This window comes from Enhydra lutris, unplaced genomic scaffold (assembly GCF_002288905.1).
Source record: "Enhydra lutris kenyoni isolate GAN:26980312 unplaced genomic scaffold, ASM228890v2 scaffoldscaffold1, whole genome shotgun sequence".
NCBI classification, from domain to species: Eukaryota; Metazoa; Chordata; class Mammalia; order Carnivora; family Mustelidae; genus Enhydra; species Enhydra lutris.
The window spans coordinates 34,763,401-35,051,758 of NW_019154085.1; the positions used below are offsets into that span (position 1 = coordinate 34,763,401).

The following is a 288,358-nucleotide window of genomic DNA, read 5'->3' on the forward strand; positions in this document are numbered from 1 at the left end:
GGGGTCTCTCTGATTTGGGTAGCTGGGAAACATTTGATCCTTTTTGTATGGAACAAGAGGAGCAATTGAAAAGTGCATGGGGTCAGACTCCACTGAGTGACTCAGCTTCTCCCAGGTCTGAAATAACTCCTTAGAACAGAACAGTCAGTGTGCCTTCGCTGGAGTGCCATTTACCGTTTTTTTGGAGAAAATTACTCTATGTTTCTAAGGTCCTACTTTTCATCTAGTGAGTAGTTACTCACCTGGCAGGATCCAGCACATTATTTTTAATCCCTTCGTCAGAAGCTTTCAGAAATTTAGGTGTTATCAAGGAAACAATATTGTCCCTGGAAAAAAACAGGTCATTGAGTTCCCAGACAAACATACCCATTAACCTTTTAAATGAGACTACTGTAACACACCAGAGGAAACCAAACCAAACTAGCTCCGTCTTAACTTTAGCTGGCTCACAGTGTGATGAAAAATAATTTGACAGTAAGAGCTTCATTTGCAGTAAGAAATATATTTTTTTTAAGAATGCCTTCAAAAATCCCCTGCCTTTTTTGGGAGAACACCCACTTTTGGTCCATCTCTGTTTCTACCTCAGTTACATTGAGTGCACAATACATATATTATTTTACTGCATCTTCTCTGCCATGATGGTTCAGTGTGAGTTGTCCTCCAGTATTTATACCACTCTTTTCCCTTTAATAGATTCCTTAAAATTTATGTGGACACATGGCTTCCTCGGTTAAGACATGTTTTTCCTGTCTTTCTTACAGCTAAGTTTGGGGGTGAATATAAATCCTGACTTATAGGATATGAGTACAAGTGATTTGTGCATCTTTCTGGTCATGCCCTTAGAGGGAACAGGTGAGTCCTCTCCTCTACCCCACTCCTGCCCTTCTTTCGTGGAATTTCAAATATGGATCATTACTCTTGGTTTTAAGAACTGGGGACTGAATCTTGGGAGGTGTTGGCAGCCAGATCCTCTACTATGTAGGAAAGTCCAGTTGATAGTTGAAAAACTCAAGCCTAGATGCAGGAGAAAGAAAGAGGGAAAGAAAGAGAAAAGGAGAAATAGAGAGAGAGAGAGAGAGAGAGACTCTTTAGACATTTGACCCTGTGTCTAGCTATCTCTAATGCTCATCCATACTTAGTCCTCTCACCATTGGTCATTCAGATCCTCGGTGGGGATGGAATATACCATACTATTTTCCCAATAGCTGTCTTCTTTTTTTCCAGGTTAATTTAAGTGTGGTTTCTGTTTCAAGAAAAAAACAATGATTCATAAAGCAAGACAGACTCTACTGCATTGTTCTCTAAATTTACCTAAAAAGAAAGACATCAATGCGTTTAAGAGATATACATTTTTCGTACATGCAAAATCTCCTAATCAGTTAAGTACTTGTTTAGGCTGTATAAATTATTTGCTGTATACAATGACCAATTACAGTTTTTAGGTCCTGAGTATAAAGAGAATAACTGTAGCTTATAATCAGTGTAAGACAGCATTCCTTCAGTGCAATATTTCCATTAAAACCATACAACTAATTTTATTTTATTTTCTAAAGATTTTTTAAAAAATTATTCATTCAAGAGAGAGAGTGAGCAGAAGGGAGGGTCAAACGGAGAGGGAGAGAGCAGACTCCTTGCTGAGCAGGGAGCTCTGGGCTCAATCCCAGGACCCTGAGATCATGACCTGAGCCAAAGACTGACACTTAACTGACTAAGCTACCCAGGTACCCCAACATAAAACTAATTTTAAATATACAACTAATTTAAATGCCTGGGAAACAGACAAGCTCAAGATATTCTAAGTAGTTTAAAAAAATTTTTTTTGATGATTTTAGATGACTCTACATGTATTTCTTTAAAAATAAAATAAATGCTAAGGATCATTTAATATTTCACAAAGGACTCAAATTAAAACAGACCATGAGTATTCAGTGCCTCAGATTTTGGTTTTGCTTTACTATAGCACCCCTCCAGTTGTGTATTTTCTCTTACCATAAATAGATAATTTAATTTGATCATTATAGATAATGCTCTGAATATTTTAAATGGGATAAGAGTCTCCATTCAAAATAAACATGCTACTAAAAACCACTGGTAATTACCCTGGACTTTTACTACCTTTTAATGGTATAGCCAGACTCAACAATTTCTCCTAATCTAATTCTATTTAATTAAATGAAATTTAGAGCATCTACTAAAATCTAATTTATGTCAAATCCTTTACCTTGTAATTATTAAAATTTTATGATAACATTCAAACAGGTAGAATTTAAAATTATGGCAGTACATTGACTTTAAGAAATATATATGAGATTTCCTATATATTTCATATTTATAAATCAGATATTTCATATATATGAGATTTTGTAAATATATGATATATACATAAATATTTACACATTGTATTTAAGAGTTTACTAAAATTAGATCTTTTCAAGATACATTTTGATATTCTTCTGACTTTTGTTTTTCTTCTATTGCTTTTAACAAGGTCAAAAAGTTGAAAAAAATCATGATGCTATGTCAATAAGCAGAAATTCAAAGGAACAAAAATGCTACAAAATTTATTTTCCCTCATATCTGTTACATATACTTTGCAGTGAGCTGCTCACTACATGATTTCCCAGGTGCATTCACCTGAGCAATGCACCTGAGCATAAAATATTATTTCCTAGATGAAGAATTACAAGTCTGGTCACATTTACTCCAGACCGTCCATCTAGGTCTTCTCTCTGGGGAAGAGAGCACTGAACTGGGAGACAAAATTTTAGTTTATTTTTATTAGCTATGTTATTACTAATTTTTGCAGCTGTATTGAAGTATGATTGACAAAAATTGCATACATTTAGGTTGTGAATTTTTAATGTACACAATGTAATGGTTTTATATATATATATATATATATATATATATATATATATATATATATACACAATGTGAAATGATTACCACAATGAAGTTAATAAACACATCTGTTACTTCATATATTTTTTGTTGTGGTGAGAATACTTATGATCTACTTTCAGAAAATTTCAAGCACACAATACTCTATTGTTAATTATAGTCATCTGTTGTGCGTTAGATACTCAGAACTTACTCATCTTATAAGAAAGTTTATATCCTTTGACCAAAGTCTCCCATTTCCTCCTCCATTCAGTCTCTGGCAACCACTATTATATGGTTGCTTCTGTGATGTTGACTTTTTAAAATTCTACATGTAAGTGTGTTCATATATATATACACATATATATGTATATATATAACATTGTCTTTATCCATTCATTGACAGACACTTAGGTGGTTTCCATATTTTTCTTGGTGATTCTGAATAATGCTGCAGTGAACATGGAAGGGAAGATTTATCTTTAAGATCCTGATTTCATTTCCTTTAGATGTATACCCAGAAGTGGGATTGTTGAGTCATATGGTAGATCTATTTTTAATTTATGAGGAAACTTGATATTTTCCATAATGATTGTACCAGAACATTAGATTGTACCACAGATTTATCATTGATGGGCCTTGCACAAATCATACATTTTTCTGGCTATATGTTCTTAATGTATTAAATAAAGGTTTTGGAAAAAATGAATTTTATCTAACTATTTTATGCTATATGGTTTAATTTAATATGATTTTCTTATAATAACATCCTATAATTTTGATATGGTTGTATTTTGTTTTATAGACAAATAGATAGTTATACATCTTATTTTATTATCAAAGAATAAAAACAGTTTATTGAAATGACTCATCTAAACAGAAGCATGGTTTACTTTAATTGGTTTACTTTAATTCTTCACTTTTTTTTCTAAACCTAGTGTATTTCATTTCCCAAGGCATGGTTTTCTGTAGATTCTTTTGTTATCTGAAATTCTATCCCATATTAATTTCCCCTTGACCCAAGAAAGGAGAGAAAACTAAAATGTAAAGAAATTCATAAAAATATGAAGATTTAGGGGCACCTGGGGGGCTCAGTGGGTTAAGCCGCTGCCTTCGGCTCAGGTCATGATCCCAGGTCCTGGGTTCGAGCCCCACATCGGGCTTTCTGCCCAGCAGGGAGCCTGCTTCCTCCTCTCTCTCTGCCTGCCTCTCTGCTTACTTGTGATTTCTCTCTGTCAAATAAATAAATAAAATCTTTTAAAAAAAATATGAAGATTTAATAACTACAAATTGATGAAATGAAATGCTCCATGTTTCATTTCTATCATTTTGTCAGTATTGTCACCTCCTTATTTTCAAAAGCATTGGCCAAAATAATTAGAGGATTATGAGCACAAGTGTTCCTTTTGTTGTCGGAGGCCTATTTATGATGAGAAAAAAATATTAAACTAGGTGATAACTCCCAAATTAGAACTCACCTGTGAACACAGGTGAACACAAATTCCTCAGAGTGGGTATTTGGGAATCTTCAGATAAAGGCAAAATTTAAGTGGAAAAACAAAGAATAGAATTGCAGAAATAATTGTGGTTCACTTGGGAAAATAATTTGGAAAAGGGACCTCTCTCAGTGCTCACAGGTGACTCATGGAGACAGAATTGGAGCCACCTGTCCATGGGTCCCCTGTGCCCTTTATGAGGCTTGAAACACTGTCAGTCAGAGCAGAGCTTCATTCAGTGGTTAGAAATAAGCCTGAGACTAGAGGGGCCCAAGGCCATACACTGAGGGGTCCCAAAATGTGAACAACTACCTGCTACTTAACAAAATGTTTATTTATTAAGAACCTTCTGTTTTCCAAGAAACTTTCCAAAAACTTGGGATGTGAGATGAAAAAGAAAATCAAGTTCCCTCTTCTAGAATTTTTTTATAACAGTAGAGACAAATAATAAATAAATGAGTTAATAAGTTAATATATTATTAAGATAATAACATATAATAAAAACACATGCAAGGAAATAAAATAGGGCAATCAGAGTTACTGTTTTGCATTTTGCAAATGGGAACTCATTTCATCATCACAACTCTTTTTGACATGGGTCCTGTTACCATTTTTTTCAATGAGGAAGTTGAACCACCTGGAAGTTAAATATTCTTCGTGATATACAATGAACTAAGATTAAAGCTGAACTGCAAACTCAAGGGAATGTAGCTCCAAAGCCAACCAGGGGGCATCTTAATAACTGAGAGAGGTTATTCAGGAAGGAGGTTAGAGGGGGTACCAACAAAGGCCGTGCAGGTATCTGGGAAAGGGCTTTTTGAGTGAAGCATGCATGCAAACTGGAACTAAGAGCAGGTTCTCTCTTGAGTGAAGTTTTTCAGGAGTCAGGGAGAGTGCAGTAGGCTCTTGGCTGAGGGTGCAGAATGAGATGGGGTGGGGAAAGTTGAAGGGGATTCCTGAGATCACCAGGAAACTGCTTCGCAATTGCACCCAGGGCCTGCGGATATTTCTCAGATCCCAGTGGATATTTCATTGTCTTACTTCACCACTCTACCAACTTTGTTTTACTCCTGGATTTCATTTGAAATGTGTGACTTTATTCTTCCTAACTTCCTAGGTAAAGAGCTTAAAAAAAAAAAAAAAAAAAGAATGAAAATAAAGTGCTATAAACCAGAAAGAGAACTGCTAGTCCTGAACAGCCGAAGAAGCAGCTACCTTTTCTTGGCTAGTCTGTTTAACATTCTGTCTTCAATTTCCTGATCTGTTTAATGAAGGGATTACACTGGTTTGTGAACAAGGTCCTATTTCGGTATTTAAATTTGACCTCGGAATAATGACCAGCCACCCAGAGAGTGAACTACAGCACAATTGAGTTGAAACTTTATCCCCAGGACCTTAAATTTAATTCATAGTCCGTCTAGAGTTAGAAGATCAAATGTTGAGGAATGAGAACATTGAATTTATCATTCTCATGGATTATTATGTTTTGAAGGGATGTTGGTACATCGTGCCTTACTTTAGTGATCAATTTCCCTGTTCTCCTTTATCTGCCTTAAAATTCCCTCAAAGAACTTTTTTTTGGATTAACTAAATGAGGTGAAGAAATAGGCTTGGAGGAGAATATATTGTAGGCTACAGCTTTCATTTGTTTCTTCCACTGTTCTCTCTAATTACTGTGGGTATTTTCAAATACTTATTAACTCTGTGTGAGCTTAAATAAGACTACAATGTCTCCATTCAGGAAATACTGTAGCATGTTAAGTGGCAGAAGCTGAAAAAGAGGGCAAGGCTTGTCTCAGTGTCAACTAAAGCAGTCACAGATAACCAACCGGCCCCCAATCCTGAAGGACACAATCTTCTTAACCCTGTTTTAAATATTTTCATTAGACAGGTTGTTTCCACCTGCAATTCCTTCTTGCTTTATAATATAACCCTTCCCTAAATCCTATCTGGCCAATACACTACTCATACCTACTTTTGAATTTTTATCTCTTGGTTGCAGATATTGCCCACTTGGTAATGCATTGGCCACATTTCCATTTCACAAATCCTCCTGACCCAGGCTTCTCATTTTAAAAATAAATGGAAACTCACAGATTCCAAAGGTTTCTCTTTCAGGGGGAATTTTGTGAAGATAGAATTTTACATTTTCCTCAAAATTACCATATAAAATTATTATAAAAATAGCATATGCTTATTCGAGAAAACTAAGCAACACATATATCTACTTTCTAAAGAGTAAAAAAAAAAAAAAAAATCATTACCTAGATATGAACACAATAATGCTATTTTTTCTGTACCAGAAATTTCCCTCTGAATATAATAATTGTGTAGCCTTAGATAAATTTTTTAAACTCTGCCTCAATATTCTAATTTAAAATGAGGAATATTTGCTTATTCCTAAGATTGGTGTGGTGATTGAATGGTTGAATTAATTTAAGTTGAGCACATAATAAACATCATGTATGTGTTTACTGTTACTGTTGTTATTATATTCTGTTTATGCATGAGTATTATTATACGTGTTCATGTATCATGGTATATTATGTTATTTTCTATGTAGTATAACTATTTAATAAGTTTTAGTTCAGAATGTCCTATACCTGAACCACTTCTCTATTTGCTGCGACGCAGAGATGAGGCACGTTGAAGGTACTTTCTCATAAGGCTTGTATCTTAGTAAGAAAAAACTGGCAAAATAAAAAAGTAGCAAAAATATATCCAATATATGCATGTGTATATACATGTATGCATAAAAAAGATAATATCAAATGGTGACAAGTATTTGCAGAGAAAGTGGTCTGGTTGATGGAATGATGAGTGACTGGTTGGTTTTCTTTTATAGATTGGGGATCAGGAAAAAAAAAAAGTGAAGTCTGGGGCATTCCAATATTCAGAACCAAGCAGAGGAGGACCGGCAAAGGAGACAAGGGAGAATTCCCCCAAATAAGAGGGAAAACAGAAGAATACAGTGTCATGGAAGATAAGAAAATAATTCTACAAGTGTGATGGTGAAGAGAATGGCCACTGGATTTGAAAACATGAGTGAATTGGTTTTAGGCATAGTATTGGTGATCTTTCCAAGACTGCATACTATATTGTGATTACAACTAAGGGTAGCTAGAATTTGTTGGTGCACACTAAGTGCCAGACACAGGTTTTTATTTTACACAGACTTTTACATGTACTACTTGACTCTTCACAACAAATTTATGACTTACACTAATATTATTGTCATTTCAGAACAATAAACTGAGATAGAGAAAACTTACATAACTTGCCCATTGCCATGCAATTAGGATATGGGTAAGCGATATACCAACCTGACAATTCCTGTCCAGAAACAGTGCCATTGCCCTCCTTACAGTACTCATTCACATAAATGAATATAGATCTATACCATAATTTTGATACTTGCCAAATAAGTTATTTTTCAATTTCCTATTGTTGAATATGCAGGGAATTTTCAAATTTCTGTTATTGCTAACTGTAAGTGGCCTTAAACATACAGTTTTGTATGTTTATCATGTCTCTAAAGTAGAATTATTACTTCAAAGACTGTGTGCTCATTAAAAAAAATTAAAACACTATCAGATTTCCCTTCATTTGGTTGCATACATTTATATAACTATCGATTTCTCCACATACTTGCCAGCATGAGAAACTTTTTTAAAAATGAACTATTTGTGAATTAACTTACATTTTATTACTACTGGAGTTGAACTTTAAAAAAATTATTTATCTTTTCAAATTCTTATTTTATGAATATCTCACTCCTATCTTTTGTCCTTGTTTAGTACTATTGTGTTTCGTTCTTGCTCATTTATAAGAATTTTTCTTTTTATTAATAATACAGGAGGACTATATAAATGCTTAGCTCTCATATATGTTGCAAATAATTTCCCACTTTTATGTTTAAGTAACTTTATCATCTTTTTCCATTTAAATATTTTGCGCTTTATGTGTTCAATTTTCTTGTGTGTTACTTAATTGGTTTCAGCTTTGTTGCTGTTATGTTTAGATGGCCATCTCCATCCCAAATCATATTAAAGTTTCTTTCAGTAGATTTCTTTTTATGCACGAGTATTTCAAAGAAAGGTTTGGAGCTGCGTTGTCCAATAAGACAGTACTATCTATATGTAAATAATTAAAATAAATTAAAATGTAAAATTTACTTCCCTATTTTCACTGACCACAATTCAAGTGCTCAACAGCCATGTGTGTCAAGTGACTATCATTTTCTTTTTTTTTTTTAAAGATTTTTATTTATTTATTTGACAGGCAGAGATCACAAGTAGGCAGAGAGGCAGGCAGAGAGAGAGAGGAAGGGAAGAAGGCTCCCCGCTGAGCAGAGAGCCCGACACGGGGCTCGATCCCAGGACCCTGAGATCATGACCTGAGCCGAAGGCAGAGGCTTAACCCACTGAGCCACCCAGGCGCCCCAAGCGATTATCATTTTCAACAGTGAAGATATTCACCATTACCATCACCACATGAATTGTCATTGGATAATGCTTCTTGAATGTTACTACAAACACCACTCGCTGAGGCATGTGCTAAAATGCAGTTTCTTACTCAGATGGTCTGAGGGGACACTGAGCTTCCTATACTAAACAAGACCCCAGATGTTGCTGATGCTGAAGCTTCTTGGACCACACTTTGAGTAGCAAGCCTCTAGATTTATTTTTATGCAAGGAATTATAAAAATCCTGCATGTGTATATGTGTGCATTTTGGTTCACTGGTATTACTTATTGATATGCAATAGCATATCTGTCATGTGCTAAATACCCATATAGGTTTTTCCTGGACTGAATTCTTCTATTGATTCACAGTCAACTATCCTATGCTACTGGAAAATCACTATAGCTTTGCAACATGCTTTAGTATTTAGTCAAGACAATATCTATCAATAGCTTTTCAAGTTCCACCAAACGTCAGATTTTATTTAAATCCAAAATATGTTCACTTTGAAGCCAACTTAGTAAGAAGGAATCATTTCCAAAATTGATTCTTTCTATTCCAGAAAAAAGCTTTTTTTTTTTAATTTTCTCCTATCTTATTTTATGTCTCTGCTATGGACTGAATGTTTGTCTCCCCCAAATTTGTATATTGAAATTCTACCCACAATGTGATGATAATTGGAGGTGGGGTCTTTGGGAAGTACTTAGATTTTGATGCAGTCAGGAATGTCTTAATCACCATGATGAGAGTTGGGTCTTTTAAGAAGAGGTAAAGAGACCAGAGCTTCCTCTCTCCATCCTATAAGGACTCAGCAAGAAGGCTGAAAACCAAGAGAGGAACTTCACTAGAAACTGAATCTGCCAGCACCTTGATTTTGGACTTTCCAGGCTCTGAAACTGTGAGAAATAACTGTCTGTTTTTTAAGCCACCTAGTTCATGGTATTTTGTTATGGTAGTGTGAGCTCCAAGACAGTGTCTCTGGGAAAAAAAAAAAAAAAAAAAGTATTATTTTCTCTAAACATGATCTCTATATTTGTGTATTCAGTTGCTCTTCCTGTGGCATTCTGATTATTTCTAGTCAGTATAAAACTGATTGTTTTGGATTTTTCAGGTAGAAAATATGAGGTCCTTTTGGAAAGTTTCCACCCCCCCTTCAAATGTTTGAGTTTGCAGGAGCATTTTTAAACTTGATTTAGAATTACATTTTTAAAAATATATGAGCCTTTTTGGGAGCCTGGATGGCTCAGTGGGTTAAGCCTCTGCCTTGGCTCAGGTCATGATCTCAGGGTCCTGGGATCGAGCCCCACATCGGGTTCTCTGCTCAGCAGGGAGCCTGCTTTTCCCCCATCTCTGCCTGTCTCTCTGCCTACTTGTGATCTCTCTCTCTCTCTCTATCAAATAAATAAATAAGTAAATAAAATCTTTAAAAAATATATATATGAGGATTTTTGAATTTTCTACTTGGCCAGGCCATGTCATTAACTGAGATCTGGAGTCATGCATTCTTTCAACAAATCCCTGCCACTGGCAAGGTGCAAACTATATGCTGGGGCCCTGGGAATAGACAGGAAAGATCCCACTTTTTCAGGAGTCTTCACACTTGGAGGATGAAATAGGTGCGCTAGGAAGAGAATGAGAAAGCTCTCAAGAATTTATCCTTTACTGGTGGCAGATTTACTGATGGGTAGTTCATAATACAGAGAATACATATCCAGGCTTGACAGTGGTAACTCAGGACAGACAACCAGGGTAAAGTATCCCTGATTTTTGAAACTCGAGTAGACATCATCCATTCAAAGAAGGGAGATTTGTTGAAGTGCTAATATCTTGTTTGCTAGAACACATGATTGTTTTTTAACAATATTTTTATTACTTTTGAGTATAGAGACAAATATAATTTTATTATAAATGTAAACTTTTCTGAAACATTCATGAGGAAATATCTGCTAGACAAAAGAAAAGAGGGATCAATTCTTATGTTTGGGTCAATTCATATGTTTCCTGTCATGAAATATTCCATTTATTGCCAGTTTGCTCTCTTGACAGTATAAATTTAGCTTTTGTGTATATTATCAGACTATAAACCTCCCCCTCCCCCCAATTTCTCCGTCTTCTGGATCCTGGAGCACTGTATCATTATCCATTGCTTGACAGTCCCTAAGTCATGCACAACTCTGTCAACATCTACATTGTTGTATAGGCAAAAATCATGAGGAACATATGGTTCCCATTCTACCAAGACTTTGATTTCATGCTGTTAGCAGAATGCTTAGAAATCCTGATTGGATGGGAAGATTAGCTTTTTCCCTAGTGGAATAATTTCATTATAACAGAGGTGTCATCTCCCTAAGCTAAAAGTGGAAAGAATAATAGAAAGATTACAGATCATGAAAAAAAAAACTAGAAAGGCTTTATTATAAATTATGACATGACTTCAGAGAGTACATCTTGATATATTTGAATAAACCCCTTAAGTTTAGGTAACTAGATTACTTTGTTTCAATTCTCATTTTCTCCTTTGCATCACTTTTATACAGAAAACACTCCTCGCCATCTGGCTGATTTATAGACTAAGAAGAACTTTCAAGGCTTCAGCGCCCCTTATCTATCTGAGTTCATGGAAGGGACCTGCTTAACCCCAAGAACATCAACTCTGTTAGTATAGCACAACAGAAAGCCCAACTTTATCTTGACTTCAGAACTTTGAAAGAGATAAGTCATGAGGCATTTCAATGACTGGTTTCTATGACATCAGAAACACCTGTGTATTTTATAAAGATGTTCAAGAAATAAACCAAACACATAATTATAATCTGAGCTTTGCTGGTATCTATATACCTTTATTCTTAATATAAAAAAATTTCAACTTTAATTTTGTACTGTGAACTTTTTCCCTGAATACTAATGAAATTATTAGAGATGAATTCTACATTTGGTTCTAAGTTTATTTGAAAGTACAGGATTTTTTCTGTTTCATTCAGTGAGACCTAAAGAACTAGTTCTGGGTACCTTCTAGACACTAATCCCCAAAGGTGCCATAAGCTTCTAGACACTAATATATCTGCAGCGAAGACATTGTCTGATCAATGTATACTGTGGCCTGGAATGAGAAGGGCATGGGGTTGAAAAGATAAGTTGATACAATGTGATGGCTCCCAAACTCTATTCTGTGAAAAGAAGAGAAAAAAGTAAGGAATGAAAGCAGAAAGAAACATAATAGTCATAAATTTTCCTGAAGCTGAAAATATTAAATGTAAAGAACTACATGTTATGCTTTCCCTCTTCTCCCCTTTACTCTTGAGATTTTTGTGGGGGGTGGAAATAATGGTGTTTTTGTCTTTGTGTGTGTTTTTTGTTTTGTTTTGTTTTGTTTTGTTTCAATCGTAAACAACCTTACTTTGTTTGAAATTATCCTAGTGCATATGAAGGTGACTGAGAACCACTGTGTTTTCAAGGGTGATGAGAACACAGCAGCCCAGTGACCTCTCATCCTTATCCCAATGAGCCAATGAGTGAGTCCTGAAGCAAGTCAGTATGCTTCTCTGGATATTAATTTTCTCCTATGTAGAAATGGGCTTTATAGTAGTGTTTATTCGAGTTCTCTATAGTTAAAACATGTAGTTCCCCCAAACTTGATAGAGTTATTAGTCATGATTAAATTATTTCCACTTCCTAAAATATCTGTCACAGAATATCTTTATGAGGAATTTTTTCTGGTTTTGGTCACATACTGAAAGATAACTCCTATGAGAACACTTGACCACCAAAAATAACCTCTTGATGACAGTGGGGTGACTGTTACTAGTTTCTAAGTGGTACTTGAAGCACCTTTTCCCCCCACACTCTTTGAGAAAGTGGGGGCAGAATTTAAAGAGAGGGAAAGAGAAAGATGTGGCCTCTTCTCTTTCCTAATTAAATTCCCCTTCCTTCTTTCCTCTATCTAATCTTCCACAATGTATGAAACAGATGTTCTGTTCTATCCAAAAAGTAGAAATAAGTGATATATGTGATTTGTTTTAGGAATGCACATTCGGATATGTGAAAACTGAAACTCTTATAGCAATGCACAATGTTAATTTTATTTTTCCCCAGATATTCCAAATTAAAAAAAAAATTGCAAGACTGTAGTACAGTTTCAGATAACATTAAGAATCAGGAAGATAAACTTAAGTTTATTATTTTTTAGGGTCTGTTGGTACATGAAAAATTACATTCAGATATCATATTATTCTAAGAAATTAGTTATGAATTTAGATTTTTGGGACAATCCTTGGGAAAATCAGTTTGTAAGTGAAAGTTATTAACAAAAATAGTTACTGGAAAAAAATGTAGTGAAAAAAATCTACTGGTCACTATTGGATAGACTAATAAACTCATTCCCCCCCAAAAGCTTATTTCCTCCCTTATTTTAGTCCCATTTAAGCAGAAACTCATTTCTATTGTTACAATTGCCATAATACCAACTTACACAATAAAACATCCATATTATACTTCACTATACTTCTTACTCTGAGGAAAAATAGGTCAGATAAAAACTTAGAGCTTGTGTGTGTATGTATAGAAACACATATTTTTGCATACATATATACATATATTCATATAAGTTATATTATATAACATGGCATATACGCATATATTCAGCAGGCTTTTAAGAATGGAATGAGGTGAGTCCTCAGGAAATGTAGGAAATAGGATGACTTTAAATAATTTCAACAGTGTGTCCATAGGAGTCAGTGAGACACACACCAGAGTTAATCCACATCTTATTTTTATTAAAAAAAAATAGCTTGCTCTCCGCCTGCAATCTTTATTCAACATACGTGTGTGCTGTGCATGTTCTAAGTGCGTTAGTTTTGTTCTCATGCCATGGGAGCAGGTGGCATGAAGCTGTTTTGATGAGGTTAAAAGGCTCCTCCCCTCTTTCCCCAAGCAGCAGCCCGAAGTACGTCAGCAGTAATTGTGTGCCTGGCTCGGCTATGCAGGGAGGGTGGAGGCAAAATTGATATCAAATAAGGGTATCAAACTGAGATCCCGATGTTCCATTTAAGTTGTTGCTCATTTTCATTAGCCATGCCAGGGGTGAAAAGCTTATCACTGAAACACCCTCTGTAGTAGGAACATTTATTTTGGATGGATTTCTATTTTTCTTCTCCATAAAGATTGAATTAGTGCTGTAGTGGGTATCAATGAAGGGGTTTCTTTATCCTCTTTTTGTTTTATTATTTACTAATCAGGCTTCAGTTCAGACAGATAAAAGAGAGAGGTTCTGTTGCCTTAGATGTGAGGACTTTAATGAGGATGGGAGGCCCCAGGGAGACGAAATCCGAAGTAGAACGATGCTGCTTTCGGGTTTCTTGTCATTTCCTCAGTTCCTTCTCCTCCTCCCGTTTCCAATGGGCCTAGTGAGCAGGAACTATCCAAGGTGCTAGAATGCTGGCAGCTTTGCCGTTCAATGCAGACGGATTGCAGAAACAGAGAAGAAAGATCACTGCTTATTTCAGAAGGTAGGTTCTTTGTTTCAGAATCCCTGATTAATCAGCAGCAGCATCAACAGACTAAGGCAGCTGGAGAGGAGAGAGAGAAGCAGGAAGGGAGGGAGTCAGGGGCAGGGAGGGAGGGAGGGAGGGGAAAGAGAGAGAATGGGAGAGAGAGCTGGTTGTCACGGGGGAGGGACGATGCCACAAGCTAGGCTGCTCCAAACCTTCTGTATGTAAGTGGCAATGAGAAAGAGCATCTTTTTGGCTGAAAGGAGACATTTAGAGAGGATGCTTCTGATTTTTTGTTTTCATTTATTTTTGTCTTCACAGAATATAATCAAATGAGGCACCTTAGCCAGCCTGGGTGATTGCTTCGAGTCTTGTAATCATCTGTGTAGCAAAGTGGGTAAAATCATTCAATTTCCTGCTGGACCTGGAAGGAGAGGGGCTGTGTATTCATCCCCACCCATTAGCTATGCCCTCTTTTCTCTGAATGTCGATTTAAGGAAGCAAGCACCTGTCTTCTGCCACCGTATCTTCCTAGCAAACTTTAAAGGCCATTTTATCTGATAGGAAGAACATCAAGAATGCTCTGATCTCTAGTGATGAAGAATCTGGGAATGGACACTTTTCCCATCCACATACAATGCACTTTAATTGAAGAAAAACTGAGCTGAACTACAAGTCTATTTCTTATGGTGCTGGATTACTCCTACAGAACTGCCCTGAGATCAACCGCGAGAGAGGGCTCTGACAGACACAAGTCACCTTCTGATTATTGCACTTAGCTCTCCCTGGAGACTTAAATTTTGGTATGTATCTCATTTTTCAGATTCTCTAAGCATGCTAATTGAATCCAGCACTAAATAGATCAAGCAATCTAGCTATGAAATGGAATGAATTTTATCTGGGGATACTTAATGCCGAAGTTTGCATGTCTTATTAGGTGGAACAGAAATAAAGCCACAGCGAAGGCATCCAAGGCTTTAATAAGCCTCAGGCTATTTTGTACCCTCTTACTCACTTAGTTACATTATCACAGAAATGGTTAAACTAAATTTTCATTGGTAAAATAAGCCATGTTAAATTATTAAATGCATTGAAAATATTTTCCAGGGTGTTAATTGGCATTCATGTTGTGCAAGCTAGCTATTTATCTGCTATTCCATACCATAAATATTTTACAACAGTCTCTCAGCACATTTGTGTCAGTCTAATTTTGCATTTTCAAAAAAAAAAAAAAAAAACAACTATCAGACATATACCAAAGCTGAAACTGCTTCTTCCTAACTGAGTAGACATAAACCTCTTTGAGAAACATGTATTTTAATATCACTCGATATCAGGAAGGTTTCCTTAGTCTCATCACAACAAATATTTTCTATAGAACTTTAAGAAGACTTGTTTCACTTGGGACACACACTTATTTTGTTGGGTGTCTCCATTTTAATTTTTCCAAGAACCAGAAATATTTTAAATACAAGAAATTTGTCTTCTCTAGCTGGAGGAACTATTACATGAAATAATGTTTTCCTTCTTATTAGTAAATCCTAAAGTTGTTTTGGAACCATAGGACTATATCTTTTTTTTTTTTTTAAACATAGCCCCACAAAAGGGAATCCAGTGTAAGAAGTTACACAATGTAGTTTTAGTCATTTTAACATGCAAGAATTTATAACCAAGTAGTATGAAAGAATTACTTTAGAGCAAGAGTGAAAATTAACTCCTGTCTTAATTCTTCACATGTTAAATAATGTTCCAAGTTCTTTTCTATATTGTCAATTGGTAAACAGATTAATATGAGAATACGTGAGCCAGAAATACCAAAATTATTTTATTTCTCTGTGGAAATTGCAACATATGTTTGCCAACTCAGCAAAGAAGGGGACTCTGAAGGACATTGACAGTTTAGGAAATCAGTGAAAACTGACCTGAAAGAAAATACCATAACTTCACAAGGAACTATTGAGAAGCCCAAGGACTTGAGGCATTTGCAAAGTTTAGAAAGAGAAGTGCAAAAATCCTAAAGAAAAGAAGGCTGCCTATTGTTACAAAAAAAAAAAAAAAGTCATACCCTCTCAATTCAATTAGATGGTTTCCATTGCAGCTCCAGTCAGCAATTTATCATACTGACTATATCTACTTTGCAAATACTGCCTTGTAAGCGTCTGGAAACATTTGGCCAAGGGCTCAGAAAAGTACCTCGGCCATTGACATTTTGTGTGAGTCCCTAATATTACTGGAAATGTGCTATCTCTTTAGACCATAGACAAATAGCACCATGACAACCTGGGAGTTGGGGGCCAGTGTCCGATTTATGATGCTACTCCATTAACATAATCTATGCCCATTTTACTCATTTTGAGAAGGGAGAGAGTGGAGAAAAACTCAACAAAGTAATCTGCTTTCTGAGAAAAAAGCAATCAGTGTCTTTGTAGTCACTTGAACAAGCTCTCGTGGTGTTAACTCTAACATTTCCCATTTTGGGCAGAACAGCTGCATTTTGATGAAAGTGAGAATAAGAAAATGAGTGTGACCATTTGTGGGGTTGAGTGTAGGATTTTAAGCATAATCAAAGTGAAATGATTATTTATTTTTGACACATTATCAGAAAAAAAAATTTTGACATGGTTTGCACAGGTTACAAATTATAACCAGGCAATCTTGTGTTGATTTGATCCTATGTGAAGTCAGCAAATTTTAGAAATTAATTTGCATACATATTTTACATATGCATATGAAGCCTGATTATTTAAATACTTATATTTTGTCACAATGTGTTTTCAAATTGGTCTGAGTACATGCAGAAAATGGAAGAGATCTTTTTCCTCCTCTTGAACAACAACAGCAAAATAGTTCAAATTTCCTTGGGAAACTTACCTGAATAAGTTGATCCTGCTGGACAAAATAGAATTCTCTATCTTGGGGAAGATGCAATGAATGGAGTAGGAGGGAAAATCAAATTTTAATAGTTCCAATTCTAATAACTTCCTCATAGCATTGAGACAGGTGTGGTGTGAAAACCTCAGAAATAACTAAAGAAGGGAGCCTGGAACACTTTCCCTTATGCAAATGAAATGAAATACATGAATGTGAAATGAAGGTAAAATGCCTAATCTATCTACCAGGAAATTTATTCCCTTGTATGTATTTTGTTTTACAGTAAAAAACAAAAAACAAAAACCAAAACACAATTATAATAATAACAAAAGATAAACATTACATTATTCTAGCTATAATATTATCTTATAGGGTTAACTGTGACCTAAAATTTAAGCTTCTTAACTTCAAGAACTGGGGAGCAGTTCTATCCCAAACAGCTGCTTTTTCTTCCTCTATCACTCAGTAGATATGGCAAATATCTGGATTGATGGAGTTTTCACAACTTTAAATCTTAGAAAACCAAAGTTTTAGATGGAGAACAGTTCTATTTCAGGAATTCTGAATAAACAGTTTAAGAAGAGAAAAAACAGGCCTCCACAAAGGCCAGTGGGCTAATTCATTCAGATGATACTAACAGAGTAGAACCCCACTTTTGGTAAATGGTGGCCAATGATCCATCAGAAAGCTCTGTCTGGTAAGTAAGTGAACACACCCACTTGAGCCAGTCCTTGTAGAACCAGAGTGACCGATGTCTCAGCACATGAAGCTACACTAAAGGAGGAATTTGTTCTGGATTTTAAGAAAAGAGAAATACTTTAGCATGTATAATAAGATGGCATGCTTTATTTTTATCTGACCCTTTCTGTATGTCTTTTCTTCAACAACAGCCTGTAATTAATTAAATACCTTCAATACCATGGGGAACCCAATCTTGACACCAGTTAGTGTAGTGCCACATTAAATATCTTCTGGTAAATTGAGGCTACAAAAAATTGATTCCTTAATTTACAAGGTAAATCTACATAAATACATGTTCTTAAAGTTTTTGCAAACACTTAATTCTCAAAAATGTGCTCTATTTATTTATTTATTTATTTTTTTTTTTTACTCTAACGTTGAAAGTCCCGTAGTGTCTCAGCTTCTTGGGTTCCTTGGATGCAAGTAGTGGTGACAGAAAGAGAAAAAAAAGAAGTGGGTTTTTATGTTTCTATGGATTCCATTTGGATACCTTTGTATATGTAATAAATAGTTTTATTTCAGTGGAAACATTGTAAAGAAGTGTAATGCTATTTTCAGCTCTAGGCTTAGCATGGATAAGGTACAGTGATGGTTTTACACAAAAGAAAATAAAGACATGGTTAATTCAATACAAAGTGAAATGCTTGTATTTTAAATATGGACCACAATCTCACCAGTTTAGATTGGTGCATCTCAGCTGAATAGAGTGAAATTTTAGGAAGCATCACAATATTATATAAAATAGTCTTTGTGAAGGGTGTGGTCTACAGGGAATAAGTTACAAGAGTGAAAGAATAAAATAAAGATGAACAATTAACTACCCAGTTGTGTTTAAGCCAACATCTGTAGCTTTTATTAGAATGACAATGATTTTAAATACAGTAATCCAAAAATCAAACAAAAAGAGGGTTTTAGGAATGTACAATACAGCAGGAGAAGAAAGACAAAAAGTGAAGATGTGAAGCTGTCTGATTTGTATGGGGATTCTGATTTCAGGTCATTTTAAGTGCTTTCCCAGGACAGTCCTAACACAGATTTTCAATATTAGCCACAACTTCCAAGAAAAAGAACACATATACAAATCTTATACTATTTGAGTCCATCACATACATTCTTATTAAAACCTATCTACCTTGTAGATGAAGACCAAATATGTCAGTTTTCAACTAATGCTCTAGGGGGGGCTAAAATGTCTAAATCGTTAGGAGCAAAAATGGCTGTAGACATATACTAATTCAAATAAAGAGGATAACTGGAAAAATGCAAAACCAAAAGCTCCCTTCAACCTCACTCACTTTGTTGTCACAAATGTACCACGCAGTCATTTGAGGTCTAATAAAAATCTTTTACTTATTACAGTAGGGCTAAATATGCTACCTAAAGGAGAAGGGTTCTTTTGTTTTTTAACTGTGGTCTCCCTAAGATGCCAACATTAGGAATTAGGTGCTCAAGACAAGCCTTTACAAAATACTTGCATAGAGGATTGTCGTTCAGGGACCAGAAATGAACTTGATTTAATATCCAGCAGTCAAAATGAAGCCAAGTTTTTAGTGGTATAGAGAATACCTTATTCAATATCTATCTTAGCCATAACTATAAATTTCTGAAAGACAAACAGATTTATGATCATACCTGACTGTGGGTTCTCACTACACAGAAATTGTAGCAGGTGTAATAAGACAGACACTTCACATCAAGTTCACTTTTCTTTAGTGAGGCCTAACCTTCCTTTAGTGAGGAGTGAAGGAATGAATCCGTTCATTCAGAGTTGAGGTGACTGAGAAACATCCTTTGGCTTGGAAGGGTGGAGACTGAGTGCTTGAGCTTCATGTTTCTTCTGTGCCAATTCCCTTATTTCCTAGGTGTAGAAAATGGGACAGGATGGATAAGCCATCTGTCTGCATGCATTTGGGTAGGGGGCAAGTCTATGAATGCCTTCTATGACTCCATTTGCACATCTGTGACTAAGAACATTGAACTGCACTAAACATTCTATTCACTTATGTTCCAAAGTAAAAAAAAAAAAAAAAAAAAAAAAGTGTTTATCAAGGAATCAAGGAGTGATTACTAAATATCATTTTGGTCATGGTTAAGAATTGTGAAAATTATCTAATAGCAATGTTAGGTACTAATGATTATGCTCACATTTCTTGAATATGAATTTTCTGACTGAAATTCCAACAGTGTAAGTATTATTCCAACCACCATTGCAGAAATAGGGAAACTAAAGCTTAGAGGATTTCATTAAATTACACAAAGTCAGAGACCTAGGGTTTCTTTCACTGGGATTTTCAGGACACACTGCTCAGTTATGTTATGCTCTTCAGGACTACATAACTGTCCTCTGCCCTGCCCCCCCATTACAAACTACCTTTTGGACGAGAGAGCAGAGAAGTGTGATGCTTAAACAGGGGTAGGGTTCAAGCCCATTGTTTATGTTTATTTTTGAAGGCTAGATATAATTGTTAAAAAATGTTCTTTGTTCATCCTCAAAAATGGTGACCATAAATCATGATGAACCAATGAAAGCTGCAACTGCCATCTGAATCAGTGCCCTTGTCACACTGCATTGTGATTTTTTATTTATCATGCTTACGCACTGCAGTGTGATTGTCTAGAAGGACACAGTTTTGCCATATCAATGCCTGGTTTATAATAGCTGCTCAAGAAATATTTGAATAGGGGCGCCTGGATGGCTCAGTCAGTTAAGCGTCTGCCTTTGGCTCATGGCAAGATCCCAGAATCCTGGGATCCAGCACCACACACTGAGCAAGGAGCTCAGTGGAGAGTCTTCATCTCCCTCTGCCTGCCACTCCCCCTGTTTGTGCTCTTTCTCTCTCTCTCAAATAAATAAAATAAAATAAAAAGAAATACTTGAATAAGTGAACAATTGTAGAATCAAATCCTTCCCTAGAACTAGATGACAAACATGATCATCATATTCATCGGATTTCATCATCTGTAAGTTTTACTAGGTTTTATGGTTGATTTTTGTTCCTTAAATTTTTACCTCAACTTTAAAAAAAATCTTATAGTACAACTTTCTGTAGTATAAATATTTTATGATATTATTGTTTAAAACTCTCTTGGAATAAACTCAATTTAAACTCCAGCCAATTGGAAAGACCACTTAGAGAAATAATTAATTTTTAGAAGTACCCAATTAACCTTGTTAATATTTGGAATATATAAGCTGTATAAAGAATGTCTGGTGTCATTTGTATGGGAGGAAAATTTAAGGGAAGAAACACAAATTTGGGGGTAATACCTGTCATAATGAGATATATTCAGTTTTGCTCAAGGGCAAAGTGGGAATGTTCCTCTTCCACCCTGAGGCATTATCTCTGGAATCCTTATAAGACTGACTTGGCTCACTTAACTATGGTAGAATTAATTGCCATAAAGTTATACAGATCTTTTTTTTTTTTAATCCAGGTACACCTAGTGCTGAAGTCTTTGGTAAAATGAATTCTCAATAATGGTAATGCTTCAGCCTTCTGAGAGTCATGCTCCTTTATTATTTTTTTTCCAGAAAATTGTAGTTGTTTGTCACAGTAATTTCTTATTTCTATATATGTCCACCACTTGAGCATCTACACTCATGGACTGATATTATAATACAATTCAATTATGCTAGATAGTTGGAATTATAAGATCATTTCATTTGTCAACCCATTATGGCTTAAAACCAAACCAAACATAATAAAACCTAACATAACAAAAAAGAAATCATGAGTCAACAAACAACTTCTATCCTCTAGTTTCAACAATTTCTTACAGATTGGATAATAAATCTTTAAATTCAGAGTGGGACTCAAATAACATGAATTGACTGACAGCTGAAATGCTAATAAACGCTGATAAGAAGTAAAGTTTCTGGGACGCCTGGGTGGCTCAGTTGGTTAAGCAGCTGCCTTTGGCTCAGGTCATGATCCCAGTGTCCCGGGATGGAGTCCCACATCGGGCTCCTTGCTCATCAGGGAGCCTGCTTCTCCCTCTGCCTCTGCCTGCCATTCTGTCTGCCTGTGCTTGCTCTCTCTCCCTCTCTCTCTCTCTGACAAATAAATAAAATCTTTAAAAAAAAAAAAGAAGTTTCTATAGCTACCATCCAGGTATGGAACATGATTATACTTGTGAAAAAATCAAAATGAAAATGAATCATAATGACAAAAATGAAAGTCTAGGACATCTACTTTAGATAGTTGGGCTGATATTTTAAAAATGCCTTTCTGAGCCTTTTAAAGAAAATAAAAGATATAAATGTAATTTATAATTTTAAATGGCCAACAATTTTTCTTGTTAATGATTTTGCTTTTGATTTTACAATCTGACACAATTACACTAGTTTTCTATACAACAGTGAAGATGCAGTTGAGGACAGTAAGCCTTATCAAGCTAAAAGGGTAAAGTACTTATCTTGTATGTAATTAATTAATTGAACTTCAGTTCTATTTTTGATTGATTAAAACACCGTTTCTTTATCCCCTGGCTTCATTGATTTCTATGATTCACTGGATTCTTCTACTTCAGGACACCCTGATTTTCATTGCCTGATGGTTTTCCATCACCCATCTATCTATGCACATACACACATTTGACATTACCACTGCTGCCAATCTTCTACCTGTACTTTTATTATGATAATGTTAACTAACATTATTATATGCTTATTATTATTAAACTCTACACTAAATTTTTGATAGCATCACCTCTCTAAATGATTACATCAGCAGGAGGTAGAAGTTACTATTTCCATCATTTTGTAGGTGAGCATCATATGTGTTGGTTGGAATTCTTATGTTTTGTTGTGTTTTGATTTGATTTTGGTTTTTCAGTAATCTGTCCTATGGTTTGGGATTTTAAACCTTCATGCAGCAGTGATAATTGTAGTTGTTACTGCTTGAATTACCAGACTGGTGAGGATTAATGTGATCTCGGTGACCTATGATATTTGAGTCATTAAGTAGGAAGCCATGATGGAGGACCATTTTGGGAAATAATGTTGGATCACAAAGGGATTATTTCCAAAACATATTATATTAGAAATGTGTATTTCCTTGATTGCTGCTTATGTTTTGCACAAATGGATTAGGTTTATAGATCTTAATTTAAAATTATAAGGAAAACACACACAATAAGAAAGTTCGTTCCAAATAATTATATCGTTCTATTTGAAACTGAGCAGGGAAGTCTTTATAGCAATTAGAAATAAATGAAGCTTGGATCTGATATATCTTATTGATATAAGAACACATTTCTGAGAAACAAAATCATGACGCTACATACATAAACCAAGCATTGATGTTGGCACACTGTATTTGTATGCTCATATTACCTTTTGGTGTGAGAGATTTGGCCTTTGATGTGTTAATTTTATTGGTTTGAGGGGAGTATTTACTACTCCACCAACATTCATTTACTATTTACTTCAAATACACTTGATGGTTTATAGTTTCTAATGAGACATTTTCTCTAAATGGATTCTACCATAATCATTGGAGCTTTGGACTGACAAGATATTAGGGTGAATATACAGTCCCTTGCTTTTTATCTTCACCTTTGATAAAGGTAAAATGTGTTCTCATCTTACAGGAAGTGTTCCTTTTTACATGATACCCTCCAAGATGATGAGTTCTAATCCTGAGGAAGACCCTTTGGACACATTTCTCCAATATATTGAGGATATGGGGATGAAGGCCTATGATGGCTTGGTTATTCAGAATGCATCAGACATTGCTCGAGAGAATGACCGCTTGAGAAATGAAACCAACCTGGCCTACTTGAAGGAGAAGAATGAAAAACGCCGGAGACAAGAAGAAGCAATAAAACGGTAAATATAAACAAAGTATTCTGAATCTTGTATACACAAGGAAATCGGTCAATTCTGCAAAGCCTATGATGTTATCACCTGGTCAGGAAGTGTGTTTACCACAATTAGGCTGGGTGAGACCGTGAAATTGGCACCTCAACTATAACAGAAACACAATTCATCCGACTCACAGGACTCTTGCCTTAGTTAACAAAAGTTATTTACTGGTGTGTTGTGCATATGGAAGTACATCTGGGACTGGGAAAGAATTCAGTTTTCTCTAATAAAAGCTCATACAAAACAACCTCTTGATAAAAGCCCAAGGGAACACATAAACATTTTCAGAGTCGATGTTTGATGAAAGACTCCACCTTAGTTAATGGTCTTTGTTTATAGTTCTTACTTTATAATAGTGCATCTTCTTAGATTATAAAAAGACTCATCGATAATTAGAATCATATGAGTCTCTGAAGGCAGGGGGAACCCTCAGTGTGCTCTCTATGCAGTTTTATGACTATTACATATCTTGTCTGGTACCAAGTGCCCCAGGTTTGTTGAAATGAAATGACTTTTATACTGCAAAACCTACAGCTACAAGCAAATAAATGCCAGATTACAGCTTCCAAATTGAGGCTAAATTTCCTGGGGCACTGAAACCCAAAGAAGGATATACATCTTTTGATTTTCCAAAGAATGTCATAGTGTTTCCGGCATATGTGTTTATGTGTGTGTGTGTGTGTGTGTGTGTGTGTGTGTGTGTGTGTGTGCACAGACAGTAGGGGTACTGGTAGAGGCATATTGTGTTATACAAAGTCTTATTTCTTCAATAATGTCTATTTACTAAGTGCGATGATTCAAAATTTGGAAAATTAATCCATATCAATTAGCTGGATACTAAATAATATTAGTTAAGCTATTTGGATATTTGGTGGATTTTTCATCTAGTCGGACATTAATAATTTGCTTAGTCCTGTGAACAAACAATATGATATTAGGGAAAAGAAATTATTATTTTAATGAACTATTTATTCTTATAATGAAACTAGATAAGGATGCACTACTTTAATCATTTAATGGCAAATAACTTCATATGAGAGGTTTGAGAGAGAGAGAGAATTGGAAACCAAAAAAGGAATTGTTATAGAGAATTATTCTGAAAGAGTGCTATCTTTTTATTTTGGACTATTAAAATGGAAATCTATGCATCACCAGGTATAAAAATGTTTGCGAAATTACATATTTGATAAACATTGTTGTGACTGCATACATTTAAGCCAATATGTTGTTGGGGACTATGTTATTTTTTTATTTCTACCCAATTTTAGTTGGTATCAATGATTCCCTTCTAGAATATACTAAACACCCTTTCTTCAGGACAATTTTTCCCTTTGGGGAGTAATTCAGATGGACTTCTGTGTGTATGCAAGCATTTTGCTTTTATGAGACTGGGTTTTCTAAAATTCATAACAAAAAGGATAACCCACATTGTTTTCTAAAACAGCTTCATCTCTAAAATGAAAGTTTTCCTGATTTTGGCATTAAAATTCAATCATTCATTTTTTCCTTTAACCTTAAAAATAGAATTATCTGCAGAAGTTTCATTAGATTTTTCAAAGTACTTAAGTGTGCTTATCACTGTGCTATTAACTTCTGTCTTTCATCAACAACCTTTAGAAGGGTTCTATCTAAAGATATTAAGACAGTGGACTGATCTTCAAATTGAATTCTGACTCCTCCCTGAAATAAGGATTAGACAAAGAGATTTAATCCTGGTCATAAGAAATGACACTGATCCAGGTCAGATAGATAGGACTCCTCACATCTGAGGTCAAGATGATTCAAGGCCAGAGGCAAACAATGAATGTAATAGGCACCATGACTGCTGATCTCCAAACTACAGTGTACGTTTCATGAGCAGAAAGATCCTTTTTCTATACAGTTCTTCCAGCAGGATCTAAAGCAAGTCTATTTTTCAATAAACATTTGCTGTTAAGTGTATTAATTGATTGGAGAAATACATCTTAAAATTTTGCTAAGTGCCAGGCAGTGTTCAAGACCTTGAGGTGACAGCAATGAATAGAACAAAGTTCCTGATACAAGGAAGCTACATTCTAAGAGAAGCAACAACACTAAACATAATTATATATAAATAAATATAACAGGTGGTAAAACAAACTTGGTAAAGGAGATAAAAACAGAGCCCAGGGAAGGCTCCTTAAATGATGTTTCAGACATTGGAAAAGTGCTGCCCAAAATGTGAGGTGTGTGGCTATTGGCGGGAAGAGAATATTAGGCAGAGGGAATAGCAAGTTTGATGTGTTCCAAGCAGAGGACAGAGTGTCACACAGTGACCAAGGCAAGGAGTGGGGGGATGTAAGTCTAGACTGGTAGAAGGCCACCAGATAATGGAGAGCTTTATAAGTTTTTGTGTTTTATTCTGAAGGAGAAAACAAAATTTGCTGAAGATTTTTGAGCAGAGGTGTAACCTGTTTTAACTGAACATTTTTATTGGGGTTACTCTTGCTTCTGGGTTGAATAGATGGTTGGGGTATGGCTAAATGTAGGAAGTCCAGAGAGACAGCCTTTGCAGTAATTGGGGTGAGAGATGATGGTGACTTTGACTTGGGTGGTAATAGAAAAGGTGGTATAAAATGATCAAATTATCGGCACTGTCAAAATTTTCTCATGATGAGATAGAGGAGTTGAGTAAGAGAAAAATAAAAACAAACAAAAAGATGGCTTTCAACTTTGTTTTTCTGTTGTTTTATGTGCATGTGTGCATATGCGTTTTGCTTTGCCTTTTGCCTGAAACATGAGAAGAATGATGCTTTCATTTAATGAAATGGCAAAGACAAGATGAGAAGTTTGAGCTAATTGTTGAAGGAATAAAAGCTCAGCTTTGGTATCCCAGTTTTGTGAGCCTTTTTGGATGTTCAAGTGGAGAATCTGGATCAGGATTTATGGTAAGATCGAAGCTAGAGATATAAATATGAGGGTCATTATAGTCTATAGATTTCAAGGCCTGAGTCTAATTGAGTACACTTAGAATCTAAAATTAGGGAGGGTTGGAAGAAGCACCCCTGACCCTTCCCTGGGGCACCTGAGTGCTTACATGATAGGAATAGTAGAAGAATCCAGGAAGAACAGCCATGAGAGAGGGGGAAAACCATGAAGGAAGGTGATAACTCAGAGTGAAGTCAGAAAGGTGATTAAAGAAGATAGATTTTAATGACTGGATCAGCTAAGTTCAAACCTGAGAATTGATGCCTCTTCCCACATTGGTGTTATTGATAAGAACAGTTTTGGTGAAGGTCTAGGGACAAAATCCAATGAGATTATATTCATGAGAGAGTGGGAAGAAAGGAAGTGAAGCAGAATATAGAGAACTATTTTGAGGGCTTTAAAGCCTAAAGAAATTCAAAAATATGGAGAGTGGTTGCAGTGGAAAGTGGGGTCTTTGGTACTTTGTTTTTCTATATATTTCCTTTAAGAAGAGAGAAAACTAGCTTATTTAAACTGCTGATATGAATGATTACAATAGAACGGGAAATGCTAATGGCTTAGGAACAAAAAGGAAAAATTACTGTGATTATGGACTTGAGTAGGCAGGAAGGTTTAGGATGTAAGGCATCTTAGAAAAAAAACATAGACTGTTCAGCCATCATAGGAGAAAAGATGGCCCAAGGTAAGGATGGCTGAGTGAGACTGAATGAATGACTAACCATCAGGCAAGGTCCTGAACCTGGTTCATCTTATTCCAAACACTGCTGTGTTACTGTTTCTGTAGCTGTTCATGTGATAGGATTTGAAGATGTGGTATGTGTCCCTCTATCGGTAACTCTACACACTCTTTCCCAGGCCCACGCCTCCACATGTTTTTCTGGAATCCTAATTTAAAGTGTAAATATCTTTGGAAAGGACAAAATGCTAGCAAAACCTCCTAAATTGTTAAGACTTCTAAATGTCTTTCTTTCCCAAAAGCATGGCCCATGTACAACATGCGGATATATGGATCTCTGGATATTGTTGGGGGTTGGGGTTTGAGAGAGAAATATCAGCAGAGCCAAAAATTCAATGATCAGACAGGAGGAGGGGCCCAAAGATCTCACATGACTCTGTGCTAGGGCTAACTGTGGTTCTCATAAGTTATCCCCTCTCAGTGTCCATTGTAATATCCAAATCAACCTTCTTTTGTTCATATGGTGACCAGTATTTTGGGATTCTGACAATCGAAAGCACAGTGATCTTTTACTTTTTCTTGTAGTACATTTTTGGAATTACTTCAATTTTTTTAATAGAAAATATGCTTTTAATATTTTTTAAAACCTCCTAGCAAGATTCTGGTCATGCAAGCATTTTGGGGTTTCAGGGTTGGCAGCAAAAGCAGAATACTCACATCTAAATTTAACATATATTTTAATATTTTTAACATGTAATTTATGTCCAGTTGTAAACAAAATTCTATATGACATTAATTAACATAGCTTAATCAATTAAAAGTCTTTAACATGTCTGCTGAATGCCTTCTTAAATATATGCTGTGATTTAATATATGGGATATAAATGCTGAAAATCTAAAGATGGGGCATGTTTGACCTTGAAAAGGCATTGATGATAATTCTCTGTGAAATATGCCAGTTGCAATTTCAGAAATGTGCAGACTGCCAAGGATTGCTTAAAAAATGGAAATAGGATTTCATATGATTGACCTTCTGGATCACATATGTGCCGAAATGCCTTTTGTGCTGAAGCTGGGAGGCTTAAAACACTGAGCTCTCAGAAAAAGAATATCCTCATCACTTTCTCAGTGTTGTAAGTCACTTAAGCTTTCTGAGTCCAATTCCTTATTTTTAAACTAACTTGAGCCCCCTGTCACTCTTAACTTTCTGGTATCTTTACTTCCGTTTCTCAAATGGGATTTTATTAAAAGGCTTGTGGGAAAAATTCTAAATAAATAAAAACAGTGATCCTGTTAGTGCTTTTTTTTTTTTTAGCAGCCCCAAATAACATTTGATGAGAAAGAATGGGAAAGAAAGACCGAAAGAAAAGTTAATGGAGAATGAAAAAATTATTTCAGTAGCTCATCGTTTCTGCTATTTTAAATCCTAATGGCTTTGTGCAGGCACTGTTAAATGAGATTTACTTTTTATTAAAAAGTCTGTAAGAAAACAAACACTCAAACCCTACAGCTTCCAACAAGTGAGCTCACTTGAGGGGGGTTACAGAAACCTAGTTTGTCATGTGTGGGGGTGAAAAGAGATGTTTAAGAAACAGGGATGATGGGGATGTTGAACCGCTGATGCAGCACAGGACCAGACATTAAGGGAGGCAACTTACCAAAGAGAACAGAATCTGGCCACAGACAAGTTGGAAAGGCAGTGCCTGTGTGTGCCTGTGAACATAAGGCCAGTTTCGGAAGTTCACTATGTATAGGTAAAGACTTATTTAGGATTCACTGAGGAGGAGAGGCGATCAAAAGAGCATCTGGTATACCAAGACCACATTGAGGTTTGAGGCTTCCTTTCAAGTGAATTTTTCTCTCTGAATTCTGGAGCTTGTCCTGACACTGTCTACTTTTACTATTAGCCACAGAATTTTGAAAACAATATAGACAACATCCCTTTAATAAAAAGCAACAAGAAAATGTGTTCCCAGTACGTGTTTCTCTGAGTGTGTTTTCTGTTATTTGACTGGGTTGGATTTCTTTTTTTTTTCCCTAATGAAACAAATATTACATTAGTGAAATTCTCCCAAACATTTGCAAGTCTGGAAGACAGCTCTCCACTAGAGCAAAGTGATTCTGTCACAAAGGACTACTTAGGCTGATTAGGAACATCTCTGTTCCCTGTGGATGCCCTCAAGGGACCTATGCGAGGTTATATTTCCTCTTTAAAAGTGACAGTAAGAAATGGAATTAGATTACTTACAGCTCCTTTAAAAAAATACATGCAATTGTGTATTAGTATGTATATATGGAAGTTATTTATATTTGAAGGTTACAGTATTTCTGTGAGTCAAAGAGAAACAAAGGACCACTAAATATCCTTTAAACCATGGAGGAAAAACAAAAATAAAAATAAAGAAAGTATTTGTTCTTCTTTTTCTAAAACACTGTTATCTAAAAAGCACATGCTTCTAATACCAGGGTTTTGAATTGGTTAATATTTTAAATGATTAATCAAGATATAATTACACAGAGAACTCTTATTATAAGTGAAATGTTAACAGTTACATAAATCCTTTCTAGGTAGTTATGGCTTCTGAAATCGTACTCATGATTTGTGGCAAGACTATATGGAAATAGAGAGCATTTGCTGAAGTGCATTTTTGTGAGTGATCTATCCATTCAGTGCCATATGAATACCTACTTTGGTCATGAATAGATAATCTCATTGGGTTTATTTAAATTCGAGGCATGTAGAAAAATGAAATATCCTCTTTGTATATCAAAACAGAGGTTGAAACACCATTGCTCAGGTGAGTTGAGAACAGTTAAATGAACCAGGGTTCAGAAACCGAACTGTGTCAACTCTTAAAAATACTAAATGTAAAATATTCTACATCTAGTCTTAAAATATTTAGAAAGACTCTATAGCTAGTGTAGAAATACTCTACAGTTAGCGAAAGCTCCTATGCTTAGAGCCCAGGAAACAAACTCAAAAAGCCCTCAGCCATAATCCTATCCAGAATGAAATTCAAATCTGCAGCATGTCAGGGTCTTGCTGGACTGCATCAGCTGATCTGATCTGATGTGAATTTCTGACCTAATTTTGCTGTAGGACTCAGTGCTCAGGCAGAGAAAACAAGGTTAATGTGTTGATAAGGGGGTGAGATTAAACAGCAGACAGTATCTTAATAACCCTCTCTAATTTCAGCTTCCTCTTGTGCTTGTGATTAATTCCAATCACTTTTGTATTAATCATTTCAAGGGACCTCAAGCTGCTTTGCTTGTTTTTATGTTAAAATCATGCATCCAGATTTTCTCTCTCTCTCTCTCTCTCTCTCTCTCTCTTTTTTTTAATCAAAGATAAACAAGATATCCAGATAATGGAGTAATTTTGGTTAAACACCAAATCTATGGGGAGATTTTTATTCATCAAACCATACAACCAGAAGACAGAATTCAATAATTCACCTTCTCCATCCCTCACTGGTTGCTCTTTATTGAGCCAGAAGTCAAATCTACAAGGCTGATCCTAAATAAATTGATTTATTGAAAGTGTTCCATGTTTTGTTTTGTTTTGTTTTGTTTTTCAGTGCTGGTGGGGAAAGTTAATATTAATGAGCATAGATCTAGGGACAACACTTATGCCCATTAATATTAACTCTCTCCACTTGGCGGAAGGACATCACATTGGTCCATCCTGGCCTTTGTGCCTGTTCACTGTGCAAATCAAAGTGCTCTCTGTTCTTCTAGCCTGCCATCTTCAGGAAGGGTCACCACAGACCTAATATGATTAATACAAATATCAGTAGCATTCATCTATTTACAATTTACACTGCTTCTGTATTTGTAATGAAGACGATTTTAAGTTTTTCATTCAGTCACCTACTGAGACAGATTAGAAGCCACAGAAAGAGGGGCCTTTTATGGCTCATTTAAGATAAGCCTCCTTCTCCTCCTCACCTACCTTCTTGGGAGCTATTTATGCTTGTGGTTTGTTTCCATCTGAATTAGATTCCGGACCTAGCCCTGACTGTAGATTTTAAGAATCTTAGTATGTATTCCATATCTGAAATAAATAGACAGATGTTGGCAAGAGGAAGGCTTTCAGAATATAACCCCACATGGGCCAGTCAGCATGAGGATTAAGCTTTCCTAATGCTGAGGAAATTGCAGCAAAGAGTAGACCTTCCAAACATCCAAACCTACGGCCACCCGAATGATCGAAAAGATACCGTTTGGAAAATTTCAGGTAATCTTTTTTTTAGAAGTAATGTTAAATATTTAGAGATGGTTATAGATTAATTAGGCAATGGCTTTCAGCCCAGGGCTGTTTTTTATACTCTTCTGGCCCTCAGAGGATAGTCTCAATCTTTAACTAAACATGGCCTTTGTGAAATGTTCAAAAACCAGATAAGAGAAAGAAATTATTACAGAGCAAGGCTATGAGTCAGATGATTTTTTAGCTACTAAAAATGCATTATGGCTAAGAGAACATGTCTAATGTAGCAAATGAAACTGCTAGAGACTTGAGTATGCTAATAAAATAGCTCCAAGGCTCTGTCCAACTTTGACTTAGCCTGAAGAAAACATCTTCATTATAAATTTATAGGTCACCTTGAAATTAATTTTAATCATGATTTGATAGAAGGAAAATCAGGCCCCCCCTCCCAAAATGGATTTTCACTTCAAATACATGTCTCTAGTTAAAAGTTGTTCTCAATAACACTCATATTTAGAAATACATGAGAAATATCCATGTCCATCCTAGAATATGAATATAACTAACCAGCCAGGAAGCAGAGGGAAAAAAAAAAAAGGCAGACTACTTTTTTTTTTTTTAAGAAACCACTTTCAATAGGATATACAAGGAAGATGCTTTAAAAATAAAAAGACCAGCATTTAAAATTCATTATTTTAATTAGTAAATTGCATTTTAGTCTTTGATTTGAGGCTAAGTATACCACTCGGCATAACGTGATGGTTGAATAAGAAATGAGGTTGTTCAGCAATGAAGAGCATTACCAAGGAGACGTCTTAATTTCCTATCAGGGTGACGTTTATGTGTGTTGCTTAGCTATTTCGTTTCCACGGGAATTTTTTCTAAAAGCATTTATTGAACATCTATTTCACGGCATGCATGCATTGTTCTAGATGCTTGGGATAAAGCAGCAAAGTCATAAAAACATTTGCCTTCGTGGGATTTACAGTCTTGTGGGGGTAGAATGAGGGAGACAGACAATAAGCTAGTGAGGTATAGAGTAACTTAAAATGTGATGTGTCTATGAAGAAAAGTAAATCAGAGCATTGGAGGTCAGGGGTCTGGGGAGAAGGCAATTTTACACGGATTGGTCAGGGAAAGGCTCACAGAGCATGTCACATTTGAGGGAAAAAGCTGTGTTCTAGGATGAGGAAACACCCAGAGAAGATGTCTTGGGTGGGAGCCTTTCTGGCACATTGGAGGAACCGACAGGAAGTGAGTGTGACTGGAACGGGGCAAGTGAGGTCAGAAGGAACGAGGTTGGATCTCGATAGAATATGGATGTCACTGTCTGGACTCTGGTTTTTACTCAAATGAAGTGAGATAAGAAATCATAGTGTTTCCGGAGGAAAAATGCCCTATCTGACTTCTGTAATTAAAAGGAGGGTCATGCTAGAGGCAGAAGCTGGAGCATCAATTGGGAGGCTATGAAAACAAACATTTATGAGGAGGGAGATGTTGGTGTGGACCAGATGGACCGGAGAGATGTGGTGGAATTGGACATACATTGTGAAGGCAGAGTGGATGGAATTTGGTGACAGGTTCCATGTGGGATTGAGAACAAGGTGGAAGCATGGCATTCCCATGAACGAGGATGGAAGGAGAGCAGACGAAGGGTTTTGGTGAGAAGGATTTTGGATGTACTAAGTTTGATATGTTCATTAGGCTTCCAATGATTTGTTGATTTTTGTAAGAATTAATGTTTCCTTTTTTATAATTTGTAGGTGAGAGATAGCATAATTTTATAGAAGTTTGAAATACTTTTATAAGACTCTACAAGTTATACAGACACACAAGCATTTAAGTTTGAGGACAGATTTTTTTTTTTTAAGTGTTTATTCAGAGGAGAGCAAGTGCCACAGATTAACCACAGTGAATGAACAATTGCCTTGAGGTCTCTCTATTGTGCAGAGTTAGTGGAGTTAGTGATCTTGATTCTGAGAGCGACATGATCCACTCTCAGACACTGTCCAGTTTAGTGCAGAGATAACAAGCCCTAGTCCTATCATCTAAGAATCAAGACAAAAGGCATGTAGGTGTAGGCCTGCCTAATACTTGGTAATTTTGAAGAGAAAAAAAAAGCTCCAAGGATGGGTTGATTCAATTATTAACATTGTAATATCCACTTACTACTTTATTACAATGACAGAGACATAGATAATTAGTTTGTTAACTGATGCACACTAGGCACTTTTTCTGTTCTTGCGTATGACAACAAACCAGCAGATGATTATCTCATTGTAAAAAGACAAATTAGAGTAACACTGTGTTTGGGGGTGGGGTGCAGGGGAGCATAACTGAACAGTGGAAAAATCCTGGGACACAGACAAAAGTGGGATGAGTAACTATCTTTCCCAGCTTCACTGAGACCCGTAAAAAAGTTCCTTCTTTTCTTTTTTTTTTTTTTAAGTTTTTTTATTTGAGAGAAAGAGAGAGTGAGAGAGAGCATGAGAGGGGAGAAGGTCAGAGGGAGAAGCAGACTCCCTGCGGAGCTGAGAGCCCAATGTGGGACTAGATCCCTGGACTCCAGAATCATGACCTGAGCTGAAGGCAGCCCGCTTAAACCAACTGAACCACCCAGGCGCCCAAAAGAGTCCCTTAACTCTTAAGGTTAAGTTTATTCATTTGGTAATTAGAAATAACAATATTCACCTTTTTGTATTGTTCAGAGGAATAAAGATACAATACACGTGAAGCAGCTAGTGGAGTAGCCAACACATTGTTGCTGCTTAGAACTGGTAATTGATATTGTAAGGGCCTATTCAGCCAGAGCAGCCCCACCCCGGTTGAACTGCCATTTTGTTGTAAAACTTAAATTGACTCTGCCCCCCCCCCCCCAGGGGAACTTAGTTAAAAACAAGTACCGGAAACCAGTCCCAGGTAACAAAGTCCAAATACAAGGATGGGTCAGGCCAGGTGGCAGTATTCAATCAGTGGGGGTGCATACTGTCTCCCTAGCTACCAAGGAGTATGGGCCCCCGCCCTTTGGGAGCCTTTTGGCACCAATCCTAACCAAGGTGTGATAGGCTGGTTCAAATGTCTACTAGGGTAAATTGTAATTCAATTGGTCACCTAGTATCACTGTAGAGTTTCCCGTGTGTGTTACAATTTTATTGGCCACCTGTGTGTGGCCAGGCCCAACCACATGGCCTTTGCTCTATAAAATTTAGTCTGGAAAGCAGGGAGGGGTCGTCCTCTATAAGGGGCAGCCCCGACTGGTCTGTTTGACGGTCGGTCTGATTCTTGATGCTTGTCGTAAAATAAAGCTTTGCTTGCCCTTTGCTTTGTATCAGTCTCGCTCCTTTAATCATGGACCCATTATTGGGGTACCCATTTTGGGGGGGACCTAACAATATTGTTGTTAGAATTAGTATTATTATTACTATTATTGCTTTTACCATCATCATTATCACCTTCATCTTTATTACATAATGTGCTTATATTAATAGTGACATGACATCATGTCCAAAAAGGTTCTGCCTCCCTTTAGGGTAGAAAGCAACACAGGGAAAGAAACAAGTTAGCTTTGTTGTTAGCTTTGACAAAGTTGTTAGCTTTGAGCATTTGCAAATGACAAGTATACTCAGGCCCCCAAATGTGAATTTCCTACTTTATCAATCTGTTTCATCTTCTTGATGTGCACACATTTTTGTTTTTTCTCCTCAAGTTGTTAAAGTTATATGAGGGCTCTTAGAATTTTGACATTCAAATAGATTCAAAAGGTTGCAATAACTGGTGATTTTAGTTTTAATTATTAAACCGGCTTCTAAGAGCAGAGAAACTGTCCCTTGAGTATAGCAGGTTTTGAAACATTTGTAAATCAAATTGCTTTGAACTCGTTTGGTGTGCTGACAATGGATTTCCCAAGGGAATAGTAAATAAACTGGTATAGCATGTTAGTTTTTTAAATGTAATTGACTAATGAATTTCCAGATATTTTCAGGGAACTACCCTCAAAGTTTTTCCTCTTGGCAAAGGAGCTACTACATTTTTACTCTTTTCATGGAAATGCATTCTTTCTGCGAAACTACCATAACTTTTAGTTTAAAGGTAAACGGAAAAAGAAATCATGAATCATGAAGATAAAATGACAACTACTTGAAGTCAACAAGAGCTACATTCTAAAATATTTTTTGTTCTTTTTGTTATTGTTGTTGTTTTAAGACGGTTTGATTTCTCTGGAGAACAATCTTACTTTCAACATTGCATTTACATGCTAAAAGGTTTCAGCTTCTTATTGGTTTGAGGATTTTGGGGAAGGTTAGCCCAACAATAGTGCTTAATTGCCCTATGCATGGAGAAAGAGCTCGTCTTTCATGCTAGTTGACGTGGTAATTGTAACTCTGATCTCGCCAGCTCTTTTTGAAGAGAACCAGAATTGCATGGAGAGACTTGAGACTTTAAGAATTTTCCTACTGGGATTCTTGACCCCCTAGGATGCTTGTTGTTACATTGTCACATATAATTTTTTAAAATGCCTGTTATGATACACAACTGAAATAGTATTTGTTTTGGGGAGAAATGACAAACAGAACTGAAAATGACTTGTCAAACAAGTTATTTTATAGATCGTTTTTAAGGAAATGTTGCTTTTCCAGCAGCTGGTATTTTATTTTATTTTGGGAAGAGATGTCATTTTGTGATTAACAAAAAAATGAACAGTAATGGAGGGTTTTTTTGTTGTTGTTTTGTTTGTTTGTTTGTTTTAAATGATGAGATATCTTTATAGTGATCAGAGTACCTATAGAGTCTTCTCTCAGGAGATAGGGGACGGCTTCCTTTTTTATCATTCTTCCATACTTGGTATGAAATTATATAGAAGGCAAAGGTATGAAATTATGTAGAAGGCAAACTCTAAAGTGTTTTAGAAAAAAATCATTGCAATTAGTGTAATTTTTTCTCCTCTGCCTACTAGACTCTGGATAATGAAACAAAGGGTTAAGAGATCAGTAGATTGTGACTTTTCTCTGGATTTTTATTGAGCTCTGTTTGAATTCCAAAACCTCAGCGAGCCCAACCCTCAGCTTACAGAGATCAATACAAATATCATGTCTTATTTAGGAAGAAATTCCATGAGCTTTAAACCCCAGTTAATGCAGACGCATTCATTTCTAGAAATCAGTTCTTTGAAATACCAAGTTTTATTCTCAGCTTCTTTTTTTCCATATAATTTTCCTTATATTTATTCTTAGTAACTTCTTAGGATTTAGATTTATCTCCTTACTTCCTGTGTTTCATAATACTTTTTAATTCTAATCTGGTTTGTATATGTGTGTATGTGTGTACTCTGATCGGTTTGTGCACCATTATTTAAAAAGCCTAGGTGTTTCAAATAAAAGTAGAGAGGAGAAACAGTTTCAAAACATGGTACATGGTTCAACAGATTAAATGGGATAAAGAGAGATGGGGGAGGGACAGAAAATGACTGCCCAGTAAAAGCCTTTTTAGCAAATCATGCTGAATCTCATTAATAAAGAATACGTCCACTAAAGCTGTACAATCAATCTGCCATGTGCATTAGTGATGTCTAGTTCAATTCAGGTAGATAAATTGTTCCCTAAGTGTTGGTCGGCTCCCACTCAAATCACAATACCAATAATACATGCCATGCTGAATTTCTCCTGACGCATGACGAATTTTTTCCACAGGGTTAGACTAAACTAAACAGGTGAAGGAGAAGAATGATGTCTGTCCGAATGAACACCACCACCCACAGGGAAAAAGGACAGACAACTAGAGAGATAAGCAATGGACAACTACACTGCCAACCCATCTACCAAAACCAAACCAGCAGGGAGCAATCCAACTAAACCCCATTGCCAAAAGTGTCAGCTTAAAAGTACTACCAGGAAGGGATAGTCAACACAGAGTTTGCAAAGTCAGATGAGGACATTAGTGTAGCACAGACATATCCATCATGGGAAAACAGGCACAAGACAAAGAGGATAAAAGGGAAGGGAAAACGGATTAACTAAATGCCTCCATGAATATTTTAATTACAGCATCTTAGTCTGGGTTCCACCCATGAACAATTCTATTTAATGATAGCTACCATGACTAATATCCTTCCCCATGGCTCACTATCAGAAGCCTTCATCATTAACAACAGATACTTTTTAAAGGCACAATATAGTATGTCCTCATGAGGTTCTTTGGTTTGAGTCGACATCGCATAATTATTCTGAAGAAGTCCATTGGCTTCTTATACAGCCTGAAAATAAAAGCACCTGCTTTTGAACCCATAGTGTAAGGGAAAACATTCTACCACTTCTTACGAGATTAAAAGTCTCTGAGGGCATACCATGCATGGAAGGGAGCATTTTGAAACGAAGTGGAAATCCTAAGCCTGAGCTGTTGTCTGATTACTTTAAGGTGGAGGAATGAAAGATTATGATGGTATTCGGTTTTGGGGAGGTAGGCCGCTTGTGGATTTATCATTAATTCTGTGACCCTATCTGCCCAGGCCTTTCTGTTTCAATGTGACTTAGAATTCTAAAAGGAAGTCAGCTTCCACAGTCCCCCATGTAAATTGCCTTCAGCAAAGAACCTCTATCCTTAATTTAACACAATGGGCAATCTTGATTTGGAACAGACTATGGTTTAGTTAACATGAAAACAGACTGACCTCTGTCACCCCAGAGTTGAATGAGAAACTCAGTTCAGGTTTGATGGCATGTGTGAGCTCTTGGAAGATAAGCTGGGGGAAAAACTGAAATGGCCTCAGTGAACATGTAGAGGACTGGTAAAATCCCTCATATCCTGGCCAGATTTTCTCCTAGACAAATGTATGCATGTTTATTTTTTAATGATGTTCTTTAATAATGTATGCATGTTATATGACCTCAGTCACACAGATGAAACCCCATTTTAATGAACAGGCTCAAAATGATCAACCTGATACAATAAAAACTATTTCCATGTGCCAACTAGCATGATTTGTTAGTTCCTTTTGAAAGCATGCTTGGAGGGGTGGGGTGTGGAGGGAGAAAGGGAACTTTAAGCAAGCTCCATGTCCAGCTCAGGCCAGAGATAGGGCTTGATCTCACAACCCTGAGATCATGACCTGAGCTGAAACCAAGAGTGAGATGCTTAAACGACTGAGCCACTCAGGCACCCTGTTAGTTCCTGAAAAGGATGCAATGTATTCGGCAAACTATTCGTACAAGAAATAGTATGTAGTAGATACACCTGCTACTTCCAACACCTTGAACAGTCAAATGTATTTAAGATCAGACCTGATAGATCTCAAAATCAACATTTTTTTCCATTTTTGTTTGCATTCATATCTGAACTTTGGAGAAAAAGAGTTTCCTTCACCCTTTTCAAATTCATTAGGAGAGACTGAAGAAATGAACTAAGGAAATGTTACTTTGTATTAAACAATGAAAGGGAGACAATGAATTAATTAAAGTTTTCATTAAATTATTTTTTTCTCAAGTATAAGTACTTCAGATTAATCAAACATCCCATTTGTGTACTTTCCCTAAATGTTCTCAGCCTCAATTTGTATTATTCAAACCCTAATTATAATTCCTGGGCAAAGCAAATAACCACATATATAACACAACTCAAATTCATATAGACTGTAGGAAGAGTCCTCTGTTGTACATGGCTTATATATTAGCATATGAAGATTTTAAATTTTTGAATAATGACCTTTGAGAACAAGAGTTATGCTTACCTGATATTTTATTAGAAACATAGAATAAATATAAAATGAAGCCAAAAAAAAGGGAGGAAATTATAATTTGAGGGAATTCTAAAGCCCTCAGGTTTGACTTTTATAGTTTAGACAGGTAAATATAAATAATTGTATTGGCTACCATTGCACTAATGATATTTATACTGCATATATTTATATGTGGCCAGGTTAGGACTTGGTCTTTCTAAAACCAAAGCATTAGGTAGAAATAAATTAGATATAAAGTAAGGACAAAAATGAAAAGGGAGAGTAGAGGTCAACAAAATTTTAGCCAGGTCACTGAAATGCCAGACTTTTTTTCCTTCTTCTTCAGTCTCTCAATTTATAAGTAAGTTTACAAAATGCTTAAGAGTCATTAAAATAATCCTTGCAGTTTTTCATAAAGTAAACCAAAAACGATTGGAAGCTACTTCCATCATACAAAAAGTTGCATGTCTCAACTGGCACTTAATTGGTACAGTAACATTGCTTTTCTAGAAACCAAACTTTTGACAACTTCAACAATAGTTTTCATGGAGAAAACTTTCATGAAAAGGAGAGAGAAACACACAAGGTGCTTGGCAAGTTCATGTCAATGGAGTGACCATGTCCCTCTCACTATGGAGCCAATGAAGCAGAACCCTACACAGCCTTAGGGAAGGCAGCAGGTGCATTCATACTAATGCACATCTCCCCAACAGTTTATTTCAAACTAGTCAGTTTGGCATATTGGAATTTTTACTTTTATTTTAGTTGTTTCCTTGTCTGTGAATATGGTGCTTGTGAAGGTATGTGCTTCATCTACTGATGTTTTGATGGATTATACACTGAGCATTTCTCATCAGGAATTTATCCAACAAGTAAGGGCACTTTGCTTATTAAATTGAGGTCTCATGTTAGAGGCCATTAAGCAAATTATTTAGTGCCTTCTGCTTTGGAAGGCAAGGGCACAAGTACAGTATTTTATAACTGGTTAATTTCATGCTGCAATTAAATTCTTGACCCATAGTTAGAATGGCAAACTTAATGTGAAGGGGAAATTAAAAAGGGTTTCCATCGTGCAGTTTCTGTTTGAAACGGACATTTAAAAAGAATTCTTTCTAATACATTTAAGAATTTGCATCTTCTGTGCTGTGGTAGGATGGAAACTACCTGTTATGTAGAGAATAATCTGAGCAGAACTGAATTTTGGGTTTTAGTTTTTTTTTTTTTTTTTTTTTTGGATTGTATACAACCAGCAGGAGTTGTATTATAACCTATTTTACCTTAATGAAGGCAATTTTGGATGATAAAACTGGACTAAATCAATATGCATGTTATATAAATGTCCAATTTTCAATTTGATGACTAGATTAAGAGAAAGTGGAATTATTTGTGTGTGTGTGAGAGAGAGAGAGAGGGAGAGAATATTGAAATGCAAACTCAAGTTTATATTCATTACAGTGGGAAACATACAGATAAAGAAAAAAGGAGGTAATTTGTCACAAATTCTTTTTTTTTTTTTTTTTTTTTTTTTTGTCAGAGAGAGAAAGCACAGGCAGGCAGAGTGGCAGGCAGAGGGAGAAATAGGCTCCCTGCAGAGCAAGAAGCCTGATGTAGGACTTGATCCCAGGACACTGGGATCATGACCTGAGGCGAAGGCAGCTGTTTAACCGACTGAGCCACCCAGGAGTCCCAATGTCACAAATAAATTCTTGATAATTGAAGTCAAAAGAAAATTGTAATGTGTTAGTTCCATATTATACCTACCTGTTGGCTTTTTTTTCCTTTCCTTTTTTTTTAAACTTATTTAGTATTTTCATTTGAATCCATTGTAAGGTGTAGCAGTTAACAGTGTAATCTACAGTGTCAGACTTCCTTCCAGGCCATATTTTGTCCCTAACTTCTTCTGGCTGTGTGATCATGGACAAATTATTCAAACTCTCTGGGCTGCAGTTCTCACCAGGAGTGATAATAATAGTACCTATAGCTTAGGATGTTATGAAAGAAATCAATGACATCAGGCATACAGAGGGTTTAAAAGAGAACTCACAGTAAGCATTAACTGAGTGTTAACTTTTTTTTTTAAAGATTTTATTTATTCATTCGACAGAGAGAGATCACAAGTAGGCAGAGAGGCAGGCAGAGAGAGAGAGGAAGAAGCAGGCTCCCCACCAAGGAGAGAGCCCGATGCGGGGCTCGATCCCAGGACCCTGGGATCATGACTTGAGCTGAAGGCAGAGGCTTTAACCCTCTGAGCCACCCAGGCGCCCCTGAGTGTTAACTTTTATTCACTAAAATATACACAACACAAGGCAAGGGCTTTGCTTTGCTTAGTACTGCATTCTTAGCCCCTATAACAATAGATGCTCAATAAGTATATTTGAATGATTGATTGAATGATCGTTTGATAATATGAGACCTTACTTACAAATTAATAGGAAGTTAATAATATACTGTCATTTCAGCAGATGCTAATTTAACCCTTACCCTGTGAAAATACTTCCTTTGGTATAACCATAAATCTCAAAATTATAAAATTATTCTTTTGGCTTCCATGTTGGCTCACTCTTTATAAAGTAAATGAAGAGAGAACACATTAATATAGTCATACTAGTATCAGTCAATTTTGCTTTTCTTTGAATGATTTATTACATCCATTCTCAATAAAAATTTGGTAAGCACTGTCCTTTTAAGGGGATACCTAAGTGAAATAGAGATGTGAATTGAATGTGGGAATAAGCTGGCAGCAAACTCCTATTTTACATTTTTTTCTTAGATTTTGATTAATATGTAACTTCATCTAGCAGGAAAGTGGTATCCTGGAGTCATATAGCAATGTTGCTGAATTTAGAATGAGAAAAAAGACTAGTTTCCTGTATAACTGGCCTAAATTATTTCATTTAGTTTAGATTTTAGATAGAAAACAGTTGGGCCATAAAATGTGGAATCTTGGGATTAAATAGTTAAAAAATCTGTTAAAGATCTTGAAACAGAAAGGTTTCCTCTCATCCCTAAGATTCTCTCCACAAAACTCCAAAAAACGTAGATGAATATTAAAGGATATCCAGACTGTCTGCATTTTTAGTGTTGCCCAGATAATCACCATTCAGTAATTAACACCTAGGAAACTGCTAACAAATGGATCATTTTTTATACAATACTAATGGGCTACAAATAATGGCACTCCATCAAACTGTGTAATTTTTGTCAAATCTATTTATCCTCAAAGCATCTTAGTGTCCTCATCCATGAAAGTCACAATCACAATGCCCACCTTGCCAGATGGTAGTGAGGGTTCAATGGAATGTCAGTATCTCTAGAGGAGCCACTATTCTTCAACTATAGAGGACGTTTAGTTCCCCTCAAGTCCTGCCTCAGCTCAGGCTTATGTATTTCACACCATTTATGACCTTGCGCTTTGGGTGGGTCTCTATGATTATTTCAAGACTAAGTTCAAGAGTCATCTCTCTGAAAATCTCTCTTGTCTTCACAGACATTAGTTGTTTCCTCTAATTTTCTCTAAAGCACTCTATAATTCTATTCTAAGCTTTAATGCATCTTCTATAATAATATCCATATGTAAAATTAAAAGTGAGTAAAAAATAGCCATATGTGGGGCACCTGGGTGGCTAAGTCTGTTAAGTGGCTGCCTTTGGCTGGGGTTTTGATCCCAGGGTCCTGGGATTGAGTCTCATGTTGGGCTTCCTGCTTAGAGGGGAGTCTGCTTCTCCTTCTCCCTCTGCCCTTCGCTCCTCACCACCCCAACTTGTGTGCTCGTTCCCTCTCTCAAATAAGTAAAACTAAAAAACAAAAAAAAAAACCCAAAAAAAACAACTCTGACACAGAATGGCATTCAAACCAAAGAAAGTGTAAAAACCTGGAATATTTGTAAAGTGATCTATACTTTTGCTGGACTGTCTCAAATAGCCAAAGGGTTGTTTCATCCTGGAAACCAGTGACTGTTCTTCTCACCTACAAACTACTAATAGACCCCATACCATGCAATCCAGTTTCTCCTCTCTCTACTCTCTTCTCTGACTTTAAACTCTTAATTGCATAGATCAACTACCTGTCAGGATTTGGGGGATCTGGCAGGGAAGCAAGAGAAGTTGATTTCTCCTCCTTCAGTCATTGGGCAGTATCTGAATCCTGCACAAGAGAGCAGGTCCCTGGGCTGGGATGTAGCATTCTTCTTCCTTGGGAAGTGAAGAAAAGAACAATGTACACAATCATTTATAATTTAAAATCTTCATTTTTCTCCCATCCATAGTTGCCTATTCCTTTCTCTTTAGCGTTAGATAGATTCCTTCTCCATATAGGTATTGAGATGGAGCTTGGAATAATAAATAGGAGTTCTGAAGATAATTTGGGAGCTCTGTTTCTTTTTAAGAACCTCCTCCCTTTGTCTGTACTTTCCCAATCAGGTACCCTTTGGTCTACATTTGTAGGTCGTGGTTAGTGGACTGTAAACACATGGTGGCAACCACTCAACTTTGCTATTGTAGCATGAAAGCAACTTAACAGTATTTAAACTATGAACATTAAAGTGTTCTAATAAAACTTTATTTTTTAAAAAAGCTTATTTATTTATTTGAAAGAGAGAGAACATGAGTGGAGAGGAAGGGCAGAGGGAGAAAATCTCAAGCAGACTCCCAATGAGTGTGGGGCCTGACCTGGGGCTTGATCTCACAACCCATGTGATCATGGGTTGTGATCTAAGCTAAGCTTACCTGAGCTAAAACCAAGAGTTGGATGCTCAACCGACTGAGCCACCCAGACACCCTAATAAAACTTTATTTACAAAAACAGGTAGAAGGACAGATTTAGCCCATGGGCCATAGATTTCCAAGTCTTGTTATTCTGTCCTCTGGTTTTGTTGATCTGATTGTCACCTTCCAGGTCAATTCTTCCAAAGGGAACTTCACTGGTATTCTGTCCTCCCCAAACATGAGATTTGAAAGCATCGAGAAATGGGAATTAGAATTGTACTCTCTGTGGAATTCTCTAGCTGGATTATTGATCCAGATACAAACTAAAACTTCAGTAGAACATTGAGAGAGTTTTTGAAGTTCTAGAATAGCTAGTTTTCAAGAATGTGCTTAACATAAACAATAATTTTAAAGAAATGATAATAGCTGCTGACATGGGTTTTATGCTTATCTCATACCAGGTCCTGTCTTTTTTACATGCTACGTCCACCTAATCCAGATTATATTCCTATGAGTTAGATCCTATAGTTTACTCCATTTTATAGGTGAAGAGGCGGAGTCTCAAACACTAGGGAATTTCCAAGATCTCATGGTGAGTGGCAGAATTGGGGTAGAGCTCAGGTATACTTGATTTCAAAGAACAGTTCTGGAAAAGAAGAGAATAAGGAGGGTCGGAAATTATGCATTATCCTGGGAAGGGGATTAGAGATGAGAAATTGTCCTCCTATCAGTTGATTCTACTTGACCCAATCTGGCAGTTCACCTGGGTGATGTCAGCTGGATTCCAAATCCATCATCTGACTAAGCTTGCCTTTTACACGGTGATACTGTGGAGAGTCAAGAGTACCTCTGAACACTCAAGAGGGACCCTGGAGTCTCCAAAGCCATTATCTAGTTCTCAGGGCAGCTGTTACATAAAATTTGTAACAATGTTTTCAGATTTTCACAAGTTTCAACACACCTGGAATTTCTTGCAGTGTCTGTGACATTTTGAAGGAATCCTTTTCTTTTGAAATGAACGTAATCAAGTAGCTACAGATTCCTCTATAATATAAGCCTCAACATAGGAGAAGAAACAATGATCTATGGTTAATATATGTTTTTGAATTGTATGCTGATAATCCATTGACCATTTCATGATAAACTCTTCATATTTGAGAACAAATAACAAATGAGGTACCGCATTTGCTTACAGAATTTAGTGTAAGTGCTGAATGTTTAACCAAAGCCTCTTAAATCTTCCTCTTCCAGTGATTTTCTTATAGAATTAATTTGAATTCTGGTGTATCTATGTTAGAGCAGCATATCAGAAAGAAAGGGGGGGAAAAAAAAACCTCAGTTGCACGCTATGTACTTACCATGGCAACCCCAGCATCACATGGTGCACATGCTAGTCTGAAGGCAAAGAGCTTCACAGGCTCTTAGGCAGACACACACACCAGCCTCCCAGCCATGTGACTTTGCCTACAGTCAGCAGCCTTTGCCAAGAAAATGTGTCAGCATAAACTGATAAACTCCGGGTTATTCTGACTCCTGCAATTCTCTTGCCTTCTTTAGATCTGCTCACTCATCTTCTCTCTTTTTCTTCTTCCCTCCCTCCCTCCTCTTCTCTTCCTTCCTTTTGCTTATCTTCAGTGCAGAATGCAACAGTTAAGTATTTATTTACCATCTTAGATTTTTTCCAAATAATTCTTTGCATTGAAATCTCTGTGATTGGACAAAAAATATTTGCTGTGTGCAGGACCTTACTAATGTTCCTATCAGTGTCTTAGAAATTGAATAACATACAACCTTTGCAAAGACTGGGCAAAAAACCCCCAGAAATGTCCATAGCAGAAATGATTGAAATTGGCACAAACTAATGAAATTCTCTTCTTCAATTGAATGAAGGGATATTATTTGCTTCACCGTTATTAGCATCAAAGTTATGTATTAAGTAAAAAGTGATTTGCTCATTTGATTAAAACCAAAACCAAGACTAAAACAGGGTTAAGTAGAAAAAAACAAAGTAAACAAAACAAAATTTTAGACCATGTGATGGATTTCACTTCTATGTCTTGAAAACCATGATGGAAATATGGGCTCAATCTTCTTCAAAAATTATTTGAAATCCCAGAGGACCACTTTAACACACTTGGATTAAACACATCATAGTTACATGCTCTCTATATGCTACTGCCAGAGAAGAATCAAACCACCAGCAAACTTTTATACTTTTATACTTTTTTATACTATTTTTTATACTTTTATACATTTATACAGCAAACTGTATATTCTTGACATCCTTTCAGAGTTTCAGTTTATATAGTGACTTAATTAACAAAATTCCATGTTTTAATTCCTTGCTGGGACTCTGCCTCTCTAGTTTAGCTTCAAGAATGTAAAGACAGCAGATTTTACAAACAGACAACTCCCAAGATCCTATGTACGGTAGTTAATGAATCTTGTGATTTGTGGTAAAGCTTTTGAACTGCAAGGGAGTCCATTTTCAGTTTCCAATGCCAGTCAATCAGACTCCAATGCTATTTCCTAAGTAATAACGTTTATGAGCAAATGTTTTTAGTTAACAGCCATTGAATAATTGTCTGCCTCTAAGCTCTCTCTCTCTTTCTCTCTCTCTCTCTTAAAAATGAGCTTGTTTGCTTGTGACCATTTTGGAAATGATCCAGAACAAAATATCATTAGCATGTTCCAGGAACTCATTTGCAAATGCATTTATGCATTAAAAGCAGGGCCATATTGCATCTTCTGTGAAAACAGAAAGGGGTTGAGGAATTGAATATAGGAAGGGTTGACCAAAAGTTTCCACCAATGAGAAAAATCTCACGTTCATTAAAACAAACAAACAAACAAAAAGAATCTAATGTAAGACAGTCATAAATGATGTTTCCAGCTAAAATACATACTGCAAAGATGCATGCAGGGCCATGTAAAATTTATGATGATAATAGTTTTTAAAGGTCTTGTCTGCAGAGGCTGATCATTGATCTTGTACACACATATTTGTACTGTGCTATGCATATATATTCAAGTTTGGTTAATAGGAAAGATAATATAACATCATCTTGATACCTATGTTAAGATATCTTTCTATGTTGGGGCACCTGGGTGGCTCAGTGGGTTAAAGCCTTTGCCTTCGGCTCAGGTCATGATCCCAGGTTCCTGGGATCGAGCCCCACATCAGGCTCTCTGCTTGGTGGGGAGCCTGCTTCCCCCTCTCTCTCTGTCTGCCTCTCTGCCTACTTGTGATCTCTCTCTCTCTCTCTGTGTCAAATAAATAAATAAAATCCTTTAAAAAAAGATATCTCTCTATATCTCTATATCTATATCTCTATCTTTATCTATATCTGTCTCTTCTTTACCAGACCATCTTCTTGAGAGCTGAGCCAGCTCTGATTCAGTCCTGCTTCTTCCAAAACCCTACTTCGCCAGTTCATCTTTTTAAACAAAGAATGAAATAACCTTGATTTAAGTAAGATAGAAGACTATTTCCCTCCCATACTATCTTTTTGAGAATCCAAGCGTAAATAGTCTGGGGCTCATATGACACCTCCACCATGTTTTGTATCTAGACTTCTTCATGTTTCTGTGGTTTGTTCATCTTTCTTCTCCTTGCAAATTCCTTCTTGTGATCTAAGACCCGTATCTGCTCCATCTTGTCCTGCCATTTTGCATTTTAACCACCAGAAAGGGACAAGGATAGTCAGGTTCCTTTACTTAAAGCATGACCCAAAATTGCACACTGCACTCATTACCCATGACCTAGTCCCATAATGACACCTAGCTACAAGGCATGCAAGGAAGTGTAGTTTTTAGCTGAACAAACACACATTGAGGGAGCATATTGGAGTTTCAACCACAGCCATATTCTAAGGTAAGCATTTTGTACAGAGTGCGTAGAACATGTAAGTTACTTAAGGCCTAATGAATATTTGAAATTTTAAAAAGCTTATTGGCCCCAAAATACCAAAAAAAAAAAAAAAAAAACAAACCCACTACAAAATATGATTTCATGAATATCTGGTAACATATTTATGATCTCTAATTAGACCAAATTCATTAAGTTTTTAATTCAGTATTCATAAAAGGCCATTTATTTTAAAATAATATTTACATTAGATTGCCTTCTTCTGCCAAAACTTTAGAATATACACACTTGCTGAAAAATTATAGTCAATCATAAATTAAATAAGAAATGTATGGCCAAATATTTTCAAAGAGGAATTTTTTTAAATATTCAAAAATTTTATAGCAAACATTATATGAAATGTAGTATGTGTATACATTTTAGTTTGTTCCAGAAAAGCTGATTAGGAAGGCTCCAAAGGAAGTGACTTAATGGTCTTCAAATGGTTTTTCAAATGGTCCTCAATAAATGATTTTTTAAAATGTTACAGTCAAACTGTATAAGTCATAAAATGTCAGCTGTTTCATTAAACTGTATTTTATGGGATATAGAACTGACTGCTAATAAAATGAGTGAGAATAATATGTATCTCTATAATTATCAAACCATGGTCTAATATATAATATTTTAATAAAAGAATAACTATCATCCAACCACCTGTGAGTTTCTCCTGTTTAGTGGAAAGGGAGGGTCTTTGTGAATACTGAAGAGAAGCCCTCTTTGTGCTACCTTCAGAAAAGGGGAGGAGAATGTGGTCAGGTCTTCTGTGATATAAAGGATGCTACAAAAAGGCAGATGAGTATCCTGTCAGGATGCTGTAAGGGATGGCATGGGGAACAGCTTGAGTAGCCTTAGGGACTGTTGTCACTTTACCCTTTGCAACAGGAGCTTTGTAGGGGGCTTGAAAGCTGCTTAGGAATTTCTATCCACCGATAGCCACCAGAGCACCAGTCCTTCCACACATAAATTAGGGGAGTAAACCTATTTCTTTCTTGGAATTCTAGCAGAACTTTGAGTATTTGGGGGCAAGAAGGGGCTCTTCATTGAGTTAGCAAGTGTGCTATTGTGTAATTACAAGGAGAGAATTAGGGGAAAAAATAATGCTTTAGATTCCCATGATGGGAGAAGCAATTCCTTTATTTGGAAAATGTTCATGCATTCAACCGATACTGATTGATTGATCACTTTGCACCTGCGTTACTAAGCACTGGAATGTATGACATGAACTTGGAGGTGCTCTATTAAACCAGCTGGTATTTCCTGATGATGAATTTTCTTTGTAAACTTTCTTCTCTGAAAACTGCACATCATGTCATTTCATAATTGAGAAATATATGGATGGTTCCATTGTTATAGATGGGTACAGCTATATATTATAATTTCACATATTTGTTATGTTTTCTAAATCAAAACGCTATTCTGTGTGTGTGTGTGTGTGTGTGTGTGTGTCTACTGATACTGGTATGACTAAGCAACTTAAGACCCTTTCAATATGATCAGACTTCCCTATCTATGCCAGACATCAAGGTTGAATGATCCTTCTTTGGGCGGAACACTATTGTTCTCCAGAGCCTTTGTACTACTGGCTGACAATGCTTTCTGAGGGAAGACTGAAAAGTATTGTAGAATACGAAAAGGGTCTGTTATCTCATGATATTGCGCTAGCTGCATCCTGACCCATGGTTTGTGACCTCTTTAGTAGCCTTTTATATGCATGATATTTTTTGTTTCTCTCTCTCTTTTTAATTTTTTTTTGTGACTTTTTCCTCTGAATATGTAGTCCTGAGAATGGTTATGTGCCCTCAGATCTCCAGTAATCAAGTAAACATTGAAAGTAAATGAAACAGACACATTATAGAGCGAAGGTATTGTTTTATTTCATTCCAAAGGATTAGGGAAGAAAGGGAAAGTGATTTATGTAAGGAGATAAGAAAACAGAAGTCTACTGAAATTCAACTGAACTGGTATTATAAATACAAATAAGGGTGAATTAAGGTAGAGACAAGATGAGAGTTGAATGATGTGCTATGCATCAGTTAAGTCTTCAACCCTAGCAGTCAAACTGGAAGTTAAGCAAGCTTAATTTTTTAATTTGATTTGACTGGTCAAATACTCAAATCTCAAATCTCCTTATGCCCATAGCTACAATCTGCCTATTGATTTAGTTTTATGTCAGCAGAATAAATTGTATATCATTCCCAATTATTAAAATGCTTAGAAGTTTCTACACATTGGTATTCCTTTACTAATTAATTTCCCTGCGAAATATCCACTTCAGTTAGTCAAAGGGATGAATTTATATTATGACAGTTATCCTTCTTGGCTTTATTTCTTAGTCATTGTTATGCACATGCATATAAACACAAGCATATACACACATTCTTTTAGTTATTAACCGTAACGTGATTATGGGGCTATATACCATAGTGGTAAAGAATTTGGATGCTGGAAATAGATTTGGGTTTAATTTTTGGCTCCACCACTTGTTCCCTTTGAGTATCAGTTTACTCATTTGTAAAAGGGAGGTACTGATACCATTTCTCTCATGGGATAGTTGTGACAGTTCAGTGAGGTGATGCAGGTGATATGCCAGGTATTACATACTAATAAGTGTAAGATGTCATCATTTATTGATCACCTACTAGGTGCCAGGCACTGTGATTTGCGATTGTGCTGTGGACGTCTCACTGAACTCCCTGTCTTTACCTCCTATACCCCGCATTTAGTCAATTTAACACGTGGCGACCAAGTTAATTGTTCAGATTGTTTCTTTCCTAATATTTTCTGTGCTTTCCTCTGGCTCTGAAATTAAGACCAAACAATCATTTGTCCAACATTCAAAATATATTAGTTTCCTCGGCTGCTGTAACAAACTGCCATAGACAGAGTGGCTTAAAAAACAGAAATGTAATTCTCCAGTTCTGGAGACCAAAGTTCAAGGTTAAGGTGTTGCTGTGGATGTTTCCTTCTGAGGCTGTGATGGGGCAATCTGTCCCAGGCCTCTCCCCTGCTTCTGCTGGGTTTACTGGCCATCTTTGGACTCATTTGCATAGAAACATCACCCCAATCTATGTCTTTATCTTCACATGGTGTTCTCCCTGTGTGTGTGCCTATGTCCAGTACCCCCCCCCCTTTCTTTTAAACATTTTATTTATTTGAGAGAGAGAGAGAGAACACAAGCAGGGGGAGGAGCAAAGGGAGAGGGAGAAGCAGACTCCCCATGAGCAGGAAGCCTGATGTGGGACTCCATCCAAGGATCCTGAGATCATAACCCGAGCTGAAGGCAGGTACTTAACTGACTGAACCACCCAGGTGCCCCCAGTTTTCCCCTTTGGATAAGGACCCCCACTCATACTGGATTAGGAGGCCATCTGACTCCAATATTCACCCATCTTAACTAATTACATCTGCTAAGACCCTATAACATTTGAATTTGGAGGGGGGACAAAAATGATTTAATGTATAACATAAAATATACCATAATCTAGCCTAAACCTGTCTCTCTAACCTAACTCTAATCTCCCTACAAACTGAGAAAGAAAGAAAAAAAGGAAGGAAGGAAGGAAGGAAGGAAGGAAGGAAGGAAGGGAAAGAAGGAAGGAAAGAAAGAAGGAAAATAAAGGAAGGAAGGAAAGGAAAGGAAAGAAAAAAGAAAGGAAGAGAAGGAAAGAAAAAAAAAAGAATGACAAAAATATGCTTGCTGGCCTCTCCACGTAATATACCTTCTGTATGTCTGCCTTGATAGGCATGGCAGAGTGCCCTTTCCCATATTCTTAGTTCTCAGCTCAAATTCTGCCAACTTTGTGTGCATTCTTTGCCTTTTCTGCATTACCTCTGCCTTTCTTGCCATCTTCCTCCTGCTTAACAGATTCTTCTTCTTTGAGCTTCTGCCTTATTAGACCTTCCATCCCTCAGCTAGGGTCTGGTGCTGGACCTTAGGGAGCAGATACCCACAGGGGCAACAGATGGCTTGAGTAACCACAGAAGCTACCCTAATGAATTATCAAAATGGCTCTACAGAGGAAGAGATGAGCTGAGCTATGAAATGGAAAATAGAATTCGGCTAGCTCTGTTGCACCCAAGGAATATAAATTAGAATAATCTTATTATTTGGTGTCTCGCTTTTAAAGCCAAGCATCTGTGACTTCTGAAAAGGTGCTATGCTGTGCTGGAACACGAGCTTTCATGTGTCCTCCCCCAAAGCTACCTGGAATGATTTAATGGCAATCACAAAGTTTTTTACGTTTATGGAGGTCAGTATGGGGCAAGTGCCAAAATATTTCCTGCCCCTTTGTGTTCTAATCATCTAAAGATAAGAGCGGGTATAAAACACCATTATTGCCATATTTTGGAGTAGGTTTGTGTCAGCGTAAGCTAAAAGGCAGACAGGTTGTGCCTGTCTACTAGTAAGGATCATCACATCTGGCTCTAACACCTGGTGTTACTAGGTTCTCTGCTCTCAGAACACACTACTAGTAGATCACAACTGTTACAGTTTTCCCCTTCATCTTGCTAAATAGATCAAAGATAATGTTATTTGGAAGATTGGGGCTTCTCTCAGGAAAGAAGGGCACTTCTCCACTATGTTAAGTAAACTCAAGTCAACATGTCTGCAAGTCTAAATGAGGTCTTCCTTACTGGATACAGATGCTGGGCTGTGTACTTCATACACATCAGCAGATTTAATCAACCCTTCAGATGAGGTTTAGCAAGGTTAAGTAAGGGGCCCAATGCCACTGAGTGAATAGAAATTCCACCGTATCTAGATCCAAAGCCTGCTTTTAATAATTGCAGTGCCCTAGCTGTCTCTCTGCAACTAATTTAAGGATGAAGATTTCAATTCAAACTGCCACAGATGAAATGGTGGTGATTCTTTTTCTTTCTTTCTCTTAACTACTGTGGAACATACATAGAGTTGAAATAAGCAGCTTAGCACATAACTGTTTCCTTGTTATTCTTTGTGCACCTAGTTAGATCTTGAGTATGTTTCTAATCGCAAGTCTCACACCAACTCTTAGTGTACGCTTCCTACACCCTTTGCCAGGCCAACTCCAGTACTGAGTACCTGGTAGTTGTGTCCACTCTCTATTGGTTGGTTCTGAACATTCAGCTTTATTGAGGGTAAGTGAATTTAATTGGGTATAGATGAGTTTCATCTGAAAACCACCACATTAAATAATGTGTTGGCTAAACATGAGTACATAGGCAGTGCTATTACAATGGTTTTAAGAGCCTGCTACAAAACAAAAGAGTCTGGCTTTATCAAAGACAGACACATGCTCCCATTCTTCGCTGTGCAACCGCCTCTGTTATGGCACTACAGTGACAGTCTTGTCTACCAAGCTCTGCCACGGGAATTCAAGACCCTATTTAACAAATATTGCAAAGTCATTGACAAATGCCTGATGCTTTTATATGGGCCTTTTCATTGATTTAATTTCTAAAGATAAAAATATCAAGATGTTTCAGTAGGTAATAACTCACATATCTTTTTCTATCTCCAAATTAAAAAATGAAGAATTTAAGGTGGTGGGTATCTTTAAAATCATATCATTATAAGGCCAAGGGTAAAACAGGGAGACAATCTAAATGATTTGTTCATCCATTTGCTCATTTACTCAACACCTATTTATGTAACACTGACCATTTTATTTTTTTGGCACTGAGAGTTCTAATAGAGGATGCACATGTGTTGGAAGTACATAGTCTTCACACCCAAGCCAGAATTTAAGCACCAGGTAAGCTTCCTAGGGGAAGGAATAAGTGAGTTAAGACCTATATAATGAATAGAAGTTAACCAGGGTAAGACAAGGAAAAAGACTATTTTAGGACAAAGAGAGAAACAATTTTGAGTTTCTTAACTATTTCGAGTTTCTTAAACCCAAGCATAATGGGTTTAAGAAACTCGAAATAGTTCAGTGTGACTGAAAGTAAATGTACTGGGCGGCATATGCTGGAGAAGCAGAGGCAGGTGATAGGTGGGTGGGCCTGAGTGAATCCATGTGTTGGAGGGAGAGGGAAGAGAGGGTAAAACCCTGAGATCGGGTTGGAGATCACGGACATGTAATGTCAACAAATTTCCCCACGGGTAATGGGTTTTCTAACAGTGCCCAGAATCTGGAACCAGGTTAAGGAGGAGGCAAATCTATATGAGTTGGGTTTTTGAAAGTTGGATTTGAAGGATATACTTGGGACAAGGAAGTTCAAGATGCAGGAAAAGAGTATAATTAAAGATCTAGATTGTGGAATCTGAGCCAAATAAGGAAGAACATTAAATCAGGAATGGTCTCATAATTAGAGAGAAAGTAGAAAGGCTAAAATTTGGACTTTCTCCAAGGTTAAAGCAAAAAGGAGTAGAACGTGAGTAAGAGAAAGAATAAAAGAGAGAACTGAAGTGATGGAAAGTGTGATCACAGAATAGGGTGTCTGGATTTATTATTTTGGTGGTGGAGATTTCTGGTGGTTCATTACAAATTGCCAGCTGCAGCCATGGAGGTGGATCACTGAAGTTAAATAGAAATTAAAAGTTGCTGGAAATGAGGACACCAAGGAAATGAAAAACAAGAAAGAGTCAGTTTTGGTTGGACATTGAAGTATCAGAATGATGGCAAGACACAAAGTGGATGAGGACACAGTGACCCATGGGCCACATCAATTAATGTGGAAGAGTGAGGAGGACACAGTGACCCATGGCCATATCAATTAATGTAGAAGAGTGAGTAAAAAGGAGGAAAACATAAGCAAATAATACAAAACTCAAGGAACCAGTGACTTCTTACAAGAAGATTACAGGCTAAACGTCTGGAAACAGCACTGTGCCCATAGAGGGCTATTGGTTCCATCTGGTTCCATCAGGATCCATACTGGTTCCATAGACTGGTTTCCATACTGGTTCCATCTACTGGTTCCATGGGGCCCCCATCAGGTGGAATGCATGAAGAGGTCCCATTTGACACTAATAGTTGATAAGACATTGAGAAAATGATATTCTTAGCTGATAACTTCAGGCAATGCTACAAAATACAGTTTGGACCACATGATGTAAGTTTAAGTATGTGGACTCATGGACATGAAGGTTTTGGTTTAAATCTCAGAATAAAGAAACAAAACAAAAATACTCATCCAGCTTCCTCCAAGAAGAGCTGTTATTCTTTTCAGCTAAGGAAGAATAAGAAACACTCAGAAAATACTTCTTTTTTTTTTTTTTAAGATTTTTTTTTATAATTTATTTGTCAGAGAGAGAGAGAGAGAGAGAGAGTGTGTGAGCACAGGCAGATAGAGTGGCAGGCAGAGGCAGAGGGAGAAACAGGCTCCCTGCTGAGCAAGGAGCCCGATGTGGGACTCGATCCCAGGACTCTGGGATCATGACCTGAGCCGAAGGCAGCCGCTTAACCAACTGAGCCACCCAGGCGTCCCCAGAAAAGACTTCTTAATGCAAAGAGAATTTATCAATGTGGAACATGGGTTACAGAGTATAGGGTAGAATGACTCCCAATCTGTAAGAACGTTGAGTAGCTAGGACAAGATCAAGTAGAGAGTGGTGAAGTAGGCCAAGATGCATGATGTAAGACACAGGCTTAATAAGAGACAAAAAGCTTGGAAAATAGGAGGGAAAAGATTATGACTGAGGAAAATGTCAAATCTCGGGCAGTGTCTGAGGGTAACAGCTATAAGGCATGTTAGGTAGATTTTATCTGACCTCAATTTTCCAAAAGATTTACTTCTCCTGGTGGATAGCGACAAGCTTGCCTAGAATTTTAAGAACGCTCAACTTGGGTGAATTGTATTTCTGATAGATAAGAGATTCTTTATGTGTAAAATAATGGGAAATTCCCATTTTCCATTGTTTTATACATCAGTCTATGGGAATCTGGTTAACTGGAGTCCATCATTAAGGAACAATTCCTACTCCTCGTGCACAAACAGATCAAGTGCTGAGTCTGGAAGGCTGGGAGTGTGCCACAGGGACACATGGCACCCAAGTATGTAGGGATTAGCAAAGGAAGGGTTTGAATTGCAGCTACATTACCAGTACTTGAGCATCACTTGAAGCCTAAGCTTTGAGCCAAAAAGCTGGATTTGCTTATTGGAGAGAGCTGGATACAGAGGATTCTTGCATCGTGACTGTGGGAAATTTACCAGACACTACCATGCCTCCTTGTGAGCATGTGTCTGAGCAATTGGCAGAATTTCTGGGATGATACCTGTCTAGGTTGCTGTGTATTTACCAGGAATTTTCAGCTTTGAAATACCTACAGATGTAATCTATATGAATGTAGAGATGTACCCGGCTTTTGCAGTAATGTTTAGGTTAAAAATATAAGTGGTTGGTGCTTATGACTTTATATACCGTAAGATGCCTTTGCCCATGACCTGTTTCCTGTCTCTGTTCAAATTGTCATGAGAGTGGGTTATTCCTGACAGGGAGGCAGTTAGAAGAGGAACAATAATTTATTTGAGTAGGCTTAAGTCAGTGTCATTCTGAAAAAGGTAATATTATGTCACACAGATGCTTAGCATCATACAGAGGGACCAGGTTTATATTTAAAAGGCAATCCTTGTAGAAGTTACTTAATTCTTCCTTAAGACCAGGAATCCAGCAGCTGCCACAGGTAAAAATGCCATGTCCTAATAATCACATTGATGTAATTGCTTTTTCTCAGACATGGTAATTTAAAAGTACCTATAGCTTTTATAATACATATTAATTTTAATAGATAAACAATTTAAATATTCCATTTACTGATAAAATACTGAATTCTGATGAAAATATCTCAATTAGAGAAAGTTATAAAAAGCACATACATGATGTTCATGTAAAGATTATGTGACATGTGGATTAAAGGCACAGGACAGGGAGCTAGGATCAGAAAATAAAGCTAAGGTTAAAAATGGAGTAGGGAATGAATAGGGAGCTAGGAGGACTAGCCAGAGCTGATCAGAAATCCAGGCAAAGTATGTCAAAAATCATCTCAGGCCTAGAGATTGAAGAAAGGGAGCCCTTCATACCCTAGGTCAAACAAGATGATTGTTTGATATAGGTAAGAATCCAAAAGACACAAATATTAAGAGGCATCAGAATAAAGAAAAATTTAGAAATTAGATTATAGAAATTAGAAATAGATGATTATTTAGAAAAATAGTCAGGAACCAGGAAGTAATGGGAATCAAAGGGCAAGATTGGAACAAAGGAACTTAAATGACAGTAAGTCACCTTAAACCAGGAGTGCGATTTCAATGGGAAAGCTGGGTAGTTTGGCAAACCTATAGGAAGTCCATGAATCAAGGAACAAATTATGAAGACTGGCTAAGGCAAAAAATTAACTCAGAAGCCAAGAAGGAAAGGAACGAGCTTACACAGTGAGGCAAGTGAGCACCAGGCAGAAGAATATAGGCTAGTGACTGCGTTACAGAGACACATAGTGATAATATGGTTTATACTGACCCAAGGGCAGTGGAAACCTAGGATGTCCAGTGTCATATCTTCTCCATAAAAGAATTTACATCAGTGTAGTCTCTCAAAGAGGTTCTCCTGACTGATGCATCAAGAAAAGATGGCATTTCCCAAAGTGTGTTCTGTAGGGCACTAGCCTTTTGGAGATGTTCCTTGCTTATAAAAGTTTTCTGATTTTATAGGTGGGGATTGTGGTAGATACTCTCCCATTTTTTTGTATACATAATGCACAGTCTCATATTAGGCATTCTGACAAAATGTACAGGAAACCAATCTTCTGTTTTTATTCTGCATTCCTAGTATGCCCCATACTTAACTGATGGAGCCCATGGTGACCAACAAGCATCCCAACATTGCCGCTTTCTAGAAAGTCTTCAGAGACGGAAGAGCTAGGTCTCAAATCACACATCTGTCACTGAACCTAGGCAAATCATTAATTTTGGGGGTTTAGTTTCTACACTTATGAAACGGGTAATTCCCAATCTGACAGAGTTGTAGTAGGCTTAAATGAAAAAAAACAAATTGGAGTCATCTGCCAAGCATACTTAAATATTAGTTCTTCCCATTCCTGCCTTTCCTAATGCATTCTCAGACAGCATTCTAAGACCCCAGACACACAGCTCTGGGAGTAGAGATAAGTGCCAAGTAAAGGTCACTCTGATGTTCATGCAAACAGATTTCTTTAAACATCACTTCCTTCTTGAGCAGAACCAATCCCTGAATGTGGTATAAAATGATGGTTCTGATACATATATGATTCCATGGCAAAAAAAAAAAAAAAAAAGATGGAAATATAGCATATTCACATTAAAAATAGAACCACATCAGTGCACCTGGGTGTCTCAGTCAGTTCAGCAGCTGACTTGATTTCAGCTCAGGTCATGATCAGAGGTTATGGGATTGTACCCTGTTTTCACACTCAGTAGGGTGTCTGCTTGAGATTCTCTCCTTCTCCCTCTCACTCTGCCAGTCCCCTCTCACTCTAGCAAATAAATAAATAAATCTTAAAAAAAAAAAAGAACTACACCTGTAAGCCTGTAAAATAAGGAAAAAGCCCAATAATCACTAAACCAACTATTTTTTTTTCTTAGAATTATATGCAAATATTATGCACAGAGTTTTGAGTTTTCTTTTAAGGAATAGTTACATAGTAATTGTCCCACGCAGCTTTGATCCCTTTCCCTTTGGACTGATTAAGTATCTTTAGGATAAAGTATCTTTAGGAGATACAGTACTGAAAAACAATACTCACAGACCATCAATTCTAGTGAGTTAACAAATTTTTACAAACATTATTGGTCTTGTGTGAGCTATCAGCTCTCAAGAAGTTTTACACATTCCTTTGTATGGTCTTGTGCCAAGCCAAGATGGCAGCTACTGGTTGGGTTCAGATTATCTCAATGGGTAGTTGCATACTGAATGAGTGAAACATTTAGTAGTAATCATGTGCTCATGTCACAATTTTTCCAAATAAACTTGGAGTTATTTTAAAAGGCTGAAACTATATATATTCAAATGACAGCCAGCTACTCAGAAGGAGTTACTGTGCAAGCCACTGATTCCCAGAGAGCTTTGTTTTCTCTCTTTATAATGGTACAGACACTTCCTATAGAAATTCAACATGTGTGGTCTAATATATTCTCTACCAACATAACCAGAACCAATATGAATTAAATTATGTGCACTGGTAACTATGTCTTCCTTGAGTTCAGTATTTCTTTCTCCTAGCACACATGCCATCTGTGTCCCATGCCATCTGTGGTATTTTAAAGTGATGTGAACATACGTGAATATAAAATTATGAAACAGAGGGAAATGGTTCTAAAAAGTGAACTCTTACCAAAAAGATTTAAATAGAAACCTATACACACCTGAGTTATTTGATTTATTGGTTTTATACACACACACACACACACACACACACACACACACACACACACACACTTGGGATATGGCAATGTAAGATGTAGGAATCAAAATTAAGAGGGTAGTAAATGTTTAATTAATTTACTTGGAGTAAACTTCTTGAGGGATGTGATTTGTTGTTTTGATAATAAAGAATCTATAGAATTTATATTGTGATGAGGAAGGGAAAGTGGATTTTTGAGTTGGCTCCAATCATCATTGGGCAGGTGTTACTGGAACAATATCACCTTTCCATCATTTTATTGCCAACTTACAATGCCATACTGAAACAACAGGAGTTTTAGAAACACTGATATTTTTCCAGTCTACTTTGGAAATGTTAATAATATACATAATAACATGTTAGAAGATGATACTGCTTATGTTATTCATCTGCTTCTTTCATAAATTGCAGAAAGAAATACTGAAAATCTGATACCTTTTCCTCCTCTCTCCCCTTACCAGCATGAAACACATGGAATGAAAAAGTTAGTCCATGTTTTTTGTTATTGACCTGTTAAGTATATGGCACTTTAATTATGTTCATATAATCTAATTTATAAAAACTATTGTATTTTGCAAAAGAAATGTTATACAGGTATATCGCTGACATTTTCTATTGCAAACATTATGAACATGTTTGGGTTACTCATAACATCTTCAAATGTTTCAACTACTCTAACTAGAAAATGTTGACTTACTTTCTGTACACAATTTTGCCAAAATACTACCTTCCTCCGATTGCTAAAGGGCATCATAATTTTGTTATTTTAATATTTGAAAAAATAATAAAAACTGTATCAATTGAGCATAAAATCACTCTCAGGATGCCTGGGTGGCTCAGTCATTTAAGTGTCCCACTCTTGATCTCAGCCCAGGTCTTAATCTCAGGGTCGTGGGATCTAGCCCTGAGTCAGGCTCTCTGCTGGGCATGGAACCTGTTTGAGATTCTCTCTCCTTCTCCCTCTGCCCCTCCCTCCATCTCTCCCTCTTTAAAAAAAAAAAAAAAATCACTCTCATTCCCTGATATTTCTGGTGCTTAATTTGAGTTTGAATTTCTGTGAAACGAATAAGCAGATCTTAGAAACATAGAATAACAAAGTTTTCAGGGCACCATCTGGAAAAGACAGTGTTTCCCTTACTTCACCACATTCTGACGTTGGATGTATATATATTTATAAACTTTAATCTACTGAGTCATGTGTATATTGGGATTTGCTCTAATTGAGTTCTCATGTGAATGGCCAAAAGATGATTTATATGACCTGTGATAACTTCTGAGATGGTACTTTAAATATATATATATATATATGTATATATATATATATATATATACACACACACACAAGACTTAAAATCTGAGCAATTTAGTACTACACTACAACAAAAATGAAGTAGACTAAAAATGTTATAATATTACAAAGAAGATATTAAGGATGGGGTGTTTTAATTAAAGAAGTCTATGAAATATGAATGCAAGTCAAAAAAATTTCCCTAGTTTTTTTTTTAATAAAACATTTTATTTACTTATTTATTAGTGATAACATTCAGTCTTATCTTGGACTAATAACATTTCTTGTTCATTCATTCATTCATTCATTCAATTATACTCTGCTGAACTGGGATACAGAAACAAATGATTCTCTCCAATGTGAATAACTAATTACACTGTGTAGACAGAGATGTGAAAAAAAATTACATTACCAATTAAGTTAAGAGAAAATATGAAGTTACACAGCACAGATGAAGGAAGTCACAACTAAAGAGGGGCCAGAAATGAGAAAACCCAATACTGTGGTGCCTACAAGTGTGAACAATATGTAATGGTTAACCAGTCACTGTGAGATCCAATTATGTAATATTGATTTATTAAAAACAGTATATACTGCAAGGTGATTGAAATTTCCATGCTAAGTGGTAAAGCAGTTCGTACACAGCAGCCTGATGATTAACAAGGCCACCAGGATTGCTACTACAGCTGTTACATTTGGCTGGTGAAGAGACAATGATTCTGACAGTTAATCACTTACACACAGAAGGCAAAGTCGAGGTCGGTGTGGTGTTTTCTCTCCAGGTCCCTGGTCCAACAGGATGACTCTGAACTGGAGAGGCCCTATGAGAGTCAGCGTGAGCAGGGTCTCTTCCATTGAGAAGCCAACATTGCACTGTAGCTAACCAGTTTTGCAGACTTACATGGAACTCTGCATTTCCAGCGTGAGGTGAGGGGTGAGGCAGCCACTCACTAGCCTGCTTACCTCCACTGGCTGCAACAGAAATTGCAGGGAGATGTGCCAAGGCTCCAGGAAGACTGTGCTCGAGCCTAGCGCATGTAGCCTAGATCTAGGGAGGCAGGCAACACCTCCTGTTACAACTGTTCCTTTCACCTGAGTTTGGACCCCATTGTTCCTTCATTTCCATAACAGATCATTTAACCTCCCTCAGGTTTGACTAAAAACATGTTTGTCACTGTAATTTCTATTTATAAAACTGTATATTAAAACTATTAATCTTGGGGCATCTGGGTGGCTAAGTCGGTTAAGTGTCCGACTCTTGATTTTGGCTCAGGTCATGATCACAGGGTCAGGCGATCTAGGTCCAGTTGGGCTCTGTGCTCAGTGGGGAGTCTGCTTCCCTCTCTCTTTCCTTCTTCTGTCCCACCCCCTGCTTGTGCTTTGTCTCTCCCTAAAATCAATCAATCAATCTTTAAAAAACAAAATAAAACCCGTTAGTCTTAAAATATCCTAACATATTTGATACCAATATCAAATAAAGGCCAACTCTATTACACAGACCTTGAGAGTGTGATATTAAAACAATATACATTGTCTATGAATAAAATAAATTTGAGTCACAACCCCTATAACTGGGGTAAGATGCTAGCCCTTAAGAGATACTATAAATAAGAACATATAAATTAGAATAATGTTGAGTACATTCTAAACTTGAATCTACAGAAATTCTTTAATATAGAATGGATGAAAGAATCAGACAAAATGATTAGATAAAAGAGGTTGAAAGATCAAATACAATAAATCTATGAAACTCAGAGCACTAAACTGGAAGGAACTTGGAAATGGCCAGGGAATGGTAAAATCGATGTCTTCTACATTCCACTGCATCATTTATGCTTAATTCAATATTAGCCATTTGAACTTGTAGCTCTCTGACCAAGAGATTAGAAAAGAGTCTGAATACACTCAGGGTGTTCCAAACAGCTGTTCAAACAAATGTAATTTCTGTGAATGTTCCTGTTGTTCTTGGGTCTGATCTGTAGTTTAGCAAGAACTCAGGTGGGGATTCCATTTGAAGTGGAATTCAGGAAGACTAAACTTGTGATGGAAAAGCAAATGAACCTGGGAAGCTGTCCCAGTTTGTTGCCACCTGAGATCAGCCTTTTCAGCTTTGCTGGCAAAATACAAACACAGGGCTATGCCTGGTTAGTGACCGATCCAGCTCTGTGGAAGCAGAGTAAAAAAAGCATTTTGGTAGAAAAGCAAAAAAGAGAGAGACAGCAGGCCAAGTGGAGGAGTTGGAATCTTTTCAGGCAATTAACACACCACCTCCTGCTTTTGAGGACACAAGCTGCTATCCAGCAACAGTCATCAATAATCGTTAAAGATCAGGAGACAGTGACATGGCTCTGATGGTGGAGGATGAAGGAAAGCAGAGGAATTGTGGAAACAGAGGAAGATATATTTATAAGCCAATATATATAAGTCAAAATATTCAGGGGACAAGGTGGTGGAGAGGATGCTAGGTTATTTAAGTGAATACCTCTCTTTAAATGAAATACTTGAATTAATGTGCCCATTCTTTACTTACCAGCTTATTTTCTTTAAAAGATTTATTTATTTATTTTAGAGAGTGGGGAGGGGCAGAAGGAGAAGGAGAGAGAGAGAGAGACTCTCAAGTGGACTTTACACTGACATGGGGTTCGATCTCATACTCTGAGATCACGACCTAAGACGAAATCAAGAGTTGGATGTTGAACTGACTGAGCCACCCAGGTGCCCTATTTACTTACCAGTTTAAAAAAGAAGTATAAGAATGAATTAGCCCTTAAAGAAAACCTCTTTGACTAAAGTTATGAGTCATGAATGCTTCTGAATTATTGATTCCTGGAACTCAGTTAATTTATGTGCTTACAATTCTTGTCGATGCACCTCGATGCAGCCAGTTCTAAATCCCAGTTCTAAATCCCAGTGTGCCAGTTCTCCTCCCCTCTAAGAGAGAGCTCACGCTTTAAGTTACATCTTCCAAGCTTTGAAATTATCATCACTATTTAGAAGCACTGAATGGGGCAAGTCCTCCTCTTTGTCGTGCTCCAGAGTCAAAATCAGCCAGCAGGGATTCAATGAGCAATTTCTAAGGTTAGGTTGTTAATTTTAAAGTTAGTTTGCAAACTGTGAGCTTGGTTTCTAGTCATTGTTCTTGTGGTTGGTATACGTTGAGATCTGCACCAACTCTGGTGAGTCAAAAGGACACGTATGTGTTTATAATAGGTCACTTCCGTACAGACTGACTGCTGAATTCGTTGGGGACCGTAGAAATGTCTGTTATAGCATCTGATTGTGTCTTGTAGTATTCAACATAACACACTAAATATTCTTAAAGATTTAAGAATGGGGGCGCCTGGGTGGCTCAGTGGGTTAAGCCTCTGCCTTCATCAGGTCATGGTCTCAGCATCCTGGGATCGAGCCTCATGTCGGGCTCTCTGCTCAGCAGAGAGCCTGCTTCCCCCTCTCTCTCTCTGCCTGCCTCTCTGCCTATTTGTGATCTTTCTCTCTCAAATAAATAAAATCTTTAAAAAAAGAAAAAATAATGAAGGAAGATAAGAGCCAGTGAAACAAATATATGTTTATTGAGCACTGACTATGTGACAGATACTTTGCTGGCCACAAAATAATAAAATAGAAGAGTAGAATGAATTCAGGTATATGTGTAAGGGTTTACATTATAATGGTAGATGTCCACACACTGGCAGTCATGTATCCTTGAATCTAATATTCCTTGAATATATTAGAAAAGTGATAGTACTGACCTCACAATGTTGTTGTGAGGATCAGATGGAACAATATTCTACATAGTGTAAACACTAGCATGTTCTGCAAATATGAAGAACTCTTGCAATGCTGTAGAGATGAGCTGTGGTCCACTAAGAAGAAAGATTTATCCCATTTTTGAGGTCATGGGAATTGATTCTTGATACAGCAAAAATTCTGCAGTAATTACAATATTACTGGATCATTAGATGTATATAACACAAAAGCAAAATAAAAGCTAGAATAGTTCCTTATAAAATGCATTTTCATTTTAACATGCCCAATACATATTCCCTACACCAAGCACATTATTTGTTAGGTACAGGTTTTGTAGGATTTTCCCGGAGGAATCAGAGAAAAATAATACATGGTCTTGGCTTTTACCTTAAGGACATAAATTTTATATGGGAGAAAAATGATAGAGATGTGAGAAGAATCAAAAAAATTCAATAGTGTGAAGGAGATAACCAGCAGCTCTACCTTGGTGGAGTTTTATAAGTGTAAAGTAGGGAACAGTCCTGTAGACTGGAGTGGGCAAGGAAGGACTTCATGCTCAAAATGGGACTGAGTCAAAAACACTCAGCTAGAAAGAATAGACTCAGTGGAGTATTTCCAAAGTTGGTAAATATGAAGAGTGACACTCATGAGACATTTTGTTTCGAGGAGATGGACCTGGATTTTTGCAGTGATGGCAAACCCAAGCCAAAATGTCTCAGTGGGATTTTCTTAGTTCAGTGAAATAAAATCCACATCGATCCAACTGGCTTCAACTCAGATGATGGCGCCTGAAGAGGCCAGAGAAGGTAGTGGTTAAAGTGGGCCACCTTCTCAGGTCCAAACCCTGGCTCTGTGCCTCGATAACTGTGTGTTCCTTGGCACCCCTAGAAAAAGTACCTCAGTTTCCTTGACTGTAAAATGAGAATATGATTATTGCAACAACAAAATTATGTATTTTAAACATGTGTAGTGCTCACAACAATGCCTGCCACATTGTAAATGCTTCGCAAGGGTTAATCTTGTATTAGGACCCTGTCTATAGATTTCTGTTACCTCTCAGGAACCATGGGGTGTCTAAAACCTTCCAGTTAAAGACCAGTAGAAAGAGCATGCCTTCTTCCAGGTCCTTTAAGGATGGTTACCCTTAAACTATCACAGTGGCCAGAAGACTCTCGTGTTCTGGCCAAGCCTGAATGCTTTGTACAAGAATATCCTTGGAATAGGTGAGAAAGTACCATGTAAAGGAGGGGAGGGGAAGTCCAAAAAAGCAAAATAGGGATGTTGCGGCCACATAAAGGGTGACTAGCTATGAGGTAGCAAAAACAATAGGTCGCTTTTCCAAATGCTAAAGGAAATAATGAAATTAATTAGTTAAATTAAAAAGGAAGGTTGGAAACAGGTGATGGAAGGATATGACTTTTTGGTATTGGAGAGAATGGGGGAGCAAAATGAGGAAACATGAGAGACAGAAAATCTAACCACAACTGCCAGTCACCAGAAAGATAGTCATTGGGATCCATTTGGAACTCTTCTCACCATCTGTTTCTTTCCATGGTGACTAAGAAAAGCCTTTATTTTATTTCAAATGCCCTTGATCTTACGATATTAACAGTTTCCTTCTTTTAATAATCATGTATATAAGAACATAAAATGTACCTGTTTTTATAGAGAGACTTCATTGCACTTAAATGAAACGGAGGTTTTTTTTTTTTTTTTTAATACTATGAAGATTTAGATCCAGCAAAACTCCATCAGTGTCTGTAAGAGTAATTTAAAGACTGGAAATTATTGCTTTGCCTTTTTTTAAATTATAATACAGGGTGAATGCATTTACCAGACTGAACAGATGATGTAGACTTTAAGGAAACCATTACCAAGACTGTAATTTAAAGTAACAGGTGGAACACTTTATAGCTGATAGGAACTGCTGGCTAATTCTAGTTCAAATTGATCACAAAACCTCACACAACCCACATTTCTCATTTTACTCAGCTGCAAATTTCTGTGGCATTTAATAAATGTAACATAAAATAATGTATTTTTTTGCTTTGGTTTCAAATTCTGTTTCATGATACATTATATATGGAAAGTTTATTCATTGTATATTCACTCAACAAACATTTTGTGAATTCCTTCTAAACCACATGTTTTTGAGTTGTTTTTCACGAACCTGTTTAATCCTCTCCATCACTGTGCAGTAGGTAGGTCAACCCCCCACTTTCTCATCTCTGTTATCTATTATCTGTATCTATAGATACACATATACACACCTATGTTGACAAATCGTGTTTAGAAATATTGAATGATTTACTCATGTCAAATAACTTGGAAGCAGTAAAATATAAAGTGTCATTCTTAAAAGTTAGAATAAGAATAATCCTATGCTTTTTTTTAGCACAACTTAGCAAGAAGGATCGTTCTGGTTGAGGGAAAAGGAGGGTTCAAGTCTGTGCCACTTCATTCGAAGTATCTATATCTGAAGGACTCGGATTCAAATTCTGTCCCTGCCACTCATGACTTGCACAATTTAGATGAAGTCCTTTCACTTCTCTGGGCTTCCGTTTGAAGTTGGGGAAACAGTGACACGCATCTAAGGGATTTGTGAGTAAGCAAACTGAGGTTGTAAATTGCATCTGCCTTGTGCCAGACTCTTAGAAAGGGTGCAATAAATGTTAGCCATTGATATTAACCACCCAAAGGAAACTGAAATCCCTTCTGCAGTGCTCATTTCAAAGTCTCATTCTGCTTAAAGCTAAACACCTTCACCAGAAGATAATTCATTGGGTCCCAAGGCAGCCTATCTCATCCTTGGACAGCTCTCTTGGATTATTGGAAAATTCTTTCTTTTTTTTTTTTTTTTAAGATTTTTATTTATTTATTTGACAGAAAGACATGGTGGGGGAGAGAAAACACAGCAGGTCGTGTGGGAGGGGGAGAAGCAGCCCCCCCACCCCGCCCCCTGGCAAGCAGGAAGCCTGATGCAGGGCTCAATCCCAGGACCCTGGATCATGACCAAGCCGAAGGCAGCCACTTAACGACTGAGCCACCCCGGCATCCCTGGGAAATTATTTCTTAAGATGAATGAAATCCTTCTTCCTATAACTTCTTCACATCGGTCTCTGTTTTACCCCGAGGGCTTTACCGTACATTTCTCATCCCTCTTTCATTTGACAGCTTCTCAGATATGTAAGGACAACATTAGAGTTTCCTACTGAATTTGATTTGTTCTCAACAGAGCAACCAAAGAGTACCTGGGGTGTTAAGTTGATTAATCTTTTGTTATTGTTTATTTTGATTTGTTTCCTTTCCAAATCAGATTTAAAGGACAAGAAAAGCTATGAATACACACACATGCACACACACACCGCAAACACTCAGTTTTAGCTTCAGCTTCAGTGTTTTGCTAAAATCTACTGTAGCCTTGGTTTTATCCTTGGCCTTTGTAAGGTGAAGTAAGTAGATACCTGTTTCAATGTAATTCCCAGAATTTTAAAATGCATGTGTAATCAACCACTGAGACTTTGTAGGATACTTTCAGTGATAAAACAAGGCCAACCATTAAACTCTCTGGTATACCTAACTCTGAACAGTCACCTTCAGATATAGGTAAGCATTCTAGATGTAACTTAGAGTATTGGTCCTTCTCTGTCTCTAGAGATTGAAAATTATATCAATGATGTGAAGTAGAAATGTTTATTTTTTTATTGTACAAATAAAACTATGATTATAAAAGCTTTTAATTTTATGCACAAAATATTAATGAAGGCCTTTTAAACAGTTAAGTAAACAGGGAAACATACTGGCAACTAGTGTAAATGTTTACATTAAATAAGAGACTCTGCTATAGCAGTGCTATTCATACTTTAATCTGCTTGCAAATCAGCCAGGGATCTTGTAAACATTTAGATTCTGATTCACTTGGGTAGGCCCTAAGATTCTGTTACTTCTAGAAAGGTTCCACATGAAGCCTGTCTTGAAGAATACTAAATCCTGCTTGTGATAATTACTGCTTGTAACAATAAATACAAATGTGTTATAGAAAAACCAAGTGAGATATCATAATTCCAAGAGAAGTATTTTAACATTAGAGCCAATAAAATAACTTTTAATTACTGTTTTAGAATTTCAGGTATGTAATTTCTTTCAGGTCACAGAAGACACTTTCCAGGAAAAGTGCCAATCTGTTAATTTTTTTAAACAAAGAAATGAGTGCTTTTGTGTTATAATGTAAAACTTTAAAATTTTTGCCAGTAGACTTTTAGAAATAAATCTCAATAATTTTTTTTCATAAAATTACAGATTTTTTTCTAATGCCCAGGTGTTAAATTTCAGTGGTGATGTTGACTCAAACTTCTGCATGGCAGGCAGAATAATGGCTCCCCAAAGATGTCCATGTCTTAATCACAGGGATTTGTAAATATGTTATATTATATAGCAAAATGGAATTGAAGTTACAGGTAGAACTAGGGTTGCTAATAGCTGATTGTAAAATAAAGAGATTGTCCTGGATTATCTAGATAAGCACAATGTAATCACAGGGTCCTTTAATGGAGAAGAGGGAGGCAGAAGAGTGAGAGGGATGGGGTCTAGGCAAAACTCCAGCTGTCCATTGCTGGCTTCAGAGATAGAGGAAAGGGCCTTAAATGAAGTAATATGGACAGGTGGAGAAGTTGGAAGAGTGAAAAAGCAGATTCTTCTCTCAAGCTTCTAAAAACTTGCAGATACCTCAATTTTGACGAGCAAAACCTATTTCACAGTTCTGAACCGCAGAAGGAAAGAAAATAAATTTGAGTTGTTTTAGCCATTAAGTTGGTGGTCATTGGTTATAGGAGCCATAGGTAACCGATACACTTGTCTTTGCTGCATAAGTATTTTAATACTTGGCCATGCAGTGCACATCCAAATCATGAACCTCTGATGTATGTCCATATCCGTAATCATATCCTCAGCTATATATTGTCTGTGCAAGACACCATTTAATATGAAAAAACCTGAGAAATGATGAATGACATACCCCTTTCAATATATATGACAAGGAAGATTTCCTCGTAATTGATCATGTGGTTTTATCAGCTGTGGGCCAGGTCAGAATTGGCTTTCTCTGAAACTGAGGTATAAATGTCCTTGATTTTACACACAAGTGCTACTATCATATATAAAGTGAGAATAACATGGTGTCTCCTCCTAAAGCCTTTATTACTTTTATATTTTCAAGTGGATAGGTTCTGAAGAAAATGAACATAGGAGTTAAGGGGAAATTAAGAAAACACTGATAGTTTATATGGTCTCCTCAGAAACCTCTTCCTCCTCTAGGATCAAACTTTCACACTCCTCCAGTCTTAGGATTACGTGGTGGAAATGTTTGAGAAGCTTGTTGCTTTTGAAGGAGTTCAGAGCATATCTTCCCAAATATGCCATCTTGGTATATTGGTTATTTTGAACCAAAGGTGCTTGAGAAAGTACAGTAGGTACAACCAGGGTGCTCTGACTTTTCTTGAAAGCAAGAGTATAATTCTGATGTTCAAGGCACTCTTCTGTATTGGGAGGAATGAAGACACTTCTCTTCAAGCATAAGATGTTGGGGCTGTGAGAATTTTATATGAACAGACCTTGTTCATATATTATATTTTCTTTTACCTTCCCCACAGAGTTAGGCACAGTTCCACAATTGCCTTACTTTGTTCAACCTAATATAAAAGCAAGTGGGTGTTGTCATTTCTTTAGGTCATTATTTCCTCAGGGAGGCTCCCAAGTCATGTAAAACTTAAAATAGATTTGGGTGCTTTTCTCTCACTAATCTGTCAGTTTAATTTTCATGCTCTGTCATGGCTCCTAAGAGGGTTGAGGAAAACTTTTTTCCTGTTCTACACTTGGGTGAGAGGCTCAGCATTTGTTAAACTAATTTAAGTTTATCAAGTTCTTAAAATGTCTGTGTTCATTAAGTGATGCATAAACCTATCATTAGAAAATAATGCTCAAGGGGCACCTGGGTGGCTCAGTGGGTTAAAGCCTCTGCCTTCGGCTCAGGTCATGTTCCTAGTGTCCTGGGATCGAGCCCCATATCGGGCTCTGTGCTCTGCAGGGAGCCTGCTTCCACCTCTCTCTATCTGTCTGCTTCTCTGCCTACTTGTGATCTCTGTCTGTCAAATAAATAAATAAAATCTTAAAAAAAAAAAAAAAAAAGAAAGAAAATAATGCTCAAGGGGCACCTGGGTGGCTCAGTGGGCTAAGCCGCTGCCTTCGGCTCAGGTCATGATCTCAGGGTCCTGGGATCGAGTCCCGCATTGGGCTCTCTGCTCAGCAGGGAGCCTGCTTCCCTCTCTCTCTCTCTCTCTCTCTCTGCCTGCCCCTCCATCTACTTGTGATCTCTCTCTGTCAAATAAATAAATAAAATCTTAAAAAAAAAAAAAGAAAAGAAAAGAATGCTCAAGAGTCTTGTGGTGGGTCTGCTCCCTTCATCAGGAACTGTGTGAATAGCCCTCAGATTTTCAGAAGTACTAGTCAATAAGAGAATGAACATATTTATTTACCAGGAGGGTTGGCCTCATAGAATTCAAGCATACAGAAACAACCGCTTTAATTACTTTGTTGGTGGAGTTTTCAGATGAAAGACATTTACCACACATTACATTTTCATGAGTGTCTACCGCTTAATTAGCAATGGGCTTACCCAGCTCCCTTAAATAAACAAGCCAACAAACAAAAAATAGCTTGAGACCAACCAGATATGGCTCAGTGAATTGAGTCACTCCCACCCAGACTTTCTTTATGAGATCACATCTCCTGATGAACCATTTGTCACTGAGAGTGTCTCGTATTGGCTCCAGTTCATAGCCCACGATCTGATACTTGTTGGAATTTCATCCTGGCATCTTCTACTCAGAGACTGAGAACATAATTTTGGCTTGATTTTCTGTCTCTGCCACTGCCTGCCATTCTCTCCGTCCTCACTGATTCTGTACGTATTTATCAAGACCCTGGTGTGTGCGTGGCACTGGTCCAACACTGTTCCAGAGTGAATGCTTATACATTCTTTGCTTTTCCTGTACCAATCACTGGCATGTGCCTAGTGTTGGTCTCTACTCAGCTCTCAAATTAATGCAGAACAGTATTTTACTATATAGATTTCATGTCAATTGTTAACATTCTTTTAAAGAGGATCTCAGGTCTGTTGCTAAAGATATGTTAATGTTTATTAGTAGAGTAGAGAAGAGTCCACCAGTCTTTCAATAATACACTCTTTTATTGATAAAATAAAAAAAATCACTTTGAATTAATCCCACTTTCATTCTTATTGTGGTTATTTTTGAAAAATCAAATAGAGAAACAAAAACTCTAACACTGTATTACAGAAACTGCTGAAGTATCTACTACTAGGAAAATAAGAAAAACTGAATGTTATTAAACCTAAACCAAGGAACAGAACAACAGCATAACCCCTGAGTCCAAAGAATAACGGACTTTTGTGAACTTCCACCAGGCTGAATATATTTAGCTAATAATAATTATGATTGAACAGATGACTCAATTAAGCCATATGCCATTTTATTGGTCTCAAGAGTGTATTTGTGAATACACAGAGATAAATGGAATTCATTATTATGTTAACCAAGACCAAAGGTCATGCGGCAGACAGGTAGGAAAAAGGATAGTGCCTAATGAAACATTTGCTTTTCTCTATCAAACATCATGAGAGGAAAACAACAGTCTTAATGCCCAAATGAGTCTACGAGGACATCAGTATCCACATATGATGTTTTCTAGAGCAAGTGTTTGATCAGGCAGAAATAATGTGGAATCATTTCTAAGGTGTTCTTCTGGCAAGTAATTCTTTGAGCTTTAGTTCTCCCTCCTTTTTCTTTAGTTACCTGATTAAATGTTACAACTGAGCTAATTTCCGCTGATGCTTAAGGAAAAAAAATAATATGCAGAGCACAAAGGAGATTCACTTAAGGGATCATTAAAGAAAATGTACGTAGGTTAAGGCATTCTTTGTAGCTTTGTTAAAGATTTCAAAATATAACTTGGAATCTATAGATAAGATCTGGTTGCAAGTTTTTTGATCAAATGAATGTCAGTATAGCCTTAGTCTTTTCATTTAGAAAGGAAGAGCATTTTAAATTTTTTTCTTCTAATAGAATATAACAAAGGCTTAGATTTATCTGAATGCCAAACAAAGTAATGCTGCTTTGTACTGAGGAAACATGTTACTGAACTTTGATTCACGCTAAAGAAATTTCTGTGGGAGTCTCTGCTTCTTTTCACTATTTTCACACACCTCTATCAAAGCTCTGGTAAGCAGGTGCTCAGTTAAATGTTTTGACTCAGTATGTCCCACCTTTAGCAACTACAAATTTCAACTTACAAATTCTACCTCTATTGGAAATATAAATATTTCTTTCTTACCAATTAGTCAAGAAGTTACAATCACATTCTAAACTAATTCTTGAGAATGTCTCTGCAGAACCCTATAGAGAACATGAAAAGATATATCTTTCTTAGATACAAATAACACACTTCATTTTAATACCATTATTCCTGTTTTCATTTGCCATCTCTGCTTCCAGTTTTATAACCTCATATTTAGTCTCTTTCTAGTTTCTTTGTAGCCTTTTAGAAACTGAAAGATCCATCTTCACTCATATTTTCAAGGACGAGAACAATAGAAGAGTGACATTTGTTACTAATTGCTGTAGTGTATCATTCCTCTTAAAAGGAAAGATTCATCTAATATAGCTGAATGACTTAACTTGATAGAAATGATTTTAAATTACGTGTATTTTTTAATATTCCTTTTTAATTTAAATTTTACACTGTGTTATTGTTAATTGTATATGTTTCCTTCCTCACCAGAATTTGGGTACAATATAGTGTTGAGATTAAAATGTGGGTTAAGGTAGAGTTAGAATGTCCTGTTCCTCATGTATCCCATGATGACTAATGTAGCACCCACCCCCCCCCATACCAGATGCTCACATAGTACTATTTTTTAGGCACACTGAATATCAGTTGAGCTAAAATAAGTGTCTCTTTCTACAAGTGGATGAACTGTGTCTGCAGACTCACACAAACTGTGATTTAACTATTTTAATACACTGAAATTTAAATTGAATAACTAAGCATATATACATGTGAAAGTGAAAAACACATGCCTTAATTAAGTATGGATCAGAGTAAATTCATGTCGGTACTTTGGTGCCCTGGAAACTCAATCTGAGGGGTGTGATTGTATTTAGAGAGTATTAGCAATTGAGGTGGATGAAAAGATTCAAGAAGGCGTTGTCCTCCTCATTCTTCCTTAGGTGTGAAATGAATGCTGATCATCAATTAATTAACCAATCAATTAACAATATGTTTTGTATAGGCATTATTTAGCACTCATTATATTAGCTTTTAAGAGATTCCAAGAGGATTACCAACCTCCCTTACAGATAATCTATAATAAAAAGGTAGCAATGTCTTATTAATTAAATATTAGCTATGTTTTAGATGACAGTTTCTGCTAACATCGTTAGTGGTGGATAATTTTCATTGATGATTTACTGTGACAACATCATGATAAAAAAAAAAAAAACTCCTCAGGATCTACTGATCTTAAAAAATCTTTCTGACTTCATTCCATTAAAAGATTTAGTAAGTTATATAGTGAACCCACATTTGGTTATATATTTGTGGTTCCATGATGGGAGGTGGGTGATAATTCTCTGATCCTGATAGTTCTCTTCATGAGGAGGGAGATTTCTGAGTCTAACATTTCTAGGTTCTCTCTGAACCTAAGAGAGGTGGGGCTACACTCTGATACATCCATTGGGAAGGAATAGTCTGGGCTCATTTCAGCTCTTCCTCTTTTTTTTTTTTTCTAGTAGAGAAGGTGGGCTTTGCTAGATCTTCACTTTGGAATTTAAAATTGACATTTGAAAGACCAAGGATGAGCATGTTGCTCAATGGATTCATTGTACCTAGCAGTAAGTGACCAAAACCCCTCCCAGTGATTTAAGGAGAAAAGAGCTAGTTTATCCACTAGTGGATCCAGTTTCTCTTCAAAGAGAACATGAGTAATCATTTGCACACTGGCATGGTGGGAGCTGTCCGTATACTCTACCAAAGTCATTTCTCCCCATGTAAATACTTCTTAAAGCCGTTGATGAATTCTTCTAAATAAATGCCAGCTGCGCCTGATCCATTTGTTCTATGTGAGGAAGTGTCTCACTAGGTTATCTTAGATTCTGGCCCAGAGAAGTCTGCCAGACTCTTTCAGGGACTTGAGGACATGTCAAGGTTTCTTCCCATACACAGTAGCACTGAAATTGTCACCCAGGCTGTTGTGCACAATCCTTCACCTATCTTTTCTCATTGTCCTTGTAAAGTGGTGTTTGAACACTTAGTTGAAAATTACATAAGCTTTATAAAAGAAAGAATTAACTACAGAATATGCTAGGAATGGACCAGTAGAGGAAAAAAAAAATCTATTCCTGTAATAAACTTTGGGCACTAGAGGTTGAGTGAACTTGAAGGAGAAATTAGTCTCTTTCTGCGCTTGTGGAGATACAGGGCTTGCAACTTCCACCTTTCATTTTCCTCATGGTGTCCCAAAAGTCTCTGTCCTGCTTTTTGCTTTGTATTTTCTACCAGGTTTTTATTCTGAGAGGCAGAATAGGACAGGAAGGGGATCTACCTAAGACACTTGTAAAATTCCATTACTCTACATGGGTTGGAGATGGGAGAAGGTTCATTGACAAAAACAACCAAGCCATCATGCTTTCTGTTGATAGCTAATAGTGAGTAGATCTGCTAGTGAAAATTGACAAGGTTCTGAATTATTGATGCTAATAGCCATTATTACAGACTTAAAAAAAAATTCAAGCTAGTGTCACTGTTAACTTAGGAAAGACAATAATTTATGTACCTTTGTTGTATGATTTATTTGAGTCAAAACATGTATCTTCTGCCACAGATTGCAGTATAATTAAATGTGGGTGTCTCAACATCAACACTAATTAGTTAGAAATGTAAATTTCCAAAACGCTTGATCCTAATTAGAAAGTGATTTCCCCCCTGAAGTCTACATGTGCGTCCTGTAAAAATATAATATCTAATTAAATATACTCAAACATATAAGTGTATATTGTGTGTATATATGCTACACATTTACATAGGTTTAATTAACGAATATGGAGGTTTAATTAATTAGATTTGTTCTTCTACACATATTTCTCCAGAGATTTCTAAATCAATGTACATGGCAGTGATTATTACCAAACTTGAATTTAGAAAGTCTGAAGTTATAAAAACTACTACAATTTGGATTTAAAGAATGAAACAAAGGATACTTTTCCCTCCCTTCCCTCTGTACCCTCTCCATTGCCCTCATCATCATTTCAGCAAGACCCGACTTCACCTTTTTTTGGTGTGTCTTGATAAGTTTTGCCTCTTTTCCTGACCAAATGCATCCACCCAGACTAGAAGACTCCAGTTTCCAATTCTTCCATCCCGATGAATGGCTTTATAACTTTGATGATATTATATTTGGGTCAGAGGAGAAATATGTCTGCTATTCATCTTCTTGATCTTATTAGATCATATATTTCCAGGCCAGCTCCAAAGAAATGTGATTCTCCCTAAACTACACTGAAATCCCTGGCTTTGTAAATGTGGATAACCTGAAACAGAATGTAAGATATTAGAAGCAATTTTAGTAATTCTGAGTTCTAGTCAGATCAGAAGATTAGAATAGGCTCTAAATACTAAAGTGACCCATTTCATGTTCCAGTGGCATATGTATGTACATGCCAAGAGCTATTTATTTGTTTATTTAAGATTTTTTTTTAAGTAATCTCTACACCCAATGTAGGATTTGAACATACAACCCTGAGATCAAGAGTCACATGTTCCACCAACTGAGCCAGCCAGGCACCCCGAAGAACACTCTAAAATGTTGATTCAGATTGTTTATCCATTCAGTTTTAGTGATTCATATTTTTTTAAGTGGTCCTGATCCACTGGTCCTATAGATTAACGACTTTTATAGTGGGAGATTCAAACTCAAATAACTTCCTGGGACCAGATGTATAATCTACATAATGAAGCAGTCCAGGTAAATGAGTAGATAAGAGACTGGTGATGTAGAAATTTGCCTCTCAGTCTTACTTGTGTATGAGAGAGATCATTCAGCACTCTAAATTCCAGATAAACATTGTTAAGGGCAAGCTTAAGCCTGTACCTCACCAACTCTGGATGTGAATTTGGCTACTGGTGCTGGGCTCTGGGATAAAGACAGGCCCAGTTCCTTTCCATCTCTGGTGTTTGGAATGATTTGCAGCAGATTATTGAATGGCAAACAAATTTGCAGAAATAATCTTGTCAAACCAAATAGGTCATCAGTCAATCAATCATCCTTTTTAAAAATGTATTTTTAACTTCGATAGATCTTTGACTAGCATGTTATTTGCAAATAATTTTGTCCATTATTCAGCATTCTTCTTACACTTAAAAAACGTGTTGTCTGTCTTAATTTGTAATAGTGAACACATCAATGTGGGGAACCTGCCCCAGTGTACTCTAGAGTCACTGACAAGTGATTAAACCAAAGCTTAATTATGGCATTTGGACAAATCGTTTTCAGTCAGATCATTGGTAGTCATTACTTCCTGTATCACCTTGTCCTTTCCTTTGCTCCCACCCAGAAAACCCCTCTTCTGGTCTTTTCCAGGAAACTCAGAAAGCATTCAGGTTAGAGTGGCAGGCAGATGCAGGGTAAGCACAACAGTTTATGTGGCTGTGGATTATAAGCAGTGTGCATTTCAGGAAGCCTGGAGGACCCTGTTAATGGGGAGAGACAGCCGTGACTCTTCAGACGTTTAGAAGCTTCAGTGCTCAGAGAAGTTGTCCTAATACAGCAAAGACCTGTCAATGACCTTCCATGCTAGATCAGATGGGAGGGACTGGGGGTTAAGGAGGGAGGAACCTGGCTTCTCAGGATGCATGGAGCCCTGCATCAAGAGGAAACTTGTCCTACCAGCTGTTGAGAGTGCATCAGCAGCAAGGAAACCCTCATTCAGCAACTGCCAGAGGCAAGGGTGTAAAAGCCAAATTCAGGACAATTCTGACAGCCCTTTGAGCTCCAGAGCAGCCAATGGGAGGCCAGGCTGTTTTAGGACCACCTTCTTTCCCCATTTTAGCTCTTCCCCCTCCACTTCTCTTCCCCTAGTGTTGGCCTGAAGAGCACTGCCTGAGAAAGCCTGTGATTCATCCTGCAACATTTCAAAATCGGCTTCATGACCTAATGTCATGATGATGTAGAAAAGATGTTAAGGTTTGAAGCCAACAGCCAAGAAAGAATTCTTGAGACATCTTTGGTGCCAAAAGGTGGTTTTATTAAAGCACAGGGACAAGAATTGTGGGCAGAAAGAGCTGCACCAGGGCCATGAGGAGTGGCCCATTATATACTTTCAAATTGGGTTGGGGTTAGGGATAGGGTAAGTCTCAAAAGAATTTTGGAAAAGGTTTTCTAGGACCTTGAGGGGGCTAGCTGTTGTTGGGAAAGGTCTCTTATTACTGTCTAATAAAACCGGAGTCATAAGACCCTTCAGGTGTATGTAGGTGGGTCATATGCTTGGGGGATAATTGCCAACATGTATCTTGGTGGGGAGAGATAAAGGAAGTTTCTAAAGGAATTTTTATATGTTGAAGTAGACTTACAGAATCCTGGGGGTTGAGCTAAGATTGCCTTTTGGCCTTAGCAAAGCATCAACATTGAGGCATTTGAATCCCTAGAAGAATGTTACTCTGCCTGTTTCAAGGACTTGTCGCTGGACTGTGGGTGATAAGGCATTTAATAATTTTTCTTCTGCCTTTGTTCCCACATCAATGACACTGGGGAAGAATAGAGAGGCAGACCTGTGGAGGAGATGCAGAGAAGTTGGTAGACAACAGAAGCATCAGAAGACATCAGAAGCAACACAAAACAAAACAAAACAAAAAAAAACCTTGAGAAGCCAGGAAAATGGCATAGATATGGATGCATTCTTCTTCTAACCTATGAAGGAGGGACACTGTTTGCACTCAACTGGGGAGCACTTACACCCTGAAGGGGCAGCACCAAATTCATCTCCAGCCTATTTCTGCATCAGGACTGTTGATCCCATTGTTGCCAGGTCTTTTGGAATCAGAAAAAGCCAAAATCTTATTAATGTAATATTTCCTAGTTCTTATAAATGTACCGGCTATGAGAGAGCTATCAATTTTAGTCTTCCTTTGTAGCGTTTCTCCAACTCATTGGTAATTTGGGGGATGGTAAGAGCATGACAGTGAGGCACAGATGTGCCCTCATCTTGCAAAGGGGGAGAGACCATCACTGATTGAGTGTACAAGGAGCAATAGAGTCTGATTTGCCCGTAATGCATACTTATTTTTCTCTTTGCTGCTAGCTCTCTGAAATGCTCTAGCTCATTTTGGGATAGTATTTGTGCAGCAAACTCGGCATGAGATGAGCTATTTAGAGACTTTTAATCCCATTACTGGCAAAAGTTATGAGTATTTCCATCTCACCCTTGGATGGGGTATGGACTTGGGAATCCAATATGCAGAAGGCAATGACATATACCATTTTAAGTACAGAAAAGAGCTGTTTTAAAGGAAATGGTGAATTCACTTAGTTTTCCCATAAAATTAAGAGCAAAGAGATGAGAACTGGGGATTGGATTTTCTTCAATAGTGGGAGAAAAGGAATCTCCTTTGCCTGAACTATCTAAAGTAGGTTTCTACATATGCATGAACCTGGCTCTGGTGAAGATAGGCCCATTTGCATGTTCTGTCCTCCTCTGGGCACCAAGCTATTACCTCTGGGTCAGACTCCTGAATAAATTTATACTGCTGGGTGTTTCCTATACCAATACACATGCTAAAACTACTTGCCCTGACCTTGAGGGCTTTGCTGAAAAGCACACCTGACATCTCAGATGGACTACTTCTTCAACCACACTCTCTGCTTACTCTTCTTTTTCACACTCAATAACTTCTGCCCGTTGTGGGGGTTCTTATGAAATGCACAGCTCTCCAACCATTCAGCCATCCTTAAGCACAAAAATAACTGCACTCTTAAGAAGCAATCAGCAGGCTTATTAAGGTTCACCTACAATGGAAGGCACCATGTAGTTTGTTAATTTACATTGCAAATATGGGCCTGGTGGCGTTTACCAGCCACTTTGAGGCAAGAGCTTTGATAACATGGGGAGGAGCCTGCCCTCTTTATGTGTTATCACATACCACTGAACTGGACAAAAATAACACATACACAATGTTTTCTGAATATACCATTTCTTCACAACATTTTTCTTTCAAACATTTGCAAAAGCTTCATGCCCTCTTGACAAACCATGTTTTCCATTTCATCATCTGTGACTTAGGGAAATTTGTGCACTCTCTTATATTTTGCTTATTTTCTGTGGGTGTCCTAGTTGCCTGTAAGATTGTGCAGACATCTTTCACGGTTAAGAAAATGAGCATTTGGACCTACTTTGGGGATAAAGGGACTACTTAAGTACAAACATTAATACAAAGAGGGAAAATGATTTTAATTCTCTATTTCAAGTATTCTTTGTCATATTTAAGACCCCAGGTGTGAGCCTTGCTCTGCTCCCTGTTGTGAAACTGATTAGGAGTTATGAAAAGTTAATAGGCAAGGCTGCAGGAGTTGTTCTTATGATTTTCCACCTTAAAATACTGTTTTTCAGTAAACTGGGTAGGTATCTAAACAGACACGTATCATTTTTCTGATAAAACACACAAATGGAGAGAAAGACATAATAGCAAAAAATCAAAACTCAGAGTCTAGAAAGATATGCCCAGAAGACATCTAAAAGATTCTAATCAGCTAGCTATCTGGAGCCTTTTATAATACTGGGAGAGGTTGTATTTGATCTAAATAAAACCTCAATCACCAATCTATTTGTCTTTGTTTTCACCTCAGCAGTTTCTTTTTCTGCCTGAAACAGACTTCAGCTTTTTCCTTAATGCCTCTGAATAGACTACTGATGTCTTACTGCCTTTCAATCAGATTTCTCTAGAACGATCAATTAGCAAAGCCTTTATCAGATTATCAGCCACGTGGGAATCCCAGGCTGAACTCTGTGCCTCTGAGATACAAAACAGATAAAATAATGTCCTTCAGATTCTTTTAGAAAAACAGTTAATTTAAATAAAGCAAGTAACACAGTGCCATTGCATACAAAAAAAAAAAAAAAAAAACAACAAAAACAAAAACTGAATTATATGGTATAAATTTATTCACTTGTTGAATATAGGCATTCATTCAACAAATACTCACTGAGTTCTTACTCTGTACCAGTTTCTATTCCAGGTTACTGGGATAGAGAGATGAGCAAAGCCCTCACAGTTAATGCCTACAGTGAATCATTCAGTCTGTTAAAATTTAGACAAGTATGAGCTAAAGAAATGAGAAAAACCTTCTTGTGGAGTTGGGGCATGTGTCGAGCATTGAGAGATGAGTATTTTGTTACAGGTTGAATTGTGTCCCTCCAAAAGATATGTTGAAGTCCTAGCCCCCCGATACCTATGAATGTGACCTTTGAAAATAAGGTCTTTGCAGATAGAATCAAGTTAAGATGAGGTCATACCAAATTAGGATGAACACTGAATCCAATATGACTTGTGTCCCTGTCAGAAGAGAAGAAATACAGAAATAATATCATTTAAACCACAGGTTCAGCTCAAGTGGACAAAATGTTGGCATTCAGATGAAGGATATAATGGAATGATAAATGAAGAAACTCAGACCGGGACAATAGAAAATCCCTGAGAAAAAGGAAGTATGATAAAAGGACTTAGGAACTTAACAACAATACATAAACCCATCATCTCTTAAATAATCCAGTCATTCTAGCAACATCCACCAGCCTAATGACAAAAAGGAGAAGCCATGAGGACATGACAGAGATGAAAAGGACAAGAAAGGAAGCCTTCTTCTAATTATGATAATGCATGATTTCATATGACTTGTGAATTTAACAGTCTGTATATTTGAATTCTAACTTTGATATTGATAATTCCTCTATCAATTAAGCAAGTGGTACTTCAAAACTCTGATTTTAGTAGCCTTAAGTAAGGGGAAAATAGTGTTAATTAACAGTTAATAGGCTATTTTGAAGATTTCACAATGAAATATAGTGCAGCTTGTTAGGTCTGTAATCAAAGGAGCGAGACTGATTCAAAGGGAAAGTCAAGCAAAGCTTTATTTCGTGCCAAGCATGGAGAACCAAACCCACCGTTCCAGGCTGCCTCTTACAGAGAGGGCGACCACCCCCAGTCTCACAGACTAACTTTTATAGAGCAAAGGCCATGTGGTTGAGTGTGGCCACACACAGGTGGCCAATTGAATTTCAATTCACCCCATAGTAGCTATTTGAACTAGTCTATCTCCTTGGTCAGAATTGGGGCCCAAAAGGTGCCGAAAAGGTGGGGCCCACACTCCTTGGTAGCTAGGGAGACAATATGCACACTCCACTGATTGGATGTCTCCACATGACTGGACTCATCCCTACCTTCCGGCTCTGTTATCTCCACCTGACCTGACCTGCCCTAGTGTTTGGGCTCTGTTATCAGGGACTGGTCGACCCTATTTTACTGGTTTCCTGGACTTGCTTTTAAGTAAGTTCCCCTGGGCGGTGGGGGGTTGGGGAGTGGGGGGTGGGGGCAGGGTCAGTTTAAGTTTTACTGCATAAACAACAAAATGGCTGTTCAACCGAGGTGGAGCGGCTCTGGCTAAATAGTCCCTTACACAGCTCCATTTGTGGCACTATATAAATTATAAGTGATTCCATTGTTTTTCTGACTTAGAACCCACATGCAGTTTTAAAACTTGATGTATTTTCCTTATTTCTGATCCAATTTTTTGTGCCTAAGATAATAGATCTGGTAAGATTCTTCTTTGAAAATATTACTGTACAAAAACTTTGCCCTTTCTTATATTCTCCATATCTGCTTATTACATGCAAACACATCACTTTGACCTATTCATTAGAATTTGAAACTCCAAATTTCAGGACAACAGTGCAGTCTTGCAATCTGGCATACATGGTGCAGGCTCTTGAATTTCTGTGAATTTTGCTATTTGTGCCATGCTTGAGGAAAAGTACGCTCAGCATTTCTGGCGGGTAAAAAGCAATTCTAAGGAAAACATCTCATGGGGGAATGCCTGCTGAGAAATTCTCCTTTCCCACAAAATATAGAGCATTGTGTTTTCTGACTTATGTGTATTCTAAAATATTAATAGCCAACTGTTTACTAGGACTGCAGTAAAAGACAAAAGCAAAAACCTAGCACATATGATAGCGTTGGACTGTAAAGACTATAAAAATTTTATGTAAGACTTTACATATACTTATATATGTATGTAGATACGTTTACATATAATCTCCCATGGATCTTACATAAAACATGCTTTCTATTCAGATGACAAGGCCAAATCTTGTTAACATGCATCAGTACCTTGGCCCACAGTATATGTTAGAACAATATTGAGGATCAACCTTCAATTCAGTGTGGAGGGATTTGAACAAATCTCCATTCACTGATCATGGAAATTAACCAGAACCCAACCACTCTGCAGAAAATGTCTGCCAGAAACCAGGTCTGCATTATTGAACATGCTATAAACTTGGTTGTCCCCCAAGAAAGCAACTGTCAGTTTAAAAATCAGACCTGAAGCTATTTATGCCCTGGTGTGTATGTATCCATGTGTGTAAATGAATGTGTAGGAAGCAGAGCAATTTGGATGAATTTTAATTTTTTGGCTGCTTAGAAAACCTGCCTTTGTGACCTTGATCCTTGGATATTGCTGGATGATAGATTAAGAAGAATATATCTGAGACTTGTTAAAAGCAATATTATCCCTCAAAGAGTTTTTTTTTCATCTGCTGTCAAAAAGAAAATATTGAGGCACTGTTGTATTTAAACATATTTTTTAATAATTTAGCTTACTTTCCTTTGGAGTGGGTCTCTAAACTAGACATGGAATCACACATTCATAGAAATTTCCTGTAAACCTTCCCATTGAACACTTAGATGACTACAGTTGATTTTGGTGAACACTTGTAGCCAGTTTCTACAAGGTTCCAGGTTTTAGGTGAAGGCATATTCTATAGGCATTATCTTATTTAATCTCAAATCAGCCTCTGTGAATCATGCTGCTTTATCTGATACAGGAGAAAAGAAGCTGACCAGGGTATAATTCGCTCACAGAGGAGCACAGCAAATGTCAAGGCTGGAATTGAACCTGGCTCTTCTCACCTTCAAAGCCAGACTCAACTGTCTCTCCATGACAGTGCAAAGACTCCATGGAGCACATTAAAATCCCGCATTGCCATACCAAAGGCACCCTGACATCTCTTACAGATGTTGCTAATTTCAACTGACAGAATATAACCCAGAGTTTGCTAACTTCAATTTACAGAATGTAACCAAGAGGTCAAAAATAAAGACAAGAAATACCATTTCACAATTGCTTTTTAAATTCCCTGCTGAGTATGGATACCACAGTTAATCTTCCTACCATCCTTTGAGGAGAACTATGTCATCTTTGCTTTATGGCTGGAGTAGCTAAGGGTTAAGGAGTTGAAATGATTTGCCTAAAGTCACATGTCCAGTAAGAGGGAGAGCCAGGATTTGGAACTTGAGAACCTGACTGCTAAGAATCTTACTGTCTCCCTAGAAGAGGAAAACTGTTCAAAATCAGCCAACTTTGATGTCACACCTATGAGAATCACTCAGGTCTACTTGGTCATTGAGACCCTCACTAAACTGCTCTTTGCTTTCATTTAAAGATGGGTATCACATCTTTGACAATGGATTTTCAACTGGGAGCAAATAAGAAGTAGATGATTAGAGGAGTGGAGGGCTGGGAGCAGAACGTCTTCAGTGGTGGGCCCTCTGACTCCTGAAGACAGTAACTGGCTGATTGTGAGGGAGACGCTTGAGTGCCTCTGCAGTAGGAGAGTATTTGGAATAGAGGCAAGAGGTCTTCAGAATTACATTGTCCCTAAACACATTAGTCCATTTTCAAACATGGTACAAGATTGAAACTCTTAAATTTGACTAGTAGAAAAGAAGGGGACAAATTATCAACATATGTTCAGTGGGTGCTGTTTAAAAATCCCAGGAGGTTTGTCATTTTTTGAAACATTTATATCTAAATAGTAATTATTTTTTCATTTAAATTTTGTCTTATAAAAATGTTTTAGTATAAGTTCCCCAGAAAGAAATCAGATGGCATATCTCTCTCCTTAAGAACATTAGATAAATATGGTATTACTCCTTTGTTTTTCAAAACATCACCCATTTCAGAGAATTGTTATTTTCTGAATGTATATCCAGGTGTGAGGGTCAATACAAGTGTAAAAAATTTTTCCTCTCAAAGGATTTATAATCTTTGTCAGATATTCCAGTTCTTGGTAAATTAGTATTTGGTGTCTAGAAGAAATCATTTTTTTTTCCTATTTTTTCCTGAATATTAGATTTGTACATACTTATGGTAGAAATTTTTGAATGTATAGAAAACTATAGCAAAAGTATAAGAAAAAGAAGTTATAAGTGAACGACGCATATTCACTATTCGCATTTTGAAATATCTCAGTGCGAAGAATATAAACTTACCCAAACTAACAGTTGTTTTATTAGCCAAGTTCTAGACTGTTGCTGAACTAAACCAAACTGACCATTTGAAGCACAGTGCACTAATGAACTTCATCCTACCCCCTCAAATGATACTCTCGTCTCTGTTTCTCCCCTGGTGACACTTAAGTTGCTCTTGGTCATGTTAATCAATGGTAATGTTGATGTTAAAAACATCTATAAAACTAAAGAAAATAACCGCAACTAACTTTCATTTGATTTATACATTAACAGTATAAATTCCAAATGGAGTAGGGAAAAAATATTCTCCCTGCACCTGAAAGGCAAAAATGATATTTTGGCACTTTTTTGGGTTTGTTTGTTTATGTTACTTAGAAAAATCTAGATTGAGAAATCATTATTTAGGTATTGAGGTGTGAGGGGTACCGTTTGACTGAGTAAATTATGTACCTGAATCATAAAACTTTTCAGACTTCATTCAGCTATTTTGCCATTGAGTACCCAGAGCTAGAGAGTAAATCAATATTTCATTTATAATTAAAATCTCTTGGTCTGGTTTTTTCGGAATTGTTTTTCACAGTGCTGAACAGATTTCCCAAGGAGAAACAGAAAAAGACATTTGTCCCAGTCTCTAATAAGGCTACATGTTTAGAATGTTCTCTGGCATTAACGGTCTTGGAGAACATGACACTTTATGGAATATAAACTCCTCATTTTACAGCAAAGGGAAAAGAAGCCTGGAGAGGTTAGGTGATTTTCCAATAAATATGCAGAACACGTTCTGGAAAAATTCATAATTTTGTGTTAGAGAAGCTCAATATAGGTTCAGAGAAAATTTTGAGTAGAGTCTAAATGAACTGATAAAAACTTATGGGATTGGATATTCTAGTTTCAATAGATGGCTGAAAATGTTTTTATGTAAAAAAAAATATGCTAGGTTTCCATTCATTTAGGAACATTCTATTTCTTTTGTCTTTGCCCAGCGATGCACTGCTAAATGTTTAACAAGCTCCTTAGAAGAAGAAAATACGTTCAAATGTTTATTTTATGACATACTTTCAGTGTATTGACATTATTATCAATTCCTCCATCGCTTTCCTAAATCCAGAAAATCAAAACACTAAATCAGCCCTGATTTGTGGTATTTGAGGATTTCCATGATGTAAATACTATCATCACGACTGATTTCAAGCTACCAGCCAGTGGTCACACACTGCTCAGTTGAAAAGAGATAGACATATCCTTCTGTAGTATTAGACTATATAGATATAATAAACCCAGAGGCTTCAAGATGTAAATAATAGTAAAAGGAGTAAAATAATAGGGAAGTGATAAGTTTTGAGTATGTTACTTTTGTTCTTAATAGGATGTATTTGTGAGTTGTATATTTAATGTTCAAAAATGCCTGTGTTTAACAACTGTTTCAGAAATTTCCTGAAGTTTTTATAATTGGGTTTTGCTAGCCTTTGTGAACCAGACTAGTTTTAGCTGTCACTGCCTATGTTTTTGGAGAGAGGGGGCTGGGGGTGGGGGAGGGACAAAAACAAAATACAAACAAAACAAAACAAAACAAAAACAAAAACCAACCACAAAAAAACCTATACCATTCATTATGTATCACATATTATATATGTCATATTCAGCATTTGTGAGGTGTCAATATTATATGTGTGTTTTTAGAAGTATACCACCAAATCAGTGCTTCTCAAACTTTAATGTGCATGTAAATTACTGGGAGATTTGTTCAAATGCAGATTCTGATTTAGTAGGTCTAAGATCCTGTATTTCTAATTTTACTCTCAGGTGCTGCTGGTCCATAGACCATACTTTGAATAGCAAAGTCCCAGACTAATTTCTTAGAGCCTTACTATAAAAGAGTCAGTATACATCTAAGTATCTACAGAGAGATATAGACATAGATATAAATATAGATATAGATGATATATAATGTGTATGTGTGTAATATAATGCAGGCTCCTCCATCTGCTCAAAACAGGAGAGTATGTAATTCTGTAGAGAAAACAGGAAGAAAATAGGAATTAGAAGAATTGAAGATGGCCCTAGTGGAGGAGGTGAACTGCCTCGGAGGATAAGTAGGATACAAAAACTCAGGAAAGAATTAGAAAATCAAATTTAAAGGCTTGAAGTCAAGTCTTATCAATCCCGGTATTAAAAAAAAAAAAGTGTTTAAAGAATCTGAAATCGGTTCAAACTCTATGAGATTTTAGGACATAGGGAGAATATATATACCTTGAATTTCAACCAGGGACATTTAAAATTAATCCTGTAAGCATTTATAGGAACATAAGTCATTATTTAAAAAAAAAAAAAATAGCATGCTCTAGGAAGTTTAATCTGGTGCTATCCAAACTGGAGACAAATCAACTCAGGTCCAGAGAGGTTGTTTTTCATAAGCCAAGAGTAAAGGATAAATGCTTGTACCAGGGAGTGGGAGAGTCCAGAGAGAACCTGGTCTTGGGTATGAAGAACAAGAATTCTGACATGCTACACCACAGTGATGGAGAGCACAATTGTGCAGTTGATTAACAGTTCTGGGAGAAGAGGCCAGTCTCTTTTCTTTTTCTTTTTTTTTTTTTAAGTTGAGAATAAGGTGGAAGACATTAACTGTGCTTATTATTAATCTATTTTTCTCAAAGGTAAAGTGATTCAAAGGCATACCTCACAATAGGATTAGTAACACAAAAATCAGGAAATTCATAAACTCCTAAGCCCTTGAGAAATCTTCTGTACACTGGCTTTTTGTCTTTGACCACAAGACACAGGGCTTAGAAGCAACACAGAGATGAGCTGCAGCTTCAGCCTGGAGCTGGGGATATTTACTTCTAATCATTTCATTGTTTATATTGTTTTTATTCTTAACAATCAGACCGTAAGTCTTTCCCAAGAGTAATCTGGGAATGAAAACAGATGGTGATAAACTTCCACGAAAAGCAGTCATCCTGAGCGCAAGGTTCAGGAAAGTGGGGCCAGACTAATCCAGGAAAAGGCAATACGAGGACTTACTGGAAGGTGGACAAGAAATGTATGGTTTAAATGCTCATATAAAAAGCATTCTGCAAATAGTGGGAGACTTGGAAGATGACACTTCATGGACAGTTCCCTTGAAAAGTGTTTGAATTGTGAAGGGAAAGAGTAAAGAGCTTCAACCTGAAGAATTTAAGGTATCATCGGGAAATCCGACCATTGTAAAGAAATTAGAGATCTGGCCTTAGGGTGTTAGGATGTTTTAAAATTATGATAGCAGCTCTGATTGAATATTGACGGAGTCTGTGTTCATAGGGGATTCAGCAAACAGTCAAAGAGGGGAACCAAAGGAGAAAACATAAGAAATGGTGGAACAGTTCATGGGAAGTATGTTGAGGGTTCAGTATGGGTTTGGAGGCAGAGCTTCTCTTTACCCTCTGGCCAGAAGAAGGAATTCAGTTAAATAAATCCACTGTCATCAAATCCATTCCTTCGAATTCAGTCTAATTTGCATGGGAATTTCTAATTCTTGCAAAATCAGGTCAGTTATTCTTAATTTAAAATACACGTTGTCCTAAATTAATACGCTATCTCAGTGCATTAGAAACACCAATGTGCTCTACTTATTAAGTGAATCTCAGAGAGAATACTTAATGAAAAAATTCCAGACAATTTGAATGACCTTAAATGACTCATCGGGATAGTTAAAAGGCCCTATTCCACATGCATATCAAAAGTCCTTCAATAAAACAGCATCACATGCCAGAGGTTTAACTTTCCATGGCTTGTGGCAGTCCAGCCAAAACAATAACCTCTAATAGCTTTTTTGGATTTGTGACAATGCATTATTAAAACATTGAGAATTCCAAAGAACCATTACTTTCATTTCCTTTTTTAATCCACCATCAGTGACCAAAGGTTATTTGACTTTATAGTTACTTTGTATATCTTATAGTATGATCAGCATTTCCTTAAGGGCAAACTTCAGAAGATTCAGAGGTTAAATTTAGCCAGGTTGTTAGGATACGAAAAGCATCTCAATTTTCTAGGATATGTAAATTGAATTTCATGAAATTTTCCCCAGGGTCATTTCCTTCCCCCGGTCCTGTTTTCTACAAAGTATCTTTCTTAATGCAGAAACATTATTCTATCTCCATGTTCCTCTCCTCAATTTCCAACCAATCCCCGAAGGTAGACTCTTATTAAGAAATTCTAGTTCTTTACCTGTTTACCGATAGTGTTGAACTTCACTAGCCATACAACCTTGATAAAAGTTAAAGCAATCAAAATTTTGCTTACTTTCTAAGGAAATCTACACGGCTCTAAAGATATAAATTCCTAACTTAGACAACCATTTCTGAGAGTCTGAGACATTTTTAAATTTTAGAAAATGATTTTCTGAAAGACATATCCTTTTTAAAACTATTTTTCTTCAACAGACATTATTGAATATCTACTATGTAATAACAATGACAGTGGTTTTTGGGAAGAGTGGGTGCAAAAAGTTCTAGGAATTAAATAAATGTTACATCTTTTTTCTAAGGCACAATAAACTCACACTAGGAAAGACAGAAAAGTATATGAAGATTCTAATATAAAACAAATTGTACTGTTAAAATTGGAGGCATAGTGAGAACATGGAGTGAGAAAGATGGAGGTCAACCAGGTGAGTCTGAAGAATTTTTTTTTTCTTCTTCTTCTTTTTTCTTTTTCTTTTTTTTTTTTTTCCCCCTAAGGAATGTTTCTTAAGTGAAAGGTCATTTGAGATAGCCCTTGGAGAAATGTATATTTTCATTAGGATGGGTACACTTCATTCAAGATGGACTTGCAGGGGAGAGAGTGTGGAGCAATATTGAGGAAGAAGAACGCAGTGTTTATAAAAGGAGAAGTGGTTTGCATGATTGATAGGATATATTATGAGGATGTGCATGACAAAGTTGCCTGAGGGAGTATCAAGGAGGATCTTGAATGCAAAACTGAAAAAATAGCAGGATAAGTCCATTGAAGATATTTAAGCAGGAGAATTACATTTAGAGGGTTGTGTTTGAGATGACTTAAAACTTGTTCAGTGTGACTAGAATAACAAGAAGACAATTTGTTTTTTGTCTTATATAATTTTTTTTTAAATTTATTTATTTGACAGACAGAGATCACAAGTAGGCAGAGTGGCAGGCAGAGAGAGAGGGGGAAGCAGGCTCCCCGCTGAGCAGAGAGCCCGATGTGGGGCTGGATTCCAGGACCCTGGGATCATGACCTGAGCGGAGGCTTTAACCCACTGAGCCATCCAGGTGCCCCTTGTCTTATATAATTAACTGATTTTTTGAATTAGAAAAAAGTTTTTAAAATGTTACTATAATTTAGCTCAATACCATGATCTAGGTAATAAGTTTCAGCTTTAGCTATCTTAAATTTATAGTAAACAACCCTGACCCTCCCGCTTGTTTATAACTTCTTTGTTTGACATAAGGCCCGCTACAGTTCAACAAGAGACCCTCGTGTCTTCCTTAATTGGACATCTCTTTGAAATTTCAGAATGACTTTTAATTCAGGTACCCTGAAATCCAAGGGAGACATAACGGAAAAATTGGATGACTACTGGTCTCTGGTTTTTCTTTCTTTAACAACACCTTTTCTCCTGAAAAATAGGTCAATTAAAAGTCTTGCCTTATAAAATCAATCTCTCAAGAAGCAATCAGATTAGCTGTGTACTTCTTGTACCTTTGTTTTTATCAACCATCAAAACTCTTCGTTAAATTGGTAAATTATGATTATTAATTTTTTCTCTAATTAGTTATTGTCAGTCCATCCAGTGATCACTATTTTCATTAGCAAATACTTTGGAATGAAATTATTGTCATAAGCCTAGTGAATTAATACATTGTGTTATATTTATGTGTTTTTGTTTTAGATTTTGTTGCCAGTTTTGGAATGCTAAAGCTGGTGATGTCCTAATAAAGAACTGAAAGGATTAAAAACAAGAACAGACAGATTTGTGGGACCAGTTATAACTTTTAAATTTTTCACCCTCACCTGAGTGGTTTAAATTAATAGTGTTGACTTATGAGCCACCTCATTCCCTTAAGCAATGATAGGAAGGAGTATTTCTCAACATTTTAAAAATCACTAAATATTGCATGTATTGGAAACCAAATATATAAAATAGACAAGGTTTGTGATCTTCTGGTTCAGAGTGAGCCTTTGGGAGTCAAGGTATGTTAGACACTTATTTATTATTTCTTCAATAAGTATTTTTCATTCTTACTTTTGTCAAACATCATGCTAAATGCTGGAGACAAGAAAGAGGCAGGGGCACCTGGGTGGCTCAGTGGGTTAAGCCTCTGCCTTCAGCTCAGGTCATGATCTCAGGGTCCTGGGATCGAGCCCCTCATCGGGCTCTCTGCTCAGCAGGGAGCCTGCTTCCTCCTCTCTCTCTGCCTGCCTGTCTGCCTACTTGTGATCTCTATCTGTCAAATAAATAAATAAAATCTTAAAAAAAAAAAGAATGAGGCAAACACAGAGGCGCCACAGTTTGTGATTTAGTTGGGTGGTGAGACATCAAAATGACAACAAGTGTACATGCACGCATGCGTACACATACACACACACACATAGAGATACAGTGGTAACATTAGTAATCGATAAAAAGCCTGACACACAGAATTATGAGAGAGTGTAATGAGTGTAAAATTAAATAGAGCAGTTGTATACAAATATCTCTTACCCTTATAGGGGAAGCATGATGCTAATTCCAATTCCATTGTATTCTATTCCTTTAGAATGAAATTCTGGTAGTAACCTACTAAGTCAATTTCAGAACTCTAGCATCACTACCTGCAATTTGACAGAAAAAGAGTAATTAAGGTTTTCTTTCTCAATGACAAAGCATCTTTCTATCTGCTTCTGCATATAAAAGTTTTGTTGGGCTGCCTATGAGTCACTAATTGTGTGTATACGATGGCTGGTCTGAAAGGGAAGGGGGCTGAAAACAGAGATCCACACCCGTGCTATGCACACTTGCTTTTCTATGCTCCCTTCTACAGTGGTTCCTCCAGTCTTGGCCTTTGTTGCTGTCATTCTGTATCATACCAACTATGAGACCACTTAGTATCTTTTCTCCTGCTTCACTGTGTCAGCCATATTTAAAGGGTCTGAAAAGAAGATGTAGCTTGCAATGATAGATAAAAGAGTTGTTTCAATAGATACATGCAGGGAAGTTTTCCTGATGGATCCAGAAAGCACCCATACACCCTTTCCTCATCCCTTTTTACTCAAATGCCAAAGAAAACAGAACCTTCCAGAATGTTGTTTTGTGTACTCCACAGCCACTGTGCCTGCTCTCCTGGTTGCTACTCCTCCCCACTTTCTGGGATAGGCAGTTCTGTAGCACTGAAGGTCCCTCCTCCAGGTCTCTGAGCTGGAATCCCTAAGGTGGCTCTTGTCCCCAGCCTGCTCCACCTGAGCAAATGGCTTAGGTAAACAAATATGAAGGCTTGCTACAAATAGGGAGGACAATAGGGTTGAAATGGGAAAGGGAGATGGATGTAAAGCTGAGTAGAAGAAGGATGAAAGCTGTGGACTCATTATTTCAGGGATCCTCTGGACTGTTCAGGACGTCTTCAGATAGCTGGTAAATATTTCATCTTTGTCTGGAGGAGAGACTGGCTTATGTTTTCCTAACACTAGATTGCTATAGTGTACCTGTGTGAATCTTCTGCATTGGTAATTTATATGCAGATGAGTATTGTGAAAATGTGTCATTTATTTTTAATTATTTAAAAATGAAGTTAATCCACCATTATTCAAAATTTCTGCCCTGATCTGAGCAGAAACTTAAAAAGAAAAAGTGTGGCTTTCATGTTCCAGAACCACTTGCAGAACTCATAAACACCGGTCAAAATACCTTCCTTTTATAATTATTTATAATTTTGACATGAGCCACTCACAGAAAGGGTATGAAGTATATGCAGACACACACACACATGCCATTTAAAATAATAATATAAGGGTAATAGAATACCTAAGGAGAAAATTGCCTCTAAATAAATATTTATTTAACTTAGTGCTCAAACTATTTGTTAATTTTAAGTTTTATATGGAGAATTAAAATAATTTTATTTATGTTTGAGTCACTAAAATTCTTATGTGGAAATAATTTGATAACATAATTGCTAAATGAGGAAAAGTATTATAGCCATTTGTCTATTTCAGGCATGGGAAAACAACTATCTTGAAAAATGTATTGTAAATTATTTTAAATGCTAACAAGTAGCAAACTCTTTTACTTAAGGAACCAGATGAATTACAAATACATTGGGGGTTGTTTGGTTTTAAATTTTTAAATAAATATATTTTTATTTTCATTTTTATTTGCTTTTTTTCAGCCAATCTTATAAGATTATTATTTTGTTTAACATATAATGTATTATTTATACCAGGGGTACAGGTCTGTGAATCACCAGTCTTGCACAATTCACAGCACTCACCATAGCACATACCCTCCCCAATGTCCATAACCCAGCCACCCCATCCCACCTACCCCTCTCCCCTCCAGCAACCCTCAGTTTGTTTCCTGATATTAAGAGTCTCTTATGGTTTGTCTCCCTCTCTGGTTTCATCTTATTGAATGTTATTTTTATTTTTATTTTATTTATTTATTTTTTTTTTAGATTTTATTTTATTTTATTTGACAGATAGAGATCACAAGTAGGCAGAGAGGCAGGCAGAGAGAGAGAGAGGAGGAAGCAGGCTCCCTGCTGAGCAGAGAGCCCGATGCGGGGCTCGATCCCAGGACCCTGGGATCATGACCTGAGCCGAAGGCAGAGGCTTTAATCCACTGAGCCACCCAGGCGCCCCTGAATGTTATTTTTAAAATCAAAGGGCTCACATCTACCAAGAAGTGTTTTGGGGTTGTGATTTGCAAGGAAAATATGAGAGGCTTGGGATCTCCAACTTAAGAAGCAGTGATGTTTCCTCCACCATCGTAATAAATGATCACTAAGTATTTAGAGAAATCAGCTTTTCAGCAAGGTGCTTTATGGGTGTGCATAGGGGCAGCACTGGGTGCCCACATAGAAACTCAGAGTGTGTAAGAAGCAAACAGCAATTATATGTATTTGTTCACATTGTTCTTTTTTCTTAGCTCTGTAAATGGGGCACATCCCGGAGATCTATGGAAAGGATGGCACTCCGGTGTGTACTTTTCCAGGCTATCAGTCTCCACTGAGCAACAATACAGAACAAGGAGCAGCACCCTTGGCCAAGGGCTCTGCTACTTGCTTCTGGGGCTTCAGGCTAGTTGCTAAATAACAAGAATTCTTATGTCCACTTGCATCTAGTGTCAAGATACCATTTATCATTTTACAAAGTCTTATTTAATAATCCCCATGACACTGTAAAGTGGGTAAGGCAAGTATTTTCTCTCCGTTACAGATGAGGGGCTGGGGATCAGAAACTAAATGATTTACTGTAGACTTCAGCTCAGCTAGCTCCTTGAGGAAGGGGCCCTCAGGCCTAGAATTCAGGTGCAACACTCCTTACTGTTTTCTCCTCAACCTTATGTTCCTGCTTCATGTTGACAAGCTTAATGTTGAATTTCCTCAGAGAGTTGCCACGAAGGTTAATCTCTCCTTTGAAATGCTATTTGTGAATTTTAACCATTTGAATAGGAACTTTGGAATCACACTTGGGTCAGCCTAGTCCAGTGGTTCTCAATGTGGGGCCCCCAACCAGCTGCTTTAGCATCACCTGGGAGCTGGCTAGAAATGAAATTCTTGGGGCTTGTGCTAGATCTATCAAACCAGAAACTCTAAGGGTAGGGCCCATTCATTTGAGTTTTAAAAGTCCTCAAGGTGATTTCGAGGCCTTCTCAAGTTTGGGTTTACCAGTTTGGCCTATTCAGACTCAGGCTGACATACTCCGGACAATGAGGTGCTGACCATAACCGTTTTAGTGACATCTCTAAGTTGGGTTTGTACCCACTTTGATCAGTAACCTTTCCCAAAAAGCTGTTGGGTCAAAGTGGGCAAAGTGTGCAAAGGCACAGTGGACGTTTTGGACTGCGTATCTCTTTGCTGATGTAGCTGTTCTGGGTCTGGTAGAACATTTAGCAGCATCCCTGACCTCTACTTGTTAGATGCCAGGAGCCATCCCTGCTGGAATGATGACTGTCAAAAATGTCTGCAGACATTGATCAATGCCCCTCGGGGAGCAAAACTGTCCCTACTTTGGTTGGCAGCCAGTGTCCCAGGGCATTTGTTCTTCCTCCCCCATCTCATGGTGCCTCCCTTTGAGCAAAGTACCTGGTACCCTGACTGGAAAAAGCCATCGTCTTCTGAGCCTTCCTTCTGGCTATGATTTCAGGACAAGTATATAAAGAGGAGACCCAGGTTATTGAAAAATTTTTTGGCTATGCATGAAAAATCAGTCAGGAGTGAGAGTTAGACAGTAAAGCTAAGAAAACATTGACAGCTCTTAGGCTCCCAGCAACAGTCGACTTTGAAAGGATAGCCAAGGATGGGAGCTTTGGTAGTAGATGAGCTGAAAAGAAAATTGCCAGCTATTAGCATTTCTGTAGGACGTAAATGTTCCAAGTTTTGATGCTACAGAGAATTCTCTGAAGGCCTGTGCAAACAGCACTGTGTGTAAGCCCGAACAGCTAGCACACACAGACACTGAGCCCTGCCTACTGTTGAGCTGGGCTTATAGTATTAGGCAGACATGATCTCTGCTTCCAAATGTCACTGATTTCCTCCTTGAAGACATTTGCTTCTCATAAATAACCTTTGAAATAACCTCTGAATTTATTTCTAGGCACTGCTCATCTAAATTCATTATCCCCAGTCAAAGAGATTGCAGTTACATTAAAATACAGAAGAAAAAAACCCCATCAGAGCCCACTTTGGGTGAGCTGGCTGGTGACAATGCCCTCCTTCAGTCTCTGCTCTGCTATTTAGTTGTCCCCCTTTCCCTCTTTCTCTTCACAGTTCAATCTCTCTGAGTCCTCCCTTTTGAGAAAATTATATCATATCATCATGACCTCCCGCCCCATGCACATGTGAGCTCCAGCTTCTCAGAGATCCCCACTTGTACACATTTTTGGTGGGAAGGGCCTTATTAGTTATGGGAATGTTAGCCAGCAGTATGAGAGAAAAACCACTCTGGGGTCAGGGAAAACATGACCAGCACTTCTGGAATCATGGATAGACAAAATCCTCTAGTGTCATCTGGTAACTAAGGCCAGCCTCTCACTTCTGTCTCTTCTGGTTTCTATGGTCTCAGATAGTCTCTGGGTGCTGAGTGGGTTTTGCCTGGATCAACTTCCCTCTCTTCCTGGGAGGAAGAATCTTAGCATACTCTCTGCTTTGTATCAAAAGTCAGTGAACTGTGGCTTGGCCCTGACTACAAACGTGTATTTGGGGCAGACATGATAGCAGGGGACCATGCACAGAAGTACTGTCCTTGAGGCCACTGAGGGCCCCCACAGATTCCCTCCACCTCTGCTGGATCCAAGAGCCTTTTCTTTGCTTTCTTGTAGGTAACTTTCAAACTGACCAAGTACAAATGTTTAATTAGCTTGGATAGACCAGTTTCATCCCACTTTATAAGGTGACCTATAGTATTTCTGGTGGTAGTGTTGACTTGTAGGCATTTATAGGTTTTTCTAGAAGTCACTTCCTCTTAGTTTCCCTCACCCTTCCATACACTACCCCCCTCTCTACCGTAGCCACACTCACAGGAACAATTCTGTAAGCAGTATTTGAAAAAATCTTTGACCATCTTTGTATATAGTGGCACATCAGGTTATAGCATTGACAGAAACGTAGCTGACCTTCCTAGGGTGGTTGGTATAAGAGCAAAGGAAAGTCCCATTGGGACTGGAAAAGAAATTTGGTCTCCACATCCGCAAAGTTGTCTTTGTTCTTTCAAGAAATTTCTTCTGACCCCTATCGATTGTCCATCAAGGGGTTTAAATCAAAATTTGTGTATTTACTTTCCATAATCCTGCTGTTACTTAAAACAAAGGAATGGCAGAAAAAAAAAATCTGATTGTTCTCCCACAGAGCTGGAAGAACAAACATGTCTAGCCATCTACACTTAATGAAATCATAAGTGCCATGAAAAGAATGATAATCCTTGGCCTTTAAAAATATAATAAATAGATTTTGTTCATTTCATTAGAGAAAAAATAATTGGACTGCTCATTTTGTAAGCCCGTCATGTCAACTTAATGTAATTTTCATTTCATCTTTCTGATATGACTGATTTCCAAAATTTTTTGGGTAGGTGGACTGCTTCTTTGTTCCTCTTATAAGGGATACTTTTTTGGGGTTGACTTTTGCTGGTTTCCCCGACAGTCTATAGAACTCATGAATTGTCATGAATTGAATTCCCCCATGATGGTTGCTATTAGTAGTATTGAAACAAGGACTTCCCTTAAGAGGCAACTCCAAACCACACAGTAAATAGGGAAATATGCTGCCCTGGTAAGGAAATGAATGCTTTGCAGCAGAGCTTTGCTAAGAATCCAGGGGGAAGAGCAGTTCTAACTCCAACTACAAAACTATTGGTGACTAGTGACATCATCTCTCAACTGAAATAAAAAGTTTCACTCACTCAGCTGCACACTTACACCAAAGTCCACATTGTACTTATGTTTTTACAGTTGTTTTCCTCATAGATTAGAGTTTCCTCCTTTTCTTTCAAACATGAGTTTTCTCATTCACCAGTAACTAGTAAGAATCTTAAAATAAGACAATAGATTCCTATTTTCTTTTCTTATTAAAAGTATGACAAATAATGTATTGCACATTTTAAAGATGAAATGGGGACCGGTGTTTACCGTGTTCTCAAATCCCTAGATTTTGTTGAGGTCAAGAAAGCAGGATGGGATCATGCAGCCAGTATCTGGGTATGTAGATAAGCAGTTTCCGCACCTCCAAATCAGGGGGTTTGAACTCACACAGTGCAAAGCTTCTCAACCCTGGCTGCCCATTGTAAGACCCTGGAGCACTTTTTAAACACCAGTGCCCAGTACCAAATAATAGATCTCTCTGAGGATGAATCACACAACCATTTTTTAAAGCTCTCCAGGTGAATCCAATGTGAAGCCAGGTTTGAAAATCGCCAACTACAGGTCCATTCCCCAAAGGATGCCCATAGCTCTGTGAAATCCTCAGCAAAACAGTTTGGGAAACTAAACTGGGAAATCTTCTTGGATGGTCACAGCACACATTTGCATGTTGTTCATCCTGGTGACCTGCAGGTAAGAAACCTGTTGAACTATCTTTAACTTGACTATTGATAATGACATAAGTTTCTTAGAACTCTTTTAATTGACATACTGCTCATTAGAAGGGCTTCTATTTGTCCGTGCACTTTAAGAAAACAGAGAACTAAATTCTCATGGGACATAGGATAGCTTCTAGCTCTGAGTTTCAATTTCCATTCTATTCTGTTCCTTTCTAAACCATTCAACATGCAATGCTGTCCCAAAGGTATCCCTTTGATGACTTACAACACAAAGACTCTTGTTTGACTCCCTTAACAGCAGCACATAAAACCTACAATCAGTATCCTTTGAAGAGAAATGTTCAAAGCATCTCCATGGATAATGCTTTGGAGCACTGATCTCTGATGCTTGTTGCTAAATCAGGGGAGAGACAAGTTTCAAGGAAGACTGGGGATTTACCTTGTAGATGTAAATACATCTCCTTGACTTTCTTTGCAAATTAAATTTTGTTAGTAGTACCTGCTGTTCTACAGTGAAGTCGGCTGGGTGAAAGAAATGTCAAGTAGACAAAGGAAGTCTTGTTGCTTGGATTTGATAATCCCAAACCAGGATTACCCATCCAGAGACTTAAAGGAGAGTTTGTGCAGGGTTCACTCTGTCAGGACAGTATGGGAGCTGATAGGACACACGTAACCAATTATGTAAATTAAAATCCTGTTATACCTTTGTCTTCTCTTAAATTTGGACTTGCCAACCTTTGTCCTAAAGTTCACTGTCAGCCAAGACAACCTCAAATAATCTGAATACTTGCCTAATGAGTCACATGATGTGTTACTGTTAAGAGGTGTTGAGTCTCAAATTTGCCTACCTGGAACAATACTCTTTTGACTGCTTTTATAAGACTATTTGTTTGGTCCATTATTTAACCACTACTTTTTGAAAGTATTCATGTTCCAAGTAATGCACAAGATGCTGGGGTCAGAATGAAGATCAAGATGGACAAGTCTTAGAGTCTTTGAATGTGATCCAGTACATCCAACGTCCTTTCTAATGATGCCCAAAGAGTTCTTAACACAGAACTTTAAAGGCCAGAGAAAGAAGTTTTAAATAAAATTGCTATACTACAGAAGGAATACTGAAAATAATTTATTGCCTATAGCATAATTATATAAGCAACAGTAACATATTCTATAACATACAATGCAAGGATCAGATTTCAATCAACTTGTTCTCCAAAGAGCTAGAGAAGTCCTTAGCTGGGCTATGGTCATAGGAAATATCCCATTGTCAATTATACCCATATCTGCTTCCTTAGGCATCTTGGTCCTACCATCCTTTACTATGAACACATCTTATTTTGTGTTGAACACCATCACTACACCTGTCTGTATTAAATACTTTTTCTTTTTTTGGTTATGGATTTTAACTCAGAGTTCTTTACGTGTCTGAGTTTGTAATTTCTTGAAATTCAGACTTAATTATAGAATCAGCACCAGATGTATTTCTATAGTTTTTATTACAATTATTTGTCTTTGGTAGGAACTTAGTAAATTTCTCTGTTGTCCAGTGCATATACTGCAAAGTTGTCTACTACAGATGGCTTCTCTCCAGTGGTTTGACTGGGGTTCTTTACCACGTAGTTAGTGATGTTTCAAGTCATGAGAGATGCTGATAGCTTCAACTTCTGGCAGGAGACAGTTCCAGTCAAGTATGGTCTCAGAAATTCTCCTCTTTTCTATGAAAGTCGTAGATTCTATGTCACTTCCTCTACAGCAACAAAAGATTTTGCAGGCTATAAAAGTTCATGATTTAACCATTTACTTTATTTTTATTATACATTGTCGGCATATTCTCAAGTAGTAAAAATTGGGAAAGCTTGGGGTGCCTGAGTGGCTCGGTTGGTTAGGCGTTTGTCTTCAACTCAGGTCATGATCCGAGGATTCCGGGATTGAGCCTTGCCTTGGGATCCCCACTCAGATTGGGGGTGTGCTCCTCCCTCTATCAGTTCATGCTTTCTCTCAATCTCTCTCAAATAAATAAATAAAATCTTTTAAAAAATTGGGAAAGTTGTAACTTGTCTGGCTGTGGAAAAGGACATGATGGACAGAAATAGTGGAGAAGGTAGTGGATGGACTAAAAAGATTTGGGTTGATTCTAGGGCCTATGTGGAGCAGGTAAATGGCAGTATATGTCCCTGAGTAGTTAAGCCAGGAGAAGGTGCATGTGCCCATCACGTGTTGGCTGGTTTATGGTGCAAAGGCCTGGTGGGTGATAGGAAGAGCAATGTCCCTATGATGCCCACAGGTTACAGTGACTATTCCTCTGCTTATGATTGTGAGAAATACCTATGTCAAGGTCATCAGAGGCAATGCTGTTTTAACCAGGCCATCTTGTCCAGCATATCTATATTCTAAGAGTCTGTACTTGGACTTGTACTTGTACTTTTTTCTTAAAAAAAAAAAAAAATCCCCATGTTCCATGAGTTTTAAGATTATTCATAAGGTCTGGGGATAGGCAGGCCTAGTTCAAAACCAACTTAGTTTCAGTCTGTGAGACCTTGGACAAGTAACTTAGACTCCCTACAAGTCATCTTTCCATCTTCAAAACAGGGACAATAATATTCCCTTATTCATAGGGCTGTTTGTAAGTAATTCATGTATAGGATAGTGCCTTAAACATAAATAGTTATAATTTTATTATTACTATCATTATTAGTATGAGTAACTTAATCCATGCACTATGCCAACTCATTAAGTGAAGTATCTGGGATCTTTAATCCTCAGTTCAAATATAAGCCATGCAGCATGATACAAAGATGCAGACTGTCATAGAATGGAACATTCTGGAACTGAGTCTACTGGTCAATTTACCAATCAGGTTGTGTTCCTTTATTCATAAAGTGGGTATAAATAATCACACTATACAAGGGCATTGTGATGAAGATATCACTTGAAAAATTCAGGTATTTTGTATAAGATTCTGATAATTTAGATGTTTACTTCCACAATGCATCCTGTCAACTGCCTTGGTGTGGCGTGAAGTAGGGACTTCCTCCATAAGCATATTTTTATAGCAACTTTTCTGTGTTTTTTTTTTTTTTTTTGAAGCGTGTTTAAAATCCATTCATCAAATATATATTGGTAAAGAGTGAGGGCACCATTGCTGGTGTCAGGAAAAATCACAGGCTGGTGCAGGGCCATGAACTAGGAGCTGCAGAGTGATGACTGCTTATGGTTATATTTATCTAACATGTACAATGTGGGCATACTTTCTCAAAACAACAGGTAGGGTTGTTTTCCTGAGAGCAGATTCACTCCAGCGTAAGTACTGGAGATCTCACTTTGGCTTTAGTGCAGGACACTTCCAACGGGTCCCTCCCTCTCTTGTTCCCGTATCCCAACTCCCGTTATTTTGTCGTTGTTGTTGTTAAAGATTTTATTTAGTTATTTGTTAGAGTGAGGGAGAGAGCACAGGCAGGCAGAGTGGCAGGCAGAAGCAAAGGGAGAAGCAGGCTCCCCACGGAGCAAGGAGTCTGATGCGGGACTTGATCTCAGGACTCTGGGATCATGACCTGAGGTGAAGGCAGCTGCTTAACTGACTGAGCCACCCAGGTGTCCCCCCAACTCCTTTTATTAACTCAGAACTTAGTTCACACCATATCGTGTAACTCTTCTGTTCACAATGGTGAAGAAGAGGCAAGTGATCAAGGTGGTACCATGAAGAAAACAGTGATGTGAAAGAGAGAAACAGGGAAGACATCATTCAGATGGGACTGAGTGGGTAATCCATTCTTCTGGCAGAATGTACTCTTCTCATTTCTTCCAGTCCTACCTATCTTTTAAAAGCTATTTTAAAATAAAATTTTAAAATTTTAAAATAATTGCCTTTGTCCGGAAAAAAGAAACACCTTCATTTGTGGCATTTGCTGGTTCCCCCCATGTAGATATTTCCACTGTGGCTGACCTCAAGCTATCCCGGTAAAGTCACTTTGGAGTTGGAAAGATATGCATACAGGAGGCTCTGCCAAGCCAGTGTGATTGGTTCCAGCATGAACTAGAAAGCTCCCAATAACTTCCCAAGCCACTCAAAGCAAGCTCATAGTATGGCCATAAATCAAGCTCACATTTCCAGTTGCCTCTCTAATCTTACTTCCAATGCTTCTCTTTAGTTTAATTCCTTGTTATTGTTATTTAATTTGTAAAATGGAGGTGTATTTGCAGCAACACATCACATGAAATGTATGACAACATTCAGTACTCTTAAGAAGAAAAAACAGTTTATAAATCCAAGTTGGTGGGAACACAGGCAGTTCCCCTAATTTGAGGGAATGTGACCCATAGGTCATCGACTTTCATTGAGCTGGACATATTACTCATTGACTGTGTCTCCCCACAAAATTGGATGTGAACCAAAGTTTCTGTCACCTGATTTACTGTGGAATAGTCTCTAGCTCTGCAAGGAAATGGGAAGTATTAGTTTGCTTGACTTTGAGAGTGACTTCAAAAGGCAAGAATGAATCGTTGCCATAATGCATTCGGTCACATCAAATCCTGCCCATCGTGTGAATTCAGTCACTAATGCTTTACTCGGAGGTGACCAGTTCTGCTGGATTTCCCTTCTCATCCCAATTAGCCATTCCTTTCTGCTTCAGAGCCTGCTTCTGTCTTATGAAGGAAGAGATCAGATATCAAGATATAAAATTCCATTCCTTCCAGAAAACTGGGTCCTACAGAGAGTAAAAGAGGTTTGCAAGAAATGATTTGCAAATAGGCATTCCACATGTACTTGTCAAGGTATGAATTTGTTGTTTTGTTTTGTTCTGAACTTGGTGATATTGTCTAGGGGAATATTATTTTCTATTCCTCTTAATTATTATTTGAGGAGGTTGAGGTGGAGTGGGAAGAAGGGTGGAATAATTTGATTTCTGTATGTAGAGCTTGTGTACACAATGCAATTGCATTTTTACCTCCATCCTTATGGGACAGTCCTATTTGCCTGGATTTTACAAAGATGTTCAGTGTAACACAAAAGAAAACTATGGAACTTGTTTACATCTGTATTTCTTATACTATTATTAGTAAAAACTAATAATAGCAACCAAAAACAATGCAATAACTTTTATCTAAACTCATTAAGGTTGGTCAAAAAAATTCAAAGCACTGTATTTGATTACCATGCAGAATTCAAGTAATAGTGTTCATGTAAGCCCTTCATTGTATAATGTTTACATGTGCTTATTTTGATAATCTTAAATGAAATACTTATAGATCAATTATTCTCTTAAAACAGTCTTTTAAATGTTCAGGACTGCATGAGGGCCTATTAAAACATAAAACACAACACTGATTCCCTCACCACTCTAGGAACTTTTACTTTGTGAACAAAAAATTAAAATTATGAAATGAATTAGAGAAATGAAATCTATTCTATTTGTACTTCTGTGGGTTTAAGAAGTAGAAAAGTTTAGAGAAATCAGCTCTCAGAAACAGTGGGTTTTGAACCTTACTGGAGAATGAATTGGTGCTACCTTTTAAAAGATAGGTAGGACTGGAAGAAATGAGAAGAGTACATTCTGCCAGAAGAATGGATTACCCACTCAGTCCCATCTGAATGATGTCTTCCCTGTTTCTCTCTTTCACATCACTGTTTTCTTCATGGTACCACCTTGATCACTTGGCTCCAAGTTTGGGAAAGAGAAATATCATGTTGTCTGTTGAATGACTAGGACCTAGCACTCTGATTTGACCAAATAGTTCTTCAGTAATTATGAGTTTAACTAATTAACTGGATATTCATTAATTAATCAGGTGTCTGTATTTTTGGTGGAGGTCATCAGCAGAGAATGGATATTGGCAAGTGTAGAAGTAGAAAATAAGATTGAATATGTGGGGTGTTGACACATTATAAAATATTTTTAAATCAAATGCTGTTGTGGCCATTTGAGCAAGGGAATGTCCCCTTAAATGGATCTTAGGGAAACTGACCTGGTGAGGCTAAGGCAAAAAGATGGAGGAGAAGGACATACACCAAACCTTGTTGCTCGGGGTCTCCTGTGCACATGTTGATGACAGCCTCACCTGCTATGACCTTGAACTGACTGACCATGACTCCTCATTTGACATGCCTGCGCTCATCATTTTAACACTGCAGTATAAGGACAAAGGTATTGAGGGTACGTGCCAGGGAGTGGTACTAACGATTTGTCCTGGAATATAAGCTGTGTTCAGAAAGACAATATTTACAGCTATTGAGGAGGAACACAGAAAAGATAAGATTGCAAATCCAGTAGATAGGAGGTTCCCAAAAAGCGACAAAAGGGGACTTGAGCTTAACCAAACAGAGGTAGTGAGTCAGAAAGACAGATGCTGATGGTCAATAATGCAGATGTTTAAGCTGAGGTTGTGGGTGAAGGTATTGGGAATCAAAAGACCCAGGTCAGACCATAGGAGCAGTGGCTGAGATAGGAAGAAATAAAATACCTTAGAGAAGAAGTTTTGAAGAAATTAAGTGGCCAGGGAATGCATGTATGTTTAACACTGTATCACATGTATTCTCAATTTAGTCTAAAACTTATAATATTGCATTCTCCATTTTTGTTTAACTAAATGAGTTATAGTGAAATCTCTTTTGGTGATTTCAATCTGGATTCAAATCTGATTATTTTCCAAGACAAACTCTTTAAGAGAAAACTGAAACAGGTGCCCACAAATGATAGTTTTAAAGGGGGTAAGGTGGTGGTAGGGAACTTTACCAAGAAATCATTAAGTTAATTATACTCCTTAAATTGTACTAGTCTTCAGTAAATAAGAAACTCCCTTTTCAATAAGGCAGCCATGAAGTCACATTTCCTTGGTCCTCTTGGATGTGCATAAGAAAGGTTTATTTTAACAAGGTAGAGCTTGAATTTAAATGTGCTCTCCAATAAACTGTAAGCCCTGAGGGGTGTGTGCCTTTCACCAGGGTAAGGCATCATCTCATTGTGCTCTCACATGCAACAAATAACAGATGATAAATATTATAATGAGGCCAACTAAGATACTGCATCCATTATAATGAGGAAATTGCTTCTTTTTATTTTAAGATGCACTGTGGGCATTAAAACTGTTGCTAATATACTGTGATAATAGCTTCTAATTTGTTATGAATAAAGATGTGTAGGAGAGGATGAGGCTTGATCAAAGGCAAATTTTTAACACCGGACCCTGAAGCCCCTAAGGGCTGCACCATAAAGCAAATAATCCAAGTGCTTGCATTGATACAGAGCATTAGATTCAATTATTTCGTCTGAAGGAAACCAATCAGGGAAAGTGAGTCGTTCCCGGAAAGTCACTCCAAGAAAATAGGGAGCCAAGCTTCTGGCCTCTGCTTAGGCCGTCAGCAGCATCTATATTTCACTCTATCACATTATTCCATTTGGGTGCATTAAGTGGTTGTTCAGCCTGTTGGGTATAAACACAGCCCATCGGCCACTCCATTTAGAGGGACTAATGCATCCATGAATGAGGATTTGGTTCTTAAGTACTATCTTTAGCGATTCACATTTACATGTCACTTGGATTATATGAATGAGGGATGGAAGGTTGGGTTTTAGAACTGCAGGCAATTTTTTTTTTTTAATAGACTTTAAAAATGCCTAGGAGTTCTGTTCTGGGCTTTATCGGTTTGCAAAGGTGGTATGTTTAGTAGAAAGATTTGTGAAATGATTTTTGTTGCTATACAGGGAAAATATAACCTGACCTTGTTTTACATTCTCATTTGAATTCCACAAACCTCCTGAGGGACCTTGGGTTAAGGTATCACTATCCCATTTCAAAGGCGAACAACTGTATTTATAAACGAATTCCCTAGTGGCCATAGGATGCTGTAGGAGCAGGGCTAGAAACAGAATCTCCCGGATAGGGGGGAAAAGCATGTGTACACACTGTGTTGTGTATCTCTGTATGTCTGTGTGTGATCTCCAGTGTCTTTTTCTGTAGATGCATAGATTATAATTTTTTTCCCCACTTTGTAGTTACTTCCTGGAAAAAAGAGGGTTGAGGGTTTGACTCTCCAGTTGTGGATCTTGAGCTCCGTTCTCTTTAGATGTTGGGAGTCTCTGGACGACATAATGTCCTTATTCTCTCTGTTTCACTTTATCTCTTCATTTCCTTCTAAACCAAACTTCTATTTAAAAAGAAACATATTTTTTGGTCTGCCAGATTTATTTTAGTGAAGCAAAATTTCTAGAGAGTTGTAACCCTTTAATATACCTGGGAATAATTTAAAATAGTTCACTAGATATTTCTTTTAACTAACATCTTAGTTAAATTTAAATCCCTAGACATTTACACATTACTTTTATGTTCATAGAGGCATCCCAGATGCTATAAGAGAAAAAGGAATGCACAAAGTTTGACCCCCATCCTCAAAAATTCCAGAATCTCGTATTTGTGTGTAACAGCTGTAATGTAAGACAGAAAGTAACAAATAAGACAAAAGAAATTGAAGCTAAGAAGTGAGAGTGTATTGATGAAAGGTTCAGGGAAGATGGAACATTCAATGTAAAACCAGATGGACTTGATTTTTTTTTTTTTTTTTTCCAAATGGCCATGTAGTTTGAAGAGGAAGGGCTCCCAGGAGAGAGAACTACGTGAGTGGGTAATATGACAAAACTGGAAAGGAGGCCGTGTCAGATCATGCAAAGCCTGAATTACCTTATGGAGGAACTGGATTCTATTTTGGGTACACCTAAAGGCTCTAAAGAAGGGAAGTAAAGTATTCCTATTTCTTTTTTGGAACTTTTTTTTTTTTTAAGGTTAATGATTAGTATAAAGGAAAGTTGAGATAGAGAATCCAATTAAGAATATCACTTAGTAGTCAAGACTGAAAGTTAATATAAGCCTTCTAGATGGGTTGGAAAACAGGAAATCCAGGGAGAAGAGGAAAGATTTGTTGACCATTTGAACTTACGGATATAAAAAGGTACTTGGCGTCAAATTATTTGGAAGGCTTTGTTCTCTATGATTGATAGACTAATGATACTATTGAAGACTAAGTTTCAATAGAGGAACAGAAATGATGCTGAGTTTAACATTGACCTGGAGTATCAAAGGAATAGTCATTTGAAAATATCCAACATTTTAGAGAGAGAGCAAACAGTTCTCACAGTGCAGGAGACAGTGGAATATTAGATTTAGAAATCACAGGGGTGCCTCGGTGGCTCCCTTGGTTAAGCATCTGCCTTCGGTTCAGGTCATGATCCCAGCGTCCTGGTCTTGAACCCCACGTTGAACTCACCGCTCAGTGGGCCACCTGCTTCTCCCTCCCCCACCCTCATGCTCTCTCTGTCCCTCTCACTTTCTATGTCTCAAATAAATAAATAAAATATTTTTTAAAAAAGAAATCATATAAATAGGATAGAACATTCAAGACTTTAAAAATGATATTTTTTATCAGAAAAAGGAGAAATGTGGCAATAGAACCTTGGCCTATACTGAAACATAAGGGGCAAGAAGTCAGTGAGGATACTAAGTAGGAGCAAGGACAAAGATGAAAAATAGGGAAGGATGATTTCAGGGAAGCCAAAGAAAATGGGACATTCCAAAAAGAAGCTGTGGTCAAGAATAGTGAAAACAGTTCTAAGATCAAGGGGAGGGGCTCAGTCAGTTAAGCATCTGCTTTGGGCTCAGGTACATCTGGCTCCCTGCCCAGTAGGGAGTCTGCTTGTCCCTCTCTTTCTGCCTCTCGCCCCACTTGTGCTCCCCCCCTCAAATAAATAATAAAATCTCTTTTTAAAAGATTTTATTATTTATTTATTTGCCAGGCAGAAAGGGGGAGAGAGAGAGAGAGAGAGTGTGGGAACAAGCACACCAGCAGGGGGAGTGGCAGGCAGAGGGAGAAGCAGGCTCCTTCCTGAGCAAGGAGCTTGATGAGGGACTTGATCCCAGGACACTGGGATCATGACGTGAGCTGAAGGTAGACGCTTAATGACTGAGCCACCCAGGTGTCCCTAAATAAAATCTTTTATAAAACAAGATCAAGAAGAATCTGGATAGAGAAAAAATAATCTTCTCAACTATGGAATTAAAATTTTATATTGAAAATTCTAGTGAGATATTGAGTCAAGAAACCAAGAAAAGCTACATACAGCTAAAGATGTGGAGAACTTCAACGATGGAAAAGGGAAAGACAAAGGAGCCTCCTGTTGGAGGGCAAAACTTTTCTCTGTGAAACAGACCTGGCAGTGTTCTGCTGAAGACCTAGGTGGGAATTTACAAAAACCAGGATGTCTTGAATCTTTGAAACAGTCACTATGAGGTGTGTACCATTTGTAAGTAGAGTATCATCTTCATTTTTAACAAGGGTAACTTTTGGTTGCATTCAGATAATTTAAGAATGTTATTTAGAAAGACATTGGATGATTCTTGGCATGATATGAAAGATGCAAGAACACTGTATTTTATTCATTGATAGATCATTTCCATAATTATTCTGTAAATGCATATCTAGAATTTCTTGTTCTTTCAAGAGTTCATTTTCCTCTTTCACTCCATAACTCTACTTAAACTGCAAAATTTTTCTGCAAGTAGCATTTCACTGTGCTCAAATACTCTGCATCTAGAGGTATTTTCTACAAAGTTTTTGAGATCTCTTTTTGTTCAAAAAATTTATAGGATCATTCCATTATAATTTTAAGATGCCATATCAAGAGAAGAGCAAGTTACAAAAGTTTGGGAGGGATGGATACCATACATTTGAGATAGAGCTGACATTAAAGCTTTTTCATTAGTCTTCCTTTGCTTGGCAAATCTTGTCATCTCTTGTCTAGAGTTAAATGAATAGGTGGCTGTGGACCTGGATGTTTTACAGACTCAGGGAAAACTCATCTTTCTGTCTGTGAAATTCATGCCTGAAGTAGCTTTGGGTTCTATCAAATCCTTTCTGCCAGTGTGGTATTTTCCTAGTTTTGTGCACATTATCAGAAGCTTTCAGAAATGATGTCAGTGTCATAGATGATGCTTTTGGTGATAATGCAGTGTCATACATGATGATCTGGGCTGGGAGAGTCACTAGGTATCCAACTACTGACATGTACCTTCTCAGAAGAAAACATATTGAAATGGTACTGAAGAGCATGGCATGTGCTGCTTTCGTGAGTGGTCTGGCTCTTTCCTCTATGGAGAATATTGCTTTACATACGATTACCACTAGGAAAATGTGTTCTCCTTCCAGGCTCCTTTTCCAAAGTGCTTTAAGAATGCAATGGCTTAAATAATTTTCTGTAAGTAAATTAACATTCTGCATTTTTTTTGACCTTATACAAGTGTACTTCAAGGAAAATTTGATTTTTCTATTGGTCAATGACTATCTCTAAAATAACTTCCTCTGAACCAACTATCTTTGAGTCTTGGGTAATTCTGGGGGGAGGTGGGAGGAATGAAACCAACATTTTTTGAGACTTCCCAAGCCTCTTCTATGCACCAGGCTCTACGCTTGCTCATTTGTTTATAGGATGTAAATTTTGAAGAACTAATATAATTGAGACTGATTAAACAGAAAGTTAAAAAAAAAAAGAAAAAAGAAATCTTAAAAAGAGAAATACGTAAGCACCTATAAAACTCTTTTTAAAATTTAAGGTTGCAAATACATATTATTTACCAAATTTTGCAATAGAGTCTTTTACTTGTGTGCATTTTCCTAATTAGACTTCCATAACACTTTCATGCTTAAAATGTACCCATTAGTTTCACTTTTTAATGTAGTTACAATTTCTTCAAAGTGGAGCCAAAATTTAAAAACATTTGGAAAAACAAACACAGTTCAGAGTCCTTTTAGATTTAACAGATTTGCCTTAATCTCAGCATATCCAGCTATCCAGCTAGACCTTTTTTTTTTTTTTTTTTAGGAAATCTCCTTTTATTGAGCATCTTCAAAGCAATCAACATAGTTTTTCAACAGAGTTCTCAGAGAAAGTCTCACTAATTGTTCACACTCACATTTCTTTGGTTTACATAATATTTACTTATATAATTATGACAAAAACACCATTGGCATAAGCAGGTTTGACAGCAAACATAACTGATTCTCATAAGCACACAATTACCATTCAGTGTCCAGAACGTAGGTGTGTGGACATGCTGGAGAGTAAGCCTATTGGCAATGGATATTTAGAATGCTATGTCTGTTAATCAAGATATTTTACAAGGTTAAAGAAGAATTAGATATAACCCAGGGATTTGTTAAATAAAAATTAGTTTAGAGGTTTTTACTGTGTTATCTCAGGCAACCAAATTATCTACAAACAATACGACAGGAGGCAATTAGTAACCTCCATTTTGTTGTAACAGTGAAAATAATTATTGAATAATCATAGCTGAGTCTCATAGTGTCCTTTCAGCTTTTTTTTTCCTTTCCAATGATAGTTTGAGAATGCCTAACTAAAAAAAAAAAAAAAAGAAAAGAAAAAAGAAAAAAAAATTAAAGAAGAGAAAGTTTCTGAAAATACTGAGCAATTTTTCATGGGTCATATCTTCCCCTCCCTTCCATTATCCCTATCTGCTTTCTGCTTGCTGCAAATAATTTAGGTTCTATCCTTCAAGGGGCTCACAGACCAATAGAGGGGATCAACTTACAGAAGACAAGTCTTGAGTGACATAAAGGAGGTGCTGTGATATGGAGAAGCACAGAACCCTGTGACAGCCCACAAGGGAGGGAAAAACAAACAAACAAAACAAAACAAAACACTGGCTGATGATGGGAACCTCCCTCAAAGAAACCACGTCTGAATTAGGTCTTAAAACATGATTTGACCAAAGGAAGAAGTTCAGACAGACAGCAGTGTGACTGCTGATTGAGGTCATTATTTAACTTGTCTGTCTCCTCAAGACTCATTGCCACACTTGGCATGTGGTTGATCTTGAACTTTACTTTAGAATTAACAATCCAGAACAAAGTGAAGATGAGAACACATTTTATTAGAATAATCTTAAAATCAAAGGGGGAAAATGTTACAGATGAGACTTGGCATGAGATCCAAATCTTGAAAGACCTTGAGTGTTACATGAAAGTTTGTACTTAAAATCTGGAGAAATGGAAGAGCTATCAAAGAGTTTTAATTTAGGGAGTGACATGAGCAAATCTGCATTTACAAGGATAATCTGGCAGCACTGCAGAAAAAGATCAGCTAAGAAGCAACTGCATTAATTTAGCCAAGAAATGATGAGCATCTAAACCAAAGCAGGCCAGTGGAGATGGAGAGGAGGGGATTAAGCTGATCCCTGAATTCAAATTATTAACTCTTACAACAAGGACAGGAATTAATAGCATTTGAGGATCCACAGATTTTTCCTTTTTCCTTCATCAGAAATTAAGAAAATGGCCATTCAAGGAAAGGAGGAAATAGTACAGAATATCATTGAAACACAGTATCATCCATCCTGATGTTTAAGAAACCTAGGAGTTACTCTCAAACTTTTCCAGTCACCTGTTTCTCCATTCATTTATTTATTTAGCCTTGGGAAATAGAAAACAAACAGCTTTGATCAAGTTCTGCCCAAACACCTGTTTAATTTTCAGTTTCTCTAGATCCTCAGTCAGCACATACATTACTTCTCCCTTCTTCTCTCCCTTTTCTGATTAAGTTTGACTCATGCTCTGGGTCAGCAGCAAAGCCACTTCCTCTTATGGGACTTCCCAGCCCCTCAGTTGTGGTTAGGGCCTCACGACCTTTCTTCCACTCCCAGCTCTGTACTTCCTCTCAAAGCACATTTGACCACATGGTGCTGAACTCATGCTGCTTCCGTAGCCTGTGCTTCCCTGAGGACCCTGACCGCTCTGCTTTGGTCAGTGCCAAAGAGTAGGGGTCTGAATACTTTTTGAATAAATAGCGAGTAGATGAATTGAATGCCTCAACACAGAGTTGTTGCTTCCTCTGTCAAAATTATCCCAACCCAACTATTATACTTTAAACTGGCACTGAGTTAGCCCCTTCTGCTCAGGAGGTTCAAGGCCATTAAATGTTAACATTCTGTATTTCTAGCTTCCATGCCAAGGTTGAAAAAATGAGCCACATATGGTTAGCTAAACTCATTTGTATAAACTTGGCATGTTCTCAAAGCACATTCAAAGCTTATGTCAGTTTTGAAGACACAAATAAAATATATTTTCTAGAACCTCCCCGTCTTTGGTTGAATTTTTGGAAAAGATCTCCCACGATGTGAAGTTCTGTAAACTATGTTCTAAGTTGAAGCTGAATATCATGATTTGATTTGAATTTTCCATATACCCTCTCTTCTTCAAGCCATGACACTTTAAGGAGTAAAGAAGTCTTATTTATGTACAGGCGTAAGAAATATTTTAATTTTAAATTCCAAAGTGCCATAGATAATAACATATGTTAATCTTAAAAGCAGTTGTCATGTCTTAAGTAAAAATAAGTCTCTGAAAGATGTTCCATAGAATGTTCTATGCCTACTTTTTAATAAGCATTATAACTTTGATAAAGGTTAAAAAAAATCTCTGTACTCTTGCTCTAACTTCATTTTTATTATTTTTATTTTTAAATTTTATTCATTTATTATTATGTCCTATGCCTTATCGTTATGACTAAGCATCAAATTAATAGGCAGGAATATCAACCTCAAACTTTTGGCAATAAGTACTTTGTGATAAAAATGTCATATTTGTTTTTCAAGCATATATCCCTAGCCATGATTACCCTAAACCCTAACTTTCATAAGAATCTTAAATTATCATGAAGTTTTATGATAAGTAACCATAAATCCATTCAATAGATTTGCTGAAATCTCTATCATGCCCAACCAATAATTATGGCAGAAAAAATTAATTATTTTTGTTCCTTTTCCTTCACTTATGAGCAAATTTCTTTTTTTTTTTTTCCTAATCTGCATTTGGAGGTATGTATTCTGACAATTACTGTCAAAGCCCACTTAGAGAAATAAGCAAATTGCATTGATGTAGTAAGAGTATGTTTCCCTTTATGGTGCAGTGGAGTGGAAACTGATCATTAAGATGTCTATTTTATCTCTGTGTACAGAAAGATAAAAAAATGATACAGAGTTGCCTGGCAAATCAGGAAGGTAGGGAAGGCAAATTAATATCTGTCCAGCTTCTGCTTGTATTGACCACATTGCTAGGTGACTTTGAAATTTTTATCTTATTTTAATTTCTTATAATAACCTTGTAGAGTACTTCTATCATTACAAAGATAAAGGTAATTGAGGCTCAGAAAGCATGTGGCTCCTACTTCAAAGGACAGAGTTAGTCACTGGTTGATTATGTATCTTATATTCTTTTTGAAGTATCAAATTTGGGGTAGAGTTGAAAAAGTTTAGCAAGGAGAAATAACATATTTGATGCTTAAGAATATCAACTTTAAGTATAACATCTGAAGCCAATGGAGATTGCACACCATCTCTTTGGGACAGTTCCCCGCCCACCCCCCCCCCCCGTTTTATTGTGTTTTGTTTTCCTTTGTTTTTTTTTTTTTTAATAATAATTCGCCACAACAGTTAACAAAAAAGTGTGTAAAGATTCCATTTTTAACACTTGACCTTGAGATCTAAGAAGAATCAATAAATAGCCAGACACAAGAAATGAATGTCTGAAAAAAAAAATCTGAGAGTTAAGATATTAGGAGCACAAATGTAAAAAATAGGTATCACTGAAGATAAGAAGGGCTGAGAATAAATATTTGAGCCTAAGTCAAGAAAGCCATAGATTATGGATTTGAATGAGCAAGCGAGACTCAAAGAAGACATTAAAGGTGCTGGTGAATGAACAATTTGAAAGAAAATATGAAAACAGTTTAATTTTACTGGAACCAAGTTTCCACATCAAAGTATACTGCATGATTAAAAAAATATATATATATATGCATATGTTATATATATTTGTGTATATATATTCATATATAGTGTAAACATATAAGGTAGTTAATTACCTCCAGTTACAGTGTGAAATAGGAAGAATATTTTTAAGAATATTTTTAAGCAAGAAAGAAGTAGGATACATTCATCTTTTTCTTTGCAATGACGTCGCTGCATTTTCTGACTTAAGTTAGCCAATAGCATTTATGTAGTAACTGCTTCATTCTACTGGTTCACTCTGGACTTTTTCCAAAGCAAAGATCAAAAGATCCAACTATTATTGGCTTCAACACAGTGGAATTTAGTGGTTCATCTAGGATGAAGGATTGACCTAGCTGCAGAGATAACCAGATCCAGGTCTTCCACAATGTCACAGACCTGGTGCAACCAATCTCCCTTCATGGTGCTAAGAGGGATGAGGCAGGTCTGGGATCACACACAGTGCCCAGGGTTTCCTCTGGATGGACAGACTTGAGGCATTTGTTAGTCCCTACAGTAGTCTTGGTGCCATAGGGCTCTATCTACTGTTTGATTGGTTGGGTCTGAGTGAAGAGGACTGTCTCCACACAGGAGTTCCACTCCCAGGAGGAGGAAGAAATCTCTGAGAAGTACAGATGACAAAACTCCACCAAGTTCCCTAATTAAGCCTTATCTCTGGCTATCTTCACAGTGGGCTTATTTATTTTATTAATTTTTCCTTCACAAAATAAATGTGTTTGAGCTCTTACAATGTGCTAGTGACTGTAGCAGGGAGCAAGAAGGCAGCATACCTGCCCTCATGAAGCTTGAGGTGAGTACATGTGAATAGCCCCTTGTAATCCTAAAGGTGCAGTGGCGCCAGGATGAGTTTCATCTGCCAAAAAACATAATTAATGATGCCTCTCAAAATCTGATATTTGGCTGAGGTGTATTACTGTCAAAATAGAAAAAAAGATATAATACGCTAACCTCTTGGCTTATTTTATGCCCAACTTTTCTTGTATGTAGATTGTTTTAGCTGACAAAGATACCTAGAAGAGACCAGTGTTGAAGGAGAAAAGGATGGAGTTTTGGAGCAAGAGGCCCTCTGGTGGGGTAGACGGGATGGTGTCTTCACCATCTGGTCTTGTGTATCTGAAGAGAAGGCAAGAGGGAGGCAGGATCAAATACAAACTTTTTAAGTCATAATTTTAATGAGTAAAGTCTGAATATGAATTTCCTTGTACTCATTCATCATAAAATGTCTGACATGAAAGATTTAAATAATTAGTGGATGGTAGTAGTCAACTTGCCTACCGGCAAATTTTATTTCCTTTAGAGCCATAACCTCCATCCCTCTTTCAGATTCCCACCCCTCTCCATTTACTTCATGGTTGAATGTCCCCTTTTCCTGATACCAGATAAATATAATATTTTTTGAAGAATCAACATCAAAAAATCCAGGTGGTTGAGAAGTTTGTGAAGGTAGAAATATACTAGATTGTGCATCAGTGTTGGAGATGAAGTTTTGAGATCAGGTCCTCAGATTTGTTTCAGAAAAAATAAAATCCAAGCAACAAACTCCTAGGTGACCCTTCAATTTGTATTCCAAATTCCTAGACTATATAAATGGTGCTCTCTCTCTCTCTCATCTATCTATCTATATCTATCTATATCTATCTATCTATCTATCATCTATCTATCATCTATCTATCTATCTATCTATCTATCATCTATCAATCCCTATCTCCATCTATCTATCTTTCTATCTCGTATCCTTATGGAATGGGATTCTGGTTTTTTCCAGTGATTCTCAAGGAAGTGTCTGTTATGAAATATTGGCATGTTGGCTTCAAAATCACACGCAGAAGTAATGCCTCTGTCACTTTGAGAGTTGACATCTCACCTTGCTAGCTCGCCCTTCTCAGGGGTTGTGTTTTTCATCTCTGGAAGGTGACAGTCCTCAGAAGGAGATACAAAACATTAATGTTGATGGATTTTCAAGAAGACAGTGAGACAAGTAACACTTTCTGTTGAATAACAGTGTCATAGCAGTTTTGAAGTTCTCGTTTTATGCCTTTGTTTGTCTTGATCAACAGGTGCTTTAAAAAACTGAAGCAAGTATTTAAGGAAGTCAAGAGAGCATGAGGACTGCATTTGTCTAGTTTATCTTGATACCTTGAGTTGAACGCAGGATTTTGTTTTGACTTTGTGGTCAGTTTCTTGAGGTATTATAACTCCTTATACCATCCTTTAAAAACACAGTATTACCAGGCAAATGAAAATCCCGTAAACAAAATTCAGCAATCCCTGAAGCCAGTACTACTATGTAACAGATAGAGAAATGGTCTCAAGGATCAAAAGCTACTATTGTTTGGTTTCTGAATGATGGAACTGCGGAGGGAGTTCATAATTCAATGATTCCAAAGCACAGATGTCCAGACCTGCGCCTGAGCCGATAATTTGTTTGGGAGAGAAGTTCACAAATATTTTATCAATTACTTCTGGGAAATAACCTTCTTTGATTTAAGCAATGCTTTTCGTTGTTTGTTTTATATTGAAAAAACTAATCTACACCCAGATCTTGCAACACTGTCTTCATCGTGTGAGGAAAAAGTATACTTGTTTAAATTCAGGATTATGAAACTTATTTTTATTTTTATAACATGAGATGTGTCAGGCTTCATCTATCTTGAGTGTTAGAGTCTTATTGCAAAAAGATTCTGCTTTCTTCAGCCCACGTAACTTTCACTTCCAGCCAAGTATTGCTGCAGTGGAGTTGGTCCTACCTCCCCAACCACCATTTAAATGCTCAGTCTGAAGCAAGAGGGTGCCCTATTTTCCCAGACTTTTTTTTATCGCTGGGGTCGCACATTTGTTTTTAGGCTTTCTCTTCCCTCTTCTTTGGTTTCTCAGTTTCATTGATTGTATGATTATTCCCACTGAGTCAGTTCATGCCCTCTAGAAAGCAGAAAGCAAGCTGGGTGGGGTTAGATGTATGAGAGATTTAGGGGCACCTGGGTGGGTATGGTGGTTAAGTGTCCAACTCTTGATTTTGGCTCGGGTCATGATCTCAAGAGTCCTGAGATCCAGCCCATGTTGGGCTCCACACTGGGTATGGCGCCTACTTAATATTCTTTCTCTCCCTAACCCTGACACTTCCCCTCCTTGTGTGTGTGCACACATGCTCTCTCTCTCCAAAAAAACAAACACAAAAAATTAGGATATGTTTATTGAGAAGGATGCCTGGAATGATGGGGAGGGGGACAAGAATAGGTAAGACAGGCCTCAGGTCACAATATGGCATGGCATCTGCTAAAGGAGAAGTAGTGGGATAGGAAGAGCCTCCTATCATGGTGAAGTTGTGGGAAATTCTCTGCCAGCCAAAAAGCACTCAGACCCCAAGACTGCCCAGAAAGGACTCCCACACTGGGCAGAAATCACCAGGTTCCATGCCACATCATGCTCAGCTATTGGGGAGGAAATTTCTAGGGACAGAGTGACCTTGACTAAAATGTTGCCACAGATTTGAAGACTTTGTAGTTGGTGGCTATCAGCTACTGTCCTTATAGAAGTTTCTCTTGAGGAAGATCTGAGCCACAGGGCTTCATGGCTATCACAATTCACCCCTTTTCCTCAGTAGACACTCTTCTCTTACAGGTTTGGGGGACAGCTGTTTCATGCTCCCTCAGGACTCTTCCTGGGTGAACCTTGTAAAGGAGAAGTTAGAATAATAAACTAAAGCCCTCATCACTCTATCATATAGAGGCTGCAAATGATACTCATTACCCACTACCCCTCCCTCCAGCCCCACCATTTGTTCCAAATTCACCTCACTGTCACCACCAGCTAACACCTCTGCTGGTCTCAGCAGCTTACCTGGTGGTGAGACTAATCCCTCCCATGAAAAGTTGGAACCCCTGGTAACCAAACTCTTCTTGGGCCATGGTTGCTGCATGGACTGTATTTCAAAATCACAAATGGACAAGGGAGTTTCAAAAGGGGTTCCACACATTTTTCTTTCTACGCCATCATGTGGCAGCAGCCCTGCCTCCTTCAGCTGATTGGATCAAAGAGCTGTCCACAATGGAGACTTGTGTTCTGGCTTGCTGGCCACTACAAAGGGAGTTCAAATTACCCAGGAGACAGATACAGCTCAATGGAACACTTCTTATGTCTTCTAGAAGGAGTGTGCCCTGCTTTAGAGAATAGGATCTCTAACCTGTAGAGCCCAGATTACAGGCCAGAAAATACAAATTCCCCATAATAACCACTGGATTATTGGTAGTGGGTGAACTTCATTTCTCGTGGCATATTTTTTCTTAATGGGAGATCTCTGTTGCATACATCACAGCTGTTGTACCAGTATTTGTAGAGGATTTGCATTCTCACACACTCTCATGTAACTTGCAATGCTTTCCTGTTGGGAGGAGAATCTATCCCTACCTCACTGACATCAAGTTTGGCCATAAGACTGGTTTTAGCCAATGGAGTGTGAATGATAAATTATCTGTCATGTCTGAGCAGAAGCTTTAAGAGACATTCTGTGGTTTTAGTGAGTCCTTCTCTCTCTGCTATAAGGACGTATCCCAGGAGAGGCTCGATCCTAGAATGAAGAAGATCTATACATGAGAGTCACAGCTAGTACACAGTCAACCCAATTAATGAGTGCAAGAAATAAACCTTTGTTGTTGTAAAGCACTAAGGATGAGGGATTGTTTATTACTGCAGGATAACTAACAAGATCTGGCTAATTGTATCTTTTTCTATCTGTGATATTTTACTGGTAGCCAGCAAGTCTCCTTTGTCCCACTTTCTGATATTTGTGTTTACTTGGCTGTTTCTAAATAACAGATGTCTGCTCATTAATGGCTCTAACTATTGTTCTTAATGTTTCTGCGAGGTCTCTGGATTGGCTACGTCAGAAATGTCTGGACACAGTTTTTAAAAACAGGACTTATTGATTACACCTACAGAGGTTCTGACTCAACAGATGTGATTCAGTAGTTGTCTTTAGTGTGGGTCCTGGAATCTGCATATTTTTTTTTTTAATTTATTTGACAGATCACGAGTAGGCAGAGAGGCAGGCAGAGAGAGAGGAGGAGGCAGGCTCCCTGCTGAGCAGAGAGCCCGATGCGGGACTTGATCCCAGGACCCTGAGATCATGACCCGAGCTGAAGGCAGAGGCTTTAACCACTGAGCCACCCAGGCGCCCCTGGAATCTGCATATTTTTAAAACTCCACATGTTCCTACAATAAATTCAGGAATTAGTTGTCTGCTATGTTCCACAATCTTCGGTTTGCTTTAGACTAATCATCTTCACTGGTGTCTTGAACTTAGATGTACCACAAACCTTTTATTGCTTACCCTTAACCTTGCCTTGAACAATGGTCTTTGCATCTTACTCACTTAGTCCCATTCCTTTACCCTGCATTTACAACAAGGTCAAATTAAACTGCAACTCAGACCTACTATTGTTTGAAGTATACATTAAATTTCCCTTTGGAAGAAATGTGTGTGTATCTGTGTGTGTGTGTGTATGTGTGTGTGTGTGTGTACGCATGCATGGACATATGTGGACAAAAGCATTCAGAGTTAGATGAAATTGTTTAATGCTGAAAAAATGTAATTTTGAAATGAAGCAGCAGAGCTAATTATCTGGCTGAAAAAAGGCACAGGCTCTATTTAGGTCAAAAGTAACAGAAAAATTGCTGATACAATTATTCCTAGTAACTGTCTCATAAACGCCTATGTGCATTAACACATGCATAAATCCTCTCACGTGGCTATGCTACTCGGAATGAGACGACTGTCTAAATAAATCCTTAAAGCACTTTTTGTTCAGTGATATGACAACAGAAATAAAGGAAACAATGAGGATGCAAAATGATTGAAGGTAAAGTTAAATGAAATCAAGTATCTATGAGAAAAATGAAGGTTATGATCATCACAAATCAAAGAGAAAACTTTCCATTCCATCACACCCATCCCCGTCCTCCACCACTCTTATTCTGTCTTAAATTCTTAATGATTTTTCCTAAACCATTCCATTTGAGTAAGCTTCATTTGGGTTTTGATGGATGTTCTTGAAGATAGCACAGAAAATAAAATATGTGGAAACACTGCCCAGGCTTAGGATGCTTACTATAATGATGTGGAAAGCTCCACCCAGGCAACCCTTTGATTTCATTCATGCTTCTGGATATCCATAGCTCAGGTTAGTGTACCCAGCTTCCTGTCATCTTTATTTCATCTTGCAAAGATGGCATATCCGGTGTCTGAATATCCACTCAAATTATTCAGAAAAAAAGAAATAAATATAAACAATGTTTTTGACTGAGTGGCAAGTTGTCATCCAAATTTAATGCCAGGATCAGTTTCAGGTTCTTGTTGAATCCTTTCTAGCTCTGTCTACCCTGGTCATATAATTTGCTAAGTCCTCGAATGAAGAGGGAAAACAAAACAAAACAAAACACACACACACACACACACACACACACACACACACAATAACTCATTTTACATTATTGTTCCTGCTGGAATGTAAAATTTGTGACACACATTATAATGCTATGAAAGAAACAATACAGAGAATTACAAAACCTTAGCTTGAATTTCATCATGTTACAAGGGCAGAGTCAGCCAAAATTAAGTTTAAAAAAAAAAAGTTTAAATAAACTTATGTCTGGAAAAGTAGATTCAACAGGCTTCCAAAATTTATATATTCAGGGCGATCTTTTTTTTTTTTTTTTTTTTAATGAGAATAGATCTTAAATGTTCTTCTTTTTCTTCTTTTTTTTTTAATCAACATACAATGTATTATTAGCCCCAGGAGTACAGGTCTGTGAATTGCCAGGTTTACACACTTCACAGCACTCATCATAGCACATACCCTCCCCAATGTCCATAACCCCACCACCCTCTCCCTGACACCCTCCCCTGACAACCCTCAGTTTGTTTTGTGAGATTAAGAGTCTCTTATGGTTTGTCTCCCTCCCGATCCCATCTTGTTTCATTTATTCTTTTCCTACCCCCCAAACCCCCACGTTGCCTCTCAACTTACTCATATCAGGGAGAGTATATGATAGTTGTCTTTATCTGATTGACTTATTTCGCTAAGCATAATACCCTCTAGTTCCATTCAGGGCGACTTTTTTATCATTTATTTCTGTATAAGAAAATCAGTGGAATGGGGCGCCTGGGTGGCTCAGTGGGTTAAAGCCTCTGCCTTCGGCTCAGGTCATGATCCCAGGGTCCTGGGATCGAGCCCCGCATCCGGCTCTCTGCTCAGCAGGGAGCCTGCTTCCTCCTCTCTCTCTCTGCCTGCCTCTCTGCCTACTTGTGATCTCTGTCAAATTAAAAAAAAAAAAAAGAAAAGAAAAAAAAAGAAAATCAATGGAATAATTTCTAACAATGTTTCTTTTTGTTTACTCTATTGATGAATGAACATAAATGGGGAAATTGGGAAAACTCTAAAAAAAAAACCTCTTTTTAAAAAAAATTCTCCTTGACATTCATATCCTTTTTCTTCCTAAAAAAGTCACCATTACTTAATAACATAGAGAAAAGCCCAAGAGTTATTTCCTTTATGATTGCTGAGCTTCAAACGAGAGAGATTTCTTACATTTCAAAACTTTTGTCCAGACTTTCCCACCTTCCCACTTAAGAAACTTGTATTTAAAAACTTTGCATATTCTATTTATGAGGTATTTAGATCTATCCCAGGATCGCTTGATACTTTAACTACACCTCTTTATTTACTATCATGCTAGTTAATTCCGTGAGGTTAGCTTATTAGTAGAACTAAGTTTCTAGTGTAACTGAAGGTTTCTGGAGAGCTAACAGAGGTTGGCAATTCCTTCCTCCCTTGCCGCATCCTCCCTTCCTGTCTCACTTCCTCCTGTCTCTCTCCTTTCGCTGTTTTTGGTAACGGTAAGCCTTCTGCTGTCTTTATTGTTGTTGTTGTTGTTGTTTTGTTTTTGTTCGTTTTGTTCTGTTTTGTTTGTTGTTTTGTTTTTTGCTTTGTTTTCTCACTATATTAACCAGGTGACATTAGGGTTAATTTTATGAGGTGGAGAATAGTGTCAGGTGCTGTCCACTTGACCTCAGTCATGTGTCAAAAGATAGTCCGTGAGTCATTGTCATGGACCTCTTGTTTGCCTTATAACTCCCCAACAAGATTTCCCTTAAAGAAAAGCAATTGAAGCTCCAATATGCTACTGCAGTATTTTCTTTTCCTTTAGAACACTATTTTGAGAGTATCTGGATGCCAGGATACTAGGACGGCTGGAAATGAGTGTGAGGATTTCTCGTTATAATCAGGTTATATCTGCTTTACCGTCATACTTAGTGCAAAAGCACAGAATGTTCTTGCGCCAAGGCGAATGTTGCTTCACCAGTCTAGAGTGAAAATGTGAGCTCTGCCCTAGGATAGAGAGGCTCGTGTGCATCCCTGTGACCTTGCGGGCGCCGGCTGACTTCACCTTCACGGACTTGGCTCTGCTTTGTTTTACAGCATAGGTGGCGAAGTGGGGCGGGGCCACGAAGGAAGTTACGCGGGCAAACATTTCCGCATGGGATTCATGACGATGCCTGCTCCTCAGGACAGACTTCCCCATCCCTGCTCCAGCGGCTTTTCCGTGAGGTCCCAGTCCCTGCACTCGGTCGGGGGCACAGACGACGACAGCAGCTGTGGCTCCCGCAGGCAGCCGCCGCCCAAGCCCAAGCGGGACCCCAGCACCAAGCTGAGCACGTCGTCGGAGACCGTCAACAGCACGGCGCCCGGCAAGAGCGGGAAGGTCCCCGAGCGACCCGAAGGTAACACGCGTGCCGCTCCCCGGGAGAGCGGCCTCACACGTGTTGGGTAACCATGCTCCTTCCCTCCTCCCGGGTCTCCCAATCCTGCCTCTGTCTCCCTGGAGCCCCAGGCAGGAGCGGTGCAGATGAGGAGGCCTTTTATGAAGATGTCAACAAAGGGCACCCAGAAAGATGTATTTATATTATCAGAAAGGGAAGGCAGTGTGTGTGTTTTCCTACCCCGTTAGAGCTGCAGATCATTAGGAAATTGGCCAAAAAAAAAAAAAAATCTAAATTTGATATTGTCTTGCTTTGATTAGGATCACTTGTATGCTTCTAGAAGCATGATGTGATTCGTAGGGGAACATGGTCAGGCAGAAGAATATACAGAAGGCAAATTGTAATCATTCTTAGAAATCACGATTTTGTACATTGTGGTGGAGTTCCTTCTGGCGAGTATGAATACACACACTGTCTATATATTTCAATGCCTACTTCACTCCCGATCTGTAAATTCTATCCATACCTCTGTTTTTCCTCAGCTATGAAATGTGCAAATCCCTCTCCTTCTCCTTGCTGGCCTGTGAGTATGAATTAGGTCAGGTTAATCAGAGATGTCACCAGCTCTTTAGTCTTCCTGGAATAAGGACGTTTCAGCTTTCCTGAGTTTGTCCCGAGAGTCCCTTGGAGGGAGGGCAGTCTCAAGTGTGCTTGCATACAAGCTCATACAGATTTTGTGGATTAGTTGTGGAAAGCACTTTGGGGTTGCCTGTGCTGCAGGGGACAAACCTTGAGAAAATGGCTCCTCTGCCAGGTCCGTTAGTTGTTCTCTCACACTGTCTGTCCCTGACATTCTCCACAGCAGGCTTCCCCAAGTCAGCATACCTCGTATCACAGTGGTTTGCAGCTGGGAGTGGAAGCCAAGGTGGTCCTTTCCTTAACTGGGAAGGTATCTTTGCCATGTGGGCTCCCGAGTCCTTCATAAAGGTTTCCTCATCTTCTAATCTAATCTTTCAACAGAAGCTCAAGCCTCGTCCATGAGATGGGGTGCCCATGAGGCATGTCACATCTCTTCCATCAACCTCATTTCTTCTATCCCCTGTATTGGTGCCCTGGTGCCTATTTAGCCAAAAACAGAAGCTTCAGTGCACACTGAGGAATACAAACACACGCTTGGAGGTGGCACTCATCCATGCATTCTACAAGGACAGTCTCCACTGAGGCTGTTTTTCCTACTATGCATACACGTAAAAACACGACCCTGTGCGTATACATGTGAGTACATGTGTGAATAATGTGTATGTGTGTGCCTACTTCCCAAACTGAAATCATGATGCATACAGTTTTGTGTTTTATTTTTCGTTTACTCTCTTGTGACTGTTTTCCATGGCATTCAATTTAAGAAACACCATTTTTAAGAAGGTAAGTATACATCATAGAGCTTTATTTAATCATTTTCTCCTTGATGAATACTTAGGTTGGTCCAGTTTTGCTCTCATGAATGAAACTGACATGCACGCATGTGTGCGCGTCTCTGTGTTTGCTGGTGCGACTCTTTTTGTTGTTCCTCCGCTGCCTTAAGAGTACATTGGAAGACCCCTTTCTCTCCTGATTCAAAATCACCAGCATGTCCTTCCACTGGTAACACATCGATGCTTGTAGAAATAAGTTAGGTGTTTCCTTTACTTGTTAATACACTAAAGGGCCCTAGAGATCTGCTTTTGTAAATTTGAAATGTTGTTCTTAGGTTTCCCCTGATGTTGTTACACGGCGTCTTTCATTTCTCCGTATTTTCTCTGATCTTATTTCCAGAAGTACTCCCTCTCCTACCTTTCTTGCCAAAAAACTACACAGCCAGTGATATTAGATTGTTTACAAAAGAAGTTTACTGATTTAGAACACCGGTGTCTATCAGATGTGGGCCTCAATGTAATCTAGAAATATTGAAGAATCAAGGGGAAATACAAGGACCTCCCAAAGTGGGAGGGAAAGATGAAACAGAGAAGGAAAGTAGCCTCGAAGGAATGTGTTATCAAGCACTGTAGTACAGCTGGAAACTTCTGGAAGCAGGATAAAAAATACCTCCAGAATAGCCTCTCTCGCACAAGGGGGACCTGGAGTCTTCCAAGTGAATGCATGCAGAATACAGGATGGTTGTCCCACAAAAGAAACATTTGAGTGGTGATTTAGTTGTCTTTTTTTTTTTTTTAAGATTTATTTATTTATTTATTTGACAGAGAGATCACAAGCAGGCAGAGAGAGAGGAGGAAGCAGGCTCCCCACCGAGCGGAGAGCCCGATGCAGGGCTCGATCCCAGGACCCTAAGATAATGACCCGAGCCGAAGGCAGCAGCTTAACCCACTGAGCCACCCAGGTGCCCCTGATCTGGTTGTCTTAAAAGCAGAGCTGATTACCATTCATTTGAGATGCCTTAGCTACCTAATTCCTGAGGGAGAACAGCTCTTAATTCTTTTAGATCCCCTCACCATCTGAAGATCTAGGGTTTCAAATAGCTACTTATCAAACAAAAGACAGTAGCTCTATTATCTTTATTTCTTTTGAGGACAGGAGAGGAGAGAGTGACTGAATTAGAGCTGCACAAAGACTTAAGTGAGGTGTGGAAAACTAGTTGATTGGCATGAGGCTTATTAAACATGAGGTCCAAGCTCAGCATCTCTTCTCAGAAAGAGTTCTAAGTATGGATTGAGATGTCTTCAGCTGTCTACTGAGTCTGGTCTACTGAGAATGGTCAGTAGACCAGATGGGCTACTAGGATCCAGTGCAGAAAAGGTCAATTTCTACAGTGATTCTTGATGTAAATTTCAGCTCTTCAGAACATTTAATAAAAAGGCAATAACAGGGGTGCCTAGGTGGCTAAGTCGGTTAAGTGGCTGCCTTCGGCTCAGGTCATGATCCCAGGGTCCTGAGATTAAGCCTCATGACAGGCTCCCTGCTCAGTAGGGAGCTTGCTTCTCTCCCTCTTCGTCTGTCTGCTGCTACCCCTGCTTATGTTCTCTGTCCAAAAAAATAAATAAAATCTTTATTTAAAAAAAGACAATTGCAAAATTGGATACATTCACATCTCTTCTACCAAGTTATGACTTCAATAACAAGAGAGAATCAGGACTCAGTTGAGAGATGGGGAAAAAATCTTGAGTCCAAATGCATGCATGTATATGTGTACACTCAAAGCCAAAAGCATATAAATATGTAGATTGTTCTTTTATGAATCCTCAGTTCTTTATAACTGGGAGTTAACTGAAGTTCATTACAGAGCATATGTTTTCTTTACAATTTTTCTAGCTATCAAAATTATAACAAAGATGAAAAGTGACTTCTATGAATCTTAGTCCGTCTTGTCTTTTTACATTAAATGTCAGCAAAATCAAAATATTGATTCAGTGGTATTAGAATGATTTCCATGGTAACTGGCTTCTATTTAAGTAGGGGATTATGACTTCCCTGTGCATAAAAGTAAAAAAGAACCGGACTTGTAGCAAAATAGCTTTTCAGAGTAGGAAAAAAAATAGCTCAACGATGAACACACCAAAAAGTACATACCAAGAATGTACAATTTAGTTTTTAAAAATTGTATTTCTATCACACTAGAGATGCATATTTATGACTCTATTTCAGGGTCTTCTACAATAGTAACACCTTTAAAAATTATACAGTAGAGAAGATATACTGGCAACAAGTATGTGATAAGTATTTTAATTGCTTTTTTTTTTTTTTTTTTTTGCCTCAGTGTGTTACCTACTTAGTTTGAGGAAAGACTAAATTAAATAAAGGGAATTAACTAGAAAGGATGAGAAGTCCTAACAGATAATGTCTCATGTATGACCCAGAGGAAGAAGGAGCTGTGCAAACTCGCATTCTTTACCCCTCACAGTTCAGGTAAATAGCTATCCTGTTCGTGACACGGTGTGGTGCAAGCAGTAGAACTTACAGGAACTTGACTTTGGACAAGTGACCCAATGAGGCTGTTTTGTTACCTTTCAATGAGTATGAAAAACTGAAAATTGATGGTGCCCTGCCTCCCTCACAGCCTTATGACAACACAGTGGGACAATACCCATGGTGATGCATGGTAGAAGGAAATTGCTATGCAATTATAAATCAATACTATTTTAAAGGTGTACTTACTGCCTATTAATAGGCTTGAATAACATAAAATTTGAGTCTGGTGCAACACATATGTTAAAAACAAGTAGGAGAAGGAAAAAAGCCTCTCTTTGACACACACACACTCTACAAGTCAGGCTTAAAATTTTTTACACAACAGAGTGAATACACAGGGAAGTATTCTCCAGGGGTAATAATCTTTTCATGGTATTATGACATTAGTATAATATTTAGTAAAATGAGGAAAATATGATTCTCTAAACATCAAGAACTTCTACACTTTAGAGTCCTTTAAAAAAACAACATGAAATATTATTTTTAAATTGAGGTATGACTGACATATAACATAGTAGTTTCACGTGTACAACATAATGATTCAATATTTGTGTATATTGCAAAATGACCAGCACAAGTAGTTAACATCTGTCACCACATATAGTTACAATTTTTTTCTTGTTTTGAGACCCTTTAAGATCTATTCCCTTAGCAGCTTTCAAGTATACAATACAATATTTTTAACTAAAGTCACAATTGTGTACATTGTATCCTAGGACTTGTTTATTTTATAACTGGAAGTTTGTGTCTTTTGACTCCTTTTAAATAACCCCTATCCCCCAAAACAATGTGTGCTTACCTTCCATTTGTTATGAATCTTTCTTTTGGGTCATTATATACATAATATATTATATATAATATATTATATATATATATATATATATATATATATATAATTTATTTGAGAGAGAGAGAGTGCATGATGGTGAGGGATGGGGAGGTGCAGAGGGAAAGGGAGAAAGCAGACCCCTCACTGAGCAGGGAACGTGGCACAGGGCTCTATCCCAGGACTCTGAGATCAGGACCTGAACCAAAGGCAGACGCTTAACCAACTGAACCCCCAGACATGCCTTTTTTGGGTCATTTTTAGTGCTTCATTTATGACATTATTTCATGATTATCTCTTTACAAAACAATGAGAAAATGTTTTTGAATTGAGATAGTTTTCCTGCTTTCTGATTTTCCTTTCTAGATATGTTTAGTGGAGTCATATTTGTGAATCAGAAATTGGGGCACCTGAAAAAGTATTTGGAATCATGATTGTCCTTTTAAAAACTTGAAATGTGCAGTTAAGCCAGAACCAAAGGCTAAATTCATCATAAGGTCACTGTCTTAAAAACAAAACCAACAAAAACCAAATTCCCTTTCCAGGTTACCACAAGAAGAAAGTATCACCTTCTAACAATGTTGTTTTCAATGCCTTCATTTATTCAGCCAATACTATGAGCACTACATTTTACACTGGGATTCAGTGGCGAACAGAACATGGGGGCCTTTCCTTCATGTTGCTTATAACCAGTTTGTTTCCAACTTGGCAACTCAGCCTTCCTCTATCACATCACAGAGAAAGCACTGACTTAAAGAAATCCTTTCTAGACACCAGAAAATCTGGCATGACAACCATGGGGAATTCCTTCATGTAATTAGTTGTTTATCTCTGGAAGTAGCAGTTTAACACATTTTAATAAAGTGTTTGTTCTTACAAAGAATATTTGCTGTTATTTCATTGTTCAGTGCTGACAACTGAAAGGTGCCCAAATCTGATTTTCTACCGATAAAGCTTCAAAAGTAACCTGAGGGCATTTGAGAGGAGAGGAGGAGAAGGTTGAGTGTGCTTATTATGTTGGGGAACTTTCAGGTTTCAGAATTCTGGTTTAGGAACCTAAATCAGCATCAGCCAGCCAGCCATACACCTTTTTTGCATTCTCAGTTACTAGCCCAGATCTTAGATGTTCAAAATTTAAGACTATTCCTTTTACAACTCAGCCATATTAGAGAAATATGAGTGTGAGAGGCAAACATACATGGGTTTTGTATCAGTGCTTACAGCATTTAGCACCGTTTCAGCCTCCCTCTCCTCACCTATAAAATGGGAATAACAATCCTGATCGCGTGTGGTGGGTAGAATGCCGTCCAAGAGGATATCCGAGTGTCCCTCCTTCCTGGTATACTCAGCCCTCGTATACCATTGTTGGCTTGAAGATGGAGGCAGCCATGTGGCAAGGCATACAAGTGGCCTCCAAGAATTGAAAGTAGTCTCCAGCTAAAAGCCAGCAAGTAAACAGGGACCTTGGTTCTATAACTGCAAGGAACTGAATTCTGTCAGTGACAAAAATGATCTTGGAGGTTGATTTGTCCCCAGAATCTCCAGACAAGGACACTATCTGGCTACCATGGTCAGTTCAGCCTGTGGGACCCTGAGACACAGAAGACTGGACTCTGGCTGTGCCCAGACTTCTGATCTGTGGAACTATGAGCTAAGACAAGGGTATTGATCCTTAAGCTGCTTAAGCTGCTGTGGTTGTGATAACTTGTTATGTGGTGAAGGAATGGTAATCCATCTTACCGAGTTGCTAGGCAGAAAACGTGAGGTGGGGCAAACTGCAAAGAGCTGCCCTTCCTCTCTCGGCACTGGGCTGTTTTCTCTGAAGAGAATGACCAGACTATACCTCAAAAATAAATGAGATGAAAAAAGCTTGGAAAACACTGACATCTTAGGGTGCTTGAGTATCTGCTTAGATTTTTGTGGATTTGTTCAAATCTTTTCCTGAGAGGGTCCTTTCTTCTCACCACCTGCTTTTGTTCTTTCAAAGTGCTCAGCGGTGGCTTTTCGGGTGGCTTTTTGGGTGGCTTTTTGAATGACTCATTTCGATGGCTGCAGCTTGTCTGCTTAAGACCTTTCCCACATAACAAAGGGCACTTGTACCTCACAGACCGTGCCCACCATGTGCTCCAAGCCCCATGTAGCACCACACTAATAAAACACAAAGAAAGGCAGAGAATGAGCTCTGGAAATCTTCATAGTTCCCACACTGGATAGTGTCCTGGTGTATATTCTCCTTTGCTTTCTGGGATGCGATGTGGGAGATGATCATCAGAGTCCCACATTCCTGGATTCCTCTTTCCAGGTTGACAGAATCAGACGCTGCTAGGCTTCCTAGTGGAAAAGCTATCTGTCAAACCAGGCACTGCTCAAACGGAGACAGGGTTGTACATCCACAGTGTGTGTGATCTTTCTCCAAATGTGCCCTGAGGCCCGTGAATGAAACAGTTTGCAAATCAATCATCACACAACACATGTCTCTCTCAGTCCTTGCCCTGCTTGTTGATTTGGTCCAATGAACTACCTTGCCTCTAATGGTCTCACCCAGCATCCTTCTATGAAGAGTCTGGATTTGGCCTCAATTGTCTCACTGTCTTAGATTTGTAAGGGGATTTTTGTCCACGTTGTTGACACAGACTGTGTTTTACCTGAGAGACCAATAGCCCAAAGTTCCTGATTGTGGTGATAGGGCATTCATTTGGAGGGTGTTTGCTTCCTGGGCAACAAATTGACATAAACTTAATGGCTGGAAATAATACACCTTTATTATCTTACAGTTTCTGTGAGTCTAGAGTCTTCTCAGGGTCTTCCAAGGCTGTAATCCAGGACCAGCTGGGGTTGGGGTCTCTTCTGAGCCTCAGGGTCCTTTCCATGGTCATGTGGCTGTTGACAGAATGGATTTTCCTGGGGTTGTGGAATACATGAATACCTTGTTTGTTCAAGGACAGCAAGAGAGAGACTCTCTCACTTTTATTTTTTCCCCTCAATAGAGGCCTGGATCTTCTTTAAAATAGCTCATCCAGGGGTACCTGCACCTTTGGCGCAGGTCATCATCCTTCCATCCTGGGATTGAGCCCCGCATTGGGCTCCCTGACCAGCGGGGAGTCTACTTGCCCCTCGTTTCTGCTCCTGCTCTCTCCCTCTTTCTCTCTCTGTCGTATAAATAAATAACATTCTTTTAAAAATAAGTAAATAATCTTCCTTTTGATGAAATGATGAGTTTGCTGATGAGAAAACTCAATTACAATTGAAAATCCCTTCGCTTTTTTCCACATACTACAACTTAATCACAAGAGTGAAAAACCGTCCTATTCACAATCCTGACTGCACTCGAGGAGAGAGAATTGTACAGGACATAAGTCAAAGAGTGCTGGGCTCTTGGGACCTAGAATTCTCGCTCCCAGAAGGATACAGAGGAGAATATGTAGCTTTTTTAGAAGCCATCCAACCATCTGGTTGAATACTTCAGAAGTCAATTTGTAGACAGTTAATTAGAAACGTGAGAAGCAAACTATAATTCACTAGAATAATATAAATATCATTAAATAATCTAAATAATTGGTAAATAAATGAGCACAATATAACTCCCCTCTTTATTTCTCTCTCTCTTTTCCCATATAACAGAAGCCACCCCTGATCCAAAATGTCTGGATTGTTTTACTGAGTTGAAGGTAGAAAAATTTCACTTGTTTTGGGTTTAGCCTTACCATGTAAGACATGAAAAATGTCCCATAACCCCCATGCTAAAGGACTTCAAGCACATAAAGATCTAAGACACCAAAATAGTACAAACATTAAAAAATGTGGTGTATATAAATGTTAGTCTATTTGATCTTCGCTGTTGATTTTCCTGGTTGGTGAACTCTCTTGTTGACTCCCTGAGATAGCTTGACCCATCACAGTCGCTGTCCCCTACAACACCACATGGATGTGGAGTAGACAGTACACAGTATCCTTGATATGGCTCTGGTGCTCCCCAGAATTTTCACCTGTGGATTTCCCCAGAAACCCAGGACTGTAGGGATTAGTGGGGGTAATTTATGCTGTGTATCTATCTGTCTTCTGCCTGCCTATCAAGTAGAAGTTTGATGACAAATAAATATTAGACTACATGTTCCCAAGTTATGCAACTTCTGAATTAAAACAACTGCATTGATTTCCAATCATGGGTACATGGACATCCGAAAGCATGTGTCCTCGAAGGAAGTGGAGAAAACTAAATATAACTCACTACTACTTTTCTCATGTCTTTGTTTTTGTCTGGTCTCAAGCTTGGATAGGTATCTATCTCTTCTTTGCCATCATGAAGGAGCAATGTAGTAAGTTATTCAATTACTAATGCTTCACCAAAACATGAAGGAGTAATGTAGTAAGTTATTAAATAACTAATTACTAAGATTTTGTTAAAAAAAAATGGGAGAAAGGCGTTGATGGTCTGTCTTCCTTAAATAACCTCTACCTCTTTTATTTCCTCCTTTCTCTGCAAAGCACTCATTTTTCTATTTCTTTAGCCTTCAGTATTGTCTCTAAGTCCTGAAGATAACTGAGAGCACCATCAGTTCAGTCTCCTAGCACTTATGCAAGTGTCTTCCCTGCGCATTAGCTCAGCTCCATCCCAGTCTTTCCAACCCTAGGCAGTATCTTTCTGAGAGTATTTCTGATAAAAACATTTCCCTCCATTTGATTACATAAAACATTTGATACTTTGCCAAATGATATTATATATATATAGAGAGAGAGAAAGTGGTATGATCTCCTTTTATCTATATTCTTTATCTCATAGATAAAACAATATAAGAAGGAATCTTTAGTCCAGTAGTGGGCAGACTTCTTCCAAAACGTGCTGGAAATGGGATTAACTCATTTCAGACTAAGCTAGATTTGACTACTAATCTAACCTGTTTCTGACCTTGACCCAATGGCCTCCTCAAACCACCATCTTACATGTCTCCTTGTTCACCTGGCTTCTAAAAGGATTTCTGCATGTGCTTGCTCTACTGAGCCAAATCTCATTTGTTTGAGATGCATAGCTTACTATCTGGCTCCACAGTCACCATGACACTGAATCCAATCTTGGTTCCCATCTCAGTGGCTTTCTTCTGTGCTTTTCCTTTGTTACTTCTCTTCAGCATTTTAGATTATTGGTAACTCCCCTATCAGTACCCCCCTCTCCCGTTCCTTTGTTGTCCATGTACCACTCTCCACTGGTTTTCTTCCTGACTACTGCTCTCTAATTCTCCTTTAATGATATCTTTTGTTCTGCCTGATTCTTAAATGATGATGCTTTAGATTCTTCCCCTGGCTCTTATCATCTTCTCTGATAGTTGTTGAATAAATAAGTGATGAATCCACATACTCTCCAAATACCTGATTGAATCTCTGGACCCACTTCTATCTGTAGATATCACAGAGTCTTCAAACTCATCATGTCCACACTGAACCAGCCATTTTGCATGTTTCCTGTCTTGATACCGAGTTTAGAGTGTAAGAGGTTTATCAGATTGCTCTCCTTACCTTACCCCTGACATCTAATCCATCATCAAATGTAGCCAGTTCTGTTCCTCAGATCTCCCATGTCTGCCCCTCTCCACCATTTATGCTTTTACTCTCCCATCTCAGATCATCATCATTTCTCACTTTGACAACGGTTCAGGCACCTGACTTCTCTCTTTTCCTGCTGTCTTCTCAAATCCACCCACCTTACTACTTCCAGAGAGGATTTCCTCACCTGCACATCCAGTCATATCATTATCCAGCTCGTGTTTTCATTGGTTCTTCTGTTTTCCTTTTCACCATTTACCTGAAAAAGCATAACACGTGAGCATGACCATCATCATCTTGCTCCTGACAACCTGTAGAGTCACATCTCCCACCATGCATGCCCCTTGTAGTGGCCCTGAAGTAAATAATTTTCTCTGAAAAAGCCAAGCTTGTTCTTGCTTCTGGGCCTTTCTCTGCATATGGAATTCCTTCTATCTAGAATGTCTTCTCCAAATTAGTCTCCCGAGCAAGTTTCTACTCATCCTTCAAGATCTCAGGACAACCGCTACTCATGCCATCCACCACCACTCAGTTCCAGCTTGGTTTACAATGTGGTCACCATTCCAAGTGATTTAAACAATGAGATTGTTTTAGGTCTGTAAAATCTTATATTTTCTCCATTGTTTTATATTTCTGAATCTTGATAAGTACACAAATTATGTGTGGTGACAAATTATACTGTTGACAGGTCGTCATGTGTTATTGGCACTGTGTAACTTTTAAGTTTTTCCTCACCTTATAAGCCAAAGAAGGCTCAGCCTGTGCCATTCAGATAAGGTATAAAAAACAAGTTTCTCATTTGAGATATTCTTAATAGAGACCCGAGATTTCTTCCCCTTCAATGACTTTTAGAAGTTAGTTTTAACCTTTCCTCTTCATATGCATTTTGGGATTTCCCTTCACTATTTCTGTCATAGTCTTAAAGGCCAGGGATATCCTCCAGATTAGTTCTGTTTTTCCATTATAAAGGCATCCAGCTTCTAAGCAGTTTCTCACTCTACCTTCAAGAAGAGTGTGTAAAGCCATTTTTTAAGGCAGAGTGACTGCAAGTGTGCGTAAATCTTGCCTTTAATTGACCTCAACGAAGCATCCACTTACTACAGAAAGAGTGTTTTGATTTTATGGCCCTCTGTACTGAGAGTTCCTATAATATGTATTGCTTTCTGTGATTTCTCTTGATAAGTGGGAGGGCAGTGATTTAAGACAAGCGTTTTAAATTTCTTTTTTGCTATTAATATATATTAAATTAAGCTGATTATATGGAGCAGAACATGGGAACACATCACCCTTTGGAACCTCTGCTTTCTGACAACTTCATCTAATGAGAACAGCTGAAAACTAGGAAGAGTGAAAAAAAAAAAGAGCTTGGGGGAACTAAACTCCTTCTAGCACTGAGGCTTGTGAATTTTACTGAATGTCAATTATAGTTGTAGTACACTAAATTAAAAACAAAAACAATTTGTTTGTTTTGTTTTTAATTTAGTGTACATTTGTTTTCAGGTCTTGTTTCCACACCGCTGTAGCATATTAGAAGCAATGAATTATCATGGGGAAAAGAACAGCAAGGACTATTTTACCTGACACTAGAGAAGAGAAACAAAATTTAGGGAATTTATACAGTTAGTGTCAAGTCAAAGAGCATTACCCGGTCAAAATGCCTTGATTACTCTCAGCCTGTATTACTTTCAGTGTGAATGATGATGCCCCCGAGGATGTCATTAGTCAACAAATATTTATTGAGTATCTGCTATGTGCCAAGCACTATGCTAGTAATGGAGAAAGAGGAAAGTTGTGTTATGTCCCCTAAAAGACATTACAACCCAGGGAAGACCACTGGCAGAATCAGTGTATTGGTTGGTGAAGTACAGGGTCTGCTGTGAGTGTAGATCAAGGGCCCCTACCTCAAACTCGAAGAGGCAGAGATGGCTTTTCAGAGGAAGTATCTTGAAGTGCTGGAAATGAGAATACATTATTTTATTTTACTTTTAAGTAAACACTATGCCCAACCTGGGGCTTGAACTCATGACCCTGAGATCAAGAGTCATATGCTTTACTGACTGACACAGCCAGGTGCCATAAAATGCAATATATTTTAGAAATATTCTGTATAAAAATGCTTACAATGAAAAAGTATATTGCTACCAAATGAGAATGCTCTTATATCTCTGGAAAATGTGTCTAACCAAGCTGAGTTATATTCTTGTAGTTCCAAGTAACCAAAGATTTACTCTCCATATATAATCTTTATTTGGGGAGTTCGGATGTTTATTTTATCTTATGGAGTCTCCCACCTTTATGAGATACGAAAAACTGGTTATCTTTAAAAGAAAGCTAAGAGTACACAGAGATGAAATTCAAACTAGAGATACTCACTTCCATATAGTAAATCGAATCTGTATTCTTATGTTAAATAGCAATGAGAAATTAAAATTAGATGTCCATTTTTACATATCTCAATTTTATTTATTTTTCTTAACTGTGTCTGGGTAATTTAGCTATCATTAATGATATATAAGTTTTGAAGAAAATAAAGGGAAATATATGTGTCTATCTATGTGTGATTAGATCAAGGCCATATAGTTCTATTCTTTAGCTGGTATGCTCTCTTAAACTCTTAATCAGAATTTAGGTTTCAGAGTCTATGAAAATCTTTGCTTTAGCAACATGTACAAACCAGCTTGACAGTGAATACAAGCAGATTAAATATAAAATTAATTGCCACATTAAAAAATTACCGAATAAGGAGTTATTTGGTTAAAACGGTTAAATGAATTTGAGGTATTGAGACTATATTGTTCTATAGTATCTTAAAGACTGCATATATAGCAATAAACTACTTCTATAATTTATAATCTAGAACAAGGGGAAGGATTGGCATCTCTCTTAGTCCTCAGAAGATATGGAAATTCAGACAGTAGCCACTGAAGACATGTTAAATTCCCCCCGTTATGGGACAGTATATTCAGAGAGGCAGCTGCCTGTGATCTGTGTGATCATTCCTACAACAAACATTTCTTGAGCACCTATAATATGCCAGTTGCTATTCTGATTTTGAGATACATGCATGAACAAACATTTGAGAATGGTGCCCAACTTTGAGGTATTTCTTTTCTATCTATTCTAGCAAGAGTAAGCATTGATAAACAGTAGACATAATAAATTCACAAACTGACTAGTATGCTCCGAGATTATAAGTGCTATGAAGAAAGAAAAATCCAGAGCAAGGCAAAGGGATCCCAAAAGTGGGCACATTTAAGTAGAGAGAGCAGAAGAGACTTCATGCTGATGTTTAAAATTGAGTCAGTCTCAGCCCAGTCAAGAGAAACCATGAAGTAATTTGAAGAAGCAAACATTTACTGTAAAGAATCACTAACTGTATCAGGATTCGGTTACAGGAGATCAACTAGTAAGAACAGCAGAGAATACAGAAATAGAAATGTGAGAAATAGCCCCTACTCCCAGGGCTGAGATAGTGCCCTCCGGCTGGTGCTGAGTTCCAGTCTTCATTGGGAGGCACAGTTATGGATTACTGGATGGTGGAAATGTTCCTGTCGAATAGTGCCCTTGCTGGAAGTTCACCTTCTAGAACTTGCCGGAGAACTTCCCTCTGGTGTGAGGGGGAAAACTGTTTATAGAAGTTTCACATTAGAGTTACTCCACCACAAGAGCCCCTGGAGTTGGGGGATTTTTTATAGGCAGCTCTTGGCTTTTGGGTGTTTCCAGAGCCAAGGCTAGAGAAGCTGCATACTCTGCAGGACCTGGACATGAGGAAGCCAGTTGCACTGCAAGAGTTTTGCTAGTGAGCTGTTGGAACCAGGAAGCAAAACCCCTTTTTTGATGCAATGTTTTTCCAGCATCTTCTACTGACAAAGCTTAACATTTTGCCAGCTGGCCCAGGAGAAGATATTTAAAGAGCCTAGATCTCTTGTCAGAAGCAGGAAAAGAGGATGAGTTTAGAAGTGAGAGACAATCAATTGGTAACTTGCAGAGACAGGAAGGAGGTGGGAATGTGCCTTATGTGGATGTCTTGAGGGAGAATGTTCCAAGTAGAGAAAACAGTTGCTGCAAAGGCAGGAAGTCCATAGGTAGGAGGTCGGTGTGAGGGGAACATTGTGGATGAAAAAGACAAAACCAAGGGGCACTCGGCTGGCTCAGTCAGTAGAGCATGCAACTGTTGATCTCAGGGTCATGAGTTCAAGCCCCATATCAGGCCTAGACTTTCCAAAAAAAACCAAAAAAACAAACAAACAAAACCCAAGAATGAGGTCAGAGAAGAAAAAGGAGGTGAGACCCTATAGAACCTTCCGCCTAGGCCATCATAGTGTTTTGCACCCAAGGTGACCTTTCAGGGGGTAGAACAAAAAAGTCACATGATGTTTGAAAAGGATCATTTTAGGGACTGCAGTGAGGATAGACTCATAGGGCTCAGATATAGAATTGGAGAGACCCATCGGACTATTGTGTTAATCCAAGTGAGATGATGGGGGCTCAGAGCAAGGTAGAAGTGGAACTGATGAGAAATAGTCAGGAAAATGTTACCTATTTTATAAGAGCAGTTGCTCGTAGTCCCCCTCCCTTGTTTCCTTACCAGGGAGATAGCTATAGGCATAGACATTGGTGCAGTTATAGAATAGGTATAGCTATTGGTGTTGGTATAGATATAGATGCTCAGATGTAGTTATATAGATATATTGAAGATATATAAGTCCTATCTGTGAAAACTTTTCTCTGAGACAAGGATCCTAGTGCTCTATATAGATTAAAACTCATTAAATGCATGCTGTTGATTACATTTACATTTTTTTTCTTACAATCTGGAAGGTTGTGAGCCAAGAATGAGTTTCTGTAAAAGATCTATAGGTGTTTAAATTATAAACATAGCAGCCACAGCTATTTTATCATTAAATAAATGCAAAAGGCTGTATTTAACTTTCGTGTTTCCAAAACACAACTCTAGTTTAGAATGCTAACTGAGAATAAGGCCACTTTCTACAAAGACCCTAGGCCTTCTCCAGCTGGCCCTGTAGACCTGCCCAGCTTTGCTTCTCCTGCTCTGCCCACATCCTGGAGCTCAGAGTTCCCTTCCGCTCTCCAAATGCATCGTTCCTTGCCCCTCACCTTACCTCATAGCTTTACCTGTGTTGAAATGTTGGCCTACTTCCCTCTGGCCATAGGAAAACTTACCACATATTCACATTCTTCTTCTTCTTCTTCTTCTTCTTTTTTTTTTTTCGTAAATTTTATTTTAATTCCAGTTGGTTAAGTAACATACAATGTAATGTTACTTCCAGGTGAACAATAGAGTAATTCAGTACTTCCATATATTCTTCACATTCTTTCCCCAGATATTTTCTTTGAGTGGACTTGCCCAGCTAATCTGAGGACTGTATTTTTCAGGAACTAAGTGTTCTTTTCTAGGTGCTCCCGTCCGTGCTGTGTTGCCATGCTTGGCATTGCTTCCATTAACGTTGCTTTATTGTGCATAAAACTATCTTCTCCTTTAAGCTGTTATTCTTAAAGGTCTTACTCTTTTTCATATACCTACAAAATTTCCTGAAATTTGATCTATTAAAGTTGACCTTTATTTATTTGGAAATAAAGTTGCAGAGATTAATATTAAATCTCCTAGTTAGAAATACATTATCTAATAATAGTTGAGTGATCCTTATGAATTATTTTTCACCATTATATATTAATTTATGTCTGTTACCATGAATTTCTTACTCCACTGGACTGGGGAGAAAGTTTTCGCAATATTCAATATTATCTGTGGCATTTCCTCCCCCTGAGGTATAATAAAATCCATACCTTATTAATATTTTTAATACTTTTCCTATGAAGCACAATTATTTTCTTTTAACCCTTGCACTTCCACAGACTATCACACTGAAAAGATTAAATTGCTCATTACTCTTATCTTTTAGCACTTCCTGAGTAAAATACAATATACTTTTATTTATTCAAGTTGTTGTCAAATGTATGTGTTTAAATGAAAAATGTCTGTGTATTAAGCAATGTACCTCACTGTTCAATTACATAATGTTCATGTGTCTCTGAGAGTAGGAGGTTTACCAGGGATGTCAAGTTTCCTGCAACTCTAAAATTATGCTGGATCAGAGCAAAACAAGAATGCAGAGAGAAATAAACGAAATGGGATTTATAACCATGTTCTTTTGAAACACTGAGGAGAGAATAACTTGAAGATAATTTTGAGGAAAGGGCTAATCCAAATCCAAATCAACAGTAAGAATCTACAGCTTGACAGAAGTTCTACATTAGGAAAACATTTATTTCAAATCTGAGAGCTCTTTATCCTAAGGGATACAGAACTTGTGATCTAAATTGTATGGTTCCTTTCAAGTAATAAGTCAAACAAGAAACTCAACTGTTCCAGTAATGAGAGCAAAAGTTCTCAAAACTTGGGGCTCAGTTCATTAAGCATCTGCCTTCAGCTTGGATCATGATCCCAGGGTCCTGGGATTGAGCCCTGTATTGGGCTCTCTGCTCAGCTGGGAGCCTACTTCTTCCTCTCCCTTTGTCGCTTCCCCTGCTTGTGCTCACTCACTCTCTCTCAAATAAATAAATAAAATCTTAAAAAAAAATTAAAAAAGTTCTCAGGACTTGGTCACTTGAAATGTTTTTCTCCATTTCCCAGAATGGTACTTGAATCCTATCTCTTTGCTTGTAGATATATTTTATCTGTTCTCCATTATTGCATTTTTTTAGTTGTATTATACTTATCCATTCATGTCTGTTGTCAGCTCTAAGTGGTGAATATCCTGTAGGACAAGAATCATATTAATCTAGTGCATGTTTGGAGCTAGTAAGTGTTCAATTAAATGTTTGTTGAATGAATAATTTGTAGAATTAAACATTACTCCTATGATTCTAGATTGATCAAGTGAATATATGATGGAGTCATTGCTGAGACAGGGAAGATTAGGGAAGAACTTGGTTGCAGATGAATGTGCTTGAAATGCTTGTCAGAAATTTAAGTGGAGGTAAACAGTGAACAGTTGGATATCGTTCTCTGGAGAATTGGGGTAGAGATATAGATTTCATTGTCATTTAGCCACTGAATTAGATAGAATCATGTTGCAAGAGAGCAGAAGAAAATCAGAAGGTCTAGAAACAACCTATGTGCAACTCAGATTCAGTCAGAGAAGAGAAGCTAAGAAAGAAAGCAGACACTGTAGCCAGTAAACTAGAAGGAAACCAAGAGCCAAGAGAAAAGAAAGTACAATGATATAGTAATAAATAGTGACAAGTCTTTGAGAGCTTACATAGGTAGTGGGCAGAAGGGAGTGTGTTAGATCTAACAATACAAAGGTGATCAAGACAAAAAAAAATCAGTTGAGGAACGGCAGAAGCAGAAGCTAAATTTGAGGGGCATTAAAGAGGACCTGTACTATGAGGAAGTAGAGGGAGGGCAGATGTAATTTTTGAAAGGTTGGCTATGATAAGAAGCAGAGGAATGGGGTGGTAGCTGGAAGAAGATGAGAGATCAGAATGAGATATATACATACATATTCGTGTAAACTATGGGAGGAACAAGAACAACTTAGAAAGGTGATGAGAATGATTCAGTAGAGAGGGAGAGAGATGAACAAAGGAAGAGGAAAGTTCCCATCAAATGACAAAGGCCTTTGATGGGAAGAATGTTTCTTCCTCTGTCCTCAAAGAAAAGCAAGTAAGGAAATGGGTAAGACTTCTGTTTTGTGGTTTGAGTTGGTCTTGAAAATAAGAAAAAAAAAATCTCTCTAATGGTACTCCTGTGTTCTATGGCTATGTAACAAAAGATTCATAACTTTGTGGACTAATAATGATTTATTATTTCTCATTATTCTGGGGTTTGACCAACTGCCATAAGTAACTCTGCTCTCTATAACGTGACTGAGGTCATTTAAACTATTGTTTTCAGCTGGAAGCTTGGTGGGAAGGTGGTCTTTCAACCTCCAGGGTCTTTCTGCATGTGGGTTCTCACAGTTTGGTAGTCTCTATTTACAGCATGGCCGCTGACTTCCATGAGCAAGCATTTCCGAAAGAACACATCTGATATTCAAGTATTTATCAACCATTTGCTTGCATCATTCTTGCTAATATCCCTGTTGGCTAAGCAAGTCACATGGTCAAAGCCAGAGTCCATGTGGGAGAGGCTGTTCAAGGTCATACACACCAGGAGTTAAAGTTCATTGGGGGCCACTAAGATAACTATCACAGTTGCTTCTGTTTTCTTTTTTTTTTCTTTTAATTTTTTTTTAATTTTATTTTTTATAAACATATATTTTTATCCCCAGGGGTACAGGTCTGTGAATCGCCAGGTTTACACACTTCACAGCACTCACCATAGCACATACCCTCCCCAATGTCCATAAACCCACTGCCCCTCTCCCAAATCCCCTCCCCCCATCAACCCTCAGTTTGGTGGGAATGCAAGCTGGTGAAACCACTCTGGAAAACAGCATGGAGGTTCCTCAAAATGTTGAAAATAGAACTACCCTATGACCCAGCAATTGCACTGCTGGGTATTTACCCTAAAGATACGAACGTAGTGATCCAAAGGGGCACGTAGTGATCCAAAGAGGCACGGGCACATTTATAGCAGCAATGTTTACAATAGCCAAACTATGGAAAGAACCTAGATGTCCATCAACAGACGAATGGATAAAGAAGATGTGGTATATATACACAATGGAATACTATGCAGCCATCAAAAGAAATGAAATCTTGCCATTTGTGATGACGTGGATGGAACTAGAGGGTATCATGCTTAGCGAAATAAGTCAATCGGAGAAAGACAACTATCATATGATCTCCCTGATATGAAGGAGAGGAGATGCAACATGAGGGGTTAAGGGGGTAGGAGAAGAGTAAATGAAACAAGATGGGATTGGGAGGGAGACAAACCATAAGTGCTTCTGTTTTCTTAAACAATGCTGTGTTATATCTTAAATGTTGGTTGGGAAGAGATGCAAAAAGTAAGACTACCATTATGGGAATTGGCAATACATAATAATATTTTAGGTAATGTTGAGTAGCTGCATGAGCTGTATTTATGAACAAAATAGAAAATAACATCAATCTTCTATTATTGTGGTTTTCTGTGATATTCTTCAGCAGCTCTCCAAAACACAAAGGAAGCAGATAGATTGGCAAGGTCATTACAAATGTTTGACTCTGGGAGAAAGTATGTAGATAGTAGAAGAATGTCACTGCATGTAAAATCTATCCTTTTATCTTTTATAGACTTTCTTGTTATTTTTCTTTAGGAATTATTGATCCATTGTTATCAATTTAGATATTTACTATATTCAAGTCAATATGTTCAGCCCTCAAAAGTTCCAAAAGAAAGCTCTCAGATACTATCCTTGGCATCAACAAATTTATCTTAATGGTTGAAAAGTTTATGAAATAGTTGAAGCCCTTATTTCTATTACATAAACATTTCTTCCTTCTCTACTTTTCATTCATTACCCATACAGTTTTGCTCCTTTTGCCTTTTTTTTTTTTAAAGATTTTATGTATTTATTTGAGAGGCAGAGAGTGAGAGCATGGGTGAGAGGGAGAGAGAATCTGAAGGAGACTCCACACTGAGCACAGAGCCCAGTGTGGGGCTTGATACACAATAGGAGATCACGACCTAAGCTGAAACCAACGTCAGAACGTTAACCAACTGAACCACCCAGGCAACCCTCCATTTGCCCTTTCCAATGAAAGACAGATTGTCCAAAATTCCCTCACATATTTAAACTCTTTTACTTGGCTCTTATATTAGTCAGTGTCCAGTTGCAACTATAGAAATGATACTTGCTATTTAAACACAGAATATTTCATGTAAGAAACATACATATTTCATGTATGAAACTTCCATATCCAACAGGTATGGAAGCACTTAAAGAAAAAGAGGATACGGATATAACCCAGAAGTAGAAATTTCAGGAAACAGCTATTATCTTTTGGAAGCCAAGAAAAGAGTTTATTAAACCCCAGAAGCTGGAGGAAGGGCTGTAAGCACCAGTCATCTAAAGTCCTTAGGAGAAGAAGCTGTTTTGATGAAGATAGTTCTAGAATTGCTGGAAGTACCTGGAAACTAGAGCCAAATGCCAATCCAGTAGTGAAAAATAAGAGGCAAAACAGGAAGGAACAAGCCCTTTCTCCTTCCTTCAGTTGTTCAGGCTTCCTGTGGAGCCTCCTTTTGGAGGACTTTATCAGAGAGCATGTGCTAAAGCATAAACAAGGTTTGCAGGGACCTAACCCCAGCACCAAACTGACCAGGGAAGGGTATGATTGGAGCTGAGTGATGATATTTTAATGACCAGCACAATTCTTACCCCCATCTTTGCCATCATCTCTTCAGTACTATGACTGGGAGGGAAAAAGGTAAGCACAGCCCAGTGTGGGATGGTGACTTGTTATGTCTTGAGCCTTTGCCTTGGAAAAACTTTATTACATTGGCTTCAAAGAATGCTTGGATAAAGGCTCTCTACTCTTCATTTCCGTGAACATAAACCTTGTTTTAAAGGCCCTAATAACAAAAGTTTCTTTCAATATACAAGGTTTATGTATATGCCTTCCATTGTCAGCTTAAAAATGAAGTGAAAATTGATCAGATTTTATCAAGGATAAAAAAAGAAATAGAAAGCATCTCCTAAAAACAAAGATAACAAATTTTGGGCATTAATGAACCTGTAACAATCCAACTCCTTAGCCTGAATCGTTAATCCTTTTTTGTACCAGAATTTTCATTTTTCAGTGGCAATCGAAACAATGAGCTAAACAATACATGTTCTAAAGTTGTACAAGTTTTTCTTCCTTGTGTCCTCTTCTGGCCTTAATATAACCTATGTGTATTATAGAAGAATTCCCAATCCAAAAGCATCTATAAAAGTGTCATTCAGAAAACATGTATCTTGATAACTGTTAATGCACAGATCATGGGAATTTTGAGCAGCATTTGTAAAGTAATCACAGCTTTCTCAATGCAGTATTATAGCAGCTTACAGAAACTGCAAGTATGTTACAGTTTTCCTTCATTTTTTTAATCTTTATTTATTTTCTATACAAACTATGTTAATGCTTTTGGAATGAATTTTAGAGGATAATTTGTAGGCTGAAATAAGTATGTTCAAGCTTCATTCCAGAAGGATTTATGTTTTGACCAGCCATTTGGAAGGAGGTGGGAGCAGTCAAAATAAATATAGGATAGGTGGGAGGGGAAAACATGCATTTTGTTTCTTATGTTCTAAAAATACTTTTCCTGCACCTGAGTTGGGTTTTTATTTTACTTCTGCTTTCTCCTCTTTTCCAAATTATATAGAGAGCATATATTTTATTTCCTTTTCCTTCCTTTATCCAAATGATATGCAGGGTCAGATCTGGATTATTGTCTGCTCTTTCCTGGGCCTGGTCTTTTTAGTGTTGCCATCACAACCAAAGCTTCCATGCTGTTAAAATCTTTTAATCATAGTCTTAGGTTAACAACATCCTTGTCTCTAGGGGTTGTTAGAACCTCCAGACTTAAGGTCTGTCCATCTGGTTATCAACAGTAAATAAGGTAATCTACAAGTCTGGTGTGCCTGCCAATGGATGCCACCGTAGGCTTTCTATGGTATAGAAGTATGTCTGATCCTATCCACAGACGACCATTGCCATACAAATCAGTCCAAGCCCAAGTAGTCCCCTCCTCTTTCTCTGCCCAGTAATCATGTCAAAATCATGTAGTGCTGATAAGAGGATAATGGGAACTCCAGAATTTCTAAAATCATGTGGGAGTTGGTGAGGAACACAGATGGCAGGGATTGGTTGAGGATGCTTCTTCTTCCCTCCATTTCCACTCGTCCTAGACAAGAATCAGCTAAATATAGTTCACGTGTGTCCTCTCATCCCCCCAAATCCTGACACCACACCCTGACAGCCCTTATCCTGCTCTTTGTTTCTATCAGCAATTACTACTTTCCAACATATTATATGACTTATTCATCATGATTGTTGTCTTATTCCTTCTAGTTTATAAACTACCTGAGAACTGGGGGTCTTTTCACTCATCCCTTCCTCATCAGCTTAAAGATTTGTCAAGTTTATTCATAGGAATTAAAAATGTTACCACATTGGAAAGTTAGCTTTTGAAAAAAACACTGAACATTCTTTTTAAAGGAACATTCCCTTAAGCAAAAAAATAAATCTTTTTGATCCTGAAATAATCCTGTTCGTATAATTTAATAATTTCGTAATACATACAATTTTGTTACATGTCAAACTTATTACATAGGCTAATGTGAGGAGCTTCAAACTAAATTTTGTGCTTAAAGAAATAGAAATTTTCTTCTTATTCCTGTGATAGTTTAAGTGTGGGTGTTTATCATTTGGAGTTGCCTCCCTTACTTGATTTATCAGGTACCCATACTTCTTCAATGTTACAACTTTCTTATTTGTGGGTCTTCTCAGTCTTCAGCATGCAGCTGACTGAAGGAGAAAGAGATGGATTCTTAATCATCTTGGCCTTGAAGAGACACACATCACTTCTATTGTTACATTCCATTCATCAGAACTGTCACATGGCTTCACCTGGGTTCCATATCGTATGCAGTCTTTAGTTGGACAGTAGTTTCTAGAGACAGTTCTGTACTATCATAGGGAAAGGATAAATGTTGATGAATTATTAACTGTCTTTGCTACAGTTCATGACCAAGCTCTCCTGTAGCATGCATTCTTATTGACAAATAAGTTTTAGTGAGGTTTTATTGTCATAATAATGAGTAATAATTAGAATATAATGGTTGACATCATTATCACTGGCAGTATTCAGTTGTAGACTATAAATCACATTCAGATCTGCTCCAAACATCTCTCATGCTGGGACCTGAGATAAGCAGTATCAGCAGAACTTGGAACATGCTTTTCCCATAAGCATAATTGAAAGAGGCCAGGTGAAATCACACATGTCTAAATCTTCTTCTTAGACATAGAATATATGAGATCTGCACTAGTTTCATTGACCAACTCAAGTTACATGGTCAAGCTCAAGAAAATGTGGAAGACTGCCCATCCCCATGGTGTGTATGGGGTGATGGAAGAGTAAATATCTGATGTCAAATTAAATTCCTCACCGGCTTATGTTGAACAGATTCAGAGATAGAACTGGAGTTTATTTCTTTTTTTTCTCTCTCTCTTTTTTTCTAGATTTTTATTTATTTATTTGACAGAGAGAGAGAGAGAGAAAAGAAACAGGGGGAGCAGCAGGCAGAGGAAGAAGGAGGCTCCTTCCTAAGCAGGGAGCCCAATGTGGAACTTGATCCCAGTACCATGTGATCATGACCTGAGTGGAAGGCAGATGCTTAATGACAGAGCCACCCAGGAGTCCCAGACCTGGAGTTTAATATGACGCCCGAAATGATTTCACCTGAGAATAGAGGCGCCACTGAAGTGAGGAATGCTCAATATTGAGAGGTCACAGTTAAAAAAGAGAACTTACTTTGAAATGCCAGAGTCAACTCTCTTTACCCTATCCCCACTTCCAAGGTGAAGCTGTTGGATCCCAACACACAACAATCCCAACTTTTCTTCTGTCAAACTCTGCCTTTGTGCTCCAGTCTTTTCAGACTAGTTTCTATGTTCTTCATACACCAAAGTTATGCTCCTCTCTGGGTGTTAGAGTTATTATCTGCATGGAGAACGTCATCTATAATCTTTGCTTCTCTCTGTCTCTCTAATTAATAGCCATCCACTGCAGATTTATGGAAGATCACCGCTTCTTTGAAGATTTCTTTATTTTCTGGGCATTAACTATCTTCCTTCTCTCATCCACCCAACCGTCCCTCCATCCATCCATCCATCATCTATCCACAATTATCTAAGTAATTTCAACAATTACTTAATGGTTGCCCAGTATCAAGCTTTCTTTTACAAAATGGTTATATAGCATGAATAAGATAGACAAAATCTCCAGTTTCATAGAGCTTTTATTTTAGTGGACAACATATATACATGAACCAAAACATAATTCTGACTACAGCTATTGTGAATAAATGGAAACAGGGAAATATGATTGTTGGGGGAAGGACTGATGATCAATATTAAATAGGTAGTCAAGGATGGCCTTCTCAATATTTGAGCTGAAAACAAAACATCCCATGAAACTTTAATTAATTGTATAAATCTAATGAAAGTCATTGTAGCAAAAGAACCTCTAAAGCTTCTCCTTCCCCCCACCGTCATTTACTTATTATTATTTATGTTTTGGGGTGAATCCAAAAAAAAAACCAAAAAACAAATAGAATAGGCTAGGCTGATTGCCAGGTTCTGTAATTTGCTGTTATTTTAAGATGAGGTGGAATTATGTTGTTTCAAGGGCCTTTATTTTTCTAACAAAGCCACAATTGAACAAATATGGTAGGATAATGTTACCTAATGCATTACAGTACTAATTTAAAAAGATTCAGGGGAAAAAAAGAATAAGGGTCCTTGAAAATATTTCTTCTTTACTCTGGTTTTCCTGTTCTGCTTATCCTGCTTTGTGTACTGACCGGTTTGATCTCACAGTGTGACCCTCCAGAAGGGTGTGTGGTCTGACTATAGAGGAAGGACTGACTTTGTCACACTTACATTCAAGGTATTTTGGATTATGATTAAGAACTAACACTGGAGGGGCACCTGGGTGGCTCAGTGGGTTAAAGCCTCTGCCTTTGGCTCGGGTCATGATCTCAGGGTCCTGGGATCGAGCCCCGCATCGGGCTCTCTGCTCTGCGGGGAGCCTGCTTCCTCCTCTCTCTCTGCCTGCCTCTCTGCGTACTTGTGATTTCTCTCTGTCAAATAAATAAAATCTTTAAAAAAAAAAAAAAGAACTAACACTGGAGGTAAAAAAGTGGGAATTGAGATTTCCACCCCTGGCTTGATACTCTTTTCCTATTACTGATGCAAAAAAGTGTCATACGTGATGTGGTTAAAACACAACTTTACTATCTGATAATTCTGCTGATAAGAGTCTTACTGGTTGGGATGCCTAGATGGCTCAATTGGTTAAGCATCTGCCTTTTGGCTTAGGTCATGATCTCAGGGTCCTGGGATCGAGCCCCACATAATGCTCAGTGGGGAGCCTGATTCTCCCTCTCCCTCTGCCACTTCCCCTGTTTGTGCTCTCTGGTTTTCTCTCTCTGTCAAATAAATAGAATCTTAAGGGGGAAAAAAAAGAGTCTTACTGGTCTAAAATCAACGTGTCAGTGGGGTTGATTTTCTGTTGCTTATTTCTTTCTATAGTCTGTAAGAGAAAATCCCTTTCCTTGACTTTTCCAACTTCTGTAGGTCACGTACAGCCCCTGGTTTTTGACCACCTCCAATGCCAGCAATAGCTGGTCAGGTCCTTATGCCACATCTCTTTACCACTGCCTCCATCATCACACCTCTTCCTCTGACCACAGCCTGGGGATGAAAATTCACGGAGTTGGATTAGACTCATCTAGATAATTCACCCTAATCTCATCATCTGCAATATCTCTTTTGTCATGTAAGGTCATGTATTCATAGGTTCCAGGTTTTAGGCATCTTTGGGTCTGCTATGAGTCTTCCTACCAGAGCTTATCTTTAAATTTATTACTGTGACTTCCATGAATTTGGGAAACCTTACCAAATAGAGCCATTTCTTAATGGGACTACCCTGATTCCAGGGAACAGATAAGGAAAACAAAAATGTTATCTCAACACTGTGATACCACCAACTTCTGGCCAAGAATTCAGTATATCTGGGGGCTGAGTACTCTTTGTGACACGTTAATGGAAAGCCCCAGCTTGTGTGGTTTTTGCAACTGAAATTTGAGTCTCTTCTTGAGGATATCCTAGGAGGACCTGGAGAAGTTGTTTTTATTGTATTGGGAAGTAAAGGCCAGCTTTTATCTACCCCCCTCATCGTTTATGTTTTAGCATCATTCCCTTCTGTCCTTTTGATGGATTCCAAATTGTTCCTGGGAGGAAACTGTGGTGATAATTCTAATTGTAGCTGCTCTTGCTCTGGGGACTGATTTGGACCTTGTCTTCGATATTGTGCTTCTCTAATCATAATCCTGACTTTCTGAAATATGAGTGTCAGTAGAGAAATGCTTGCCAACTTTGTCGCTCATTTATCACTGAGAGGATGCTTTTAAGGAAGGTCTTAAATGAAAGCATTGTACAAATGCCAAAGGAAAAAAAAAAAAAGAAAAGAAAAGAAAAAAAAAACCTCACTGTCTAAGGATTGGTGAAAGCTTCACATTGTCTGATCTCAATTACAAAAAGAAGCAGAAATATTTCTAAGGATTGCTTTCAAGACCCCTAAAGTGTCTTACCAGATGTTGGAGTTAACGCTCTCCTATGCTGCGGCTCTTAGCCATTAGTGATCTAGTACCCTCATTCCTTTACTTCTTTTTACGGACTCCCCATGGATTTATGGAGGGTGCTCCCCTCAGTGCCAATGGTTGGATTTAAACCTGCATTTCCTGGAAGTGAGGAGGAGTCATTGTGTGCAAAGTTAATGGAAGGAAGTTAAAAATCTCCAAAAATATACATAAACATAAGATTAAAATGTTTGGATTGGAATGAAGTTGGGTTTCTCAAACATTTTTTTTTTCATTATTACAGTTATGAGGAGCCTCCTAGGATATATTTTTTCTTAATCACCCTCCCAGGAAATATAATACTGGTGATATACTGTGTATCTGTTGATGCATTGGATGTGTATCTTTCATGTAAAAGAGGTCAATATTTTGCCCTTGACCCAAGAATCAATTTCCACCCCATTGTGGAAGAGATCACCCCATTGTGAAAGCATGATATAAATTGAATGAGTAGACTTTATCTTCTCCCCAACTTTATAATATTAAAATTACATATTTTAACAGTGAAACTGGATGATGACAAGAAAATTATAAAATATACATACACACAAAAATGTTAAAGATCAGGGGTGCCTGGGTGTCTCAGTCATTAAGCATCTGCTTTCAGCTCAGGTCATGATCCCAGGGCCCTGGGTTCGAGCCCCTCATCAGATTCCCTGTTCTGTGGGAAGCCTGCTTCTCCCACTCCCCCTGCTTGTGTTCCTTCTCTCTCTGTGTCTTTCTTTGTCAAAATAAAATCTTTTAAAAAATGATAAAGAACAGCTATTCTCTTATAAGTCATGGAAAATAATTATATAACATACCACATACAAATATATCTTTGTAAATCCTAACCGTCTATGTCAATAGGTATAAGATCACAACATGGCTTCTCCATTTACAGGGTACTTCATCGTATAGTTATAATGTCTCATAATTCAGGTACATAACAGTTGTCTCAGATATTTACATTTTTTTGAACTTACTTTGAGAGAAGCAACACTGTGATATAGAGCCTTGTACATACCTTTTCATACATGACTAAGTATTCCCTTCGGATCCACACCTACAAGTGCAATCTTCCAGAAAGGAATGTACTTTTCAAGGTTCTTGATACATGATATTCAATTGTTTACCAAAATAGCATGATTTCTTTCAAAAAGCCATAATCATAGCAAAATTTGGGTAGGATCTGGGTAACTGAGTGATTTCTTTCCTACCAATAAAATATTGCCTTTGTAACCAGATGATCAGGTATATTTACAGAGGCTGTAATTGTTCATTTGGAACAGAAACTCTGAGGAGTAAGCAAGAACTGGGAGATAGGTGATGAGTTCAGAATTTTACATGGGTCTCTTGGCTCAGCAAAGCAGTATGGGTTTCTGTGGACAAAGGGACAGGAATGTTTACCATCCAAGTGGTTTTCGGTTTGACTCATTCTAGTCTATTTTCTTACTTTTTATTATTTAAAACCTATCCACGCATTCCATTCCAGCTTTTGTGAACTGATTTGCTGTAGAGATCTGAGATGGCAAAGACACGGACAACAAAGGAAACACCTCCCAAATACTGCTTCTTGCATCTTCTCATGAACTGTGCAATTTAGCAACTATTTATTGAGCAGCTCCTGGATGCAGGCACTGCTGCCAGTCCCAGGGGATACAGCCGTGCCTAGAAGCAAGGTCCTGCTGTCATGGAGTGTAGGGAAGCAGACAACAAGCAAGGAGATGTAAACATGTATTATGGTGGTGGTTTGTGATGGCTGCTGTGAGGGTGAAGGAGAGAGTGAGTGGTAGGGAGGAGGAGAGCCAGGGGGATGACTATTTTAGATAACATGGTAAGACAAAACCCTTGGAGCAGAATTGAAATGAAGTGATGTAGTAAGCCATCCAGATCCTGGGGGCAGAATATGCATTCCAGGCAGAGGGTAGAGCAAGGATTCAGGCCTTGAGATTGGAATATGCTCAGCAACGAGGCATGGGAAGGAGGCCAGAGTGGCTGGAGAAGACTCAACGAGGAGGAGAAGGATAGGAAAAGAAGTTGGAAAGACAGTTAATGCGTGGCATTATAAGGCACTGTAAGGACTCTGCAGCCTCTTCCTTCAGCTTTGAATCATTGTCATCAACCATTCAGTGTATAGATCTTAAAGCTCCTGCTGTGTCCCAGAGCTCTGGCTAGATACTGAGACAGAAGGAGGCGAAGACAGGCAGGACTGTCATGGAACCACAGTTCCCGGGAGGGCACCAGCAAACACGAATTCCATCAGGGTTTATCTGTGATAGCGCTGTCATGGCTGAAGCCATTAGCTTGAACACAGTGACTATTCATCTGGAGAGCTGCAATATTAAAATCAACTTATTTTTAATAAAAAGATATTTTTCTCTTAGTAGCCCGCATATATCCTTCCATTGCTGCATGTATTAAGTTATTTTGAAATTAAATATTAAATCATCTGCTCGTCCCAATGGATTGGGTCCCAAAATTAGGGGCCACATCTTTCACCTGTTTCCTTCAACTTAGCTCTGTGTCTAGAGCCAGCTTTCACCAAGTTCATGGCAGTGAACATATGATTCAAGACAAATCATTTAGTGAAGGTCCACTTTCCTGTGTTTTGAAAAGTTCTGGATCTGGCGGGACTTTAGGTGAAAGATTAGAATGTTATAAAAAGCTCACTAGAAATCCAGGAGACAGGGCAGGGCAGGAAGGAGTGGGAACAGCAGTTTGGATTACTGGTGCTTTTCCTACGTGTTTTGTCAGTTGTGAGTCTCACCCACTGGTAAATAGTTAGAAATTACATGTGTTTTGTTTCCCCTGAAATGGTAAATGCACTGGGGGAAAGAACAGTTTCTGTTATTGCTTGGTGTGGGTGTATGACAAATGATACATGAGGGAAACAATTCTTCTCATCAGAATCTGTACACAGAAATACATAGGCAAATTCAAGAAATCCAGGGCGTGTGGCTTCCTGCTCGTTCTAAGGGCATTGACCACATGTGTCCAATATCTCTGTATCTCTATGAGTCAGGAATTTCTGTTATTGTTCCAAACAGCTTCCCAGCATAGCCCATTGGAAAGCTCTTATTCTCTGGTCTAAGTGCTGTGGACTGGAGGGTGATTGTCAGAGGTTTTCAGGACATGGGTTTGATTGCAAAGGATCCTTATCTCCAAGGTAACACCAACATTCCTATTGGCTGAGAACAATTTGTCTCCCCTGTTTGGATCTTTGTGCTGTTTGAAAAGCACTGTAGGGACAAATTTGCTTGAGAACGTTCAGAGTCTAAGGAATGAAAGAAGCAGCATGGCTCCCAGTTACCTTCTGTGCTTGTCCTGTACAGTTTATACCTGCTGAGCACTCCAGACAGACCCTGTTCCTGTTAAGATTAACTTCCTGTCACATGCTCTCCCTATTTATCCATTTTGAGCACCACACTCCTTAGTAGTTTTCTTGTCTCTACCCAAACTACCAGCTTGACTTGGATAAATGTGGGCTGCATCTTTTCTCCTCTTTTAATGGTGATGAGTTTTTGCTGCTTCTCATACTATGATGAATTCTTTGTACATGGATCACGGGTAAGATGTCTAATGCTGAGACCATGTCTACCTGCTTATCTACTTCATTGCAAAGTATTTCTGATAAAATCGGTAAAGGCTGTTTGGAATGAACGAACATTATGAAAGTTTACATATTTTTATTTGTATCTTTGCAAAAATTCTAATTTTATTCTAAAACAGGCACTGGTTTTGGAGCTGAGGCTTCAGAGGTGAGAAAGACAAACACAAATTTCCCATCCAAGGAGGAAGAAGGATATTAAGCAATCAGTAATGCAAATAAACATACACTTAGAAATGGGGGCACAAAAAAAGAAGAGCTTTCCAGGGGAGATCATTGGTAGATTGAATTTCCAGAGAAGTGACTCCTGAGGGAAAATTAAAACAAGATCTCAGGGTTAAGTAGGAGGGGACAAAGGGAATGAAGAATTCTAAGAAGGACATTCTGGGTGTAGAGAGCACATGACAGGAGAACCTTTAGTGGCAGAATCACTTTTTTGGTCTGAATCTGGAAGAGGAGTCGCTGGCTGCTGGGAGTTATCACAAGGATGACAAGCACTGTAAGGCGAGACAGAATAAGATATGCAAGCCATGTTAAGACCTGATTTATCCTAATAATTATGAGGAGGCATTGTCAGGTCTTGAGTAGGAATGGGGGAGTGGGTTCATAGCATGGTCAGAGCTAACTGAGTATAATAATTACAACTCATAAAAGATCTGATCAAGCATACTAACCATTTTCATTGATAGAGATGTGAATATATATATAAACATGTTAAACACACACATGCAGGTGCATATGTATACACAGAAACTCCAATTTGAGTGTGAAAATATACTTTGAGATTAGGTTTAGAGTCTTTCCCCAAATTCCTATTATTATTATTCAAAACATCTATGAGTTGAAGTTTATCTTTTCAATGAAGAGTTCAAGCTGATGTTGAGTTAAATGTTTAAGTTATGACTTGGATGTAGAGTAAGAATCACAGGGGATAACCTGAGAATAATACAGGTTGGGTAAACTGTAATGTCCCTTTCTTTCCTTACATTTTAGGTTCAGAATTCATGTAATCCTGATGACTTTAATTATAAAGAAAAGAAAGCTAATTTAAATCTAAAAATGAAACCAGATAATAACCTCTGCAGTTGCTGAAACTATTTGAATAGTGGAAGTCTAGATTCACAAATAGCCCCACGACTTCCTTCAAGGTAAGGAAGACAGCCTGCTGTCTCCTCCAGGCCTATTCCAAGGTCCATCTCTGAAATGCCTGTGGATGGAACAAAATCACCAAATAATATGGGAAAGAGAAGAGCAAAGCTGATCTGAGTCCCTGGGTTCCAAAGTGAAGGCTTCTGTTCTCCCACGGTGTTGCACTGCTGCAATCTGAGATGTTTGGGTAGTCCCTAAGAACTCAGAACCAGAAAAGACCAGGGTCTATTTCTTGTCATCACTGAGGTTCTGGCTTGAGTCAAACCACCCAGGGTGGAAGGGACCATTTTCTTCACCTGTATTTAGAGAAAGTAAATGGAAATTATATAAAAAGCCTACTAAAGAAGACTTACAGGATCATAGGGCTAAGTAAAAATTGTGCACACACACAAAAGGAAATCCTTTCCCTTTCCAACCCTACTCTGTAAGAATGAAGAGTAGACTACACAGGATAATGGGATATCTATAATATCCCAAAACAAATCACATAAATATAACAAAGTCAACATGTTTATTACATGCATCTGGCATAAAACTTCAGGATGTCCTTGAGATGAGCCGCCTCAAATTTTGGAAATATTCTCTCTTTCTCTCTTTCTCTCTTTTTTAGAACCTAATCACACTTTTCCTAAACTGAGAAGCTTGGAGAACACCCCCCAAATGTCATTTTGCAAAACCTGAGGGGTATATCTACAGTTCAGAAAAACAGAGTGTTTGAATAAGAGGTGTTAATCTGTTGAATTCTCTGCACTGCCATATATATGCTGTGATTTACATCCTCCATTTTCCCTTTTATTTTTATTTTAATTGCATTATTAAATTAAAACTTACTCAAGGTAAATTAACTTTTTTTTTTTCAGCTTAGGCTGATATGCAACTAAGAATGCCAACACTGAAATGGTAATAGTCCAAAAAATTCCAAAGCCCACATACTTTTAAAGGAAAGGTTATATCTTTCAAAGTAAATTTGCTTCTATTATGTGGATATACATAGGATATAAACCTAATATAGAAGGAAACTGAAATATCGATCTCATACTTCAGTGAACATACAATCTATATTTATTTAGGCAATGATTCATTTTACAATTTCCCAGAACTGGTTGGCTCTCTGACATTGACACCATTAATTTTTATTGCTCAGCGCTAAGTAAGTGTGAAGTATGTGTGAAATCATATGCTCTCATTACATATCTTCTAAGGTAGTGAGAGAAATTTTTAATGAATACTGATAGTAATTGATAGTAATATTGCTTATACTCTTTAAGCCCTTCCTGTGGCAGTCTGCTAACAACTTCTGGCATAGCATCTTTTTAAACCCTCACAACATCCTGTAAATAAGTGTCATTATATCCATTTAAGAGTTGAACTCAATGAGGTTTAAAGAGGTTATAGTTAACTTGTCCAAGATTATGCAATAACTAAGTTAGCATTAGAATTCAGGCTCATCTGACTCATTGGGAATGTTTTTGTTTGTTTGTTTGTTTTGTTTTAAAAAGGTTAAAAACACACTTACCTATATATTTATAAAGCAAATGTGCACCATCATCTCTAAAGGCAAATTATCTTTTGACAATGTGGCAACTAGAGTCAGATCACCTGGATTCAAAGTCAGTTTCTTTCACTTGGGCAAGTAATTCAATTTGTCTATGAACAAGTTTCAATGTCTGTAAAATGGGATTTATAGTAGTATTACCTCGTAGAGAGGTCATGGGGATTGAATAAATTCATCTTTGTAGAAGCACATTGACTGATACAAATAATACATTTGCTACGGGTAGTTATTATTATTACACTTATTATTATTACTACTACTACTACTACTACAATTTTTCATTAGAGGTGTTAGCACACATCAGTGCACCTTCTGTGAAGTTGAATGAAATGTTTTATGGTTCTATAATTCCATGTTGCTTTCTCTGTGATCTCAGATACTTAAAAAGATCACAAACATTTCTATCTTTGTATCTCAGTCAGAACAGATTTACAAAAGATCATCCCCAGTAGACTGTATACGTGGAACTGCAGGGATTTGTCTTCTATAGACTTGACTTGCCCCAGGGACAGGGGAAATGTCTCATTTGTTAATTAGATTTTTCTCCCAACTTACTTTCCCTGAACATAATATCCTCCTGGGTCGAATCCAAATTAATTGAGCTTCTATTGGGTGCTCAACACCGTGCATTTTCCATGGCTACTTTTTTGTTGTCCCATTTGTTTCCCCATCAAAATCCAGGAAATTAACTTATGTGGTAACTTCCTTTCTCTGCGGGTAGAGATGTTGCAAGAGCTAGCCTATAGCCACGAACTTATAAAGCTGATGACTTCAAAATATTTAGGGAAAGTTTTCAATCATCATGCATTAGTAGCTTATTATCCATTGTACAATTATTTATAGTAATTATTGATCAAATTACTATTGGAAGTAAGTCCCTCTGTTAAGTTTGTTAGGGCTTTTAAAAGATGAGTTGTTTCTACCTTTGGAAAGCTCATAATCTTAAGAAGAGAGAAGCCGAAAACCAGGTACAAGGTAGGAAATGGTGACAAGGAAGAAATAGTTGAAGCACAAATGGAAAAAAGAATAGGAAAGAGAAAGTAGTGGTGCTTGAATTAGGGCTTAAATGATGGGAAGGTTTATGTTTAGGTAAGGTAGTAGAAGAGCAGAGGAAAATGTCGGTGCAACATCTGAATACATACACATCTGAAAACTGTGGGCAACGATGGATGTTTTGGTTGGCCTGAGGATAGAGTATGTGAAGAACGCCAAAGGAAAAAAGATGGGAATTACGTTTGGTTCTTATGGGAGGTCTGATACACTGTTATTTAAGTGAAACCATACTTGTGGTCTTAGTAGGAATAATAGTTCTTTACTACCGCAGAGAGATCCTAGTATGTGCCAGAGGGAGACTTATAAAGGAGTTTTGGGGTACTTTTGCTTCTTATTTCCCACATTTGTGACATTGTTTCAAATGGCATCGCTGTATTAAGTTTTGTATCAACAAAAAAATTTCTTTTTTCAGGAAATAATTGTTAGAACCCCAACCAAAAGTCAGGGTCTAGAATAGTGCTTACAAAGTCATTAGACTTTTCATGTTTATTTTTTTAAAAGATGTTATTTATCTATTTGAGAGAGGGAGAGGGAGAGAGAGAGAGAGAGAGAGAAAGAGCATGAGCGCCATGAGAAGGGTAGGTTTGGGGGGAAAAGTAGGGGCAGAGGCTCTTAAGCAGATTTCACAGTGAGCACAAGGCCCAAAGCAGGGGTCAGTCTCAAGACCCATGAGATCACGACCTGAGCCAAAACCAAGAGTCGGACACTTAACCACTGAGCCACCCAGGAGGCCCACTTTACATGTTTTTACTTTGCAAGATCTAATTTGTGGATTCTGTCTGCCCTTTGTTCTTATACATACCCCTCTGACCTTTCCTTCATATAAGTCAATGGAAAAAGGACCGTTTTCATCCCTCAGCTAATTTTTATGTTCTTATTTTTTGGCAGGTGAAATAAATATTCCTCCTTTGATCCTTCTCTTCTCTAAATTTTTAGTCTTTTGCCCTTGTTAACTATTCTTCCCATGCCTCATCCTCTTCCTCCCTCTTAATTCAAATAATCCCTAAGGAAATGACAAAGCTTAAAGTTGTTCATGGCTCTTTAGAACCACTGGAAAATATCCAAAATTCTGGATGCTGACTCTAAAAATGTCAAAAAAGGTCTATTGTTCACTGAACAGTGATGAGATATCTACCAAGAACCTCTGATGTTCTACTCACTTTACACAGACGATTTAGCAAAGATCAAGACAGATGGGGAACCACTGTTCTCCTGGAGATTATACTCAAGTGGGAAAGAGGAAAATATATACACAATCACTTGGAAACTTACATAAGCCAATTGAGAAATAAACAAGAGAAATATCCAATGTGGCTGTGTTGATTGAGTGGTTATGGAAGACTTTTCTGAAGAAGGGACTTTTTGCTGAGATCTGAATGCCATGAAGAAGCCAGACAAGTATAGTTTAGGGGTGTCCAAAAAAGACCAGAGCTAAACCCTAGTTAAAGTGGCAAAAAAAATTTTATTTAAGATTATTACAGTAAGGGAAAAGAGACCTCAGTCTCAGAAGTTTCACTTCCTTCCAACACACTCTGGGCAAGTGGGAGTTTATAGCCAAAGAGCAGGGTGGGTGTTGATGGGTGGAAAATCACAAGAGGAAACATCAGGGGTAAGGGGGGTTTCTGGCTGAACTGACCTAATAAGATTCTTGCTGAAGACAGGCTGGGGTGATCAGACATCACCTGAGGGATGGCAGAGAATGAAGAACCCAATCAGATCTCTAGAGTAATTAGATATCGAGGGTGGAAGGTTAGCATTAAACCAACTTTAGCAGGGTTATATAAACTTGAATTTTACAAAGAAGTGCACGATAGGCTGAGAGAAAGGTTCAGGAGGGTGACTACTATTTGGTCATGTGAAAATTTTTGTCAGTTATGAAACCTAGTCATTAAGTATGCTGTCCAACTGGGATAATCCCTGCAGGATAGTCCCTCTCCCAGATGGATACATTGCCTCCAGTTCTTTTCTTTATTTTGTCTAGACTTGTATAAAGTATGGAGTGTCAGGTGGAATCTTAGAGGCTGTGGTAGTCTACCAAGTGAGTGCCTATAGCCATGCACCATATCTGTTCTTTACAAGTGGAAGTGTATCCCATGCCTGGAGCAGGGGAACAATGATTGAGGAAAAAAAGATACTGCCCCAGGCATGGAATATCAAACTAGGCAATTGGGTTGAACATTGTGAACAGAGAGTTGTGGCTCCTTGGAAATGCTGGCTACCTGTCGGGACAGATTCCCATGAAATGGTGTTGCTGTGGTGAACTTGCCCTGGTGAAGAACTGGCCTTCAAACTATAAGCTCAGAAACTCCATCATCAGATTCCTAAAATAATCAAGATGTCATAATAACCAAACTCAAGGGATACATGGGTATGTCTCAGTTGTTTGAGTTGCAATATAAAATACCATAGGCTGAGTAGCTTATAAACAATACAAATGTATTTTTCACAGCTTTGGAGGCTGGAAGTCCAAGATCAGGGGACCAGCATGGTCACATTCTGGTTGGGTTCCAGGTGTTCATATAGTGGATATGACTAGGGAGTTCTGTGTGATCTCTTTCATAAGAAAATCAATCCCATTTACAAAGGCTCCACAGTTATGAACTAATTAACCCCTAAGACCCCACTTTCTAACTCTGTAACACTGGGTGTTAAGATTCCAACACTTGGATTTGGAGGAGGTGGGGGGGGAGATGCAAATGTTCAGACCATAGCAATGTATGAAACCAGAGTGCCATCTTGCTTGTTTTTAATGAGAAACATATACATAATATTTTGGAAAACAAAATTATATTAAGAAGTTTCTTGATGAATCTGAAGTTAGAAAAAGAAGAACTCATGAGAATCATATATAGGGGCTTCAGGCTTTACGAGCCTGCCAGGTCCATACCCACAACAGAGATGTAATGGAGGACCGATACCTATGGCACTGTTGTGGGATGCCACCATGTTTTACTCTACGAGTCTCCTGGTCTGATATTTTCTATGGCTGGCAAGATCCCCTCTGGTTGCTCTTTCTTTGATATATTAATGCCTTCACTCTGACTTCAATCCAGTCTTTTTAACCAGAAAATGTGTAATCTCTTTTTATATAGCTTCTTTGAATCCTCCTGTGGTGATTTTATAATACTCAGAATACAATCTTACTTCCTGAATTTTTCTATTCTGAAAAGATGGTTTCTGCTTCCTCAGGGTGCACACTGTACCCTAGTTCTATGAAAATAACAATAGCATTTTCTATGAGATATCTACACAAACAGGAAATTAATTTTGGTATTTCTTTCAGTTATCTATTGCTGTGCAATAAACCAACCCAGAATGTTGTGATTTAGAACAGCAACAGGGTATTACTTCTTCTTATTCTGTGAGTTGACTTGGCTTGTATGAGTGACTCTTCTGCCCTGTATGGCATTGGTTGGGGTCTCTCATTGGGCTGCATTCAGCTGGCAGTTAGGATGGGTTGGAAGGTCCATGAGGTTTCACTCACATGTCTGAACTAAATTCTCTGCATGGCCTCTTTAGATCACAAGGTTGAATTTCTTCATAGCATGCTGGTCTAAGAGTTCTTATATGGCAGTTGGCTTTTAAGATAGAAGAAGTGAAAGCTGTCAGTTCTCTCAAGTCCAAGATTCAGATTATGACTTCTGCCACAGTCTTATTGTCAAAATAAATCACAGGGCTGGCCCTCTGCCCTGATTTGAGGAGAGGTAGAGAGACACTTAACTATTTTTTTTTAAAGATTTTATTTATTTATTTGACAGAGATCACAAGTAGGCAGAGAGGCAGGCAGAGAGAGAGAGGGGAGAAGCAGGCTCCCTGCTGAGCAGATAGCCCGATGTGGGGCTCGATCCCAGGACCCTGGGATCATGACCCGAGCCGAAGGCAGAGGCTTTAACCCACTGAGCCACCCAGGCGCCCCGAGACACTTAACTATTGATATGTAGAAAGCACACAAGGTGGGAAGGGATTGAAGACAGCTGTCTTTGAAGACTGTCTGCCACAATTTGCCTTTCAGCTGTAATATTCCCAGTAGGCAAAATACTCTCACCCTCTTTCCCAAATGTTTTCTTGTGTTATAACATCAGCCTGAAATCTCAGATTTCATCATTTAAATCATGTCCATGTGTCATGAGGCTCTTAGAGTGCATTTCCTCATATGCAAAGGTCTTCAAGCTAAAAGTGCAATTTATCTGAGCTACAAAATCTGACATAGACTGGCCACCATCTGCTGGCAGAGCTCTGGATTGAACTTCACCCCCAGGGCCATTTTTAACCCTGAAAACCTTTTGTTGATCAAAGAAGACTTCATGGAGGTCCTGTGTGGAATGGTTTCCTTTCACCTTTGCTTGAGAATAGAACACTTCCTTCCATAGTGTCTTTCCTTCTCATGCAGCCCTCTACTGTACAAGGTTAAACAAGTCAGCTGACATATCCACATCCTTCCAGAACTCTGCTTAGTCAGGTCCACAAATTCATTAGGTACATTTTATATTGTCTACATTGCCACAGGAAATGGTCTTGTCAACTTGCCACCAATCTATAACATAGCTCTCCTTTTTTATGGCCTCTAATAGCAATTAGCTCACTGACTTTCCAGGCTCCCCATGGTCTCCTCACTGTCCTTCAGGCCTTTGCCACCACCCCAAGGCCAATGCACAAGCTTTAGATTTTTTGGTAAGGCAGCACCATTCCTCTGGTACCAGTTTCAGGTATATACACATGCATTGCAAACTATCCCTGAGTCGTAGTTGCTCATAATCCTGTGGGTCAGGAATTCAGTAGGGTACAGTGGGGATGGCTGATCCAAAGTGTCTGCTGTCTTACCCAAGGTGGTTCAAATAGCTAAAGGGGTCACCAGAACAGCTTGACTGGAGTCACATGGCCGGGGTTTCATTTTCATTACTGATTGATTTTCTTGGTTCTTTTCCCTTTGGATGGCTTGGGTTTCCTCCCTGTACAGTCATCTCAGAGTAGAATTCTTTCATGGTGCCCAGTTTCCTTTGGGAGAAAGTGAAAGCTGCCATATTCAAGAAGAGAAGACATGCTCTACCTTTCAAGGGCTGGAAAAGTCTGCACATACTGTAAGGGAAAGGATTGATGGAGCTCTTTCTGAAGACAATCAACCAGAGATTGTCTGCTTTAGGACTGTTCCAACATCCCTCATCATAACCTATTAAAGATATGTCAGTCTTAGGAAATCTCTGTATACTTACAAGTAAATATTCCTTCAAGAAATAACCTCTATTCTTATCACATGAAATGTACTCATATTTTCTCATCTGTTTTAATTCATTTCTTTCAAAATATTGGTTACAAATTCCAATTTTATTTTATAATTAGTTGTTGAGATGTTTAAAAAAAAACAAAATAAACAAAAACAAAAATTAAAATCCCTTATTATCTATGATGAAAGTGGATATAAACAATAATGTAGTTCAAAGTAATTTGCCCAAAGTTATGCAGCTTACCTGAAGCAAAGAAATAATTGGAATCATGTCTTCTAGCTTAAGCCAAGACTCAAAGTCCCATTCAACTTTAAAAGCATGCTGCTGAGCCAGTTCCATATCTTATATCCTTTGTTTCCATCCAAACTTTGATCTAAGTTGTCTGTCTTCCAGAACAATAACACAGGTCCTACAATTCCAAATCTGATCCTTTTTGCACACAATCATACTTTCTTGGTCCTACTATTAAACAGACCAAAGGCATTTGCAACCTGATCCCTTAACAGACACCTTAATTTAAAAAATAAAATAAAATCAACAGGAAGCAATTTTGTGGATGGAATTGCAAAGCTTGTGACTGTGAAAATAAAAATATCCCTCAAACTCTTGGAATTGTGAGTTGTGAAAGAGAGTTATTGTAAGCACAGTTCTGCCAAAAGTGGGAAATGTGTCTCTCACCTTTTAGAATCAGCTAGTTTTAGGATCACACAGTATGGACATTACTTCTCTTCACTGGACTCTTGTTTCCCAGTTCAATTACCTCTTTAACAGATCTCTATAACTACAGAACTTCAGAGTTATAGTGCCAACATTATAGCATGGGCTGATAAGACCTTATATATATATTTTTTTTCTTTTAGAAAGAGAGATCACAAGTAGGCAGAGAGGCAGGCAGAGAGAGAGAGGGAAGCAGACTCCCCGTTCAGCAGAGAGCCCGATGTGGGGCTCGACCCCAGGACCCCGAGATCATGACCTGAGCTGAAGGCAGAGGCCCAACCCACTGAGCCACCCAGGCGCCCCAAGACCTTATATTTTTATATCTTAAGTTTTCATTTCTGAGGAGACCTTTTATAATGGCACTCTGTGACATATACAAAATAATAAATTGCAGAACTTTTCTCCCCCTGTTGTTTTATTTTGTCTTGAAAGGTATAAAAGATTGAATTGAAATGATGAAATTTCATTTTTTTAAAGTAGTTGATGAGGAATTTATGTTTCTTCCTCAGTAAAGTACAGCGTTTGGGCTGGATAATTTCTCTCGTATTTTAAAAGATTTATTTATTACATATAGAGAGAGGGAGTGTGCACATTGTGGGGGAGGGCAAGGAGAGAGGGAGAGAGAGAAAAATCTTAAGAATCTTATGCAGGCTCCACACTCAGGTCCAAGCCTCACTTGGGGCTCGATTTCAAGACCCTGAGATCAAAACCTGAGCCAAAATCAAGAGGTGGATGCTTAACCAACTGAGCCACCTAGGTACCCCTAGGCTAGATAATTTCTAAGAGCCCTTCAGATTCTGAGATACTGTGGCCACAGAGACAGGGATATATTGACCTGTGCTGTGTCACATCTTTCCACTTCTTGGGTCAAGAATATCCACAAATACTAAAGCATGGTTTTACACTATACTTTTTTTAATAAGGAAAAATTATTTCAGAAGGATAGGTTGACAAAGGACATGGTGAATTTCCAAAATTAACTGTGAAAGACAGATCATCTGGGCATGACCTGAAAGCCATGCATAACCTTTGTGCTCAGATATTTCATTTCAAAAATGTCATTTTCTGCTTATTCAATGCTACTGTCATTATACTATTTTAAGCATTAAAATTTGTGTTCTGGAGCTGAACAGGAATTATTGCTTCTATCTTTGAGCTTATTAGAAATAACTTAAAATTCATTCAGGGGCAATAAAAAATCACCTTTTTTATTATAGTTGAATTTGGTTTAATATTGAAATTTGCAAGCAATTTTCTTTGTCTTTTATTAGCAGTATTTCAGTCTCTCTATATATAGATCAAGACTGTTTTTAAGTATTCTCTAAAGAAATGACTGTTTAAACATGACTTTTTTCTTTAATTTTTAATTCCCTAGAGTGAGGTAAGAGTAGAATAAATTATGTGACAATGTTGTTTAAAATTTCAGGCACTGCCTTATATGAATAAGCTTTAAAAAAAAAGCATACATGACAGTTGAAACAAATTTTTATTGCTCAATGAATTATTTACCCAATTGCAATTGGGGATATGGAGTGGGAAGCAGATATTATCTGGAAAAAAAGTCTCCTGATATGAAAGAATGAATCTGTTTATTCATCCCAATCATCTATAATTTACTTAACTCTTTAGTATCTAAATAATCCTCAGTGCTCTCATTTCAAATTTGGATCAATACAAAGGAAGAGGACCAGGAAACCAAATGTGCTTTTATTATACGAATCTGCCTGAATTGGGTTCTTTTCATCACACGGGGAAAGGGAGAGTGGGTAAGCTTGCACAGAGGATGAAGCAGGCCTTGGGCAAGGCTGGCTGGGGAACTGCTTCAGGTGGGGGGCAGCAGAACAAAGTGGAAGAGGGAGTCAGCATGCCAAAGCAAACAACGTCAACAGCAACAACAAAAAGCATCCAGAAAATGGGTCAGAATAAAAAACACAAATCAGAGATTAGAGAGTTGACCAAGAACAACCAGAATTACAGGCTATTGGGTGGACAGGTGTCTCTGGGTGGGTACTTGGGAGGAGTATTTCTATGTTTAGATGTCATTGCTCTTTGTGACATGGTTCCAGGGGATACGGAGATATAGGGCAGGGGCAGGTGAAACTTAAATTGAAAAGACTGGGAAGGGGCACCTGGGTGGCTCAGTGGGTTAAAGCCTCTGCGTTCGGCTCAGGTCATGATCCCAGGGTCCTCTGCTCAGCGGGGGGCCTGCCTCCCCCTCTCTCTCTGCCTGCCTCTCTGCCTACTTGTGATCTCTGTCAAATAAATAAATACAATCTTAAAAAAAAAAAGAAAGAAAGAAAGAAAAGACTGGGAAAGAGCTGTAGTAATTTTTAAAATAACAAAGCTATCTCAAGTATTTGAATGCCAGAGGATGGAATTAAAGTAGGCGCTTATCATTCAGCTATACAGTGTCTTTATGCAGGGCTCAATATATACACTGTTATCTAAGTCAGTTTGGGCTACCATAATAAAATATCATAGATCAGGTGGCTCAAACAACAGACATTTATTTCTTCTCAGTCCTTGAGGCCGGAAGTCCAAGATCAAAGTGTTAGCATAGTTGGTTTCTGCATAGTTGATTTCTGGTGAGAACTCTCTTCCTGGCTTGTAGATGTCTGCCTTCTCACTGGATCAGCACATGATGGTCCTAATCCCACCCACTATGAGGACCCAACCCTCAAGACCTCATCCAAACCTAATTATCTCCCAAAGGCTCCATCTCCAAATACCATCACATTGTTGGTTAGTGCTTCACATATCAATGTGGGAGAAATGCAGTTCCATCCAGGGCGATGGTGAATTTTGATTATGTAAGAGTCACCATTAAAGTCACATATTATATTTTCTTCCCTTTGTCAGACACTAACTGTGCTTGGTTTGGCATTGAAGTTGTCTTGACAGTACAAATGGATTATCTATATTCCTTCCTTATAAATATTTGCTCTACTTAATTCTGTGTTATGGTCTAGAATAGAAACTTCTTTCTTCAAACATTTCATAGATATGAAGTACCTTTATTATTATTATTATTTGTTCCTTTTGGCAAAGAGAATGAGTGTCATTTGTTCACATTTTGAGTGCAACCCAAGCATTGGTCTTGTCTATTCCAAAGAGCACCTTCTAATCTATGTGGGAAGAGGGACACTGGTATCATGTCACAACCAGCTCTACCACTGACCCCTCACTCTCCTGGAATCCTGGGTAATGGTCTTCATTCAGCGTAGTGCCCCTACCTAGGCATGGGCTCAGATGCATGAATTCTGCCTGTCTTGTTATTTTTTTCCATACAACTACCCAAGTCTAGGTGGGGACATTGGACTTCAGTGAAGGGTCAAAAAAAACAGAAGTGCACCATAATTTAGAAAGGATAAAAATGCTAATCTTATCCTAGCTATGACCACTCCCATATAATGAAGTTATTATCTCATGGACACACTAATTCCTAGCTTTAGATTAACCCTCCATTCACAGAGCACCTCATTATTCAGACTTCTCTCTTCTAAGGATTTCCCCTAAATCCACACCATTCAGTCTCTAGAATTCAATAATCAGTGGCAAACATTTTCCCAGCATGTGAGTTACTTAGCCTAGAATGAGACCCTAAGGTGGAAGATAGCAGGAAACAAGCTTTAGAAGAATAGTCTGGATAGGCTTTTGTTCTTCTGGGTCCCCACTCGATGTACCCCCAGTACTAGGTCAACTTCAGTCAGTGATGTATAATTTTACTTTATACATCAGGCTCAGATTTTTGTATATAATCTGATGAGTTATTTAATTCATGAAAATTAACATACACAGTAGATTTTAAAGCCAGTAAAATTTAAGACCAGTGGGAGATACAGAGAGGAGTTATTGGTCACTTTGCATCTCTCCTAAAGAATTGTCTAGGTAATTTTTGTCCTGTTATGTCTTTAGGCTTTTCATTTTTGGCACTCAAAGACTCCACTGCTATAACCCCCTGGAAAGCAACATCTAGTTTTTTCTTGATATGAATTAAAGGAAAAGTCTAGATACATTAAGAAACTTCCCTTGAAAAAAAATATTTGATTGTAGTGAGTAAAAACATCATCATGGGCACAATAGGACAGAATATTTGAAAGCAGGAATGGCCTAGAAAAGTGACATAGCCCCTTCTCTAGAATATTTGATGGGTCTCCGTTCAGTGAAAGGAGTGATTGATGTGTAGAGCAGCAGACTGACCAATCTCTAAGCACTTGCTTCTCCTTTATTAAATTTTAGAAAAGCTCCTGGGTCATAGTATGCTATTTAAACAAAACAAAAATGATTTCAGGTGTTTCCTGATTTGTGTCTTGAGATCCCACCTTCCCTTCAGGCTGCAAATTATAGAGAAGCCTGTTATTTTCTCGATAATTTTATACCAATAAGCTATACTGTCACCTTATATCATATGCTACCATTTACCACAAGTAACTGTGTTCTGCCACACTGCATAATAATGATAATCGTTGTAATCATATATCAACACAATGAGATAATGAGATAATAACAAGATGTCAGTACCTTCCCTGCATGCTAAATAATTGATTTCAGTTACAGACATGTTGCCAGCCTATTCTACCTTACCGTACAGTATCAGGGTTTATTTTTCATTACTAGGGGTGTTTCCTTCCAGCAAGGTGTTGAGCACACTGGTACATATATCTGTTGTGAGTTTCCAAAAGATATTCTTGAAGCTTATACAACATTCTCTGGATTATTTATTTACTTATTTTTTTTTTTTTTTGGTAAGACGCTTGAGGGGGTTCTGTCATGTCAGTGCCACATACCTAATAAATTCATTCCAAGATAGCATTTGTGATATCATAAGAGATCTCATGAACAAAAACAGACAAATACACCATAATCAACACTACCTGGAGATTTAGAGATTAACTTGTCTAGCCTCATAAGATTTTCACATCAATTTTCCCTGAAGTATCAGACCCATCGGTATAGAAGCTATTTATCTGAACCAAGGCAGAGATTAAGCTTAGCAGGCTGGGACATTTTTATCCTAAATGAAAGCAAGATGTGATCATGTGCAATAGCCACATCATTAAAAGGGTTCAAATCCCATGGTATTTTTGTAACCATTTGTGCTAAGAGAAACTTGATTCCCCTCACCCCCTTGCTCACATAATTCTTGGAGGTTAATCTTTAGGAAATTTATGGTTGTTTTTATGGAACATGTTTCATCTGAAGGCTTCTATTTAGAAATTCTAAGGCAGAGAGACGAATAGCCCCAGTTAATGCATTTTTCAGTGTCAGATTAGTGATATTAGCTTGAAGATAAATACTACCATTGTTCTGTCATCAGGTTTTCCTACATATGGAAAGTGTTTGACTTGTTTGATTTTTAATCTTAGCCTCAAACTAGAAACGAAGCAGATTACCACCGCCCCCAAGCCTCCACCAAAAGTCCATAGCAGTAAACCCAAGTGCAAGTCCTGTTTGAAGGCTTTCCTATTGTACTCATCTATTTTACTTTTCTGTTCTTCTCTTTTCTTTTTGTAGTGTCAGCCAAACCCAGACCCCACAGTGATGAATATTCAAAGAAGATCCCTCCTCCCAAACCCAAACGGAACCCGAATACTCAGCTGAGTACATCTTTCGATGAAACGTACATCAAGAAGCACGCGCCTCGGAGGACGTCGCTCCCTCGGGACCCCTCTCTGTCCCAGGTCAGCAGCCCGGCGGGGGACCCCGAGGAAGAGGAGCCCGTGTACATCGAGATGGTGGGCAACATTCTCAGAGACTTCAGGAAGGAGGATGATGACCAGAGCGAGGCCGTCTACGAAGAGATGAAATACCCCATCTTTGACGACTTGGGCCAAGATTCGAAATGTGACCTTGACCATCACAGTTGCTCTTCGCAGTGTGCTACTCCCACGGTGCCTGACTCGGACTTCGCCAAGCCCTCAGTGCCATGTACTCCAAAGGGTTTGCTTTGTGACATCCCCCCGCCCTTCCCCAACCTGCTTTCTCACCGACCCCCGCTGCTGGTGTTCCCTCCCGCTCCCGTGCAGTGCTCCCCTAATTCCGATGAGTCTCCGCTTACCCCCCTGGAGGTCACCAAACTGCCGGTGTTGGAAAACGTGTCTTACATGAAGCAGCAGGCTGGGGCATCTCCGTCCTCCCTGCCCTCTCACGCCTCCGGCCACCCCAAGCTGGACAAAGATCAGGCCGCAGCTCTGGGCCCGGGCCCCGCCGCCGCTGCCGCCTCCACGCTGTCCTCGTCCCCGCCCCCGCCATCCACCCTGTACCGCACCCAGTCCCCCCACGGCTACCCGAAGAGCCACTCGGCCTCCCCGTCGCCGGTCAGCATGGGGAGGTCCTTGACCCCACTCAGCCTCAAGCGACCCCCGCCCTACGACGCCGTGCATTCGGGCAGCCTCTCCAGGAGCTCTCCATCAGTGCCTCATTCGACCGGCAGGCCGGTGTCGCAGGATGGGGCCAAGATGGTCAATGCCTCGGTGAACACCTACGGCCCAGCTCCGGGCGCCTCCCGGTCCAGGACCCCTACAAGTCCCTTGGAAGAACTAACCAGCCTCTTTACCTCTGGACGAAGCCTGCTGAGGAAGTCGTCCAGCGGCCGCCGTTCTAAGGACCCCGCAGAGAGTAAGTGTACAGAGTCTATGGGAGCCAGGTTTCCGACTTAAAAATAAAGCGAAGCCAGGGGTGTGCAGATGAAGTGCGGAGTGCAGGGCCTTCAGTTCTTTGAGTTGAAATATCAAAGTGGGTTATTTCGCTTTGCCATGCTGAAGGATAGTGCATTCTGAAAGAACTCAAAGTGACAATTGGCCTAGTGTAACACATGCTATTGAGAGGAAGAATGACTCTTTAAACACTAAAGTATAGAATCTGAATTGTTACAGGGGCTCTAGAAAGTCTAACAAAGTAAACACATCACTATGGAATTTTTAGGTAAATAACTTGATTTTTGAAACAATGTGTCTATTTAAACATAATGATAAATGTTAATATTTATCTTTATTTTATATTAAAAATCCACTTAAGCCAATCTCTATTACAAAGCTTTTGCTGGAAAAACAGAAATTTGGATAGAATTTAGTATTTTTTTTTAACATGGTGAATGATTCTCCCTGCATACTTCGTGGGGTTATTATGTTCTTACATTTACCTTAAACTAGAAAAGCCTTCTTGCTTCTCTTTTAACACCTTTGGTAATTAGTATCTTACTCCCATGGTACTCTTCCTAGGTCCACTCATACATAAATTACAGAAAAATCAGTAAGTGATAAACAGGTGGTACAGGTTATATTTACCATTGAACTTCAAAGAGCAGGAAATGTCTCTATCTGAATGACTAAACCATCTTGTGAACCCCAAATCACTCTGTACATATACAAGTCAAAGTCAAGTCAAACAGATCCTTGTTTTCTCAGTGTCCATTGTATTAAAATACACTGCTTTCCCTTACTTAAAAATGCCTTAGGCACCTAAACTAGTAATTAACCATTTTTCATCTCAGATTATCCCAACACAGGATTTTACTTATCCACTTACCCAATCACACTGAGTTCCTTCTTTAAAGGGGGAAAAAAAAATCAATATTTCTGATGATGAAGATGGTGATGGCACTTTTTTTCTTAAGATTTATTTATATATTTGATAGAGAGAGAAAGAGTGGGGGGAGGGGAAGAGGGATAGAATCATTCAAGCAGACTCCCCACAGACCGTGGAGCCCAGGAGGGGTTCAGTTTCTGGACCCTGATCATGACCTGAGCCAAAACCAAGTCAGATGCTCAACCAACGGAGCCACCCAGGCACCCAGTGGTGCTGGTGCGTCTTAGATAATTAGTATTCATTCATGTTAGAAGCCACATATCCTGCCTTTTTGCTTGTTTGTGCACAGAGATTTATGAAAGTATTACTGCTTAAAAATTCCCCACTGAAACATTTCCTTTACCTGACTGAAAGACAAAAAATTCTAATCTATTAGACATGTCTGAAGTGAAGTACATGTGTATGTGCATACATTAAACTATTTTTTGACTTGAAATAAAACTTAGGAACAATATACTTCTAAAATAGTGGTTCTCAGCCAGGGCATTTTGGCCCCTAGGGAGTTCTGGCAATGTCTGGACACATTGTTGGTTACCACAATTGGAGGTACTATTGATATCAACTTGGTACAAGCCAGAAGTACTCCTTAAAAGCTGACAAAAAGGGACGCTTGGGTGTTTCATTCTGTTAAGCATCTACCTTTGGCTCAGGTCATGATCCTGGGTCGTGGGATTGAGCCCCTCGTGGGGGTCCTTGCTCAGCAAGGAGCCTGCTTGGAATCCCTCTGCCTGCTGCTTCCCCTGCCTGTGCTCTCTCTCTCTCCTTGACAAAAAAAAAAAAAAAAAGACAAATAAGATGATCTGGTCCACAATGTCCATACTGGCAAGTTCAGTAAACCTGACCTATTATTAAAGACTCAGGTTTCTTCTAGATGATTGATTTGGTTTAAGCACAGATCATTTAAGGTGTTTGGAGCAAATTGGAGAAACAAAAATGAAAGGATAAGATTTTCTTTCAAAATATGTAATGGTTAGTGTGAAATTAATGGGTGTTCGATGCTAGATTTGGTGAAATTATTGGAGTTTCTCCCTACCTACCAGTTTCTTTGGAGGATTCTTAACAGCTCCAGCTGGCAGCTATACCAATTAGCTAGAAAAAGTATATGTAAAAGAAATGATTAACTAATGAAGTTATTTCAAGAAAAATCCATCTGTTAGAATTTGTCTATGTGCTATATGTCACAGACTTCTCCATTCGAGTCCAAAATGAGCTTTGTGTGCTTCTAAAACAAAGCTTATACATGGAAAAGTGATCCAGGCTCTTTATAGCTTTTAGAGATCTGAGGATTAAATTCCTTCCTATGTGCTCTTAACTATGTATCAACTCTTCAGAGAAAGGGCATGTCTTGAGTTACGTTAACTTCAATATTTTACTTCACATAAAGGGAAAGGAAGAAAAATGCAGATAGCACAAAAAATAATTTAGTGTTATTTACTTTTGACTCCAGAAGAAAATGCTTTAAAAAGAATCATAGTGGTGGGATGCCTGGGTGGCTCATTCAGTTAAGCATCTGTGTTCAGCTCAGGTTATGATCTCAGGATCCTGGGATCAAGCCCTGCATTAGGCTCTCTGTTCAGTGGGGAATCTGCTTATCTCTTTCCTTTTGCCCCACCGCTCCCCCCTGTTCATGCTCTCCCTTGCTCTCTCTGTCAAATAATTAAATAAAATCTTAAAAAAAAAATCATAGTGGCTCTTAGATCCTTTCTGTAATTCAGAAAGTAGATCCAACATTGTTGGTAATTGGAAGTTATCTTATAATCACTGGTACAGTACACTCAGTGATGCAACTCTCCCCTTTATTCTTGCCAGATAAGATTTATAGACACTGCTAATATCATAGGGACAGAATAAGTGATATGAAGTAATATAACATTCATGACTTCTAAATCTCAAATATCTTTTTTCCTGTCCTTTTCTTTTTTCTTTTCTTTTCCTTTCCTTTCCTTTCATTTCCTTTCTTTTCTTTTCTTTTCTCTTCTCTTCTTCTTCTTCTTCTTTTTTTTTACATTTCAGAAATAAAATTAAGGCTGGTATTTCTATTCTCCATACCCCCTGGCTTTACTGGAAGTGCCAATTTTGATAATTTTCTAATATTCAATTCAAAGCCAATGTAATATTTCTGTTTTAATTTTAAAATCAATGTCAAATTAAATATATACCTTAGGGGTGCCTGGGTGGCTCATTGGGTTAAGCCTCTGCCTTCGGCTCAGGTCATGATCTGAGGGTCCTGGGATCAAGCCCTGCATTGGGCTCTCTGCTCGGCAGGGAGCCTGCTTTGCCTCTCTCTCTGCCTACTTGTGATCTCTCTCTCTGTCAAATAAATAAATAAAATCTTTAAAAATAAATAAATAAATAAATAAATATATGCCTTCAACTCTTACTTTTATAATCTAAAAAGATACATTTAATTTTATTTCATATCTTAAAATCTTACAACAGTTGACAGAGATTGAACAATAGGAAAGAAATATAATAAGACAATTGTGGTAGACTATGAACCAGTTTCATTTCACTGCATGATTTTCTAAACATGGTCTTCACATTAAGTGTTCTAAGGAGTATTTTTTTCCTTGATTGATGGGACATTGTCATGTTGCTTAGCTAGAGATAAGGACACTTAATAGTCTCTCTCACTATAGTAAATTTTATTTGAATTGGTTATTATTTATATTTCTTAATTTTGTGCAGAGAGATAGTCTACAAGTCATGTAAGAAGTGATTCACTTGTATTTTATTGCTGTAAATTTTTGTCTACATGAGAAATAGTGAAGTACAAATATGTTTATGGTGAATTTGGAGTATTCACCATAATAGTATTTAAAATATTTTTCTCCTCAAATAAGAAATATTTTTTTAAATTTATTTATTCAACAGAGATGACAAGTAGGCAGAGAGGCAGGCAGAGAGAGGGGGAAACAGGCTCCCCACCAAGCAGAGAGCCTGATGTGGGGCTCGATCCCAGGACCCTGGGATCATGACGTGAGCTGAAGGCAGAGGCTTTAACCCACTGAGCCACCCAGGTGCCCCTAAGAAATATTTTTAAAAGAAAGGTTTTGCCTATATTTAATATAAATGTGTGAATATATGCTCCTATTAAAAAGTACAAGACACAATGAAGAATATAATTAAATACTATGATGTACCCAAGGGAGAGTATAGGATAGAAAAGAAATATGCGGAGAAATGTTAGCAGAAAATTTAAGGAAAAAATAGAAACATGAAACAGTAAAGGGACTAATTCAAAGACTAAGGCAACAAGGGATATACAAATAAAATGCACACACAGGGTGGGATCAGCACATAAGCCCTCATGGACGCCAGCATATGAAGCACCTGCAAAGGTCCACATAGAGCTAGCAGAAGGACATAGAGACACAGGGGTGTAAAGAAGGAACAAAGAAAAACAAAGATGTAGGCTCCCTCATCTGGTATTGTTATTAAAAGAATGGTGAGTCAGAATTGCTAAAGAGCTTCATTATACACATTAATATTCCACATTAATAGAGATGCCATTTCCTACTGTTACATCTCATCTTTCAGCCTCTTAAAAACGCTACCATTTAAGATGTTTAGACGTTGTGCTGTATTTTTACAATTATAAATGTAAATAGGTCCTATTGGTTTCATGAAACAAACTTAGGAAACAGATGTAACCTTTGCTTTTCCATTCATTTTCTTAAAAAACACACACACTCACACAGAAACAACAACCCAAAGGAAACATGCAAACAAACCCAAACAAACAAACAAACAAAAAAACAACAAAAATCAAACAAAAAACAAAAATCAACCAAAAAAAACTATCTCCATGCCCCTTCCATCACATACCCACAATGCCCCCCCACACACATACACCCTTTCCCCTTTTGTAAGTCATTTGAGATACAGTGATGCTAAAATATTGGGTACGGATGGTGAAGCAACTGATCCAACCTATTCTTACTAGTTTGTTTGTTTTTTTTTAATTTTACTTATTTATTTGACAGACAGAGATCATAAGTAGGCAGAGAGGCAGGCAGAGAGAGATAGAGGAGAAAGCAGGCTCCCTGCAGAGCAGAGAGCCCAATGTGGGGCTCGATCCCAGGACCCTGGGATCATGACCTGAGCCGAAGCCAGAGGCTTTAACCTACTGAGCCACCCAGGAGCCCCTATTCTTACTAGTTTAATTTAAAAAGGAATTTTCAATTTTTAAAAAATAATGATTTTGGAAGGAAATCTTATTTTTTTAAAGATTTTTTTTATTTGACAGACAGAGATCACAAGTAGACAGAGAGGCCCGTGGAGAGAGAGGAGGAAGCAGGCTCCCCACTGAGCAGAGAGCCCAATGCGGGGCTCGGTCCCACGACCCTGGGACCATGACCTGAGCCAAAGGCAGAGGCTTTAACCCACTGAGCCACCCATTCACCCCTGGAAGGAAATCTTTTAATGTATATTTCTGTATTTATATATTATCCCACTTTTAGGACAAAAGGAAGGGTATACTAACATAATGTAGCCATCTTTATGATTCAGGATCACTGTGATCATCATTGTGTGCCTACTATGTGTTAGTGCACCTAAAGTGTTTTTGGCACCTTGGTGACAGTCTGTTAAGTATTCGGCTCAAGTGTTCATCTCAGGGTCGTGAGATCGAGCCCCATGTTGGGCTTTGCACTCAGTGTGGAGTCTGCTTAAGATTCTCTCCCCTTCTCCCTCTGCCCCTTCTGTTCATGCACATACTCTTTCTTTCTCTCTCAAATGAATAAATCTTATAAAAAAAAAAGTGTCTAGCACGGTGACTAGAATAGGATACCCCTCAAACAGTGGTGACTGTCATTGTCCCTGGCCATTTGTAATAACAGTGACACAGTGTTGATAGCTTAATTATTATGATACTGGGATGTTGTCAGGGGCTCTTTGAGTTTGTAGCTCTGAGTAGCCCTCTACTGCTATATCATTTAAATTTATTTGAATTCTTGTGTCTGTTTCTTGTGGTTTTCCTGCCTCCTACCTCTTTCAGGTAGTTTGATTGATGCAGATAGGTTCTCTTGCCCTCCCCCACTTTTCCTATTCTCCTTCAACTCTTGCCCCCAGTATCTTATCACACCATTAATCAGTTGTGGGCCAAGAAACAGATACACAACCTTGTCTGAGCAGGCTCTCATTCAGTAAAAAACTGTGACCTTCAGTATAAATATGTGACCTCTGTGACACTTAACTTCTAAAGACCACTTTATTTAACCCACTTACTAAGTCTTGAATGAAGTTCTTGGATTCATATCTGAGATGGTAAGAATATCAACTTCCCAAGAACTAAGTTATCCTAGGAAACCTGAAATGAATGTTAGTTTATTTTTGGATAATCTACACATTTTGTTTGACTTATTTAAAATACTTTTTTCTGTAAAATTTAGCAAGCAGATTAATTCAGGACTTCATGGCTCTTCCTTTTCACTCCTCTGAAAGAAGGGGTTGAAAAGAGTGGCTAGGACTCAGGCAAATGTTGAGAAGCCCAAGGGGAGGGCAGACAGGAAAATCCATGAGTCTGGGTCTTTCACTTGCCATGGGAATGGGTGAGCCTTCACCCTGGGACATCAGCCAGAACTTCTGGATGCACAGTGACTTGGAAACACCTAACCAACATTGGGAACTGGATCTGGAACTTGTAGAATTCTAGGTATTTGGCACTTGAGTTACACTCCCATGACCTGAAGAGTATCTCAGAGGATTCCAAAGGGCCTGAAAAGACTAAAGCCTATAGGTTTTGTTAAGCATCTTAAATAAAGACATGACCCTTGTCAGGTCCTTCTCCTGCTGTTTGTTGGTTGTACCCATCCCTCCACTATGAGTCCCACACCATGGCTTCAGGCTAGTTTCTGCATTAGAAAGGCTCCTTCTAGCTGGTTAGAGGGAAAATTGAACTCGGACCTGGGTTATAATGATGCACTTGAACCAATACCTTGATGACATGCTCAGGCTTCAGAGAATGTCCTTGAGTGGTTCAAAGTATGTAGGCAAAGACACAGAAAGCTTAGACTTCTGGTCCAAGAACCTATATCATATTCACCCGGGTGTTGTCAAAAACAGATTCCTGGGCCTTATCGTAAACCTGTTCAATGAGAAATTCTGGAGGTTGAGGCTGGGATGTTGGCTTTTTAATGCAATCCCCAGGAAAATTTCCTGCTATCTCACAATAACTCAAGGATATATGACTAAATATTGGGAACACCCTTTACTTGTATAAAAAAGAAAGGTTTAACACATTGCTTTTAGTTAACAAAGTCAGAAATGTAATTTATGTAAGAGAAAGAAGAGAGAAGTGAGAGCTTAAAATGAGTGAGTGTTGCTTTCCTTTCCTTGAGTAAGCTATTGGTTAGTTGGCACCTGACAAAGATGACAATCAAGGTCATCTGGATGGATCAATAAGGAAGTCCATTTTGCTCTGTTTGGATTCTCCCAGAGGGAGTTTAACAGTGGTGTATCTGTGAAGAATGTCCATTCTGGTTTCTAGTTAGAACCTCCATCTTAGTCATTCTGGGCCTTTGCCATTCTCGCAGGAGAACCTGCAAAGAACCTGCAACTCGGGCCTGTGGCAGTCCCCACTCCAGAGGTTTGTTTCGATTGTTCTAGGCTATCTAAGCAGGAGTACTAGCCAGTCTGGAGTGGGGCCCCCAGATGGAGTCATGACCCAGGGCAAGGGTGTGCTTCACTTGGTCACATGGTCTAATCGATATGACAGAATGGGTGTCTTCTTTGGGGGACACCAGAAGGGCAAGGACAGCAGACATTATGAGAGCAATGAGGAGGTCTGGCTGTCATGACTGAACCAAGGATCCCAGGCATTAGAGCTGATGGTGCTGATAGGGGAATGAAGTAATGAAGTTCTTGGGACATGCTTCTGCCTCCAACAAGTGTGTCTCAGGAGCAATTTCAAGAGCAGATTTCAAGAACATTGCCCAGAGTGGTATGCATCAAAATTGCTAGGGGTGAGGACCTGGGGAAAGTGTGCAGCAGCCAACATTTTCCTTAAGAATGCTTCCATCAGGGGCACCTGGGTGGCTCAGTGGGTTAAGCCTCTGCCTTCAGCTCAGGTCATGATCTCAGGGTCCTGGGATCGAGCCCCTCATCAGGGCTCAGTGGGGACCCTGCTTCCCCCTCTCTCTCTGCCTGCCTCTCTGCATACTTGTGATCTCTTGCTCTCTGTCAAACAAACAAATAAAATTAAAAAAAGAAGAATGCTACCATTATGATGGAACCATGTGATGTACTTCAATATGTTTACTTTATGCCAGACACTCTGCCTTCAGCTCAGGTCATGATCTCAGGGTCCTGGGATCGAGCCCCTCATCCCTGCTCAGTGGGGACCCTGCTTCCCCCTCTCTCTCTGCCTGCCTCTCTGCATACTTGTGATCTCTTGCTCTCTGTCAAACAAACAAATAAAATTAAAAAAAGAAGAATGCTACCATTATGATGGAACCATGTGATGTACTTCAATATGTTTACTTTATGCCAGACACTTTTCTAGTCATTTTACATACATGTATTCCATCTTCATTGCAATGCTTTGAGGTAGGTGATATTAGCATTGCCATTTTAAAGATGGGAGACACTGAGGCACAACTTGCCCAGGTCACGTACAGAGTAAATCTAGGACTTGAATCCAGTTTATTTGCTTCTAGAGTTTCTGGCTGTTAATGATACTTTATCTATACTTGACCAGTCTCCCCAATTTCTTACCTCTCCCTGTTGCCATTAAAATATACCAGTTGTCATCAAAACTCTAAAGACTTATAGTGTTATCACTCCCAGCAATATCCGCTTGGTAAGAGAAAGCTGACTATGTACCTAATGGAATAGAGTACCTAACAGTGGTCATCAATTTAGGAAGAGGGTGGAAAACTTTTTCAGTAGCCTCCAAAATTCACTTTGGAAGAGCCTAGTCTCTGTGATGGACTGTTCTGTACTGAAGGCTTCTGAGCTGTCCCTGAAGGATATGATCTGTCCAGGGGTCTTTGAATCACCTAAATGACCTGGGTGAGAAGATGTGAGTGCTCACCTCAGTGCCTCCAAGTTTAACTTAGAAAGTGCATGCATATTTCTTTGGTCCATGAGATTTTCAATACTGAGCTACCAACTAACTGATTCTACCTCCAGGGATGTAGGGCTTTTGTCTTCAGCTGCTTGCTTCTTGTCTGTAACTATGCAGTAGCTTGATGGCCTGTAGCTACTGCAAGACAAAACACATATCCCTTGGATCAAAAACCCCAGCCAATGCTCAAAGGCAGTGAGGGACCCAGCATCATTAATCTGGAAACCGATCTAGTAAAACAAACACTCCGAAAGAGCCCTATGCAAAATGTTGCTTAACATCACCTCTTTTCTCTTTAAATTTGTGTTAATGTGTAGTTGACAGAACCAGACACTTATCTTCAAAATTAAAATGAAAAAATGCAGTTCTTCAATAATATGCTGACCTACTTAATTATTACTATTTTTTTAAAGCTAAAGAAATTTCAAGATGATGAGGTTAAAAGAGTATAAGTAAAATCCGTTGATTTTGAAAATGTGTGTGACTCCTTGGTTAATTGGGACCGTGACATTGTCTGTTTCCCTCATTCAGTTTCTTTTTGGATTGCAACACAGAATCACTGAAGAAGACATAATTTCATAAATAATTGCTCACCTTTCTGGGGGTAGACTGCAACTGCCTCTGATTGATTCAGGCAGACGTGTTTATCCCTGTGTTTATATTCTCCAGCTGCTGAATCTTTAAGTGCAATTTCTTGTCGGCAATTTAATCAGCAATATTCTGCATTAAGAAGAACGCTCCCTGCTTTAGATTTATAAAATGCAGAAACATTTCAATTCAGAAATAAAGCTACCCCAGTCAATTTCTTTAAAAAACCAAGATTCCCTCATCTTGTATTTAATGTACTAGGACTGATTTCTTTCTCTCCTATTGAATTACCTCAAACAGAAAATCCAATTTCTGATTTCTATTTAATATCCTATGTTTTCAACACTTTAACATCTAGAAGTAATTAAATAGTAGGTATAAGTAAAGGCATTCCGACCGGCCACATCTCACTCTCTGATGTTTGTCCTGCTTCCTAACTGAATATGATCTAGAGGGTTAGGGCAGGAGCTAGATGTCCCAAGAGATTGTCTCCATCTTAGTTCAACCATTAAAAAGCTTCAAGACTTTGGATAAGTCCGTTCATCTCTTAATGTGTTAGCTTTCTCACATTTCAAATGAAAATATTAGGTGCTAAAACTGGGAGTCTCTTCTGGCTCTGTTGTTTGATGCATCTCTGGATTACTGAATGATGTGTAGAGCCTTCAAAAAATGACCCTCTTCCTGCCTCCGAGACTGTCTGATGTTGTATTCTCTTGCTGGAAGAGCTTCCTCACTAAGTCCATAAAACAAAGTCTAGTCCTTGAATCTCTGCTTAGCGTCCACCTACTTTTCATAGAGTTTTTCTTGTGCTATTGTTTTGAAATTATCTCTCTCAAACTCCAGGAGCACTTTGTACTTCTGTAACAGTGTGTGTTATTCTGACTTATTGTAAGGTCTTATTCTTATTTCAATTAAGACATATGGCTGAGGAGGACAAGGTCCATACTTTCTCATCATTTTTTTTTAAGGTAGCCCTCATCCCAATGCAATCTTTCTCGAAGTTGATATAGCATAAATATTTATTGAACTTGTTGAATTAATAGGCATAATGACTTGAGAGGGCTACTGTTCCCAAGGAAATAAAAGCCAAATGAGAAATGTTTGACCATTAAGTGAAAAAAAAAAAAATCAGATCCTTTGACTTAGAAAATTCCACACTGAAATCAATATAGTCATTCAGCTGAAAATGACCTATGCTGAATGCTGAATTCATTGCTTCTGCTCTTAAGTGTCCTGTTTAAAAGAATGTCTATTCCATTCCAGGCAGATTTATTAGGAGAAAGATATAAAGAATTTAGCCATAAAGCATTTAAATGTGGATCATTCTTGTCAAAGCCTCATCAGTTTCTGGATAGATGAATAGTGTGAAATTGATCACTTCTCAACAGTTGAAGAGAGAAATGCATTTTTTTAAGAAAATAATAGAGATCAACATTTTAAAGAAGGAATTTCAGTCTGCTTAACATTATGCATTATTGAACTTAGGTCGTAGAGAGAATGAAAGCACGCTCAACCAGGTCATTTAACCTCTTTGGCGGAAAGGCAGTGCATAAGTCCAGGGACCTATTATCATGTGACTGGCAGCCTAGTTCATGTATGCTCATAGGTAAAAATGGGTTCGAGTTATAAAATATTTGAAAAGCTTTTATAATTTTTGAAAAACTCAGTTTTTCAGAATTCAGTGAATAGATGGCAATCCCAAATTTAATGAACTGTCTGTAGTGCTGCATGGTGTTTTTCGGTTGAAGCAAACTCATTATTGTTGTTAGTCGATGTTAAATGTTCCACTTCTAGTGGAATAACCAATCAACTGGAGAATCTGGCTATTGCTATTCCCAAATAAAAGAAATAAAAGATACTGAATACTAAATAGAATCTAAGAGGGGGAAGAGAGTATTAGTAGCATGGATTTTGAAGCAGCGTTATCCTGGCTAGCCAGGTCTACCCAGAACAACTGAACCTAAAGGAAAAAATTCAAATCTTGAAGTCTGTAACATTCCTCTGACAATGACGGTGGAGGGAAAAATTTCCCCTACATTTTATTCTGGCCAAGTGACAGCTTTACTTTCAATAAAAGAGCATTTTTAAAAATTTTTACATGTATTTCCTTGTTGTAGATGGAACCAATGTGACTAAGCTGGGAAAGAAAAAAGAGTAGAAAAACAAAAGGTGGAAAGATTCAGCACATAAAGATCAGAGGTATCTATGTATCCTCCATCCCTAGATATGGGTGGGTAATTCTAATGTGGTTTCTAGTCCCATGATTCAAGCAAGAAATCCAGATTCCCAGGAACTAGAAGACTGAGAAAAAGTTTTGGTGTTAGTAGCCCCCAACAGAATGAAGACAGCTGAAATAAGGCATTACTCTCTCAAAGCTCCCACATTCCAAATATCAAAGTTGACTCTAGATCCACAGACTAGCTTCTTTCTCTGATAGATTACTTATTAATCACTTACTAACGGTTAATAGCAAGAGAGATGTGTCAAAACGATGAAAGCTTTTTGTCAATGTTGGCCCAAGAGAAATCTCAAACCTCAGAAATTAGATTGCCTGAGAGTGGTCCGTGTTTGGTTGATTGATAACGTTTACTCAAGGGCTGAAGAATTTACTTTGGCTTCTAAACCAAGCTATGTTTACGAGCTCTGAGTATGAAGTAAAACAAAATTGTCCACTGATGTTTAAGAGAAAAACAGCTTCATTCTCTATCCAGCCATGGTTCTCTATTTCTCTTTCATGGCCAAACCATTCAAGTGAATATTCTGCCCTTGATGCCTCCATTTCTTGTCCCGCAACTGCATTTCCCAAAACCCAGTTCCCGCTTCTGCTCACTCAAGTCATGCAGGGCTAATTCCCAACCGGTCTCTGGCCCTGGCCTCTTTCCTCTTCTGGTTCTCTTACACCTCACAGAACATCTGACTCTGTTGTTTGTTCCATCTGAAGACATTTCTCTTGATTCTCCTGCAATAGGATCTCCTCGTTAGGAATCCTTTTGGGACTCTGTTTCTTCTGCTTTTTTGGCAGGGTTGGGAGAGGTCTGCCCCCATTAACTAAAAAAGCTCTTCTGACACAGTGTTGTGATTAGCTTTTGAGTATTTATCATCCTAACGAAACTGTCAGGGCACGATACTGAGTCTGTTTTATTGCAGCAACAGCACATTTGCTGGTACAGAGTGCATGTTCGGTGTGTGTTCCTTGAATCATCAAATGACTGTTCCAACAAAATGAATGAATGTATATCTGATCTCCACAGTTAAATGGTAAATTTTTGAGAGCGAAGACTGTATATTTTAAGTGCCCGTGGTTTCTATGACTGTGTTTGCACACTCAGTTTATTTTATGGATTATTTTTCCAAAGCTAACATTTTTTAAATAGCAAAGCCCAGTTGAATTACCATAAAGTATTGCCAGTAATCTGAATTTTGCACAGGATGAGAAGATCAAGACTAGTGAAGATATTTCAGAACCAGCTGCTCCAAAAAATATTAATGGAGAACTCAGGTTTAGAGAAATTTTTATATGAAATAATAAGAAGAGAAATCAGTCCTGTTACTGATTGGGGAAACTACACAGTACTCAGCAAGGAAAATGAAAGCAAATACTCATAATGTAAGTATTTTGTATAAGAATTAAAGTAGGATCTATTAAAAATAGCATAGCATAGGTATTTACTGAATGATTCTAGAAACAGTATTAAGACCTTACGTAGTAGATAGAAAACTATCAGCTAGATTGTAGATGGTATTAGTATGGCCCATTTACTATTTAATTTCTAGCATTTAAGGAGAATAAAGCATATATCCTCATTTCTAAACTTTTGTTTATTTTTTTTAAATTCCTTTGTTCGAACAGCATAAAAAACAATCTCATTATAATGGAAAGTATTTTTGGAGAGTTCCTTGAGATACACAGGTAACACGTATGGGCAAAGACACAGGAGTCAAATATCCTGCGGTTGAAAGATGGATTTATCACTTAACATCTGTGCTTTCAGAGCATGTCAAACTCTCCATGTATTGGTTTTTTCATATTTACCTCAGAGGATTGTGAAAAATTAAAGAATATTGGGTTCAAGAAAAGACCTTGTAAAATGTAAATTGCTGTGCAACTATAAGGGGCAATTGACTTTTAGCTCTCTGTGGAAAAAAATAAATATTTTATTAAAAAACAAAGTAAGGTCAAAAATGAATTAAATTTTCAGAGGTTCTATATTGTTCATATAACTCTCTTCAGTTAGGCTTGGGTAAAGGATCTGACATCTTAAGTGGCTCATCCAATGCCTGATGTGAGGAGCATAAAGCATTAGGGAAAATGTAAGCCATTCTCTGCTCCCACAGGGGGCAGGCTGCTTTCAGGTTGCTGAATGATATCTCAGTCTTGAATTTGGAGGGACATCACACCTGATGCAGTACAGTTAACCCTATTCTAGAAAGAACAGCTCTGAGAAAAAGGAAGCTGTCTTCATTGTACAGAGCTTCAGGTAAGGGATGCCTGGGTGGCTCTGTTAGTTAAGTGTCTGTCTTTGGCTCAGGTCATGATCCCAGTGTCCTGGGGTACAGTCCCCAGGCACTGGGCTCTGTGCTCAGTGGAGAATCTGCTTCTCTCTCTTCCTCTGGCCCTCCCCCTGCTCATATGCTTTCTCAAATAAATAAAATCTTTAAAACAAAAGAAAACATAAAACCAAGGGTCAGGCAACATGAAACATGTTGGTGAAAGATGTCTCAACAGCAAAAGAAAAAAGTCACTAGAACTGAGGAGGTTGGCATGTTTTTCAAATGTAATAAATATTTTTTCCTGCTTAAAATTATTTTTTAAATAAAAACTCTGCTTCTCAAAAGGCATAGGTATTAACCAATGAATTAGTTGGAAACCAAGAAGACCCTAAGTGCTTAATATAAAAAATATTTAGTATGTAGAGGGAGGACAGTCAAAGTTGTTGGGTCTAAGCAGATTCAATAGAATTGCCTTTTCTTTTAAAGTGGTCAGTTAATAAGCAAAAAAAAGTTAAAGGTTAGCATTTGAAAATTTCAATGCCATAAGACAACAACAAACACTTAAATTTTGTACAGAATTTTGCATATAGCCACATACACAGAAAGAATGCTAACCTCCTCAGTACAGATTAACTAGCATAAGTAGGCAATGTGTGGAGTGACCAGCCATAGTATTTCTCATAAATGAGAGGCTGTGACACAGAAATAGCTATTGAAATGCGTCATTGTCAATTTTCTTATATTTTATTAACTTCCATGGCTTTCCCAGTTAAAGTCTTTATCGAGATGCTAATTAAGCAGAGGTTTGCTTTGCACATCAATTTTTAATATTCACTCCTCACAGTAAAATGAAACCTGCAGCATGCAGTTTCTCCAGTTAAAAGCAGTCCTGACCTACTTCCATGTGAAATCAATGGAAGACTTACAGAAACTTACAAGTAGCTGACATTTAAGGAGACCAGCACCCAATCCATGTTGGTCTAAAATGTGTATTTCCCTGGGCTTCAGCATCCTCTCTTTATTAATTTTAAAAGTTCTTCTAAGAATAGTGAAGACTATGGAAGCCAGATAATGAAGCCAGACCTGAGTTTTGTGCCCCTGGGGGATTGGGAGCTGCTGTGTCAGCTACATCTGTGGTATCTTCGAATTAACAGCGACCCCTAGGTCTGGGGTCTGGGGAAGGGAACGCGAGCACTAAAAGGCACCCACTTGCCTTCAAATATAATCCACAAACAAGCAGTATCGCCTCTACCAGAGTAAGGTCTTCAGACACGTATGTTTCAAGGTTTTTGAAGTAAGACATACCACACGTAGCAAAATTTTTGGAGACTTGTATGTTACATATCTGAATTGAAGGCAGTGAAATAGGAACACGAATCATACCCAGCCAGACAGGAGAGCAGTAGCCATCAGGGCAAGCACCCTGGGCTTCCTTCTGGTGAGGGCCTCCTACTGAAGACCAGCCAAGCTCTTTTCAAGAGTTAATGTGCAAGCCTCATAAAAGGACAGAAAGGGAGAGTCGGCCTCATGGTAAGTTCCAGAATCCTAAGCAAAAACTGATGGAAGGGGCGCCTGGGTGGCTCAGTGGGTTAAAGCCTCTGCCTTCAGCTCAGATCATGATCCCAGGGTCCTGGGATCCAGCCCCGCATCGAGCTCTCTGGTCAGCAGGGAACCTGCTTCCCTTCCTCTCTCTGCCTGCCTTTCTGCCTACTTGTGATCTCTGTCTTTCAAATAAATTAAGAAAAAAAAAAAAACTGATGGAAGAAGTAGTGTTCGTGTACATGCCTTTTATTCCCCTGGGTAAGTTTATGCTTAAGTATTTGGGGAATTTTTGATGCTAGTAACTCATAAACATTTTAACCACATATATGCATTCATTCAGTCTTTCTTTCATTCGATGCATGTTTATAAAACACCTAGTGTGTGCCAGGCACTATTCCAGGTTCTAGATTCTTTATTCTGAATTGTCAGGCAATAAAACCTGAGAATCCAAATGAAGATGAGAGGTACATTTATTAATGGGGAAGGTGCCTTGTGAGGGAAGATTTGGCAGCCAAAAACATTGTTACAAAGATATATAGCTAAAAGAGAGAGAGGGAAAGAGATTTAAAACTGAGTATTTTATTTATTTATTTATTTTTTTAAAGATTTTGTTTATTTATTTGACAGACAGAGATCACAAGTAGGCAGAGAGGTAGGCAGAGAGAGAAAGGGGGAAGCAGGCTCCCCGCTGAGCAGAGAGCCCAATGCAGGGCTTGATCCCAGGACCCTGAGATCATGACCCAAGCCGAAGGCAGAGGCTTTAACCCACTGAGCCACCCAGGCACCCCTAAAACTCAGTATTTTATTTTATTATTTCTTCATTTTTAGAGAGAAACAGATCACGTACCCATGAGTTGGGGTGGAGAGAGGCAGAGGGAGAGAGAGAGAATCTTAAGCAGGCTCCCTGCTCAGCAGAGACTGACACAGGGCTCAATCTCAAGACCCTGAGATCACGACCTGAGCCAAAATCTAGAGTCAGACAAACAACTGAGCTACCGAGGTGCCCCTAGAATGGAGCATTTTAAAAAAGGCATTGTGTCTCTCTGTCTCCTGCATCTACACTGTGCCATTCTGGTCCTCCTCGCCCATGTTGCCACATTTCCTTAGATTCTGAAGCTCACAAAGGCCTGGACATCCTTGATCCACCCCAGTGGACTGGGTCTGGTGACCCTCAGCAGACAAGTGGTTTTTGTTTGAGGTGTAAACATTAACCGCACACTACTCTCTCCTTATTCTTCTCCTATTTCTTTGGTTTTTCTGTTTCCCTTCCTCTTTTTTAATCCATAAGCCTAACCCCATACCATGGATATTGGAAATCTCTTAGGCCTTATTCATCATTCAGATGGATTTTGCCACAAAGAAGTCTGCTACCAGATAACTTATGAGACAAGGCCTCATGCTAATAAAACGCATTTGTAACATCAGAAATATGTTTCTAATCTAATGCAGGTCCTGTCTTATTTGCTTTGAATTCATGAAAAGGTAGAAAATAAACTGCTCTATTCCTGAGGCACTCTGTAATTAAACAGGTCATTCATGCCTTATGTGTGTGTATGTGTGTGAGACAAAATGTGAAGAAAAGCTGGTGCCGAGGTGAAACAAGGGGGCAGGTGGCATGCGTCTAACCTAAAAGTAACCTGAAAAAGAGAGAAGGAGAGAGAGGGAGGGAAAGAGGAGAGGAGGGAAAGGGGGAGAAACGAAAAGAAAGAGCAAGGAAGGAAGGGAGGGAGGGAGGAAAGGAGGGAGGAAGGAAAGAAAGAAATATAAGTGGAATGATATCGCCATATGACATTTCCAGAGAACTCTAGTATCCTATCTTCCTTTGCTCCAAAGAGAACAAGTGGAGAATAAGATCCTTAACTTGCAGGGCGCCTGGGTGGCTTAGTCGGTTGAGAGTCTGCCTTCAGCTCAGGTCATGATCTCAGGCCCTGGGATGGAGCCCTGCATGGGGCTCCCTCCTCAGTGGGGAACCTGCTTCTCCTTCTCCCTCTGCCCCTACCCCCTCTCATGCTCTTTCTCTCTCTCCTCTCAAATAAATAAATAAAAATTAAAAAAAAAAAAAAAGATCCTTAACTTGCTACTCTCTGTCCCTTGACCATGAGTCACACACTGGGCACTCTATAAATATTTGCTGAGCCTTGGAAATAATCTTATTTAACTTCCTCATGTTAGAGACAAACTAAAAGCCAAAGAGGTTCAAATACTAGAGCAAAAAATAGGCTGTTAGGTAAAAGCATATTCTGAAAAGAGTTCCAGCTCTCCTGAATACTCTCTAGATGCTAAGAAATCAACATTTAAATAGATATCTATGAGTTTTGCCTATAGCTTTACTTGATCTTCTTGATTAAGTTCATTTAAAATACCATTTTGGATTAACCTAGTTAATCAGAGACTTTTCTTTTCTTTTTTTTTTTGCTCAGTGGGGACCCTGCTTCCCCCTCTCTCTCTGCCTGCCTCTCTGCATACTTGTGATCTCTTGCTCTCTGTCAAACAAACAAATAAAATTAAAAAAAGAAGAATGCTACCATTATGATGGAACCATGTGATGTACTTCAATATGTTTACTTTATGCCAGACACTCTGCCTTCAGCTCAGGTCATGATCTCAGGGTCCTGGGATCGAGCCCCTCATCCCTGCTCAGTGGGGACCCTGCTTCCCCCTCTCTCTCTGCCTGCCTCTCTGCATACTTGTGATCTCTTGCTCTCTGTCAAACAAACAAATAAAATTAAAAAAAGAAGAATGCTACCATTATGATGGAACCATGTGATGTACTTCAATATGTTTACTTTATGCCAGACACTTTTCTAGTCATTTTACATACATGTATTCCATCTTCATTGCAATGCTTTGAGGTAGGTGATATTAGCATTGCCATTTTAAAGATGGGAGACACTGAGGCACAACTTGCCCAGGTCACGTACAGAGTAAATCTAGGACTTGAATCCAGTTTATTTGCTTCTAGAGTTTCTGGCTGTTAATGATACTTTATCTATACTTGACCAGTCTCCCCAATTTCTTACCTCTCCCTGTTGCCATTAAAATATACCAGTTGTCATCAAAACTCTAAAGACTTATAGTGTTATCACTCCCAGCAATATCCGCTTGGTAAGAGAAAGCTGACTATGTACCTAATGGAATAGAGTACCTAACAGTGGTCATCAATTTAGGAAGAGGGTGGAAAACTTTTTCAGTAGCCTCCAAAATTCACTTTGGAAGAGCCTAGTCTCTGTGATGGACTGTTCTGTACTGAAGGCTTCTGAGCTGTCCCTGAAGGATATGATCTGTCCAGGGGTCTTTGAATCACCTAAATGACCTGGGTGAGAAGATGTGAGTGCTCACCTCAGTGCCTCCAAGTTTAACTTAGAAAGTGCATGCATATTTCTTTGGTCCATGAGATTTTCAATACTGAGCTACCAACTAACTGATTCTACCTCCAGGGATGTAGGGCTTTTGTCTTCAGCTGCTTGCTTCTTGTCTGTAACTATGCAGTAGCTTGATGGCCTGTAGCTACTGCAAGACAAAACACATATCCCTTGGATCAAAAACCCCAGCCAATGCTCAAAGGCAGTGAGGGACCCAGCATCATTAATCTGGAAACCGATCTAGTAAAACAAACACTCCGAAAGAGCCCTATGCAAAATGTTGCTTAACATCACCTCTTTTCTCTTTAAATTTGTGTTAATGTGTAGTTGACAGAACCAGACACTTATCTTCAAAATTAAAATGAAAAAATGCAGTTCTTCAATAATATGCTGACCTACTTAATTATTACTATTTTTTTAAAGCTAAAGAAATTTCAAGATGATGAGGTTAAAAGAGTATAAGTAAAATCCGTTGATTTTGAAAATGTGTGTGACTCCTTGGTTAATTGGGACCGTGACATTGTCTGTTTCCCTCATTCAGTTTCTTTTTGGATTGCAACACAGAATCACTGAAGAAGACATAATTTCATAAATAATTGCTCACCTTTCTGGGGGTAGACTGCAACTGCCTCTGATTGATTCAGGCAGACGTGTTTATCCCTGTGTTTATATTCTCCAGCTGCTGAATCTTTAAGTGCAATTTCTTGTCGGCAATTTAATCAGCAATATTCTGCATTAAGAAGAACGCTCCCTGCTTTAGATTTATAAAATGCAGAAACATTTCAATTCAGAAATAAAGCTACCCCAGTCAATTTCTTTAAAAAACCAAGATTCCCTCATCTTGTATTTAATGTACTAGGACTGATTTCTTTCTCTCCTATTGAATTACCTCAAACAGAAAATCCAATTTCTGATTTCTATTTAATATCCTATGTTTTCAACACTTTAACATCTAGAAGTAATTAAATAGTAGGTATAAGTAAAGGCATTCCGACCGGCCACATCTCACTCTCTGATGTTTGTCCTGCTTCCTAACTGAATATGATCTAGAGGGTTAGGGCAGGAGCTAGATGTCCCAAGAGATTGTCTCCATCTTAGTTCAACCATTAAAAAGCTTCAAGACTTTGGATAAGTCCGTTCATCTCTTAATGTGTTAGCTTTCTCACATTTCAAATGAAAATATTAGGTGCTAAAACTGGGAGTCTCTTCTGGCTCTGTTGTTTGATGCATCTCTGGATTACTGAATGATGTGTAGAGCCTTCAAAAAATGACCCTCTTCCTGCCTCCGAGACTGTCTGATGTTGTATTCTCTTGCTGGAAGAGCTTCCTCACTAAGTCCATAAAACAAAGTCTAGTCCTTGAATCTCTGCTTAGCGTCCACCTACTTTTCATAGAGTTTTTCTTGTGCTATTGTTTTGAAATTATCTCTCTCAAACTCCAGGAGCACTTTGTACTTCTGTAACAGTGTGTGTTATTCTGACTTATTGTAAGGTCTTATTCTTATTTCAATTAAGACATATGGCTGAGGAGGACAAGGTCCATACTTTCTCATCATTTTTTTTTAAGGTAGCCCTCATCCCAATGCAATCTTTCTCGAAGTTGATATAGCATAAATATTTATTGAACTTGTTGAATTAATAGGCATAATGACTTGAGAGGGCTACTGTTCCCAAGGAAATAAAAGCCAAATGAGAAATGTTTGACCATTAAGTGAAAAAAAAAAAAATCAGATCCTTTGACTTAGAAAATTCCACACTGAAATCAATATAGTCATTCAGCTGAAAATGACCTATGCTGAATGCTGAATTCATTGCTTCTGCTCTTAAGTGTCCTGTTTAAAAGAATGTCTATTCCATTCCAGGCAGATTTATTAGGAGAAAGATATAAAGAATTTAGCCATAAAGCATTTAAATGTGGATCATTCTTGTCAAAGCCTCATCAGTTTCTGGATAGATGAATAGTGTGAAATTGATCACTTCTCAACAGTTGAAGAGAGAAATGCATTTTTTTAAGAAAATAATAGAGATCAACATTTTAAAGAAGGAATTTCAGTCTGCTTAACATTATGCATTATTGAACTTAGGTCGTAGAGAGAATGAAAGCACGCTCAACCAGGTCATTTAACCTCTTTGGCGGAAAGGCAGTGCATAAGTCCAGGGACCTATTATCATGTGACTGGCAGCCTAGTTCATGTATGCTCATAGGTAAAAATGGGTTCGAGTTATAAAATATTTGAAAAGCTTTTATAATTTTTGAAAAACTCAGTTTTTCAGAATTCAGTGAATAGATGGCAATCCCAAATTTAATGAACTGTCTGTAGTGCTGCATGGTGTTTCTCGGTTGAAGCAAACTCATTATTGTTGTTAGTCGATGTTAAATGTTCCACTTCTAGTGGAATAACCAATCAACTGGAGAATCTGGCTATTGCTATTCCCAAATAAAAGAAATAAAAGATACTGAATACTAAATAGAATCTAAGAGGGGGAAGAGAGTATTAGTAGCATGGATTTTGAAGCAGCGTTATCCTGGCTAGCCAGGTCTACCCAGAACAACTGAACCTAAAGGAAAAAATTCAAATCTTGAAGTCTGTAACATTCCTCTGACAATGACGGTGGAGGGAAAAATTTCCCCTACATTTTATTCTGGCCAAGTGACAGCTTTACTTTCAATAAAAGAGCATTTTTAAAAATTTTTACATGTATTTCCTTGTTGTAGATGGAACCAATGTGACTAAGCTGGGAAAGAAAAAAGAGTAGAAAAACAAAAGGTGGAAAGATTCAGCACATAAAGATCAGAGGTATCTATGTATCCTCCATCCCTAGATATGGGTGGGTAATTCTAATGTGGTTTCTAGTCCCATGATTCAAGCAAGAAATCCAGATTCCCAGGAACTAGAAGACTGAGAAAAAGTTTTGGTGTTAGTAGCCCCCAACAGAATGAAGACAGCTGAAATAAGGCATTACTCTCTCAAAGCTCCCACATTCCAAATATCAAAGTTGACTCTAGATCCACAGACTAGCTTCTTTCTCTGATAGATTACTTATTAATCACTTACTAACGGTTAATAGCAAGAGAGATGTGTCAAAACGATGAAAGCTTTTTGTCAATGTTGGCCCAAGAGAAATCTCAAACCTCAGAAATTAGATTGCCTGAGAGTGGTCCGTGTTTGGTTGATTGATAACGTTTACTCAAGGGCTGAAGAATTTACTTTGGCTTCTAAACCAAGCTATGTTTACGAGCTCTGAGTATGAAGTAAAACAAAATTGTCCACTGATGTTTAAGAGAAAAACAGCTTCATTCTCTATCCAGCCATGGTTCTCTATTTCTCTTTCATGGCCAAACCATTCAAGTGAATATTCTGCCCTTGATGCCTCCATTTCTTGTCCCGCAACTGCATTTCCCAAAACCCAGTTCCCGCTTCTGCTCACTCAAGTCATGCAGGGCTAATTCCCAACCGGTCTCTGGCCCTGGCCTCTTTCCTCTTCTGGTTCTCTTACACCTCACAGAACATCTGACTCTGTTGTTTGTTCCATCTGAAGACATTTCTCTTGATTCTCCTGCAATAGGATCTCCTCGTTAGGAATCCTTTTGGGACTCTGTTTCTTCTGCTTTTTTGGCAGGGTTGGGAGAGGTCTGCCCCCATTAACTAAAAAAGCTCTTCTGACACAGTGTTGTGATTAGCTTTTGAGTATTTATCATCCTAACGAAACTGTCAGGGCACGATACTGAGTCTGTTTTATTGCAGCAACAGCACATTTGCTGGTACAGAGTGCATGTTCGGTGTGTGTTCCTTGAATCATCAAATGACTGTTCCAACAAAATGAATGAATGTATATCTGATCTCCACAGTTAAATGGTAAATTTTTGAGAGCGAAGACTGTATATTTTAAGTGCCCGTGGTTTCTATGACTGTGTTTGCACACTCAGTTTATTTTATGGATTATTTTTCCAAAGCTAACATTTTTTAAATAGCAAAGCCCAGTTGAATTACCATAAAGTATTGCCAGTAATCTGAATTTTGCACAGGATGAGAAGATCAAGACTAGTGAAGATATTTCAGAACCAGCTGCTCCAAAAAATATTAATGGAGAACTCAGGTTTAGAGAAATTTTTATATGAAATAATAAGAAGAGAAATCAGTCCTGTTACTGATTGGGGAAACTACACAGTACTCAGCAAGGAAAATGAAAGCAAATACTCATAATGTAAGTATTTTGTATAAGAATTAAAGTAGGATCTATTAAAAATAGCATAGCATAGGTATTTACTGAATGATTCTAGAAACAGTATTAAGACCTTACGTAGTAGATAGAAAACTATCAGCTAGATTGTAGATGGTATTAGTATGGCCCATTTACTATTTAATTTCTAGCATTTAAGGAGAATAAAGCATATATCCTCATTTCTAAACTTTTGTTTATTTTTTTTAAATTCCTTTGTTCGAACAGCATAAAAAACAATCTCATTATAATGGAAAGTATTTTTGGAGAGTTCCTTGAGATACACAGGTAACACGTATGGGCAAAGACACAGGAGTCAAATATCCTGCGGTTGAAAGATGGATTTATCACTTAACATCTGTGCTTTCAGAGCATGTCAAACTCTCCATGTATTGGTTTTTTCATATTTACCTCAGAGGATTGTGAAAAATTAAAGAATATTGGGTTCAAGAAAAGACCTTGTAAAATGTAAATTGCTGTGCAACTATAAGGGGCAATTGACTTTTAGCTCTCTGTGGAAAAAAATAAATATTTTATTAAAAAACAAAGTAAGGTCAAAAATGAATTAAATTTTCAGAGGTTCTATATTGTTCATATAACTCTCTTCAGTTAGGCTTGGGTAAAGGATCTGACATCTTAAGTGGCTCATCCAATGCCTGATGTGAGGAGCATAAAGCATTAGGGAAAATGTAAGCCATTCTCTGCTCCCACAGGGGGCAGGCTGCTTTCAGGTTGCTGAATGATATCTCAGTCTTGAATTTGGAGGGACATCACACCTGATGCAGTACAGTTAACCCTATTCTAGAAAGAACAGCTCTGAGAAAAAGGAAGCTGTCTTCATTGTACAGAGCTTCAGGTAAGGGATGCCTGGGTGGCTCTGTTAGTTAAGTGTCTGTCTTTGGCTCAGGTCATGATCCCAGTGTCCTGGGGTACAGTCCCCAGGCACTGGGCTCTGTGCTCAGTGGAGAATCTGCTTCTCTCTCTTCCTCTGGCCCTCCCCCTGCTCATATGCTTTCTCAAATAAATAAAATCTTTAAAACAAAAGAAAACATAAAACCAAGGGTCAGGCAACATGAAACATGTTGGTGAAAGATGTCTCAACAGCAAAAGAAAAAAGTCACTAGAACTGAGGAGGTTGGCATGTTTTTCAAATGTAATAAATATTTTTTCCTGCTTAAAATTATTTTTTAAATAAAAACTCTGCTTCTCAAAAGGCATAGGTATTAACCAATGAATTAGTTGGAAACCAAGAAGACCCTAAGTGCTTAATATAAAAAATATTTAGTATGTAGAGGGAGGACAGTCAAAGTTGTTGGGTCTAAGCAGATTCAATAGAATTGCCTTTTCTTTTAAAGTGGTCAGTTAATAAGCAAAAAAAAGTTAAAGGTTAGCATTTGAAAATTTCAATGCCATAAGACAACAACAAACACTTAAATTTTGTACAGAATTTTGCATATAGCCACATACACAGAAAGAATGCTAACCTCCTCAGTACAGATTAACTAGCATAAGTAGGCAATGTGTGGAGTGACCAGCCATAGTATTTCTCATAAATGAGAGGCTGTGACACAGAAATAGCTATTGAAATGCGTCATTGTCAATTTTCTTATATTTTATTAACTTCCATGGCTTTCCCAGTTAAAGTCTTTATCGAGATGCTAATTAAGCAGAGGTTTGCTTTGCACATCAATTTTTAATATTCACTCCTCACAGTAAAATGAAACCTGCAGCATGCAGTTTCTCCAGTTAAAAGCAGTCCTGACCTACTTCCATGTGAAATCAATGGAAGACTTACAGAAACTTACAAGTAGCTGACATTTAAGGAGACCAGCACCCAATCCATGTTGGTCTAAAATGTGTATTTCCCTGGGCTTCAGCATCCTCTCTTTATTAATTTTAAAAGTTCTTCTAAGAATAGTGAAGACTATGGAAGCCAGATAATGAAGCCAGACCTGAGTTTTGTGCCCCTGGGGGATTGGGAGCTGCTGTGTCAGCTACATCTGTGGTATCTTCGAATTAACAGCGACCCCTAGGTCTGGGGTCTGGGGAAGGGAACGCGAGCACTAAAAGGCACCCACTTGCCTTCAAATATAATCCACAAACAAGCAGTATCGCCTCTACCAGAGTAAGGTCTTCAGACACGTATGTTTCAAGGTTTTTGAAGTAAGACATACCACACGTAGCAAAATTTTTGGAGACTTGTATGTTACATATCTGAATTGAAGGCAGTGAAATAGGAACACGAATCATACCCAGCCAGACAGGAGAGCAGTAGCCATCAGGGCAAGCACCCTGGGCTTCCTTCTGGTGAGGGCCTCCTACTGAAGACCAGCCAAGCTCTTTTCAAGAGTTAATGTGCAAGCCTCATAAAAGGACAGAAAGGGAGAGTCGGCCTCATGGTAAGTTCCAGAATCCTAAGCAAAAACTGATGGAAGGCGCGCCTGGGTGGCTCAGTGGGTTAAAGCCTCTGCCTTCAGCTCAGATCATGATCCCAGGGTCCTGGGATCCAGCCCCGCATCGAGCTCTCTGGTCAGCAGGGAACCTGCTTCCCTTCCTCTCTCTGCCTGCCTTTCTGCCTACTTGTGATCTCTGTCTTTCAAATAAATTAAGAAAAAAAAAAAAACTGATGGAAGAAGTAGTGTTCGTGTACATGCCTTTTATTCCCCTGGGTAAGTTTATGCTTAAGTATTTGGGGAATTTTTGATGCTAGTAACTCATAAACATTTTAACCACATATATGCATTCATTCAGTCTTTCTTTCATTCGATGCATGTTTATAAAACACCTAGTGTGTGCCAGGCACTATTCCAGGTTCTAGATTCTTTATTCTGAATTGTCAGGCAATAAAACCTGAGAATCCAAATGAAGATGAGAGGTACATTTATTAATGGGGAAGGTGCCTTGTGAGGGAAGATTTGGCAGCCAAAAACATTGTTACAAAGATATATAGCTAAAAGAGAGAGAGGGAAAGAGATTTAAAACTGAGTATTTTATTTATTTATTTATTTTTTTAAAGATTTTGTTTATTTATTTGACAGACAGAGATCACAAGTAGGCAGAGAGGTAGGCAGAGAGAGAAAGGGGGAAGCAGGCTCCCCGCTGAGCAGAGAGCCCAATGCAGGGCTTGATCCCAGGACCCTGAGATCATGACCCAAGCCGAAGGCAGAGGCTTTAACCCACTGAGCCACCCAGGCACCCCTAAAACTCAGTATTTTATTTTATTATTTCTTCATTTTTAGAGAGAAACAGATCACGTACCCATGAGTTGGGGTGGAGAGAGGCAGAGGGAGAGAGAGAGAATCTTAAGCAGGCTCCCTGCTCAGCAGAGACTGACACAGGGCTCAATCTCAAGACCCTGAGATCACGACCTGAGCCAAAATCTAGAGTCAGACAAACAACTGAGCTACTGAGGTGCCCCTAGAATGGAGCATTTTAAAAAAGGCATTGTGTCTCTCTGTCTCCTGCATCTACACTGTGCCATTCTGGTCCTCCTCGCCCATGTTGCCACATTTCCTTAGATTCTGAAGCTCACAAAGGCCTGGACATCCTTGATCCACCCCAGTGGACTGGGTCTGGTGACCCTCAGCAGACAAGTGGTTTTTGTTTGAGGTGTAAACATTAACCGCACACTACTCTCTCCTTATTCTTCTCCTATTTCTTTGGTTTTTCTGTTTCCCTTCCTCTTTTTTAATCCATAAGCCTAACCCCATACCATGGATATTGGAAATCTCTTAGGCCTTATTCATCATTCAGATGGATTTTGCCACAAAGAAGTCTGCTACCAGATAACTTATGAGACAAGGCCTCATGCTAATAAAACGCATTTGTAACATCAGAAATATGTTTCTAATCTAATGCAGGTCCTGTCTTATTTGCTTTGAATTCATGAAAAGGTAGAAAATAAACTGCTCTATTCCTGAGGCACTCTGTAATTAAACAGGTCATTCATGCCTTATGTGTGTGTATGTGTGTGAGACAAAATGTGAAGAAAAGCTGGTGCCGAGGTGAAACAAGGGGGCAGGTGGCATGCGTCTAACCTAAAAGTAACCTGAAAAAGAGAGAAGGAGAGAGAGGGAGGGAAAGAGGAGAGGAGGGAAAGGGGGAGAAACGAAAAGAAAGAGCAAGGAAGGAAGGGAGGGAGGGAGGAAAGGAGGGAGGAAGGAAAGAAAGAAATATAAGTGGAATGATATCGCCATATGACATTTCCAGAGAACTCTAGTATCCTATCTTCCTTTGCTCCAAAGAGAACAAGTGGAGAATAAGATCCTTAACTTGCAGGGCGCCTGGGTGGCTTAGTCGGTTGAGAGTCTGCCTTCAGCTCAGGTCATGATCTCAGGCCCTGGGATGGAGCCCTGCATGGGGCTCCCTCCTCAGTGGGGAACCTGCTTCTCCTTCTCCCTCTGCCCCTACCCCCTCTCATGGTCTTTCTCTCTCTCCTCTCAAATAAATAAATAAAAATTAAAAAAAAAAAAAAAGATCCTTAACTTGCTACTCTCTGTCCCTTGACCATGAGTCACACACTGGGCACTCTATAAATATTTGCTGAGCCTTGGAAATAATCTTATTTAACTTCCTCATGTTAGAGACAAACTAAAAGCCAAAGAGGTTCAAATACTAGAGCAAAAAATAGGCTGTTAGGTAAAAGCATATTCTGAAAAGAGTTCCAGCTCTCCTGAATACTCTCTAGATGCTAAGAAATCAACATTTAAATAGATATCTATGAGTTTTGCCTATAGCTTTACTTGATCTTCTTGATTAAGTTCATTTAAAATACCATTTTGGATTAACCTAGTTAATCAGAGACTTTTCTTTTCTTTTTTTTTTTTAAATTTTGTTTATTTATTTGACAGACAGAGATCACAAGTAGGCAGAGAGGCAGGCAGAGAGAGAGAGGAGGAAGCAGGCTCCCCGCTGAGCAGGGAGCCCGATGCGGGGCTCGATCCCAGGACCCTGGGATCATGACCCGAGCCGAAGGCAGAGGCTTTAACCCACTGAACCACCCAGGGGCCCCAATCAGAGACTTTTCATAAACAAGTGCTGGGTTTCCGCCCCCCTCTTCAAATTTATATACATAGTTTTTCCTAAGAAAACTAAGAAAAATTCCAGATTGGCCAACAATGATTCCCAAGCACCATTTCTTTATTCTAGCCATATTTATCTAGAGAATTGGTGAATTAAAATCAGCGAGAAATGCAATGCTTTATACATTCAATTCTGTAGTCATCAGTTATAGTTCCCTTTAAAGGGTTAACATTTCTGCCTTGCTTTGCTTATGAAACCTTAATAGCTATGACTTTTTTAACCCTCCAAACCTGGCCATTAGTAACTGTGATTCCAACAATCTAAGTTTTGCATTTGCTTTGATAGAATTTAACTATTCTTTCTACCCTTTGTGATGAAGGGATTATTCTTCTTAACTTTTAGTGTTTGCTTCAGCAACAGTTATGAACGTATTTTCAGAATTACATCTTTCAGGAAGAATGGAAATGATATTTTTCTTCCCATGCATTAATATTTTTAGTGCCTGAATGCCTCTGTTTCTTTTAAAGAAGACTGAAGCATTTCTCCATCTGCCTGTTAAAATGATTTGAGTCTTAATTAATGTTGATTGCACCTGTGCTTGTATTCAACTACCCACACACCTCCCATCTACTAGTAGCAAAGCTTGTCTTTCCTTTGAAAATTAAAAGAGAGAACTATGACCTTTAAAAAAAAAAAATGGGCATAGAAAACAGACAACACTGAGAAGTATGATGTTCTGTGGCTGTCTTAGATCAGTGACTTTGTATCTCCTAATGATTGTTTGGCAGATGATATAAAGCAGTTATGTTCCTTAAACTGCTGGTTTCCTTATCAATTATAAGGCAGCCTAGCTGAAGAAGCAAAGCAAAAGAATCGAAATTCAACAACGAATTCTCACCCACCCACTCACTGATTGTGTATGTTCCAGGTTTTGGCAGCTCAATTTCCCCTTATTTATGAAGATGGGGAACAATCATAATGCAAATAAATAAATAAATCATAGTGATTGGTTTAAAATTTGATGTGGTCAAGCATTTTTCTTCTCTACCTGTGAAAAATTTTTCAAGGAATTTTAATAAATATAAAATAGATCAGCTGCAATTTTTTCCCCCTTTCTCTTGGGTAAGGAAAGATAATTAAAAAGCTTTCAGCTAAAATATGGAAAATCAGGGAAATAGAGAGCCCAGCCAATCTACAAAAAGAGTAATGAAAAATATATTAAGTGTTGCTAAAAATGTTCCATTAAGTGTAGAACAGTGGTTCTGACCCTGACTTTGCTATAGAAAGTCTTGGGAAGCTTTTAAAAAATTATCAATGTCATTTTTTTTTTTTAACCCATGTCAAGGCCCCAGCTTCAGCAATGTAATCTAATTATGGCCCAGGCATGGATATTTTTTGAAGGCTCTCCAAAAGTTTCTAATATGCGGTTAGGCCTGGGAATCTTTAATATACAATGTATTCTGGTATTTATCAGTAGAATCCTAAACTTGAAGATCCTTGAGTCCAGATGCCTCATTTAAAGATAAGCAAATGAAGGTTCAGAAGGGGAAAACAATTTGCCCAAGGCCTCCCAGTTAATTCGGGGTTAAGTCTGAATTGACACCCAGGGTCTCATAACCCCGTCACCTCGGTTTACTCTGTACCGTGTTGGGGTTAGGACTTCCCAGGTCGTGGCATTCATAGGTATGAATGCTTGTACTTGGTTTCTGAATTTCTAAATTGAATCTAAATCTAAATTTCTAAAGTGAATCCATGCACTGTGTTGTTAACACCAATTTTATATCTTCCAAGAACATCTAAGCCATTTCTATAAAACTGTGGCAATAACCCATGCAACAGGAACATCAATTTTGATCCCAAATGCCTAATGTAATTTCCTGTGCACATTAACTCAGTCTTGAGGATACATAGAAGTGTCCTACATGACCAAAGTCTTCCCAATCTATAAATGTCTAGTAGCAAAATATTGTTTTGATCTTTCCAGTGATTCTCTTTCTCTGCTGTTGTTCAAAAGGTTATCCTGACTTTGCTGCTTAAGAAAATAGATGAAAACAGAAATGTTGTAGAGGCATCAGTAGAATTCCACAATTTTTTTCTTGTCAAAGAAAAAGTTAATTTGTATTCCTTTCATTTGATAGATAATTGGTCTGCTTTCTCCCAGTGGTCTTAGTTAAGAAGGGATCTGCTCATAAAGCTAAATCCTCTTGAGTGTCTTATAAAAAGGGCAATTCAAGTTATAGCCATGTATTTTTTTATATTCTTTTCATAGTATCGTTACTTCTCCTTGGGTTTGGCATCATTTCTTCCACATTTTGGCTGTGTAATTGCTCATGCTATTGGCAACACTTAAGGATGTCTTATATATAAAACTATCCCTCTTTTGTCCTATGGTAAGGTTTCATTAATTAGTCTGAAAACCTCCTTACACAGACCAAAGTTGTAATCTTAAGAACATTGGACTTCAGGAGGTGGTACTTTCATCAAATACGATTTCTGTACAGTATTTAAGTCCACATAAGCCCTATTTCACTTTAAACTGAGGAAACAAGTATATGTTTTGAAGTTTTGGCACCTTCTTTTTAATTTTTCCCCCATAAAATTTCAGATCCAGAAAAACACCTTAAGGATGCTCTGGTCCAAACCCCTTATTTGATACATGTGTACACAGAAAAACAGAAAGAAAACGTGCCCAATGTCACCTAGATGATGACAGAACCATTACCAGGGTCAAGTTTCCCCGAAAACTATATCCAGAGATCATTGTACTATGACAGTCTCTATTCGGCATGGCTGTGACTGGGGCAATAGGAAGAGGAAAATGTAAAAATCACATATGTTTGAGTCCCCGTGGCCTCCTTTCTTCAAGAAGATTCTTTTTTAGATTGTTAGCTTTATGTTAATTTTCTTCCTTGTGTCCTACTTAAGAATGACTCTACTGTCAGGTCTTCTCTAACTGTTGGCATATGATTTGGAATTTGTCAAAAGACATAGATATCTTAAAACATCCTAAGTCAAAATGTGTGCCTGATTCAGGCTATAAAGATTTTGTAACCCTAAAACTCTCTTTGCCAAGTTTTTAGAATTCTATTTGTCCCTCTAAGAGATTTTTATCAGTAGTTTCTCTATCATACTTGTGATGGTACTAGATGTAGAAGGAGCAAGATAAGCTTTAGAATGTCAGATCTTAAATGGAAAGGAAGAACTAAAAGCTCACCATTGGCATTATCAGGGACTGCTAGGAGCTGTGGGCATAAATATTTCATGTGGTAAATTATAAGGAGACATTTGCATTTTTATGCACTATTTTAAAGTAAAAAAGAATTGTTGAACAATAAGGACACTTTCCATAATTATGTTCCATTTTTAATATGCAGAGAATTGACTCTGAGTTCAGGGTAGTTATTTAATGAGTTTTCCATATAACCTTGTCTGGTATTTTTCTCTGAATTTTGACATCAGATTAAGACCAATGAGGTGTTAAAAATGATTTTCTTGTCATTAAACATATGATGGATTTTTGAAGTTCAAAAAAAGTGGTCTTCATCTAGTAAATAGTCACAAGTTTCTCTACATTAAATGCAAATACTAAACGTTGTTTATAAAAGGAAACACTACAAAACATTTTCTATTACTGCATCTTTGTATCTATATCTGTACACCCCACTGAAAAGGACATTGAAGAAGTTGATGGCATCATAATGTTAAGATGGTGATACCTGAATTTCTGTGGGTTTCATGTGCCCAGAGATAAGATGGTGCTGATAATGAGCCTCTGACCTGAGATAACTCCTCCCACATCTGCCTCTTGGTCCTTCTTACATACTTCCTCTGGGAGAATATTCCTTTAACGCTAAGGACATCACATACTTCGCTCCTCAAAAATACAAACTCTAGCTTGTCACTCAAAATCCTCCTGAATTTGTTTCTTCTTTTCTATGTTAATTTAGGTCCCATTCTTTCCTAATACAAAGGCTTTCTTCCAGACAGACTAAACTTCTTATGGAGCCTGAACCATGGTTTCTCTGTACCATTCTTTGTAAAGTATTGGGTTTGCTTTTGCTTTTTTGTCAAGCTGCAAGTTTGTTGTTAGGCAGGATCAGCTTTTGGGAGGACAGACCTAAGGAAAGACCCATGTGTGTTCAACAATTATGAGCAGCCATTCTGGAGAACTGTATGGCAATTCCTCAAAAATTTAAAAATAGAACTATTCTATGATCCAGTGGTTACACTACTAGGTTTTTATCCAAAGGATACAAAAATACACATTGGAAGGAGTACATGTACCCCAATATTTCTAGCAAGCTATATATGGCTATTGTCAACAATAGCCAAACTACGGAAAGACCCCAAATGCCTACCAACTGATGATTGGATGAAGAAGATACAGCACACACACACACACACACACACACACGATGGAGTACTACTGAACCATCAAAAAGAATGAAATCTTGCCATTTACAACGATGTGACTAGAGCTAGAGTGTGTTATGTTAAATGAAATTAGTCAATCAGAGAAAGGCAAATACCATATAATTTCACTCATGTGGAATTTAAGAAACAAAATGAATGAACATTCAGGAGGCGGTAAAGAGAGAGAGAGGGAAACAAATCATGAGAGACTCTTCACTGTGGAGAACAAACTGTGGGTTGTTGGATGGAGGTGGGTGGGGGGTGGACTAGATGGGTGGTGAGGATTAAGGAGGGCACTTGTGATGAGCACTGGGTGTTATAGTAAATGACGAACCACTGAAACCAGTATTGAACTGTCTGTGAACTCACTAGAATTTAATAGTAATATATCATATATTAATATTATAACTATAATTTAAATTAAAAAAAATAGCACCTGGGTTACTCAGTCAGTTGAGCATCCAACTCATGATGTCAGCTCAGGTCAGGAGATCAAACCCTGTGTCGGGCTCCTGGCTCAGTGGGGAGTCTGCTTGAGACTCTTTCTCTCCCTTTGCCCCTCTCCCTGCTCATGTGCATGTGCTCTCTCAAAATAAATATTTAAATCCCTAAAAAGGTAATTAAAAAATAAAATGCAGAAAAAAACACAAAACCCCAACTAGTTTCCCCTGGCTGCAAAACTCATCTAACCCACCCTCTCTTTCCTCATGCCATTCTTTGAATCACTGTTTAATCAAGGTTTCCTGACCTCTCTACCAGGAAAAAACATCTACTATCCTTTCATTGTCTACCATCTCTTCTTATTGCTGTTATCAGAGCTCTAATACTGTATTAGCTCATGTAAGTTTTTTTTTTTTTTTCCTCCTCTTAGAGAAGGAACCCCATGCAGCTAGAAGTCATGGTGTTTTATTTCACTGCTTAGTCTCTCACTGTCATGGTGCCTGGCAAAAAAAAAAAAAAAAAAAAAAGTCTATACATATGGAGCAAGACATATGCATTTTACTATTGATTGAACATAATAAGAAAATTTTTTTCACTTGCCTTTTTTAATCAAAGCAATCCAAAAAAGTATGTCAGAGTAAACTGCTAAAAGCAGTCTTTAAAAATGCATGTTCTTTATTTTCTGAGTTGTTCCTCTGTTACTGATAAATATCACTTAATAGCTGTGCTTTGGATTACAGTGTGCTGTGGGAATTTAATCCTTTCTGAAAACTGCAATGGACCTCTGTATAACTTGCCTGTTGAAGTGTCTTAGAAGCTGAGTTGTGCATAATCATTGCCGTGTAGACTGACAACTTATTTCTCCCAAATCTCATTGTATTAATTTTCCTGTTTATAGAATCTCCAACTTTTTAAAATTCTTTCTTTTAAGATTTTATATATTTATTTTAGAGAGCGAGCGGGATGAGGGGTAGAGGGAGAGGGAGAGAGAGTGTCTTAAGCAGACTCTGCACTGAACACAAAGTCCAACTCAGGGCTTGATCTCATGATCCAGAGATCATGACCTGAAATCAGAGTGGGAGCTTAACTGACTTAGCCATCCATGCACCTGGAATCTTCAAATTAAAAAAAAAAAAAAAAAAAAAAAATGGTGGGTTTTAAAAATTTTCTGATTACCTTTCAAAATGAGATAAATAATCCTCCCTAAAAGAACCCCAAGGGAAGAGAATGGAGCTAAACAAAGCTTCACTCGTGTAGCGATTTGTTCAGAAAGCCCAGAGTTCAAATTCTGGTTCCTCTAAATACCCACCCTTGACTGGCCCTGATGAACTTATTCACAGCAGGAGCCTAAGTTTCCTGAACAGTGAAGGTTATCACTAGACAAGCCTGGGAAGGCTATGCAAAGATTAGGAATATTATTTATAAAGACTGTAGTGCAACTTCTGATGCAAAGGAGCCACAGAGTCCGTGGAAATTTTCATCACAGTGCTCCTGCTGCTGGGCATTGTTTAGAGCTTACATTCTGCTTTTCCACTAGTAACTAGGAAACAGGGAAAAAGATTGAGGATATTACCTATATTTTTTTTAAAACCAGGACTCCTATTTATTTCAAGTCTCCCCATCAGGTGGCAGGAAAAAATTTGGATGTTACAATTGCCAATGATGCTAAACAATTCATTAATGTTGTTTAAGAGCTCACTTACTTAATTTATTTTCGAGTTCGCTGTGATTTGACTGGCAGGGGAATTGAATTACAAAAAAAGTCACCTTGACAAATGTAAAACATTCTGAAATATAAAGTAGAGGTATATTTTGGAACAGAAATAGTAATACTACTGAATCTTCATGAAGGATTTTGCTTTTCGTACTAGCTTTGGGTTTATAGACATATACAATTTTAGACTCAGGAGGATACTTAGAAATAACTTATTTTAATCTACAGTTTTATTTGAGGAAACTAAGGCTCAAGAAGGATGTTTTATTGGACTTACTGAGTGTGGACGCAAGATCATCTTAACCTCACTCCAGAATAGTTCCGCAAAATATTTTAATTTATTGTAAATATTTCTTCAATACATCTAATTTATATCAAAATTATTTTTATTTTAAAGAAATAGTCACTACTTTATTTGTGAATATTTTTAAAGGTCTTATTTTAAAAATTACTTCTTAGAGATTTTGTTCTTTGCTACTATTTTGAATGAAAAACAATTTAGAAAAAATGAGGATGGTATTATCTTCATTCACATGAATATAAATAAAATATATAAGCTGTTTGAACAATCATTTTAAAGATTCTTCCACTTGTATATTCAGCATACATTTATTGAAGCCATAGTATTTAAAATATTTATTAAATACTCAATAAAAATGTATTTATCAATTTTATAAAGTATTTTTTATTAGAACTAGAGTTAAGAAAGAAGCATTGCCTGCCAAATTCTTACACTGGTATTTGGCAGTTTGACTAATCTCTCTGCCCCTCGTTTTTCTGTCAGTATGCCAATAAAAATATTGTCCTCAGTAGAAAGTCAAGGAATTTATATTTAAACTATATTTTATAGGAAGGAAAATGAGAACTATTATTGGTTAAAATCTGCATTAGTTCATTAGTTATAACAAATAGCTACAAAACCTCAGTGGCTTTATACAATACAACCTATCTCTTGTTCATGTCATAAGACACAACAAATGACCCAGGCCTGGTATAACCCATTAGTGGGTCCAGTAGAAGTTGGGAAGTTCTCCTCACAGTTATTGGGAAGTTTCCCTGTGGTCCACCCTCATTTGGATGGCCAGACCTCAGTTTTGTGGCTCCCTTCACTGCAAGGAATGCTGGAAAGTATAGTTTAAGTGCATGCCCAGAGAAAGCAAACATATTTGGTCAGCATCTGCCTGGACTGTGCCCGCAGATCCTCTTGGCTTCTGCATTATAAGAACAAACAAAACTATACATTGCATTCTCTGAGTAAAGTGCCTCTCATTACCCTGCAGTACTAGAATTTCTTAAAGAAAGTGTTACTAAAATATGTCAACATTTGAGCTATGCTTGATGACTTCAGTGAAGGTGTTTTAGGTAGAGTTAATTTGGCAGTATCTCTGTAATCCTCATCCACCTTGATAAAAAAAAAGGTGAATAATTAAATCATCTAGATGTTTAATTGAGAGTTTTTAAAGACCAAAGATGGTGTTTGAAATTCTGTTTATCATCATACCCTATGATAAGTGTTATTCCCTGCAACCATAATAAAAAGAACTGTTGAATATAAGTCAGTATGTGAGTTCCCGAAGTCTTATTGTGAGAGATACATGCTGGGGGGTGGCCAGGAAACCTGTGGGTTTATCAGGTCTTTGCTAATTGCCATCTGTGTGACCTTGAACAAGATGCGCAAAGCTTCTGAGCTCTTTTTACACCTGTAAAATGATTAGGATTATTTGTGTATTCTATTCTACTTCAGTGTGCCTCATCTATTTTATTATTTTGTTAAGTAACACCTTATCTATCTTACTAGAATGGAGGTTTTACTCTGTAACTTCTTCACACAAACATGGACTTTCTTCCCAATTTTATTTTAAACATGTATTCTCCAGTTGCCTGAGCTATGGTTCTTTTTCTATTTATATTTGAAGAGGTGACATCCCTTAGATGTTGGAATTGACAGAACTAACCCAAATGACAGAGTTCACATGAGAGAGGAGCAATAATAAAAAATAAAAAAATTGGTCCTGCTCCCTCATGCCCTTTTGTTGTGGAAACATGGGAGCCCGTGCCCTCTTTTCCCTGGAGACTTGGGAGATGGAATAATAGAAGTGTAAGGAAAGGACCCTGGTGCTCACTTGGACTCCTAAGAAAACCACATCAGGCTCTCTGGCTCTGACCAGCTCCAGAGACCACAGTTTTAAAAAGACACCATGACGTGCAATTAGCGTCCAGGCCAGTGTCCCCGGAAGGGTGAGAGTTCTAGATTTGTACTGGAAGGAAAATGTGAGCAGCAGCAGACAGACTGCCTCACTCTGGATTCTAAAGGGTGTCTGCTTAAAACAGAAATAGACTAGTTCTGAGTTGCTCCAGAAACAGGACTACCAACAACCAACTATTGGTGGTGCTTGGAGGGAGGCCGACTTGGGCTATGTATGAGCGCTTTCTAGCAATTAAACATGTTCAAAAGGGAGCCAAACTTTCCCTATGAGGTGAGATGTCCCCTTCCCTGGAGCTCTCCTCCCAAAGGCATGGGACCAGCTCAGTAATGACATACACACACCTTGCTTTTCATGAGCTGTTACAACTGTGATTTCTAAGGTCTCTTTCAGTTTTAAATTTGATGATTGAATCTAATACCCATCTGATAATGCAATTTAGTTTAGTGCCTCCTTCAGCACTTCAAATGTGCTGTCTTTTCTGCCTAATTAATCTCCCTTAATCACCTTTCATTATTTCCATTGTTCAGCAGTTGGAATAGAATGGAGGCACTTTGATCCTGCTGATTATGCCTGTATGAGGGGACAATTCTGAAGCATTCCTTTTGTCCACAGGAAGCTCGAATGCTCATCATGTACATGAGCTTTGGTCCCTTGTCACCAGGCACTGAATCCATATTCTTAACCAAGGAATCCCTATGTGAGAGGGTGAAATTTCGGGAATAACTACAGTCAGGAACCACAGAGATAAAAGCCTTTTGTGTAAATCATCTGAACCATATAGAAGTTCATAAAAATAATTAAATGACATGGCAAGTTAATTCTTATATATTGCAAAAAAGGAAGAAAGGAAGGGAGGGAGGGAGGAAGAGGAGAGAGAGGAAGGGAAGGGGCAGGAAGAGGAAGATCTTATGTTCTCCAGGTGTGACTGGTCATATTTCCAAAAAATACTCATTTTCCCAGGCAAATAACTTGTTTTTTTGATCGGTCAGCAAGTCAATTAGAAACATATATGGGTTCACAAAAACAATTTTAGCTCACTCATATTTGTCATTGAGGGTTACTGGTTCATGGCGGGCCCATGTACTGGGTAAGGGTGGAGAGGTGGGAGGAAGAGGCTGTATGTCACAGCTTATGATGGGGTTAGATTCAGTAATGAAGGCTAATTAGCTGACTGACCTGGGTGAAGCATGCATGCATTCATTCATCTTGTCTATTCTCACTGAGAACTTTGTTAGATACTGAGGACCAACACGAAAGATATAGTCTCTAGTCTTAAGAAGCTGTTACAGTCTGGTGGGCGTACTAGACATATAAATCAACAATTACATGAACTTCCTAGCCAGAAAGGAAGCAAGTCTGGAAAGAGGATAATGCTGTCAGTTTTAATGTGTGTGGTCCACCAGATGGCCATATACAGAGGTCCATCAGTGTAATAGTGTTTTTTTCTTTGTCTCTAGAGCTTCACAGGGATTTTCCAGTTTTGGAGACTTATAAGAATCCTCTCTATCATTTCTCTTTTTTTCAAAGATTTTATTTATTTGTTTGAGAGAGAGAGAGAGGGAGGGCAGGAGAGGAGCAGAAGGAGAGAGATAAGCAAACTCAATGCTGAACATGGAACCCAAAGTGGTCTCAACCCTATGACCCTGAGATCATGATCTGAGCAGAAATCAAGAGTCAGACACTTAACCAACTGAGTCACTGGACTAAGCCACTGAGCCAAGTCCCTCCTCCATACATTTCTGTTGAAAGAGTAAATGTTGATGAGGAAGAATGAGTCAGAGAAACTGGGAAAAGTCAGCATCTGGTAGGGGACAGATCTGATGGTAAAAGCCATCAGACCTGGGAAGCCAAGCCCTTCTAGGTGGCCCAGGGCCCCCATGAAGGCATGCAGAGCAAGAGGAGGAATAAGGTAGAAGCCAAAGAGACAAAGTATAAATCCAGATACAGCATAAAGAAGGGGGATTCCTGAGAAGGAACTTCAGAATCAGCTGCATGAAGTGTGATAGAATTGGAAACCTGAAGAAAAATATTTTGGTCATGAAAAAATTGCTCCTAGTCTGTTATCCTTACTTGTTCTTCTTTAACTTGAACACCGTAAGAAATTTAAGACCACAATATGCAAAGCACACAGTTTGAAAGATGAATGGAATGGAATCTACATACATTTCTCCCAGCAACATTTCAGTTCAAGATCAGATTTCAGTGTGAACATCAGACTTAAATTTTTTTAATTTTAAAAAAGATTATTTATTTATTTACTTATTTGTTTGTTTTTTGAGAGAGAGCTCGCAGGAGCATGAGTGGGGGGAAGGACAGAGCATCAGGTTTTAGATCAATAGTTGACATTCAGTCCTTCATTGGAGAACAGAGGACCACCACCTTCCATGTAGTTAGCCTTGTGCTACATAATCAGGCTAAGAACTTAGATCTGAAAGAATTAAGATCCCACTTAGAAATTTACCACAGTGCCTAAGATTGACCTTGTTCAGGAAAATTTATGGTACTAACATCAATTTTGTTTTTCAGGCTTTAAGAAAACTTTGAAATATATGGAATGGGATAAATTCTTCCTGATCCTCTTGAGTAGATTTCTTTGAGGTTTCAATCTGTCTTCTTGTATATATTTCTTAGTCTGATTGTCTGCTCTCCATTTGTTTATTTGCAACAGCTATTTTGAAGATTTTTGTAGTATTTTACTTAGAAAATGCATTTTATAGGGAGCTTCTCATGAATCTATGTAGGAAACTAGATTTATTCCCAAATAAAATTCTCAATAGTACATTTACGATTTTCTTCCAGATTTTTCAGCTTTGTCCTCTGTCTAGGAGGTAGATGTTAAGGTATATCCACACACAAGTCCAAGTAGCACGATTTCTTCCATCCTTTTGTTCAAGTTTCTCTAAATAAATCTGCCAAAATTCACTGAAGTCTAACCTCTGGGGCCTGAAAACAAAGAGGGAAACAAGACTCCTTTTTGTTTCCAAAGCTGAATTGGGCTTTTATTTAGTTGAGGTTGGAGACCTAAGTGACACTTCCCCAGTCTGTATATGCAAGTAATTTGAATAAGAACAAAGAAACTGATGCTAGTGGAGGTGCTCTGACACACATCCTCAGCCTTTCATATTTAAAATGTTACCCAAAGCCACAGGAAGGAGATTGGGTCCAATGTTAGGTATAAGCATTTTTTAGTTTGGTTAGGTTCCGTCCCAGTGGGAGAGGACTGTGAGTGTGCGCGTCTGTGTTTGTCTGTGTGAGAGAGAGATAGTAAATGCTTAATATTGGTAGTGGAAAAAAATACAGAAGTTGATAATAAAAGCAAGCATCTCAATGTTTTGTTTGAAATCTGGAAGAGAAGGTAAAGTGAAACAGATGGGTCATTAGGCTTTGAGGCTGTGACATTTGGAAGCCACAGTTACATTTCCCTTGAAACTGTGAATAAACAGCTTGGAAATAGTCTATGATGTTCTTTTCTGATACTGGTTTTGTTCCATTTGACTCAGGGCACTGAAAAGCAAGTTTTAGTTAAATTGTCTTGTTGTAATTATTATGCAAGAATGTATCACTTTTTAAATATTTTTACTTCCTATATTCGATTTTAGTGTAACTGGGATTCAGGCTTATAGGAGGCCCATTTAAAGGCCAGGAGTCTTTCTGAGGTTGTTATTATAAGACCACCCTCTTGGTTTAAGTTTTATCTCATAAAATAATATTCATGACGTGTTTACACAACTGTATAGCTTTTTGGAGCTGGAAGGAACTATAGCAATGTGCGTAGAAATGAAGAGCAAACAAACGTGAACAGGCAAAGGCTATTTATTCAGAGCTTGCTATAATAAGGCAGTGAGCCTCCATCACTTATAACTGTGGAGATTTGAAGGCAGGGAGAAAAGTAAGAAGGTCTTGGTGGGACATGGGCTAGACTTCAGATAGGACCCAAATGGAGGCTGTTGGCATGGGAAGTTGCAAACAAGGCCAACCAGGGGGGCGTCCTATGTGATTGGATGGGAATGCAGATTTGATTCTCTCCGGTGGTCCCATATTGGAAGCAGGAGCAAAAATTAGGGAAGCTATCAGTTATTAAGTAAATCCTCGCTGTTTGGGGCCAACTGTCACACGGATTATTGTTTGGCTGCCTGGATTGTTTGTTAGAGATAGTAAGTAGTCTGACTTCCTATAAGTCTGACTCAGGGAAAGTAGACTGGATTTCTGGGCTCATTACCCATATAGATAATGCGTTGGAGTTCTGTTTTCATATGTGGCCTGGCAATTTTCCATTTGTGTTTTCAATTTCTCAGCGATTATCTAGTCCAGATGTAGAAAGATTAAATAAATTCATAAAGAGCAAATGGCTAGAGTTTATTTAAATTAATAGTATCTTTTACATGTGTAGCACTACCTAGTTTTAAAAATATATTAAAGTGGGGCACCTGGGTGGTTCAGTCATTAAGCACTGCCTTTGGCTCAGGTCATGATCCCAGGGTCCTGGGATCAAGCTCTGTGTCAGGTTCCCTGCTCAGTGAGGGGTCTGTTTCTCCCTCTCCCTCTCTCTCTGCTTGCGTTCCCTCTCTTGCTGTTTCTCTCTCTCTTTCTGTCAACAAATAAATAAAATCTTAAAAATATTTTTTAAAATGTAAAATATCATTAGATCCTTCCAATTAAATTAGAGAGGTTAGACTGGGCTGGTTTTATCTCTATTTTGCAGTTAAGAAAAATGAAGCTCCGAGAGGAGAACCCAGTGCTCAGTGATGTGGGTTACTGGCCCATGACCATGCCAGAGCTGCAGAGCTAGGCCACTCAGATGACCTCACCTAGGGTTTCTGACTATATTACAAACTATGTCTGCCTCTGCATCATAGATTCAGGCAATGGGGAACCAAAGTGGGACATTTGTGTTCTCACACTGCTACAAGTCATTGAGTGTTTGAACCAAAACAAAAAGAAAGCAAAATACACATTCTCTGAACCATTTCTGTGATATATTTTTTTCCCCCACTGAAGTCTTTCCCAACGAATCCTCATTTGAATGAAACTTTCAACCTGGTGAATTTTACAACTTGTGATTGTTAGATAATCAGATTTTTGAAAATACTATTAGCTTTGTGTCACTTTAATACATTTACAACACTCGCTTCATTCTCTTGTTCCATTAGGAACATTGTACTTCCCACACACACCAGAAAGATGCCTGAGGAGTTGAGAAAACTACTAAATAAATAAATTAATTAAATACCTATTGAGCAGTATGCAAGGTGCTAAAGACACCAATGAAACAAAACAAATCTTAGCCCCTGCTTCCAAGAACCCAGGACCTTTTGGGAAGAGCAGATACATGGAATGCAGAGATGAGGAAATCCTAGCATGGGGTGGGGATATGGGTGCAGGATACTTAAATTGAGTGACCGTGACTGAGAAGCCTTCTAGGAGGAACAAAGACAAGATACAAAGATCTTCAAAACAGATGAGGTAGAAGACAGTAGCACAAAAACAGCCTTGTTTGAGTTAGAAGTGGAGTGGGGAGGAAGAAGGTCCAGCCAATTTGGTAGTGTTCCTTGAGCACAGTGTTTATGTGGAAAATGATGCAGTTGGAGAGGAAAGGAAGAATGACAGTGGGAATCTTGTGGGTCATCATAAGGAGATTAGACGTAATTCTGTGGGTAAAAGGAGGCTTCTGGAAGGATTTTAGTCAAGGCTACATTATAAACAGGTTTGCATTTTTTGTTTGTTTTTGTTTTTAAACACTTCTCTATGTGCCCTAGAGAGTGGCTATCACATCCATTCCCTGAGATAACACTGTTTAGAACAGCAAGCGGTGATCACTCATAAACCATCTTTACTACATGTGTTTTTAAGCACTTCTGTATATGTGTAACAGAATGGCTATTGCAATCATTCACTGAAAAATACACTTGGTTAGATTTGCATTTTAAACAGATCATTTTGACAGTATATGGAGCTCATACTTCAGAGAAACAAAGATAGAGAATAGGAGACAAATTTCAATAATTCAAGGGCAATGATTAGAGTTAGAACCAAACGAATTGAGGTAGATGTGATACAAAGTACAACAGAAGGGAAAGCGAGATATTCACAAATAAAATTTGTAGACTCTGCTGACTGATAGATTTGAGAAGTAACAGTTAAAGAAAAGGAAAGACAAGCATCTAGCTTGGGTGATTGGCTAGACAGGACAGGAGGAACTGCTGGTTTAGGGAGAAGTGGTGTCAGTCCAAGATCTGAAATGTTTTAAATTTGTGTTATCCATGGGACATCCAGATGTACTTACCCAGCAGGCCATTGGATAAATGAGTTAAAGCTAAGGATAATGATTCAGGATTGTGATAAACTATTTAGAAATCACTAACAATCCAGGAAGGTAAAAATCACAGGAAGACTGTATATAGAATGAGAAGAATGATGGCTAAGCTTGCATCTTGGGGATGGCACATAAGGGATGCATGGAGGAAGGAACATAGGAATGGCAAGAAAGTAGTGTTGGATGTAGAACACAACCCTGGAAGATGGGCCATTATTGAAGCCAAGAGAATTGAAGTTATAAATGAGAATAATCAAAGAGTTGTCAAATGTCTTAAAAAATGTTTTTTAAATTTGCCAATTAGAAGGCAGTAGGTGAGCTTAGCAAAAGCAGTTTTAGCAGAGTGGTGGGCTGAATTCATGAATTCAGAGTGGGTGGCAGGATGAATGGAAGATGAGACAGTAAAGACAGTGAGTCTAACATGCTCTTTAAGAAGTTTCCTTGAAGTTGAGCACCAGAGTTACTAGAAGACTGAAGACTCATTGAGGTTCTCTTCTTCCAATGAGAAAACTATTTCCCAATGATATTAACTTGTACACCTGTTATATTTAAATGTTGTAATCTCCAGCACACTCCCAAGTTGACAAAAAAAATACACACACACACACACACACACACACACACACACACATTATTTTTATTTATTTGACAAGGGAAGAGACAGCAAGAGAGGGAACACAGGCAGAGGGAATGGTAGAAGCATGCTTCCTTCCCACTGAGCAGGGAGCCCAATGCAGGGCTTGATCTCAGGACCTTGGGACCGTGATCTGAGCCAAAGGCAGATGCTTAACAACTGAGCACCCATGTCCCCCCTCACCACCAAATATATTGAAAACATTTGAGAAAATCGCTCTTTAATGTTTTAAAGGAATCTGGGAAGGATTCAACTTTGGTTTAACAGAATGTAATTCTGGTTAATACACAGAATCGACAGAGGAACTGAAAGTCCGAAGCCACAGCACGGAGCCATTACCAAAGTTGGACAGCAAAGAGAGAGGTCATCACGGGACATCTTCCAGAGAGCCTGTCAAAGCTCAGGAATGGGATGGAACACCAGGACCGCCCGTGGTTACCAGTAGACTGGGAAGATGTTCTGTGAGCCCCACTTTGTTAGCAGGAAACCACAGCTCAGGTAAGAGAGATAATGGTCTTTCAGTTGCCATTATCACTTAGAGGACCATAACCACAGACATGGCTGTCCCTACTCATAGAGACAGCATATAAGCAGCCCTTCACACCAAGGGATGAGACAATGTGTTATACCACTCCAGGGAGCATTATCCACATGGACGGTAGAGAAGTGAACAGTGCTTCTTGGAGCTGTACGGTGACGCAGCTCTAACAGTTCAGAACATCTTGTACTAAATTTCGTCTAAAGCATCTAGAGGCCTCATTGAAAGCACTTTCAGTTTATAAAGTTTAAGTGATTTAGAATTTATGTTTCCTGTGCTTCAGGGATGATTTTAGGCAACTGGGACAAAACGAACAGAAAACGGAAGTGAGGATGTATAGGTAACAAGAACCGTCTGAGGCAGTAGAGAGATTAGATATCATGAAGCACGTAGACTGATGATCTGATGATCACGGACTGATGACCGTGGGCATGCTGCTAAGGTTCCAGCTCTAAGTCAGAAGACTTAGAACGTTTTAATCAAATACACCTTTGGATTTTACCAGTTGAAATTAAAATCCGCAATGCAGTTTTGCATTGTTAATAGATAAATATCTATATAAGCATCAAATGTTTAAAAGCAGCATATGTTTGCTTTGAAGTGATTAGTCTACATAATGGACTAACAGAGAGCTGTCAATTGAAGGAAAAAAAACAAAAAACAAAAACCAAATAATCAAGTGACCTCCTGTAGTTTTCAGGTTTCTATCCCTTAAGAATGTTAGGGTTCTGAAGGAAAGACCAATCCTTTAATGTTCTTTTCAACTCTGATACTCGTCTTGGAAAGCAATTTACATGCATTTAGCCTGTGGACTCTCTGGCAGTTATGCACAAGTTAAAATTGGAACAGGATGAATGATCTCTGTATTTGGGAAGGGATGTTTCTAGAATAGGACCCGGGCAGAGACAGAGCAGTATCTTTCCCAGACTTAAAATGTAACTTCTTTCGTGATGGAGCCATAAAAATCTTGGAGAAGAGACAAGTGAATTTAGCAGAAAGTAAAAATTTATTTTTGTTAGTGAAGTATAAATAGCTATAGGTATATGAGAAGATATGTGCATTTTGTCAAAAAGGAAAAGAAACATAGGAACAAATTATATTTTGTAGAAAAAAGCATCTCTCCCTGAGAAGGTTGACCTCACGATTCAGTTGGGACTTAGGATTAATCTTGGGCTTATTAGTAGTATTTTTTAATTATTTAAATTTGTACCAGTTTGATCAAAAATATGAATAATATGTATTCCTATTATGACTAGAGATACAAAACCAAAAAGCATTACCTGAATTTCTATGAGATAATAGCCACTGTTCTAGTTTCTGAGATCACAGTGTTGAATAAGACATCCTTGCATTCAGGTGTTCGAACTCAAATGAAACACAAATGTGAAACAAAGGGGAAATCACTTAATGTTTCCTGGGAGTATATGATTTTGGGAAGAACCATCAAGGGGGTTGGGTGGGTAAAGTAATAACTGCTTGAGGATGTAACATTTGAGCTAAAGCTTGAAACCTCGGGAGTGGCTCCCCAGGAGGATGATGCAGACGAGGTCTGCCTTCTGGATGGACACCTAAAATTCTATGAGATGGAGCATAATAGTTTGTTTGGAGTGGAAGGTGGGGAAAAACTGACTGAAGAAATTGCAGAGTAGCTTGGTACCAAAAAGCAAGAATGCTGAAATGCTTTCAGCAACAAAATGCCAATTAGCAGTGGCTTAAGTAATAAGGTTTCTGTTAACTCCCCTTAGCACTTGATCTGGAGGGAGGCAGTTCCAGGTATTTTGCAACTGTTGAATGATGTCCTTGAGAACAAAGGGACTTTCTGGCTTTTTGTTTTTTGTTTTTTGTTTTTGATTGTTTGTTTTAAAGATTTTATTTATTTATTTGACAGAGAGAGATCACAAGTAGGCAGGAGGCAGGCAGAGAGAGAGGTGGAAGCAGGCTCCCCGCTGAGCAGAAAGCCCAATGCAGGGCTTGATCCCAGGACCTTGGGATCATGACCCAACCGAAGGCAGAGTCTTTAACCCACTGAGCCACCCAGGTGCCCCTGTTTGTTTGTTTGGTTTGTTTTTTAATTTTGCCCTTCTTCTACCTTTGATGATTTTTTTTTTTTTTATGATCATGAGCTGACATTTCTGAGCATTATGCCTCAGCAAAGAGTCCCTTTCATCTAGTCAGTCTAAACTAGGAAACATGTCCTCCAGACCCATCACTCAGTGAAGAGGAATGGGATTTCCATGAGTTTTTAGAGGACCCTTCTTTCTCTTATATCAAAGGGCTTCTGCTTCTACTGGGAAATGAAAGCAACAGTCTGTAATCTCAGGGAGAAAGGGAAGATGGCATTACATAAGCAATGGACAGTATCTGCCACATCATGGTTAGGTTTCCAACATTATGAGATGGATGTTTTGTAGTCACTTAAATATTTTTAAGATAGGTATAATACAGTTCAGTTTTTATCATGAACAATTCACGATCACTCCAAGGTTCAAGAAGGGGTCCCTGGGAGGCCATTAACTAAAATAAAAGTTGTCGAGATGAACTGTGTACCATGGGTTAGGTGGGAAAGTCAGGACTCAATTTTTGACTGTGTTAGGTTGGAAGTGCTCTCAGACATCTAATTAAGAATCTAGTAGACACTTGGAATTAGAAGAGTGTAGGTAAAGAGATTTAGCAATATTACTGACTGAGGCTAGAGACCTTTGGGGGTGGTTAGAACCCTAACACTGGCTGACTCTTAAGTAAAAGAGCAGGAAACTGAGATGAGAAGGAAGCAGAGATTAGACCCTGGGAAACCCAAACATTTGAAGGTGTGGGCAAAAGAAGAAGAACATGTGAAATAAACAAAAATTAAACAATTTGATGGTCCACAATTCAACTTTTACTGAACATTTGTAAAGGTGCATAAAAATGGGTAAATTGTAATGTTTTTTGACACTGATGTGACTCTTCCAAGAAATTTAGAGTGTAAACAGAATTAATAACATACTTTCACTTTCTTCCACTGCAAACTCCCACAGCATCTCTTTTGCATTATGACACCTAAAATCTGCTTTCCTGGGTCTTTCAGCTGTGTTTGTAGGGCAGTAAATTGTCTACTGACCAGAAGAAACAACATAAATATTTTCATTCCCTCACACTCCATCTTAGATGATGAAAGATGTAGAAAAAGGTGGAAGAACAAGAGATTTCTGGTACATTTTTGATAAAGACTTTTTTGTGTCTCTATTATATTAAAAGAAACTCGAAATACAGGGGAAAATGTGGAATCCCATATATAACAAAGTCAGTTAGGGTTTCTTATGTGCCAGAGAAACCATCAAGATGAACACTCAAGGGGCATCTGGGTGGCTCAGTCCGTTAAGTGTCTGACTCTTTTTTTTTTTTTTAAAGATTTTATTTATTTATTTGACAGAAGGAGAGAGAAAGAGATCAAAGTAGGCAGAGAGGCAGGCAGAGAGAGAGGAGGAGGCAGGCTCCCCGCCGAGCAGAGAGCCCAATGCGGGGCTCGATCCCAGGATCCTGAGATCACGACCCGAGCTGAAGGCAGAGGCTTAATCCACTGAGCCACCCAGGCGCCCCAAGTGTCTGACTCTTGATTTCGGCTCAGATCATGATCTTGGGGTTGTCGGATTGAACCCCACATTGGACTCTGTGCTGGGCATGGAGCCTGCTTAAGATTCTCTCTCCTTCTCCTGCTGCCCCTTCCTCCCTTCCCAGTTCATGCTCTTTCTCTCTCTCTTACACACACACACACACACACACACACACACACACACACACACTCAAAAGAGCATTATAATTAAACTTTTCGGAGTCAATCATTCCCAAATATGTCACTGCAATTTTATCTACTGAATCTACCATTGTACCTCTTTTGAGGGAAAGAAGAAAAGGAAAAAGAAGTTTGTTATGTTAGTAGCTTTAATGTTTCTAGAAAGAAAGCACCTAAAATATGCCAATTCTATACTAGAAAATGTCATAGCTTCACTAGCAAAAAATATATAAAATGAGAAAGTCTGAAGTTTACTCACCTTTGGTCTTTTTACCAAAAGATGCCCTAGCTAAAGGATACTCATCAGTGAGATGGTCTTTGTCCACAATAAGCAAGTAACTAGCAAAGGGCGCATTTTGGACTTGCTGCTTTGGAATGGAAATCAGTATTTACTCTTTTCCTTTTCTTCACACTTCCTGTTTGTTATTGTCCCCTACCAGAAACACTAGAACTGCAACCAATAATCCTCCTCCCTAAATAACAGAGGTACTCAGGTCCACACCTAACACTACAGAGGAAAGAAGGTTTCACCTGTTACGCCTATCCATACCCCCGTATCTATCAATACCCTGGTCTGCCAACTTTCTGCTTCTGGTTTCTCTCTCTCTCTCAATTACACAAGCACACACACACACACACACACACACACACACACACACACTCATGAACTGCTACCAGTCACAGACTATTGCTTTACCAAAAGTAGTTTAGCCACTTGGAATGGCTGCTCTTAACAGCTCTTCTGAGGAATGGAGGGATTGCTGAAGTAAAGCGAAGGAATGTGTCAGGAAATCTCAGTTCTAATTAACATTGCCACTGGTTGCTGTGGTACTCTATTAATGTCACTGTTGTTTAGTAAATCAGAGACTCCCCAGAGGGTGATTCCTGAAGGCGGTAGAGGTCTGGGACCCAAATGCTCATGAAAATAAGGGGGAAAAGTGGAAGTTATACAAGTAAATAGAGTATTCACAAAAATTCAGATTTCAGTCACTGACTCAATCAACGAATAGTTTCTAAGCGGCTTGTATCCAACGCTGTAATGGTTTCTGGAGGATAAACACACACACAGGGTATACAAAACACGGTCTCTGGCCCTCAAAGATCTTACTATGCTTCTTTTTAACACAAAACTATTGAACATAAATAATATATTGAACATATATTAATTAGTATAATAAATGCATTTTCATTGTTACCTACTGTTTACTGTAGATTACTATTCAGAGAAGAGAAAATCAGTGCAGGCTTGAAAAAAGATGGAAAACTTAGCGGAGACCTATAGTCTTAAACCAAGATTATATCAGATCTTTTTAAAAAATAATTTTTTAGAAGATTTTATTTCCTTATTTTTCCAAGGGAATGCAAGCAGGAGGATGGGGGTGGGGGGAGTCATGCAGGCTCCCAGCTGAACAGGGAGCCCGATGTGGGACTTGATCCCAGGACCCTGGGATCATGACCTGAGCTGAAAGCAGATGCTTAACAAATGAGCCACCCAGGCGCCCCTAAAATAATATTAATTATTATTAATTGAGCCAAAAGGTATAGAGAGCTTTCCACATGGGGTGAAGTTGAGCAAAGATGGAGGCAAACTTCTGGTGGGTTGGCCTTGCCAGTCCAGACTGAAGAAGCATTTTTGGAAGTAAATTCAGAAGGGCCCTGTCTAAACTCTATGTGGAAAGATCTTGAAAAGATAACCATGTGTGTTTCTGCCATCTGGAGGAGGTCCGACGTGGGATGAGAACTGAGGTGTGAGGCAAGCTGCTGTCACATCAGCGAGTGAATTAGGAGAGGGGACTCCTTCAAAATAGATATCCTTTGCTTGCACAATGCATACATGGGAATGCTCCTGACTTCCATAAAGGAAAACATTTTCCCCATTTTTCTGGAAACTTGAAGCCCTTTTGGTGTATAAGTTATATATTTCCACAATTTTTAGGAGCTTAGACATGGAAAAAATATTTCTCCATTGCAGAGAAAATCCACTGCATACCAATGAACATCTGACTGAATGATGGAAATGCAGGTGACCTGGAAAGCACAGGAGCCTCTCCAGGGCCCAGAGGCTACTCAGTGCCAGATAATGTTCACCATGAGAGCTGTTTATCCCAAATCTCAAGATTTAATTGCTCTTATGTGAGATCTCCCAATTTTTAAATACAGTTCAATTTTCAGTTTAAAAAAAAAAAGATTCTAATAGTTTAATTCCTCTGACTGGGTAAGACCTAAAGTCTACCGATTTGTCTTTTCTGGCTTATAAACTCAAGCAGTGACATCCCTTTGGGTGGAGGCATAGAAATGACCCTGAAACAGAGAGGCTGGGTTATAGGAGAAACAGCAGGTGTCAATAGACATCCTGCCCTCCTGGCTTTTATTTTTCAGAAGCTGCAGCTCCTTGAGAAGGATGTGCTGTTGGTATGAATGGGGATTAAAGAGTGGTAGATAGCTTTTTATTTTAAAGATTCTATTTATTTGAGAGGGAGAGAGCATGCACACCAGCAGAGCATGCACACGAGCCGGGGAGACAAAAAGGGGTAGAGGGAGTGGCCGAGGGAGAAGGAGAAGCAGAATTCCCTCTGAGCCGGGAGCCCACAGGGCTCGATCCCAGGACTCTGGGGTCATGACTCAAGCCAAAGGCGGACAGTTAGCCGACTGAGCCACCCAGGCACCCCGAGAGTAGTAAACAGTTTTTGATTATAAAAAAGGGAGGTGTTGTGGGGTTTTTTTTTTGTTTGTTTTTTTGTTTGTTTTTAAACTTTAGAAGAGAAACAGAAGTGTGGCATTCTGTGAATAGTAAGGACTATCATCTTATCTTTTCATAGCATCCTGGTAAAGTGGCCGGGCCTCTGACTGGGAGAACGGATGGATGGACTAGTGTTTACAGGAGGTTTCCAGTGAAGGTGGACTTTATGCTTTGGTTTCAAATTCCCAAATATAGAATTCTGTACTTCACGGGGCTTTTAATACCTGGAGAAGAGACTTCCCCCTGATGACCAGTGTGGTCTGAAGACTAAAAGATCCATCTTATCTAATCTGCTCTGCAGAACAATTCTGGGCCTTTTCATGACCCGCAGAGAAATATTTTCCACCGCCATTCCTGAGTTAGCCCTTCATGTCCAAGAAGAGTCCTGTGCACACAAGTTCAGGGAAGCAAGACCATATATGGATTTGATTCCATTTAAAGAAAACAAAGGAATGTGCCATTTTTCACAAGCCATGTTTGTAGAGTGAATTTTATATGACTAGTAAAAGCATGCATGAAGTATAACTGTGGTTTGGGCATCCAGTAGATCTAGATTTAAATTTGAAATCAGGTTTGTTTTTTTTTTTTAACTGTTGATAATATTAGGTATGTCCCATCATGTCACCGAGCTCCATCATAAAAGATAGATGATAATTGTATCTAACTCATAGATGCTATTGAGAATTAATGGTGCGAATTAAATGAGATAATGTATTAACACACTTAGCATGGTGTCTGGAGCACAACAGATATTAAGTAAATACTAGTTATCATTATGATTTCAGACACCTTTCCAAGTGTTTTTGGGAGAGAGCAGAGAGAATCACTGATACCAGGTGATACAGGGAAGGTTCTCATTAAGTAGTGGCATTTGAGCTAGGACGTGAACTGAGTTGAATTTAGACAGGGAACAGAGCAACAGAAGTGCAGGCAAAGTGGGGATCATGGGTGTTTTTGCTGGGGATGGTGAGAGTTCGGGTTCCAATCTGACCACGTAGCACACCCATCCCCCAGACTAGGATTCCTAAAACCGTCAGTCACAATTCTACTTCATCTTCCGATCACCTCTTTGAAGACTGGGAAGATCACAAAGATGTTTGGGTGTTAACCAAAGGCTTAAGATTGGATGCCTGCCAAGGAGATGTAGCTGAATGGGGGCCATTTAATATAAGCAACAGAAAACTGGGATCCAGCAAAGGGAACGATGATTGAATTAAAACATGTAGTCTTTGAATACTGTATTTTTACCAGTTGATTTTTAAGAAAGATGTTTTCCTCTTGAAAATTCTGAAGCATATTTACTGTACTCTACTTGGTAATGCGGAATCAGTGACTCATTTTGCTGATAAACCTCCCAGCAGCTATATCTCAAAAACATTCAGGATTCAGTGCTTCATATCCAGGAAGGGTCCCAAGCACACAAAATGAGCAGCATCAGATTGGGTGGCAGGACTGGGAAATGTGGAACAGTATTTATGATAATAATTCCTGGCAGAACACTAAATCTATACATTCACCCCCCCTCTTTTTTTTTTTTTAATTAAGTAGGCTTCACAGCTATTGTGGGGTTTAAACTCCCTGATACCAAGAATCCCGTGCTCTATGGACTGAGCCAGCCATGCCCTGCCACCCCGCCCTGTTATTTTTAGTGCAAGCAAACCATGTTTTGCAACAATGTTAGTAAATTAATATTTTGGTGGGAATGATTTGAGGAAATTATGTAACACTGCTGTACCCCAGTTTTTCTATCATTATAAAAAAAGATATAGGAAATCTCACTGTGTAGGTCATTATGAGGATTAAATTTAAAAATGCATAGAAAAGCCTGGTATAAAGCTGGCTTATAATAGCTAGTGAGCCCACAGTTTATTTTGTTACCATTCAATTTTATTGTAACGTTTAAGATTTTTTTTTCTAGGACCAAGACTGAATGTTTCCTTTGGAAAGTACAGCTCATTGCAATTGTGATACAGGGTTTTCTCTAGATACACATAATGTAACTGGCTCCAGGATCACTATTACAGAAACAGCCCATGCTTCTTTTATTTGTGCACTTTCCAACAAAGATTTTAGGCCAGTGCCACGGCTGTTTTGGGGTTCCCCTGAGTCTATATTCATAAAATTTGGAGAAAGGATCTGGTGCAGGCTTTAAGACTGGGTTACTGCATTATACAGAGTTATCAAAAAAATGTTAATATCTCTCACAGCGTTTCTGTTCTGCTTGGTAGCAATGCATGGGATTTAAAATCGTGTTGCCAAGGATGTGGGAAACATAAGAAAATATTGATAGCTCCAAATGTACACATATCCTTCCATAAATATCTGACTTGACATTCATTCATCTTTTCATTCATTCATTCATTCATTCCCTTTGCATTTATTTTCTAACATATTTATTCAGCTCTCCTCTGTGTCATTGCAGGGGCGAGGTGCAGAGGGGCAGAGTGTGCAAGGCAACCATGGTAGACTAGACCCATACTCCCAGTGCATAGTCTAACAAGGAAGACAGAAAATAAAATAAAAGATTCTAATAAATGTTATGAGGAGGAAATATTAGGCACTGTGACATGATTTATCCTCTGGTGATTCAGACAGGCTTCCTGGAGAAAGTGATATTAAATTTGATACTGGCATGACAAGTAAGTGCTAGAAAGTAAGAAGGGTAGTGTGTTCCCTAGAGCTCACTCACTGAAGTGTGGCTGAAAAAGATTTGCTTTTAGAACTTGATTAGTATGAAACATTTTGATATGGCTGTGTAATTCCCGAACTATATCCTCTTCTCTTTTTTCCATTTCTTCATATGGTCTGGCACTTTTGGGATGCATTATGGTCCCAGTACCCTCCTTTCCTTGCATCCACACCCTTTGCAATGTGCTTTCAGAGCTCCTTATCAAGAAGTAAGGTCTACTCCTTGAATCTGGGTTAGCTTTGGGTCTTGTCCTGACCAGTTGAATGAGATGAAAGGAACTGTGTGTCAGTTCTGAGCCTCAGCCTCAAGAATGCTTCTACTTGTTCTCTTCCAATCCTACCACCACCACATAAACAAACCAGAGCTAGCCTGTGGGAGGAAGAGATACACGGAGGAGAGCCAAGAGTCTTCAGCCTTCAGCATGCCAACCCCCAACATGTGAGAAAGCATAACATGACAAAGTGGAAACACCTCCTTGAACCACAGCTGACCACAGATGACAAGTGAGCCAAGCCGAGACCAGAAGACTCCCTCAACCCATTCATGGGCTCATGAACAAAACTAAATGAGTGATGTTTTCGGTCATTGAGTTTGGGTGTAGCCTAAAATAATTAACTGAAATGGATACCACGGTTTGTTTCAGATTTGCTGATTTTACCCTCAGACGGAGATGCTTTATTGTGATGATTATATGAGTAGAGCATGTTCCCTGAAACACAGAAAGTCAGAGTAAAAAGTGATCTTCACTTTTTGCTTCGCCATCCCGTGTTTCAAAGCATCATTTTTGACTGCCGTGGTTGTGCTATCGAGCTTTGTGTTGCTAGGAACCATGAGTTCTCTCTCATTTTTACTATGCAGCAAGAACAAACAACCAATCTGTAGAGTTCAGGCCCCCGCCGTAATCTGGGCTTTGCTGTAGGATGTTGACTAACTTCCTGCTTGGCTCCCAGCAGCCCTGAGCAGCTGTGGGCTTTAGCGTCTACGACCCTCCAGGCTGTCATTCTGTACCGTGGGCTTAGGCACCAGAAGACAGCTCTCCACATCTGCTCTACTTCTCAGTTATAATTGGGTGCATTGGTTATTTCCTCCGGGAACACCGGCCAGATCCCGTTGCTAGGTTCTGCACAGTATTTTCACACTCTAGAGTTTAACGCTCTTTCTTAATTCTCGTAGTAAACACATAACAGAATTCTCATTTGGAGAGCCTTCAGAGAGCAATGTAAGTCATATCCCCAACAGCCCACTTTTATTTCTCTGTGGAAAACTGTGACTTCTGCCTGCTAGAATTTGTGATCACCAGAGAAATTGTTTTGTTTGTATTTCTGCTGATACTGGTGATATGGCTTTAAGAAACCAACCAGAAAAGGGGAACATGGGGAGAGTTAACCATTTTAAATAGCCAGAATGTGTCTTCAGAGGGTTTGAAGGTAAATAAACAGGGTATAACATGCAGAAGAATAATTTTAAAATGATACAAGGTAATTACTCTCATACTGCAAGGCAGAAAGCTAGACCACAGCAGAACTTGCAAAAAAAAAAAAAAAAAAAAATTGATCAAAATGAATTTTGTTGTCCTTGAGTGAACTCTCATCTCTAGCCTAGCAAAGTGGTTGCAGGCTGAGAGGCTAGACACTAGGTATTAGGGAGACTTGGGGATAGACTGTTTGTGTGTGTGTGTGTGTGTGTGTGTGTGTGTGTGTGTGTGTGTGAAAGAGAGAGAGAAAGAGAATGAGAGAGAGATGAGTCTCCACCCTTGATAGAAAACTTCCCAGTGGGTAATCAAGAGAGGGAAACTGATGGGACTACCTGGAAATTTCACTACTAGATTCTAGTCATTGAGGAAACACAATAAAATAAAAGTACAAAAGATTAGCTGAATGGCTGCTGCTCACAGAGTAGAAGGTTGCCTGGCTGGTAACTCTCTGGCCACTGATGGTGTGTTAAAGATGTGCATAAAGTGTGTTTCCTGGGGACCAGATTAGGCCACAGAGCCATCTAGGGGTGGTTTCGGTCATGTGACTGCCCAGAGTGGCAGGGACTCTGAAGGACCTGGCTCAAGGTGCCTGACAGGGTGTCCAGAGGGCAGACAGCAAGGGGACCAGTAGGTGAGAGACAACCAGTCAAGGGGGGCCTTCTGGGTACACTTGAAAACACCCCAAGAAGAAGGATATTTACCACCTTTCCATCCCTATTACCAGAGAGTGAGAAACATTAGCTCATGCTGGTGTCAGTGAAAACCTTTCCTACTCCCTCACCTCAACCCCTTCCTCCTATCTCAGCCCCTGTGACGGCAGACATGGGGAGGACCGAGTTAGGGGCAAGTTAGGGGTAGTCACCTGGAGATGAGGTAGAGAGAAATGTGGTCTCCTCTGTGCCAGGAACAGGGCTAAATTCGCCAAGAGAGAAGTGTTTTCTTGAAACAAAGTTCAAAATTGTAATTAATGTAAAAAACAAGGCATTTGAATTATTACTCTAATAAGACTTTTTTTTTTTTTTTGACTTGAAGAAACTGAAAAAAGTTTAATTATCAAAATAAAAAGGAAATTTCTGGAAGTTGGCCTAGCGTTTAACCAAAAGACAAAAAAGGACTGCCTGCTACCCCACAGCTGGTTAGAACTGGTTTGTGGGGCGAATAGAATAACATTGCTTTCTGATTGCATCTGAGGTCTTCTGTGTTCCAGTTAAGTATACAAGTTTAAAGAAAACAGAATTTGATGTAATTGCAAAGTGTGCTCTGAGATTATTGCAAATTGTATATAAGCTGAATTATAGAATTTAAGTTTATCCCTTTTACGGGTCATTTGTGACCCATTTAAAAGAATGCCTTATATTGGGGCGTCTGGGTGGCTCAGTTGGTTGAGTGTCTGATTCTTGATTTCGGCTCAGGTCATGACCTCAGGGTCATGGGACTAACCCCCAAATTGGGATCCATGCTCACTGCTGGAGATTCTTTCTCTCTCTCTCCCCCTCCCTCTGCCCCTCCTCAACTCATGCACATGTGCACACTCTCTCAAATAAATAAATCTTTAAAAAATAAAATAATACCTTATATTTATATGCTATGTGTTAGCTTTTAAAATATTTTCATAAGTGCTATCTCATTTGATCTTCACAAGAACCTATGTATCTGTGACCTGGTGTTATGACCTGATTATTTAGGTGACCAAACCGCTCAAGAAGCTCAAGAGAAATCAGGTGAATTGCCCAGACCCATTGGTATGTAGCAGATTCAAGCCAAGAAGTAGATTTCAGGCTTCTGACCCTCAGGACTGCTCTCTTCCTGTGATTTAATTAGACTGGGTTTCCCTCTTTCCACCTCCATGCTTGTGAATTCATTAATGTGTTCATCCATTCATTTATTCAGCTAATTGTTTTCGATATGAAGTTATCAAGCATTGAACACGTATGTGGTGTTGGGGGAGATTGCCGTTAACAACAAAAGTTAAAAACGTAATCACAATCTGTAAGCAAAGCCAATGAGAAGTACAGCACACTTCCTCCTGCGTGTGTTACACAGCCTCTGGGTGACACGGGAGCAGTGGTGTCAGGTATATGAGGTATGAGAGCGCAGTGTGGTGCAAGGAAGCTGAGGGCCTGATGAGGGCTTGGCCTGGCTGGACACATCGCTGATTCTGGTCTTACCTAAGAATGACAGGAAGCCATTTATGGATTTTAAACATGGGGGTTTTGTGATCAGATTTACCAAGTCAGCTAATGTATCATCATCCTAAACCAAAGGAAACAGAATTATGAAGGTAAGTACGCTGCCCCAAATAACCTGCCTCATAAATCCGAAGAAGAAATGGTTTCTCTGCTCCCTAGTCCACGAAATTCCTCTGTTCCTATAACTGAGAGGTACTTATAACTGATTGTTTTGATCTACCTAAAAATTCATTCTCAAACACCTGAGCCAGCATGTCACCCTTCCCCCGCCCAGAAAAAAACAAAAAACAAAAAACAAAAAACCCAGCAACATATTATGTGTGTTTGTTTTTCTTTAGTTCCCTCATTTACTCATTCAGCAAACTTCTCCCAGTGAGAACATCTGTTTAACAGCATGGTATGTGGTGATGACAGATGACCTCTGCCTCCGAAGACCTTCTTTCTGCCTTTGATGGGGTCGATTTCAAACAGCATAAGGGCATTCTTGCCCCGACCCAGTACGACAGGATGCTGGACTTGGTTCTGTAGCAGTTTGCTGGGTTCTCTCTAAACCATTTATATTCTTTTTCTAATTTTTTTTTCTATCAGTATGGTTGGTTTAAGTTATGGGAGCAGTATGGAGTCAAGGAATTTGATGATACTAATTGGTGCACGTCTGTGTGTGTGTGTGTGTGTGCACGCGCACACGTGCGTGTAGCCACTTACAGCTTTCAAGCTTGGGTCTTATGTGATCCAATTTGCAGAGTCAGCTAACTTATTATCATATGCTATGTATAACTCTCTGTGTGAGTACACACACACACACACATACGCACAGTCCCTTAAACTGGATTTCTGCTAAATATGTGCATAGACCATGATGTTGTATACTATCCAGATACCCTGAAGACTGGTGAGAAAAAATACAACTTGAGAGTAATTTCGTTCTTATTAGAGAAAATTCTGAATTTTTGTGTACTCCCTGATTCTCTTGGGGAAAACTAGTGAACCAGGCATAAACAATTCAGATAGCACAGAAGGTACCTTCACCTACTTGCCTCTCAATAGATTATTCCTGTTTGAGAACCACAGTGACAATGCTCCAGTGTTGACTCTAGTGACAGCTCCTTGTAGCTGTCCCTGTGGGGAGCATGGATCCACCCTGTGGCCTTTCTCAGAGTTCCCTGCCCCCCACACACATTGCTTCCCAGTTGTCAGTAGTTGGCTTTCTTTGGAAAAGCCCTGTGGGTATGCTGCACCAACAGCATCCACAAAGAATGCCCTGTTTCTGTGAAAAGCCTTAGTAGACATTACAAAGAAGACTTAGGCTGGTCATTTACAGAGATTAGTTCTGGAAGCTTTGTCAGCCTACCAGAATACATACCAAATCAAAGCACTCCCACCTGCTGTCCAAAACAGGCACTACATTTTTCCCCTCCCTAGTTTTGTTAGTATTAAATTCCATTGAAGTCTGGTCAATGTATTTTTGTCTTTTTGCTGGAAACTTGGAAAAAGTGAAAAAATGGGAGACTACGCTTTTTCTTATTAATGAGAAGTGTATAAATAATTCACCTTTACCCTAGCTTTTTTTTTTTTTTTTTTAAGATTTTATTTATTTGAGAGAAAGCACGATGGCAGGGGGAGGGGAGGCAGAGGCAGAGGGAGAAGCCAAATTTCTACAGAGCAGGGAGCATGATGCAAGACTGAGATTACTGGTTATGTTGCTCTCCAAAGGAAATTCAAACTGCTATTCCAGAAAAATAAGAGTGAATGGATTCTGGACAGGTGAAAAAAATGGCAGATGACCATTACCTCTCCTAAACTGAATTTCGAAATATTTTTTGTCCTGTTTTACCATTTACTGCCAAAACTTTTACCAATAATTTTAGAAAATGTTAGCAAATGACAGACTTGTTATGCTTAATCCTAACAACACTGTTACAAAAATAAAGTACAGAAAGTAGATCAGAAAGGAGGAATAAAGGACGTCTGGGTAGCTCAGTGGCTTAAATGACTGACTTGATTTCTCAGGGTCCTGGGATCAACACATAGGGCTCCATGTTCAGCAGGAGATCTGCTTCTCTGTCCCCCCCTTTCCTGCTCTCTACCCACTCTTGCTCCCTGCCGCTCTAAAATAATAAATAAATATTAAAAAAAAAAGAAAGGAGGAATAAAAGCAGTGACCTTAGTAAACTAAGCTCATGATTGATCAAGAGTATTTTTGAGACCATTTCAATTATTTCAACAGATTTCATTTATGAATGTCAAAGAATCAATGGGTGAGCCTTGGAGCTTGCTTCTCATTATAAGTGATTTAAAAGTGTCCTGAGAATTTTGATGACTTCCCTCGGGCCTCAGAGGCAGGTAATAGCGCTCCTTGGACATAGCCAAAGAGACTTTCCTAGGGCAGCATTTCAAAACTGGTTGTTCCCAAATCCCCTGAAGTTTTCAAAGGTTTTCCCATGTTTCTGTGCTTCAGCATGGTATTTTCCTCTGTTTCATTTTTTTTAATACTCCAATGGCATATTAATTGCATAAAAAGTTACCTTTTTAAGGGAACTCTTAGGGCACTGGCAGTCTTATATAAAATAACTGTTCTCAAACTCTTCAGTCTCAGGACCCCTTATGTTCTTAGAATTTATTGAGAATTCCAAAGAGGTCTCCTAAAGTGGAGGTTAAATTTAACATATGGGTTAAGTATAACAATCCTTATCATATTAGAAATTAAAATTAAAAATTTAAAAATGATTCAATAAAAATAATAAATCCATTATATCTTAGCATAAATAACATTTTTTCATGAAAAATAGCCATATTTCTTAAATTACAACAAATGGTGAAGAGATTAAAATAATTTTACATATTTGTAAATCTCTTTAATGTCTGACTTAATAGAGCATAGATTCTTCTATCTGCTTTGGATTCAATCTGTTGTGATATGTTGCCTTTGTTAAAACATATGAAGGAAATCTGGCTTTGTATAGATGTGTAACTGAAAAAAGGAGGAATTTATTAATAGCTCTTTCATATAGTTGTATATATCCTTCTTTAATATCCTACCCAAACTCAAAGGATAACAGTTTCATAAGGGTTAATTACCTATCAATAAACTCATCATGTTCTGTTGCATTAAAATCCATTGGTCTATCTTGCAGTTTAAATGGGTCTTTTATCCATGCATGATTTATAACATCATGCTTTTAGGAAGTATCGGTTCACAAAGTCATGCAAATCTTCCATATGTTGACACATTTCATTATAAAAATCAATACAGCACATTAATCAATATCACCACTGATCTCATAAGAGAAGACTTTAAGTATTAGGATGCTGTCAAGCTCCCAGTGGTGCATACAAGCTTTTCAAAATTTTAGTTCCTGCTTGAAAGCTCAGATTTATCATTGTCCACAAATTCTGTCCATTGTCTTCCTTAAAGCAATCGACTTACTTCATTCATTTTTGAGAAAATATCTGCCAAATATTCAAGTTTGTGTGGCAGTGAAAAATACGTGATTACTAGAAATTGGTGCTGTTGCTTTGATGTGCTAAGGTAACAGCAGATTTATCCAGCATTGTTTTTAGACTTTCAGTGAATTCGTCAACACTGGGAAAAGCAACAAACATCTTACTTAGTACTTCTTTGAAAATAGTTTTGACCTCATGTCACCACCTCCTCCCAGGATCTTGGAGATTTCCAGCTGTTTTGCTATAGAGTGAACAAACATGGCCATTACTGGAGATCACATTGAAGTTTGCCATGTGGACTTGACCAGGCATGCTCTTATATAAATCTTATTCCCAGGCCCATATCACTATTGCTTTGTTTATGTTTATAATGGACAGTGGTTCAAGACAGAAGCTCAGGTCCATGGTCACTGAAGTACAACTTGCTCTAAGGAGCAAATTATATTGGACCAAATTTTGTCTCAAGATGCTTGCTCTTACATAAAGCACAAAAGCCAATGGTATAAACAAAAGACATCATTAGTATTGATTTTCTTTTGTTAGGAATAAAGAATTTTTACATTAATAAGGTGGGTGACGTATAAAATTGAATCTTTATTTTTTTCTCCTTTGTTATTTAAAAGTGAAAGATAACATTTTAGAAACAGGTTAAATTATTGTTATATTTTCATTCCTTATATCAGTGATGAGAGGATTTTATTCTATTTTTGCTTTTTTGTTTATTCTGTTTTTGATATCGTAACACAAAGTGAAATTTCTATCCCCCTGGTAATATATATTTGATCTTGATACAAATCATGATATGTCTTTTTGAATTTATATCTTGGTAGATGGATTTTCTTTATGTAATGATTTTAAGAGGCATATGTTCCTTGTTAAGTAGATAAAATATATTGCTTTATACACATATATTATAATTTTATTTTAATGTGAAAGGAAGTATTTTTGAAGACAAAAGCACCTTTTTGTATTCAGCTAAAGTGATGAAGATCCTAAGGGTGTTTCAGAAATTATATATTAAAATAAAAGAGGCTGTCAAAAAAACCCCTAAAACTGTTAATGCTACACTGTGCTATGCTTCCCTGTAAGAAACATACCATGCATTGAAGGGTCTAGGGCATCCCTGTGCAATAGACAGTATGATTTATATTCTCTCTAGATAAGAAGGTGGAAGGTGGTAAGAAAATCTCAGTTCTTCAGATACTTAGAAGGAATACAACAGGCACATCTTACTCTACCTGCATGCAATCCTTTCTCCTCTATGCAATGGGTTTTGTCATTCTATGTGCACCATTGGATCATGAACTCTACTCATCATGTCTCTACCTCACTTTTCTTTGGATTTTAGATTTTCACCAGAATTCAAATATTTCCAAGAAGAATTACCAATTAGTCCAGCATCAACAGTTTTACTCTTTGGCCCTACAGATAACACCAGGACGTTGGTCCATGATTATTGGATACTGGAACTCATTCAAAGCTACACAAGTCTCATTGAGAGGAAAACTGGAGAGAAAATATCTACTCTTAGAGTAGATTTTTGCGGCCTGCCAATTTTTTTTTCCTCGGTCACAAAACCATCACAACAATGATCGGACATTTTCTCAATGATCAAAATTTTTCAATGATTGGATGCTTTCTCTTTTCAGTGTCATACCGACAATGCTGAAGCTGATGAGTTTCTCAGGGACCTACACAAATACTGGATATTAAAAATAAATAGTAGCACCAAAATTCCTAAAGAAACCACCAGATTTAATAGTAATGAATATTTAATTAAATCACTACAAAATGTGACATTAGACCCACTTAATTAATTGTTAAATTTATTACTAAAACAATTCTGTTATATTGGAAAACAATTTCTAGATTAGGTGATGTAATACTGCAAGGATTCCTGAGTATGCTTGATTACTCTCTGGAAATCATAACCATTCATGAATCAATTGGATTATTCACAGTCCAATAATTTCTGAAGCAAAACTGTAAAAAAGCATTTGAATTATATACAGGACAAATTACATTTAATGTGGGGTTTGAGGGCACCTTACATGTTTGCTATGATGTACAATAGAAACTTTAAAACAAAGTGGGAGCCATGAAGCTTTTAACATAGCCCTGGGACAACTGTCTTTTATTACTTAGACACCAGTTTATCTCAAATAACATGTTATTTCCAAGAAAATGCCTTCCCTAGAAATGAAAGTAGAGTTTGTAATAAGCACACTTTGGTGTATTTTTAAAAAGCCTTGACTCTCATTTAGCCTTAAGTTATTGATTAGAAACTTTCAGCAATATGACTGACTTGGGGAAATCATGATATGTCTCTGCTACTACAGAAAGATACTGTGTATTAGAAAAAAAAAAATAAGACAGAGGAAAGATATGTCTCTGAATTTGACTGATTTTATTTCTTTGATGCTAGATGAAAGTGTTTTCTTTGGTTGAAATGCACTAATCTCCTGTTTCTGTGTAGATGCAGAGGTGGAGAAGAGTCATTTGTCTGCTTTCTGAAAGCAAAGAGAACTCTGATCCTCCAAATAGCGGGGATGCCTGGGAGATTATCCTGTAACAGTACCAAGGACATGATTTTGAAGAGAAATCCAATTCACCTTAAAGGGAAGATGAGAAATGATTAAGAAATGACTATCTCTGAAACAAAACAAAACAGTGATAAGTTGTGCCCACTAAGAATAAAAAGAAAGAAATATTAAGTCACACAGTCCACTGGGTACTTATTTAATAAAAACTTTAAGATGATCATGAGTTATTACTCTGGAAACATCCCATGATAATACTGATGAGGTTTTAGAATATAGGTGAGGGGACGCCTGGGTGGCTCAGTTGGTTAAGCGGCTGCCTTCGGCTTAGGTCATGATCCCAGCATCCTGGGATCGAGTCCCACATCAGGCTCCTTGCTCGGCAGGGAGCCTGCTTCTCCCTCTGCCTCTGCCTACCACTCTGCCTGCCTGAGCTCATGCTCTCTCTCTCTCTCTCTCTAACAAATAAATAAATAAAATCTTTGAAAAAAAAAAAAGAATATAGGTGAGGTTCAGGGAGGTAGAGGCTGGAGCCGATGACCAAGAAAGAACTCTTGAGACATCTTTGGTGCAAAATGGTGGTTTATTAAAGCACGGGGACAGGACCCGTGGGCAGAAAAAGCTTGTGCCCCGGGGTTGTGAGGAGTGGCAGGTTATGCACTATGGAGTTGGGGGAGGTAAGGAAAAAGGGAGGTTTCAATAGAATTTTCGTATGCTAAAAAGGACCTACAAGTACCTGATACCAAAGGCCTTGCCATTATCAAGGTTGTTTTTCCCTTCTTAGCAAGGTATTAACATTAGATTATTGGAAGATTCCTAGAGAATGTCACATATGTCCCACCCAGGAGTGGGGGTGGGGGAAGGTTGCAGGGTATCAGCTTTTGCTTTGTCTTCGGCCAGCCTTCTGTTCCCTCATCAATATCTTATGCCAAAAAGTTCAAATTAGTTTTTTCTTTTCTTTCTTATTCTTTCTTTTTCTTTTTCTCTTTCTTTCTCTCTTTCCACCCTCTTTCCCTTCCTGCCTCCCGTTTCTTTTTTTGTTCTTCCTTTCCCCCTCTGATTCTCTTTCTTAATCCACTGCCTTTTTCTTATTCCTTCTTACTCTCTCTACACTTGATCGTCAGGGAAATTTCATATACAATATCAAGTGTTACTTCTAGGATGATGATAGAGTTTACAAAGCAAGAAGTTTCCCTTGAATGTAGGATAACAGGTGCCTTTTAGTGCATCATTAATCTCTTAATGGAATGGAGTTTTTCTTGGGGGAAGAAAGTTCTACCTTAGATCTCTTTTTAGGCGCATGTCCATTGTTTTTGAAAAAAAAAAAAAAAAAGCCTTGGCAATTTTTTTTTATATTAGCAAAATTCAGGAAGAAAACTTATTGTTTTTAGTGTCATGGCTCCTAAGCTTCCCTGTTTAAGGCTCAAAGCATAGTGTATTTCCAAGGGTAAGTGAGCCGGACGATTTCACGTCTATGTCACAGCCCGAAAGAACCTCTGTGAGGCTTGGCTATAATCAGAATCTTTTCTAGGATTTTTGGGACTTCTTTAGACAATTATTTTAGTCAAAGGAACTTTGGTGGAATCAACATCATAAAGATTTATTTCACCAACTTGATTACATAAATACGATAATAAATGTGAACTGTGTTTAAGAACCATGAAAAACTGATAGAAGATGCAGAATGAGTGAGATAAAGATAAACCCAACCCTCAGAATTTTAAAAATTAAATTTAAAAATTGTTTAAAAAAACATGACACCATTAAGCAGCAGTGTTATGCAGTGTGTGTGTGTGTATGTTTCTGTTTGCCTGTGTAAGCACGTGTACATAATGAACTTACAGTCATAGTGTTAGTCTACTGCTGTAGGTAGAATCACAACCCATAGGAGCCATGTTGGGATGGAACAATTGACTCCAATGTAACCTCAACGTTAGAGTTAGCCCACAGGGTAGTTGGCTAGTAGAGCAATCTTCTGTGTATAATGGGGATTTAATGGCTCATACTGGAATACCCAAGAGGGCTTGATGAGCTGGGACATGCTCTGGATTGCTGTCCAATGGGAGTAAGGAAAGGCCTTTCCAGGTCATAATGAAATGGGGAGTTTGCATGGATTTTGGTACATCTCAGTCTGTTCATTAGAGATATCAGTGTCTATGTTCAAAAGAGGCTGGTTAAGTCAAAATCTGACTGGAAACCTAGCAGGAGAAATTAATCCCTAGGTACACTGGATAATGTAAAAGGCCTTCACTCATCAGATAATCTCCTTAACATAAACTTGAAAAGGACCTTAAGTAAAGAAATATTATTTGCCATCCTTTCTTAGGGAAAGATACTGAATTTTCTGACTCCAAGTGACTAAACGTGCTACCACAGTAAGGGGATATATATAGAAACATTGACCTCATTATAAAAACATGTCAACCAGGATTCTGATGGATGCTTTACCTGTTGCTTTATATAACAAAAGGTGATATGCTAAGGTATACAAGGATTTATGCTTCCTGGGAAATGAGCTTAATTTCTAAATTACAGTGATAGTTTATGTCACTGTATAATACTGTTATATTTAAACACCTTTCAACAGTGGGTGAGTGGGGATACCTGGCTGGCTCAGTCAGTGGAGCTTGTGACTCTTGATGTCAGGGTCACGAGTTCAAGTCCCATACTGGTATGGAGCCTACTAAATAAATAAATAAATAAATAAAGTAGGTGCGTAGATACTAGAATCATCTGCATAAAACCAAGGAAGGGAGAGTTTCCAAACGTCGTGCCTCCTCTGAAATGGATCCTAGAAGGTCACAGGCCTTTGAATGAGAATCACTGCCTTTGCAAGTTGGAGAGCTAGGCTTTGAACCCAGACCTTACAGTATATTCCACATTATCTTCATTGCCTTCACTTATTTTAGGAGTTGCCTTGACCTTTTCTAGGTTAAATTGAGTGTTTTCAGCGAAAGAAAAGTACATATTAATTGAACACATATTATGTGGTCCCCACCAACGTAAGTGCTCAAAGCTGCAGTGAGCACGGCAAACATGGTGTAAGTGGTCAGGTGGTCTTGGAAGAGAACCGGGACGCTTGACAATAGGAAGGACATGCTGAAGTTGGTCATCGGAAACGGGTAAGACTTAGTCTGATGAAAGTCCACACAAGGGCACACCGTGAGGTGACGGACAGAGGCAGGACTGAACGCAGAAACTGAGAGAGGAAACAGTTGCATGTGTTTTGAACAGCAGAATAGTGGAAAGAGAGTGGATGATCAGACGAAGCTACATCACAGGAGGCCTTTGAAAATTAGTTGGGTGTGTTTGAAGTGTTTATCATATGAAATATGGGGTAAAGGGAAAATTTTGAACAAGGTGGAGGGCTTTAAAGTAATCTAGGAAGCTCAGTCCATGTGTTCAAGTTAGTCTTTTTTAAGATTTTGTTTATTTTTTTTATCTGAGAGAGAGTGCGAGAGAGAACATGAGTTGGGGGAGGGGCAGAGGGACAAGCAGACTGCCCCACTGAGCACGTAACCTACACAGGGCTCAGTCCCAGGACCCTGAGATCATATCCTGAGCTGAACTCAGATGCTTAACCAACTGAGCTACCCAGATGCCCCATGTCCAAGTTAGTTTTGAGCAGAGAGATTATGGGGGTTAGCCGGGAAGTTTCACACACACACACACACACACACACACACACACACACACACACACAGGCAGTCTTTATAGCTAATGCTATAACTCTATAGAGTAACCTTAGAATTAGAAACAATTTAAATGTAGTCCAGTTAGAAGATGGAACATACCCAACACTCAAAAAGTAACAGTTAATATTAAACAAAAGCATGGTGTCAATTTTCATTGTATGACTTTTTTCTTCTCTTATCAAATGTCCTCAAATATATATGAAAATTAACATACTCTCTGTACCTTGTTGGATGAAGCGAACTCTTTCCATCCCCAAATTCTAATCTCCAAAGTAACCTGTCCATGACCTGGACAGCCCATTTGGGCTCCTGAAATAGAAGAAGAGGTAGGGGAAATGCCTTTATAATTTGGAAAAAAAATACTATTATTATGAAAAATGGCAAGAGTCTTAGAAAGTGGTTATAAAATTGAAAGTGAATAGTGAATCAGAGAAATGCTCCACTGAAAACATGATAAACATATTCAGGACAAGCACAGTGATATTGATTTCAAAATTAGAAAAAAAAAAAATAGGAGGGAGGAAGGGAGGGAGTACAAAAGGAAAGAAGTTTTGGAGAAGGTGACAAAGACATTTCAGGACCTAGGAGACCTACAGACCAAATCTGAAAAGAAAGTACCTAGAGTGACTCTGTCACCTGCTTTTTCCCTGAATGGGGCTCTGGCTCTCGTAATCACTCTGTAGAAACTAACCTTAAGTGAGGTAAAATGTCCGAAGGAACAAAGAGCTGGACTTCTGTGATTTATTCTTTATTTCTAGGAGCTGACTGCAAATAAAGCTTATTTTAGAGTCCGTGGTGATGACATCATTCCATCCCCCGCCAAAGGCTAGCAAGCGTCAGAAGTATTTGAGGGTTTGAAAGAAGATGCAGCAAAGCAGAATGGGGATCTGAGCGCTGTTTGTCATTGCCGATGTCGCTCAGCTAATGCTCTTCCTTCTCCCCCTGTTCACAGAACCGAAAGTAAGCTGCAAATTAGGCCGTTCTGCCTCCACGTCAGGTGTGCCCCCGCCATCGGTCACTCCTCTCAGGCAAGCCAGTGACCTGCAACAGAGCCAGGTACCATCATCGTTAGCCAATCGTGATTGACTTCCTGTGATGCAACATGCCAAACGCTTCCACCTCTGTCTGTCGTGTGTTGCTGTAGACAACTTTTGCATTTGCTTTTATTTTTCTATGTGTGTATGGGTGGAGGGGCTGAGTCATGGCAGTCTGTGTTCTCATCCAAAAAGGACAGTCTTTCTTCTCTGTGACTGGTGAAACTTTCTTTGCTGTTTGTTACCAAATCGTTTTTTTTGTCTCTGGTTCCCATCATTCTGTAATATTAATGTAGTAAACTTGTACTGTATGTATTGGCTTAGCGGTTATTTTTTTAACAATTCTTTCTCTCTTCCGTGTTTTGTGTACTTTTATATTGTCTCTGAAAATTTATCAATCTTTGATAAATTTACCTACTTTGTTTTATGTAGATTTCTTTTTAAATGTTTTGTCTACAACACTTGCACAGATGTTGTCAATGAATTTGTACATACCTTTTACCTCTTATCCTATTATACTGTAATATTTGTGGCCATTCTGCTTTTATTTCTATTTAGCTTGGAGCATGATTGTAAGACACTGTGAATCTCGATGTCCTTATAAATATTCATATACCAACTCATCTGGATTGAACACGGCAGCTAGTCTTCTTCCTTAGGCCATAAAGACAAATTGACCAACCAGATAATCTAGATATTTACCAAAAACTATAGACTAATAAGGCGATCTTTAAATAAATGACTTTCCTCTCTTATCCCAACAACATCAGAAATGTTCTCAGAAAGAGAATGTAAGTGTTCATGCATGGTAAATAAGTTTTCTATTATCACTTGGAGAAAAGAGTCAAGAAATAAAGTCGTAAACTAAAATATCATTTAATCCTTTACAGGAACAGTATGTTGCTCTGATGTTCATTTGGGTACATGGTGGTCTATGGGGAATTCAGTATGGGGAGAATCATGACACATAAAATGTCTATCTGTAACTCACCCAACAACAATTCAGTGCATCTTCTTAATTTGTGAGGCTTAATTGTTGTTACTGTTAAGTATTATGGGTGTTAAATAGGATAATGTTATCCTGGAGTGATTTCTCTCTACTTCCCGGCTTTAATCTTTGTATTCATAAAATTCTTCTGAAATAGTAAATTATGAAACTAGCGATGGTACCTCCATGGGAACTGTCCATTACTGATTAGCAAATTACATATTCATCAATTATTTAAAATCTCAAGCTATTTTAAAAACATAACTAAGCAGAATAATTGCATTTTTTTTTCTAATGGGGGACATGGTGCTTTTTAGTATTTTGGCCTGGCTTAAATATGCACAGGATTTGATTTATGAATATATGTGACATCTATAAACATGGAGAGATGAGAGGCTTCTCTCAAGGACATCTCAAGTGTCATTTAGAATTCCTTGTGTCTTAATTTAAAATGTTAAATGCTTTCATAACTTGATGTATCCAGCTCGAACACTTTTTGGGCAAAAAATAAGTAGAAACTATAAGATAATGGATTAATAAATAACACAATTAACCTCACTAAGATAAACTGCCACTTCAGTTGATTTAAAGCCATTTCAAAAATGTTACATTTGCCAAATTTAAAGTTTAAAAAGCTGGATACAGAAAGGAAAGAAATTTAGCTGACTGTCAGAAGATTGCATTCACGTAATCGATTTTCTAAGGACATGTATCTTGCTATTACATTACCCTCAGTATCACAGAGTGGTTTTCTATTCTTTGTTTTGTTTTCCATTTTTTTTTTCTAGTTATCTTTATAGTTGTTTCATCTTAAGCCCCTTTAACTCTCAATGAAAGGAGGTTCTTGGGGTAAACTTCTGGAATAAAAACAGGACATAATGTTTGTGTCTTTGCATTATCAACTGTTTGCTCACCTGATGAGATACCCTTTATTCTTCCAAATATAGCAACATGAGAAAGCCCTTTACGTTGCTTGCACACTGTTAGTTTCCCTACAAACTGCAGAAATCATGGCATGCACCCATAAAGTAGATGGACTGTCACAGCTCTGAACTAGAAGGCGAGCCTCTGAGACTCTCCTCTGTGGCTTGTGACTTGTTGTAGTATTCGCCTATTCCTATATTCTGGAACTAAGGAGGTCAGCACGGCTCCGAAGAACCCTGCTTTGCACCCTGTGACCTAGCTTTGAACTAAAGTCTGTGGCTACTTACTGAAGATCCTCCTCTCACCTAATTCCCGGCTCTTGACTGAGATATGTCTTTAAGTAACAGCCACGATGACACTGCCCTTTGTTTGGTAATCCATGTCTACTGGCTGACTGTAAGAGTGAATATTCACAAACCAACTTGGATATGGAATGCTTAGCATTATCAGACAATCACCCGCATCATCTCTTAAGCAGTTTTTCTGATACCAGGATTCCCAACAATTATTTAAACACATTCATGCTCGATAGGCGATAAATCCGCTTCTTCCTGGGAAATCATGGAAAAACCACATGATTTCTTTCAAACAAATGGAAACAATCATTAATCCCTAAAATAATTCCAACAGTGCTTATCAGCTAAGGAACTTGGCTTTAGGATATCTGTGCCATTTTAGCCATGTTAAGGGACATTACCATTCGTAGAGGAGGAATTGTGTTTGCTTTCAGATTGTTTATTCATATCTTATCATTTTCCCATTTCCTCAGTGCAAGTTTTTGACTTACCCTTACGTGCTGTGGTAGGAGCTTTCTAAGAAGTGTTATAAGAGGGGCATATGGAAGTGCTTTACATTGGTCCAGCAAAGAAGTAGAGAGGTGCCCACAAGTGTCCCCCTCCCACAGCCTAGGCCAATAATGATGGCCACCCCCCATCCCCAAAGAGTCTAGAGACAGCTGTGACTCACTGAGCCACAGAGAAACCTAATAATAAGAATAATAATAATTATTATTATTAACACTGACTGTCCACCATGAGCATTTGTGTATTAAAAGAGGTCAAGATAATGTTTGCTTGGTTTTCCAATCTTTGGGCCTCAGATAACCACAGTAGACCCAGGATTTGTAGAAATGTGTAATCTTATCTGACTGGATGTTCAAAATATGTAAGAGAAAATGTAATGCTCAGGAAAGAAGTTGCAAAGCATTTAGAGTATAATATTTGAAACTCAGAGAGATGAAAACAATTTTTTTTTCTTTCTTCATTCACTCCAGAAGAAGTAGACTAGACATGGGACAAGATATTTCCTTGGAATTTTATTGCAATGTGTCCACATATCTGGGCCTTTTTCTTAAAGTAAATCTTTAGAAACTAAACTGAATTTCTGTTCCTGCTAGGAAAATGCTGTTTTCTTTCCTTAGTTATAAAAGTAAAATGGCATAGAAGTCATATTGAACTTGGAGCACATGTAACTTTCTCTTTTTTTCTTCTGTAGTAAAGTAGAAAGCCATGTGTTCAGAATAAAGGGTGTGACCATTTTTATAGATGGTAGAAAATGATGTTCACGTCGTTCCTCTGTATCTGGCCTGGAGCAAGCCTGTCTCTTGGAATGTGACCTCCATTCCATCAGTGATGATGCCATCTGTACTCTTTCTGGAGCAGGTGGTAAGATAGAAGCTGATGCTCATGGTCTTGGGAAAGCCATGTTTTCTCTTAGGAATGGAGCAGCTAGAGTGTGTCTCCACAGAAGTGCCAACTTTCCTTGGAAAAATGTTCCCAAAGAGTGTTTGTATTTGTTTTTCAGAGAAGGAAAGAGATGAGCCCTACACCCCCCACTATAGGCACACACTCACATCACCCCTCCCATTTCTATACACGTAGGCTCCTTCTGACACACAAGCTCTCACATACTTACACATAAACGTATATACTTGCTCACTCTCACTCACTCATGAATGTACACACTTTGCATTTGTTAAATGACAGATCCCCAAGTGGAATCAGGGAATCACAGAGCAGTGATCATATCACATCACATCACATCACAAGTCACATCACAATAACAGTGACCTAAGCCTTGAAATGAAACTTTGCCTTCTCCTTGAGGCTAGTTTATCCTTTGAAACTGGATTATCTCTGATTATTCTTAATCTTGGGGAAGGGTTAGGAAAAGGCCATCTATAATTTCCTTTGGACACACATTGCAAAGGCTGACAGACCCAAATCTCTTTAGAAATCTCATAGTTGCCTCCAAAGCCATTATCTCCTGTTTTGTGGGCCCCTGGCACCATGACAGATACCTCTTCATTACCTAGGACAGGCCTCACCCCGGCTGCTGGTCAGGCGAGCATGCCCAAGTCCTTTCAACTTGCCCCTTCAGGATGATTTCTCAAATGTTTATTCCTTTCAGTGCCAATGCTCTGGCTCTTTCCATACTCCTAACAGTTTGATGACCTTGTTGGAACATAATGAAAGCCAGCCTTGGGCTGGCTGCAGAGTAGAGCATGTTCTCTTTTCCCATGGATGCCATAGCTATGTCTGCACACCAGCATCTGGCCTGGTTCTATAGATAATGGAAGAAATGTTGGGGTGTCCAAAGCTTGACACATGTCCAGTGTGTGTTCTGGCCATGCCTGAATGTCAAAAATTGTATTTTTTTTAGATATCTCGACAAAAGGAAGGTAAATCATCCAAAGACAGGGATTAGGGATCAGTATATGTGATTTTGTGACAAGGGCTGTGCCCAGTTCTGAGGCATACCAATAACGTCCAGCACATTGTGTGAGACTCAGTGATCTTTTGCTGACTGACAAAATTTCTTTCTTGATAAATGTCTCTTTCTATATATCCTTGAAAAACATGTTTTTCTCACACAATCTAATTTTGTCCTTGTCTTTAGTTTCCTACCTCCAGTGCAGTGGGATGTGTTGATTTGCCCCCACAGCCTCAGTAATGCTTTGTCTTAAAGCTTTAAGAAGACCACTGTTCTTTCTCAGGATCTGGGCTTTGTGAGTTTTGTGAGTTCTGGGATTTCACTTAGTTTTCTACATAGTCAGAACATTTGCACATAAAACTTCTAGGAGCCTAGAAAGCATAAGGAAAGTGAAAGACAATGTGAGAGTGAGTATATTGACATAAATGCTCAAACAAGGGCATAGAAAGGAATTCTGTTTTCATCTTCTCCACGCCTACCTACATCTCTGAATAATGTAACCTTAAAGGGTATGTTCTTATTTAACCTCACCTTCCATGCATAGGATCAAGTAGAAAAAGTAAAATAAACTTTAAGAATCTAGAAGTTTCAACAGGGTTTTCTCTTCAGAATTTCCATGCTACCATTAGCATGGATAGAACTTATTATTTTGCCAAGACTGTTCATACTTTATTCTAGCCTTAAGTCTTGTAGACCTAGAACCTATGTACTAAGAGGTTTAATATGATCAGTTGTATATACATTTTCAAGTGCTTTCTGTCTATGAGCTGAAGTTTTGTGGTGGATGGGAGAGAACAGTGTTAGGAAGGGAGGGAACAGGAGAGGTGGTGGGAGGGCAAGTGCCATCCCAACTTCACATGATGAAGGGATCCTTCTCTACCGTCCCTTGCTCAGGTGTTAAACAATCTTTTGTTGTTAAGACCCTGTGATTATTCCAGTTCTTCCTATGAGACCTGACCTGAGAGCGTATTCTGTGTTATATTTGTACTTGACATAGCTGACTGGATTATATGCTCATGATTACAGTGCAGGAAGGAAATGGAGGAAAAGCAGAGACAGAACACACAGCCAAGCATCCAACACTGAACTCACTTCATTAGCACATAGCTGCCCACCACAGAGCTTCCTTTAGGCCATACAATACATTTAAAATGACTCCTATTGTTTGCTTCAAGTTAACTTGACATATATTTCCAAATAGGTAAAACCCAACAGGGGTACTTGGAAACCCCTGCTATGTTTACAATACAACATCATCACGCTGGAGGAGGGTTTATCTGTACTAACTTCAAATTGTAAAATAAGGTGTTATGTTAACAAAGATTATGTTACAAAGAAATTATAATTGTTATAATAATGATGTTTACTGAAGAGCCTGGATCTAGCCTTGTAACATGTGGAATAAATTAATATTATAAGTAAGAATGTCAGTGTTTATATTGATCTATTGCCATGTATTACGGCAGAAGTACGTTAAAATAATGCGAGTGCCAAAAAATGAAAACAAAAATGCATTATCTTATGTGTGCTGTCAATAATCCTGTCTGATTGCTTTATATGAATGTTAGCCTTTACTACCTGTTGACACTCTCTGTAATTAATTTCATATTTAAAGAAAAAGCAAAATTTTGTGATTGCTTTTAAATAACATACAAATCCAGTAATATGTGTAATGACATATTGTCATTACTCTCAGATTGCTTTTTACAATACACTGCAGTATAGCTAAGAAATTTGACATATTATTTAGGCATCCCGTGTTAACTTTTGTATATTTCAAGGAGTAGAATATCTGGGTGTCACCTTTTAAAGACCAGTAGTTTCATGACCCATCTTCAATAATACCATTATTGAGTAGAATTAACCTAAATAAATCTATCCCTGTGCTCTTATGCCAATTCCTACCCCCTCCCCCCCCAGAATAATTTGTCATTTTTTCCCTTAGGGTAGGAGGCAGGGTATAACAAACAAGAGGTTGTTCTCTAAGAAGTCATGAACCACTTGACACAGAGAGGTGGGGATGGGGGCACAGGGGCTCTGAGTGTCCATCCTCTGACTCAGCTGTAGTCCCTGATTCATGCATGCATCCTCCTCAGTGTCAGAGTCTATAACCTAACCCATCAGGCCTGCAGGTAAAAAAGTAGCTTACGGATATACTCCAGCATTCTTTAACCCATGGAGAAGACCAAAAATTGTTTGGATTCCTTAGATGAGGTTTCCATCATAAAAACCATGTGCCATTTATTGTCATCTCTGCTGCGGACCATGCCAAGAGCTTTTCTCTCTACAGTTCTAGCCTGTGGGTACTGTTACCATCCCACATTCCAACCGTGGGTACTCAAGTGCCTTGTCCAAGGTCTGTACCTGGTAAATGTCAGTCTGTGATCTTAGGTACTCAGGTACTTAGAGGATGAAGGACTTCTTTCAGAGTCCTGAATCCACCAGTTAGTAACTGGTGAACTTGAATACATTGTTCAACTCTTCAGTGTCTGTTTTCTTATCTGTAAAATGGGCACAGTGTTATCTGCCCCGGATGGTGATTGTCGTCATTGAGGATTGAAGAGAACATATGTAGGGAAAGTTCTGGATGGACAGACCAAAAGTGCTAGAAAAATATTCATTCTTTCTCTTTTCCCTTATAGCTTTTCCTTCTCCCAAAATTCACTCCCCTGCTTGCTAGGAAATGCTAAGTGGGAGAGTTGTCTTAATCAGTGGTATTCCGAAGGGGGTGGGCATGGAGGGAATGGTCCATCCACCCTGTATCACTGACCTTGTTTAGAACCACCGGTGCACCGTGGTAATAAAAAGTGCAGACTTGTAGTCACTTTCATTACGGGTTTTAAATTGTCTAGACAGTGGATCTCCTCATTACCAGCATCTGAGATGGACTGGTTTCTCCCACCCCCTCCTCGGTACACTTGATACAATTATATTCATTATTCCTTTTCCAAATAGGAAATTAGGTACTTGGTTATTTACCATACGATAGGAGTCTGTATCTGGCATTTCTTCTTAACACCTGAGCCACCCAGGTGCCCTGTATCTTGCATTTCTTCTTAACTTATAGGTCTCATGTGTGGCTTGGAAGCCAAATGAGTAGAAACCAACTAAGGTTACCATTTCAGAAAGGCCACCTGCCCCCTAATACTATTTACTCTCCTGTTTGAGTGAAAGTATGAATGAACAGGAAGAAAATGTTTAGGCTGTAGGGGAAGCCCTTACCAGCTGGGGTCAAGACAAAAGATGAAGAGATGCAGGATAAATTTTCTACCAACATCAACACTTGAAGCTTCCACAGACCATAGTTGTTTTTTGTTTTGTTTTGTTTTTTAAAGATTTTATTTATTAATGAGAGACAGACAGGGAGAGAGGCAGAGGCAGAGGGAGAAGCAAACTCCTCCCTGAGCAGGGAGCCCAATGTGGGGCTGGATCCAAGGACCCTGGAAACATGACCTGAGCTGAAGGCAGACACTTAACCAACTGGACAAGCCAGTCACCCAGACTGCAGTTTTAAATGCCTTGTTCTCCTAGATGCACATGCATTTATCCACAAGTGTGGATATTTTATTATATTATTTTGTTTTATTATAATATTTTATCCCATCATATTGATCTGACAGTTCCGTATTTTAATTCCTTTTTTACCTTTTAATGAAAAAGCATTCAGGATATCACATTATAAATTGTTATGTACATCCAAGGCCTGAATTTTAACCACATTCTGTCTTGCGGAGTGAACGTGCACCCAGCCTCGCCCTGATACATGGGTGTCAGGGGGCACCTCTTTGTAGTTCTTAATCAAAGTTAGAGACAATGGAATCTAGATATAATTTTTAGACCTTTGTAGCCTCATTTGTTCCTCTTCAGATGCCAAAGGCATTCTAGTTTCTAAGACTAGCAATAATATGGACATATTCAGGAAAGTAAAGCTGAAGATTTTAAATCCATGAGTTTTTATTCCTTGTGTTTTCAAGCTGATCTTTCAAGTTTCCAATCCCATGTCAATTTTATTAAATAATTAGATAATAGAGACCCCGGAAGCAGGGGGCAGGCAAAAATATTTAACTGCTAGACTTATTCCAAATGTCCATACACTTGAAAGTGATAACTTTGGCTCAGTCTAGAGAACAATCACCAGTGTATCAACAGTGGAGCTTGTTGGAGTTGTATACAGACAGATAGCCGCTGAAGGACCATTAAAGCTTTCCAGGATGCTAATTCCGTTTGAGATCTAAATGCTACGGTTATGTTCTGCTGCCAGTTGTTAGCAGAGGTCCACAGAAACGTTTCCCATCACAGCCTGTAACTATTGAAATGATTATCAGGCTGCGGAAGAAGCCAGACCAAGCTAGGTGGGGGAAAAGGTAGCATAACATTAGGTAGACCACTAGCGCCACCTAGCATCCAAAGTGTGCATTCTGAGGGTTTTGAAGGGGCGGGACGGGTGGGAGGTTGGGGGATCCAGGCGGTGGGTATTGGAGAGGGCACGGATTGCATGGAGCACTGGGTGTGGTGCAAAAATAATGAATACTGTTACGCTGAAAAAATAAAAAATTTAAAAATAAATAAATAAATAAATAAAAAAGAAAAAACAAAAGAAAAAAAAGTGTGCATTACAGTCAGCCCTTGGATTTTAAAAATAATTGAATCAAATAACACTGATTTATGACAGAGAAAATATGTTGTTTGCCAAAATAACCACAATACTTATAGAAACCCGGAATAAACGTCTTTTATGATACTTGTTTTGGATAATTTTCATGACTTCGTCTTGCAATTTTAGCTTGTCTAACTTTTAAGTATACCTTCCTGTACTTCTAGGGGTGGGAGGGAATAATGAACCACTGCCAGGGATTTCTGAATGTTATGCACTATTTATGATGAGATACAACTATTTTCCTTAGGACTTATGACGTCTTCTGTGCATTATAATTTCCTAAATCCAGTCTGAGCCTAAAGGAAAGGAGGTCATTTTTTCCTGTGTTGTATTCTGAAAAGAAAACTGGCAAAGGGAGCTTGACTGGCTGAATGGCAGGATTCCTCTTGACTTCTCTTGTTTATCATGGACATATTTGAAATATATTGCATAAGATTCTTTACAGAAAAGAGAAGTCTCCTTAACTAGTGGGTAAAATTACCTCCAACTCAACTTACATGTGGATCAGGAAGAAATGTGTAGGCTATATTAATGTTGGCTCAGAGTTACACTACATTTGACTCAAAATAATAAATACACCCACATTAAGAGTGCCTTATTCAAGAAGACCTAGAAATCTTAATTTTCTCCTCTTGGCTCACCTGCCGGACAAACTGTTATTCTTTGTTCCATGCTGCAAATAAACATTATCTTTCTGGTTGAAAGCATCGTCCCCAAATAAAATAGACTTCCAATATGGCATTTGTTGAGGGATTATTATGTGCCTGGCACAGTGTTCAAGATCTTTTATTATCTAATTTTATTCCCACAGCCTACATGTGCAGTAGATAACGTTATCCCCACTTCACTGATGGGAAAACTGAGGCTAGAGAGTGTTTTGCCTATTGGAGATCTCACACTTAGTAGTGGCTATATGGACATGAGGTGAAAGCCCAGGGTTCTATCTACCCAGTGTTTGTTTTCTTTTCTACCAGAAATAGCTGCCCTTCTGAATTTGCTCTCTTCATAGAACTCACTTTCTTTCATTTCTGTTAATGCCATTCATTGATTTATTTAACCATTCTTTGATTTTTTTCAGGTCTTGCCTTTGAATGCCTCTAGATTAAAAGCTAACTTAGCAGAGGGTCAAATACAATTTAGACTTCAACTGAGCAATGTACCACTTAAGAAGAGTAGGATCTCCAAGGGCGAGGCGGGGCAGGGAAGGCAGCTCCCGAAAGGAAGCTAGAAGTCATTCGTTGATTGTGTCCTTCTCCTATGGACGGTGGGTGCGTGTCCTGAGAAGCGAACCATGCAGGCACGGGTGTGCTGTGTGGGCACGAGTGTGTGTGTGTGCATGAAGAGTACATCTTACTCCTTTCACACGCTGAGAAGTAAACGTGCCCCCTCACACACATGCACCCCTAAACGCGGCTTCTAGAGCACCCAAGGAGGTTTAAGCAACAGCACACGAAAGACAAATCATGTATTCACCGAGATTCATCCAGCTTCTCGGCTTCCGTGGGGAAGCTGGGAACAGACGGGGTGGGGCGGGGCGAGACCAACCATACCGTCACTTCAAAGCCCTTGTTTTCTACAGTAAATGCTGCATTAGAGCTCGTTATAATCCCTCGTCGTCAGCTGTTTTGACAGGGATGGAGTCTGGAAGGCCGCAAGTCAGGACTTCGTTCCTGGGAAATGAGGTAGTTACTTGAAGGACCAGAAAGCCTCAGGAGTCATCATACCCACCCCGTCAACTTTGCATCAGAAAGGCTGGAGGCTTTTCAGGAGAGGCCGGTCAGCCAGTCACTGATCATTCAGGAGACAACTAGGCAGGAATGGGATCTGTGTTGTCCCTAGTTGGATAGTCACCTAAATAATGAAACAAGGAAACTTTGGAGAAGTCTTACATGGGAAGCACTTCACATCCCATGCTTGCTCTCCCCAGCCCTCCTGGAATTGCCAGGTATTTTGATTTCTATATCCATATGAAATGATATAATGAATATGAAATCGCATTTTAAGTTAAAACGTTTAAGTGCAAATGCTTATTTTCAGTCATGGATTATTTAATTATTTAACATGTAGGCTTTTTTTTTTTTTTTTTTTTTTTAACATTTAGCCTTGTTTGAGCAAAGATGTGCAAGGCACTTGAGGGTGCATGGTGCATTAGGGGGAAACAAGAGAAGCTGCAGGACAAGATAGCAGGAGATAGCAAGATTGGAGCCACTCCAGGAGCTTCATGTGGTGGCCTCTCTTAGACAAAGGTGGCTTGCAGAAGGATCATGCAGTCTTATGACAGGTTCATGCTTTTCCCACCTTGGGTCCACACTCCCCACCTGTCACCATATCCAACCTCCACACCCACAAGAGAGTGCTCTGTGTTTGTTGACTCCTCAATGCAGAATTCTGTTAAGTATGCCCATTGCTTACAGGATGGAATAGTAACTGCTTGGCATGGATTTCAAGGCCTGTATCATGGGGTCCTGGTCTTTCTGTTCAGCTTCATTATCCAGCAGCCAGTCTGGTACATCTCAGGCTCATCCACTACCTTCCATGGTTTTCTCACAAATGCCCCAGGGATGCCTCCAAGCTTTGCCTAACACTGAACTTCTTCTTGGAATACCCTCCCTGATCCTGGGCTCCTGGAAACCGTGACTTATCAGTAGGTCAAGTCTGGAATCAATTGTGTTCTCGCATTTCATGAGGCTGCCACCACCCTCCCAAGCATATCTTCCTTCTTCCTTATCTCCCCTGTACTTTATACTTAGTGTGCCTTATTTTTGTATAAAGGAGACCGTGGTCTGAAGGATGTAATCTTCTGTTCTGTTACCTGGAAAAGTCATCTGGGGAAAGGTCAGATAAGATAAATTCCTTTACTATCAGAGTGTTTAATTTGCAGACGTTCATTGGAAATTGCAAAGAGGAGACTATGACATGTCATGCTTCTTGAATGTATTAGACCCCCTCTTTTTTTTTTCTTTTTTCCAGAGTATCTCTTTTGATTCCAAAGATGCAGATTATAATTGTTTACATTAGATCATAGGCTCTTTCAGGGCTGGAATGTATATGTTCATCTTAGAAATTGCTAGTTGTCTGAGTACATATTGAATGAATAAATTAATTAATGCTCAAGGCAGAAACAGATAAGCATCTGATTGTAAAGCTGTTGTAATCATTTGCAGAAGCATTTGGGCTCTTGACAGGTGGCTCTGCTTATAGTCATCAGACATGCCCACCTCCATTAATTTACTATTTTTACCTGTTGGTGGAGGATGAGAGACAAATGTTAGAGAAGAGAATTAAAATTTGGGTGTCATTGAGAGAGATAACACAATGCTTGCAATATACAGGAAAAGGGAAATACCTACTCAATTCATTCCTAAAAATTGATTTTTTAATAAAAAGAAAAGCAGCTTTATTGACCCAAAGAGGAAGAGTATATTATGGGGACCACTTTAGAAAGATAAACATTAATGATACAAGTATATATTTTGGACATACCATATAGTGGGACTGGGGGAAATTAAGACCTTTATGGTCTCTAATAGAATTGATTAGGAAGCCCTCTTCCCACAAAGAGTTCAGTATGAAATTTTAGCTCTTAAAATAACACAAAACTTGTTTTACATTTATACTTCTGACACCTGCTACAATGTATGTTCATCAGTTGTGTTCTGATATGTGGAATATTTCCCCCCACACCACCAAGCAATTCTCCAATATCAGCAGGGGGTTCTACAACTTAACTCAACTTGGACATTTTACTGTCTGCAGGTGGCACCGGATCCCACTGGTGCAGGGCTCCATTCTCCAAGATTGCCCCCACCTCAGGAGCCATAATGGAAACTCCATGTTATCACTCAGCTATAAATCAGAGGTTCCTATGAATCCCTCCTTGGATTCAGGGACTTGATTGGAGTGGCCCACAGAACTCAGAGAAACCTTTTACTTACTACATCACTGGTTTCTTATAAAAGAATATGCATCGGGATGGCTAGATGGAGGAGATACCTAGGACAAGGTCTGAGGAAGGAGCACATTTCTTCCAATGCTTTCATAGAACCCCCTTCTCTCTGAATCTTCACGTGGTCACCCAGCTGTGGAAGGAAGCTCTCCTAACTTCCTCCTTTTGGGCTTTCATGGAAGCTTCATTAAGTAGGTCCGATTGATTATATCATTGGCTATTGATGATTGAACTCATTCTCCAGGGCCTCTCCCCTCCCCAAAGGTGAGTGGAACTAAAAGTTCCCACCGTCTAATCACGTGTTTGGCTCCACCAGCAACCAGCCCCCATCCTCCTGGCTTTCCAAAAGTCATCTTATTAACATAACAAAAGATACCTTTCCAATTAATTAATTCCAAGGGTTCTAGGAGCAGTGTGCCAGGAATGGAGATGAAGACCAACTATAAATTCCTTATTATAAATCACACTATCACAGTCTATATATATTCTACTTTATTTAAATTTTCTTTTTACAAAATTTTGCATTTTGTTGAGGTTATTGAGGCTGAACTTTCTGTTGTGCATTCTCTCTTTTTTCTGTTGTTTTGCCTCAGATTTGCTGGACAGGTGCCCTAAACACATGAGAACTCTTCTCCTGGGTGATTGAGCATTTGGTACATGCCCACAGAATTTCTAAAGCTACACCAGGAGCCAAATTTAAATACAAAGGCAAAGAATTTAAAAAGTTTTTTTAAAAAAGCGTTGTGATAACTGTCAGTGACAAAGAGCTATTTGCTACTCTAATATGTTGACTTAAAAGAAAGTCTACCTTCCCGCTATCCTGTCTGTCTTCTCAGAGTGAGTCAAGGGAGGGAGACTATTAACAGAACTGTTAACTGTGTAACGAGTTGTGTGTGAAGATTTGCTAAAGCTGCCAGGAGGGGGCAGCATTTTGTCTTTCCTTATTTCCTTTAAAATCCCGGAGGGATTTTACAGGTCCCCCAAGGGGTGGTACAGTTTAATATTCATCATGGACATGGAGAGAAATGACCCACAAGGGTGAGGCCAAGGGACTGGTCTAGAATAGAGCGGGTCGTGCTTTTTCCTCCCTCCTCTTCCTGTCCGTCATCTTTTCTTCCTTTCCCTCTTAGCTGCTCCCAGGGGCAGATTAGTAACTGGACCCTAGGAGAAAAGATTCACTGGAGAATATTGCTGGCTGCAAATTTCCTGATAGTGACTTGATAACCTTACTTGCCACAGCTCTGCAAACAGTCATTTGGGGTCCAGGCAAAAGATTGTGGATATAATTAATTTGAGGCTATTTTTACCTTCCCTTCCTCCTTCTAAAGCCTCCATACTCTAAAATCACCTATCTGCCACAACATTTTCCAGCCTGTACCTCACAACCACTGTTTAGCTTTTACCATATCTTGTACACCAACTAAATGCTAATAACTGACATATGTAACTGTCATTACTAGTAACTACCAAGTTTAACTGTCATTGACTCTTTGCTGTAATTAGCATTAGCACTTCAGAGTTTGCAAGTTGCTTTCATACATTCACGCAGCAAATGCTCATTGTCCATCTGATAAGCACCAGACGTTCTGATGGATGCTTAGCGGCTGATAAAACTTTTTGTGTTCAAAGGAACTTGAGCCTAGTAAATGATACACACACACACACACACACACACACACACACACTTAATCATGGCACTTCATGTCTAAATATTTAAACATGTATCTCCTAAGATCAAGGACATATAGGCATATTTCTAAACAATCACACTCAGTGAAGCAGTCAAGTAAACTATAATGATTTAATCCTATGGTCTCATAGAAAGCCTATTTTCAAGTCTCTACAAGTGCCCCAATACTACGCCCTTCCCCGATCCAGTATCCAATCTAAGATCATAGATTGCATTTATGCAATCTCATTGTCCTTTTCTCTGATGAGAAAACTGAAAAACAAAAGGTGAAGTTAAGTCTCAAGTTCACATCTAGTAATGGCAAATCTGGAATTTGAGCCCTGTCCACTCACCTCTTTCCTGTGTAAATCAGTGGCAAATACCCACCACAGATGTTCTGTACCGCTCATCACCACTAGAGGGGGGAAGAGGACCTTCAGAGTTAATATAAAGCTCTTACTTGGAGCTTGATAGTACTGAGTTCCATGCTGGGCAATGCTTAAAGATGAATGAATTAAAAAAAAAAAAAAAAAAAAAAAAAAAGACATTGTGTCCACACTGATACTCCACATTTTCTGTTTGCTAATTTTAGACTAAAATAGATGGAATATATCTTAGCTACAAACGTTGTAGAATAAGATTAAAGACAAGTATAAATACCAACACACTATGAAATGAGTATATGGTGTATATTTAATCTACACTCAGGTTTTGGGCAAGAACAGTGGTTGTTCTTCTACAATATGTATAATCTACCTGTAAGCATAATAAATAGTACATGCACTACACTTACGAAATAGGTGTCAATTTCTACTTTCCATGAATCTGTATTTTTTCCTTTTTAGAGAAAAGATAAAAAGCCATTATGGAATGTGAATTTGGCATTTATTATATTGTTTTAAAATTAAAGGACCCCAGTTAAATGTCTGCATCTTACCGTCTTTACCTACCACAAACAAAATATTCTTTAAAATCTTACTGCTGTGGAAAAATACAAGACAAAGCTAGTCTCCACACTGACTGGATTATTAAAACAGACCTTATCTAGAGATACAAATAAGAACCTACATCCTTTATTCCCAAAGTAACAACAATAACAAAATAGTAATCGGTGGGAAAAACTAAAAAGAAAGAAAATAGAAAAAAGGTAGCATAGTCCTCATGTTAACCATATAAAAACAGGTATCAAGAATGTACTGGGCAGGCTTTGAGAAATCATGGGGAAGTGCTGGGTTCAACAACGTTTTAAAAACTCATTAATATTTAAATTAATATTCAAATGAGGGAAATGTAAAGTAACCTTCAGTTCAGTAATGGAAAAGGTATAATTATGCTAGATATTAAAGAGAAAAAAGAAAAAGATTGAAAGAAAGCAACATGAAAAAATGTTTGTCCCATCATCAGATGATGTGCTAAGTATGAAACAGTTAACTTAGTAGGTACTGTTATTCCAAAATCTCTCCTTTAAAACCAGTTTGAGCACCTCCTCTGAAGAGCCAGATTGATGAAGGTATGCAGAGTCTGGGCACAGGGATTCCCCAGGTATAAGGGAAAACTGAAGCCCTTTTGAGATGAAGAGCTTTGCTTAGCATTTTCTGTTCCCTTAACACACACCTTCTGCCCTGAACGGTGGACCTGGTATTTGCAGGTCCTACCTTGGAAGGATGCGTAGATAAACCACGATGAGTTCCTATTGCTATGATTCCCTCTCCATGGCCTTAATGTACGATGTACACAGCCGCCATAGAAAAAAGGCTAGAAACCATCTGTTTCTCATTTTAACCCAAGAGGCAGGTTTAACTAGAGGAAATGGGTGGATGCTGCTGTATAAAGTATTTTTATGAGACCTGAGAGTAAAATCCTGGAATGTTTTACCGGGAGAGGTCATGAAATCTTCCCTTTGGAGACCTTTAAAACCATAGCAGGTTCCCAAATCAGTCAGACGATACTAGTGTGGCTCTGCCTGATGGCAGGGGAAAGGATTCGTAGATGGGTCTTCAGGCCTTTATAAATATAATTTTATAGGAAAAAGAATTGTAAAGACCCTTATAAAATAATGGTCTTATTTTTCATTTGTATACCCCTCTATTGCCACAAAGGGGTGCTATTGAATCAGTTTATCTCTTCCTCAGAAAATGATTTCAGTATTTTCTCTAAAACTCGCACTGTAGGCTTTTGACCATCATTTTGCAAGCATCAAATAATTCCCATTATTTATATGTTTTGGAATGACAGAGATCTGGATTAAAGTCAATTTTCCTAAAATTTATTTGGACTGCTTGTAACATTTTCTTTAGAAAAATAAACACCGTCCTTGGATTATTTCTACGAATCAATGGCAGACTACGTTTTTTCCAGGCAGTGATAGGAGACACAGACACTTGTGAGTCAAATTGCCGTCCATGCTCTGGTCGTGCAACCTTTTTGGTAATGGAATTGGTGCACTGATGAGCAGCTATCAGACACAGAGGTAGTCAGAAAGCTCAGTCTTCTTTGAGAAATGAACATGGCAAACAAGAACAGTTGAGGACACCAAGCATCATTACCTCCCATCCATTATTCCTTGGCAGGGAGGCTGAAATGCCAAAGAGATCTTCAGCCAATTCTGTACTTCCTAAGGAGAGTCCTCTGTTTCCTCTTAATCTTGGGCGTAATGACAAAGCAGCTGCTCTGTTGCTGAACTGAACTGAGACTCACAGATTCACTGTGTGGTGAGCAAAGGACCCATTTAAGGCGGAGGAAGTCAGGTGAAGCCACAAAGCTCGGGTTCTTAATTTTCCTGAATTGGGTCCTATCTTTGTGCTCTGAATGCCACTGGGTCGAGAGATGATGCAAAGACAAATGAAAACCTTCCGTTTCTCCTAGCAAGACTTTGATAAGGACACCGATGCCTTTGAGAGACTGTAACTGCAGACAGTTTGAGGCTTTGAATATATATTAGGTTCTACGGATTTGGAGGTTTAAAAAGCATCCTGATGTGACCGGTGAAGAAGGGTTATATTTTCTGGTGTCTGCAAATGAAATGGGTTGGGAACTTAACATAAAAGCAGTCTGAGAGATTATTAATTAATCCTTTATCTAGACTCTCTGGTGGGCAGTGGGGAAGGGTAGTATGCTTGGAACACTTGACAGGAAGTATTTGTGTTCACACTTGCCCCTTGGGGTTATTACTGGTGCGTGTGCAAAGGGTAGCAGTGAGTTATGGTGTGATAAGGATTCTTGGAGAAACTACGAATGTGCAAAGTGAATCAGCTCAGGATGTGGGATGGACACCTACCCTCAGTCCAGAATCTTTGTCCTATGATCATAAACACTGACTTGTCATTGCTTTCCTGATTTTCCTCATTTTGCTATTTGGGACCAGGAAGCTCTCTATGTTTGCAATTAGTCAGTTGAGAAGTGGAGCATGTTACATTTCATATCCTGAGTCTGATCTCTTTGCAGATTCTCCTGGGAGTGATATGTGGAGAGAGAACCAGAGATTCTCTTTGGTCCCATTGGGGGTGTCCTGAAGATTTGTTGATGTTTGCCAAGGGCACGGGGGTCATCAGGATTCAGAGAACTGGAAAGGGTTATAGGCTGGAAGTTATATTTGTAATAAAATGCTGATTTTAGAATAGACCTCGTTTAGCAAATTAAGGGCACAACTCCAGTCTTCTGGGCTAACAAGAGAAATGATGTGGCACTATTTTCTATCACGAGATGAGTGATTATCCATGACTACTTTCTCATATCACTTGGCAAGATGTGTCTTTTTCACAACACACATAGGTTACATTAAAGATTTTCATTAGTCATTGTTTACTAATGGTGAAAGAGTTTCCATTGCTCTTCTCAAAACTTGGAAAAAATTAATGGCTTCCATATTCAAAGGTCAAGTTCTTTTAGACCTTTTTCTAAAATTTCATGGGAAGAAGGCAACCTTTTATTTAATTTGTAGAATTTTGTTAAATGAGTACAAATGCAAATAAAGACCATTTGTTTCTTTCCAGAATACTATATATTTTTGAATTGCATGATAGGTATGAAATATAAGCATGGGAGACCCAGAGGAGTCCCTCCCAGAATATACTTATTTATGAAATGCATTGCTCATGAACATGGTATGATTGGATATAAATGTGCAGATGTACAGAATCTCTGGGTTTAATCCTAGCTCAATTATCCCCTTGCTGAATTCCATGGACAAATTATTTAACCTCTCTGACTCAGATGCCTTATCTGAAAAATGGTAGTAATTAAGATGAGCTGTAATTATAGTTCTAAAGAGTATAGGATAATGGCAATTTATGATAAAATAGATTTGACAACATCATTGGTTTTGTTATCATTGCTCGATCCTCAAAGGACAGTGAATAAATTATTTTATTTCTGTCCCAGCTAAGAGAAAGATATTAAATATATTGTATGAGAAACTTGGCAAGTTGTATTCAGGGGAAAATGTAGCCTGCAAGTATGGACACCATTGCAATTGTTTTTGGAGGCATGTTCTCATTTTAGAGGAATGTCTTAAGAAAGCAAGTACTTATTTCAGGAAAAAAAAAAGTGGAAAAGAAAATATTAACAATACTGTAAAATTTGAAATCATGACCATAGAAATAAAATCTAACGAGTGAGGATCTGTGCATTAAATATTGTATATATGATATAGTGAGTGTCTGGGTATTTTTTTTTTTAATTTTGTTTACAATGTCCATTAAGGCGTATGATAGTTATATCAAATTAAGTAATTCCATTGACTATCTAATGTAACTTAAAACAATATTTATATATTGCATACACATTGATAATACATTTTTGCTTTCGGACTGGGGTTTCTAATGGTTTTAATTTTTTTTTCAGATTTTATTTATTTATTTAACAGAGAAAGACAGCTAGAGAGGGAATACAAGCAGGGGGAGTGGCAGAGGGAGAGGGAAAAGCAGTCTTCCCACTGAGCAGGGAGACTGATGTGGGGCTTGATTCCAGGACCCTGGGGTCATGACCTGAACTGAAGGCAGATGCTTAAAGGGTGAGCCACCCAGGCTCCCCTAATTTTTTTTTTTTTCTAATCAATTTTATTATTGAACTTTTCTTCTAATTCTCAAGAATGCTTTGGTGTGGAATTACTCAGCCCTGGCTTAAAATTTTCGTCCTTCACCACTGAGCTCTGAAATCTCCATTTCCACACCTGTAACATGGAGAGACACTCGCGACTATTTCAGTGACTATAAATGGAGACATGAGATGAGGTGATCTACAGAGCAGCTAGCATTGTATTTGATGTATTGCAATGTCCAGTTTACTTCTTAGCTTTTCCCTTGTCTTGTAAGTCATGAGTGAGCCTTTGGCTTCAACAGTATAGCCTTTCATGAGCTCCAGTGCCTCCAGTCCAAAGGTCAGTGGAGGCCTCTAAGATTTGTTATGAAGTTTGACAAAATAAGTCTCTCCCTCATTAACCAAAGATTTCTTTGTCAGAGATTAAAAGGTTGCTTAGAGGGGCATCTGGGTGACTCAGTGGGTTAAGCCTCTGCCTTTGGCTCAGGTCATGATCTCAGGGTCCTGGGATCGAGCCCCGAATTGGGCTTTCTGCTCAGCAGGGAGCCTGCTCCCTCCCCTCCCACCCCCCACCCCCCGCCTGCCTCTCTGCCTACTTGTAATCGCTGTCTGTCAAATAAATAAATAAAATCTTGAAAAAAAAAAAAAGTTGGCTCAGATTTAAAAGTATGGGGGAAAAAGGCCCTGCCTTAGAAGATGGTACTAATAGAGTATAAGTGTGTGGGTTGATTCTGGGGTTTTCTTACACTGTCAAGGGGTTGCTATTCATTCATAGACCCTGTCTTGCCACCAATGTCAAATGCAGCACTGCTCCCTGAATTATTCTGCTGACAGTAATTTGTATTTTTTTAGAGTTGTGGGACTCAATTTTCTCAAGATTTTTTTTTATTCAAGGAAATTTTATGAACATAAGTCTTTAAATGTCAGAGATTTAGATGTACTTATATAATTTTATTATATAAATTGTTAAAACAATTTATGTTGACATTGAGTAAGGCATTCCAAGAAAAATAAAATTACTAAAAGATAGAGCTCTTTAATATTAGCTATTGTGGTCCTGCCTACACCTGTGAGAAATTCTAAGGTGTTTCATGAGTAACATATGGTTATTCTGCTGGAAGGTAACCGATGCATTTAGAATTATCTTTATGTCAGCAGGTGTGGAGAACCATAGGTAGAGCAGTTGAAATAGGAAAGAAGAAATGAAAGTAGTAGTAGGGTTTTTAGGCCACCTCAATTCCATTTTAATTTCTTACAAAGCATGCATATCCTCCCACTTCCCCCTTGTCTTTCTGGTTTTCATTTTTCCCCTACTCATATTTTATTTTTGAGTGGTTTATGCATCTGACCTGGGGGGTAGGAAAAAAGCTTGTCATTTTAGCTGTTATGAAATACGGATTTCTGAAGCTGTGTTTGCTGCTTCTTCAGGTTCTTAGATCAGAATGTTGAAAAGGATTCCTCTGATTTTCAAAAGTAATAGGCATGTCATGTCTTCAGATGTCTAACCGTTTTGATTGAGAGAAATCATCTTTGGTTTGATTTGGGAATGATGTGGGAGCCCAGAGTTCTTAGGAATGAGTTGTAAGCAACGAGATCATGAAAACAGATGTAACCATAAGGTCCACATGTTTCAATAGCATCCTAACTTCTGTAGACACAATGCTCTGGCAATGGGACCCCCTCGGTGCTTCTAGGCAGATAAATGGTGTGACAAAAGCAATTGCCTAGGGACAATGACTTGCAGTAGTGGTCATCACCCCTCTTTGTGCTCCTCCTGTGCTGTTCCCAGCATTTGTCCTCTGTTGACTCTGTTTCCTTTGAAGCATCCAGCAGAAGGGCATCGTGATGAGAGATGCTATGGTCACTTGTCAGCCAGGGAAGCAGAATACGGCAGAGGCCCAGGGACAGTCCTGGAATAATTTCCAGCAAGGAAGTCACTGCTTTGAATCTTAGCTCTGATTCCAATTTTGAACATAAGCTGTCCTTACGTATAGAAGAGAATGATACTATGGTCCATCCCATACAAGATTCTCTGAAAGGTTGGTGCTGGGAAGGGTGGGGGGTGGCAAAGTTATTTCCAGGTAATACCTCCAGTCACTCTCAGGGAGAAAGACTATATGTTTCTCACAACGCTGGGCATTTTGTAAATACTGACTTAGAAAAGACGTTTTGAAACTAGCCAGCAATTCTCAATGGTGAAAACTTTAATTATCATTTAATAAACAATTCCTTCCAGTTTTCAAACTTTAGCTGACTGCATCAAATTGCCCTCATGAGAAGTGCATTACTACCAAAGAAGAGTCTTTCATTCTGGAAATTAGATTTCAAGACATTCAATCTGAGACTTGAATGGAAACCCTTGTTTGTCTCACTGCTCAGCGCATCTTACACAGGGCATTCTGCTCTCAGACAACAGTCAGCTGAGCCCTTTGTTGCCTTGTGGCTGCTCTGAGGATGTCTTCTTGGGCAGTGAGTATAAACCTCAGGAAGCAGGAGAAAAGCAGGAAGCCAGACAGAAGATATAAACGCAGCAGGAAAAGGGCCTATCTCTTGAGTTCCTGGTTTGGTAGATCATAGGCTACGAGTAAACTCTTTGCACTTAAGCTGATTTGGGGTTTCTCTGTACAAGATGTTGGGTTTTTCCTGCCTTTCCATACTGATCCCATGAAAATTTGAATGAATTTGGCTAAAAGGAAATGGCCAACCTCTTCTGTGGAAATGCAATAAGGGTGATTTTGTTGACTTGAGGAGCTAGTGTTAGCCATGAGTTAGGATGAAAGGCCTCAAGCTTTAAGTCAATGTGGCTTGGACCTGGAATCACAAAACAAAAGATTTATTTAAATGGTGCTAGGAAGACACAGCCTGCAGCTGCCCAGGAGGCACTGAAACTAAGTGCTTGCTCCCTTTGATAGAATCAGCAGTACAGAGAATATTTTTCTACAATTAAAATTTTCATTACCAGTAAAATGAAAAATGGTGACTTGCTCTTGGCTTCAGCGTTGAATAATGGAGGGGACCAAGAGGAACTGAAAGAGACAAGCCTACAGAAAGACAGCAGAGAAAACTCACCTTCACCCATTTTGCCATGTTTCTCTAATTTCTCAGAAAAACCCAGTGCTCTTACTCTCCCCACTCTCTCCTACTCTGTGTTTTTCTCTCTCTCTCTTTTAACATTAAATCTATTGTCCTTTTTTTGGTAGTGCTCAAAAAACGTAAAATATTGTGCAATTTATATAAAATACAGCTGTGAGCCTGATGCTGCCCTGTCTTTCAGTGTGGGTCCTCTGGTTCTTTCTAACCTGAGGCCAAGACACATGAGGAGACTGGCCCAGGGGTAGCAAACAGCAAAGCTGGGTTCAGAATTATTTGTGACCACAAGCATGTTTTTCCTTTCTAAGAAAGTTAAGCTCATCTTGAGCAATGGGTTCTGGTGGAGAGAAATATACATTTTGTGTTCTTACCCAGCTCCATTCAAAGTTATAAGAACTGAAAATGATTGTTAGCTATTCCCATGATTATTATTAAGGTCTTTCCTTGAGGATTAGCATATTTTGCTTGCCTATGAACCTGCCTCCCTTTTGCTAGATAAAACAAGTATTTACTGAGATGTGACTCTCCCTAATTTATCTGTGGTCAAGTTCATATGCACTATTAAAAGCCAATATTTTGTAATGAAATTAAACTTGAAATTAAATTAATGTTAATGTAAGCGATTAAGAGAATATACTTAGTGAAAAACATCAATACACTTCTTGTAATTGAATTTTATCTTGTAATACTGTTTTCTCCTTAAGGGAATGTTTCTTTAAGGCATTCTACTTATAAACTTCTTGCTCATTTAAAAACATAAATTAATTCTGAAACCTGCTCAGAGGGTTTTTTTCCCTTTATTACAAACAATTAGCTTAATCAATTAACAGTTGAAATTATATCTGTAGTCATTATTAGGTTTAATTGCTGAGAAACATGTTGTGTCTTTTTAATTGGGGAAAATGTATCACAATTTTTCTATAGCCTTTTTACTTTCCAAGAGCAAAGAGTTTTGTAATTATAAAATAGTAAAAAGCCAAATCAAGAATAATATATATTTTTATCTAATATTTTACATATTTTATATTATTTTAAATATACAATATTTACATATTATGATTGACATTAATTATATATTATCTAACATTATAACCCTGTTATTAATTATTATTATATTATATTGTATTGTATTGTATTATATGTTTTTTAAGAATATACATGGTCCTCCCTATGGACATAGACGTAGTATTTTTTATTTGTGACATAAATCAACTTTTATCTGAAAAACCTCATCTTGGATTTTGATATATGAGTGTCATATATCACATCATGTATCATTTATGTTTAGATTAGGTGTTCTTCAGTACTTTCTCCACATTTTAAAACAGCAACACTTTAAGGCAATTTCAGACATTTGAGAATTAAACGACAAATCAATTCTTTCTCATGTAATATTATCATTATTTTTCAGTCATTGAGTTTTTCTGTATCCTTGCACATGAGAATCCATTATTACATATGTAGATGTGCTGCGTATACATGTGTAAAGATGCAGACACCATGTCACTCACATCTAGATGGATGGTGCATTTTTGGATAGAAAGTTTCCACTGTATGTTTGACAAGTCTTTCACCAGAACACATGTGCTAAATTACATACAATTGCCAATTTGCATTTTGTATTTCTTCATAAGAGATACAAAGTTAACACCCAATTTTGACAAGTCACTTGTTGCATTTAGTTGTCATCCTATAATATGAAAATGTGACCCATTTACAATGTTTAAAACCTTCACTTTTCTTGATGGTGAAATTTTATTCTCTAAACTTCTGCTACAGCAAAGAATTTGTGAAATGATGGTTTGACGCAATTAGCATCTTCTTTCTTGGTAGTATGGAAAACATCCCTGGCCTTTTTCCTTTATGCAGACTTTTACTTGAGCTTTTTCTCCTACTGCGACTATTGAATCAGCTAACATTTGTCCAGCTCAGTCAGGAGACACCATATCTCACCATGTTTGTGAATATACTTGGAGAAGCATAAGTATGTGTGAAGGATGACTACATTGCTTGCCATCATGGAAGTGAGGAAAATGGTGTTTATTGAAATGAATTTCAGTTGTGGTTGATGAGATAACAAGAAAAATATCTTCAGACAGAAGGTCTTTAGTGGTGTAGTATCTAGAGCACAGAATGTATGCTCGGTACACAATTATATGGAAGTACTACCAGTGAGTGAGTGAGTACTACCGTTTGGAAGTGAGATGAGATAGAGCTATTTTTCTTTGGCAAGAGAGGAATCGTCATTCTTCTTGTTATTGAAATTGCTTATTCAGCACTGGGACACATCTCCTGTCAGGATGCCCCATCCATTAAACATATTAGTAATTGTGTCTTTAAGAAGGAAATCAAAAGCGAGGTAAAGTGAAGAGCAGAGAAAAAAATACCTTTGCAGTCAAGCCTTGAGATGTTCAAGACAATCAAGTGAAAATATTACAAACCTTTCTGAGTGTATTCTTGTGGGTTAAAGACAAGGAACCTGCCCTATAAATAGAGGGTCTGACCCAGGGAGGGAGATTGTAGTGTTCTGCTCTATTGTTAATTTCCTTTCACACCCAGTGTGGAATCTGTCTCCATCAGCTGCTAAGTGGTCTTTAACCTCTTCTGAACTTGATTTTCTCATCCAGAAAATGGTGATCACAGGGTTATTGTATGGCCAGAGTGAAATGAGGCAGGTGAGTGTTCGCATGATGGGAACTGGTTATTGTGCTCATGATTTTAGTAACGATGATGGGAAGGTGCTGGTGATGACAGTAATGGCAAATGTAACAAATAATAAAGTCACAGTTTCACCTCTCCACTAAAGTTTTGATAGTTTATAAATTCTCTAATCTTTTCATCTTTCAGCAACAAGCTTTACCACCTTTATATAACCCAATGCACTTTCCAATGTCATTAACTATATGAAGTGAAAGTACCATAATAACTGTGTGTGTGTGTGTGTGTGTGTCTGTGCTTGTGTATGGTGTCCAGTTTAGGCCACATTAATCATAATTAGCTGTAAGATAATATAGTGTAATGATAAGGGCATAAACTTTAACATTTGGTGTATTTAAGTTTTGAATTCCAATTTCAGTTCTGCCTTCTATTGGGAATATGATGTTGTAGATACTACTTAACCTCTTCAAGCCTCAACTTATCATTTAAAAAATAGCAATAGAACATGCTTATAGAATTATTTAGCTTTAATGGAATTAATATATGCTAAGTGCTCACAGAGTGCCTGGAACATAATTTATACACAATCAGTCACAGTTGTTACTTATCATATTACTGGTGTTATGATTGTTCCTTAGACTGTGACAGTCCTTCACTGCAAAGTCACTCGATCAAAGGTGAATACAACTTCCTCACTTATTTTAGAACCTTTTAAAAGCATTCAAGAGGGACGCCTGGGTGGCTCAGTTGGTTAAGCAGCTGCCTTCGGCTCAGGTCATGATCCCAGCGTCCTGGGATCGAGTCCCACATCGGGCTCCTTGCTCATCGGGGAGCCTGCTTCTCCCTCTGCCTCTGCCTGCCATTCTGCCTGCCTGTGCTTTTGCTCTCTCTCCCTCTCTCTAACAAATAAATAAATAAAATCTTTAAAAAAAAAAAAAAAAAAAAAAAAGCATTCAAGAATGTTTTGGTATTCTTTGAGATCAATCAATAATCTCAATATGAGATTTTATTAGCTGTAGACCATGATTTTCTCTTCAGTGATATTACTGACACTTACATTTCTTCAGGAAAACCTTTAGGATTATATTTTTTGGACAATATGATAACCAGGAGATCTCTAGAAATTTTTGATAATTTAATCATAGGTGTGAGATATATACATATATAAACAAATATATACAAATACCTATATACACTAATGTATAGTATATACTTTTATATACACATGCTTACATATGTTCATGAATATATATGAAATGTGTAAGTATATATTATGTGTGTGTGTGTATTTGCTTATCATAGCCTTCTAAACAGTCTTCAAAACAGATTTTTATTTTCTTTTAATGAAATATATAGTGATTGTTCTAAACATAATTGTTAAATATTTTCCTAAGTGAAACACTAAGGAAGACTGTTACAATAAATTGCAAATCGGAAGACAACATTTGTCCAAAATATGCATCATTCAAAGCTGGAAAATGAAACAGCATTTTTTTTATGCAAACGATGGAAGAGAGGTGTATGTGAGTACATATATAGATTAATGCTTCAAGAAGATAATGGTTACACCTGGGCAATTTCAAGATGGGAAGCAAAATTTTTCACTTAGACATCATTTTCGTTAAAGGAGAACTGATACACATAATTCAAATGATTCCACACCAGCTATCCCCTCATAAAATGAGATTATAGTACAGAATTACTTCTAGAATTTGAAATGTGACTCAACCATGATGATTAACAAACAGTGCTTGAAAGCTGTTGAAATATTTGAAATAAATAAAAGTAGATTCTTACCTCATGGAGAATTAAGAAGTAAAATCTGTCCTTTCCGTGTTTTACCTTCTGTCTCATTTTTCATATTAAATATATTTTCCCTTCCTAAGCAACATATTTTCAGTGATGAGGAAAAGTACAAACAAATAAAGTAAAAGATGATTTAAACAGTTTGCAAGCTATAAACCTTGAAAAATATAAATAAGTTTATCTATTATTAAAAAGGCAGGGGCTTTAAAGAATAGAAAATGGAAGCATTTAAAAAAAACAATTGATTTGACTATGTGAAAATTAGGAACATCTGTCTGGAATAACATAAATGTCTATAAAGTGCCAAACATTGGAAATTATTGTGACAAATAAAATATAAATACTCCCAATTTATTTAAAAAGTATAAATTAGTAGGTAAAACTACCACCTCATTAGGGGGAAAAAAAAGAATAGACTCATACTAAATCAACTGTTCTGTTATTAAACATTTTAGAAACATTCAAGCCCATTCAACTCACTATTAATACAAGTAAACATAGAAATCAGAGGGTTCTTCTAGACATATCACTTATAGGATTTTTGTTTGTTTGCTTGCTTGTGTCTGCTGGTAACACAACCAGTGCTAACACGATATGAATCCCACACCGCTTATGGGAACAGACAATGGTTTAACTTTTCTGGAAGACAAATAAGGCTTCATCAAAAGTCTACATCAAAAGCCTTAAAATGCTCGATTCTTGACTTGTGTTACTGTGTGAGTGGATTTCTGAAGGAAAAAGACATAAAGTATTGAGATATTACAGCATTTAAAAAATGAAACCCAACCAAATGTGAGCAATTATACAATGGCAAATGGCAAAGTAGAAGGTATTCATAATGAATAATCTGTTTTTATTATCATGTCTTAGAAAAAGTGTTTAAGACTATAACTATAACAATAAAGAAAATGCAAGGATATAAAAATTTATATGGTATCATCATAAGTTAAAAAATAATTTGTATATATAGGTACATACACAATGATTACATATATACATAAGTTGTAATTATGTATACATGATTTATATATAAAGAAATAGACTGCACTTTTTGTGTGGTGGTTTCACAGTTGATTTTTTGCCTATTATATTACTATAATTCATATTTTGTAAAATAGACATAAATTATTTTTATAATCAGAAAAAAGTGAAAACCTCTTCTCAGACTAGTCACTCTGAAATTGTATTTCAAAGAAACTTTAACTATTAAGATATTGTGGGATTTCTTTGAGGATATTGACTTAGGATTCTAGGGTTAGAAACAATAATATAAAAAGGATTTCTGTTTTCAAGGATTTCAGAATCTGTAGAAAACTCGTAATCAATACAATATTCATAGCATGGTGTGAGAGACCTGCTGAGTTAAGGAAGGAAGGAAGGAAGGAAGGAAAAGAATGCTATGCCAGCAATAAGCCAGCATGGCTGTCAGAGTTCAGAGAGAACTTCAGAATAGATTCCTGCAGCATTTAGCTGGACTTTAAAAGCATAAGTGGGATTTCCTCTGAAAGACAAGACTTCAAGGAGGAGGAGCATTCCAGAATAGGAAAATAGCTTGATTTAAAGAATGGAAGCAAGTAATGTGCCTATGGTGGGTGAGTTATGATAACCTGATATGACAGGAGTATGAAGTAAACAGTGAGGTAAAATAATTAGCCAGAAAAGGCCATGTTGAAGTTCACTGTGATGGATCTGGAGCATAAACTGTTTTCTGCAAGAAATGGGGAGCCATTGAATACCATGGTTTTATGGGGGCTTCACAGCAAGCACTTGGGCAGAGTGTGGCTGGTGGATTACAAGTGGAACATTAGAGGCCGTCTCAGCAGTCCAGGAACCGAACCAAGAACATGACACTGCAAATATAAAGGTAGATGACAGATTTGAGAAACATTTGTGAAGGAGAATTAAATGCTTTTTTGGACCATTTGAATGCAATTGCCTGAGACCCACTTTACCCAAAACCTAGAGTCAGAATCTCGGGGGATGGTGACTAAGAATATGCATTTTAATAAGCTCCCAAGGGATGTTAAGTGCATGCCAAGTTTTAGGGATCGTGGGTGTATCACTTAACTTGAACCAAAGGCTCAAGGATTCTGAGACCCTGCAATTCAAAGGATATGAATCCTTGAGACCCCAAGACCTCAGAGTCTGAGAGAGATGCTCTCATCTATAGAATATCCAGGGTGTGGCTCACATGGAATCGAGGGCTGAATTTGAGGTCCGATGCCTCCTAAGGTTCAAAAATTGTAGGAAACATTTATTTTTACCTTGTGCATTCAGGATATTGCTGAATTCAACTGAACCAAAGTGGAATACAATCATTCATTAAGTCCAAAATTTCCAAAGCTCCTTTCCGAAAGCACTCAGAGAACATTACCCTTCTAGTCATCTGTCTGTTCATTCATCCATCATATGAGCACTTACTACATACGTCCATCGTACTGATGGTAAAGGGCATGAGGATTAACAACAGAGCTCCTGTCTTCAAAGAATTCACAGCCTACTGGGGGTAGAGGAGCTTGTAGATACATAAATTTTAAAGATTTATTTATTTATTTGAGAGAGAGAGAAAGTGGGGGAGGAGGGGCAGCGAGAGGGAGAGAAACAGACTCCCTGCTGAACATGGAGCCCAACGCAGGCTAGATCCCATGAGCCTGAGATCATGACTTGAACTGAAATCAGAAGTTGGACATTTGGGGCACCTGGGTGGCTCAGTGGGTTAAAGCCTCTGCCTTCGGCTCAGGTCATGATCTCAGGGTCCTGGGATCAAGCCCCACATCGGGCTCTCTGCTCGGCAGGGAGCCTGCTTCCTCCTCTCTCTCTCTCTCTCTCTCTCTGCCTGCCCCTCTGCCCTTGTGATCTCTGTCTGTCAAGTAAATAAATAAATAAATCTTTAAAAAAAAAAAGTTGGACATTTAACTGACTGAGCCACCCAGGTGCTCCAGGAGCTTATATTTTTGTGTCCACACTGTAATAGATGCTAAGTTATTACCTGCATTCCTCCCAACAAACTTGAGGTCTTATTATTTTCATTTCCCAGATACAAAAAATAAGGTCTCAGGAAGGTTCAGTGACTTGTCCTACATCTCACAACAAATAAGTGGTAAACCATGTCATGTTATCCATTTCATCTGTCTTAAACTGTCTCTTAAGAAAATAGGAAATCAAACACACACAAAAATAGAACTGTTATTATTTGAAAAAGAGGCAGAGTATATAAGCAGAGATTGGGATCAGTTACACTTGTCACTGTGTAGCACAGTAGTTAAAATCAACTTCTGTCCTTGGATATGACCTGTGATTTGGTCTTGATTAAAGGACATCACTATAAAACTGAAGAGTTCGTTGTTGTCTTCATTTTGCAGGCAGAGAAAATGAGCAATCCACAGTAACTCAAAGCTCTATTTTATCTTTAAAGCCAAGCAACTATAGGGCTTATTAACTTACAATTTTCAAATCTTTTTGATTAGTGAATTTTACATAATTGCTCACGTAGGCAAGCACTAATACGTAAAAACAAATAGCTTATATGGCTTGAAATACCAACGTGATGTTTTTCATATGCCTAGTAGCTGATCAGAGATTATAAATGAAGAGGGATTTTTAAATCTAGGAAAAGGAGGTGGGGTTAATATATTCCCATGATATTGCATTCAAAAGCAGCTCTGAAATCAAGATGTCACTCTCATTTATCAATTGTTCACATTTTAAAGTGGAATTTAGGCATGTAAAATAAAATCTACAGTTCCAGTACATGCCTCAGGTGTTAACTTGTCTAATAATTCTTTCATAAAGCATAGGTTCTGAGTCAACATTTTTGATGAATGAGAGAGGAGTACAAGAGAATAATTTAAAAATCACCCAATCACTAAATCAGAATTAAAGATGGGAAAAAAATATATGTAGGCAAAAAACTATCAGAAAAGTCCCAGGTATACCAAAGATGCTACTGTTTCAAATAATATAATTAAAATATAATGTGAAAAATATTTAATTCCCATAATATCTCAGGCAAGAAAACAAAATGACTAACTTGGGCAATACCGCCAAAGTGAGATTGAAAGCCTTGGGATCAAATCCAGGCCCATGAAATTGAAAAGTGTCCACTGTTTTGGTATTGCATACTTATATTATGTTTTGTATTGCATATTTAGATTCTCTATTTTTTTGATATGGCACACATATTACATCTTTTTTTAGGAATTGCACACTTATTTGTTTTTTTTTTTTTGGTATTGTACACTTATTTTACCTATTTTTTTGGTACTGCATACTTTGTTTTTTGTTTGTTTTTTGGTATTGCATGCTTGTATTTTCTGTTCAAATGGCTTCACTTTGGCTTTCATAAAAGAAAAGAAAAAAAATCAATTATTGTAGAATCATCTTCCTGACTTTGAATTTACACTTTTCAAAGGTGAATGAATGGTGCTTATGAGTAATTATAATGCCATATAGATTGACTGTACTATGATGTTAGGTCACCTCTGTATGCTTTCAAAATGTCAACTATTTTATAAGAGATACATGGAGCAAAACTTATTCATTCAAAGAAAAAGACAGGGGGTTACCTGGGTGGCTCAGTCTGTTAATGGTCCAGCTCTTGATTTTGACTCAGGTCCTGATCGTAGGATCTTGGGATCAATCTCCACCTCAGATTTCATGCTCAGTGGGGAGTCTGCTTGTCCCTCTCCCTCTACTCCTCCCTTCAATCATGCTTATTCTCAATCTTTCTCTCAAATAAATAAGTAAATAAATAATCTTAAAAAAATAAAATGACAGAAAAAGACATTTATCTGGCAAATGAAAATAATAAGACCTTAAGTTTGTTGGGAGGAATGCAGGTAATAACTTAGCATCTATTACAAAGTGGACACAATATTTTTCTGTGTAGGAATCAAATAGCATGGATTTGATCACTTGTTATTTGATAAGTAATAAAGCAACTTTATTAGGGAATTTGCTAACAAGTGAAACTAATTAGAACCCTTTCATCTCTATGTTATGTCACTTTCAGAAGGTTTATTGAGAACCTATGTTGTGTCTATATTATGTAAAGCCAAATACTTCTTCCCAAAATATATTTAGAGAAGAAGAAAACAAATATAATTCACTAGAATTATTTTTTTAAGGTTCTCAAAACAACTTTTGTATTGAAGTCAAATCCCTACAATAACACATCATAGACAAGCAAATGACTGCTTCAAGTCTATTAAAACAAGGGGCTGACCTTACACTAAATCTCTTACACCAGAATTTACACCAGATAATCCACTTTATTTAATTCCAACATTCTTTTTATTCCTTCTAATGATGAAATTGTAAAATGCGTAGTTGACATAATCAAATAATTCCTCTAAACTAATTGTCAGAGCTGATTTCAAATCTAATGGTCCAAACCTGATATGAAAAATATGTGAGTATGTATGAATCAAAGCTCTTGGCTTGTCTTTAGCCCTTTTTATAGCATCAGTATTAATATTATCCTTTTTGGTCTTCTATTAGACAGTTCCAAAATATACATAATTCAAGGGTTAATTGGCCATTTACATAGCCGACTAGCAAACTTTTTCTGTATGGGGGCAGACGGTAAATATTTTAGGCTTTATGGGATATGTAATTTCTGTACCAGCTATGTAATTCTACAACATGAAAGCAGTCATAGACAATAGGTCCACAAATAGCCATGTCTGTGTGATACTTAAACTTTGTATACACTGACATTTGAATTTCATACGTTTTCATGTATCACAAAATAGTCTTTTTGTTTTTTTCCAACTACTTAAAAATGTAAAACAAAAATTGTTGCTCCTGGGCTATACAAAAACGGGCAGTAGGTTGTATTTGGGAAGTGGGTTGTAGTTTGCCAACTCCTGTCCTTACAAGTATGTTTTGTTACTAAAGTATCAATCTCTTTGCCCACTACATGGGAGAAGAAAAACAGTTTCAATGTTAGTTTCACTAACACCTCTGGATGACCTCATGACACCTAAGGTTGGGGAGTATACAGATAAATGCAGGGAACTCACTCTCTCTCATAATTCCTGAAGAGTTAGCTTTCCTTTCTCGAATCTCACCAGCCAGCTTTCATGCCTTCTCTTCCTTGTTGCCCCACAATTCCTACGAATGCTCTCCTGGAGAAATTTTTTACAGGGTAAAGAGAAAATTCAAGGAAATTTGGTGACTCTGGAAATGATTTCTCATAATGTGGGTTATAGGGCAGAGAAATTGGCACAGAGAGAGCAGCGTGGAATTGATCCTGCCCCCACCACAGGACCATTGGGGTCTGGTCTATTGTTTAAAAAATTAAATTTTATTCACAAGAGCTAAATTTTTTAAAAAGATTTTACTTATTTATTTGACAGATAGAGATCACAGGTAGGCAGAGAGAGAGAGGAGGAAGCAGGCTCCCTGCTGAGCAGAGAGCCTGATGTGGGGCTCGATCCCAGGACCCTGGGACCATGACCTGAATCGAAGGCAGAGGCTTTAACCCACTGAGCCACCCAGGCACCCCCACAAGAGCTAAATTTAATTCTGAGGCCAACAAGGCACTTGCTCAACATTGCTTCGTCCCCTAAATCTTTGGTAAATTATTATTATTTTTTTACGTGCTAACTCATAAGGCACAAAAATCAAATGGATAGATATATGACTGCTTGTATCAATTTTATTCTGGTATTATTTTTAGTGTTGAAATGCTAGTGTTGAAGTGCTTATTTTAGGATATTTTTTATCTCTTTATGGTTTACTTATTTTGGCAATTAAATATTTTAAAAAATTGTATGGAGATATATTACTGAACAGTATTATCATTCTTTTGTTCTTTGGATAAAATATACTCAGTATCAGGAAGTACTTAGTTTATTTCCTAGAGAAAGTAATGATTGAAGTACATTAAACTCTCCTTGACATTTATGTTATTCTTCATATATTAAAGAATTAGTAATTAAGATCATTAGCAGTGTCTCGGGCTTTACAGTTTCCCAGTCCATTTGCAAACTTTATTTAGTTCACTGCTTTCTATAACCATGCGAAGTAAGACATAGGTAGCAATACCCATCACGTATACAGAGTATATATAATACACATAAAATATATATGAAGTATATACATATATATATATACACTATGTGTATATGAATTATGTACCAATATATATACAATGTATAGAGGAAGTGCATATGAGTTCAAAGACATACATGACTTTTCAATGTCCTGTAATAATGAAGATCCCAACCACGTCCTTGAACTCTTTCTATTGTACCATGTTACTTCCATCTAAAGAGTGAAAGATAAGTTACAATTAGCATTTGGAAAGAATGTGGTCTCTTTTGGTGATTTTTTAAAATATATTTTTTGAACTTTAGAATAGTTTTAAATTTACAGAAAGGTTGCAAAGAATGCACAACCTGTATACCTTGTATACCCCACACCATGATTCCCCTTTTGTTAATATCTTACATTGTGGTGGTGCATTTGTCACAACCAGTGAGTCAATATTGAAACAGTATTTTTAAAGCCCATTCGTTATTTAGATTTTCTTAGTTTTTCATCTACTAGTCAGTTTCAGGATCCCTTCCAGGATACCACATTAGTCCATTTCAGTTATCATGTCTCATTTACTTCACTAGACAGTGATAGTTTCTCAGCCTTTCCTTATTTTGGATGATCTCAGCAGTTTTGAGGATTTCTGGACTGGTGTTTTGTAGAATATTCCTCAGTTTGGGTTTGTCTGGTGTTTTTCTCATGGTTAGTTTGAGATTATGGGTTTGGGGGAGGAGGAACACAGAGGCAGTGTGCCTTTCTCATCATATATTATTCAGGATCCTTAGGATCGACATCACTTATCACCGTCGATCACTTGGTGTGGTGTATGTAGTGTTTGCTTGGCTATCTACTGTTAAGTTACTCTCCTCCCCCCACTCCCTTTCCATACTGTATGTACTCTCTGGAAAGAAGTCACTGTGTGTAGCCTGGGTGTAAAGAATGGGGTTTTATGTTTTACCTCCTTGAGGAAGAGCTTCACTTGATTTTATCAACATCAACTTTTAGCTAAGAATATTACCTCTGCTGAATCATGTTAATATGAAAATCTTGTCCAACAGATGTAACTGTATTCATATCAGTTGAGCAGTTGTCTTACAATTATCTCCCAATGCATGCTTATTGTAAATCAAATTCCAAAATTCTTTTAACTCCAGGGTGAGGTGAAATGGAATTTTATAGCTAAATTTTAAAAAGCTTTGAAAGATTTGGTGATAAAACAAAACAAAACAAAAACACTGCAAAGTCATGAAATATTTTATGGATAGTGCTCTTAACATGCTTCATATAATTGCTTAATACCCTATTTGTTATGTACAAACTAATAAATTGAAGCACATCCTACTGTCAGAGTGAAATGTAATTTTTAGACTTGTTTTAGGGAGAGAGATTCTGCCATGTAAATGGCCATAGTGGGTAATGTTGGAGATTAATTCTGGGAATTAAAAAGAGCATGCACCCTCCAGAAAGAAATATTGAAAACCACAGGCTATATAAAAGTAAACACGGGAAGTAGATTTGTCTTCCCCAAAATGAATAACATTCAAAATATATTTATCTCATCTTAATATAGTAATAACTTTCTTGGGTATCTCAAATGAGAAAAGAATGTTCCATAACAGTTTAATGTGAGATGATGCTATAGCACTCTTCAACAGATTTATTAAAATATTGAAATTTAAAAAATCTTGAATTGGCTATTTTCTAATAACCTGTATTTAAATTATCTTGGAATATCTAGCTGTCATTCATGTATTAACTAATGTTTTCTCACAGAATTTGTATTGACCTCCAAAAGAAAATAGTTTAATATTATAGCATTTTGTAAAAAGGGTTTGATTTTCTTCTATTAATATTTTAAACCATTATATCAATCAAGTGGACATTTAACTACTTTAAAATAAAAATGTAAAGAATATGGAAATCATACTTTATAACTTTTTATTCTTAAACTTTTATTTTTTAGATTTTCTTAAAGAATGGATTATTCTTAAATTGATACACTTATATAGGGCAAACTTCTAGTTGAAAGAAAATATACACTTACAGTAATGCAGTTATACATATCTGGAATGTAATGACTACTATGAAATATATTGGAGATATTGTTGTTAGAGCAATCTAGGAGAAGTATTATTTTGCAATGACATGTATTCTCACTCTTAAATATTAAAGAAAATTAAGTAACAAATGATTTTAGGTTTGTGTGGAAAAGTAAATACAATGCAAATATCAAAGTGATGCTGTAAATATCTGAAAGAAGACTGGAGGTTTTACAGTTTTGTTGGAATGTGTAAACTCCAGAGAGATTTTACTAAGAAGAAAATGATCTGGTGAGCTTTCTAAGAGTTAACAAGATCTGTTCAATGATGGTGGCTTCTATTCGTTCATAAAACTTATCGAGAGCTTAATGACTCTGTTCTGCATGTTGGGGCTGCTGATGGATAAAATTTGGGGCCTTCCCTCTGGGAATTCTATGTCATAAATCCATTTTAAGAGTTTATAGTTACTTAATAAATTTTGCTTGTATTTCCACCAAAATAGACTTACTGTATTTTTATTGCATGGATTATCAAGTTATAAAATACTAGAAATCCTTTGAAAAATTTCTGAGCCACTTTGGCAATGTTTTGTTGGGACAAAAGCCTATCAGTTGGAAGAATTTAACAAATATCTAGAATACCATTTAAAAAGCAAACACCAGTGGCCATAAAACAAAGCTCGTTTTGTTTTGTTTTGTTTTGTTTTGTTTTGTTTTTCAAGGAACTTCACATCAAGTTAGACACATACAAGATATTAATCTAAGAGTGCCATCTTCTGGACTCCCCAAGTCCAAGCCACTGATCTGGGTTTATTTGATACACACTATTTATTCTCTCAAAAAGCCATAAATATATTTGCATTTCTTGAGAAGCATCTAGAAATGGTAGTAACTATGACAATAATTATTATTATAATTTCTAGATGATGATCAGGAGATGTAGTAGGAAGAATATTCACTTTGGAATTGGACAGATCTGAGTTTGATAGAGGTCTCTATTATAAACTGTGACCTTGATCTAGTTTCTGCTTTCACACTTGTACTGAATAGATAAATCTAAGCTTTCAAGGTGGCTAGGAGGACTTAATATATACAGAGCTTTTTGCACATGTGTGACAGAAAGCAGGTATGGAAATCTCCTAGGTATTTGTCAGTATTATAATAATAATGGTTGGGCAGTGGTTCAGTGTTTTGAAAAATGACTTCATTATCCAATTTAATCCTTACACCAACTTCTAAAATTGAGATATTACCAATCCAGTTATTCAGATAAAGAAACCACAAAGTGCAGTGACTGGGAGAAATCTGACACATCCAGGCTTTGAATTCTTGTCTTCTAGCTCTAGCTCCTGCCCACTTCATAATGGATTAGGAATAATGAGAATTTCAATCTTGCCTTGCTCATGCCAGAAACTTATCTGCCTGGCTTTAGACAACATATGTAATTTCTTGAAGTTTTAGCTTCTTTATCTGTATATTGAGGGTGTTGTACTTATTTATCTTCTCAATCCTTTCCACTTCTACATATACACCGAAAGTCAGTATAGAGTAGTTGTTAAAAGCATAGCATTAGAGATGAATTCTTGGGATCCAATCCCAGCTTTGCCCTTTGCTGGCTCTGTAAGCTGAAACAAGTTGTTAAATCTCTCTAAATCTCATTTTACTCATCATTATGGGTTAATAAATAGTACTTATTTCAGAACATCATCATTGTGAGGAATGAATGAATTAAACTATGCAAATGTATTAGAATGGGATCTGGTATAGAGTAAATGTTACATAAGTATTTGCTCTGATTTTTTTTTTAATTTTTAAAAGATTTTATTTATTTGCCAGAAAGAGAGACAGCGAGAGAGGGACTACAAGCAGATGGAGTGGGAGAGGGAGAAGAAGGCTTCCTGCCGAATAGGGAGCCTGATGCAGGGCTGGATCCCAGGACCCTGGGATCACGACCAAAGCTGAAGGCAGAGGCTTAATGACTGAGCCACCCAGGCGCCCCTTTGCTCTGATTTTTATACTAAAATTGTAACATCTTATTCAGTGACTCTGAGCTATTTTAATCCTTAACGTCAAAGAGTAGATTTGCTTAGACAATTAAGGAGAAGCTTCCTCAGGCTGGGTTTGTGGCCCAATCACATTGCTGTCCTTGTGTGATAACTCAACTCAGTCGTTCTAGTCTAAAGAATGGTTATTAGGGGACATGACCACATATACCTGGGATCAGCATTTATCTGCCCAGAGATATATGTATGTGTGTCAATGTATTATCAGTTCTGAATCATCTTCTGGTACATAATTGACCTGAAGAATCTGTTTCTCTAACGTGCTAGAACTTATTGGGCTCTGGGTTAGTATGATAGCCAAGGAGTCTAACTTGGACATTTGCTGAAGCATCAAAAAATATAGAAAAATTTCTTTGCAAAAAATTATTTAAACATTTAAATTCCAAACATTAGATGTATGCTAAGTCATTTTGGTAGAAGAATTATGAAATGTCTAAGTTCCATATGTTTTCTATAAACAAATGAAAGTATTGAACAAAATGGTCTTTAAATTTTTCAAACATATCACATTCATCTTAGCTATCACTGAAAAGCAGTTCTGAAAACTAAACTTAGACACATTGGGACCTATTAGACAATGGAGTTCACATAAAAGCAGTAGGTAAATACTAGGCAAATTGCTTAAAAAAAAAGAAAGGGTCATTTCCATATTGTGAGCTCCTAAAACATATTGGAAAAATATTCTTGCCCAAATAATTGTTTGATTATATCACAAAGTTTACTTAAGTATTAAATTTATTTATAGTTCCCACACCTTAATTTTGCTTTGTAAGAATTACAAAGACATAGAAACAGCTGACATTTTTTGAAATGACTACTAGCACAGTGCAAAAAAAAAAAAAAAGAGAGATTGCTTTCATACCGTTTTTTGCTTCTGTATTCACTCTTTCTTTTTTGCTAGGTGGCATGCATGCAGTGGTTTCATGGAGACCATACAATGCTTGAGATGATTGAGAAAAAGCGTTGCTTGTGCAAGGAAATAAAAGCTAGACAGAAAACGGAAAAGGGGCTTTGCAAACAGGATAGCATGCCTATCCTGCCCAGCTGGAAGAAGAACGCTGGGGCAAAGAAGTACAGCCCTCCACCCTATTCTAAGCAGCAAACGGTGTTCTGGGATACTGCCATATGACTGTGCACAGGATGGCGGGAGCTCCACATCATTTTACATGAAGAGGGAGGTCGACTCAGTCATGCGATAAGTAGCTGTTACATATCTTCTTTGTCGGAATGGAATGCCAGTGCTTCCCTGGAAAGCCCAGGGGAAGCTGTGCCTACTCATGGCAAATTCTTGGTATAATGTATATTAATTGTATCCTTGCAATTAAGACACTTATTTATCCCGGATTATTTTGAATCCAAAAGATATTAAGATGTAAATATTTTACTAGTTTATGGGTGACTCCTGAAATAATACACATTATACGTATATAAATTACAGAAATATCAAGAGTTTTACTATATGATATAATTTCGGTATTAACTGGTTTGTTATCTCTTTTATATGTAATCCCTTGATGCCTTTATTATTAATTTTTGCATTTAAGATGTTATTTTTTTTTTTCTGTTCACATTTGGCTTCTGTATGAGAACTCACAGCTATAAATCATGTTCAATCACATAATATATGATCTGGTGCTAGTAATGTAGAAGTCAAGTATCATATTCGTTAAGAACATCTGTTGCTTTCTAAGTTTTTAAGGGTTTGATGGGAAATGGATGCAAATGTGATGCATAATTTGGATGTCCACGTTACATCAACACAAATATTTTTGCTACTTTGGCTTTGTAAGAATTTCTCTTCAATATTGTCTTGTTTATACCAAGCAATGGTTAGTCAGGCTCCAGAGAAAGTTGTTAGGATATATTTGGATATCTCAGCAGAAAACATTTCCTTCAGAAATGACTTTCAGGACACCTGTCTTTGCATCATGGATCTAATTGGAGGAGACCAGGGTTCACTGTGACAATGGAAGTAACAAGGAATCGAAAGCTTAAATAGCACGACTGCTTTCAAGAAAGTGGGACCAGTGGCTTTATTGCCACTGCCATCACTATTTTTGAGTAACTTTTCACATGTATGTTTGTTTCCCCTAGAAAATGAGAAATAAACGTTCTGACAGATACGTTTACATATTTTAGTACACTAAGCAAAATTTAGGTCCATTAATGAATTAACATTTCTTAAGTTTTTCAAACTAGTTATCACCACATTTTTGGGTCGTAATCTTCTGTGCATGACCATCACATCCATTCTTACTGATTCTGACACCATGACCAAAGAATTATGACCACTTGTTTATTTTATTTTGTTTCAAGGAAGAAACAGGAAATGCAGGGGATAGGGGATGGATGGGGTGGCTTCGATTTTACGTGGTGGTAAAGTTTAAGTTAAACAAATTCCTATATATCTTTTAAGAATAACTTGCTAGTTGCATATAAATATTGCCACAGATGGATAAAAAGGAAACTATCTCATATATTTTGTATATTTAAATTACTATTTATGCTTCCTAAAATTGACAGTATGTGATTCTTCTTTAACAATTGATTTAGTATTATATTTCTGAGAGAAAAGGTATGTGTTCGAAGTTATTGTCATAGTGGTTTTCCTTGTAAGGGTTTTGACAGCAATAGTATAGTGCTGCTCAAGAAAACCAAATATAAAGGAGTGAGGGGATTTTTGTAATCTATATTGCTAAAAACCTAGTGATACTTTATCAGTAATAGTTCCTTTCAAGCCTTTGAAATGTTATAAAATAATTTTTTAATCTTTTATAATCAATGTATATTTTGATGTCCAATTAGAATTCTGAAAGATTAAGGAAAAAGGGTAAGTGGGAGCATGTGTATCTGTTGTTTTTGCGTGAATGAGGACTCAGCAGGAGAACTGTATACATAAAGCACTTACTGAGGTTTTAGGCTTTGCTTGTATAACTGAGGTGGTTAAGAAAAAAAAAAAAAAGAAGCAGCAGAAGAAGCAGGATCACAAATATAGGAAATCATGTAGAGATCTTAAGTCGCTTAAATAAATCCTACTGCTATGTTTCACCAGTTAGAGATTATGTTTCAAACCCAACAATCAATGGAGTACCAATCTAAGAGTGATGAAAATGTTTTAAGATTAAATCAGAATGGAAATAAAATGTGCTTGGGACCCAGGATGTTAGCCTGATTTAACTTCTTATGATCACATACACTCAATCCAGTAGATTGGGTTTAAGACATCAATTCTCAGCATCTTTATGATGATCTGGGTATGTATATGTATGTCCAGGCTCAGTATGGTAATGATTGGATAATTCTTTTGAAATTTATATGTAGGTAACATATCCAAGTGTGTTTTTCAGACAGCAATCTTTTCCCGTATCTCTCTGAATGAGGCAGAAGATATTTTTTAATGCTGGCCACTTGTCAAGAAGGAAACAGGTACTGAAATTATTTGTGTTGGATTCAGTCATTCCCATTTGTTCTGCCAAACTCATGTTCCTGCCAGGTTTCATGCACTCTTTTTCCAAGCAAGTTATTTTCTGAGAAGGCAGCTTGTTTGAAACTCTGACCTTAGGCAACTGTTTCTGTTTAATTTCTTCAAATTTTCCTTTCAATGGGAAGTCATTGAAAGATCTGGGAAAGCAGCTTCAGTGATGTTTGACTCAATAACGTTTATTGGGTGCCTAACCCACTGTCCGTTTCGGCTTCGCCAGCGTGGCGAGAACCATTCTATTATTCATTTTCTTTTTGTGTCGTGTTTCTTTATATGGAGAGGAGGTCATTAGGATAGGAAGAAAAATCAGCTTATTCTCTGGTGGCAGTCAATCAGGACACGTCAGATAAAACATTCTGTTGACAGCCAGAACACTCTGGAAAGATACAGCTCATAGTTTTTATAGCAGTACCAAAGAACAAATGGTATTGTGGCATGGTTATCAGGTGGGAAGAGCCCACACGTATGAGAAACGGTTTTTTCCTGACAGCTTTTACAGAAACAGAATTTTATCGGCTGTCAACAAGACGCTTTTCTGTGGGGAAAACTTCTTAGCACATAAGAGACAAATTTCTTTGGAATCAATGGGTGGGAGATCCTGCGTTTCTGGCCAGTGCCAGAAGCCAGCATCTTCTGAGCTGTTACGGTAGGTCATTTGAACACTGATGTCCCTTTCCCCATATTCATCCCGTGGGGGCAAGTTTGGAGTGAGTGATCGATTTGTGTAAATGAAGGTTAATGACACCCATACAAAATATTTTGGAAAGTGAAGCAAAACAAAACATTAAGAGGTTCACACTTGTTGTTTTGAAGAATATACACATTCCACTATCCAGAAATTGTCTGGATACAATGAGATACAACTTCCCTAAGTGACACTGGGACTTCAGAAATGGGGGTTCCAAATCGTCTTCTTGAATGCTTCTAGAAACTAGAGAAACATTTTTCTTACTACACTCTAGCTTAGGCCTTGTTCTCACATATAATTTGATTTGACTCTTTGAGCAAGTTTAAGAATCAAGTCAATAAAACTAGACAACCCTTTCGGGTTAGTGTTTTAACTAACTAAATAAGACATCAAAACAATGCACATCAACAATGCAATTTTAATCACTTATATGTTAAGGTGAGTCAGTTCCCCAGAATAGAAAAGAGCTTGTAAGCTAATTATGCTACCTATGAAATTAAAAAAAAAAATTCTGTGATTTAAGCAGTAGGTAATCTGAGATGAGAGACAGTTTACCCTTTCAAAGAAATAGAAGTACAATAGAATAACAAATCCCACTTCATTGTGCACCAAATTTAAATAGAACTGAAGAAAAAGTGGTACCTATAATATTTAAGATTAACTCACTACATCTTCCCTCAATGGGAAAATAGCTAATTACAGAATGTGGACAATTTATTATTAACAGTTCATTGTTGAGAAACTTATCTAATAGTTGTTTTTAAAAATTCTGTGAAGCATTGGAATTAAATATTCTAAAAGATATGGTCCCTGCCTTCAAGGAGCTTAATTATGCAATCATTAAAATTTCAAAACAAAGCCAATTATTTCTAAGAAGTTATACAATATCACATGTTTGACATCTCTTATGTGTTTTTATATGTGGTATTCTCTCTTTTTTTTCCAGATGAAGTGTACAGTCAAAATAAAATACTAAAGCATATTAAAGTTAATGTCTAAGTATAAAATATGTTCATGTATAAGACTCTCTATGTACACGTAGGATATGTACTGCTGTCTATGTAACTCAGTAAGAGGTAACACGTTTGCCATGTTGGACTTGAACATTGTGGCTTGTTGTTTGGATTGATTTAAAACCCTTTGATATTTGGGTCAATTACATTGTAGCAAAATGTGTGTAACCTGAAAAAAAAAAAAGTCTGATTACAATTCCCTTTAAATACTATAGTTTTGAATTTAAGGGGAAACACCTTTACAGAAGTAGTGTTGGATTTGTCTCAATCAAATATAGATGAAGATCTTTTTGAGGTGTTCAATTGTTCCCAAATATGACTGGGTTGCCCACCCTAAAGCATTTACATTTACATGTGTATACACCCACATACAGTATACATACTGTATATAATATATATGAAAATGTTTAGTATGCACTTTTGTTTGGAACTCCTTGAGTTAACATTTATAGTGTAGCAATTGGTGTAAAGTGCACTGTGATTATAAAAAAACAAAGCACAGTAAAGTCACAGGTCTTGTTATCTTGCACTAATAATGTGTTTACGTATTTAGCAATTGTACGTTTACTTTCTTGCTCTTTTCAAGAAATTAAAACAAATAGCTATTGAAGAAATGATATAAAATCATATGTTTTTTAGTGGATAATGGCACTACATTTTTAAAAGACAGGGTTTTTAAAAGAAACCATTTAACATCCATTCCAACATAACATGTTTACCGTATCTAAGAATCTGAATGTCATATTACATTTTTCACAACTCATTAAAAATGTCAGGTATGTGCCTGGAAAATTGTGCAAATAAGCATTAGCTAACAGATTTCTCTATTCACGTGTTGTTAGCCATTTCTATATATCTAATAATATAAACACTGATGTTTTAATTTCTCTTAATTTTTGTACTTGATTTTTTTAGGTAATATGTAATTATAAATGTACTTTGATACTACTGAAGTAACCAGATGTTGTTTGAAAACAATTTGTTTTCTTTAGTGCATTGGCAATATTTTACAATCTGCTTATTTATTTGTGCTTATTTATTTGTGCTCCCGTGTAATTATAATAAAAGCAATAGTTTAAATTAGCCGACTTTTGCCATCGCTGTATTTATTCACTGAGAAACAAGGTTAGTAAGAACTTGTCAAAGAAAAGTACACTCATGTTTCCACTTCAGAAGCCATCTCTGACGTGACGTGTTTTGTGGCAGATCAGCACAGGTGAACGGTGAGGACCTGGATGCTTCGGTTTCGTTACGTGACCCTCAGGCGTCCTCAGTTTTACTTGGTTTCAGCCTCAAACAGCTGAGCCACTAAATAAGAGGGAATGTGACACTTTTCTTTCTTCAATAGGCACCTAATGCCAATTAAATGACTCAGCAGGAATCTCAAAACTTCTGGAGGCATTAAAGGAAAGCAAAAAAATCCAGCCATCTTAGACCTGTGTATGCAGACGACATGCATATTGGGTGGGTACTTGCCATGTTCATTTATTCAGTCACACCTCTGGAATAGATCTGGTTTAAATAGGGAGCATCTGGAATAGATCTGGTTTAAATAGGGAGCAAGTCAGTGTGGTTAACATTACTGGGGTACCCATAACTAAAACATTGTCGGGCACTTAAAATGTATAAAATGAATTTCTGGATCTCAGCAAGCTCACACACACAAAAAAATGCATGTGTAATAGTATAGTCTCTGATCATAGTTTCTAATGGCTACTTCATCAACCATGTCCAATTTCAGTGTAATTTATTATAATTTTATAATTCCTCAAGTTCTTTTCATGGGCATTTCTTAAATTCAGTTTATTCCCACAGTTTAGCCCTCTCCTCCAGCCACTCTGTACTCCATGGGCACTCTACTTCTGGATTGAACAAGAAATAATTAATCATATTCCACATCGTCAATGTTTCACACTTTCCTCCATTTCAGCTCACGATAAAAAGGACCCCCCCCCATCAATATCATCTCTTCTATTTTCCTAATACCCAGTAAGACTCGCTTGTTTCCAGCTTTGTGATCTCAGAGTCTAATTACGTTAACCCTAAGATGCAAATGACTGATAAAACACTGTCATCTTCCTATGGCCATTTGTGTTTGAGAGGATTCTTATTAACATGTACAATTGAGTAGCTATTAATAGAGTGTGACAAACTAGGAGATTGGGAGAAGAGAAGTTTGTGGAAAAATTTGTACAATATCACCACCTAAAATCATGTCCTCTAGAGTTGTGCTTCCCAAACTTTGCTGCAGAGAAGAGCCTTGCTGGCAATTTCTAAAAACTCCTGTCCACAAATCTTCCTGGGGTTAGTCACAAGCCTTGTGAGATTTTGCAAACACTCAAGTGGCTCCAAAGTGGCCAAAATTGAGAATCAGAATAGTACTTCTCAAACTTTAATGAACATGTCTATCACCTGCAGATCTTGGTAACAACATACAAATTCTGATTCGTCAGAGTCTGAGATTTGGGATCTCTAGAATATCGCAGGAAATGCTAATGCTGCCTGTCCATAGACCATCTACTGAGAAAAAATATCTCCTAGGTGACTCCCTTTTCTGTCTATTTTCAGGGAGCCTTTGGTACCATTCTCTTGAGCACCAATACTCAGATTGTACTTCACAGATGGACAACAGAGAATTATCTTGAAACTGGTTAGAAATGCAAAACTTTAAACTCCATCCTAGATGAATCTTTGGAGCTAAGACACATGAATCTTTTGGGCTGGGGCTCATAGATCTGGTTCAGCAAGCCATGCGGGTGATTCTTACACTCAGAAAAATTTGAGAAGCGATGTCCCGGATCGTTGCCCTGGTGTGGTTTTCAACCACGGCAGCACATTATATTGCCCTCAGGATATTTTATTTAATACTGATGCCTGAGCCCCACTCCTAGAGATTTTTATTTTAACACCCTGGGTTTCAGGACTGGACAGCTTTTCCTTCTCTTCCTTTGCAACCTCCTCCTCCTCTTCCTTTTTATCCTTTCTGCTTTCTTCCTCACAACCTCTCAGATGATTAGAATCTGAAGTTGGTAGCAAGAAAGCTATATTAGAGATGCACATTGGAAATTGTGTCACGTTCACCAGAAACAATATTTTATCCACAGGACCAAATGCAGAAATGATTGTTTCATATCTTTACCTATTTATGGATACCTTGTGGCAAACTGGGCTACTGTGGGAAGAAGTTTCAACTTTGGTTAAATCAATTCTTTGTAATGAGGGTGCCCATCTGTCATCTGAAGTGGTCAGTAATCTATGAGAACAGGGTTGTATTATTTTTACTATTTATTCATTTATTTATTAACTTTTTTTTTTTTTTTTTTTGAGAGAGAGAGAGAGTACGTGGGGGTGGGGAAAGGGAGGGAGAAGGAGAGAGAGAGAGAGAGAGAATCTTAAGCAGACTCTACACCTAGCACAGAGCTGAAAGCAGGGCTCAATCTCAGGGCCCTGAGATCATGACCTGAGCCAAAATCAAGAGTTGGACCCTTAAGTGGCTGAGACACCCAGCTGCCTCAAGATTATTGTAGAGCAGCTCACAGCTATTACTGTGTGTCTTTATAACTACAGTGCTGACTCTGTACAGCATTGCTTTGCCCTGGTAACCCATAATTAAATGAAAAATTATTCTAAACAATGCTTAGAAAACAGTGTCTGGGTGCTACTCAGAATCTTCATTGTTGCTAATAGTACGAGGCATCTGTCAGATATCCCTCAGGTTGGAACCATTGTCTGCCACTCAAAAACCCATTCCCATCCCCAGAACATACAAACACACTATACTGTGTTTGAATCTTCATTAAAATGCCATTTGTTTATAATATTTATTTATTTTTTTGAGTTTTTCTTTTAATACTATATGGTAAGTTTCAGAAAGGGGAGCTAGGTTTTCTTGTTGCAAATCTTTTATTGCCCAAGGTGCTTGACCCATTGCTCTGCACATGAAAATATTAAATAGTATTGGCTGACTTTATTTACATATTTATTCAGTACTCATTGAGGTCCTCTTGTACACCTACTACTCTGTAGACAGTAGCAGGGCAAAGGCTATGACCTCTATCTATCCCTTTTCCTTCCTCTCTTCCAGCACTATAAAATAAGAATTAATGAGGTCTTGTGACATTTTGCAATTCATAGCCCAAGATTACTGTAAATATGTATATTATTTATATAGCTATAATTTATATCTATCCATCTACATGTTTATTTACACTCCCTTTTGTTGCAAAATAAATTAAAACTTTTTATTAATACATAAAATATAGCAAGATAGCATGTGTTAGCAATGTGTGAGAATTATAAGAAGAAAAAAAAAGATTAGGACACGAAATTAAAGTAGTCATGAATGATTTTAGGTCAGAAAATGTATACAGTGATGCCCTATGTCATTACTAACTTTAACTTTATGATTTATCATAATAGGAGTATCACCAATAATGATACTAATAATGACTGATCTATGGTTTACTCCATGCTAGATATTGAACTGTTTTGAATATGTTTTACTTAATTCTTAAATCTGTGTTTACCTTCATTTTCTACTAAAGTAATTGAAATTTACGAAAGTTGTGTAAACTTACACAGATAGTAGTTACAGGTCTTGGAAACTCAAGCCAGGCTTCTCTGACTCCAAAACAAATGTAACACAGTCTCTTATTTAAACAACTTTTTGTCATTTTGATATTTACTGTATACAGAGGTTCGAAGGCCTCTGACACTGAGCAAACACTATGCTGGATCATGTACCATGAAAGGAATTAATCCATTTAATTTAGATTCACATACTTAACACCAAAGAGGCAGTATGTTCCCTACAACAGAACAAACATCGTAGTTATAGCCCAGTGTAGGGGATTTTAGGTTTTCAGAAATCTTTGTCTTTATTGATCATTTCTTATCAATCTTTTAACTCATTGCAACAAAGGCCAAATGAATTCACTAAGGTCAAACAGTGAATTGGCTTTTAAATTGATTTTTTTTTCTGGTACATTTTACTTAGGGTAACTATTATTGCCATGCTATATTGAATTAAGTTTCTTGATAGGTTGCAAAGTACCTTCTCAGCTACGTTTTAAAAAAAAAAAAAAAAAGGAAACATTGGCTTACCAAGGTACTTTGTTTTAGGTAGTACATTTTGTTATTCTTTTCCAAATTTTGTTATTCTTTCTTTCAGGTAGACACTGGCTGATACCATATTTATAATGGAGAGAGAGAGAGGAGATGGTGGAGAGTGAGAGCACAGGAGTGAGAGAGAGGAGAGTGAGAGAGGAGAATGTGAGAGAAGTAGAGAGAGAGAGACAATAGAAAAGTACCTGTTCTTAAGTTAAAATGTACCCTCCCACAGGACACTGACACCCTGAGACTTGATTCCCCAGCAATATTTCAGCACAAGGGTCCTTGAAAGGTGTTACTTATGACACTGGGATAGGAAGAAAAAGCATTTTATTATTTTATTTTATTTTATAAAATATTATATTTTATTTTTTAATAGTTAAGAACTTTTTATGTATTTAAAACATGAAGTTAGCATATTAAAATACTTGATTTGATTCACTGAATAAATATTTCCTGAATGCTTACATGTCAGCCATTATTACACATGATGGGGATTTGGTTGTGAACAAATGAAACAATGACAATCCTACTCCTTTTAGAATTGACACAATTGATATGATTAGTCATGTTGAGGTTGAAGTTGGTAACACAGAGTTAAGCCATCTCACTCAGACCTTGAGAATTACAAGGTGTGGTACTCTGGTGATACTCAGATGTTGCAAAATTCAGAAGTCTTTGAATGGATGAAGGGAGCTTGCTGAGACTGAAAGCTGTATATTGCTTCTGCTAGAAGAAGGTTTTATGCCCGCTCTCCTCATTCCCTTGGGATTTGATACCTGTCTGTCAGAGATCACACATATGGACATACTGATTCCTTAATAAATATACACTTCTCCTGTTACACTGGAAAGATTCTGAGGAATACCATACAAACCACTGAAACCACCTCAGAGTTGATGAAACATCTCTGATAATATTAAAATAATCTATTTATCTGAGGATCCTCTAGATTTTATCTGAAACTAAATGTTTGTCCTATTCTAGAAAATTCTTGACTTCTCATAGCTTATAATACCAATTACATTGTCCAAGTTCCAAGCAGTTCCATTTGGTTCCAGAAACACATTGACCCAGTATCATACTATAAGCCCCAGCCCTCTTCCAGACTCCAGTGTTATATACAAAGATCTCAAATTCAAATGATTATATGCACTGAGTGAGAGAGACAAGTACCTACCTTCAAATATTGAAACAAGCAATAAATAAGGTAGAGCTTGAACAAATGGAGGTTGAAGGGGATGATAGACCGCAATGTAAACTTGGACAAAGGTAAGGAGTTTGCTGGTAAAGACACAAGAATAGGGATATTATAAAGCTCAAAAATAAGCTTAAGACTATTTAGTTTGGGGAAAAGTGCAATTCCTCTCAAAGGCTCCTGGGTGGAAACTTTGAAAAAAGTTGACCTCATTTTTACTTAAATGTGTGGCCTTCTTTCAAATTAATATCAGGATTCTGCAGAAGAGCCCAGTGGGGAACTTGATCAGAGCAATTTAGAAAGGCAAGTAAGACAGCAACTCAAGGCATAAAAATGAATAAGGTCAGTTCAGAGAAGCACGTAAGGCAAAAATTATTGGCCTCAATATTTCCTGATGACTCCTCAGAGCTTTCTTTTTCTGGTTTATAAATGTATTATTCATTAAGTCTGAAGAGGTGATTGGAGATGGAAGCAAATGAGTAGTCAGCTATGCAAAGACCTGGAGGAGGGTTTCAGATGTTTGAGGGATTGTAAATAAAGGCTCTTAGATGGAATGGGCTTTCATGTATTGAGGAAAGCCACTGGCCACAGATACACTAAAGATGAGGTCAAGGAGAAGAGAGGCAGGGACCACGATATGGAGGCACGGTGACATTTATATGCCAGACCGTATAAAACATATCACCTGTACCATCTAAAAACCAAAGGCACGGGTAGAATTTAAG

General features: G+C 38.0%; 1 protein-coding gene across 1 annotated transcript; it reads left to right on the forward strand.

Annotated features, from left to right (window-relative positions):
* Nucleotides 1–23,546: 23,546 nt before the first annotated feature.
* LOC111145809 (neuronal tyrosine-phosphorylated phosphoinositide-3-kinase adaptor 2) lies at nucleotides 23,547–237,567 on the forward strand. Its single transcript, XM_022501057.1, has 5 exons — nucleotides 23,547–23,767; nucleotides 122,548–122,849; nucleotides 168,313–169,416; nucleotides 213,692–213,898; nucleotides 237,434–237,567. The coding sequence occupies exons 1-5, from the start codon at nucleotides 23,547–23,549 to the stop codon at nucleotides 237,565–237,567; spliced, it is 1,968 nt and encodes a 655-aa protein (XP_022356765.1).
* The last annotated feature ends 50,791 nt before the right edge of the window (nucleotides 237,568–288,358 follow it).

What these genes read in the sequence shown, in the direction of transcription:
- LOC111145809 (XM_022501057.1), top strand. Translation starts at nt 23,547, where the DNA reads ATGATACCCTCCAAGATGATGAGTTCTAATCCTGAGGAAGACCCTTTG. An exon ending in CAAGAAGAAGCAATAAAACG is followed by an intron (nt 23,768 to 122,547) that starts GTAAATATAAAC and finishes TTTGTTTTACAG; the next exon opens with CATAGGTGGCGAAGTGGGGC. An exon ending in AGCAGGAAACCACAGCTCAG is followed by an intron (nt 213,899 to 237,433) that starts GTAAGAGAGATA and finishes CCCTGTTCACAG; the next exon opens with AACCGAAAGTAAGCTGCAAA.